Source organism: Suncus etruscus, chromosome 11 (assembly GCF_024139225.1).
Source record: "Suncus etruscus isolate mSunEtr1 chromosome 11, mSunEtr1.pri.cur, whole genome shotgun sequence".
NCBI classification, from domain to species: Eukaryota; Metazoa; Chordata; class Mammalia; order Eulipotyphla; family Soricidae; genus Suncus; species Suncus etruscus.
In genome coordinates this window covers 50,415,783-50,704,140 of record NC_064858.1, presented here as the reverse complement: position 1 = coordinate 50,704,140, position 288,358 = coordinate 50,415,783, and the positions used below count along the sequence as shown (strand labels likewise).

The following is a 288,358-nucleotide window of genomic DNA, read 5'->3' as shown; positions in this document are numbered from 1 at the left end:
CTAATAATATCAACTCCTGGTGCACTAGAAAGTCTAGATTTGATTGTTTCCTTTGTGCCCTCGTAGGGTTGAGCAGTAAAGAAATGGTGCGGAAACAGGTCTGAGACAGGAAGCATATTCTTTTTGTTTATTTCTGATAAGATTCTGATTTCCATATGCTAGACTAGAAATAAAAGACATAGTCAAAAGAGAGTTTCTGATAAAAATCATTATTTACATTTCTCCCATCATATTCAGAAGGGAAAACTCAAAATCCTATGAGTGTTTATTTGATAAGAACTTAAAACAAACCTCTTTGACAACTATAGCACTACTTTGAGACTTTTGTCAGTGCCGCCACAATGTCATATTCCTAGCATAGAATGCAACTACATAGAGTTTGTGGGGATGAAAGAAAAAAATTCTTTAGAAAGCAGTCAACTTACAGATATGGGGCAGAATTGCTTTCAAGGGGAGTTAGAGATAGGAGCTATAGACCTTGATTCTCACTAATGTCTTTTTCAACATTAACAGCTGTTAGTGCTCCATTTGGACCTCCTTTTGCTTTAGTCTAACACTGAAGGTCATCACATAAAGACTGGCTGGATGTGAGCAAGACTGTCACTTGACAGAAGCTAAAGAATCTTCTCTCCCACCCAGCTCTCTTCATTACAATGATTTTTCTTAATATTTAATATAGCTTTAAAATATCTAAGATTTAGACTAGGGGCATTAAATACTTGAAGTGAATAGAAAGATTTTTTCAAATCAAGACAATTCAGATATTGGACAATGCATTTGGAAACCAAGATTCATATAACTGAGGGGCATATGTGTGTATATACATGTGTGTTTGGGGGAAGTGATGCATGTGACTGAGGAGAAGACTTGTGAATGAGCTTTTAATAGGAGACTTAGTTCCAGGACAGTCTGGTCAAATATTCAGATCAAAGAGCTACTTCTTTGTCTTTGTTTTGACAGTGATTTTTATATATTTCTCAATAAAGGCACAGGCAACTATATATCTAGAAGGCAAAAGAAGCAAAAAAAAAAAAAAAACTATGGAAAACAACCTATGGAATAGGAAACATTAGTTGTAAACCATTCAGATCATTTATCCATTTTTTTTTGTTTGTTTTTGGGCCACACCCGGTAACGCTCAGGGGTTACTCATGGCTATGTGCTCAGAAGTTGCTCCTGGCTTGGGGGACCATATGGGACACCGGGAGAATCGAACCGCGGTCCGTCCAAGGCTAGCGCAGGCAAGGCAGGCACCTTACCTTTAGCGCCACCGCCCGGCCCCACATTTATCCATTTTTAAATTGGGATTTTTTTTGCTATTTAGTTGATAACCAAAATATATAACTTACTCATACAGCTCAATATCAAAACAAATATCCCAATTTAAAAATGGTTAAAGGATATGAATAGAGGTGCCAGAGCAATAGTACAAAGGTAGAGTGTTTGCCTTGCATGTGGATGATCCAGGACAAGCCTTGATTCAATCCCCAGCATCTCATATGGTCCCCCAAGCCAGGAGTGATTTCTGAACACATAGGCAGGAGTAACTCCTGTGTGTCACCGGGTGTGGCCCCAAAACAAAGCAAACAACAACAACAAAAAGAATATGAATAGAGATATTTCCCAAAGAGGACAAATCAAAATAATTGTATATTATATTCTCACACCTCTCAGGGTGGCTATTACTAAGAAGTCAAAAAATAAGTGTTAGGGAAATGTGAAGAATAGCAACCTTCTTATTTTGTGGAAATGTAAATCAGCACAGCATCTCTGAAAAATAGTAAGAAAACTACTAAAAAAAATCTAAAACAACTGCTATAGAATTTATCAGTCCCACTGGTGGGCAAATATCTGAGAAAAATATTCATATACCATATTCATTGCATTATTATTCACAATAGACAAAATAAAGAAAAACTTGTGTCTACTGAAAAAAGAATGAATAAAGAAAACATTAGAAAACAGGAAAGAAAAATGTACTACAAAGCAATAGTCATTAAAACAGTGTGGTATTGGAATTAAAGACAGACCCTCAGATCAATGGAATAGTATTCAGAGAATATATTCAGAGAATGACCTCCATACATGCAATCAACTAATCTTTGATAAATGGGGCAAGAAATATAAAATGGAACAAGGAAATCCTCTTCAACAAGTGGTGTTGGGACAACTAGTCAGCCACATGCAAAAAAAAAAAAAAAAAAAAGCAAACTCAGACTTCTATCTAACACCATGCACAATGGTCAAATCAAAATGAATTAAATATTTTGATACCAGACCTAAAATTATAAGGTATGTAGAAGAAAACATAGGCAAAACACTACATGACATTGAGACTAAAGGCATCTTCAAGGAAGAGACACCACTATCAAGCAATTATTAACAAATATTAAACTGAGTAGCTTCTGCACTTCAAAGGAAACAGTGACTAGAATACAAAGGCTACCTACAGAATGGAAGGAACTAGTTACCAATACTCATCAGATAAGGGGCTACTATCTAAGATTTACAAGGTACTGACAGAACTTAAGAAGAAAAAACTGGGCCGGAGCACTGGCGCAAGTAGTAGGGCATTTGTCTTGCATGCACTAAATTAGGATGGACTGCGGTTCAATCCCCCAGCATCCCATATGGGTATTGAACCCAGACCAGCTATATGCAAGGCAAACACCCTACCAACTGTACTATATATGTTCCGCTATTAACATTTAAAACATTTTGCAAATAGTCCTTAACTGATTATAATAACGTGTGGTTTCTTACAGAAGTCTCTCAGTATATAAATTGGGTTTATACCAAATTAATTTAAACATACAAGTACTTAAAATTTTACACATACAATTTATCTTCAAACTAAATGTTAAAAACACCTTAATAATATGTATATGAAATATTTCATCATCATGGCTGGAGAGGTAGTATTGTGGGCAGGGCTCTTCTTGACTTGAATGTAGTTATCCTGGATTTGATCCTTTATACCACAAAAGGTATCCCCAATCACTGCCAGGAGTGATTCCTGACCACAGAGCCAAGAGTAAGCCCTAAGCACTGATCAGTGTGGCCCAAAAACCAAAATAAAATTTTTTTCATCTTAAGTAATGAGTATTTCATTCTCAATTTTCTTGAAGTAAAGATACTTTTCCAGCAATGGCATAATCATGTAGTCCCAGACTACCAAGAATGTATAGAGGAGCATGAGTTATGGGCTTCTATTGCCATCTGGATAAGAGTAGGATGGAAATGAGGCATGGAACTTGGTCAAGTGTAGGTCATGACTAAGTGTAGATCACCATCTTAGTCAAAAGAATAAGTTTTGGTGATAAGATGCGCTAAGATGCGTTGGGGGGAGAGGGCACATTAAGCAGCACTCTGATCTCTGTACTTAGAAATTATTCCAAGCAGGCTTGGGAGACCATATGGGTTTCCAGAGATCGAATCCAAGTTGGCCACGTGCAAAGCAAATGCCTTATCCACTATACTATTGCTCTAGCACCCATGTCTTCTGTACATTTTGTTTTTGTTTTTGTCTTGAGCACCACACCCAGAGGCATCAGGGCTTACTCCTGGCTCTTCACTCAGAAATTACTCCTGGCAGGTGTGGGGGGACCATATGAGATGGCAGAGATAGAGTCTGGGACAGCAGCATGCAAGGCAAATGCCATACCCGATGTACTATTGCTCTGAATCCCTCTGTACTTTTTTTTTTTTTTATTTTTTGGTTTTTGGGCCACACCTGGCAGCGCTCAAGGGTTACTCTTGGCTCCACGCTCAGAAATCGCAGGCTCAGGGGACCATATGGGATGCAGGGATTCAAACCAATGACCTGCATGAAAGGCAAATGCCTTACCTCCATGATATCTCTCCCGCCCCCTCTGTACTTTTTTAAAAATCAAAGTCTCAAGGGGTGTTCAGAGTTATTTTGGGTAGGTGTTTTGGGCACCGAACCTGCTGATACCTTCCCACATGTGGACATTGGAGTGACCTCTAGCTATAAGGTTTTGGTTGACTAATTGTCATTAGGAACAATCCACTGAAGTTTTAATCATCTTCATAGGGGAGAGAATTAGAAACAGGCCCACTATATTTCCTCATGAAATGTGTTATTAAAACGTCTGGTTTTCTTTCTGATGGCAACTGCTTCTCAGAATAGAGGCTGCCAATGGGCCCATCTCCAGTGCACTCAACTTGCCCTACCCTCTGCCACCCTTTCTCAGCCACACAGGCAAGGACTTGTTTCCCTTCACTTGCTTCCTGACTCAAGGTTCCTGTCTCAAAGAGTTCTGGTCTTAACCTCACTGCTTATGCCTTTGGTAACATTTGAGTACTGAAAAGGCCCTAGCCCTCACTACTCCTCTGCCAGATGACAATAAAAATGTGCTTCCAGACCTGAGAGACAGTCCAATGGGCAGAGCGTTTGGCCCTTGTGTGCAGGTTTGATCTCTGGTACCACACATGGTTCCTGGAGTACTGCCAGGAGTGACCTCAGATCACAGAGCCAGGAATAATTCCTGAGCACAGCAGGTACAGCCCGTCCCCAGCTCAGCCACCCCAAAACTAACATGTCCATGTATATTCTTAGGTTTTGCCAAATATCCTCCTAGAGGTAAAGTGCCCGTTCCTTGCACCCCTGTGGGCAGTGATTGATTGGTCAGCCCTGGAGAGCCAGGACCCTGTTGTGAGTTCTAATTGTCTATTGCTGCATAGAGAGATGCAGTGTAACTCTGGCAGCATCAATTGTCTCAAGTAGATCAGGTAAGGAGCTGACAGACTCAGGTGAGAAATCGAACACTTTCCCTTCTGTTATAATGTGTCCCTAACTTACAAAAGAAAAAAAAAAAATAACAGAAAGCAAGCAAAGTAAAACAAAACCGACACAGTTCCAGCCCTCTTTCTCACCTATTGACATGAAGATTTCCCTCCAGGGAGATAGGGAGATGTTAATTTGTTACCTACCACATGAAAACCCTAATGCATAGAATTTTATAATTTGAATAATTGTAGGAGAGGAAAAAGGGGAGTAGAAGGGAAGGGAAGAAGGAAAAAAGACTGTAGGAGTGTTTGAACTTTGAGGGAGTTCAGTTAACTTTCACATCTTCATCTGTGCCAGCAAAATAATACTCAGATTAAAATCTGTCTCCCTCATTGCCTCCTGGATAGCATTCTGGCCTCACAACCAAGCCCAATACAATCTGCTCCCACTTCTTAGAAGAATGTTTCACGCTCTTGAGCTGGGCCACTCACCTTGCTAATCCCCTCACCTGGGCCTTTGTCCACACACCAGCCAGTCCAGCTTCTCAAGTATTTTACCATCAAGGCCCCAGGACTCTCCTTGTGGTTTCTTCACTCACTCAGTAATTCACTCTGACTCACCTAGGTGCTTGGTGTCCATGAGACAAGCAGCTTCAACCCTAGCAGCCCTGACTATGGGAAAATCAGACACACATCTAAGCAGTCTTTGCTTTCTATAGAAATGAAGTCCAAGAGGACTTCGTGCCCAGGGTTTCCCACTGCACTGGCCCTTGCTACTCCCCTGAAACAAAACAAAGACCTGGGGCCAGCAGTGGCTGCCCCTGGGAGCATCTTTGAGAGCAGAAATGCAAAGATCAGTGAGTCCCTCCATATCCTGCTAGAGCCACACTCTGATTCAGCTGAGCACAGAGAAGACAGAGAAAGGTGAAAGGCACTGACTCTAGTCACAGGGTGTGTGGGGAAACTTCGTCAGCACAGGGTGACCTTCAGGGGTGGAGAGAGGGCGAGAGGAAGCACATTGCTGTTGTCCCTTCACTCAAGACTTCCTGAAGGCGGGTCCCCCTGCTCTTGGCTGCCCATCAGCTTTCCTTGGGGCACATGTTTGGATCCGGGCACTCACGTACCTGCCTGGGAATGAAGTATAGAGATGGCAGTGCCTGAGACTCTTTGAGGAATTCAGGCCTTAATTCTTCTGGAAGCCAAAACCCAAACCTTGATTACTGTGTGGAGTTGTTGGCTTCCCAGGAACCTCATTTCCTCATTGGAATTAAACTCTGAAACTTGGCCAGGGTGAACTACTCTAGTAATTCTGGCTTCCAGAGCCACATTTACTTTAAAAGTGCTTTGTTGAGTCCAGAATTGTCTCTTCTTTGCCTCCTTTCCTTGTTCCTTATTTCCTGTTTTCTTTTCTGTCTTATTTAGCATCTCGGTTCAGAACGGCTGGTAGCAATGGTCAAGATCAGGTAGAGGGAAGGAACTAGCACAGAGATATCCTTTTGGGGGGGGCTGCTGATGAGCTTTTATTTCCACACCCTGCGGTGCTCAGGGGTTACTCCTGGCTATCTGCTCAGAAATAGCTCCTGGCAGGCACGGGGGACCATATGGGACACCGGGATTCGAACCAACAGCCTTAGGTTGGCTGCTTGCAAGGCAAACAACGCTGTGCTATCTCTCCAGGCCCTGAGCTTTTATTTTTTGCAAATTACATTACTAAGAAAAAAAAATCACCCACAAATGGCCCAAAGCCATAAAGACCACATCTCTTTAAGATGCAAATCCTGAAAATTGAGGCACCTCAGAGGCAAAAAATGAGTCATCACCCAGAGAAAGATAAACTCTCTTAGAAAAAGAGAAGCTATAGGAGAAATTAAGGGATATAATAAAATTGTGAAAGGATCGTCAAGGCTTTTTCCCCATGACAACTCCAGGATAACTTCTATGGATGCACAAAATTCTGGGTCAACACAATTAGAAACTCACCTTTAGGAAAAGCTCCTCTTTTGGGCTCATTTTTCTGTTTCTATTTCTGTCACTCTCTTTCTGTGTGTGTGTGTGTGTGTGTGTGTGTGTGTGTGTGTGTGTGTTGGATTACTGGTCCAACCCTAATCAATATTCATATTCCATGCTAGGGTGTGATCTGGTGATGGGATTATTGGATTATTTTCTACTTGGTATTCCTCTCCCACACTAGGGTGTGGCCTGGTTCTTATCAATAAAAGCCTGGGTCTGAGGAAGATAGGCGCTCATTTTTCAATCTTTCTCCACTAAACTGCATGCCTTCTTAGGAGCAGAAAGCTTGTGTGGTTGGATTCCCTGCTTGAATGCTAGCTTTCATGAACCCGTCCTTGTACCTTTTCACTGTGTGGATTATTTCCTGCGTCAATGTTTACTTCCAGACCTGCATCTCACCAGATCCTTTTTGGAGTCCTGGACTCCACTAGAATATGTCACCTGAACTCAGACCTGAAAACAGGAAATCAAACGGGAACTCTGCTGTGAACTGGTGAGATGTATTTTTTGTTGCTTCAAAGGTAGACTTCACTATTCTGGCCTTTTAAGCTTACAATTTTTTAGTTCAAGGTGATATCATTTGCTTGGATTCTGGTTGAAGGACCCTGGCTTCTCCTCATGCTAATTGTATTAGTGGTAGCTTTCCTTGGTTTTGTTTATGGTTTTTTGTTTGTTCTTTCATTTTGTACATATTGAGAAGCAAAAGATTTGGTCTGAATTTTCTAGTGAGAATCAAAAGATTTCAAGCTGAATTCTCTAGCCTTGAATTAAAATTTGCGGAGGCATGTACTGATTATTCAAGCCTTGCTTTGAACGTTTCTGAGTGCTTTCTAATAAATCTGAAAGGCCAGTAAACCCAAATATTAGAAAGGCATTTCCATTTGTCATATGTAGTCAAGCAAAAAGTCCTGAGGTTTGGTGTTCTGCTGCTCCCTACAGGCGGTAGGCCAGTAGAGCCTCTAGTGGTTTCTTGGGCATACTGGTTTACAAAGTGAATCTAATGATATTTAAATAGTCTGGTAAAAAGGTGGTTCTGTAGGATTCTCACGCACTCACCCTCCATCCCAACCTTTTAGAGAGTGTGGAATGAGCTCACCTCCTCAGCAAAGGATAGTTCTTAGGGAAATTAACCCAGTATCAGAAGCAAATTCTCCCTGTTAGGAAAATAATCAAATTTCAAATAATGAAGGTTTGAATATGAATTACCTCAGTAGTTTTAAGAAAGTGTGCTCAAAGGTTGGTTCAACATATGCAAATCAATCAGCATTATACATTACATCAACAACAAGAAAGACAAAAACCAGATGATCATATCAATCGATGCAGAGAAGGCGTTTGACAAAATTCAACACCCTTTCATGTTAAAGACACTCAGCAAAATAGGGTTAGAAGGAACCTTCCTCAAGATAGTTACAGCTATCTATGAAATGCCTACAGCCAACATTATACTTAATGGCGAGAAACTAGAAGCATTCCCACTAAGGTCAGGAACTAGGCAAGGCTGTCCACTTTCTCCACTCTTATTCAATATAACCTTAGAAGTCCTAGCAACTCTGAGGACTTCAGGGAAACTTCTTCTATTCCTGTCTGCCTGTGCTTCTGAATCCCCGAAGGTTTCCTCAGAGGCCTAGGGAGTACACCCACAAAAAATTGCATTTTGAAGCTGCTGAGTAAGTACATTTTGGCTGCAGGGTCGCTGTCTAATAAGCTGTGGTCTCTGGCCTGTGAAGGCTCTGCCCTGCTCTGCCTTTGTTCACTCTGAGGACTTCAGAGGAAACTTCTTCTACACCTGTCTGCCTGTGCTTCTGAATCCCCGAAGGTTTCCTCAAAGGCCTAGGGAGCGCACCCCCAAAAAACTGCATTTTAAAGCTGCTGAGAAAGTACATTCTGGCTGCGGGGGTCGCTGTCCAATAAGCTGAGGTCTCTGGCCTGTGGAGGCTCTGCCCTGCTGTGCCTTTGTTCACTTTGAGGATTGTCAACTAGAGGCAGGAAAAATCACACTACAAGTGTGACAATGGGGAAACCTCGCAGGCAAACATAATCCACAGAGAATGAAGACAAAAGCTCGGATGACCTAATAAGTTCCAACCACCTGATTAACCTTTCAGATAAGAAGTTTAGAATAGAAATATGGAATATGCTCGTAGAACTCAAAAAAAGCATAGATCGATCTGAAGAGAACACAAAGACAGAAATCAGAAAACTCCAAACTGAATAACAGATCTGAAAAACACGATTGCTCAACAGAAAAACTCAATGGATAGCCTCGACAACAGGGTATCAGCAGCTGAGGAGAGAATCCGAGTACTAGAAGATGTGATGCAGAAAAACTCAACACAACAGAAGAAATTGGAAAAGAACCTTAAGACAGACAAACGAACAGGCAATGGAAAAAGTACTCAAGGCATGCGAACAGATGAAAATAGAAGTCTTTGATAAACTCAACAGAAACAACATAAGAATCAGGAAGGAGATCTCCAGGAAGAATCAACTGTCAAAGACATCATTAAAGAGATACTCCCAGAGTTAAAGACTACATGCAATCAAATCCTGCATGCCTGAAGAGTACCAGCTAAAAGAGACCCAAAGAAAAACACCCCAAGACAAATCCTCTCGTTACAATGACAAATCCCATAGATAGAGATAGAATACTGAAAGCAGCAAGATCAAAAAGGGAAATTACATTCAAAGGAGGATCCCTAAGACTTACAACAGACATGTCACAAGAAACTCTCAAGGCCAGAAGACAGTGGTGGGATATTGTGACAAGACTGAATGAAATGAATGCCTCACCAAGAATACTGCACCCAGCCCAACTCACGTTCAGGTTTGAAGGAAGAATATACAGCTTCATGGATAAACAACAGCTCAGAAACTTCACAGATGATAAACCAGCCTTAAAGGAAAAACTGACAGGTCTACTCTAAGACAAGAGAGACCAACAAACACAGCAAAGTTATCTACAAAGATGACATTAAATCCTATGACAATCATCTCCCTCAATGTCAAAGGACTAAATTCACCAATTAAAAGACACAGAGTGGCAAAATGGGTCAAAAAGATGAATCCAACCTTCTGCTGCCTACAACAAACACATCTGAATAGTCAGAACAAACATAGACTCAAAATCAAAGGCTGAAGGAAAATCATTCAAGCAAACAACACCCTCAAAAAAGCTGGGGTGGTCATATTAATATCTGATGACACCAACTTTATACTCAGAAAAGTGGTAAGGGACAAAGATAGACACTATGTACTAATCAAGGGATATGTACAACAGGAAGAAATCAGACTATTAAACATATATGCACCCAATGAGAGACCAGCAAACTATCTAATACAATTATTGACAAATCTGAAAGAAGACATCAATAATAACACAATAATTGTGGGAGACCTCAACACGACCCTATCAACACTTGATAGATCATTCAGACTGAAACCCAACAAAAACATACTAGCCCTGAAAAGAGTTATGGAAGAAAGAGGACTAGTAGATATATACAGGACACTCCATCCCAAAAAACCTGGATACACATTCTTTTCTGATGTACATGGGTCATTCTCCAGAATAGACTACATGCTGACACATAAAACATACCTCCATAAAATCAAGAGGATAGAAATATTGCAGGCTACCTTTGCTGACCACAAGGCTCTGAAATTAGATGTGAACTACAAAGCCACACAGAAGAAAAACTTCAACAATTGGAAATTAAACACCCTGCTACTGAACAACCAGTGGGTCCGAGATTAAATCAAAAAGGAAATCAAAACTTTCCTGGAAACAAATGATAATGAAGACACAAACTGCCAGAATCTATGGGACACAGCAAAAGCGGTCCTGAGAGGAAAATTTATAGCTCTACAAGCACACATCAGGAAGAAGGAGCATACCTGAATAACTTAATGACGCAGCTCAAAAAATTAGAAAATGACCAACAAAAGGAACCAAAAATAGGGAGACAGAAGGAAATAACAAAGCTGAAAGCAGAACTCAATGAAGTGGAAAACCAAAAAAACAATCTGAAAGATCAACGAAAGCAGAAGCTGGTTCTTTGAAAAAATAAACAAGATTGATAGACCATTGGCAAAACTCACAGAGAGAGAGAAACCATATAACGTGTATTAGAAATGAAAAGGGGGAGATCACGACAGAAATTGCAGAGATCCAAAGGGTCATCAGAGACTACTTTGAGAAATTTTATGCTACTAAACATGAGAACCTAGAAGAAATGAAAAATTCTTGGACACTTATAACCTTCCACATTTAAGTAAGGAGGATGTAGCCTATCTAAACACCCCCATCACTACTGAGGAAATTGAAACTGTAATCAAACATCTGCCCCCCCAAAAAAGCCCAGGCCCAGATAGATTTCCTAATGAATTCTTTCAAATCTTTCAAGAGGAGCTACTACCAATCCTAGCCAAGCTCTTCCATGAAATTGAAAAAATGGGAACACTCCGAAACAGCTTTTATGAAGCCAACATCACCTTGATACCAAAACCAGACAGAGACGCTGCCAAAAAAGAAAATTATAGACCAATATCCCTGATGAATGCTGATGCAAAGATCTTCAACAAAATTCTGGCAAATAGGATCCAATGCATCATCAAGAAGATCGTACACTACAACCAAGTAGGTTTCTTCCCAGGAATGCAAGGATCGTTTAACATCGTAAATCTATCAACATCATACACAACATCAACAACAACAACAACAACAAAATAAAAATCACACGATCATATCAATAGATGCAGAGAAAGCATTTGATAAGGTCCAACACCCATTCTTGATCAAAACTCTCAGCAAAATGGGAATGAAAGTAACCTTTCTCAATCTAGTTGAAGCTATCTACCACAAGCAATGGCAAATATTAACCTCAATGGAGAAAAACTAAAAGCCTTTCCTCTAAATTCTGGTACAAGACAAGGCTGTCCGCTCTCACCACTCCTCTTCAACATAGTACTGGAAGTTCTTGCTATAGCGATCAGGCAAGAAAAAGATATCAAGGGAATCCGGAAAGGAAGAAGTCTAGCTCTCATTGTTTGCAGACGACATACTCTACGTAGAAAACCTTAAAGACTCTACCAAAAAGCTTCTAGAAACAATAGATTTATATAGCAAAGTGGCAGGCTACAAAATCAACCTACAGAAATTAATGGCATTTTTATACACCAATAATAATAGGGAAGAGATGGAAGTCAGGAAGACAATCCCATTCACAATAGTGCCACACAAACTCAAATATCTTGGAGTCAACTTGACCAATGACGTGAAGGACCTATATAAAGAAAACTATAAAGCCCTGCTCCAAGAAATAAGAAAGGACATATGGAAATGGAGACACATATCCTGCTCATGGATAGGCAGTATTAACATCATTAAAATGGCAATAGTCCCCAAAGCATCATACTGATTTAATGTGATCCCCTTAAAAATACCCATGACATTCTTCAAAGAAGTGGATCAAACACTTAAGAAGTTCATCTGGAACAATAAACACCCTCGAATAGCTAAAGCACTCCTAGGGAAAAGGAAAATGGGAGGCATTACTTTCCCCATCTTTAAACTGTACTACAAAGCAATAGTGATCAAAACAGCATGGTATTGGAATAAAGACAGACCCTCAGATCAGTGGAATAGGCTTGAGTTCTCAGAGAATGTTCCCCAGACATACAATTACCTAATTTTTGACAAAGGAGCAAGAAATCCTAAGTGGAGCAGGGAAAATCTCTTCAACAAGTGGTGCTGGCAGAACTGGTTAGCCACTTGCAAAAAAGTGAACATAGACCCCAAGTCAACATCATGTACAAAGGCAAAATCCAAATGGATTAAAGACCTTGATATCAGACCGGATACCATAAGGTATATAGAACAACACTCCATGACATTGAGACTAAAGGCATCTTCAAGGAGGAAACTGCACTTTCCAAACAAGTGGAAGCAGAGATCAACAGATGGGAATACATTAAACTGAGATGCTTCTGCACCTCAAAAGAAATAGTGCCCAGGATACAAGAGTAACCCACTGAGTGGGAGAAACTATTCACCCAACACGCATCAGATAAGGGGCTATTATCCAAAATATACAGGGCACTGACAGAACTTTACAAGAAAAAAAAAACATCTAATTCCATACAAAAAATTGGGAGAAGAAATTAACAGACACTTTGATAAAAAAGAAATACAAGTGGCCAAAAGGCACATGAAAAAAATGCTTCTCGTCACTAATCATCAGGGAGATGCAAATCAAAACAATGATGAGATACCACCTCACACCACAGAGATTGGCGCACATCTCAAAGAATGAGAACAATCAGTGCTGGCGGGGATGTGGAGAGAAAGGAACTCTTATCCACTGCTGGTGGGAATGCCGTCTAGTAAAGCCTCTATGGAAAGCAATATGGAGATTCCTTCAAAATCTGGAAGTTGAGCTCCCATTCGACCCAGCTATTCCACTCCTAGGGATATACCGTAAGAACACAAGAATAAAATACAAAAACCCCTTCCTCACACCTCTATTTATTGCAGCACTATTCACAATAGCCAGGCTCTGGAAACAACCAAGATGCCCTTCAACAGACAAATGGCTAAAGAAACTGTGGTACATATACAGAACGGAATATTATGCAGCCGCCTGGAGAGATGAAGTCATGAAATTGTCCTATACATGGATGTACATGGAACCTATCATGCTGAGTGAAATAAGTCAGAGGGAGAGAGAGAGATGCGGAATAGTCTCACTCATCTATGGGTTTTAAGAAAAATAAAAGTCATTTTTGTAACAATCCTCAGAGACAATGAGAGGAGGGCTGGAACACCAGCTCACTCCATGAAGCTCACCACAAAGACTACACAGAGAACTACCATAATCATGTGAATGAATGAGGAAACTGGAAAGCCTGTCTGGAGTATAGGTGGGGGTGGGGTGGGATGGAGGGCGATTTGGGACATTGGTGGTGGGAATGTTGCACTGGTGAAGGGGGTGTTCTTTACATGACTGAAACCTAATCACAATCATTTATGTAATCAAGATGTTCAAATAAAGAAAAAGGAAGAAGTCCTAGCAATAGCAATCCGACAAGAGAAGAGAATCAAAGGAATCCAAATTGAGAAAGAGGAACACAAACTATCTCTATTTGCAGACGATATGATGATATACATTGAAAGCCCTAAAGAGTCCACAGTAAAACTCCTAGAAACAATTAACCAATATATTAAAGTGGCTGGATACAAAGCCAATACACAAAAGACAGTAGCATTTCTATATACAAACAATGAAGTCGAGGAGAGAGAGATTAAAAATACAATTCCATTTAAAATAGTATCAAAAAATATCAGGTACCTAGGAATCAACCTTACAAGGGAAGTGAAAGACCTATACCGGGGAAACTTCAAAACACTTCAGAAAGGAATAGAAGAGGATCTAAAGAAATGGAAGAACAACCCATGCTCATGGATAGGTAGAATTAACAGTCAAAATGACTATCCTACCCAAACTACTATATAGATTTAATGCAATCCCTATCCAAATTCAGACATCATTCTTTAAAGAAATAGAACAATCAATCACAAAATTCATCTGGAACCACAAAAGACCCAGGATAGCCAAACACATACTGAAAAACTAGAAGCTGGGTGGCATCTCCTTACCTAACTTAAAACTATACTATTAAGCCATAGTAATCAGAACAGCATGGTACTGGAACAGAGACAGGACCTCAGACCAGTGGGTCACAACAGAATTCCCAGACATAAACCCCCAGATATACAGCCAACTAATATTTGATAAAAGAGGCAAGAACTTGAAATGGAACAAAGAAAGCCTATTCAACAAATGGTGTTTGTACAACTGGAAAAACACATGTACGAACGTGAAAATTGACCCGTACCTCACTCCTTATACAAAAGTCAACTCAAAGTGGATCAAAGACCTTGATATTAGACCCGAATCTATAAAGTTTATCAAGAATAAAATAGGCAGAACACTCGAAGACCTATATATAAAAAAGGTCTTCGAGAATGGAGCAGCAGTGGCAAGAACTTTAGCATCAAACATAAACAAATGGGACTACATCAAACTAAAAAGCTTCTGCATGGCGAAAGAAACCTTACTTAATGCAAGAAGACAGTTAACAGAATGGGAAAAAATCTTTTCACTCAACATATCAGATAAAGGGCTGATATCTAGAACATACAAAGCATTCAGAAAGCTGAGCCCCCCAAAACCAAATAAAGCCCAAAAAATGGGGAGATGAAATGAATAGACACTTCTCTGAGGAAGACAGAAGGATGGCCAACAAACACATGAAAACATGTTCACCTTCACTCATCATCAGGGAGACCCAAATCAAGACAACAATGAGCTACCACCTTACACCAGTGAGGATGGCTCACATCAAAAATAATGGGAACAATCTCTGTTGGCGGGGATGCGGTATGAAAGGAATTCTCATCCACTGCTGGTGGGAATGCCCCCTAGTCCAACACCTATGGAGAACAGTCTGGAGAGTGCTCAAAGAACTCAGAATTGAGCTGCCATTTGACCCAGCAATTGATCTCCTAGGTATATACCCCCAAGTTGGAAGGACATTCATTCCAAAATACGTGTGCACCCCACTATTTATCACAGCACTCAGTATAATAGCCATGTCTTGGAACCAACCTCGATGTCCAACAACAGATGAATGGATCATTAAGATGTGGTATCTATACACAATGGAATACTACATGGCAGTCAGAAACGATACAATCACAGACTTTGCAGCAACGTGGATGGACCTAGAATATGTTATGTTAAACGAAGTCAGAAGACAAAAGATAAACACAGAATGATAGCACTATTCTAAAGCATCTAAAACATACATCTTATACACAACTAATACTCAACAATCAAATAACAGGGTTTAACAGGGTAGAAACTCCAAACACTGTAATAGTCAACATATACTCGGGAGCAGTGCCCAAAATACATGAAAAAGGAACAACACAAACTCTTGACTACACATTATACCACAAAGAAACCAGCAACACCAGAAACAGCAGCATAGAGTGAACAGGTATGTGATCAGCCTTCTACAACAAAGGCCCACAATAATTCCTTAGAGATTGTATACAGATTCACAGGTAAAGAATACCATGGGAAATCACTGACTCCAATGGAAACATCCCATAACACTATGTTTTAATGCCTTTATCTTACTATATTTAAAATAACCTCTCAGCTTTTCTGTCCACAGGCGTTCTTGGATACAAAGGGTGGACAAACTAAGATGGCAGTTCGGGGCTTGGTCACACAAGATACCATACCTAGCTTGCACTTATGGTGCAAGATGGTCCCGAGAAAACTCTTTAACATACACTTTATCTCTAGGTTATATCTTCTTTTAGGAATTGAAGCACGTGACCAGTCAGACCACCGAGGGGCCGGAGAGATAGCATGGAGGTAAGGTGTTTACCTTTCATGCAGAAGGTCATCGGTTCGAATCCCGGCATCCCATATGGTCCCCTGTGCCTGCCAGGGGCGGTTTCTGAGCATAGAGCCAGGAGTTACCCCTGAGCACTGCTGGGTGTGACACAAAAATCAAAAAAAAAAAAAAAATCAGACCACCGAAGCAGCAACTGCGATGTACAGACTTAAACTACAGGCTCTACTCATCGAACACATTCAATCAAAGTAGCATTCCCTTGCCATTTTCTCCTCTCTTCTACTTTCTTTTTTATTTTTTCCTTTTCTATTCTTCTCTTTTCTTTTTTTCCTTTTCTCTTCTCCCTTTCTTTCTAATGTATTTTCTCTTTTCTCCCTTCCTACCCCTTCCATATACCTTCCTCTTTCCCCCCTTTGGAAATCCAACTATCCCTTCACCCCTCAATCCCATCCAGACCTTTTACCATATTAAAACTCTTTACCCTCAGTCCTTAATCTATTAGGCATCAAGATCGACCTCCTACCCCAATGAACCAGTACCCAGCACCCAAGCGAAGGGACACCCAGTCAAACCCACACCTTGTCCCCTGCAAGAAAAGGCAGCCAACTCCCCTGCGGACTCATGCTGTGCGGCCCTCCCTACCAACTCCCCCTAACGTGGACTGTTACTTGAAACCGGACTTAGTTCCAAAAGTATCCCCAATGCAAGAACTCTTCGAAGACCTCCCTGTCGCAAATCTTTTGCCAATCTGAAGAAGGTCAGCGGGTGTGATGGAAAGGTGCCTGGGAACCCACACACCACAAGAAAAACCCAAAATACAATGGGAAAACCTGTACTTCCAACATAAGTATAAGACCTGTATTACACCACCTCTTTACCTGTAAGGCAGTCTTTTGCATCACTTTGGTCCTTTAAATACTTTGTTAATTCATTTTTTTTTAAAAAAATGTCTGTTCTACATATACATATGTGAGCACATACATTTTTATTCCTATTTTTATCTTTTTTGGGTGTGTGACCTGTTTCTGTTTTCCTCTCTGTTCACCCCTAAATGCACCAACAATATAATGTAGCCATTTCTCCCTGCAAAGACACACTAAAAAATGGAGAAATCTTACATACAAAAAAGAGCTCTCATCTACTAGGGATAGGAACTCATAGTTGTTTACAATACAGGGATATCTCCTACCTTGAAAATATGTCATGTGAACTCAACTTAGACCTCAGGTGATTAGACACTATCCCTCCAGCCTTGAACCCTGGATCCCAGACATAGAAATGGCACAGTTCTTCACAACAGCTGCAGGAAACAAATCCCATCCGGGACAGCCTTAATACTGCTGGGTCACCAACAAGTGCCAGCTCTAATATGATATCCTGACAACGAGGAAAATGGGAACAACTTGAACTAAGAGCCGGTTATCCTACCTTACCAGCTAACGATAAGACAAAATCAGACTTGTCACCCTTTGGTAGGTCCAAAAGCCAAGATCGCGACTTACAGATGACTGGCTGCTAGAACCATGACCAGACTGTATATATCTTGGGACCAATAAAAAAGCCCTAGTCTAGGGTTTGAACTATGACCTACACAATAACCATGATCCCCAGTTCCAAAGGTCTGGTAGAGACAATTGCAACGGAATGGGGTTTCTGGAAACACAAAGAAAGACGCTATCCTAGGTTCAGTGCAAAGACCAAGACCACCAACCACAGAGGATGGATTAAAATGACACTGAGGGAACGAAACTTCTAGAACCACAAAGACTGACTTCATCATAAGTCCCACTCCTGAACCTGTGCAGATACTGAGATCTCTAGATACAGAAGTCTGATTTTATCACCCAGGACGGAGCAGAAGTCTTCCAAACACCACGAAAGCACCACCGGGAAAGTAAATGATCCTGAACAGAGTCTATAGTTAATCCCATGACAATATACTCCAAGGGTGGAGAAAACCCATATCTCTTAGGCCAAGTGAATTCCTTTTCAAATGGCCCCAATATTTACTGTGCCAGGGCCGGAGGGAAAGAAAGCAAAAAGCAGAAAACATTGTTTATTTTTTATATATTATTTTTTATCTTCATTTATTATTATTATTATTATTATTATTATTATTTATATTTACCTACCTATTTTTGGTTGATTTCTTTGTTTTGGTGTGGTTATTGAAGTTGTTGTCCCTATTTATACTTTTTTTCCCCTCTTCTTTTATTTTCTTTCTTTATCTTTCATATCTCAAGACCATGGCTTTTTTTTTGTGGTGCTTATCATTATTGTTGGAGTCCTCACTGGATATTTGACACTTCTTTTTGTACTGTTGGAGTGTTTCACCTTCTTTTTCTCTTTCATCTCTCAAACCGATGATGAGAGCCTCTAGAAGGATTCCGCCCATTCTCGGTGTATTAGACTTTTACCCCAGTTTATTACTTTTCTCTTCTTCAAACAAAACCACGTAACTTGAACTATCTAGTCTTGCCTCCCAGTTAGAGGGGGAAATAAGGGAGGCACCAAGACCAAAACAGGTGCAAGACTACTAAGGAGTAGGCTAGGTACAGAGGGGACCACATATTCTAGCAGCCCTGGGGGTGAGGGAAGAGGATATGGGAGGTAGGACGAAAACAGAGGTGTAGGGAAGACAAATTGGTGATGGGAATCTCCCCTGATTTTATGTAAATATGTACCTAAAATATTATTGTCAACAATATGTAAGCCACTATGATCAAAATAAAAATTATATTAAAAAAATAAAGTGTGCTCAGAGTATGGCCCTCTTTCTCTGTTTTGTGTTGAATATCTTGGTACCTGGAGTGTTGGACCTGGTTGGTGTTGGACCCAACAGTAATTTAACACTGTAGCAAAGACCCATTTGAGTGCTTCTCGATATTTACAATGGAAGATATAGTTTGCTGAAAACTTTAAGAATAAAATTAATAGTATTGATTACTCTGGAAGGAGGGTTGCAGGGGTCACATTATCTTATAAAATGCTTATGGGGGAGAACAGTACACAGAAGTAAATAGGCAGGCAAATGCCCTAACACTGTTGCTATCACTCTGGCCGCATTACTGAATCCTTTCTTGTATTTTTTCATTGTGGATTAGTTTCTGTGTCAATCTTTGCTTCCAGACCTACATCTCACCTCATTCTGGAGTCCTGGTCTCCACTAGCATGTGTGTGTCTTGGACAATCTTATGACTGACTTTACTTATTTTACAAAGAGGAATTTCTCACTCCAACCTGAGTTCATGATGTCCAAGGAAGTTGTGTGGTGAGAACCTGTTTCCCCTCCAGACAGAACAATCAGGCTTCAGGTGTGGCTTGATATCTGCCTTATAGGGCTGGGGAAACCTGAGCTTCCATTCCATGGAGGTACTCAGAGCAGATCCAGACTCACCCAAGGTTTTTCCTCTGGTAGTCTCTTGTAGTCTGAGTGGATGAATCAGAAGAGCGGAAGCAGGATTCTCTTGTGGCTAAATTTCTCTCTTCCTACTTCTCACTAGTGTCTGCACAGAACCAAAGCTGATGTCTACAACCATCTTGCTGCTCTCTCTCTTTCTCTTCTCTACCTTCTCTCACCTTTCTCCTCTCTCTCTTCTATCTCCACTCTTTCTTTCCTTTCTTCCCCCCCACCATACATCATACCTCTTACCCTGAGCACAATTTTGGTCCCCTAATCAATAAGACTGGTCTTCTGAAGCTATTACTAACTAAAGTTAACTGTACTGTACTCAGTTCTCTCACTGAGTAATAAAAACACAAGAGTAAGAGGTGGTGATCTTAAGATGATAGAGGTGTTGATTCAGTGGAAACTGGTGTTTCTGAGAAGATGAATCTTTTATGGACCCAGTTTCTGATGATATTCATCTTCCCTGCCCACTGTCCAAAGGCATTTCCTCTCTTCCTCTCCCCAGACCCACTAGGGAACATAAAAAGAGAAGATGAGAGAAAGATGAGGGGTTCAGACTGTTCTGTGCTTTGCTCACAACACCATGACTTGGGCTTGTCACATCTGTAACATGGGCAATGCCAGCTGTCTTGGGAGCTTGCAAGGAGTATGGAAAGAGACCATGTATAAGGAAAGAGCAGGCTACCCAATTCTTCACAGCTCCCCCTTAGGAGAGTGGCTGTCCTGGAGAAAATACTTTGTTTAGTACCCAGAATGTGGAAAGTGATCTCCTTAGGGCCTGAGCTGGGTGGGACACTCCCAGCAGACAAAGGTAGAATTTTGTTTGGGAGGAAATATGAAGCCAGTAAGGGCCCAAAACTGTTCTCCAGAAGTGCCCCCTCCCTTCACCAACATCTTAAATCAGGTTGACAAAGTTCATGAACTACTTAAAGAAGAAAAACAGTGACAAAGCTGAGTCTTGTCTCCAGAAAATTGTGTGCATAATGGGAGGAAGGCTCTAGACTGGGGTGGGGGCTGGGGGATGAGCCCTTGGTTATATTTCAAAATGAAGGAGGCAGAGGAAGAGATATAGGTTCAAAGGGCTCAGGTCAGACACATATACACCCCCTTGAAACAGTGAATATGTCTGCCAGAGGTGGTGGTTGACCAAGGCAGCACTTTTCCTGGGGTGGGGCGTAGGTTCTCTGGTTTAGTAGAATTTGTAGCTCAGAGAGATCAGTCCGCCCACCTCTTCCCTTCCATCATTGAAGTTTAACCCAGCTGTATGACTACTGGCTGGGAAGTTTAGCTTCCTACTAGATTAGACACCTCAGTTGAATCAAGTGAAACTATTGACTCCACCATGACTGCAGAGTAGGTGCAGCACCTTGCTCTCAGGAAACATGATTGTAGAGCAGAAAAGCAGCCTTTGCTTCATAGAGCCCAGGTTCAGACAACTGGCTCTGACTCCACAGCTACTGCTTCCCTAGACAGAGTTATTAACTTCTGTGAGCCTTGCTCATTTGCTCAACATAAGGGTGAAATGCAAGTGTGTATTGAATGTGGTGCCTTGCCACGAGAGCAGCAGATTTTACACTTCCTCAACTGAAGCTCCTTTATCTTTAGAAAAAAAATTGGAGTAGCAGGGGTTGTGCTCAGGTGACCACTGTGCAAAGCCAGATATTAAACTTGGTGATACTGCATGTCCTCTAGGCCTTTGAGCCCACCCTCAACTCAGCTCATATTGGGCCCATCCACTCCACCTATGCTGATCCCCAGCAAGTCAACCTCAGAACTCCTACAGATATTTCCCACTTGGAATTCCTACTACTTAATTGAAGGTTAAAATTCCTCCTCGGCACCAAACATCGCATAGAGAACCAGCAAATGACAGTTAACCTGAATTTTTCCTGTCTAGCTCGGAATGGTTTTGTTTTTACATTTTTTGGGGGGGGGGGGGCTAGAGTGGAAAGAAACAAATAAATTTCAAGACATACAAAAATAATGTCTAATTCACATTTTGGTGTCCCCAAAGAATGTTCTCTGGGCACTCAGTGTTGCAAGTGAGCCCCTGAAGAGGTTGACTGATGGAGGAATGGAGGATGAGGTCTTTCCCCTCCAGCTCGGAGCAGGCGTCTGCCACCCTGTCCAGCCAATGGTTCTGAGGTGAAACGGTGGGTAAACAGCTCGCAGACAGTCAGGCTTGTGGAAATATTAGCTTTATTCGGTGGACAAGACTGAAATCCAAAGCCTCAGCCTCAGTTTCAGCCAAAAAGCTCCCCGCCTTCCACAGACCCTTGTTTTTATCCCCCAGAATCAGGTACCACCCAATGGTGGGATCAGATACCACCCAATGGTGGAAGCAGAATCAGGTACCACCCTAGGGTGGGGGCAGAATGCCAGGTCACACCCTAGGGTAGGGCACAATCACTGATCAGGGTAGGGTCAGTAACATAATAATCCCATAAAATGTTTACATACACAACACTCAGCACACTACTGTTCATGTGTTCATCATGCTTTGCAGCTGCCTCCATACCACATAGTAGAACTGAGTGCTGGTCAGAAAACACAAGGCCCCATGGCATTCAGGGTCTTTCCCAGACAGTTTTATATAGGCAGAATGTGCTAACCCCTCTTCTACTCCCTTTGCCTGAGGGAGTAAGCCCCTCCTGCTTTTGAAAGGAAAAGGTGACAAGGGATAAATTAGACAATATAAATGCCTGGCACCTCAAGTTGGATGACGGGTGAGAGGCGTGGCTCAGGGCTGGGAACTTCTAGAGAGAATGCCTGAGTCCAAGGCCAGCAGGCAGCCTGCCATGAATTTACAGGGCTTTGGAAGCATTCTTCACCCTTATGGTCTAGCTATCTTGAATGGAGTCCTAGACTCTAGACTATCCCTTGCATAGCTATTGTGAAGGCTGCTATAGAAAAGACTATCTTGGGGGTTCGAGCGGTGGCACAAGTGATAGGGTGCTGGCCTTGCACATGCTAACCTAGGATGAACCACAGTTCGATCCACAAAGTCCCATATGGTCCCCAAGCCAGGAGCGATTTCTGAGCACATAGCCAGGAGTAACCCCTGAGTGTCACTGGGTGTGGTCTAAAAACCATAAACCAAAAACCAAAATCCAAAACAAACAAACAAACAAAAAAAAGTATCTTGGAGGCATGAAAAAGCCTCTTGGATTAGCTGTCCCTGGTTACAATCCAGCATAGAGCCCTCCAAGATTCCAGGTGTCCTTCCAACCAGTTAGGCTCCAAAAGGGAAGCACACAGACCAACAGATATATTTCCTGGCCAATAGTAACACCTAGGGGTTCTACAGATGGTTCAAGAGAGGAAGCTGGCATCTGAGATTCAGGAACACAGGTGCTAGAAAGAGCCTGACCAGAAGCAGAACAAAGGAAGCACCTTGACTGACCAGCACTGTCTCCCTGGCTCAGCTTCTTGTTGTCTTTTCCAGCATCCTCTTGGCACGGCCCTGGCCCTTTCTGCCCCCTCTCTACTTTGGAGAGAGTAAGTACAGAGAGTAAGGCAGCATCCTGGCACCAGACTGTGACTGGAAAACAGGATGTCCCCGAGAAGAGTATCAAGCCCCCGGGAGGACCGGAGAAAGACTCAGCCATATCCACCTACACAATCACAAGCAACAAATATGCACAGGAAGAGCCTTGGATGTTGGAACTGCCTATCAGATCCCAGGCTGAAAAGGGACATTTGTCTGGCTATTTTGTCCTGGAGGTATAGTAAGTACCCAGGGCAGCTCTAAAGCAAGTCCTGTTCTGTGCCTGCAACAACTGCTTGTTGCCTCCTGTTTGCTACTGTTTATTAGTTTTGATTTGTGATTTCTAGATGTTAATCAGAAATGATTAGAAAGAGCAGCCAGTGACTTCAAGCTGGGGTAAGGAAAAAACTAGAAATGGAAATAAATGGTTATTTATTGGGGTCATTAATGGCCCCCAAGATCCTCAAATAATTCTGACTTAGGTCCCTCTCATTCCATTTTTGGGATTTATAGTCATAACACACCAAATGTTAATGGTAGTTTGATTTGATGGTGGGAATTTTAATAAAATAATTTGCTTTTCTGCAGATATATATGTGTGTGTATGTATGTGTGTGTGTATATATATATATTTTTTTTTGGGGGGGGTCACACCCAGCAGTGCTCAGGGGTTACTCCTGCAATCGCTCCTGGCAGGTTCGGGGGACCATGTGGGATGCTAGGATTCGAACCACCATCCTTCAGCTTGCAAGGCAAATGCCCTACCTCCATGCTATCTCTCTGGCCCCATTTTCTGCAGATATTAAGTGTGCTGATATCCTGCAGACGATGACATATTTTAGAGTGTTGGTCCAGGAACCCAATTAGTTACTTAAGTTTAAACCTACTGGGTTTAAACTTGTGCCTTTGCAGAGACATCTGAAAGAGAACTAAGAGTCATTCGCTGTCTACTGGGGTGTTGTGAGAAGAAAATGATTTAGTCTTGCCTTGTTCAAACAGCCCCTAGGACCCGTGACATTCAAAAGAAGTTGTCCTTATTATTAAAATGTTAGAAGGTGGAGCTGGAGCGATAGAACATCAGGTAGGGAGTTTGCCTTACACACAGCTGATCCAGGATGGACCTGTATATGACCCCTGGCATTCCACATGTTCCCCCTGAGTCTGCCAGGAGTGATTTCTGAGCACAGAACCAGGAGTAACCCCTGAGTGCTGCCAGGTGTGGCCCCAAAACCAAAAAAAAAAAAAAAAAAAAAAAGAAAGAAAAGAAAAGAAAAGAAAATTAAGAGGGTAAGTGACAATATAGGTGTGTTTTTTTTTAATCATGTAGATTTAAAAATGGAGCAGTGGCCATGATTTTGGCAATGTTTTTTTTAATATGATTGAAACGAGATAGCCAAGCCCAATTCTGTCCTCTGCATTGGCAAAATATGAAAACAATAAACTACCTGGGCCTGCAGTGAGGGCCAAATAGGAGGGGATATAAAAACAGATGTGCGAGGACTCGAATGCTTATGGTGAAGTGAAAAAGTGAAGAATGGTTGTTATTCTAAGGAGCAGGATGAAGGCTGCATGAAAGGAAAACCACCCAGCTGCTGGGACCGAAGGCTGCAGGAAGGAAGTGAGTGGACTTCCCGCTCTGCTGGATTCAGCTCAGAAACCCCACCCTGATTGTAAAGAGAAGATGGGACTGAAAGCACCACAATGATTCTCTTCTGGGGCCCAGCCTTAAACCAGGATCCCTGCTTCATTAATGCAACATTCCTCTTTCTTGATTCAATTCTTCTTGTGTTATTTTGGTGACATTACTTATTAGCATGTTAGAGATCACCAAGTCACTGGTACCCAGGCACTACTTGAAAATGCCTATTGTGGACTGGGGAGATAGGACAGGGGTTAAACTGCTTGCCTTTTACTCATAGTTGGCCTAGTTTGATCATTGGTACCCCATAAGGTCTCTTTTCCACTCCCTCCTTTATAGCATAGCTAGGAGTGATCTATGAACAGAGCCAAGATTAAATCCTGTGCACTGATAGGTGTGATTCGAAAACAGCATCAAAAATAAAAAGAAAATGCCTGTTGCTATTCATCTGTTCGACAATTCTAAGAGACAGGCCTTACTTTCCTATCTCCATTTTATAGAAGACAAATCTGAGGCTCAGAGAAGTGAACTTGCATAGTCTTTAGGTGGTGATTTGAGATTAAAGCCTCACAGTGGCTTGAATAAAAATGTTGGGGTTGAATTGGAAAGACCAAAAAACAAACAAACAAACAAACAAACAAACAAAAAAAACAGGAAGGTGAGGCCAGAGAGAGAGCACAGCATGTAGGATATTTTCATGCAAGCAGCTGATCAGGTTCAAAACCCAGCATCCCATATGGTCTCCCAAGCCTACCCAGAGTAATTCCTAAGTGCAGAGCCAGGAGTAGTTCTGAATGTGGGCCAAGTGTGGCCCCAAAACAAATGAACAAAAAATATTGGAATCACACTGGAAGATGGCTCAAAAAGCTAGAGTGTATGTTTTGCATGCCTGGTTCAAACCCCAGCACCACATAATTACTCAAGCGTTTCTGGAATTAATCCCTCATAACTTTCAGAAAGTAATCTCTAAACACTCCTCCAATCCTATAAGGAAACAGAGACTCTTATGGCCCCATGTCAGTGATTTACTGACATCAGTGAACTTGTAACATCAGTTACCAGAAACCCAACCCTTGTGACTGCTGCAGGATGGCACTTGGACTGGGGTAGAAAAAGCCCTGGAAATGTTTGGTCTAGCTGAAGTGCTAGAGGAGCTAAGGAAACTCTGCCATTGCCACCCCTGCCAGATGGCTCCTGCTGGATGGTTGCTGCTGGATTGTTTACCAGACTCCCATCTCGTGCTGCCTTTTGCTGAACCTCTCCTACTTTTCTGAGTATAACAGTTGGCACCTGAACAGGGACACTACTGCACCCCACTAAGACTGGCCAGACAAATAGTCCATACTTGCTCTGTCTGTGCTCTTTTAAATTGCACCCCTCATGTGGCCAGAGCTAACCCCTGAGGTCTTCAGACAAATGAATTATATCAAGTGAATATCATTCATGTTAACTTCTTTCCAAATAACCTATTTCTACATATAGTTATTGATACTTATTTTCCTTTTATATGGGCTGTCCCTGACTTCAAAAAGAGCTAAAGCTGTTTTTTCCTTTTAATTACAATGCTTTTCTGTCATGGGTGTTCCCAATACCATCAAAACTAATAATGATCCAGCCTACACTAGTAAAACTTTTCAATCATTTTGCAAAGAATGACAACTCAAACATATCACGGGTATCTCCTATAATCTTCAAGGATAAGCCATTGTTAAAACTCAATTATTAAAAACAGTAAAAGGGGCCAGAGAGGTGGCGCTAGAGGTGTCTGCTTTGCAAGCGCTAGCCAAGGAAGGACCACAGTTCGATCCCCCGGCGTCCCATATGGTTCCCCCAAGCCAGGGGCAATTTCTGAGTGCTTAGCCAGGAGTAACCCCTGAGCATCAAACAGGTGTGGCCCCCCCCCAAAAAAAAAGTAAAAACAGTAAAAGTATGCTTTTGCTTGATATTCTATTCTTAACATTATCTTCTGTAAAATAAAAATATAAATCCACAAGTTGGGTGAGACCACGCCAGGCACCATGCTTCTAACCCCTTAGGATAGCAGCAGAGAAATAATACACCAAGCAATCAGAAAAAATAATTATTGTACTCAGCTCTCTCTGTCATGTGCTCCCTATGCATGTGCCAAAGCCAGGACTCCTTTCTTTATTCAAACCAATTTCCCCAACCCAGGAGGGGGAAGGTGGGTTTTTACATATCAAAAGAAGAGGTTAGCACATACAATTGTGAAATTCACATTTATCTCAATAAAAGTTTTATATATATATATATATATATATGAGGTTAGGGAAAAATGAAGTTGGAGAAACACTTTTTTTGTTTGGGATTGATAGCTGGCTATTACCTTACAAATTAAAAAAAAATTTTGGGGGGGTCACACCCGGCAACACTCAGGGGATACTCCTGGCTCTGTGCTTAGAAATTGCTCCTGGCAGGCCCAGGGGACCATATGGGATGTTGGGTTTCAAACCACCATCCTTCTGGATGTAAAGCAAACACCCTACCTTCATGTTATCTCTCCGGCCCCTTTTTTTAAATTTTTAAAATTCACTACAAGTAAAAACCTGTACAGCTGCTGAAAGACACTTTCAAGAAGATGTACAGTCTAGGAAAAAATTCACTAATCTGGGTGAAAATTAATAAAAATTGGGTAGCAGGCAATCTAATCATTCGAAGGAAAGGCTATGCTTATATTTCTTTCTTTTTTTTTAGTTTTTGGGCCACACCCAGTGACACTCAGGAGTTACTCCTGGCTATGTGCTCAGAAATCACTCCTGGCTTGGAGGGACCATATGGGATACTGGGGGATCAAACCGTGGTCTGCCCTAGGCTAGCATGGGCAAGGTAGGCACTTTATCACTTGTGCCACCGCTCTAGCCCCACTTATATTTCTTCAGAGGACTGTCCCAAAAGAAACTCTGGGTTCCATTACACTTTATCAGAAGTTGACATCTCTAAGACTCAGAAAGGCTTTTAGCTTTTTCATCACTTTAAGAAATCCTGTAAATCTGTCTTTATTCCAATACCATGCTTTATAATAAAATTTAAATCTCAAAAATTGCTTTAGCTATTCATGGGTGTTTATTGTTCCAAATGAGTTTTAGGAGTGTGTGATCCACTTCTTTGAACAATGTCATGTGTATATACAGAGGTTTGCATTAAATCTGTACAATGCTTGGGGCCCGGAGAGATAGCACAGCGGTGTTTGCCTTGCAACCAGCCGATCCAGGACCTAAGGTGGTTGGTTCGAATCCCGGTGTCCCTTATGGTCCCCCGTGCCTGCCAAGAGCTATTTCTGAGCAGATAGTCAGGATTAACCCCTGAGCACCTCCGGGTGTGGCCCAAAAACCAAAAAAAAAAAAAAAAAAATCTGTACAATGCTTTGGGGAGTATTGCCATCTTAATAATATTAATCCTGCTAATCCATGAGCAGGATATGTCTTCATTTTATTGTGTCCTCTCTTATTTCTTGAAGCAGGCTTTGTAGTTTTCTTTGTATAGGTCCTCCACCTCTTTAGTTAAGTTGACTCCAAGATATTTGAGTTTGTGTGGCACTAATGTGAATGGGATCCTCAGATCAGTGGAATAGACTTGAGTATTCAGAGAATGTTCCCCAGACATACAATCAACTAATCTTTGATAAAGGGGCAAGAAATCCAAAATGGAGCAAGGAAAGCCTCTTCAACAAGTGGTATTGGAACAACTGGTTAGCCACTTGCAAAAAAAAAATAAAGAAAAAGAAAAGAAAAAGTGAACATAGACCTTTATCTAACACCAGACACAAAGGTCAAATCTAAATGGATTAAAGACCTTGATATCAAGCCTGAAACCATAAGGTATATAGAAAAACACATAGGTAAAACACTCCATGACATTTAGATTAAAGGCATCTTCAAGGAAGAAACAGCACTTTCCAAACAAGTGGAAGTAGAGATAAATAGATAGGACTATGTTAAGCTGAGAAGCTTCTGAACCTCAAAGGAAATAGTGCTAAGTATAAAAAAGTCACCCACAGAATATCCCTTGATATTAGACAAGGGGCTAATATAGAAAATATACAAAGTACTGACAGAACTTAACAAGAAAAGGACATGTAAACCCATCAAAAAATGGGGAGAAGAAATGAACAGATAGTTCCTCAAAGAAGACATATAAATGGCCAAAAGACACATGAAAAATGCTCCACATCACTAATCATCAGGGAGATGAAAATCAAAACAACTATGAGGTACCATTTCATGCCACAGAGATTGGTGCACATCACAAAGTATAAGAACAATCAGTGCTGGTGGGGATGTGGAGAGATAGGAACTCTTATTCACTTACTGCTGGTGGGAATGCTGTCTAGTCCAACCTTTATGGAAAGCGATATGGAGATTCTTCCAAAAACTGGAAATCGAGCTCCCATAAGACCCAGCTATACCACTCCTAGGGATATACCCTAGGAACACAAAAATACAATACAAAAATCCCTTCCTTACACCTATATTCATTGAAGCACTATTTACAATAGTCAGACTCTGGAAACAACCAAGATGCCCTTCAGATGACTGGCTAAAGAAACTGTGGTACATATGAACAATGGAATATTATGCAGCTGTCAGGAGAGATGAAGTCATAAAATTTTCCTACATATGGATGTACATGGAATCTATTATGCTGAGTGAAATAAGTCAGTGAAAGAAAGATAGTCACAGAATAGTCTCACTCAACTAGGGGTTTTATGAAAAAAATTAAAGACATTGTAATAAGGCCCAGAGACAAGAGAGTTAAGGGCTGGAAGGGCCTGAAGGACTGACTCACAATATGAAGCTCACCACAAAGAGTGGTGAATGTTGTTAGGGAAATAACTACACTAACAACTAGCATGACAATGTTAAAGAATGAGAAAAGTAGAATGCCTGTCTTGAATACAGGCAGGGGTGGGGGAGGTGGGAGGGTTGCACTGGTGGTGGGAAAGTTATACTAGTAAAAAGGGGGTGTTCTGTTTATGACTGAAACCCAACTACAATCATTCTTGTAATCATGGTGCCTAAAGATTAAAAAAAAGAAAGAAATCCTGTAAAGAATCCTCTTGTTTTCAAGCAGTTCAGCTGCATTTATACTTTTGTACAAGAATCAGAATGGGGGCTGAAGAGGTGGCGCAAGACGTAGGGCATTTGCCTTGCACACAATGACCTAGGACAAACTGTGGTTCGATCCCCCAGAGTCCCATATGGTCCACCCAGCCAGGAGCGATTTCTGAGCACATTGCCAGGAGTAACCCCTGAGCATCACAGGGCGTGATCCAAAAACCTAAAAAAAAAAAAAAATCAGAATGTAGTTATTTATCTTTTTGACCCAATAAGAATTTCAATTTTATCATTTTCTCTATCCTCTATTATGTAGCTATAAAAGTGAAATTCTGGCAACCCCACAATTCCCCATGTCTCCAGAAGTAGTCAGATGGTCTCATCGCTCTAGTTCCTAAAAGATCAGAGTTTTCACTTTTTGAAGGAAGACAATTATAAGTTTAGCTTTTTTTTTGTATAGGTATTAACAACCCTCTGCACTTGGGTCACCTTTAAAATAACAGTTTTTGTTCTAAGTAGTTTTTTGACGTTTTGAATTTTCACTCTTCTAGGCTATTTTCTGATCCTATTTGTTTTGGTTGCTTCTATAGATATCAAATAGATTTCCTTTCTCTTCTATGCCTCTTACAACATGTTGCTATTTTTACTGTACCTAAACAAACTTTCCTTTTCTTTTATAATCCCTTTGCAATGGAGCACCAAACCTCATTAAGAGTAAAATATCAGCTGCAATCAACCATTCCACCACCTATTTAAATCAGCCTCTTTGACTGGATTCCTGGCTAAAGGACCTAGTTCTTTTGACCTGCAGAGGACCATTGACTTCCTGACAGCCCTGCAAGGATAGATTATGTCATTAGCTGAAATCCTTCAGATCTGACCTATCTGAAACTTGATCAGCAATGTAGAACAAGGCATGGATACTGTTATTTATTCCTACCTTCCCCAAATTTTTTTTCCTATGGAAAAAGGAGGATAAATAAGGAAACAGAAACACTTGTGGCCCCAGGTTAGCCATAAGAGTGTTACTGTTCCTTAAAGAGAAAAAATGTCAGTTACCAGAAGCCAGCCCATTGTAACTGCTACAAGATGGCAGTTGGATGAGGGATAGATAAAGCCCTGGGCTGAAGTGCTAGGGGGCTAGGAGACTTTGCTACTGCCCCAACCAGATTGCTCCTGCTGGATGATTGCTGCTGAGTTGCTGGAGAAACTGTTTACCAGACTCTGGATTACTGATGCCTTCTGCTGAACCTCTCCTACTCTTTTAGGCCTAACACAGTCCCATGTCTAATCTACCCTCCAAGTCTTTACCTTCACTGAAAAACTCATTATCATTTCATTCTGGTCTAAGTTATTCTCATTTATTTTAAAAACCACAGTAATAACCTACTTTGTATCCCTTCTTGACCCCCCCATTTGTCAATTTGAATGGAATGAAATCTGTCAATCTCATAAAACTACAAAATCTATTGTACCAAATTTATTTTTTAAATAGGAAAGGAAGTAAAGTGTATCAGTAGTTAACTTTCCTTTTAGAATGTGGTGGATAAAATTGTGGCATGCTTCACTATTTTTTCCTTTTTTTCTTTTCATAATCGAAATTCTGGAGGAGGCAGACCCAGCTGCTCTGTACCCAGGCCTTTGGCAAGGCAGAAAAGAATCCCTCATTTTCTGCTCCAGCAGCAGACTATTGTATCAAAAATCTCCACCTTTCTTTGCATTCATGTAACCAAGCTATTAAGGTTACCTGGATATTTGCAGAATACACATCCGTTCTGGGTTTGTTGTTTGTTTATGGACTTCTCAAGTAAAGTCTTTTGGCTTTTGAATTTACATAGGACTAAAGAGATTAATTTAGGGCTCAGGCAATGGATTAGACAAGGTATTGTAAATATCCAAGTGTCCCAGAATTAGGTTCTTGACTCTGAAAGATTACAAAGCTTGAAAAAGAAAAACTATCCTTCATTTGTGTTCATTTCTATTGCTACTGCTGCAACTTTTTATGCCAAGATAGAATTCATGACAGCTTTTACCTGTTCTTAAGCAATGAGAAACAGTCAATGATTAATAGCAGAGCCTTTAAAATAAACAGCAAGCAGCATTTTTCCTATTAACTCATGCAGTCCTGAAAACAGATTGGACAAAGATAGCTGCTGTAACAAAGGAGCTCTAAATTTGCCTGGGTGGGAAGGAAGGACACACCTTGGCTTAATGCTTGGAATTGCTTCCAGAAGTGCTTGGGGGAACCATGCAGTGCCAGGAATTGGATATAGATTCCTGCCTGCTGTTTCCAGCCCTTTGAACTATCTCCCTAGCCTACATTTTCACTTCAATAGGCCCCTATTTGTCATATGTATCTCATTTTTAAGTGTTTTATAATAGATTTGGGACTCATCTGCAGCTTTCACATTCTCTAGTGTCCCCAACTCCAGGTTCTAGCTGTTATACAAAGGTGAAAAGGAGGATCAACTGTCAGAGATTCTTAAGAGGTGCAACCTGAAAGCAGTCATATCTTCCACATTTGTCATTGGCCCAGACTCAGATTCATGGCCATTGAACTGTTAAATGTTGTTAATAAATAGTCTTGGGGGTCCGTAGTGATAGAACAGCAGGTAGGGCATTTGCCTTGCATGATGCAGCTGACCAGATTCAATCTCTGGCATCCCATATGATCCCCCTCCCAGTCTGCCAAATGTAATTTCTGAGTACAGAGCCAGAAATAACCCCTGAGTGCCACTGGGTGTGGCCAAAAAACACCCCAAAATCAAAACAAAACAAAAAGAAATAGTCTAGGGGTGGTTAGGGTGGTTGCTTTTCATGTGGCTGGCCTGGGTTTGGTCTCTGGATCCTATATAGTCCCCAGAGCACTGTCAGGTGCGATTCCTATGTGCAAAGCCAGGAGTAACCCCATGAGCATTGCTCAGTGTGGCCCAAAAAGCAAACATAAAAAAGAAAGAAAGAAGAGTCCAGTTCTGCAGAGCCAGGAGTAACCCCTGAGCATTGTTGGATGTGGCCCCAAAACAAAAAAACAAAAATGCAAGTGATTGAGCCATTTGCAACATTACCAAATGATAAAAAATTATAATGTCAAGAACTCATTTCTACTAACCAATAAGGAAATCCCAATATTGGGGATTGGTGAGTAGCGTGGCGGTTAGAGTATTTGCCTTGCATATGTCGACCTTGGTTGGATCCTGGCAACTCCATATGGTTCCCTTAGCCTATCAGCAGTGACCAATTAGTGCAAAGCTAGAGTAATCACTGAGCAACCAAAACTAAAAATCATTTTAATGAAATAAGAGAAAATTTAATACAATAAAATAGATGAACAACAAATGGCAAACTCATAAACCAGTTCAAATATCCCATGAACATTAGATAAACTTGAATTTACTTGTAGTCAAATGAAGCAAATTTAAAGTAACAAAAGAAAACATCTTTCCAGGATATTCCTGGAAAAGAATTTAGATGTTCCCAGACCACTAAAATAATGTGAATAAAATAAAAAAATCCAAGAAACACAAATATTTCATGTGTGTAACAGAATTTTCTAGCTCTATATTATATTCATATTCATGACAGTTTTTTCCAATTGTGAACAAGGAAGATTAAGTTTCATGACATTAATTTACTTATTTGGAAACATTGCCCCAAATCACAGAACATGAAGCTTAGATGACTTGAGTTTATCTCTGCATGTGCTTTTATGCATATGCATATGCATATGCACTTCATAACTATGGTGCTAAATTTATCAAAAGTAGTGTTATACTTAAAAACCTTCCCACTTATTTGAGGGAATAAAACATGACATTTAAAAGAAAACATCTAGTTAGTTAGGTGTGGATAGTGTGCCATGGGGTTGCTTCTGATTGGGAGACCAGGTGATGTGAACTATCCACCAGAGCATCTATATGGAAAGCAAGTGCCTTCACCTCCTGGACCCCTAACTAACTACCCTTTAATGAAAAAATTCATACAGTAAATAATAACTTCCTTCCCTGTTATTGTGATGCTGACATGGAAGACATTTTAAATGGCCTCTGCTTTGCTTCCTGCTCTGCTCCATGAGGTGCCTTGACACACCCCAGCCAAAACATCTTCTAAGGGTACATCAGTGAGGTAGGCTGTCTTCACCCACGAAGGGTGGAGCCAGAGGAACCCGGCCACTCTGCTTCCTGACCACACACATCTTCTAGCCAATGAACCCCATTATAACACGTAGAAAACATCACACTACAAGTGTGACAATGGGGAGACAAAGCAGGACAACACCATTCATAAAGAATGAAGATGGCAGCTCTGATGACCTGAAAAGTGCCAACCACCTATTTAGCCTCTCAGTTTAGGAATTTAGAGAAGAAATATGAAGGATCCTCATAGAACACAAAGAAAGTATTGATTGAGCTGAAAGAACCACAAATAAAAATCAAAAGGATATGAAAATAGAAATCAGAAAACTCGGGACTAAAGCCATGGTGCAAGTGGTAGGGGTTTTGCCTTTAAGCGCTAACTTAGGACAAATTGTGGTATAATCCCCCAGCATCTCGTGTAGTCCCCCAAGCCAGGAGCAATTTCTGAGCACATAGCCAGGAGTAACCCCTGAGCATTATCAGGTGTGGCCCAAAAATAAAAAATAAATACATAAATAAACAAATAAAAATAGAAATCAGAAAACTCTAAACTGAACAACAATCCTTCACCATCCATCGCCATCCACCACCATCCTTAATTATTTGATTCTACAAGTACTGAAAAACTTGTTAGGCAAAATTAAAACCTCACTGGAAAGCCTCTCTAATAGAGTAACAGCAACTGAGGACTGAATCAGTGAACTGGAAGATGAGATGCATAACAGCTCTCTACAACAGAAAAGATTGGAAAAGAGCCTTAAAGCAAATAATTAGACAATGGAAAAACTACTCAAAGAATGTGAACAGATGAAAATAGAAGTCTTTGCTAAACTCAACATAAGAATCATTGGTGTCCCAGAAACCCAGGAAGAATCAACAATCAAGGACATCATTACAGAGAAACTCCCAGAGCTAAAGACTGCATGCAACCAAATCCTGCATGCCCAAAGAGCACCAGCTAAAACAGACCCAAAGAAATGCACCCCAAAACACATCCTAGTCACAATGATGAATCCACAAGATAGGAATACAATGCTGAAAGTAGCAAGATCAAAAAGGGAAATTACATTCAAAGGAGCACCCTTAAAGAGTTACAGCAGACCTGTCACAAGAAACCCTCAAAGTCAAAAGGCAGTGATGGGTTACAATGACAAAACTCGATGAAATGAATGCAGCACCTAGAATACTACACCCTGTTATTGTGATGCTTGGAGGACTGGAAGTTGTCCTGCTTGTGGACACACACACACACACACACACACACACACACACAACACCAGAGGCATCAGCTTTTGGGGAGAATCTCAAAGGTCAGTGCCACTGGAATCATATTAATTTAAGCAGGTAGGAGCAGGCTGAATTGTGCTGTGTCATAATTCAGATTTTGCACACTGTCTCATTTTTATAGAACACCTATCAACCCCTGCACCATCAGCACATAAGGGTCTTTAGGAGAGGCCTCTCTTCTTCCTTCCACTCCAACCAAAGTCCTCCCTGGTCTTGTCTTGGGTTCTTCTGACTAGGTATGTCTGATAGTGATGTCCCCCACCCTGCCCACCACCATCAGGCCTCACTTTCTGATTCCTTGTGCAAACTGAACAAGACAGCCTCATCTAAAAGCAGAGGCAGGATAGCTGGTAGAAGGCAGGCACATGCACTGTCACCCACTGGCATTTTCATGCAGCCTTTTTTATCAAGGGCCCTGACAGGAAGTGGAGCACCTTTGCACTCTTGACAGGAAGTGGTTTGCTTTAGATTTCAAGACAGGCTCTACTCTGCCCAGCAACAGCTCTACCAATGAGAAACCCCTTGGTCCTACCAACAAGAAGCCACCAACACCCTGATCTTTTCCAATGAAAACTCTTTCAGAACCAAGCCAGCCCTCTTTGCCCTCTCAGCAGGACCTCCATCCGGTTGCCTCTCCAGAATTGACCCCCTTCACTGGTAAAAATAACTGATGTTGGTTTTTCAAATCAACATCGTGAAGGCGAAATTAAACACAGTAGATTCTATGTAAAATTCTGTTTTAAGAAGGTATCTAGGAGCCGGAGAGATAGCCTGGAGGTAAGGCGTTTGCCTTTCATGCAGAAGACCGGTGGTTCGAATCCTGGCATCCCATATGGTCCCCTGTACCTGCCAGTGGCGATTTCTGAGCATAGAGCCAGGAGTAACCCCTGAACACTGCTGGGTGTGACCCAAAAACCAAAAACAAACAAACAAACAAACAAACACCTCTGTTTTAAGAAGGTATCTAGCCAGATTCTTCCCAGAACTTCAGTGCCCTTCCTTATTAATAGCTATCAGGAATAGAATGTCCACCCAGGGGCCGGGCGGTGGCGCTGGAGGTAAGGTGCCTAAGGCCTGCGCTAGCCTAGGACGGACCGCGGTTCGATCCCCCGGCGTCCCATATGGTCCCCCAAGAAGCCAGGAGCAACTTCTGAGCGCATAGCCAGCAGTAACCCCTGAGCGTCACAGGGTGTGGCCCAAAAACCAAAAAAAAAAAAAAAAGAATGTCCACCTAAGTAAGCCTGGTTTGTCCTTTTGCTTGTTAGGATTCTGGTATTTGTTTGTTTGTTTGTTTATGAATACTATTTTACTTAGGAGTCTAAAACAAGACCAATATTTGAGTTCAAGCTCATGAGAACAGGAAGTCTTTATTTTTGTTGTTGTTTTGAGACCACATTCGGCTATACTCAGGACTTACTCTTAACTCTGCCCATAGGGATCACTCCTAGTGGTGTCCAGGGGACCATATGGGGTTCTTGTGATTGAACCTGGGTCAACAGCATTCAAAGCAAATTCCCTACCCACTGTCCTATCACTCAGATCCCACTTTTTTTTTTTTTAAAGGGGGGGTATCATGGTGAATCCTGCTATTCATTCAAGAAGTATTTGTTGAGAGCATCTATTGTACTGGGCACAGCATTGGATGTTGAAGCTATAGGAATGAGCAAAACATATACCACCACTGCTTATCTTTATTTCCTGGAGATACTCTAGTAAAGTACCACAAACTGAGATTTCTAACAACAGAAATGTTTTCTCTCACAGTTTTGGGGTCCAAGTCTTAAATCAAGGTGTCAGTAGGAATCCTTCTGCAGTCTGTGCTTTGACAATAGTCTGTGATATGCAGCAGTGTTTCTACTATCACTCCCTTTGTCTTTACACAGAATCCTTGTGTCTCTCTTTGACTCTTATCTTCTTATACGGACATCAGTCTATTATCTTAGGGATCCACCCTAGTCCACTATGATCTCATTTTCACTAATTATATTGGCAATGACTCTCTATTTCTGGGAAATAGAATTTCAATATATTTCTTTTGAGGGCAGTGTGGGGAATACAGCTCGACACATTACATTGCTCTTCCTGAACTTACAGCTTAGGAGTAAACCACATAGTATAGTAAGTATATCCTTCACGTAAATTTTAAATATTAAATCTGAAAACCATTTGTAGTAACAAAAAGATAAAGATCTTAGAACAAAAGAAGTTTTGATAAAATTGATAGAAGTGATCAGGAAAAATCTCTCAAAGGGAAGAACGTGAACATTGAGGCCTGGAGAATTTTTAGCCTTGGAGCACTCTTAGGTAGGAATATTATAGATGAGAACTCTGATTGAGAAGAAATTTGATAGGCTATACATGGAAGACCACCCACAAAAGGCACATAGAAAAAAAAAACTAAGATAAAAAAGTCTTTCTTGTGTCACTTCAGAATGACCTCAAGCAGTTGTGTATGAGGGAGAAGTTGAGTTATACCCAAGTCCATAAAAGTATGAAGGCCTCTCTTATAACCAGCTTCTCCTAACACTTGTATGGTTCTTTAACTTTATGAATAACTATATTAAATTAACTACATTATTTTGCTGTCTTCTCCCTTTGGTATCTTGCTGAAGCCAGTGGATGTTGTGTCTGACAAAACAAATGTTATAGAGTCACTTCCAGTCTGAAATGATCGAGGAAAACATGTCATAGTCACACAATTTCAGAAATTGATTCAAGTATAAAATTTTAGGCTGCTGCTGCTGCTGGCAGAATGGTTGTTAGTTTTCAACAGGACACTGTTTAGTGAGAAAAACCTTTAAAGTCTGCTTTTATACTTTCCATTTACCCCCTAAAATGTCTCCAAGACCTAACTATTCCTCAGAGAATTCAAACTTCCTGAAGTCTTAGACAAAGTGTGGAGTGTTCCCTCTTCAGCCAGGTTCAGATTACTTCTGACAGCATCTGGGTCACAGTACATAGTATGTATTTTCAAAGAATTATTTCAGGAGAAGGGGTGGGCCCAGTGCCCCTGAAAAGGCTGTGCTGTGACTGAGTATGGTAGAAAGTTACTGACCCTCCTTCAGGGACAAAATGTCCCACCTTTGCCATATATTGGTAAATCATACCTCAGCTTCACCCTTTTATCCACAATCTCCATTTACCTTATTTTCCAAAGTCACCAAGCCAGCAGAGATGACTTTGCAGCCTTTCAGGAAGCTAATGCTGTGGGAAGGATGTGCCACCTAGTGCAGTCTCCAATAGGGGCTGTCTTGCATGGGGTCAGGGCTGCTTCCAGGCCAGCAACCAGGTCTGCTGTTGAGAGCCAGGTGGTGTTGGTCTTGGCCCTCAACACCTCCTACATCGCACTTTTTAGGAAGGGCTGGGTAGGGACAAGAGGTAGGTGGAGATATTTGTCAGCAATGAATGTGGTGTTTTTGAGCCAGAGCCAAAGCATTGTGAATTTCAGGAATCTGGTCAACTGCTTACTTCAAGTGAAACATGCACAACTGGGTTGCTTAGCCCTGCCCAGAACAGATCTTTTTGAACTTATTTTTTGCAGGATAAGATGGGCAGGAGCTGTCATGGGTGTGGGAGTTGTGTGGGGATGGAAGAAAGAAAGTTTTTATTTTCCTTCCTTCAATTTTTAAGTAAATGATGTCAAAGAACTAACTGGTGAAAGTGTTCTGCTTATTATCTATCTTGCTAATCATTTCTTTTTTTTTTTTTGCTAATCATTTCTAGCTATGAAAAGTTGACAGAATTCTTTCTATTGTCCAGTGTTTGAGTGTGGATCTAAGCTGTGATCAATAGGCATTGGTAGTAATGATAGTTTATGTGGTTGGAGGAAAATACAGGGGTTGAGGTTGTATGCAGTCAACCCATTTTGAAATGCAGCACCACATGTTACTCTGAGTATGGCCAGGAGTGACCATGAGCACAGAGCCAGGAGTTGCCCTTTTGTATCACTGAGTGTGACCCATCCCACTGCCACCCCCATGGTAGTCCAGCTTACAACCACGGTGCAGCCATTAGGGTTTGGAAGTCCTAGTTATAGATAAAAATCCTTTTCATGGTGGCTAGTTAGACTTTTTCCTCATCTAGACTTCCTGGTTCTATGGCTAAGCCAGGAGATAGAAGCTGGAGGAAAATGTCAACATTGAGATTGCCCAAGAATAGGGGCTCACCAGCACAGAGGTTGGTCACTATACCTGGTTTCTGGCTCTTGGCTGAGCTCCCACCTGGAATCAGTCATAGGAGTAACTTCTGTCAACAGTAGGGTCTCAGCCATAAAACCAAGCTAAACCCCATGGGTTATCAAGGGGGAAATTTGGAGTATTTGAAGCCCTGCTGTTCACTGGGCCCTGAATGTCCACAGGGAGGACAATGGGAGGAAGACAATATGCCTCCAAAGAAATCCTTTGCTCTCTGAACTCACCACTTAGGCCAAATCTGCAGCCCCTTCCATGTGGTACTTCAAGATGCCTCCTCCACTGGGTTTCTACTCGAGCAAAAAAAAAAAACAAAAACAAAAACAAAAAACCCAGTATATCCCATTAAACTGAATTTCAGACCAAGAATGAACACTTTGTGGGAGTGGGTGGAGATGGTACATCTGGGTACTCAGTGCTTACTTCTGGGCCCTGTAACTCAGAATTGCTCCTAAGAGTGCTATATGAATCATATGTGGTACCAGGGACAAACTAGGGTTGGCAGTATGGCAAGAAAGCATCTCCTGCCCCCCCACCGCCTTTCTCTGCATCCTGCAATTAGTGCTTCATAAGCTGTTGTATACCCCAAATTGCACAGAATATACTTGTACCAGAAACGTGGGTGCTCTTTAGCTAAAATAGAAATGCAATGGGCTGCTCTGTGTGTTGTCAGACAACTCTAACCCTGAAATATGATGCCTCCAGAAACTTCTGGAGGGCAGAAGTAAAAGGAATCCCTTTGTGAAAATATTGGCCCTGAAGGTCTTCTGCAGCTGACTGTTGACTCCAACATTGTTTGCTTGGAGGGTGAACTGTAGGGAACCTGAGAGGTCAGTTTTCAGCAGCCCCTCCACCCTCTGTAATAAGGCAGTAAGCTGATCCCAGATGAAGAAATATGGAACACATCCAGCCAAGACCAGTTCTCTCTACAACTGGAGAGTAGCTCTGTCCAGTGTTGACAGAAAGGGGTACAGGCTAACATAGACTGAGCTAGGAGAAGCTGCTGATGCTTCCTTGAAACACTGGGGAAGATTCTCAGGGCATGCCTAGTGTAAACCTGCACACAGATCACGTTCTTAGGGAGGCAGGTGAAAGAAGGTGACATCCTGACCTAAGGAGTCCTTCTGGGTTCAGGGAGTGCAAGTTGAGTAGTACTGGACTTCCCTGGGGCCCAGTCACTGCTGTGGAGTTTTCTGCTTTACAGGATTTTGTTTCTTTCTTCTCTCCCCTCTCCCGGAGCAACACTCCTCATTGTTTGTGAGATCTGGTGGAACTACATTTTTGGTGATAACTGCTCCTTCCTGCAGCAACTGCCAACTCAGCTTTATTATGCAACTGGTTCCAGCTTCCTTCATCTGGGCTATCTACCAGGGTCCCCTAGCGACATCCCCAACTCCATACAAACCCGGAAATGTAAAAAGTTTTGAACAAAGTTGCAAAGATTCATCTCCTTGGTGCAAGATTTGAGGGAGAAGTGTTGAGTTGAACAACCCCTTTTGTATATGACCCAAAAGAAAGAGCAAATCCACATGAACTGCTCCCTGAGCCAGTCTGAGCAGTTAGGGTGACAGGGAATTGAACTGTCATGAGAGTTTACTGAGCCTATGTGCAGTGCATGTCTGTACAAGCCACAACCCGAACAAGGCAAGTGGTAAAAACTGACCCTGAGGTGTTGCATTCATTTACCATGCACCCTGCTCAGTGCCTCCCTTCAGTGGATTCACTGTGTGCAGCAGTCCTTGGCCTGTGCAAGTGAAAATGAGCTTGTTTTACAGTGGGGCTTGTTCACTTGCTTAATCTATAACCAGGCTTTATCGACTACCTGAGTCATTAAGAGGTTTCAGACTCCCTCTCTCTTGCTCCCCTGGGCAGGAATCCCAGGGCTCAGAAGAATGCAGTTACAGTAGCAGAGAGATGGAGGAACATAAAAACCTGTACCCCTTTGTGAATAAAGGCCAACCTTTGGTTAACCTTTCTTGCCCTGCATTATCCCCCTTCATGTTTGTGGCCCATGACATTAGCCCAGCTATCTACTATGTTCAGTTTTTGTTTTTTTATTTTTGTTTTGGTCCACACCCAGTGGCACTCAGGGATTACTTCTGGCTCTATGCACAGAAATCACTCCTGGCAGGCTTGGGGCACCATATGGAATGCTGGGGATCAAACCTGGGTCAGTTGCAATCAAGACAGATTTTCTATCTGCTGTGCTGTTGCTCCTAACCCTACTCTGTTCAGCCCTGGGCACCTAACACAGGTCTCAGGGTGGATGTCTCAAACAATCACATACATCTGCTTTGGGCATCAGGTGAACATGTTTCAAGATAAAAAAAAGCCCAAGTCTGAGTTATAGGGTTGATGTTTCCTGGGATGGACAAGAGACTCTCCCTGGGCCAGTCTGGAAAGCCATCCTGGTTTGAGGGATAAAAGCTCCTTCCAGTATGATTCAAATCTATTCCTTCCTTCCTTCCTCCCTCCCTTCTTCCCTCCCTCCCTTCTCTCCCTTCTTTCTTCCCTTCCTTCCTTTCTTCCTATTCCCTCCCTCCTTCCTCCTTCCCTCTTTCCTTCCTTCCCTCTTTCCTTCCTTCCCTCTTTCCCTCCTTTCCTCCCTCCCTCCTTCTTTCCTTCCCTCCTTCCCTCCCTCCCTCCCTCCTTCCCTCCTTCCCTCCTTCCTTCCTTCCTTCCTCCCTCCCTCCTTCTTTCCTTCCTTCCTTCCTTCCTGTCTTCCTTCCTTCCTCCTTCCTTCCTTCCTCCCTCCCTCCTTCTTTCCTTCCTTCCTTCCTTCCTTCCTTCCTTCCTTCCTCCTTCCTTCCTTCCTTCCTTCTCCTTCCTTCCTTCCTTCTCCTCCTTCCTTCCTGCCTTCCTTCCTTCTCCTTCCTTCCTTCCTTTCTTCCTTCTCCTTCCTTCCTTCCTTCCTTCCTTCCTCCCTCCCTCCTTCTTTCCTTCCTTCCTGCCTTCCTGCCTTCCTTCCTTCTCCTTCCTTCCTTCTCCTTCCTTCCTTCCTTTTCCTTCCTTCCTTCCTTCCTGCCTTCCTGCCTTCCTTCCTCCTTCCTTCCTTCCTTCCTTCCTTCCTTCTCCTTCCGTCCTTCTCCTTCCTTCCCTCCCCTTCCTTCTCCTTCCTTCCCTCCTTCCCTCCTTCCTTTCCTCCTTCCCTCCTTCCTTCCCTCCTTCCCTCCTTCCTTTCCTCCTTCCCTCCTTCCTTTCCTCCTTCCCTCCTTCCTTCCCTCCTTCCCTCCTTCCTTTCCTCCTTCCCTCCTTCCCTCCCTCCCTCCCTTCCTCCCTCCCTCCCTCCCTTCCTCCCTTCCTCCCTCCCTTTCTCCCTCCCTCCCTCCCTCCCTCCCTTCCTCCCTTCCTCCCTTCCTCCCTTCCTTCCTTCCTTCCTTCCTTCCTTCCTTCCTTCCTTCCTTCCTTCCTTCCTTCCTTCCTTCCTTCCTTCCTTCCTTCCTTCCTTCCTTCCTTCCATCAAAACTGGTTCAGCTTGGTGGGTATACCCTTCCCCAACTTCTTATCTATCCCACCTGAATGATCAAAACTGCCTACACCTGGAATGGGTGGGTAAAGGAGGCTAACTTGAGGGGAGAGAAGGATTAAGAAGGAGAGTTAGAGAGAGAAGTTAGGGCAGAAGCAAGAATCAACAGCAAGATTCAACAGAGAGATTCAGCATCAGATTCAGCATCAGTAAAGAAGCAGCAGCAAAGAAGCAGCAGCAAAGAAGCAGCAGCAGTCGCATCAACGAAGGAGAGTTAGTCAGCAAGGAAGCCTGGAAAAGCAGCTGAAAGGGAGACAGAGGCCAAGAGAGCCAGAAGGAGTAGATAAGTAGCTGCTGGGAAAAAGCTTAGCATAGAAGTCATGTGAGGAAATGTATATGTTAGGTTAGGATCATGAAATAAAGCTGGCTGACTCCTGGAACTTCATCTGACTGCTTTGTGAGTTTCTCCGCCATTTGCAACCTTCAAACCTACCAGGCTGTAGTGGCTGCAGGAGCTGGGTCGAGCCCAGAAAGGCCTCACCATTCCCCTACCAGCACTAGGACTTTTTAATTTACATTAAAACAATATAGCTTCATGTAAAGCAAAAGCCCTACATGCTTTATTATTACCCTGGTCCCTATAATTGTGAGCTCTTAAAACTACATTTTATCTGAGATTATATTTATGTTTTTCTTTTTCTTCTTCTTTTTTTTTTTTTTTTTTTTTGGTTTTGATCTTTGGGTCACACCCAGCAGCACTCAGGGGTAAGTCCTAGCTCTCTGCTCAGAAATCGCTCCTGGCAGGCTCTGGGGACCATATGGGATGCCGGGTTTTGAACCACCATCCTTCTGCATGCAAGGCAAACACGCTCTACCTCTATGCTGTCTCTCCGGCCCTTATATTTCATTTTTTTTAAATTTATTCCTGGAATATGGTGCCTTCCCCTTTAGTTTCATTCTCTAGAATCAAAGTTGTAGGTGTGTGTGTGTGTGTGTGTGTGTGTGTGTGTGTGTGTGTGTGTGTGTGTGTGTGTATGTGTGTTGAAGTCTTTCAAGGAAGGGTTAAAGAGTCTTGTGCAAATTAGCTCCTCTCCTTTGACAGGCACTGAGAACCACAATGCTGAGAATAAGTGGAATAATGAGAGGTTACTGGTTGCAATATCTCTTCCCAGGGACACTTCAGGAAGGGTGAGGAGACTAATTGGCTGGTCTGGCAAACAATTTGAGATGAGTACAAAAGGAAGAGCCAGCTGCTGGCAGGAAGTAAATGGAAATTCACCTTCATGCTGGCCCTTCAGCAGCGGATGCACAGCTGGTGAAAAGCAGAACCCTGAAGGAGAGGGCAAAGGCCCTTCTCTAAATAATCTGCCAACAGGGAAGCAAAGACTGTTTTGCTGTTGCTTCTGTGGATCCGCCTTTGCTCTAATTTCAAGATTACTGAAGTGTTAGCCTATGTGACAACCCTGTTAGTATGAGCTTAGTAGTTGCAGGAAGTGTCCAGACAGCGGAAATGGGAATAAGCTATATGCCAGAATTGAGTAGGAAGTAAAGCAGAGAGAAATCTGTCCTCTAAAGTACTGGATGGCATTACACAGCCAAGCACTACCAACACTCAGAATCACCTTTGACATGACAGTGACCTTCCTCTATCCTCTACAGATGGCAGCCCACACAGTTCTCAGTGGCTCAGTTCTCAGTTCCAATGGGAAACTGAGCTCCTCTCCCCTTTCTACCTTCATTGTACCTGCTTCAGACAGCTCTTCTTGTATCAAAGCACAAACCATCCCAGGGCCAGGAGCTGCTGCCTGGTCCCCTCATTTCTGCAAGAAGTCAGTTGAAAATGTTTTCCTAAACTCAGGTAGAGAAATTCTTTAACACATTAGCAGCAAGAGAGTAAAATGTGATATGCACGGGTGAATTTAGTCAGATAGGAAGTAGGAGGAAGGCAGTATAGATTAGTCAAATGAAATGAGCTATTTACCGTGACACATATCTATGCTTGAGTACATAGAGGGATTCAGGATAGGATTATAATGGACATAAATTCTCTAAATCGCTTTTGAAATATGAAAAATTTGGACTGGGAAAATAGCTCAAAGAGCTGGAGTGTGGTACTTTGCCTGCTGCATGGTCCTGGAACAATGCTAGGGAGTTAGCCTCAAGTAAAAAGCCAAGAGAAAGTATTCCAGTATATCACTGGGTGTAGCCCCCCAAAAAGAAAACTGCATACATAATATATACAAAGTTAATGTTCTTGTAAAATAAGAAACCCTAAGGTATGATAGAAGCAAAATTAGTTGATTCAATGGAACAACAATGTTAGAAAAGATTTGAGGTTGTTTTATTTTTTATATAACTTTTTAAAACTTTTGTTTTGTTTTGTGACAACAGCCAGTGATGCTCAGGGTTTAGGTTTACACTTGGTTTTATTCTTAGGAAGCACTCTTGGCAGGCTTGGGGAACTATATTGGGTTGTGGGCACTGAACCTGGATGGATCGCCTCCAAAGCAAGCACCCTACCTGCTGTATTATCTCAGTAATATCTTGTATTATCCAAGATTTGAGTTTTTTACAGTAGTTCCTGTCATTATTACTCAGTAAGTTAGCTCAGACCTCACAGCTAACATCTCACAGCTCCAGACTCTGCCATCATGGCAGTCAGTTCACACTAACCCCATTGCATCCTGAGACAAACAGCCCTTTTCTATGAGAGCAACCTTTCATCAAGGACTAGAACCTCAGTCAGATGCACTCTTGCTTACACTTACAGTATACATTAAGCTGCATAAAACCAAAAGACTAAAGAATATGATGGTCTAGATAAGAAAGAAGCATTAGTCCCAAACTTTGTCTATCATCTCTTGCTCTTCTATAATTGGGTCATCTATCTTACCTTCTTGTCTGTAGAAAGAAGGAAAGAGAGCAGACAAAAATCTCCTTATTAAAGACATGGTCTGGAAATAGACTCATTGTTTTGTTTTGTTTTTTTTCTAGCAGAAATGTAGTCACACAATTACACTTGGTAGTAAGGACTGCTGGGGAGTAGAGGCTGTAATTGGGTCTAGTTGACACCAGAGAATATCACTACTGAAAGGAAAGACAAATAAATATGTGGAGGTAATTAACATCCTCAGCCACACTTCCCCAAGAAGATTTATGTTCATATCTTATTGGCTGGGATTATTTCATGTGATTAGGCTGAAATAACATATTGCATGAAAAATGGGACCACCATAACTGGCTCAGACCAGAAAATTTCAACCTCACATCATTGACATTTTGGAAAGGATACTTAATAATTCTTTGTTGGAGATAATTGATAATTCTTTGGGGTGGGGTGCTCTTGACTCTCCCCACTACACTTCAGTTATCCACTTTGTTGTAATAAACAAAAGCATCCCCAGATATCTAGAAATCATTTTTGGTTGAGGATCATTGGCTCAAAATTAGTGGCTCATAAGATCAATCAGTATCTTATTGCTAGGGCAGAAATAGGACGTGTCCTTTTTTTGAGTCAAAGTTGGAAAAGAAGGATATAAAATTCAAGCTATTCTGATAGGAGTGATGGAGGAAATAGCAACCAACAACCAACCAAATGATACTCAACTGTGCCTTTAGAGAAAATCATAGAACATATGACAAGTAACATATTACTGAATGATAATGTGCAATGAAATAATCTGCTTAAATGTATGTATCTTAATAGGATACATGGTGTCAAAGAATTCCAGGTCACCTAGTCTCTGGAAATAGAGTAGTAAGAAAGGAAAATACAGAGTCCTTGGTTTTATGAGCCATGCACGGGAGCACATAGCTTCCTAGCATTTAAGATTCAGCTCTGAAGATGAGAGTGTCATTAACAAAGCACAGCCACTGGAATGAAAGGCTCAAACACTCAAATGCCTCTTAAGCACATGGCCCTGGACAAATTATTTTGACTTTTTTTTTAATCTATTGAATAAAATAATGGTACTCTATGCTTCTCTGGGGATATTCTGAGGATTAAATAAAATACGATTCTTAACCAAACTCCAAACACACAGTTCTCTCTAAATAAAAATCAACTGTCTTATAACTAAAGAACACTGGGCCAGGAGTTTTTTGTTTGTTTTGTTTTGGGGTCATACCCAGCGGTGCTTAGGAGCTACTCCTGGCTCTGTGCTCAGAAGTCACTCTTACAGGCTCAGGAAACCATATGGGATGCCAGAATTTGAATTGGGGTCTGTCTTGTGTTGGCCACATGCAAGGCAAACTCCTTACCACTATGCTATCGCTTTGGCGCCTGGGCCAAGAGTTTGATTTTCACTAACAAATATATGTGAAGATGTGTATATGTAATTTATGTCTAATTCAATTATAGAGATAAGTTGATATTCTTGAGATACAAATAGCTGCAACTTTATACTCTTACTCTTTTTTTTTTTTGAGGGTACCCCACACTTAAAAGTGTTCAGAGCTTATAATTGGCTCTACACACAGGGATCACTCCTGGCAGAGCTTGGAGAACTATATGAGATACCAGGGGTTTAACCCAGGTTCTCTGTGTTCAAGGCAAGCACTACCCACTTATACTATCTTTCTGGTTCTAACAATTATTTTAATGTTATCTCTTTTAATATTTTTAATTTAGGCATCATGTTTTCCAAGATTATTCATAATACAGTGGTTTCAATATTCTTTCAATATTCTTTTTTTTTTGGGGGGGGGTTTGGGCCACACCCGGTAACGCTCAGGGGTTACTCCTGGCTATGTGCTCAGAAGTTGCTCCTGGCTTGGGGGACCATATGGGACACCGGGGGATCGAACCGCGGTCCGTCCAAGGCTAGCACAGGCAAGGCAGGCACCTTACCTCCAGCGCCACCACCCGGCCCCTCTTTCAATATTCTAACACCAATTCCACCACCAGAGTAAACTTTCTTCTACTAATGTCCCCAATTCCCCACAGCCTCCTAAATCTGCCCCTTCACAGGCATAAACAAATTTAATTTATATTACTTATTATAACAACATGGCAAATGGAGTTCTTATAAAAAGAGATTAATAAAAGTTTTGATAATTATTAGATCTCATATGATGCTACTAAAGTCAGTGCCTGAGGATTTACTAAGTTCATTGGGGATAGTTGAGTCTTCTGTGTAGTGTATTTGCTCATAAAGTATAATAGGCTTCTACACAACTTTTCAATCAAGTATGCAGTACTAGTGGGCTGTCAATACTATGAAATTTGGAGTTGCAATGCAACTGCATATGCAGCTGTGTTGATTTAATATAAAATATGAAGTATAAAGTCCTAGTGTTGGGTGAGGCCTTCCTCAGCTCTGCGCTTTTAGGACTTTCGGCCTGTGTGTCTGAAGATACAAGATAACCATGAAGAAATAATCACCATCAGTCAGTTAAAATTTCATTGGAGACAGCTCGGTTTATTCTATGGCCCTATCCACTATGTGCATCTCCTTACATGGCTTCTATGCTAAGCTTATTTCAAGTAGCTTCTTTCTGCTGCTTCTCCTCTGGCTCTTTGCCTATTTCTTCCCTTCCTTACCCCCAGCCAAGCTCTATTATTCTTTATTCAAGATTCCACCCACCCACCCATCCCAGGTGTGGGTGGGTCTGACCCTTACAGAAAGCTTAAAGCCTTTGGAGAAGGGATACCTTACACAGCTGCATACTTCAGGAGCTGTGGATCTGGGATCATCTGGTGGCTTGATAGACTGATAAGATTAAGTTGTGGAGCTGAACCATTTCTATGCTGGAAGATGTCAAACGTGTGTGGGATGCTGGCCCTTCGGGCAGGGAAGGGAATCTGCCTGCCCCTATTCTGAGAAGGCCCTAGAGTTCTCAGCCTGGCAGCCCAAATCTACCTGGAATGATTTGGTAGTCTTGGTTTTCTTTCAAGATCACTAACACTGGGGCCTGAGTGATAGCACAGAGGGAAGGGTGTTGGTCTTGCACGCACCAACCTAAAACCACCAACCCAGTTCAATCCCTGGCATCACATGTGGTCCCCCAAGCCTGCAGGAGTGATTTCTAAGCGCAAAGCCAGGAGTAACCCCTGAGTGCCACTAGCTGTGCCCCCAAAAAAACAAACAAGCAAACAAACAAACAAAAATCAGTAACACTCTTCCTATTGTTTATGTGGTGTGGGTGTGTGTTGTGTCTTTTAAACACACCTGGCAATGCAGACTGAACTGATCAAATGTGTGTAAGGCAACCCTACCTCCTATCATTCTGTACCCTTAGCAAGATATTCTTTTTTTTTTTTTTTTGCAGTGACTGACAAAGTAAACTTTAAACCAACTTGTATCCATAACCACCATGCAGTAGGAGAAATTTAAATGATTTAAACAGAATGTCACTAAATACTTTATCTTGTCTTTCATTTATTAAGAGCGATCTTCACCCTTGGCCCCAGAGTATAGGGAGTAGAAGTAAAGAAACTGAGTGGAGGTTCACTCTGAGGACTTCAGGGGAAACTTCTTCTATGTCTCTCTGCCTGTGCCTGTGCTTCTGAATCCCCGAAGGTTTCCTCAGAGGCCTACGGAGCGCACCCCCAAAAAACTGCATTTTGAAGCTGCTGAGTAAGTACATTCTGGCTGCGGGGGTCACTGTCCAATAAGCTGAGGTCTCTGGCCTGTGGAGGCTCTGCCCTGCTGTGCCTTTGTTCACTCTGAGGACTTCAGAGGAAACTTCTTCTACATCTTTCTGCCCGTGCCTGTGCTTCTGAATCCCCGAAGGTTTCCTCAGAGGCCTAGGGAGTGCACCCCCAAAAAACTGCATTTTGAAGCTGCTGAGTAAGTACATTCTGGCTGCGGGGGTCACTGTCCAATAAGCTGAGGTCTCTGGCCTGTGGAGGCTCCGCCCTATTGTGCCTTTGTTCACTCTGAGTACTGTCAACTAGAGGCAGCAGAAGAGCATAGCCACTTCGCTTCGCAGCCGCGCACTCCTTCTAACCAATGAACCCCACCACAACACGCAGGAAAAACCACACTACAAGCATGACAATGGGGAAACCTCACAGGCAAACACCATCCACAGAGAATGAAGAAGAAAGCTCAGATGACCTAATAAATTCTAACCACCTGATTAACCTTTCAGATAAGGAGTTTAGAATAGAAATATGGAAGATGTTCGTAGAACTCAAAAAAAGCATAGATTGATCTGAACAGAACACAAAGACAGAAATCAGAAAACTCCAAACTGAAATAACAGATCTGAAAAACACAGTTGCTCAACTGAAAACCTTAATAGATAGCCTCGCCAACAGGGTATCAGCAGCTGAGGAGAGAAGCGGAGTACTGAAAGATGTGATGCAGAAAAACTCAACACAACAGAAGAAATTGGAAAAGAACCTTAAGACAAATGAACAGGCAATGGAAAAAGTACTCAAGGCATGTGAACAGATGAAAATAGAAGTCTTTGATAAACTCAACAGAAACAACATAAGAATAATTGGAGTTCCAGAAACCCAGGAAGGAGACCTCCAGGAAGAATCAACTGTCAAAGACATCATCAAAGAGATACTCCCAGAGATGCAATCAAATCCTGCACACCCGAAGAGTATCAGCTAAAAGAGACTCAAAGAAAAACACCCCAAGACATATCCTCTCATTGCAATGACAAATCCCATAGATAGAGATAGAATACTGAAAGCAGCAAGATCAAAAAGGGAAATTACATTCAAAGGAGGATCCCTAAGACTTACAGCAGACATGTCACAAGAAACTCTCAAGGCCAGAAGACAGTGGTGGGATATTGTGAAAAGACTGAATGAAATGAATGCCTCACCGAGAATACTGCACCCAGCCCGACTCACGTTCAGGTTTGAAGGAAGGATACACAGCTTCATGGATAAACAACAGCTCAGAAACTTCACAGACGATAAACCAGCGTTAAAGGAAAAACTGACAGGTCTACTCTAAGACAAGAGAGACCAACCACAGCAAACTTATCTACAAAGATGACATTAAATCCTATGACAATCATCACCCTCAATGTCAATGGACTAAATTCACCAATTAAAAGACACAGAGTGGCAAAATGGGTCAAAAAGATGAATCCAACCTTTGGCTGCCTACAAGAAACACATCTGAATACATAGACTCAAAATCAAAGGCTGGGGGAAAATCATTCAAGCAAACAACACCCTCAAAAAAGCTGGGGTGGCCATATTAATATCTGATGACACCAACTTTATACTCAGAAAAGTGGTAAGGGACAAAGATGGACACTATGTACTAATCAAGGGATATGTACAACAAGAAGAAATCAGACTATTAAACATATATGCACCCAATGAGAGACCAGAAAATTAATACAATTATTGACAAATCTGAAGAAGAAATCAATAATAACACAATCATTGTGGGAGACTTCAACATGGCCCTATCAACACTTGATAGGTAAACCAGACTGAAACCCAACAAAAGCATACTAGCCCTGAAAAGAGTTATGGAAGAAAGAGGACTAGTAGATATATACAGGACAATCCATCCCAAAAAACCTGGATACACATTCTTTTCTGATGTACATGGGTCATTCTCCAGAATAGACTACATGCTGACACATAAAACATACCTCCATAAAATCAAGAGGATAGAAATCTTACAGGCTACCTTTGCTGACCACAAGGCTCTGAAATTAGATGTGAACTACAAAGCCACACAGAAGAAAAACTTCAACAATTGGAAATTAAACACCCTGCTACTGAACAACCAGTGGGTCCGAGATGAAATAAAAAGGAAATCAAAACTTTCCTGGAAACAAATGATAATGAAGATACAAACTGCCAGAATCTATGGGACACAGCAAAAGCGGTCCTGAGAGGAAAATTTATAGCTCTACAAGCACACATCAGAAAGAAGGAGCATACCTGAATAACTTAATGACAAAGCTCAAAAAATTAGAAAATGACCAACAAAAGGAACCAAAAATAGGGAGACAGAAGGAAATAACAAAGCTAAAAGCAGAACTCAATGAAGTGGAAAACCAAAAAACAATCTGAAAGATCAACGAAAGCAGACGCTGGTTCTTTGAAAAAATAAACAAGATTGATCGACCATTGGCAAAACTCACAAAGAAAGAGAGAGAGAGAGAAATCTGATAACCCGTATTAGAAATGAAAAGGGGGAGATCACGACAGAAATTGCAGAGATCCAAAGCGTCATCAGAGACTACTTTGAGAAAGTTTATGATACTAAACATGAGAACCTAGAAGAAATGGAAAAATTCTTGGACACTTATAACCTTCCACATTTAAGTAAGGAGGATGTAGCCTATCTAAACACCCCCATCACTACTGAGGAAATTGAAACTGTAATCAAACATCTGCCCAAAAAGAAAAGCCCAGGCCCAGATGGTTTTCCTAATGAATTTTTTCAAATCTTTCAAGAGGAGCTACTACCAGTCCTAGCCAAGCTCTTCCATGAAATTGAAAAAACGGGAACACTCCCAAGCAGCTTTTATGAAGCCAACATCACCATGTTACTAAAACCAGACAGAGATGCTGCCAAAAAAGAAAATTACAGACCAATATCCCTGATGAATTCTGATGCAAGGATCTTCAACAAAATCCTGGCAAATAGGATCCAATGCATCATCAAGAAGATCATACACTACGACCAAGTAGGTTTCATCCCAGGAATGCAAGGATGGTTTAACATCCATAAATCCATCAACATCATACACAACATCAACAACAAGAAAAATAAAAATCACATGATCATATCAATAGATGCAGAGAAAGCATTTGATAAGGTCCAACACCCATTCTTGATCAAAACTCTCAGCAAGATGGGAATGGAAGTAACCTTTCTCAATCTAGTTGAAGCCATCTACTACAAGCCAATGGCAAATATTATCCTCAATGGAGAAAAACTAAAAGCCTTTCCTCTAAATTCTGGTACAAGACAAGGCTGTTCGCTCTCACCACTCCTCTTCAACATAGTACTGGAAGTTCTTGCTATAGCGATCAGGCAAGAAAAAGATATCAAGGGGATCCAGATAGGAAAGGAAGAAGTCAAGCTCTCATTGTTTGCAGACGACATGATACTCTACTTAGAAAACCGTAAAGACTCTACCAAAAAGCTTCTAGAAACAATAGATCCATATAGCAAGGTGGCAGGCTACAAAATCAACCTACAGAAATCAATGGCCTTTTTATACACCAATAATGATAGGGAAGAGATGGAAGTCAGGAAGGCAATCCCATTCACAATAGTGCCACACAAACTCAAATATCTTGGAGTCAACTTGACCAAAGACGTGAAGGATGTGGAGAGAAAGGAACTCTTATCCACTGCTGGTGGGAATGCCGTCTAGTACAGCCTCTATGGAAAGCAATATGGAGATTCCTTCAAAATCTGGAAATTGAGCTCCCATTCGACCCAGCTATTCCACTCCTAGGGATATACCCTAAGAACACAAGAATACAATCACAAAAACCCCTTCCTCACACCTATATTTATTGCAGCACTATTCACAATAGCCAGGCTCTGGAAACAACCAAGATGCCCTTCAACAGACGAATGGCTAAAGAAACTGTAGTACATATACACAATGGAATATTGTGCAGCCATCAGGAGAGATGAAGTCATGAAATTGTCCTATACATGGATGTACATGGAATGTATCATGCTGAGTGAAATAAGTCAGAGGGAGAGAACATGGATGTACATGGAATGTATCATGCTGAGTGAAATAAGTCAGAGGGAGAGAGAGAGAGACGCAGAATAGTCTCACTCATCTATGGGTTTTAAGAAAAATAAAAGTCATTTTCGTAACAATCCTCAGAGACAATGAGAGGAGGGCTGGAACACCAGCTCACTCCATGAAGCTCACCACAAAGAGTGGTAAGTACAGCTATAGAAATAACTATACAGGGCCCGGAGAGATAGCACAGCGGAGTTTGCCTTGCAAGCAGCCGATCCAGGACCAAAGGTGGTTGGTTCGAATCCCGGTGTCCCATATGGTCCCCCGTGCCTGCCAGGAGCTATTTCTGAGCAGACAGCCAAGAGTAACCCCCGAGCATCGCCGGGTGTGGCCCCCCCCCCAAAAAAAAAGAAATAACTATACAGAGAACTACCATAATCAAGTGAATGAATGAGGAAACTGGAAAGCCTGTCTAGAGTACAGGCGGGGGTCGGGTGGGGAGGAGGTAGATTTGGGACATTGGTGGTGGGAATGTTGCAGTGGTGAAGGGGGTGTTCTTTACATGACTGAAACCTAATCACAATCATTTATGTAATCAAGATGTTCAAATAAAGAAGACGAAAAAGAGGATCAAAAAGAAAAAACAAGAAAATTGAGGACTAACTAAATTTACAGAATAAAGTTTTTATAAATAAAAAAAAAACTGAGTGGAAAAAGAGAAACACAAATAGGAAACGATGGGGGCCAAGGGTCAAGTAGTCTCAGGTACATTGGTAGTGTTAAAAAAGGACAGAATTAAATATCCAAGCCAAAGGCAACAACAATGGAATCAAGAGACCCAAGCTTTAACAATCTAAATTCAAAATAGGCCTGTTATGGGGCCGGAGAGATAGCATGGAGGTAAGGCGTTTGCCTTGCATGCAGGACAGTGGTTCAAATCCTGTCATCCCATATGATCCCCCGAGCCTGCTGGAGCGATTTCTGAGCATAAAGCCAGGAGTAAGCCCTGAGCACAGCTGGGTTTGACCCAAAAAAAAAAAACAAAAAACAAAACAAAGAAACAAAAAAATGGGCCTGTTATACTGGCAGGCTGGGGTGCAGGGGTTTGATGTGGAATGTACTTGGGAACATCCATGGAGGGAGTTCGACACTGGTGGTGGAATTGTCCCTAATTCATTGTATGACTGAAACCCAACTATGAAGGATTTTGTAATCACAATGGTTTCAATAAAAAAAAAATTTTTTTTTTAAAGAGTTATTTGTTGGGGCTGGAGCAATAGCACAGCAGTAGAGCATTTGCCTTGCACTCGGCTGACCCAGGACTGACTGTGGTTTGATTCCCCGGTGCTTTATATGGCCCCCAAGCCAAGAGCAATTTCTGTACACATAGCCAGGAGCGACCCCTGAGCGTCACCGGGTGTGGCCAAAAAAAAAAAAAAAAGAAAACAAAAATAGGGGCCGGAGTGGTGACACAGCGATAGGGCGTTTGCCTCGCATGCTATTGACCCAGGACAGACTGCAGTTTGATTCCCCGCATCCCATATGGTCCTCCAAGCGATTTCTGAGCGTATAGCCAGGAGTAACTCCTAAGTGTCACCGGGTGTGGCCAAAAAACAAACAAATAAACAAAAAGAGTGATTTGTTAAGTTAATTGACTTCATCTATACAAAGTATCCAAATTTGCTTAGGAGTTGTTTTGGCTCAAGAAGAAGAAATAGAATAGTGATAAATGACAAAACATTCTAAAAATTAATTAGTGGCAAAACTAAGTCTGTTCTCATTTGCTTGCAATTATTTTAGTCTGTTTTTTTTTTTAAGGACTTAAGCTTTTTCACTTAGATGACCTCTAAATATTCCAATGTAGCTGTATTTCACATAAATCAGTGGCAAATGGAATGCTTGAGAGAAAACAGAAACTTAATGAATGCCCTGCTGTAGGCCAGAGCTATGAGGGGTCCTCAATCACATGCTTCACTGCCCTCAATTAATTTATTTAATATTGGAAATATTAAAAAGAAAAATAAAAGAATGAAAATTATTTGTTGAATGCTTGAGAGCAGAGGTGGGGGATAAAAAAGAAAAGGTAAATTTTATAGAACTAAAGTTAGTGGGCAATTGCAAGATGAGATTTAGCTGGAAAAAAAAAAAAAAACGAAGTTTACTTACTGGAAGGGAAACTGTAAAAGTCAACGCACTCACTTTCCTTGCCAAAACATCTCCCTGTTAGTTTGGGCAGGACTCATGAGTTGAGAGAGAGTAACTACTCCCCACCTATGCAAGTATTTTAGGTTCAGTAGCTCCCCTTAAACATAGATCACTACTGGAAGGGATGAAGAGGTGCTCAACTCATAGGACTGACAAACTAGAAAGTCTTTGCATGCATGGATATCTGCTTTTTATACCGTGTAAACCCTTTCAATATGTGTGTTTTTCTTTAAACTTAAAAAAAAAATCTTTTATGCCAATATCTCAATGACGTCATTGGAAGTACAATAATTTTCACAAATTTACTTTTCACTGTACTTTTTTATTATAATAATAATTTTTATTTTTACCAAAGTGGATTACATATTTCACAGTAATATTTTAGGTACATATTAACATTGAATCAGGGGGTTCCCATCACCAAAGTTATCCTCCCTCCACCCCCTTTCCCAGCTTGCATCCCATATCCTCCTCCCATACCCCCTGGGCTGCTAGTATAAGTGGTCCCCTCTGTGTCTAGCTTGTTGTAGACTGGGTATCGATTCTTTTGTCATTGGCTTTGGATTTACAGTACTTTTTATTTTTAATTTTCTTTCTTCTCTTTTTCTTTTGATTTCTTTTCTATTTTAAAATAATTTTGCTCTCGCTTATCTGGAAACAAATGTATTGTACTCAACTATGCCAACTATGTGATACATGCTTTTTGAATAAAGTAAATAAATTATTTTAAAAATTCTGTTGAGGGGCTGTAGAGAGTAGAGTATTTGCTTTACATGTAGCTGACCCAGGTTTGATCCCCAGCATTCCATATGGTGCCCCCAAGCCAGCCAAGAATAATTCCTGAGCACTTCTGGGTATAACATATAAAAAAAAATCTATTGAAATAAACACAAAATTGATCACTAGAAGCATATTTTTAAAAATGTATTCAAAGCACAAACAAGGTGGAGGGGAGATAAAGATACACTTTCAAATAGGTCTATTGAGCTCTGTCCTCTTCCCTCCGTGAGTATGATCTGAGTTGACCTAAGAAGTTGACTTCAGAAATCACAATGAAACTTCTCTTAGGGTCAAAGGTAATTGGAAAATAATTCTTCCTTAGTGGCTTGGTCTAGGAGGAACTTTGGGAACCTGCCCAACCCACAGTTTATGTGGGAAAACTCTGTGATCTGAGCTCTCAAACACCTCCAGTGACTCTCCATCTTCGTCTTGCCCACCTGTTCTCATGATCACTGGTGCATCCTCATTCCTTTTAAGTATAGGCCCTTAGTCTTGCCTGTACATATGTAAAAACATCTCTCTAGTCATTTTTCATCACTGAAATATTATGTTTGCCATGTACTCCATAGACAAAAGGCTGAGAACTACCTTTCTAATATGCCATAGTGTTGGAGGCTTACATATACACAAAATCACACCAAAAATTACAACAATAAGAATACATATTTACTACCCTCTGGAGGATCTAGAAGCTGAATATATTTCCTGACCTTTTACAGCTACTCTCTAGCTTTCTTGTCTTGTGTCTCTTCCCCACTCTTTAGAGTCAGCAGTAGCATCTTCCATGCGTCCTCTCCCTGCCCCCTTTTTCTAATTTTTGTTTCTCTCATCATCTTGTCTTTTCTAACTCTCACTCTTCTACCTTCCTCTTTCCATTATAAGATCCCCTGATAATAGTCTGGTCTAGCCAACTAATACTAGATAATTTCCTAGGCCTTCATCTTTAGAGTTTCTTCTGGCCAATAGTCAGGCATTCCTGAACCATGTTTGGTCAATTACAGACCACATATATGACATCTACAAAAGTGAATCCCCATAGGCCCAGGTGTGTAATAGACCATAGGTCTTTGTAGACCATCTAGATCTATGTTTAGCACTCTGTGATCTTGACTCTTGACATAATGACATAACTGTTTGGTTATATATCTCAGAATGTATTCTGGTTAATTTATTCATGGTTCAGTGATTCAGAGACAGACAGAGAGATTATTCTGTCTACTACACCTCCCTTTATCACATAGTCATACTCCATTTCTCCTCTCCATTATTGTAAAATAAAAATATCCACGAGTTGGTGAGACTGCTCCACATGCCGTGTTTCTTAGGCAGATGGGTCTGATGAAGCAGGAGAGAAATAATACCAAGTCAGTCAAAAGATTAATCAATTGGAGTCAGCTTGTTTTTTGCTTCATGCCTCTCTGCCCAGTCCAAAGCCTGCATTCCTTTCTTTATTCAAACTAACTCCCAACTCCAGGACGGGAGGTCAAGTTAGATACAAAAGAACTACTGGGCTTTTACATCTCAAAGGAAGTTTACATCTCAAAGGACTGGGAGTTGGGGGTACATCTTCGTTTATGCTTTTACCTAGATTCACCTTACATCTTATAAAATTTCATCCAACATGATCTGTCCCATATTTTGTTCTGAACCCTGACAGGCCAGACAACATGAAGACAACCAGGAATGTCCATGGGTTCTAATGGCTTTATTGTGCGCTATGCTTTCATTGTACTGACATTTCCACTTGGTCTTTAGTACCCCAAGGAAGGGAATAATAATGGATTTCTCAGGGCCTCAGAGAGGACACCGTGTTATGAACAGGATTTTAAAGCCTCCTGACTATCCTTTACAGACCAACATAAGATTTTATCTTACTTGGAAGCTAGCAACTTTTGGAAGAATGAAACTTAGTGGGCTCCAGATTCAAATCTTGCTTGCATTTAACTCTTCTTGCCTCATCTATCAGCTAGTTGAGCAGATACTCAACTGATGTTCAACTTCTGTGTTTTAGTCAACAATTAGACTCGGATGTAATAACAAAGAGGGTCTTAATATAATAATTCAAGCAAGACTAAAATGTGGGTTTGTCGCATGCTCATTCGGGGACCAGTTCCTCTCTTTGCCGTTACTCAGCTCTTTCCAAGCTGATGATCAAAGTAGGCTGACACATGCCCCATCCTTGCCCAATCAAAGAGACAAAGAGAACACAGAACCAAAGTTACCTTTTAAAGACCGAGTCCTGATATTGTAGGAAGCACTTCTACTCAGAACCGAGTTACCAGAGAATTAAGCTCTGTGGTCACATCCAATAAAAAGGAGAAGCTGGGAGATGGTCACTATTCTTAGACAGTCTTGGTTTAGCCCCAATGTAGAGGCATCCACTCTTTTTTTTTTTTTTTTTTTTTTTTTTTTTTTTTGGTTTTTGGGCCACACCCGGCAGTGCTCAGGGGTTATTCCTGACTGTCTGCTCAGAAATAGCTTCTGGCAGGCATGGGGGATCATATGGGACACCAGGATTCGAACCAACCACCTTAGGCCCTGGATTGGCTGCTTGCAAGGCAAACGCCGCTGTGCTATCTCTCCGGTCCCGAGGCATCCACTCTTAAATGAAAGGAAGAATAAATGAAAAGAATGACAGTCTCAGCCATAGTTGCTACATCTGGTACAATGAATGAATAATCACTGTATGGACATGGAGCAGCTTCAGCCTGAGGAGGAGCATAAGAAAGAAAGGAAGCAGAGAAAGAGAATGGAGGGAAGAGGAACAGAAGACAACAGAGGGAGCTGATGTGTAGGAAGACTCCCATTCTGCAAGACTGTTACTGCCCCTCTCTCAATACTGCCAGCATCCACAATCTTGTCCAGTGCAGCGACCGTGGGCATCAGAGGTGGAAGGAGGCCACCTAAGAAGAAAGGGGGAGATCCTTCTTAGAAACCAACCCTGCAGCCTCAGTAATGAAGAGGACAACTGCCTGCCCATCTGAATTCACCCTGAAGGGGAAAAAGAAAGGTGCATATTGGGAGAGAGAGGGGATTAAAAAGAGAAAAAGAAGTGACAGGAAAGAACAGACGTTCAGTACTTTCCTTTGTATTGTGCAGCAAGAACTTCAAGAGGACAGTTTCAAGCCAATATTGATCAAGTACGGGTCTTAGACGTTGGTTCACCTTATATGTGAGGCATTGCTGCCACCTGGTGGCAGTACACGTCTCCATCCCTCCCCTCAACAAGCATCTGCTGTGTTTGCTCTGTGTAGGGAGCTGTGCTAAGCAAAGGGAGTAAATGAGTGGAATTGATTAACATCTACTATGTGTTGTGCTCTGTCCTGTGGAAAATAATTTAAGCTTTAACACATCTCCTTCGGTGTCATAATCTGTTTTACAGAGGAGGAAACGTGGTACTGAGAAATTCAATAGCATGTCCCAGGAGCCTCTCAGCCAATAAAATAATAATAAATAAATATAATAATAAATAAATAAAATAAGTTTATCAGATCTTGAAGCCAGAGGCCATCCATGACTTTCAGCTATGTTTCCTGCTCTCAGGGATCTTATAGCTCCTGATAAGGAATAAGCAGCCTGCACTAGAGAGATAGTACCTGGCTGATCCAGGTTCAATCCTTGGCATCCCATGTGGTTCCCCAGAGCACCACAGAGCCAAGAGTAAACCCTGACCACTGCTGGTGTGACTGAAAAAAAGCCTTTTTTTTTTTTTTTTTGGTTTGCTATTCGGGTCACACACGGCAGCGATCAGGTGTTACTCCTGGCTCTGCGCTCAGAAATTGCTCCTGGCAGGCACAGGGGACCATATGGATGCCGGGATTCAAATCACCATAGGTCCTGGATTGGCTGCTTGCAAGGCAAATGCCCTACCACTGTGCTATCTCTCCGACCCCAAATTAAGCCTTTTCTTAAAAGGAATAAAGACCTGCTTAAAGGAGTTGTGTAAAATGCTAATAGTATGAAATGGCAGCATACTGCTTTAGTTCCCAAAGATTCTATTTTTTTTTTTTTTCACTATTAAGAACCTTTCCTTTCAGACCAAAACGATTAGGTTCAACTTCTTATTGTATGGCTGTACTAGCATAAGGCACTAGCCCAGACTGGAAGACTTGAAAAACAAACAAACAACAAACAAGAGAGTTCAAAGTTGGATGAAATGAACAGAAGGGTATCAAGTTGAGCAAAGTTGGTCAAAGAGAGAAGAACAATTACTGAACAATACTCTCCATAAGTGGAATATAAAGAAATAATGTAAGGAAATGAAGAATGCCTAGTGATAAGAGACTCCAAGAAGTGAGGGAATTAGAGGGACTAAGAGGCACCAGTGGAGGGTGAGACAACATGATATGCCTGAAATGCTATGTCTGAAATGCTACTATTGATAGTCTTATAAATCATCGTGCCTAAATTTTAAAATAATTTTTAAAAGGGTCAAAATGTAGTACAAGGGTTCAGGTGTTTGCACACAGCCAACCTGGCCCCAGGTCAATATCCAATATCGTAAATGGTTCCCTGGCACTGCCCAGAGTTATCCATGAGTATCTAACCAGGAATAAGCCCTAAGAATAGACAGGCATGACTCAACCTTTCCTCCCAATAATAATAAAAAGATTAAAGTTCTGTAGAAGTTATTCACCAAGTGGGTAGGTGGAAGAAATATGTGAAGGCAAAGCAGTGGGGTGGTGGGAGGGGAAGAAACTAGAAGAGTGTTATTCAATATGGCTGCCACTTCCCATGGATTAGGTTTTAATGAATGAAACAAAAATCATTCAATGAAAATTTTATCTCAGGGGTCTAAGCAATAGCACAGTGGGTAGAGTGTTTGCCTTGTGCATGGCCTATCCAGGTTTAATCTTCAGCATCCCATATGGTTGCCCGAGCCTGCCAGGAGTGATTTCTGAGTGCAGAGCTAGGAATATCCTCTGAATGCCATCAACTATGGCACAAAAGAAAACAAGACCAAACAAAAAATTTATTTCTTCAATGTTACTAGCAACATTTCAAGTGCTTCAGCAGCCTATGAACACAGAAAATTCCATAGAGCAGTACTTGTTTGACTCACTTATCCTGGAGAAGATCCTTCCCAATGGCTGATATAACCTTGTGATCTGATCCCAGAAACAAAGCTGGGAAATCAGATGGGCTTCCCAGAGAAATGAAAAAGATGCTTTTTAGGCACAAGCTGAAAATGGAAATGTTATACCTCTGTGAATGTTGGCTACTCTCTCAGGGGACATGACAGAGATCAAGGGGGTGCGGGTGGGCAGTGGTGGCTGCTGCTCATTGTCTGGTGGTCCCTGGGTCAGCTCTCACCTAATCTCCTTCTAGCTCAGGACCTGGGAGCTGTTTGTGTCATTGGATTGCCCAGGTGTTGCCTATTACTGCAAATGGAACTATGTGGTCCCCTAAGCACCCAGGTATGTTCCTGTTCCTATCAAGAGCTTATTTCATGGAAGCTTCCTTTCACATCATTATCAAATGTATTTGCTCATACATGAAACTCTGATGCTCCACATTAATTTTTCTCCTGGTCAGGTTCTAAACTGGCAGAATTTACCACAGGGTTCACTTGTCTGCTCTTCATTTATTTTGAGGTCTGCCCCCTCAGCCCCCACCCCCACCATCTTCTGTCTGGAGGTTTATTGCCTCTCTGTTTGGAGCTCACTGACTTTATCCTCAGCTACTGTTACTTTACTGTTGAGACCTTCTGTGCGTTTTTCACTTCACCTACTGAACTCCTTATCAGAGAGGTAAAAAGGTTTTAGAGTTGGTTATCAATGGTTGCATTTTCAGGGCTACCATCTTTGCTCACTAAGCATGTTCGGGTTCCTCCTTTCTTTCTCATTGTGACTTTTGCAGTCTGGAGGTGATTCTTATCTGTTGTTGTGTGATAGATTGTAAAATAAATCCCCACATTGTGAAATCATCTCATGTGCCATATTTCTAACCCCAGGTGAACAGGTCTGAAGAAGCAGGGTAGCCACAAAGAATTAATAAACCAAGCCAGTCATGGAGTCAGTTTGCTTTTCACTTCGTGGTCTCTCCCCATGCCAAGCCAGAGTGACCTTTCTTTATTCTCCAATACAAATCCCACCAGGCTGGGGAAGGTCAGGTGACCTAGGTGAACTTTTACATATCAAAGAGATAAGTTTAAAGGAAAGGAAAAGATGGGGGAATGCCTTTGTTTTGTGTTAATAGCTGGGTGTCATCTTATAGTAGATGACTAGACTTAGGATGTCTTTGGATGCTTATGATGAGCTATAAAGAAGTAAAGAAATGTACGATCATGTGTTCACTGGGATGTCCTGACCTAGGTGGGGGTGAGATGCTGATCCCAATGAACAAATAGAACCCTGGCATTGCAATGCCTCTGTTTCTTGTGACTGGGGGTCAATTGGCAGAAAGGGATGCTTTTAGGCAGCTAGAGAGGGCTGAGAAGTGGCTCAGTAGCAGAGCACTTACTATGTATGTGTTCCCTCTCTTCCCCCAATAAAATTATCAGATAGTAAAATTAAATTTTAATTTAGGCTAAATGACGAAAATGGTGACTCAGACGCTGCTCACAGAATGAAGGAATATGCCAGCCTTCATCTCTCGTCTGCCTTGTTCATTCCTTATCTGGATTCTGCTTCTTTCCTTCGATCCCAATCTTGAACCCGACTGAGTCCTTTGTTGATTGTGGTTCTAAATCCACCAGTTTCCCTCAAAAGAACTCTGGGACCTGCCTTCTCCCAGTCCCCATCAGTTAAATTAATTTAACACACACTGATGGCCTATTTACTGCCCTCAGAGGAGTGTGGTCAGGTACTGCAAAACCTATTTCTCAGTCAATATTCTTTAGGTGGCACATGGTAAAAACAATCCATTTAGCCTATGTTGAAAGTTGGGGTGCATTAGCTCATGAAGTATAAGCATGTGAGAGTTGAGTGCTGCCTGAGCCAGACACCTCAATCTCCCTCATTACTAGAACACTCTTTCCCCATCATCCCATATTCTCACTCTGTGTGTCTTTCTTTCTCTCCTCCTCTTTCTCTTCCTTCACTTCCTCCTCCTCCTCTTCCTCCCCTCCTCCCCCTCAATCATTATGGCTTTGTCTTAGGCACAAGATGTGACAAGGAAGCTGCTGGGCAGCTCCAGCTGGTCATAAAAATATGGTCTCTCCCAGCAGTTTCTGTCATGTTCCAAATGTTCCAGCTGGCTTGGCTCAGAGGGTCACTTTGGAACTGTGACTCCTTAGCAGTCTGATCCTATTAGATTCAGATCACAGGGGTTATCCCTGACAGAGGGAGAGTCAGGTCATGGAACTTTGGCCAAATACAAGCTACCTGGATAAAACACATAGCACACATGTTGATACATAAAGGTATCTATATATATGCAGGTCACAAGTAGCTTGCCAGCAGAGCTAACTCTGAGCTGCCTTTTCAAAAAAGTAGGAGGGAATACTAGTGGGCACCACCTTAAAAGACAACAACTTGATGCCAGCAAACCTCTGTGTAAGGGAGATGTTTAGCAGGATGTATACAATCCTCTCTGTAAACATCAAGCTTGAAAGTGAGCTGTCATTTTGTTATTGCTTGACTGTGCATTGCTTTTTTTTTTTTTTTCTAATTTGTGTGCATATAGGACCTCTGGCCACATGTTCTCATATTTCATTCTTTAGGAACTTTCCAAACCCCCCCTTACATAAGCATGACTTTCCAAATGGATCTAAGCAAAAGGAAATTCATCGTATTTGCAATGTTTCCTGCAGTGTGGGTCAGAATAGAAGTTAGAGAAGTGCCTGGGTAGGGAAATGGGGTAAGCTACAGGAACATATTCACACAAGATCTGCTCAAAGTGACTTGAGTCCACCCAGTCCCTGACTTTCCAGGAACCGAGTTTCTCCTCTGGAGAAATGGGGGGTGTAATAATGCCTGTCCCATGCTAGCAGCCAGCTCCTAAGAAGTTCCTCAAGGTTGTTTGCTTTCCGGCTCTGCTTGCCTCTTTCATCAGATCTGGTCCTATGGCCTCATCGGATATTGCAGAAGTGGTGGTATGTAATTTTTTCTCATCCCATGTAAGCTTGTCCCATATGGGTGACAGAGAACCCAGAATTTGCCAATCCTAGATCATTGTTTCTCAGAGAAATTCATTGAGGACCTGAGAATCTGTGGCCAGAACATTCTCTCCAACCAATCACTACCACCAACCATTACCTGACCTGGCTTTCCTGACCTGACTTTATGAGTGTCTCTGTCTAAGGACACTTTATTTCATATCATTTATAGATTAATATTAATTAAATCATGGACAAAGAGTAACTCTGACCTCAGGCCTGAAGAGGACTCACCTTCTATGTGAGTGTTACTCCTGGCTCTGAGCTCAAGGATTCTTTCCTGGCAGTGCTTGAGTGACTATATGAGAGCCAGGAATTGAACCAGGGTGAGTCACTTGCAACGGCAAATGCCTGTTCTTCTGTGCTATTATCCCAGCCCTCAGCATTCTCAATTGAGGAACTGAGACAGCACCTCCCAGAACGGTACCAAAAAGACATTTTAATCAGTGAACTCACTAAAACAAACAAACACAAATAAAACTTTACAAAAATGTGAGAGGAAAAACTGTATAAAGTTCCTTATATGGTAAACAAAGATCCCTTTTTAGGAATCTTTATATGTTTACTCTATTAGAAAGCAAAACCATGACAGGACTCTTGGTCAACCTCAGGCCGCTCAGATTAATGAACATCCAAAATGACCAAGAATACTCTGCAAGTACTGACTTAGGGATGAGAAATCAATTTTAGCAACTAGTCAAGTTTACAAATGCAAAATCTGTGAATAATGAGGTTAGACTCTGTGTGTGTGTGTGTGTATATTTGTGTGTGTATGTGCATAGTACACGTGTATAGTGTGTGTGTGTGTGTGTGTGTGTGTGTGTGTGTGTAAATTCATACCCATAAAACTTAAGAGCAAATGAGAAAGGCCTTGGAGGGAAAAGCTGAAGGGAAAGGTGCATTGAACTGTAGAAGTCAAGGAGAAGGGTAACCTGAATAAAGATGGTGGGGGTGGGGGTGGGGGTGGGAATCTATAAGGAAGAAGTGGAGTCTGGCTGGAGCAAAAGAAGTGGCTGTTGGGTGGAACTGAAAGGAAATAGGTAGCTGCCCCTAGGGAGGAAGACTAACAGTGATTGGAATGAAGCCTGAAGGAGTAATCTAGTGGGGTACTGCCAGGGCATACCTAAGCTTTTAGGGGTGCTCAGCCCACCAGATGTATCCTCAGATTTTCCTGGTGGGTAGAACTAATTTAACCCCATGGGGTTTCTCAAAAGGCCCGCTGTGGATGCCTTTTCCCCTGCGTGGATGGTTGAGGAATTTCCAAAGAGATGCCTGGCAGTATATTTTCAGCCAGTATTTGTCCTTTATATATATCAGGCAAAATAATGGTCTCTATCAAATAATTTGGCTCAGAAATTCCAGCACCAAAGATTATTTGAGAACCCTTTTTCTGGATAAAAAGCAAAGACAAGCCCGAAAAGCAAAGACAATTTTTCTCTCTTTTTCAAATATGTCTTTGCAGCTGCAGTTTCTGGTAATCAAGGGTGTAACCAGAATGCAGATCTTGACTATTAACCCTCCTTTAGAAATAGGGAAACTCATTTTTGAGGATTTGGCTCCTCCCTTCACTTAACCTCTAAAACTATAGAGTCCAGCCCAGGAAGATCAAGTTCCTAGATATTTTCTACTCCCTCTTAATCCTAATTTTGCATTTAAAGTGAGCTTGCAAAGTTACCTTGAGTTGTAACCTTCTCCTTTGTATTTTTACAGTCACACCCATAATTTAGGTATTGTTACTGTTATATATGCTTTGTGATTATAATTATTCTTTACCTCTGGCTAATTTTACCCCTATAAATTTCCCTGCTCAAAAAATTAAACTTGTCACACTCTGCCAGATGATGTATTGACCCCACATACTCTGTGTGGTTTCATTATCTCATATTTCATATTCGGCCGCTCATGTTACCTGTTTTCCTCTCGTGAAAGGATTCCGTCCCACTAGGATTGCTGAGACACAAGACGCCTGCAGCAGGGTACTGTTTATATTCCCTTTCTAGCCTGGAATATATAGCACTGATATATTATGTTATAAAATTCAGTGAGCCACACATGATGTATGTACTTTTATGAATGAATAAAATGCTTAGTAAAAGTATTTCAAAGTGGGTTTTGGAAGAGGGTGATAAGGGCGTTTTTTTTTTATTGCAAGTACACATGTTGCCTGGCAACATCAATGGACAAGGAAGGCTCAGAGTCGCTGTCTCTTTGCCCCAGGTCAACAAAACAGCACAAATGCCAGGAACCTTATATGGAAGCTTGTTTCTTCTTCTTTTACAACACTTACCATAAGCATGCACGGGAAAATATACTGAGAAGGACTTTAGGACATGCCAGCTACCGTAATAAAACTGATGTTAAAGTAAACTGACAGTTATGTTCAGTGTGGTTGGTTTGTGCAGTCTTGGGTAATGACATATACAGTATTCTGGATGACAAAGTTCACAATAACAATTGACTATAAGGGTAAGCACAAGCTAAAACAGATAATTTTATCAACTGAGTCCCAGTTATCTTAGTAAAGACAGAGGTTCCCCTATGGATAATGGAAAAATTTCAAATGACACTTCCTTAAAACAAAGTAGAAGTTTGGACTTAGATTAACATCTCTGCTTGGATGTCACGGTTTGGGATGGCTTTATTTTTTTCCTTTGGCTTTCAGAGACCATAACTTGAATATCTAAATAGATATACCTTTTCCTGTTGCTAGACTAAAATTAAATTATTGGAAGATTGAAACAAAGTAGAGTTATGGGGCTATCTCCAGAGCTTGATTGGTCAATTGCTCTGTACTTCTTAAATCTTCTATCTCTTCTCTAGAAACCCTTTCACCTCTTTGTGTAAACATGCTAGTTCCTCAATCCTTTAAAAAAACTTTTTTTTTTTTTTTTTTTTTAAAGAAAAGCACTTCCTCAATGCTACAGTCCTCTCTTTGCTTTTCACATTGGCCAACTCTCTGGACAGAACCGAGTGGGTTTTTTGTTTTAGTTTCCTTCTCTTTTGTTGCTCAACTCACTATTATCTGACATCCACCTTCAAAGAACCCACAGTGAACACAACTCTATGCTACTTCTATCTCATCAAGAAAACCTGGCTCTCTTTATTTCAGTGGCCTTCTAAGTTCTAGTTGACATTGTTGGTTGGCTCTTTACAGTTTATTTCATGAGTTCTTCTAATTTACCCCACAACCACTTTTCGAAAATTTGATCTTACTGAGGCATAGTTAACAAAATTGTAAAATATTTAAAGCGTCATGGTTATATATATTTATATATATTTGATATATGCACATATACAATATGCCTGTATGTGCATTGTATGTATATATAACATATATGACATGATACACATTACATATAATAATATAATATATATAAACAATATGTATATTGTTTTGGGGCCACATCCAGTGACACTCAGGGGTTACTCCTGGCTATGTGCTCAGAAATCACTCCTGTTTTGGGGGACCACATGGGACACCAAGAGATCGAACCAGGGTCTGTCCTAGGTTAGCAAGTGCAAGGCAAATGCCTTATCGCTTGCGCCACCACTCCAGCCCCAGATTCCTATATTTCTAAGCCAAAATTTCTGTTTTAAATTCTGATGCTCTTCAAATTTCTGATATGTTTTCACAGCTCTCCATTCCCTCTCCTTTTGCTTTATGTTGTTTTGTTTTGGTGGTCATTCCTGGAAGTACTCATTGCTTTCTCCTGACTCTAAGCTCAGGAATCATTCCTGTGGTTTTGGGGACCCACGTGGGGTGACAGGAAACAAACTAGAGTCAGATTTCAAGGCAAGTGCTTTAAGGCCCTGTATCATCTCTCCCTTTGCACTGAGTTTGCCCAAGGACACAGTTTTTACCCTCTATATTATTTGATAATCTCCTAACTAGCTGAAATTTCCCCAGAGCTATGATTGGAAAATTGTAAGTGACAAGATACATCTCCACGCGACCACATGTCCAGAACTAAACTTAGCTCAATCCCCTTCTCTTTATATATTCTTTGTCTCTGGTTAATGACTTACCAGTCCCAGCCAAAAAATCTGAGAATCCCTTTAGGCTCCTTCCTTCCTTCCTTCCGTCCTCCCTCCCTCCCTCCCTCCTTCCCTACCTCCTTCCCTCCTTCCTTTCTTCCTTCCTTCTTCCTCCCTTCCTCCCTTCCTTCCTTCCTCCCTCCCTCCCTCCTTCCCTCATTCCTTCCTCTCTTCCTTCTTCCCTTTCTCTTTCTTTCTTTCTTCTTCTTTCTTTCTTTCTTTCTTTCTTTCTTTCTTTCTTTCTTTCTTTCTTTCTTTCTTTCTTTCTTTCTTTCTTTCTTTCTTTCTTTTTCTTTCTTTCTTTCTTTTCTTTCTTTCTTTTCTTTCTTTCTTTCTTTCTTTCTTTCTTTCTTTCTTTCTTTTCTTTCTTTCTTTCTCTTTTTCTTTCTTTCTTCTTTCTTTCTTTTTTCTTTCTTTCTTTCTTTCTTCTTTCTTTCTTTCTTTCTTTCTTTTCTTTCTTTCTTTCTTTTCTCTTCTTTTTCTTTCTTTCTTTCTTTTCTTTCTTTCTCTTTTTTCTTTTCTTCTTTCTTCTTCTTCTTCCTTCCTTCCTTCCTTCCTTCCTTCTTCCTTCCCTTCCTTCCTTCCTTCCTTCCTTCCTTCCTTCCTTCCTTCCTTCCTTCCTTCCTTCCTTCCTTCCCTTCCTTCTTCCTTCCTTCCTTCCTTCCTTCCATCCCTTCCTTTCTTTCCTCTGGAATCCCCTTATCTCCTAAGTATTTCCTTACCATTCTTTCCTTTTTTCTCTATTCTGATTTACTTTTTTACTATAGAACAGGGTACCTGGGTATCTTCTTTCTTCCCTCTATTTTGTTTTCCTATGCCTTTGGTTTTGACATGTCTCTGAAGACCAATCAGCCATCCTTTTAATTACATGAAAACTGATTTTGGCACTCCTCTGCTTACAGTTCTTCACTAGGTTCTCCTGCCAGAATTGAAGGCCTTACTGTTTTTTCTCAGACCTGTCCTCTTCAAAATTTCCAGCATTGTTTTCTGGAGGTGCCTTCATAAAGGACCCATCATCTGATTGTCCATCTGTCAGCTTACTTTTCCTGAGGCCCCTAAGCCCAGCCAGATGTTCCAGTTCCTGCATTCCAAAGCTGCAAGCAATGCATATGCATGTCATTAAAATCCCTCAATTCTCCACAAGTATATATAAATATTATAAATATATTTTATATAATTTACATATAATATAAATATATTATAAATATACATAAAACATGTTTTCCTACGTTTCTAAAATGAGAACCTGACTTTTCCTGTCCAGGCCTTATCTCTCTATATATTTTTTATTTTCCCTTATCGCAATTGTTCTAGTAAAAGCAAATTCTACTCCTCCCTCTTAAAGATTCACTTTAGCATTCCCTTTTCCTGTGGACATCTTTTATATGAAAACATACTCTCTCAAAAAAAAAAACACTTTATCGTGCCTCCCCGTCGGGGAATCGAACCCCGGTCTCCCCGCGTGACAGGCGGGGATACTCACCACTATACTAACGAGGAACTACACGACAGCCGCGCTTCAAATAGGCATCTTAACCTGTGTCAGTCTGCTCCGCCCACCCATCGGTAACATTTGACGTTTCCTCGTAAAGCCTCTGCCAGCTTCCGCCCTAGCCCCAAAGACACTTAAGATTCCCTCCTCCTCCCTGCTCCTCCTCAGGAATTCCCCCAGCCCCGCGCTATCCCGCATTCCCAAAAAGCGCAGCGCACATTCTGGTCGCACTGCACTATGGGTATTGTAGTTCCGTTCTCCGCCACCCTCCGCGCTCTTCCGACTTCAAGGAAGACAACTCCCTTTCCCGAAAGGCCATGGCGACCCTCTCCTCTTCTTTACCTCCTTCTCCTCGGCTCACTCTCAGTTCGAGTTTTCTGGCAGCTGAGTGTCGCTCTGTCTAGGTTCCTGCTCGCTAGCGGGCGGGGAACGCTCCAGCCATGCCGAGACGTCGGATACTTGCTCCTTGGCCCCTCACCCCGGGCTTCCGTGTGCCAGACCCAAGCACCTGCACCTCCGCTTGCAGCGTCGACTTCCCTCGCCGGACGCTGACCGGGACCGCCGCCCCTCCACCGGTGCAGTCTCAGCAGGATCATCTGCGTCAGCCTGGTACGGTGGCACGGGCTCCCCGAGCCCGCCCTCGCCCTCTTCCCAGGCCCTAACGCAGCCTGCACCCCATTTTCTGCACCTCCTCCGTAGACCCCAGTTACTTACTTATCCTGCCCTCTCTGCACCCCAAGACGTCGCTGCCTCCTTCCCATGACCCCCTTGTGTTTTCCAGTGCCCTTTGCCCGCTCCCTTACAAGCCCTTCCCCTGGCCTCCTCGCGCTTTCATTTCATCTGATGGGTCCCAGCGCTGATTCCCGTTTGCTCAGAACTCATCCCCGGGCCCCCCCGATTCTTCAGTTCCTCAGCGCTCCTTCCTCAAGCCAGTGTTCACCCCTGAGTCTCAGTCCTTCTGGCCTGCTGCTGCTCCCCGGCCCATTCGTCCCTGGTGGGCATCTTGATTTTAAACCAAAAGTTTGCAGCCCACCTTGCCTCACTCAGGGTCGGGGGGTTGCTCATTTCCCGTTCCCCAAATCCTTGAAGATGTGGAGCCCCACCAGCCACTCACTCCACTCCTTCGAGGGCCCTACTTTCTTTGAGTCTCCCAGCCCAAGTCTTTCATTCCTTTGATTGTTGGCCAAAACTCCTCATTCAGGATGGATGGACGATGGGCCTTTCAGGTTTCCCCACGGCTGTTATAAGACCTTTCCAGAGCAATTTAGAGTACCCGCACTGCTGCAAGCTCTCTAGACATATGAATGATAAAAAAAAAAAAAAAAGCTTGAGATGTAAGGCAATGCCTTTAAATGAAAAAACAAAAAACCTGTACAACATAACCAGTTTTCCTGCGTTCTTGCTCCAACATTGTTTGATAGGTAGTCGGCATGGTGCCTGTCACTTGAATAGTTTCGTAAATGAATGTTTCAGACACTTTTGGAGGAACTTATGAGACCATTTTCATAGAATAGATTCATCTTAAACACTGCCCCAAGCCACTGATGGAAAGAAAGTTAGTAAGGTTTGTTACAGGACATATTAAGTTTATATTAAAAGTGGGTGGTTTTCAGGATTTCTCTTGCTGTGAAATAAGCCCTGTATTTTGATGGACTAATATACTTTATTAATAGGAACTAATAGTACTTTCTTAGTCCTGTAACAGTTTGTTGGGCTGATTCTGAATAGAAAACAAGTTAATTCGCTATGTATTGGTATGTCCAAAAGTACGGTTATAGAAGACAGTTAAGGCAAGTATATGTAAGAAGATATCTATAAGAAGAAAACGATTTCCTTACAGATTGTACTTTGATCTGCTCACATATCTTTTATCCAAAGCATTACCTAGCAGGATTGCTGTGCCAAAGTTCTGTTTTGAATGCACTGTTCCTTTATTTTTTTTTTTTTACCACACCCCTAGTGGCTTTGCACTCAGGGATCCCTCTTGGTGGTGTCCAGTGAACCAAATGGGGAATCAAACTCCTGCCCACTGTTCTCTTGCCACCCAGCCCTTGGCCTCCTTTTATTAAGAAAAGCGATTTTTTGGTTACTTATTACTGCTTAATATATCTTTGAACTCCCTTGTCTTGTAAAAATAAAAGTTTTATCTTTAGCCCACAAGTAACCAAGACTCAAGTTAGTATTGGGAGTGGGAAGGGGGAGGTACAGGGGAGGAGAAAAGTAGAGGGATACCTCGCCAAGGTCCTGATTGAAAAACCTGCCTTTTGTTTTGAATTCCCCATATCTCTAGAGAAGAGTTCTGGTTTCTAGTTGGCAAGTCTTTAGTAAATTAAGCTGGAAGTATACGACTGATTTTACATAATGCAGGACTGATTACTGATTATAGGACAGTGACATCTGATTTTAATTGCTTGCTTATATATAACAATATTCTGAGGCCCAAAATTTAGTCTGATATATTTAGAACTCACTGTTTTCTACCACTAGAGTATAAACTCTTTTCTGTCAATGCTCAGGAGTTCCTCCTTGCAGTGCTAAGGGGGCCCTGTGAGATGCCAGAATTCGAACCTCCTCAGGTCAACCTCTTGCAAGACAAGCTGTATTCTTTCCCCAGCCCCCAAATATTGAATCTTGAAGGCAGGAATAAGTTTTGGCACTTTGTATCTCACATTCTTATTATAGTACTTGGCATGTAGAGAAAGTGTAAATGTTTGGTTTGATGGATGAATTACATCAGAAAGAAGTGACTATCTAAAATACAACACAGTACAACTTCTGAGCTGTACTGAGTGGCGCTGTCTGGATTGGGAGCTATCATTAGTCGAGAGAAACTGGTGCCGCCATCTGAGTAGGCATGTCTTGCGTTCTTTCCTCTCCTGGGAATTCATGAGATTCAGGACTATTGAAGAATTGCTCATAGAATAAAATTTCAATTTTAGAAAAAAAAAAAATCCCCCCCCCCTTTTTTTAAGTGTTGGATTATGTGTACTAATGTTTAGCACTCTTTAGTACTCACAATTTTTTTTTAATTTTTGTTTTTGGGCCATACCCAGTGACCCTCAGGGGTTATTCCTGGCTATGCGCTCAGAAATCACTCCTGGCTTGGGGGACCATAGGGGACGCCAGGGGACCATAGGGGACGCCAGGGGATTGAACTGCAGTCTGGCCTAGTCTAGCATGGGCAAGGGCAGATAGATGCCTTACCCCTTGTGCCACCACTCTGGCCCCAGTACTCACAATTCCTAAGCTTTTTTTGTTTTTTTGTTTTTAGGTCACACCCAGCAGTGCTCAGGGGTTACTCCTTGCTCCAAGCTCAGAAGCTGTTCTTGGTAGGCTCAGGGGACCATATAGGATGCTGGGATTTGAGCCACTGTCTGTTCGAATCAGCTGCGTGCAAGGCAAATGCCTTACCACTCTGCTATCTCTCCAGTTGCAATTTCTAAACTTGTCAATTCATAGGTGTCCTTTCAATTGGTTGGTCAAGCAGTTTTCGTGTTTTGGTCAAGATCATATATTGGTTTTTTTGTTTTTGTTTTTTTTTTTGGTTTTTGGGCCACACCCAGTGACGCTCAGGGGTAACTCCTGGCTATGCGCTCAGAAATTGCCCCTGGCTTGGGGGGACCATATGGGACACCAGGGGAACGAACCGCGGTCCATCCTATGCTAGCGCTTGCAAGGCAGACACCTTACCTCTAGTGCCACCTTCCCGGCCCCAAGATCATATATTGTTTAGTGGCAAAGCCAATTGACTGTTTTGGGGTTTTGGGGTTACCCCTGGTGGTACTCTAAGAGCTTACTCCTGATTCTGCTTAGCAGTTCTTCTTGATGGTGGTTGAGTGGTTGGGTCTTTGGTGCCCAGAGGGAATAAGTAACTTCCTGCCTGCACTGGGTCACTGAGCTTTCACTTCAGCCCACTCCAGGAATGGAATGTAGCTCTTTTTTTTGGTTTTGGTTTTGGTTTTTGGGTCACACCGGGCAGCGTTCAGGGATTACTCCTGGCTCTACGCTCAGAAATCGCTCCTGGCAGGCTCGGGGGACCATATGGGATGCCGGGATTCAAACCACCGTACTTCTGCATGCAAGGCAAACACCTTACCTCCATGCTATCTCTCCAGTCCAGAAAGTAGCTCTTTCTGATTCCAAATGAGAAATCAAGTCATTATTGTTTTTGAACATAGACCCTCTCCCAATAGGGGTGTGTGTGTGTGTGTGTGTGTGTGTGTGTGTGTGTGTGTATGTGTGTGTGTGTGTGTGTATGTGTATGTATGTGTGTGTGTGTGTGATGATGCTGGGATTCGAACCACTGACCTTCTGCATGCAAGGCAAACAAACGCCTTACCTCCATGCTCTCCCAATAGGGTGTGTGTGTGTGTGTGTGTGTGTGAGAGAGAGAGAGAGAGAGAGAGAGAGAGAGAGAGAGAGAGAGAGATATGCAGGGATTCGAACCACCGTCCTTCTGCATGCAAGGCAAACAAACATCTTACCTCCCTCCAGGCTATCTCTCCGGCCTGAAATGTAGCTCTTTCTGATTCCAAGTGAGAAATCAAGTCATTATTGTTTTTGAACAGACCCTCTCTCAATAGGGTTGTGTGTGTGTGTGTGTGTGTGTGTGTGTGTGTGTGTGTGTGTAAGTAGTACCCTGCAAATAACAAGAAGAAAATGAAAATAGAAATCAGAGTGGGTAGGAAGGATAAGGCAGACTTTTAAGAAATAAGATGGGAAACTTGTTTAGGTTGTTTAGAAATAATTTTGTGGCACGGAAGATTGGGATTCTAGAAGAGATCAGTTGGAAGGAGTGCAAGGTGTGGTTTTTAGGGCCCAGAGAGATGACTGATACTTGGATACTTTTGTCAACTTCCTTTTTGGCTGTGGCAAACTGGATATGCTAAGAGCTGCTTGTCTAATCCTGTTCTGTAGAATCATGTGGTTAAACGATACACCATTACATGTTTTCTAACCCATTTTTCTTTTCGAGATTGGGGAGAGATTGGGGAAGGAGGGACGACCACACCAGCAGTGTTCAGGGCTTACTACTGGCTCTGCTCTGGCAGTGTTTAGGGGACTATATTGGGTGCCAGGGATCAAATTTGAGTCAGCTGTGTGCAAGGCAAACAGCCTACCTGCTCTCCTATTGTTCATTCCCCCAGAATGGGGCTTCTAGAATCAAACCAGAGCACTATAATGTCAGCCTAACAAGTGCCAGGTTTGTTTTTTATTTTTCTTTTAGATGCATGAAAATTACTCAGGGGTTGAACTATATGAATTATTTTTTTAATTTTTTTTCCTTTTTTCTTTCTTTCTTTCTTTTTTTTTTTTTTTTGATTTTTGGGCCACAACCAGTGATGCTCAGGGGTTACTCCTGAATAAATAAATAATAAATAAATAAATACTCCTGAATAAATAGCTTTGTTCTGATCATGTGGAATAATAACAGGGCTGGAGTAAAATCCTAGGAAATATTTTTTGTTTTGTTTTGTTTTTTTTGGTTTTTTTGGTTTTTGGGCCACACCAGGCGGCGCTCAGGGGTTACTCCTGACTATCTGCTCAGAAATAGCTCCTGGCAGGCACAGGGGACCATATGGGACGCCAGGATTCAAACCAACCACCTTAGATCCTGGATCGGCAGCTTGCAAGGCAAATTCTGCTGTGCTATCTCTCTGGCTCCAGGAACTTTTAATTTAATATATGAAATGCCCATCTTGAATTATTATAATTTTATCTACCTTTTAAAACAATGGGGCATCTGCAGCACCATATTTGCCTGTTTTTAAAAAGCAAGGATGCCACCAAATACAAAAAATTATATAGATGGCAATTCCTTTTCCAGGTTTAATTTTCTCATGGGGGGAAAAATCCTAAGTAGAATTTCTACCTTTTTTTTTTTTTTTTTTTTTTTGGTTTTTGGGCCACACCCGGTGACGCTCAGGAGAACTCCTGGCTATGCGCTCCTGGATTGGGGGACCATATGGGACGCTGGGGATTGAACCGCTGTTTGTCCTAGGCTAGCGCAGGCAAGGCAGATGCCTTACTACTTGCGCCACTACTCCAGCCCTGGACTATATGAATTCTATCAAGACATATCTAGTGAGATAAACTAAGGAATTAATGATGAAAAAACAATCAGTAAATTTTTTCTCACAGAGAATTTAGATTTGACTTTAACTTAAAGACCCAAAATTTGAGCTGGAGAGATAGTACAGCTACCAATTTTGCCTTGCATGCAGCTGACCCAAGAGGGACCCTGTTCTATTCCTGGCATTCCATATGGTCCCCCAGCCTGCCAGGTACGATTTTTGAGTGTAGAGCTCAGGAGTGACCCCTGATTGCCACTGGGTAGGGCCCAAAATTCAGTCAATCAATCAATAACGATTAAAAATATAAACAAAGACCCAAAATTTGGGGACTCTCCCAGAGGTATGTACCTTGTAGCATACACACAAATATTAGAACCCACACATTTTTCAGGAAGGTTAGGATTCTGAAAGAGAGAGGGAGGACCTAAACCAACCTCTGTTTGATTCATTCCTAACATTTCCTTCTGGATGATACCCTCTAAAGACAATGATATTTACTCTTGTGTATGTAGTTGACCTACATCTAACTCTAGTTTTCTTTGGTGTATGGAACTGTTTATTATTTTGGAACTGTTTTCTTATTGTCCAAAAATGTTCATTGAATTTTAGATTTTGGATACGAAGGACCTTACAATAGAGAAAGTAGTCATCAATGGACAAGAAGTCAAATATACTCTTGGAGAAAAGCAAGGTTACAAAGGAGCACCGATGGAAATCTCTCTCCCTATTGCTCTGAGCAAGTAAGAATGTTTTGGCCTTTCCCTGATATGGTGTATTATCAAAGAACTGTTTGATAATTAATATAGGTATTTTTTTCCTCTTTTACCTTGTGTATGTGATGTGTGTATGTGATATGTTATATATGATACTGAGTTCTGTTTAGATTGAAATTACAGTGAAACTTTTTTTTTTTTTTTGGGATTTTGGGTCACACTGGCAATGCTCAGGGGTTACTCCTAGCTCAGAAATCACTCCTGCAGGCTCAGGGAACCATATGGGATGCCGGGATTCAAACTACCGTCCTTCTGCATGCAAGGCAAACTCCCTACCTCCACGCTATCTCTCCAGCCCTATAGTGAAACTTTTATGTTCTTATCCTACTAGAAATTCACTGTAGAAAAGACTTGAATCTTTGGATAACTGTTACTTCTCTAGTTTTACTAAAATAAAATGTAAAGTGATGTTAGCAGAAGGCTTTTACCTGCTATACATTTTTCACCTTCTCCCTGGGGAATAGTCACTTTCAATTTTTAAAGATAAGATTAAGGAAAAAAAGATAATAGCAGTGGTAAGCATAGAATTCATCTACTTAACAATTTGAAAAAATTGTTTAAGATATATTTTGTTGGGGCTGGAGAGATAGCACAGTGGTAGGTCATTTGCCTTGCAAGTGGCTGACCCAGGACCAACAGTGGTTCGAATACCGGCATCCCATGTGGTCCCCCGTGCCTGCTAGGAGTGATTTCTGAGCACAGAGCCAGGAGTAACCCTTGAGCACTCAGAAAAAAAGAGAGAGATTTTGTCACTCAATTCTTCAATAATCCTGATGTGATATGATAAGCAGTTTACAGGTAAGGGAAAAGATCTTCTATAAATTAGTAATTAATTCAAAAAGTGGCAACCAGAACTGTCATATTTGGAATGCATGGCATCCCAAGATAGAAGGGGAAAAGCATAAATAAGTCCTTGGCCTGAAACAAGGATGACCTACTTTTTGATGGCCCATGTTTTCATTTTTATACTTTATCTCTCTGTCTCACTCATTCAACTCTCTCTCTCTCTCTCTCTCTCTTTCTCTCTCTCTCTCTCTCTCTCTCTCTCTCTCTCTCTCTCTCTCTCTCTCTCTCTCTCTCTCTCTCTCTCTCTCTCTCTCTCTCTCTCTCTCTCTCCTTTGAACCTCTGATTCTATAAAGCATGTACCCTACTCTAAGTCACATCTACAATCCCTTCTTTTCCTCTCAAGAAATGAAACTAAGGCCTGGTAATGTAGCTGAAGGGCTAGTGTCCCTGATTCCATCCCCAATACCACATGGTCCTCCAGGAGTGGACCCCCCCCTACAGTGAGAAAGCAAAGAAGAGGTGGCATAACATTCTTTAGCTATTTAAAAAAAAAAAAAGATAAAATCCTGCCTTTTTCAACATGAATGTCCTGTATAAGTAGGGTATGTTAACCAGATGGAGAAAGACACACTGTATTATTTCACTTATAGGTAGGATGTGTGTGTGTGTGTGTGTGTGTGTGTGTGTGTGTGTGCGTGTGCGTATGAGTATTTGGGGGGGGTGTTAATTTTGGGTCATACCCGGTGGTACTCAGGGGTTATTCCTGGCTCTGCACTCAGAAATCACTCCTGCAAGTTCGGGAGACCATTTAGGATGCCAGGAATTGAACTGGGGTCTGTCCTTTGTTGGCCATATGCAAGACAAGCACCCTGCTATCACTCCGGCTCCAGTGTATGAATATTTAAAAACCAGCATGAGCTATATGAAGCAAAAATGAACTTTTAGACTGTGATTACCTGATAGATCATGGGGAGGATAGGTAAACCTGCTCAAAGAGGGAAACTATAGGGAGGACAGAACTGGACTTTGGAAGATAAGCTGAATGTAATATTTATGCTGATATTCAGTGATGCATACCTGAAACATCCAATGTCATTCAATTAAAACAAAACTAAACAACAGAACAAGGAGAATGCAAATCCCAAACATTATCAGATGTAACACCTATGGTATTGGAAGGCAAATCGTTCCTACAAGTTCACAGAGCCTGTTGGTAGCCAGGATTTAAACACTGGGCTCCACAGGGATGCTGGGCTCCTAGAATACTGGCTGCCTAGGGCCTCTTCCTGTTGTTACTTTATATTCAGTTATCGTGAGTGGAATGAAAGGAATTCCCAGGCTGGCATCAAGGTAGGACAGTGAGAGGCAAAGTTTGCATGGACCTGTTTGCAGAGCTGACTTATTCTTGGTCAGTGACAAACCCTCATAAAGGTATTTTTATAAATGTACATATAAAATTTATATATAATTATATATATGTGTATATATAAAATTTTATAGTATGGATTTAAATCCAAATCAAGTAGAATTTGGGGCCAGCGAGGTGGCGCTAGAGGTAAGGTGTCTGCCTTGCAAGCGCTAGCCAAGGAAGGACCGAGGTTCAATCTCCTGGTGTCCCATATGGTCCCCCCAAGCCAGGGGCAATTTCTGAGTGCTTAGCCAGGAGTAACCCCTGAGCATCAAACGGGTGTGGCCCCCCCCAAAAAAAAATCAAGTGGAATTTGATCCCACTAACATTTTGGTTTGTTTTATGCAGAAACCAAGAAGTTGTCATAGAAATTTCCTTTGAGACCTCGCCTAAGTCTTCTGCTCTTCAGTGGCTCACACCTAAGCAGACCTCAGGGAAGCAGCACCCATATCTCTTCAGTCAATGCCAGGTAAAACAGAATCACCAGGGATTTATTATGTCAAAATTTCCTACTGCAGGGAGGTAATGAAGCAAAGTGAGTAGGAGTCTTATTGTTACACAAGTCTTACATAAATATAGCATTTTGTTGAATTTTATGTGACAAAACAAGTTATCTTTTAGTACTGACATATCAGTATAGTTAGTTTAGTACTTTAAAAAAGAAGTTTCACAGGGCTGGAACAATAGTACAACAGATAGAGCAATTTGCTGTGCACAGGGCTAACCAAGTTTAATCTCCAGAACTACATATAGTCCCCCTACCAGGCACTGCCAGGTTGTGAAGCCCTGAGTGTAGACTAGTCATAAGCCTGAGCATAGTTGTTTGTGCTCCCTTCCCCTGTGTGCAAAAAAGAAAAGAAAACTGAAGGACCAAAAAAATCTCCAAATTTGCCTGGGTTTAGTCCACTGTACCCTGAATACTAACAGCAACTCCCAAGTACAGAACTGGGATTAACAACCAAACACCCCTAGGTATGGCTCAAGAACCCCCAAATAATAGGAAATTAATATATTAAAAAAGCAAACAATCTTTGGGCCAGCGTGATAGTACAGTGGTGCTTGCCTTGTGTTGGAGAGGACCCAGGTTCAGGTTTAGTCCCAGCACTATGAGCCTGCCAAGAGTGACCCCTGAGTGCAGAGCTAGGAGTGAGCCTTGAACATTGTGCCCAATAAAATAAATGAAAGACAACAACTTTTTTCTCTTATATTCCCACCCTACCCTACCGACTCCCTTTGCCCACATCTGACCTTACTAACTGCTCTTGGTAATGTGTGGGGACTGGTAGTGGTAGGGATGAATTCCATTTGCCAGAGCCTTGACCAGTCTCTCTGCACCCAAGAAACTTTCTTTAATATGTAAACCTGGGCCGGGAGAGATAGCACAGCGGTGTTTGCCTTGCAAGCAGCCAATCCAGGACCAAAGGTGGTTGGTTCGAATCCCGGTGTCCCATATGGTCCCCCGTGCCTGCCAGGAGCTATTTCTGAGCAGACAGCCAGGAGTAATCCCTGAGCATCGCCGGGTGTGGCCCAAAAGCCAAAAAAAAAAAAAAAAAAAAAATGTAAACCTATGTCTACCTTGATTGGACTTTTTAAGTTATATTTATATTTATAGCCCATCCTCATAGAATTTGGCATAAAGTAGGCACTTAGTGACTGATCATAAAGTGAAGGCAAACAAAAGTACTGTATACTGTACTAGCTACAAAAACTGCCAATGTTAAGTAAGTGGGAAGTGGAATCTAAGATTTTCTCAATATTCCTTAGACCTCCATTGCCTAGACAAAATCATCATATTACCCAAAACACATTGAGTTTGTTATATGACTTTTTCAGACTTTCTTACACATTTGCAAAAATGCTATGTAAATACCTTAAATATCTTTAAAGTGATTTAATCTACTTCTTTTTCTTTATTTACTTATTTTTTTGGTTTTGGGTCACACCCAGCAGTATTCAGGGTTTACTCCTGGCTCTGCACTAAGGAACTATTCCTAGTGTTGCTCAAGTACCCCTATGGGATGTTGTGGATTAAACCTGGATTAGCTGAGCACCTTACCCACTGCACTATCCTGCAGCCTTCTTCTACTTTCCCTTTAAAATGACTTGAATTACTTCCATTTTCAGTTTATGAGCTAGAATAAAGAAGCATATAATGAGAGACAATTTATCTTATGGATGATAGGGTTTCGCACATAACACTTTACCACCTTTCAGTTTCACTTATTCCTCCTGATAAATACCCAAAACACAATGATTTTTTTTTTTATATTTTGTGTTTTGTTTAATGTTTGGTTCTTTGCATTTTTAGTTGTCTATTTTTTTTTTGTTTTTTTTTTGTTTTTTGGTTTTTGGGCCACACCCGGCGGTGCTCAGGGATTACTCCTGGCTATTTGCTCAGAAATAGCTCCTGGCAGGCACGGGGGACCATATGGGATGCCGGGATTCAAACCAACCACCTTAGGTTTTGGATCGGCTGCTTGCAAGGCAAACACCACTGTACTATCTCTCTGGCCCCATTTTTAGTTGTCTTAATGTTCCTGTGTAATAGATATTACATTAGGCTCAAACAAGACTGGCCAGTTATTTTTGGGGGGGAAGTCACACCCGGCAGTGCTCAGGGGTTCCTCCAGGCTCTATGCTCAGAAATCACCGCTGGCAGGCTCGGGGGACCATATGGGATGCCGAAATTTGAACCACCATCCTTCTGCATGTAAGGCAAACGCCTTACTACTGTGCTATCTCTCCAGCTCCAAGACTGACCAGTTTTCCCACCACCACTTTCAAAGAAGGTTTCCTTATTCTACTTCATATTTTTGGTTTCTTTATTGAAGGTTACTAACAGTATATACCTGGAGGGCTGTCTCTGGATTTTCTATTCTATACCATAAAACTGAAGATCTGTCCTTAATCGAGTACCATCCTGTTTTAATTATTGCCACTGTATATTACAGTTTGAAGTTGGGAAAGTAAAGCCTTCCATCTTCTTTTTCTCCAGGATTGCTTTAGCTATTAGTGGGTAGGGTTATTACTCCATATAACTTTAAGGAGTAATTCATCTATTTCTTTGATCATGGGTATACTTACAGGGACTACATTGAATCTCTATAATGCTTTGTGGAGTATTACCATTTTTTTTCGATAACAACATGGTTTTATTAACAACATGATATATTTTAATATATCAGTAACCCAATATTAAAATATAGTAATATTAATTGATACAGAGAAAATTCATCCAGTTGTTGTAGAGAGCAGGATTAGAACAACCTTTCATAGAAAAATCTAATAATGAATTCCCTTTCTACCCCAGACATTTTCTTTTTTTTTTTGGTTTTTGGGCCACACCCGTTTGACACTCAGGGGTTACTCCTGGCTATGTGCTCAGAAATCGCCCCTGGCTTGGGGGGACCATATGGGACGCCGGGGGATCGAACCGCGGTCCTTCCTTGGCTAGCGCTTGCAAGGCAGACACCTTGCCTCCAGCGCCACCTACCCGGCCCCCCAGACATTTTCAATTCAATTCACGAGGAGTTCCTAAATCTTTATGATTCTAGTCACTTCGTGATAGCTGCATCTGCTAGTGCCCTTCTTGAAATGTATTTCTGCAAATTCGAGGTTTTACAAATAAATCTATTCAGAGGACAGCATTCAGAAGGAAAATTATTTCCATGAGAAAACACTTTAGTTTATTTGGAATTAGAAGCATGGTTTGGCTTTTTCTTTTACGGCAAATCGATGATTTTGATGATAATAATCCTCCCAATCCATGAACAGGAAATGTGCTTCCATTTCTTCATGTCCTCTTATTTCTTGTAGTGTTGACTTACAGTTTTCTTTGTATATCTTTTTAACCTCATTGGTTTATTTAGCTGATTCTTAGGTACTTGATTTTTTGAGGTAAAATTGTGAATAAAAATTTTTTAAATCTCCTGTTTAACTATTTCAATATAGAAAGACATATACTTTTGCTTATTAATTTTGAGCCTGCCATTTTACAAATTTATAAATTGCCACTTTATATAAATCTATTATTTCTAGAAGCTTTTTTTGGTAGTCTTTAGGGTTTTCTAGGTATAGAAAACTTCTTCCTTTCTTATGGACTGCCTTTAATATTTTTGTCTTGTGTGATTGCTATGTCAAATACTTCCAATACTTTATTGAATAGAAGCCGGTAGAGTGGTCATTCTTGTTCCTGATTTGAAGGAGAAGGATTTGTTTTTCCCCCATTAAGTATAATGTTTTTTTATGGGCTTGTAGTAAATGGCTTTGACAATGTTGAGGAAAGTTCCTTCAATTACCATTTTATTGAAAATTTTTATGATGAATAATTTTGTATCTTATTGAATGCTTTCTCTGCATCTATTGATATGACATATACTTTATTTTGTATTTTTTGTAGTGGTATGGTATATTGATTGACTTGTGTATGTTAAATGATCCCTGCATATCTGGGATGAATCCCACTGGTCTTTGTCTTCTTTTAGTATCAGGGTAATGTTTTTACTTGGAATGTGTTTTTTGTGTGTGTTATAAGGATAGGTGACTAGATTTAGAAAGTTGGCATCTCTTTTATATGATATATGATGAAGTGAAGAAAGGCACTTTGAGATCATTGGGGGTAGGGTCCTAACCTGGGGATGAAATCAAGTGGTTTTGAATGCAACTTCCTGCTTTAAGTGTGAAAAATTAGGGAAGGGTCGTTCTGAGGTCTAGTCTGGCTGGCTGCCACCCTTCATCGGAACTCTGACACTTTCCATCCTATTGTTAGAGCTCAGTGTTGAAATTTCAGTGACTGCAGCTGCCTGAATTCCAGCAATATTCTAGGTACTTTCCTAATCGAAGCCTGAGACCACAGATGGCAACATACCATTGCTGCAGTCTTCTGATCACTTTCTAGTCTTCACCTAGTCATTGGACATTTTATGTGGTATAAAAGAATTCTGCAGTTCCTGCTGTCTGAATCCTCTTCCCCTCCTCTTCTTTTCTTTCTCTTTATCTCTCCTCTCATCTGCTGGGTGCTTATGGCTCCCTTCTGGCCTACCCATAAAGAGCTGAAATATCTTTTTAATTTAAGAAACCCATGGTTGGGGCTGGAGAGATAATATGGATGTAGGGCTTTTGCCTTGTGTGCAAAAGGATGGTGGTTCGAATCCTGGCATCCCATATTGGTTCCCCAAGCCTGCCAGTAGCGATTTCTGAGTGTAGACTCCCGCCAGGAGTAACCACTAAGTACCACTGGGTGTGACCCAAAAACCAAAAAAAAAAAAAAAAGAAAAGAAACCCATGGTTAAGTAATCTTAAGGAAGATTGTTTAAGCAAGAAAGTATAAATTGGGGGCCGGAGAGATAGCACAGCGGTGTTTGCCTTGCAAGCAGCCGATTCAGGACCTAAGGTGGTTGGTTCGAATCCTGGCGTCCCATATGGTCCCCCGTGCCTGCCAGGAGCTATTTTTGAGCAGATAGCCAGGAGTAACCCCTGAGCACCGCCGGGTGTGGCCCAAAAGCCAAAAAAAAAAGTATAAATTGTAGGTTCTTTTGGAGATATCTGATACTTTGATCAGTAAACTTTAATATAATGTTTATTATCTAAAGCTGGCAAGACATGAAAGATTTGTGAGTCATAGGAATTTTGAATATGTTGTTTTGTTTCTGTTTGATATGTTTGAAATATAGAAGAAATCAAAATTCAGCATCGAAATTCAGCAACAACTGCAGTGAATAAGAAATTTAGTAACTGAAATATGAGTCAACAACAAGCAAAGTTTATGCCTTGCATTCATGAAACCTTGGCTTAATACCCAGCATCTCAAAAAGGAAAGAAGGGAGAGGGAGAAAGGGCAGAGAAAAGAAATGTTTAGATATGATTATGTTTTATTTGATGGGCCTGCTTATGGATTTTCTTGATAAATATTTGCCTGACTTTATGTTATCCAGTAAAATACATACAAAACCCTTTCGGCATTACAGTTTCACCTAATTCAAGACTTTAAAGGCATGGTATTAGAATACAGTCTTGAGTGAAAGAGCTGTTGAGAGATAAAGAATGACACAGAAACTTGGTGCTTTGGGGTAAGAAAGGGGATGCCCAGGGCAGTAAGAAGAGCATAGGGTTGGTAAGTAGTTGACTATACTATTCTCCTAATAGGCCATAAGAATTTATTTCTGGTAAAAATACCCATTCTGGAAAGGCCTATCTAAATTTCTCTGAGTAGTAAAGAGAGAGGGTACAGTATGTCTTTAAATTTGCTAGGTCTTAATTGCTCAAAAATAATTCTCAAGCCAAAATGACCCAGTTCAGACAGACGTGTTCTGAATCCCTTTATGGGAAAATGGATTTAGACTTAGCTGTTAAAAAAATGCCAGGGATTCTTTCTCATTTTAACTTTTCAAGTGTGTTGTAGAATAGTATGTCATAGCACCCTTTTTCTCCAGCCAAGTTCTCCAAGACACTGGCTTTCATCATTAGGCATTAATAGCTAACCAGAGAAAAGAAAAATTGATTTCTAAGTGAAAAATAAAATCATCTTCTTTATTTTGTGGAGCCTTGAGGCAACAATGTTCCTAATCTCACTCAACAACTACAATCTAATCTGTCCTGCTCCCACATTTATTTCACCTTAAAGCCCTTTTCACTTAGGGTCCCAAACAGCTCCTCACTGAGCAATGTAAATACTCAGCATACAGATTAGGGAACCCTAACTTTGCTTCATTCAAAGCATTAGGGTTGATGGCACATTCAAATGGTAAGCTGGTATGGTGCTTACCTTGCACCTACCTCACCCAGGTTTGACTCTTGGCACCCCGTAAGGTCCCTTCTAGGAATATCATATATAGATTTTTTTTTGGCCACTATTCTATTTTGGCTAATACCAGTGAACCCTAGAAATGGAAGACATTTTCATTTTTAAGAATCTAATTGGAGTGTAGCATCATGGTAGAGCAAAGGATATATATAATCTTTACTCATATATATCCATTACTCATATATATATAAAGCCCCAAACTCAGTCCCTGACACTGCAGAAAATAAAACAAGAAGAATGTATCTAAAAACAATGCTGCAGTTTTAACTTTTTTCTTGGAGAGCAGGGCTTTTAGGCCACACCTGGCGGCCCACAGGACTTTCTTCTGGCTCTGCACTCAGAATTCATTTCCTAGCAGTCTTGGGGGACCATATAGGATGCTGGGAACCAAATTGGGGTCTGTCCCAAGTTGGTAGCATGCAAGGCAAATGCCCTACCCCTGTGCTATTGCTCCAGCTCCCCAGTTTTAATTTCTTAATGTTTTGATTTAGAAGAAAGAGGAATGACATTCTCTTCTCTTCCCTTTCCCCCTCCTTTGCAGGCTATCCACTGCAGGGCAATTCTTCCTTGCCAGGATACTCCTTCTGTGAAACTAACCTACAGTGCAGAGGTAAATATCACAAAATATTAACTGGATTAAGTGATCTCTTTTGATGTATTTACTGATTGGTTTTGGGTCCACAGCTGCTGGTGTTCAATCCAGGCTCTAAGTAGCCCTCCAGATCTAGTGCTATAGTCTTGGGTAAGCCCTAAACCCTCACAGCTTCCATAGTTGTCTCAGCTGAGTAGAATAGAGTAGAATAGATGCCTAAAAAAAAAATGAAGGGGCCGGAGGAAAAAAAGGAAGAAGGAACTGAAACCTGTTTTCTTCAGGCTTTTGTTTTGTTTTGTTTTCATTACCAGGATCTGGGGTTGTCATAGAGCTTGGTCCTGAGCTTCTACTTGGGCGCTCCTAGCTTAGAGTCTTGGCAAGAACAGGGGAGTCTGGCATTTAGTCGAGTGTATATTTACTAGAACATGAATCTTTTGGGGTAGTCATTGATTCTGGCATTTATTTGAAATGTCCATTTCAGAATCATGACATGAGGGTGACACTGGAGTGACCAGATGGTTTGCCCCATGGAGGATCCTCTTCATGCAGATTTCCAGAGAAAACAATTTCACAGTCCCAGGCAATTGATTTTTATTTCTCACAATTGTGATCCTTAATTTAAAAGGCTGTTTTGGCCTGGGGAGATAGTTCAAACTTCTGGAGAGCATGTTTTGCATGCAGGAGGCCAAATTCTGTTCCTGGCATTGTACTGAGCCAGAAATATTCAAGCACCATGTAGTATGGCCAAATGTCTCACTCTCCACCCCATGCCTTGCCAAAAAGTTCTATTTGGAACATCAACTTTGTTTTTAATTAATACAAAATGGCTTAAAACTCTACTCTCTGCTTAGTCCCAGTCCAAAAGTAAGTAGAGCTTCATTTGAATTGATTTTGGGGTGTGGAGATACAGAGAGGTGGTGACCAGTCTTGGTTCCGGGCATGGAGACTGACTGACTGACTGCATGTTTCTACTACTTTTTCCTTGCAAGAATCCAGTATTATTATCTCCTTTGATGGGGAAACTGAGATTCAAGGTTGTTTGCCCAAGTTTATGCCGTTCCTAAGAGAAAGAGCTGAAATTTTAATCTACTTTTCCACCAAATACTCCTAATTTAGATGGATGGATATCTTACATTCTTTTAGTTGTTCTTTTGTTTTTTGGGACACATCAGGTAGTGGTGCTCAGGGATTACTCCTGGCTGTGCTCAAGGGACCATACGGGGTGCCAGGTATTGAACATGGGTCAGCTTTATACAAGGCAAATGCCCTACCCACTGTCCTATTATTCTAGCCCTCTCAAATTCAATTTTAAACCGTACCAGTACTTCTGTTTATGAGATGGAATCACCTGGATTTTTAGAATCTTGGGCATATTTATTAGATTCTCATGACAAGGAAAAAAAGTTTTTGTACCTTATGTAAATCTTTTCATATGTCATTTTAGATACACTTAAGCCTTGAATTTGTAACTGGAAATGGTTTTTCTTCTTGACTAGGTGTCTGTCCCAAAAGAACTAGTTGCTCTTATGAGTGCCATCCGTGAAGGAGAAACTCCAGACCCAGAAGACCAGAGCAGAAAAATATACAGATTCAGCCAAAAAGTAAGCTTTTAAGGCCTGGACTTTTGTTTCAATTGGAGGTGACCTTCTAATGGTTGTGACCCATCCTGAAGACAAAGTTCCCCCTAGACTAGTTGAGAATGTAGGAAGCAACTTTTGTTTTTGGCTTCCTTTAATCATTTGTCTTTGTGCTTTTACTCCATTCGCATCTATTGCAGTGTCATTTTGAAGAAAGCAGGGCTGAAGGCCAAAGTAGGGAGTGGCCTCGCCCCTGTTTCCCCCCACCACCATAAGGTGCAGGCTCCTTATGTTTTCAAGTGATACTTTTGGCCAATTCTTGCACCCAAGTGTGAGCAAGAACTAGTTCAGACCGAAGAGGCATTCTGTGGGATCTGGGCATGCTGAAAGGGCTTAAAGGTCTTGCCCTGCTTGTGCCTTATCCAGGTTTGAGGTGCGTCAAGGTACCCAAGTAGCACCCTGACAGCCTCATGTCCAAGCATAGGAGTATCTGACTCCTGGCCAAGAATTATAAGGAGTGACTCTCCAATTCTTCTGATCACCATTTGGGAAACCCTCCCCGCCTAGTAGGAAGCTCACTGTTACAGTTCGTAAAAGTAGTTATTTCTGTGTGGTGGATAATTGGACTTGTATACATGTTATTTAACTTTATCTAGATGATAGACAGAGAAAGAAGACTTATTTGCCTCAACCCTGTTTCTGGGATTCTGAGCTCCCATATTTTTTGGAATCTTCTTGTTGAATATTTGTATATCTAACTAATGTACCAGAAGTGGTGCAAAATGTAAAGGAATTTAAATTAAATCAAAAGAGGACCAGAGCAGTAGCCAGGTGGGTGGAGTGTTTGCCTTGCATGTGGTCTCTGGCATCCATATGGTCCCCTGGGTCTTCCAGGAGTAATTTCTGAGTGCAGATCTAGGAGTAACCCCTGAGCACGATAGGAAAAAGAAGTAAACAAACAAAAACAAAAAACTAAAAGGCACAGGACCTTCTTTCTATAGGTTGAATTTTGAAGAATATTTAAAATTTACCCTGTGGAATATCACATACTGTGTGCAATAAGTACCAAATGCAGTTGCATTTTTCACATTGCCAAAGCTTTGCTTCTGAAAGCATTAAGAAGGAAGGAAATGTTTGAAATCACTAATTGCATAACTTTTATTTGTTAAAAACGAGAACTGAATTTTCATGTTAGAGGATTTTAAAGAGAATTGCATTACTTTTAGTTTTTTTGGTTTTCGGGTCACACCCAGCAGTGCTCAGGGGTTACTCCTGACTCTACACTCAGAAATTGCTCCTGGCAGGCTCGGGGAACCATATGGGACACCGGGATTCAAACCACAGTTCTTCTGCATGCAAGGCAAACACCCTACCTCCATGCTATCTCTCTGGCCCCTACTTTAAGCTTTTTTGTTTTTATTTTTCATGGGTTTTTAGCCACATCCAGTGGTGCTCAAGGGCTACTCCTAGCTCTGTGCTGAGGTGTTGTTCCTGGTGTTGCTTGGGGGAGCATGTGATATCAGGGTGTGAACTGGGGTCAGTCATATGCTTAACCTCAGTGCTTTCATTCTGTGTATTACTTTTTTTTTAATTTTTATTGTTTTGTGTGTTTTTGGGTCATACCCACTGGCCCTCAGGGGTTACTGGCTCTGCACTCAGAAATTGCTCCTGGCAAGCTCAGAGGACCTTAGGGGATTGCAAGAATTGAGATGAGGTCTGTCCTGGATTGGCTGCATGCAAAGCAAACACTACCCCCTGTGGTATCACTCCGGCCACTTCATATTACTTTTATTTTATTTTATTTTATTTTTAAAAGTTGATTGATTGGTTTTTGGGCCACACCCAGTGGCACTCAGGGATCACTCCTGGCTCTACATTCAGAAATTGCCCCTGGCAGGCTGGGGTACCATATGGGATGACGGAAATCGAACCAAGTTCCTCTTGGGTGGGCCGCATGCAAGGCAAATGCCTTACTGCTGTGCTATCTCTCCGGCCCCTGCATTACTTTTAAATGTGATTTGTCTTATATGTTTTGAACACTGACGCAAGTATGTTGTGTACTTTGTTTGCCTCTTTTAGATCCCAATACCCTGCTACCTAATTGCATTAGTTGTTGGAGCTTTAGAAAGCAGGTGAGTTTTTCAACCAATTTTGAGTTTTATTCAAAGACAACTTGAACCCATTATTCATTTGTGATTCATTGGTATATTTCTCAAGGTATCAAGCTGATAATTCTAGGGAAATTTAAATCAATTATAAAATGTAAATTTGGGACCAGAGTGATAGTATTGCAGATAGGGAACTTGTTTTGCATGCAGCAACCTGACTGAGTTTGATCCCTGGTGTACTATATGGATCCTTAAGTCTGCCAAGAGTGATTCCTGAGTGCAGAACCAGGAGGAACCCCTAAGTATCTCCAGTGTGAACCAAGAAACAAAGTAAATAAAATAAAATGTAAGTTATAATTTTATTTTATTTATTTGTGTGGTTTCAGAGACCAAACTCAGGGCTGCACACATACAAGCCTGCGCTCTTTTAACACTGAACCCTGACCCATATAAGTTAATTTTAAATTGAAAAATACTTGACCACTTATCTCTTTTGATTTTCTAACTATTCTGGAATGAGCATATGCTGATCTTTAGTTAGGTATCCAGAGTCTAATATAATTTGAGAAAATTATTTCTATTAACTTCCAATTTCTCATTTTTTTTGTTTGTTGTTTTGTTTTTGGGCCACACCCATTTGGTGCTCAGGGGTAACTCCTGGCTAAGCACTCAGAAATTGCCCCTGGCTTGGGGGGACCATATGGGACCATATGGGATGCCTGTGGATCAAACCGCAGTCCTTCCTTGGCTAGCACTTGCAAGGCAGACACCTTACTTCTAGCGCCACCTTGCCAGCCCCCCAGTTTCTCATTCTTGAGATTATAATATCTGCCTTTCTAATCTCAGAGTGGTTTTGTGAAAAGAAAAAAATAAGATAATTAAAGTATCTGAGGGTTTAAGAGATAGTACAGGTTAAGGTACTTGTCTTGAATGTTACCAACCCCAGTTTGATCCCTGGCACTGTATATGATCTGCTGAGAATGTCTGGAGAGACCTTCCTCTGAACATGGCTTCCCCCTGACCCCAAACAAAAACAGATAAAATCTATGAAAGCAGTTGGAAGTCTATAAACATCTTTTAAATGTATTTTATTGAAATTTTGCCAACATAGAGTTGCAGCAATAGTATAGCGGGTAGGGGGTTTGTCTTGTACATGAATGGCCTGAGTTCGATCCCCAGTATTCCATATGGTCCCCCAAGCACTGCCAGAAATGATTCCTGACCACAGAGACAGGAGTAGTCCTAGTGCTGGAGGGTATAGCCCAAAAACCAAAATAAATAAAATTTTGCTAACAGAATACCCATTCTTTTTGTTGTTGTTTGTTTTTGTTTTTGGGTCACACCCGGCAGCGCTCAGGAGTTATTCCTGGCTCTACACTCAGAAATCGCCCCTGGCAGGCACGGGGGTGGGGGGGTGGGGGGTGGGGGGGGAGCATATGGGATGCCAGCATTCAAACCACCATCCTTCTACATGGAAGACAAACGCCTTACCTCTATGCTATCTCGCCGGCCCCCAGAGTACCCATTTTTATATTTTTTATTCGGTTATTATTTCTAAATAGCTGAGAATTAAGACTGTCTGTGGTCATCACATTCTATAAAATGCCAGAAAACTGGATGTATGAAGTTGGGCAAATAACTGTAGCAGTTATCAGCTTTGTCTTGGGCAAATCCCATCATGAATTTTGTTTTCTTCCACTTGGAATAAGTATAGGTGCACTGAAAGATTTTTGTGAGAAATTAACAGACCTAACATATGTAAAGGCTTCTGGCTTACCGAATGCCCATTAATGATCACTATGATAGTTGTCATAGCAACCAACAATTTGAATCTCTTATTATGCCATTTTTTTCAGCATTATCTCTTTGAATACTAACAACCCTGTAAAGTGGGTAGAATTATCCCCACCCCACCCACCCATCCCCATTTTTTGATGCTGAAACACACAGTGAGTTTTAGTGATGGTTCAGGATCAAAAAGCTGGTAAATGTCAGAGCCAAGCCCCAGACTTAGACCTTTAGTCCATGCAATTTGGACAGTTTTAGATAGTTCTGTACTATCTAGCACAGCACCCACCAAACAACCGTAAGAGAATTGAATTCCACTATAAATATGAAATATAAACTGGCTTTTCTAAAGACTGTAAATTTTTAAAGAAGGTTAAAATAATTTTATTAATACCTTTTAGGTGACTGTTGAAATAATCTACCCTAAATGTGTTATGTAAAGTAAAACACGTTATGAAAATTAACATAAGGAGCCAGAGAGATATACAGTTTAAAGGAAATAAGGTGCTTTCCCTACATGCAACTAACACAGCTTTCAATCCTGGGCACTGTGCATGGTTCCTTGAGCACTGCCAGGGGCCACTCCTGAGGACAGAGCTAGAAATAGGCAGTGGGCACTATTAGGTGTGGCCCCCAAACAACAAGAACAAACATTTCATCTTTTTTTACTTGCATATGGTCACTAAATGATTTAAATGACATGTGTGTGACTTTCCCCCCTGGCTCATGCTTGGTTCCCATTTGTGGGGTCTGCTTTGGCACCATTGGCTACAAACACAACCCTTCTTCTTAGCTGCTAAATCTAAAGTTGTAGTTTTACAAACTTCCTCCATGTGCTAACATGGAGGTTGGAGAAGCAGTGCTATGGGACTGGCTTCTCTTAGGAGCAGGGGTGAAGGGATAATTTGATATGTCAAAGAAAAACAGTATTTTTTGCTTTTGAGGCCATACCAGTAGTTCTCAGAGTCTATCCCTGGCTTTGTGTTCAGGGATCACTACTGGTTGGCTTAGGGAACCATATGGGGCGGTGGGGTTTGAACACAGGTCAACCATGTACCTGCTATACTGTTGTTTCAGCCTCAGATGCAGCATAGAATTTTTTGTTTGTTGGTTTGGTTTGGGGCCAAACATGACAGCACTCAGGTGCCACTCATTGAGTGGCTCTGTGCTCAGAAATTACTCCTAACAGGCTTGGGACCCCATGGGATGCTGGGGATTAAACCTAAGTTTGCTGTGTGCAAGGCAAATGCCCTACCCACTGGCCCCAGTGGCATAGAACTTTTAAGATAAAGTTTTGATTAAAAATATTTTGGGGGGAGGGGAGGAAAAAATTTAAGCAGTCATAGTGATAGCACAGCAGTAGGGCATTTGCCTTGCATGTGGCTGATCTAGGATGGACCTTGGTTTGATCCCTGGCATCCCATATGGTCCCCCATGCCAGGAGTGATTTTGAGCACTTAGCCAGGAGTAATTCCTGAAAGTCATTAGGTGTGGCTCAAAAAAACCAAAAAAAAAAAAAAAAAAAAAACAATTATTTTTGAAAAATAATTTATTTGAAGATCAAAGAGATAAAAAGTAGATAGAGTGTGATCACACATTGTTCTCTGAGCTCATCAGGAGTGATTCCTGAGTACAGACTTAGAATAATCACAAACACCACTGGGGTGACCCAAAACCTTAACATTATTTTTTGAGTTCTCTATATGTGGCTTGATTCCATCCTTATATTCTAGTTGTGATTTTACAAAACTTATAAATGTATCATCTCAACCATTTTACAGGTACAGTTAGCACAGTAGAGTACCAATGCTCAGTACTAATTTAACTATTTGTACTTTTAAATATATAGTAGTGTCAGGAATATTTACATTGTTCTAAAACAATCTTGAGAATGTTTTCATATTGCAAAACTGATTTTATTTTGCCCCCCCTCTTCACCTCCATTCCCCATCCCCTGCCACTACTCATGATTACCTGAGAGCTACCTTGTAAATGAGCCTGGCACATTTGTCCTTCTGACAAACAGCAGGATTTCCTTCTTTTTGAGTTTGTTTCTGCTGTATGAGAGTGTTTGATCTATATGTGCCTAACAAAGTTTACCTCAGTTGTGGGATCATCTTCTTGTAATTGTGAAGTGGAGAGAGGAAACTAGATCCCCAAGGTCTGTGCAGAGCCTGTTCCATAACCTTTGGAACAGGTTATATCTGAGTTGTTTGGTCCCAGATTGTGCCTCATTATAGTGCCACTTCACTGGCTGCGCATGTAACATCAGGCTTGTGTGTGGGAGGAAGCCTCTAACTTCATCTCTTTCACTACGCACAAGGTGAATTATAGTCTTGCCATTTGGATTTGCACCTAGTACTGCAAACCTTTCCTAGAATTAGGTTAGTCATTAGTCCTGACTTCCTCTTGTACTGTTCTTTTTAATTTTACAGGCAAATCGGCCCAAGGACATTGGTATGGTCTGAGAAAGAACAGGTGGAAAAGTCTGCTTATGAATTTTCAGAGGTTGGTTACAGAGAGCTTCCCCCTTTCTTAATGTTGGATTTCAGATTTTGACTATGAAATGTGATGAGATTTTTTTTATTTGGGCCCACACTCAGCTGTGCATCAAACCTGGATTAGCCATATGCAAAACAAATGCCCTTCTACCCACTGTGTTTACTCTAGCCCTGAAATGTGATAGTTTTAAATGCAATAGTAAAAGACAAGTGCATCTGAGTTTATGTGACTTTTCAGCTGTTAAACTTCTTGTAAATTTTGTTTGGTTTTGGTCTTGGCTTTTGGCCACATCCGGTGGTACTCAGCTCTGCACTTTTCAGTTTCTCCTGGAGGTGCTTGCTTGACCATGTGGGGTGCTGGTTATCAAATTTGAGGTGGGTGTCTATAAGGCAAGCCTCTACCAGCTGTACTATCGCTCTAGCCCTGACTTTTTTGGAGGGCTTTTGGACCACACCCGGCGGTGCTCAGGGATTACTCTGGCTCTGCACTCAGAAATCGCTCCTGGCAGGACTGGGGGACCACATGAAATACCAGGGATTGAACCGGGGTTCATCCCAGGTCACGGCCCTGAAATTTTTATTTAGAATAAGCATCATTAACCTGTAGATGTCATGAAAATCAGTATAACATCTGAGAAATTTATGAAATTAAGACATGCAAATAAATATTCATTAATTTTTCAGACTGAATCTATGCTTAAAATTGCAGAAGATCTGGGAGGCCCTTATGTTTGGGGCCAATATGACCTGTTAGTACTGCCCCCATCTTTCCCTTACGGCGGCATGGAAAATCCTTGCCTCACATTCGTAACTCCTACTCTGCTGGTAAGTGTGAAAATGTCTTCATTGGCAACTGATCTCTGCCCAAATGAAACCTAGATATGAAGAACTTTAAGCCTCCCAAAAATACATTGAAGCAATATTTTCTACTATTTCTCTAATCACCTTTTCTATTTATATTGCTTATTGTGATTATCATTTTTTTTATTTAAAAAGAAAAAAATTTGGCTATTTGAGGGGAAAATACTATGCTTAAGGCATTTGGATATATTGGCATGGGACAGGCTTTGCTTTGATTCATTTGTGAACTATAAATTATAAAATCCTGAGAAGAAGCTATGACACTTAAGATCAGCATGAAGGTACTGACCAAAACAAAACAAAACTTGCTTATTTGTTTTGGGACCACAGCTGGCAGGGCCCAGGGCATACTCCTGGATATGTACTCAGAGATCACTATGGTGGACTCTGGAGAGAGATCATATGAGATTGAAGCTGGGTCAGCCACATTGCCAGGCAAACGCCTTAATTGCTATACTTGCTCCAGCCCCAATGAAATAAAACTTTGTTCACCATGTATATAGGAAAGAATTGGCTGTGATACATCTTTATCCCTTTGTAGGCTACTTTAATAAAAATCTTTTTTTGTTTTGGGGTCAAACGTGGTTGTATTCTACACTCAGGGATTCCTCTTGATGGGCTTGAGTGACCATATGGGGTAATGGGGATCGAACCCACATTAGCCACTGGCAAGGCAAGTAAGTGCCTTACCTGCTATATTCTCTCTTCATGTTCCCTCCCTCCTTCCCTCCCTCCTTCCCTCCCTCCTTCCCTCCCTCCCTCCTTCCCTCCCTCCCTCCTTCCCTCCCTCCCTCCCTCCCTCCCTCCCTCCCTCCCTCCCTTCCTTCCGTCCTTCCTTCCTTCCGTCCTTCCTTCCTTCCTTCCTTCCTTCCTTCCTTCCTTCCTTCCTTCCTTCCTTCCTTCCTTCCTTCCTTCCTTTTCTCATGGTTTATTCCTGGCACTTCACTCAGAGATCATTCGGTCAGACTAAGGGGACCATAGTCTGCTCTACTACCTTTCTAGCCCATTTACTTTTCTTTTCCTTTTTTTAGCTACTTCATATTCTTGCTAGAACCAAAAAAAATGATGGATTAGCAACTAAATAATTAAAATGGGTAACACCCATTGTTGTTAAATATACTGTGGTCGATAAGAGAGAAAGATGAAATTTAGAGTAAATAAGAGTACATACCAAAAAGTTAAAAAAAATATAGAAGAAACATTTCCTGGACATTAAAAATAAACATCATTCCTCCTTGTATTAGAAAAATTTTCTAGAACTGGAGAAAGATGTTCTTATGTTTTTGTCATATTTTCTCAGTACATATCTCTTTTGAACTCCTTGTCCTATGTAGAAATAAACAGTGAGTCATTAATACCAGAGTACTATGTCTTAAAGTAGGGATTGTTTAGATATAGTCCATGATTTGATTACTTCAATACTAAGGAAATTCTCTTTTCTTTTCAGGCAGGTGACAAGTCACTTTCCAATGTAAGTTAAAATATATTATTATGGTTTCCCTCAAGAAATACTAAGTCAATTGATCTTAAAATATTTTTAGTTTGTTATATTGAATTATGATCATAAAAGGTAACTTGGGTAGTTTTTTATTTTTGTTTTGTGGAGTTGACCATACCCTATAATGCTCAGGTCTTACTCCTGGTTCTGTGTTCAGGGATCACTTCTGATGAGATTTGAGAAGGCTACTTTAGAGGGTGCTGGGGATTGAATCTGAGTCAGGTGCATGCAAGGCAAATGCTCTGCTCACTGTACTATCACTTGGGAAGTCTTTTTATTGACCTTATTATATAAGCAATTATATTTTAACAGATTTAGACAATTTCATAGTTTGATTTATGTGTTTATGGAATATTTATAAAGGAGTCATATAGCCAGTTGAATCATTTCTAAATAATTATAATTTTTAAGCTATGTATATTTGTCTTCAGCTAAACTCAAATTATTTTTTCTGAACCAAGTAACTTTCTGAATATCTCAGCAAATGTTTAAAAAATAACAGAAGCAGGGCTGGAAAGGTAATATAGCAGTTAAGGTTGCTTGCTTTGCATGTGGCCAACCTGGGTTTGATTCCTGGCATCTCATCTGGCCACCCAAGCACAACCAGTAGTTATTCCTCAGTGTAAAGCCAGGAGTCAACTCTGAGCATCACTGGGTGTGACATAAAAGCAAAAACAAAAGCAAAAACCCAAAACCAGAATTTAGAATGGAAAGAGTTTTGACATAATAGAATATTTAAGTTGAGATCATCAGTTTTACTATTAATGACATTCACTCTTCCCCTTAGGTTATTGCACATGAAATATCTCATAGCTGGACAGGAAATCTTGTAACCAACAAAACTTGGGATCACTTTTGGTGAGATTGCTTATCATTTTTTATTAATATTTTTAATTCATCTGTGTGTCTCTTCATTCAAATTTGTTTTGTGTATAGATCTTAATTTTCTTTATTGTCATCATTTTTGATAGAATTCAAAATAACTCTGTAATACTTGTCACCACATAGGTAGAAAAGTATTTAATTTATGTATGTTCTTTAGTTCTAGGTCTAGTCATACTTTAATACATAGACCTAGAACTATGCTTGACATTTGTTTCTTTGCTGTCATTGGCTGGGCAGAGTTTGTCGTCATTAGAATTGATTTTTGGAAACTACATAGCATTACCTGTATTATTTATGCTGCACAATTGCTTTCTTCTGTGGAAAAGCTAAAAAAGGAAAAAGCCTGTTGATTAAAATGTCTTTTTATCTCTTCTCTATCACTATTTCCATTTATCAGGTTAAATGAAGGACATACTGTGTACTTGGAACGCCACATTTGTGGACGATTGTTTGGAGAGCGATTCAGACATTTTCATGCTCTAGGAGGATGGGGAGAACTACAAAATACGGTAATTGAGTCCTACTTATAAAAATGTTCTTCCACAATTGTGTAGGTATTTAAAAACTGAGTTTGTGTGTCATCTTCACTAATTGCAGTAAGAAAATCATATTTTCAGATGTAGGAAAGAAAGCTGATGTTAGCATAGTTTTCTAATAAGGAATATTCTAATGGACTACTAATGTTCTTCATTATCCAATGGAAGATACTGTTCATGACCACTTGAACTTCATCTGGTCTCTGAAATTATCCAACAGGTCACTTGGGCCTAATTACATTAGGTACTTTCTTTTTTTTTTTTTTTTTTTTTTTGGTTTTTGGGTCACACCCGGCAGTGCTCAGGGGTTACTCCTGGCTGTCTGCTCAGAAATAGCTCCTGGCAGGCACGGGGGACCATATGGGACACCGGGATTCGAACCAATCACCTTTGGTCCTGGATCGGCTGTTTGCAAGGCAAACACCGCTGTGCTATCTCTCCGGGCCCACATTAGGTACTTTCATATCATTTTAAGTGCTTATTCCTAAAAGGCAAATTTTCTGACCAGTCCTCGAATACTTTCCTCGTAAAGTCATTTATTGGGCAAGAAAAATCAGAGAACATTAGGCCAGTAGCCTAATTCTGTGAGTAGGCTTCCAGAAACGTGTGGTGACATATTCTACTATTTACAGTTTCTAAGTTTGTTTAAGTTCTAGCTCCCCTCAAGTTATGCAGTTGAGTTAGTAAGGCTTCTCCCTTGTCACTGTGATTTAGACTACCTAAATGGACTTTTTTTTCCTATTCTGTCTCGTAGATCAAGACCTTTGGGGATACAAGTCCTCTCACCAAACTTGTGGTTGATCTAACAGGTGTGGATCCTGATGTAGCATATTCTTCAGTGCCCTATGAGAAGGGCTTTGCTTTACTTTTTCATCTGGAACAGCTTCTTGGTGGCCCAGGCAAGTATTTCCTGATACTTTTTGTTTGTTTGTTTGTTTGTTAGTTTTTTGGGACCCACACCCAGCGATGCTCAGGAGTAACCCCTGGCTCTGCACTAGGAATTACTCTTGACAGTGCTTGGGAGACCTTGGGGAATCAATATGGGATTCTGGGGGTCAAACTGAGTTTGTGCTATGTGCAAAGCAAATGCCCTACCCACTCTAGCTCCTCCTGATGCACTTTTTTTTAAGAGTCATGAGAAAAATAATAAGGAATGTGTAATGATTAAGTTTTTGTTCATTGTATATGTACCTGTTGATGATCTGTATTTCTAATGTTACCTCTCTACCTAAAATGTTAAATAATTTTTGAGATCCAAATTGTGCCCAGTGGTTAAAAAACACAAACTCATTAATATCTTAAAAATTAGGATAAAGACAGGCCGGAGAGATAGCATGGAGGAAGAGTATTTGCCTTGCATCCAGAAGGACAGTGGTTCAAATCCCGGCATCCTATATGGTCCCCTGAGCCTGCCAGGATCGATTTCTGAGCATAGAGCCAGGAGTAATCCCCGAGTGCTGCCGGGTGTGACCCCCCCCCCAAAAAAAAATATTGAAAAATTAGGAAAAAGAATATGCACTTAGTAAAAAATGAATCTGTGAGAATTCGCTATTTTTGGTTTAATAGCTGGGTATCATCTTATACAGATCTTATTATTTTTCTTTCTAGTCATATGAGGGCTATTGCTTATAGAACTTGTTATATGTTCTTTTTCTTTGTCTCTATTGTCAGCTTCTTTATCTATAAATAGAATTTCTCCTTTTTACCAGATGAAGTTTACCCAATGTAAACCCTATTTAAATGTAAACTCTATTTATTTATTATTTGGGGGTTTTGGGTCATGCTCTGTGATACTCAGTAGTTATTCCTGATTCTTCACTCAAGAATTACCCCTGGTGATGTTCAAGGGACAATATATAGGGTGCTAGGGATTGAACCCAGGTTAACTATGCACAAAGTCAGCATCCTGCCCATTCTCCAGCCTCCTAACTCCCATTTAAAATTGTCTTACTCTTAAAACTTTCATTGGTTTCTTTAGTGTTCTGTGTTCTTCATGGTTAATAAAACAATGGCCATATATCAGAGGAAAGAAAAGTAAAATAATTGCTTTTCGATATTGACTTTTTTTTTTTTTTTTTTTTTTTTTTGTACTTTTAGAAGTTTTCCTTGGATTCCTAAAGGCTTATGTTGAGAAATTTTCCTACAAGAGCATAACCACTGATGACTGGAAGAATTTCCTATATTCCCATTTCAAAGATAAGGTTGATTTTCTTATTTCATCTCCCCTCTCAGAATCTTCAGACTGCGTGGGGGTGTGGGCATCAGTTTGGCTGTGCCCCATTGGCATTGGTGTTAGGGCCAAGGTGGGGCTGTGCTCTAGAAGATCCAAATTTAAAAGATTCTGTTTTATTATAGTACTGTGATTTACCCACTTACCAACTTGTTCCTAATACAGTCATTTCAGACATTAAATGTTCAAATGCCAACCCCAACACCAGTGGGACCTTCTCTTCACCAGTGTCCTTAATCATCTTAGCCCCTGCCCTAGCCTGCTTCCTGGTAGGCACAGATAAATCTACTTAATGTTGATTGTTACAACTCTAAGGCAAATGGAGTTATCAAAACCTAGATCAACACAGGTCAATTTAAAATGATTATTATATCTTGTTGTAAAGTCATTGTTTAAGAATTTACTGGGCTGTGGTTCGTGCTGGTTGAGTCTGATACATTTGATAAGATTAAGTCTCCTGAGCTGGGCCATTTCTGTTGGAGGGTGTTGGAGATAGCATTGGGCTGTTGTGGTTCATGCAGAAAGGGGATCTGCCCCCCTCCCCCTTTCAGAGAATGCCACAGACCTGGACCTGGCTATTTAAGAAGTATCAGCATCCATTATTTTCTTTTTTCTTTTTTCTTGGTTTTTGGGCTATACCCAGCTGTGTTCAGGAGTTATTCCTGGCTCTGCTCTCAAAAATCCTCCTGGCTTGCTCTGGGGACCATATGGGATGCTGGGACCTTATTGTCAGTTGCATGCAAGGCAAATATCCCATTGCTGTGCTATCGCTCTGGCCCTGTTTATTATTTTCTTTTGGAGCTTTTTGGAGGAGCTGGGCCATTTTTCTGTGGGGTAGATGGAGACTATGTGTAGGGCTGTTGAGTTTTCCATGCCGGCATGGGAGCAAAAGGGTTTGGCCCAATCCCTTTTCACTGGGAAGACACAGAGATGTTAGCCCTGTAGTCCAATCTTACCTGAAATGATTTAGCTGCTCCATTATTTGATTTCAGTCACATAGCTGGGCTGTTTCTGTTGGAGGTGTACGGGGTGGTATTGGGCTGCTGAGTTCAGCATAAAAGAGAATCTGCCCTCCCTAATTTTCTGATAATGCCACACAGAGGGATCAGCCCTGAATATACTACCTGGGAAGTGTAGGCAGTCATTATTCTCTTTTGGAGCTTGGTCTGATGCAGTACTTTTGACAACAGTAATTTTTAGGCTCTAGTCACTTAGCTGGTGGGGACCTTCACTTCCAGGGCAGCTGCCGGTCTCCTCACTTCCTGTCTCCCCCAAGGCAGCAGAGACAACCCTGTCCATTCCTGTTAACAGCTCCAGGGGATGGGCCTCTTCCCTCTCTTCTCAAGGTTCTCCTCAGCCTAGCTGGTCAGTCAAATCTCCACAGACTCCCTTAGCAACATCCCTACTTCCCCCAAATCAGAGTGTGCACCCAATTTCTCTCTCAATGCAGATTTTTCTCAGAGTTCACCTCTGTTCAGCCATCTTGCCACCTCCCATGATAGATCTTTATTTAAAAGTTTTTATGCTGGTGTGAATTACTAAAGAGTAAAATTGGTGTAAAATTTAAGACTAATTTTTTTTATTGTGTGTCCTTTTTTTGTTTTGTTTTGTTTTGGGGGGCCACACCCATTTGATGCTCAGGGGTTACTCCTGGCTAAGCGCTCAGAAATTGCTCCTGGCTTGGGGGGGACCATATGGGACACCGGGGGATCGAACCATGGTCCTTCCTTGGCTAGCACTTACCTCTAGCAGGGGTCCTCAAACTTTTTAAACAGGGGGCCAGTTCACTGTCCTTCAGACTGTTGGAGGGCCAAATTATAGTAAAAAAAAAATTATGAACAAATTTCTATGCACACTGCATATATCTTATTTAGAAGTAAAGAAACAACATGGGAATAAATACAATATGTGGCCCGCAGGCCGTAGTTTGAAGACCCCTGCCTAGCGCCACCTTGCCGGCCCCTTTATTGTGTTTTCATAGTGATCTAATGTGTGTGATTTCAGAAAGTTGCACTCTCAGAAATGTATATTTTGTATGTATTTAATTTCCTATTGTAATTATCTGACAGAACATTGTTGGTAACTATAAGTTTGGTTTTCAAAGGAGACCTAATTAATATCAACTAAATTATAGATCTGAGGACCCAAGCATCTGTTATTTTTTTAATAGAAAAGATCATTCTCTAGCAAACTGGGTGTTCTTACTGTCGACAGGTTGATATTCTCAATCAAGTTGACTGGAATACTTGGCTCTACTCTCCTGGACTGCCCCCTGTAAAACCCAAGTCAGTTTTTACCTACTTTCCTTCTCATTCTTCTAAATTTCAGAATACTTTAAAATTGCTAGAAAGGCATGATGCCTTCCTTCAGCTATCAAGAGTTGGTTAGAAGAATAGAGACATGAGTGTTTAATTCTTCACTCTGTGGTCAAAAGAATAATTTCTATATCATAAGAATATAGATTACTTCAATTCACTGCACATTATTAGCATGTGCCTCCTTTTCACACAAGGATGGTAAGAGATCAGTAGGGTATATATGTATATATGTATGTGTGTATATGTATATGTATAGTAGGATATAGAGAGAGATCAGTAGGGTTATTGCTCTTTACTTCAAAGCCTTTACAACAGGAAAAAAAGTAATGTTTTGTTAACCATTTTGTTTTAAACCATTGTTATATAAGTTATCATTCCTGTTTCTAGCAAAGTAAGTCAAACTTCACTAGGTAAATTTTCTTATCTAAAGTTGTGCAGAAAAAAAAGTATTGTTTGAGGTTTGTTTGGCTTTGTGCCAAAACTGACAGTATATCAGATTTACTCCTGGTTCTGCACTCAGGAATTTCTCCTGGTGGGCTCAGGGGACTATATGTGGTGCTGTTCAATCCCTTGCAATGTCAATGCTCTACCCACTGTGTTATCACTCTGGCCCCTGCACAAAAAAATAAGTAGACTCAACTCTATGAGATCAGGAACCTGAGTCTGAACCTTAGGCAGGTAGGGATGTGATTACTGCCCATCCCAGCTGGGAACATGCTCTTCTTGCTACCTGGAGCACATTCTTTCTCCATCTCCCAGTTTCAGTTTGAAAACCATTGCCTCATGGAAGTATTCCTTTACCTCTCTGACCCATTTCTTGTTTCTTGGTCTGTGTGTTGCCTCTTCATATCAGTTGTCACAGATTTACATTTATTTGTGTGATCATTGAAATGTATATCTCCCTTCCTTGGAGCACTAGGAGAGTCAGGTTCCTGTTGGCTTTGTCTATTGTAGCTAATTACCTTAAGCACACACCCTATTTTAACATCCAGAGTATACACCCTGCTTCCCTAATCTTCTTACCCTATCTTTCCGAAATACAGAAGCACAAACCTTGTTTTAACCTCCTCTCTTAGCCTACCTAATTGGCTGATAAGAGTCCACACCCTACTCTCCTCTCATGTAAATATACAATAAATGGAGTTGCTCTCCTCAAGTAGCTGGAGGATGTTTCTTTGTGAGTACTCAGCTAGCCTGGAGTCCAATCTAATCAGTGACTTTGACATCTTGGGATCTGGCTTCACCAGCATCATTTGCAGTCTTTAACTCTGCATAGCAGTATGGCAGAGAGCTCTTGTTTTCCTTCTCTGGGCTTAGCCCTTACTCATTCATTTTATAACAGTGAGAAGAAAGTTTTAGGACACCAAGAAACAGACCAGCTGAAGGGTTTTGTTTTAAACCATTTCATTTGTTTGTTTCTTTTTTTGTTGTTGTTGTTTTATTTTGGGCCACACTCAATGAAGCTCTGGGGTTGTTTCTGGCTCTGCTCTCAGGAATCACTCAGGAGATGTTCAGGGAACTGTATGGAATGCCAGGGATGGAACCTGGGTTGGTAGTGTGCAGGCAAGCATCTTACCTACCCGTACCATCGCTTTAAGCCTTCTAGTCTTTTGTGTTGTTTTGTTTTGTGTGTGGGCCACACACTCAGATGTTTCTCTGGCTTTGTGCTCAGAAATTGCTCTTGGCTTGGGGATCATATGAGTCACCAGGACATCGAACCGCAGTCTGTTCTAGGCTAGCGTGGGCAAGACAGACACCTTACTGCTTGCGCCACCACTCCGCCCCTCTTCCAGTCTTTTTTTATGAAAGACTATAGACATGTCTAGTTAAAGGTGACTTACTGCCTGAGTAATGAGAAATGCTGGCTCCACAGGGTGTGAAGGGCAAGTGTTAACCTATAGTTCATACTGACAAAAGTTCCCAAATATTTGGGGTCTACTGCCTCCTTTTCAAAAAAAATTACTATTCAATGTGATTATCTTTCTTCTTTAAAGAAGCACATAAAAGTGCTCTTCTTTTTGCACCTGAGACCCCTGGATTACTCTAGAATTTTTGTTTTGTTTTGTTTTGTTTTGGGGGGGGGTTGGGGCCACACCGGGCGGAGCTCAGGGGTTACTCCTGGCTATCTGCTCAGAAATAGCTCCTGGCAGGCACGGGGGACCATATGGGATGCCGGGATTCGAACCAACCACCTTAGGTCCTGGGTCAGCTGCTTGCAAGGCAAATGCCGCTATGCTATCTCTCCAGCCCCTACTCCAGCACTTTCTAGGGAGGACTGTTATCCACCTTGAGAAAGATTGGCCTTCAGGACCTGTTTCCAGAAATAACTGCAGCTATTTTATTTATTTATTTTTTCTTCTAAATTTTTTTTTTTTTACTTAAAAACCTTGGTTACAAACATGATTGTGGTTGGGTTTCAGTCATATAAGATGACACCCCCCCCATCACCAGTGCAACATTTCCATTACCAATGATCCAAATATCCCTCCTCCCCTCCCCGCCCCTACCTGTACTAGAGTACAGGCTTTCCACTTCCCTCATATATTATCATTGTTAGGATAGTTCGCAATGTGGTTATTTCTCTAACTAAACTCATCACTCTTTGTGGTGAGATTCCTGAGGTCGGCTGTAATATCTAGCTCTCCTCTCTTTTGTCTCTGAAAATTGTTGAGAAATGTCTTTCATTTTTCTTAAAACCCATACATCAGAGGTCTCAAACTCAATTTACCTGGAGACCGCAGGAGGCAAAGTTGGGGTGATCCTTGAGTGCAAAGTCAGTAGTAAGCCTTGCACATTGGGGGGTATGACCCAAACAACTAAAATAAAACAAAACAAAACAAAAAGATCCCTCTAGGGCAGGGCCACAAAATGTACAGAGGACCTCAAACTGCCTGTGTGCCGCGAGTTTGAGACCTCTGCCATAGATGAGTGAGACCATTCTCCGTCTTTCTCTTTCTCTCTGACTTATTTCACTCAACTTAATAGATTCCATGAACATCCGTGTATAGGAAAATTTTATGACTTCATTTCTCATGATGGCTGCATAATATTCCATTGTGTATATGCACCACAGTTTCTTTAGCCATTCATCTGTTGAAGGGCATCTTGGTTGTTTCCAGAGTCTTGCTATGGTAAATAGTGCTGCAATAAATATAGGTGTAAGGAAGGGATTTTTGTATTGTATCTTTGTGTTCCTAGGGTATATTCCTAGGAGTGGTATAGCTGGATCATATGGGAGCTCAATTTCCAGTTGGAGGAATCTCCATATAGCTCTCCAGAAAGGTTGAACTTTCTTATCCACCAGCAGTGGATAAAGTTCCTGTTTCACCGCATCCCTGCCAACATTGCTTGTTCTCATTCTTTGTGATGTGTGCCAGTCTCTGTGGTGTGAGGTGCTACCTCATAGTTGTTTTGATTTGCATCTCCCTGATGGCCATTTGTATTTCCTTTTTGTCAAAGTGTCTGTCCATTTCTTCTTCCCATTTTTTGATGGGATTAGATGTTTTTTTCTTGTAGAGTTCTGTCAGTGCCCTGTATATTTTGGATATTACCCCCTTATCTGATGGGTATTGGGTGAATAGTTTCTCTCACTCAGTGTGTGGCTCTTGTATCCTGGGCACTATTTCCTTCAAGGTGCAGAAGCTTCTCAGCTTAATATATTCCCATCTGTTAATCTCTACTTTCACTTGTTTGGAGAGTACAGTTTCCTCCTTGAAGATGCCTTTAGTCTCAATGTCATGGAGTGTTATACCTCATGTTGTTCTATATACCTTATGATTTCAGGTCTGATATCAAGGTCTTTAATCCATTTGGATTTTACCTTCATACATGATGTTAGCTGGGGGTCTAAGTTCGCTTTTTTGCAAGTGGCTAGTCAGTTGTATCAACACCACTTGTTGAAGAGGCTTTCTTTGCTCCATTTAGGACTTCTTGCTCCTTTATCAAAGATTAGATGATTGTATGCCTGGGGTGCGTTCTCTGAGTACTCAAGTTTATTCCACTGATCTGAAGATCCGTCTTTATTTCAATACCATGCTGTTTTGATAACTATTGCTTTATAATACAGTTTAAAGGTAGGGAAAGTAATTCCTCCCATATTTCTTTTCCCAAGGATTACTTTAGCTATTCGAGGCTGTTTATTGTTCCAAATGAATTTCAAAAGTGCCTGATCCACTTCTTTGAAGAATGTCATGGGTATCTTTAGAGGGATTGCATTAAATCTGTATAATGCTTTGGGTAGTATTGCCATTTTAATTATGTTAATCCTGCAAATCCATGAGCAGCCTATGTGTTTTAATTTCTGTGGGACACAAACTCTTGAAGTAGATGCCATCATGTGAAATCCTAGGTTGAGTTTTCCACAGTCTCCAGCGAGGGAAAGAGGTTCCCATGACCCCAATCCGGGGTAGGACAGGAGATGTGAATCCAGTAGCAATTCCAATGCAGGAAATAAATAACATGCCAGGAACTCACATTGCAAGCTGAACACCCACAATCTAGCCGCTTTACCACATGGAATGGTGAGCCAAGATAGCTGCTTCACCTCCTGGCTTTCCAGGCAGTCTTTATTGGGGGAAACAAAGCCTACCCCCAAGAGCAGGGACTAGGCCAAGTTAAAAACTGCCTAGTGCCAGCATCATGGTAGCCTCTAATCCAAATATTTCATAGCAAGTATTATGATATTTAACTGATACTGTATGATAAATAAAAGGAGGGAGAGTCTTACAAGAATTCAGTGCATCTTGGCATGTTCTTGCAAAAAGATCTTACAGACAAAAAGGTTTTAAAATGTTTTCTAAACTGAATTTTCTTAACTAAATTTATTTTTATAAAATTCTAATATTTAACTTGTTTTCCTATTTGCAGTTATGATATGACTCTGACAAATGCTTGCATTGCTTTAAGTCAAAGATGGATTACTGTAAGTAAAACTATATGATTTCCAACTGTTTTAGAAATGCATTAACATACCTGTATTTGTGAAGGCAGTGAAGTCAAGATGGGAGGTACTTTACTGATAAGCTTACGTATTTGGAAAAAAAGAAGTAAAACAATCAAAATTTGAAGATGATGGATCTGACAGAACGACTGGAAAAGGCACTTTAAGTTAAAAAAGCAAAGAGTAAACAAAATACCTTTGAGATTTTTGTTGTTGTAACAAAATTTTACATACTAACTTTTTAAATCTAATCTCAAGGTATTTTACTTTAGTCTGTATAACTTGAATGGTATAAAGGATGTCAAAGTTTACTCTTACTATTAAATGCTCTAAATTTTCTTCTATATGAATTTCAGAAACCATATTAGCTCTTTATAATAACTCAGTCTAGAATTATTAAATAGCCAAAGCTTAATTTTTGTTTCATTATAGTCCTAGACATCTTCATAGTTTCAGGAATCTGGTAACCTTTTGCATCATTTTCTTAATTATTACCATATGTCAGATAAAACTATAAACATTAATTAATATGTGAATTGAAATAACTGGGTACATTTATTTTAGGCCAAAGAAGATGATCTCAGTTCATTCAGTGCAGCAGACCTGAAAGATCTCTCTTCTCATCAGTTGAATGAATTTTTAGCACAGTTGCTCCAGAAAGTAAGTAAGCATTAGAAATTAAAGAACAGATGGGAGACCCATTAATTTGGAAACTAATGGGGAAAACTTTTTAAGTAAAATAATTTTATTGGAAATAAAATTTATTTAGCAAAATGTGAGGCCAAAGAGTAAGACACGTGTTCAAGGGAGAACAAGCTAGGAAAATAATTTTTTTCTTTTTTCTTCACCCCCAGAAAAGCAATTTTTATAGTTTATTTATTTAAAGACATTCACTGAATGGCTATCATGTTTAATATTGTAGTAAAGATAAAAATAAGTAAGAAAGGGCCCAGAGAGATAGCACAGCGGCGTTTGCCTTGCAAGCAGCCGATCCAGGACCAAAAGTGGTTGGTTCGAATCCCTGTGTCCCATATGGTCCCCCGTGCCTGCCAGGAGCTATTTCTGAGCAGATAGCCAGGAGTAACCCCTGAGCACCGCCCGGTGTGGCCCAAAAACCAAAAAAAAAAAAAGTAAGAAAGAAATAAACTATGTGGGTCTGAGAATGTGTCTTAGTTGGTAGAGCACATGCACTCACTATATGAGGCTGCGAGTTCAGTCCCCAGACTCTCTGTCTCTGTCTCTGTCTCTCTCTCTCACTCTCTCTCTCTCTCTCTCTCTCTCTCTCTCTCTCTCTCTCTCTCTCTCTCTCACACACACACACACACACACACACACACATACACACACACACACCTTATAAACTCATAGGAATAAAAAGTTTATAGTCTAAGTTTTGCACACACAGAATTTATCAATGAAAAGAGGCAATATTTTAGGGGTAATTTGAGAAAATTTGGAGGACTTCCAACTGACATGATCAGTAATAATTGGGTATATTTATTTTAGGCAAAGAAGATGATTTCAGTTCAATAATTGGGTATATTTATTTTAGGCAAAGAAGATGATTTCAAGTTCATTCAGTGTAGCAGACCTGAGAGATCTCTTTTTTTTTGTTTTGTTTTGTTTTGTTTTGTTTTGTTTTGTTTTGTTTTGTTTTTGGGCCACACCCGGCAGTGCTCAGGGGTTACTCCTGGCTGTCTGCTCAGAAATAGCTCCTGGCAGGCACGGGGGACCATATGGGACACCGGGATTCGAACCAATCACTTTTGATCCTGGATCGGCTGCTTGCAAGGCAAATGCCGCTGTGCTATCTCTCCGGGCCCGAGAGATCTCTTTTTATAAAGGATTTTTCAAGGAGAGAGGGATATGAGTTGAGCAATGCCAACAGGGAAGTAGAACTTCAGTTTGAGGGGCAAAGGTGATGGAGTGTGGGAGGCCAAGCACCCAGGTACAAATCAAGATACTGGGTGAGACAATATCAGACAGACTGGGAAGATCAGAAGTGATGAGGCTTGAATGCTAAGCCCAAAGCCTCAGATTTTATCTGGATCAGTAGGAAAGGATTTAGTTCTTGGGTGTGGGGAGAGCTCCCAAGTGCTGCTCAAGAGTTCCAGAAACCCCAGCAGTGATTATTTGTTGAGGATTTGGTGCTGGTTGGTACCTGGGATTCCCCAGTGGTGCTGGGGGCCCTCAGTGCTAAGAGAGCCTCCAGCACTGTAACAAGGCACAGGAGACTGTATAGTGCCTGGAATTTAATCCAAGATTTGGACACATCCATCAGGCATTAGTGGTTCAGTGGTTGAATTCTCGCCTGCCAAGATTGGGCACATGCTAGATAAGAGCCCTGATTGCTTTACTATCATGACTCAGATTTAGCATCTTTAAAAAGCAAATGAATCATTTAATGAAGTGGTGGCTTATGGCAGGAGCTAGTGATGATGCGCAGACTGGACTGACATGAGCACACATAAAGAAGGGAATTGGTCCACTTGCAGATATACAGGACATGAAAGAAAAGGCTATGGGAATGGAATGACATAAGAATCACAGGAGGAGAGCACAGGTTAGGGGGCTTTATAACTCAGTTTGGAGGTGAACAGGGAAGAGCCCAGGCAGATTTGAAGATTCCCCTCTTAGATAATGAAAAAAACAAAACAAAACATGAAGTCGAAAGGAGTTGCTGCTTCTTGAGGGATCACAAATGCCTGGGTCTATTCTATTACATTAAAGGGTGAAACTTAAGTTTAAGGCTATTGAGAAGACTGAGCAGTTTTCTATGGAATCAATGAGAAAGAGAAAAGATTTGAAGACAATAGGAGTCAATAGACCATAGTTTTTCAGTGCTTAATGCTTAAAGTCTTCACCTTTGGAGGAATCTGCAGCTGCCATGTGACCTTGAGCCAGAAAGGGTGCCACTAAGGTGGAATGGCTCAGGAACTGGCATGCCAGAAGTTGAAGGTGGGCAGAAAGGAGCCTATCAAACTGGATTTGGAGTTTTGCTGAGATGAAACAGGTTAGGAACCATTTAATTATCAACAAATGCAAGACTGTTCTTGAGCATAGAGTGAATTTTGGAGGGTGAGGTTGATAGAGGAGAGACTTTATATCTTACAAGTGGCTCTAAACTCTGCTGCAAGCACATCTCTGATCCCCTACTTCTCTAAACTGGCCTCTCATTTCTTTGCTTCGCCGAAACTTGTTCTCCCTTTTAGTTTGGGTTGAAATGGGCACAGAGGGATATGAATTCCCTCTTAAATTGTACGTAGTAGTTTGTGTGTAGATGGTAGAAAAATATATTTTCCCCTCTGAGGAATGGCTCTGTTTTATTCATTAGACTCTCAAAGAGGTCCATAATATGAGCTTAAAAATGTCAGTTTTGTAGGGCTATACAGCATTGAAAAGAATTTCAGAGGAAATATCTAGGAGGCATCAATATTGAACATATTCAGAAACTGTGATTTTACTTAGGAGAACTGAATAATTAAAAGCAAATAAGGTATAAGGAAGAACTCGAAAGTCTCTCAATGTCTGAGGACCCTAATTTTCATTTACTTTTCCAGATACCTCACACATTAAATTGTCTCTTTTCTCCTAGAAGAATAAATGTGCACAGTTATTTTACTATGCATTTGTATCTTTCCTTTTTAAAATATAATTTTTTTTTTCAAAATATTTAGGTTTTTAATCTAGCTAAGAATTGCTCGCCAGCTCCTTTCTTCCAAGAAATCCTGTTGAAATGATACATTTGACTTCTTTATTTTGCTCTTAGGCACCTCTTCCCTTGGGGCACATAAAGCGAATGCAAGAGGTGTATAACTTCAATGCCATTAACAATTCTGAAATACGATTCAGGTACATCATTTTAACTTGTCTCTGTGGAAGAAAGTGGAAAATTAGCTTAAATGGTGGGGAAAGGGAAAGGGAAAATATTTCATGAGTCTTGAGAAATCCTTGTCATATATGTTAAAAGCTCTAGAAGTAATCAGTAAAACTTCAGGAATAGTTACATTATCTGTAAAATGAAAGTATTACTCTTTTGTCAGAATGTTCTAAGTTTCTCTTGTCTACAGAGCAAAATTTAAAAGGTTTAATGGTAAATAGATATTCTTCTACAACTAGCCAAACTGACTCTGAAATGGTAATACTTAAAAAACTTGTATTCTATTATGAATTAGCCTTTAAAATTCAAAGTGTAGTGTGAAACTTAAAACAAAGTTCAATTCTTTTAGCAGTTTCATTTATACCATGTGACGCCTCCACAATCAAGCTTTTAAATAAAAGCTCTTTTTAAGAGCAAACTTCTCTTCCTTCTCTTTTTCAGCTGTTAAATTTTATATAAGGATTTGGGATCTTTCAAAATAAAGACACCACTCAAAGTGGCATATGATCTAACTATTAAAGAAACTATTCATCACTGTATATGAAATATACCTGCCATATCATTTTTCTGCCTCTACATTTTCTACCCCATGCCTCTTCAAACCCCTCCTTTCAGATGGTTACGGCTTTGCATTCAATCAAAATGGGAGGAAGCAATTCCATTGGCTCTAAAAATGGCAACTGAGCAAGGAAGAATGAAATTTACACGACCCTTATTCAAGTAAGACCAAAATCTGACTGTGCTTTGAATTTACGGAAGGAGAAGGGACAACCAGTCTTTAAGAAATGAGGGCCAGAGGGCATATTTTATTTGCCTTGGAAACAGCTAGTCTACGTTCTATTTCTGGTACCCCCTATGCTTTTCTGAACATCACCAGGAGGGATCCTTGAACACAGTACTGGAAGTAAGACTTGAGCAAAGCCAAGTAAAATGTGACCCAAAAATAAACCAAAAAAAGCTTTTGTTGCTGAAAAAAATTTTTTTTTGTTTTTGGGTCACACCTGGCAGCCCTCAGGGGTTATTCCTGGCTCTATGCTCAGAAATTGCTCCTGGCAGGCTCAGGTACCATATGGGATGCCAGGATTTGAACCACTGTCCTTCTGCATGCAAGGCAAATGCCCTACCTCCATGTTATCTCTCCAGCCTTTGTTGCTGAAATATTTTTAAGAATACAGCTAAAACTAATATTTTAAAAGTTGTTAATTGGAGAAGTCTTTGGGATTGTGAATGAATAAATTCTAACTATTTGAAAATTTGACATGGTTTTATTAGTTTTTAGAGAAGTATTATGTAGAAATTATCTACAAGGAATCAAATAGCGTTAAACATGGGTGAAATGAAAATAAATCAAAGACAAGCTTATTTATTTATTTATTTTGATTTGGAGACTACATCCAGCAGTGCTTAGGGGTACTCTAGGCTTTGAGCTGTATCATTTCTGGCAAGGCATGGGGACTATATGGGATGCCTGGGATCGATTCTGAGTCTGCCATGTGCAAGGCAAGCACCCTGCCAGCTGTTCTATTTCTCTAGCCCCAACCTTTTCACAGATAGATGTGTCAAGGCAAGTAGATATTGGTGAGAAGGCATAGATGGAAAAAAGAATTGGAAGTTAAATGCAAGGAAAAGAAAGCAGATAGCTTTAGATCTCTGTGATTTAAATGTTATAATTAGGTAGAAAGTATAGGTTGCTTAACATTTAATAAAGAATGCTGCCAAAACTAGGGGTAGAGGGGTTAGTTGTAGTCTGGATACAGTGTCTTAATGAAAGTATTTTGACTATGGATTTGGTGGAGTTCTGAAAATAAAAAGAGAGAGAATTATATTTGTATATCCACAGTTAATCGGCTTTTTATTTACTTTACAAGGATAATGAAATTTGCCAAATAACAAAACATCTCTTTCTCCTCTCCTCTCTCTTCTCTCTCTTTCTCTCTTTCCCTCTCTCTTTTTTTTCTCTTTTTCTCCCCCCTCACCCCACCCAGGGACCTTGCTGCCTTTGACAAATCGCATGACGAGGCTGTGTCTGCCTACCAAAAGCACAAAGCAAGTATGCACCCGGTGACTGCCATGCTAGTGGGCAAGGACTTGAAAGTGGATTAAGATCCTGCCCATTGCTGATTTCACACTTCGTTTTTTTAAAAATTGAATCAAGGAAATATGAACCTCAAGCTTTTGATTGTTTTATGAGTGATTTTCATAAATAAAGCTGAGCTACCAATCTTCCTGCCCAGTGGTGTTTCCTTTGGAAAATGATTTTTTTTAATATTCACCTTTTGATTTACAAGAGCCCTTTTTTAAAAAATAAATTCTTATTTGTTTTCTTTTATAACACAAAGTAATGTCAACATGTTGTTTCCTAATAGATGCAACTTGGGTTTCAATCTGCCTCCTACCTATAATTTTCAACTGGATTCAAGTTGTGCTTTTTCTGTAGCCTTAAATATGAACTGGCAGTTGGTTTTTCTCACCACCCACTGATGAATTGATCACACATGTATTAGTTGCTTCCATACAGGATCTTAGGGTTAGTCCCTCTTTCCTCTCTGTTAGGGTCACAGGACCACCTGCATACCACTACTTCCCAGGAGTCCCCAGTGAAGCTTGATAGTCAACTCTATATGCCTCATTCCTTAGTGGTGAGCCAACATTTTCCCCATATAGAACCTATGGCATGCAGAAAAACCTACTGAATACAACACAAACTTGGTTTAAGGAAGAGGACCAAGCACCCCTCCCCCCGCTTCACACACACACATACACACATACACACACACACACACACACACACACACACACACACACACACACACAAACGATGGCAAAGCATACAGGTGGGAACCACAGTTGGATTGGTTATAATGTTGCCAGTGACATTACACAATTGGCTGAAAGTCAGAAAAAGGGCCTGTTAATCTCAGGAGAGAGGACACAGGGAGCTAGTTCAAGAGAGGTGGGTTGCATGCCTTTATATTTGAGGCCTCAGTTTCTATCCCTGGGCCTGTATGGCTCAAGAGCACTGTCCTATATAGTCCTATTGGCCCCAGCACTACCAGGCTGAGTAGCACCATGGTTGCCAATAACACTCAGAGCTGTAACACCAAGCACTGTATTCCCAGGATGGATCGTTCAGGACTACGAGGGAACTAGTATTCAAGCTTCAGGGCTGTGGTACCAGTGGCTCTATTTATATTAGCTTTGTTTCTGCCTCTCTGTTACTAGTAGCTATTGTTAGTTACAGTACATTGTCAAGCAATTTTGTGTAAAAAGTTCTCACTGGAGAAGGAAAGAAACTGAGTGAGGTGAGAGTAAGACAAATTAAAGGGTTGGGGATGGGGGCAAGGGATCTCAGATGTATTGGTGGTTAAAGGACAGAATTAAATATCCAAGCCAGAGTCAACAACAATGAAATCTTTAATAACCAAAATAACAGGCCAGTTGGGGCAGAGAGTGGGAGGTGGTGGTAGCATGGGATGCACTTTGAGATCATTGGTGGAGGGAGGCTGACCCTGGTGGTGGGATTGGTACTGAAGCATAACTTTGTAAATCTCAATGATTTAAATAAAAAAAGAAGTTCTCATTGGAGTGGACAATTGCAGCCAGACTGCCTCAATTTCAACTTCCCAGGGTGAAACATTTGGGTCAACTTTAGCCAAATAAATTGACATCTAAGAGAAATGATGTCTAGACTAGATGTCTCAAGCAGGGTTGTTCCAAGGGAGTTGCAGATGAAAATGCATTAATAGGACTAGGGGGCCAACCAATAGGACAAGGGTGTGGGGAAGAGGGGCAATGGGAGAAAGAGAACAGGAAGAGGACCTTAGTAAGAAAAAGCTTGAGAAACAGACCATTGTCTTAGAGTTCAATGTGAATGACAGTAAGTTATCAGAAGAAATAAAAATGGGATAAATAAAATAAAAACGAGAGCCATACTACAACAGATAGGGTGTATGCCTTGCACACTGCCAATCTAGGTTTTTCACTCGCATCCCAAATGGTCCCTCGAGCATGTCAGGAGCCAGAGAATAAAGCCAGGAGTAAGCCCAGAGCACCAACAGGTATGGCATCAAAATATGTCTTAAATGTAAATACCCAAAGGTGGGGGAGATAAGGAAGAGCAGATTCTGCTCCTGAAACTTCCTGTCCTCACCCTGGATTCTCCTGGATTCTGCTTACACTGCATATGGTAGTCATTCTTGGGTGGCATTCTTGTTATTCATGCTGGGAATAACCTAAATAACCTTTCCAGAGAACAGGTTACTTCAGTATTGTTAATTGGTAGTGATTAAGATGTTAGCCAGCTCAAGGACTCAGACAATGCATTGCAAGGTTTGTCTGGCCCTGGAAATGTATCCCCACCTTCCCTAAGCCCTAACTTCTTAAACTGTGGATCATGCCCCCAATATGGGGATACCCAAGTGTTGTTTTGTTTTTGTTTGTTTGGTTTTTTGTAGCAGAAAAAAGTCTCCCAACTTGGAGTGACCTTCAAAACCAGCTGACATGAATTCAAAGTGTTTCTGGCAGCTCTGACCTGTGTTCCTTTTCTCCAGCAAAACAGCATCACAGGGGTGAAATTTTAAGAAGTGGGCGCAAAACTAAGCTAGTTAGAGATAATGAAAATAATTGGTATGCCCGATGCTTGAATGGTGTGACGAAGGGCGCCACGAAGAAGGTAGGGGTCGCTAGAGACAAATATCAGATAGAGTCCTGAGACCAGCTCAGGTGCTGCTTTGTTCCTTCAAGCTAAGTGTCTTGTGCCAGGCCATATAACACAGATAAATAATTTATGTATAGTGCAAAAGAAAGGGCATGCTAAAGCTACCCAGGGAGGGGGTATTTAACTCAGCCAAATGGTTTCCTGGAAAAGACAGTCTTAAGGAATAAGAACATCTAGCTATAAAACACAAAAACAAGGAAAACAAAAACAAAAACTTGAATAGACACTTCTCCAAAGAAGACATACAGATGGATCACAGATATGTGAAATAAATAAATTGGCTGAAAATAAAAACCAAAATGAAATAGCTACACCTGTGAGAATTGTCTATTAGGATTGGAAATATCAAATGATGGCAAGTGTGTGGAGATTAAAAAAAACACACACAGACCTCCAAACCATGATAGGAGTTCAAACAGGTCCAACCTCTAGGGAAAATGGTCTGAAGTTTAATTTTTTTTTTAAAGGAAATGCCATATGACCCAACAACTCCAGTTTAAGGCATTTACCTAAAAGGATACAGAAAAATTTATGCAAAAAGATGTTTTCATTCCTATGCTCATCTAAAATATGGAAACAACCTAACCTACACCAAACAACCTAACACCATTGACAATGACTGGTTAAAGATGTGGCGTAAATAGACTTGAAGTAATTTTGCCCCTAAAAAAAGAAAGATAAAGTTGGGACCCAATGGGTAGAACCTGAGGTGATAATGCCAAGTGAAACAGGTAAAGATGGTTACTAAGGTTATAATTACTAGATGGTTTCAGGTGTGGAATTTGAATAACCAAGGCAAAAAAAAAAAACCTTGAAAAACATACAAAACTCTTAGAGGGACTAAAGAAATAGTACAGCAGGTAGAACACTTGCCTTGCAGGTGGCTGACCCTAGGGTAATCTTCAGCACCACATATGGTGTCCTGAGCCTCCCAGAAGTGATCCCTGAGTACAGAGCTAGGAGCAAACCCTGAGCATGGCTGGTGTACTCAAAAAAAAAAAAAAAAAAAACCTGAAAAATAAAACCAAAAACTCTAACTTAGGAAATTGGTGAAGACTTTAATGGTGGTCAGACAGAAAGGATAAGAGATGTCAGAGGAATGAGTAGAGAGATAACAGTGAGTGAAATAAAACTAGAACTTGAGTGGTTGATGACTTAAGTCATATGCATAGGAGGTGAAGCTTTGTGTTTGAAATTCTTCAATATTGTAATCCCATGGTAAATCATGAAAGATAAAAAAAAAATCTAGCCATGCAAAAGAAATGGGTTCCAATGAAAATACTTCTAGCTTCTTTGAGTCATGAATTTAGAAAAAGCAAGTATATGGTCTATCTTTGTCCACATTGTCAGGGCCTACCTAAGCTTGGAATCCTCAAATGACTGGGGCCATAGAAACCTCCAACACATAGAGAATTAAAAATGCTTGGGCAGAAAGTTCTGGTGCCTTATGTTTGAACATCTTAGTTTTCTCAGAGATGGAGGAAAGTTAGGGAGGTTAACACCAAGCAGAGTTTGAGTTTGGAGAATTAGGTCAAGACACGTAGAACAAAGAATCTTATACTTGGTCACAGTTCAAGGTGATGATCCAGGGTGGGTTTCACTGAGGATGTAGCATAGGTTCAAAGTTCTACGGGAATTCCAAAATGCTGGAGAAAACGTGGCCCAAGTGAGCTATTAGGGCTTCCTAGGAAAGTGAACTGGAGAGTATAGGGAGTAAGGTATCTGGCTTGCAAGTGACAACCCTGTTCTAGTCCCTAAGTACTGCAGATGATCCCCGAGCACCACCAGCAGTGGCCAGAACCAATCCCTGAGCACCCACCATAAAGGTCCTTCAATTCCAACAATCCCAAACAAAAAAAAAGCCTACCTAGTAAAGTGTGTGAAGAATGGCCATGAAAGGGAAGGAAAGAAAGGACTGAACGCAGCTCCTAGGATTGATGTGAGTGAAGTCTGGGGGAGCTAGAAAGCTAGAAGGTTGAGGCCAGAGGGCAGAGTTTTGAAATAAAAGGTTTTTTATTGTGTTTCAAACCCAAGCAATTCGCATTCCAGGTCTAGAAGCCGGTGTGGGAAGCTCAAGTTTTCAAAGTCTAAGAAAAGCCAGTCCTGGTCAGCTTCCCAGAAGTCTTCTGAGAAAGACACTGGGTGTGAGTATCTGCAGCTCCATTCCAAACAGACTTTTCAGGATTTTCTTTTTGCAATAGTCAAATCTCTAGAGATGGCTTAATTAAAGGAGTACATAAGGTACAGCAGGTAGGGCATTTGCTTTGCCCCCGGTTCTATCCTCCTTATTTCTTTTTTTTTTTTGGGGGGGGGGGCACACCCATTTAATGCTCAGGGGTTACTCCTGGCTAAGTGCTCAGAAATCGCCCCTGGCTTGGGGGGACCATATGGGATGCTAGGGGATCGAACCATGGTCCGTTCCTTGGCTAGCACTTGCAAGGCAGACACCTTACCTCTAGCACCACCTTGCCAGCCCCTATCCTCCTTATTTCTGATAAGAACGGATACTACACTAAGATCTTAGCCAAAAGGCCGAGAAGCAATTATCCTCCTTATTTCTTATGGTTCCTTATGTCTCCCTAGCCTGCCAGGATGATTTCTGAATGCAGAGTCAGGAGTAAATCCTGAATGCCTGCAAAAGTGACTCAAAAGACAAACAAACAAAAACAAAACACATTTCTTTGATTCCCTTTTCATGCTCCAAATTCCTTTAGAGAAGAGGTGATAAAGGTGGCTATGAGAAAGTAGTCTGTGTCGAAGAAACGTGACTAGAGCTGCGCTATTCATGTACCAAGATAGGAGAACACTGAGAAAGCAACAGAATAAAGGTTTCTGAAATCCAAAGACTGGCAACCTTGATCCCATGAAGTACTGTGTCTCATGTACCTCTTAATATTTCCACTTCATCCTCGCCAAGGGAGTCATTATCTCCTTTAATTGATGGAGAAATCAAGATCCAGAGAAGCAAACAACCTGTCCAGAGATCACACAGCTCCTGAAAAGCAAGGCTGTCTTGGACAGACTGAGCCAGGACCCTCCTAATCTCTGGGACTTATGGGTCCAACCGGACCCCTTGGCTGGCAGTGTGATCTCTGGCCTTGGCAGGCTCCCTCTGCAAAGGACCGGGTCCAGGCTTGCTCAACTCCTGTTTGTGTGTTAAGCAAATGAGTGAAGATTGCCACACTGGCTGGTGTCACACTTGGCTGGCAGGGAGCTTTTCACAGTTGGGTAATTCCAGATAAAGGCAGGAACATAGTGTTTATAAGAAGCTGCTGTGGATGGAGGCAAACCCAGCCAGAAATCAGAGGAGGGGGAGCTATCAGGGACCCAGAGGAGGTGAGGGCCAGGCGGTGAGCCCTTGGGACCCCAGGGCCAGGACAGGTGGGTTTGGCTGCCGCAGCCCTGCATTGCGCAGAGACCTGGAGAATTCAGACTCACCGCAGACCCCCTACCCTCTCATCCCAGGGCTCAGCCATAGATTCCCAACGGGACACGGCAGGGGCCCTAGATAAATATTTGCGCAAGGCTCAATGAATAAGGCGAGGCCAGGGGCGTATTCTGAGGGCCATCCCACCCACCCAGCCAACCACACCTAGTCTTGCTCCCGCATATAACTGGGAGTTCCTGGAGCCCCGCATAAACGCTGCAGGCAGAGGGGAGGCCATGCCCCGATTCACGGTCCACGTACGCGGAGAATGGCTGGCGGTGCCATGCGGGGACCCGCAGCTGCCCGTGGGCTGGCTGGGCCGCGAGGCCATTCGGCGCTATGTCAAGAACAAGCCGGACAACGGGGGCTTCGCCTCGGTGGACGATGTGGGCTTCCTGGTGCGCCGCTGCAAGGGGCTGGGCCTGCTGGACAACGAGGACCCTCTCGAGGTGGCTCTGGAGGACAATGAATTTGTGGAAGTGGGTGAGTGGCCAGTGGGGAGCCTCATTAAAGGATGTGGGATAGACCTGGCCTGGTGGAGGCCACTCATCCTGGAGAGATGGGGCTTGTGATGTGAGCCCCGTCCGGGAAATGAGATGTCTAGGGCCTGCCAGGACCTGAGCCACTGGGATTAGGGACACAGTGGGTTAAGTGCTTGCCTTGCATGCAGCTGATCCGGTTCGATCCCCAAAATCCTATGTGGCAACTTGAGTCCACCAGTAGTGATCCCAGTGCCAACCCAGGAGGAACTCTGTGGTTCAAATTCCCACACACCTCCTCCCCCCCCCCCCAAAAAAAAAAAAAAAAAAGAAAGAAAGGGTGGAGACCCTGTCCTTCATTCCGCACCCTGTCTCAGGGGCTCATGAGCAAAAGCCTGCTTTCACTCTGCTTAACTCTAGCCCTGTCCACCTTTGCACCAGGCCACAGGCACGAATGAAGGAGAACTGTTTATCAGGCCTCTAGGGAGGAGCAAAGAGAATTTGACTCAGGACTGTGGGTCTCAAGCCCCTTGCAGCTCCCAAACCATTCTTAGGTTTTACCTTTCTAAAGAGCGTAGGTGGCTTGGAATTCAGTTTTGAGATAAAGCTCATGGTTAGATCCAAAACTTTCATTTAGACCCTGTGTTCACCTCCATCCCTGCCCTACCACTTGTACTCCTATGTCATTTGTTCTTCTGCGTTCTAAAGAGCAAAGAAGAACACTTGCAAATTTCTGGAGTTACATTTTTTAAGAGACCATGGGGTTGGGATCTCTAAACCATGGTGCTCAGGGGCTACTCCCAGTTCAGTTCTATGGCTGCGTCAAGTCATGCTGGTAGCGCTCAGAGAACTAAGACCTGCAGGAATGGAACCTGGGCCTCCTGCATGCAAAGCATTGGTAAAGCCTATTGAGGGACCTCCAAGGCCTATCAGACACCTGTTCTGCAGGACACAAGGGCAGCGAGTCCCAGATAGGACCTGTCTTACCTTCTCATTTCAGTGATAGAAGGGGATGCCATGTCTCCCGACTTCATTCCATCGCAGCCTGAAGGGGTTTACCTGTATCCTTTCCTCTGGGTTTCTGCTTCATCTCCTCACAGTGCTGGGGTATGGGCTCTTGCACACTCATTGTTTTTTAGCATTTTCCTATACCTGGTCTCAGATACAGCAAATACAAGGAGCCAGAAAAGGTAAGCTGGGATTCTCCCTATTTTGGTAAGAAAACAAAGTGGCCTCCTTGAAGGGAACAAGAAGCGAAATTCCAGGGCAGAAACTGACCTTTGTGACTGGCTCTGTCCTCCGTGTGGTAGGAAAAGGCTCCTACTTAGTGAAGGGAGAGTAAAGCCCATTTCCTGCATGCACAGCACACACAGTAGTCCTTTGAGTTATCTTACCAGTCCGTGGAGGGGTAGAGAGAGGAGGATTGGGTTTTGTTTTTGGCAGGGGGGGGGGGGCACACGGGAGGTTCTTGGGCCATGAGTAGGTCTAGGGATTCAGATCAAGGTCTTGATCACATTTGGATGACAGGCAACTGCTTTAACCTTTGTACTAGCACTGCAGCCCATTAAAGAAGCTTTCTCACTGCTCAGAGCAGCGTTAAAAATCTCTGAAGTGTCAAGCCTTTGCTTTGCTTAAGGCTTCCATCCCCTGCTCAGAGCACCCAGCTGTTCCTACCCTCTGAGACTCTCTTGTTTGCAGTTCCTTGAATTGGATGGCGATAGTCTGACCACTGAGGACCTGGTCAACTTGGGGAAAGGCCGCTATAAAATCAAGGTCTGGTATGGTCCAGGGAGGAAGACCACTGAACTCTAGGGACTGCAATGTCCTTAAGGTGCTCTGCTTAGGAATTTCCCCCTCCCATTTTCCTAGCTCACTGCAACTGCTGAAAAGAAAGTGCAGAAATCCCGGGAAGTCATAGATAGCATCGTGAAAGAGAAAACAGGTATGTTTTTGTCTTATATTCTTTTTCTTTTTTTCTTACAAACTTAAAAAAAATATGGCCCAGGGGCCAGAGTGATAGTATCGCAAGTAGGAGTTGCACACAACTGACCTGAGTTTATTCCCCAGCATCATGTATGGTACCCAAGCATTGCCAGGTGTGATTTCTGAGTGCAGAACCAGGAGTAACCTCTGTGCACTGCCAGATGTGACCCAAAAACAAACAAAAATGTCCCATCTTTCTTTAATTATCTAACATCAACTGTTTGGGGTTTTGTTTTTGTTTTTATTCTAGTTGTTTACGGCATTACGACAGGCTTTGGGAAGTTTGCCAGAACAGTGATTCCTGTCAGCAAGCTAGAGTAAGTTTGGTTCTGGCCATCTCTGCCACTCACACACTCCCATCTGCTCACCATGTCTTTTTGATTCTTCCCAGAGAGCATGGAGGTGAGATGCTGGCTACCGTATCTGTCCTTGAATCATGAGGGGAAACTCGGAATTGTGATTTCTGCTTCTCTTGCCCTCTGCCTCTACCTGTCCCTCTCTGCCCTCCTTAAGGATGATTCCTTTATCCTTCCCTCAATTTCCCCAGCCAAGGGGACCTTTTCTGTTTGAGGTATCTAAGATAGTTTTCTTTCTCTTCCAGGGAGCTCCAAGTCAATTTAGTTCGTTCCCATTCTTCAGGTAAATCTTTCATGCAGCTTCTCCAAGTTTTGTGAGTAATCTAGTGAAGCAGCGTGTACCAGCTTGTGCATCTCAGGGACAAGGTGCTAGTTCTGCAGGGCACAAGGGCGGCAGAACACACTGGAGAGGAACCACTTATCAGCAGAAGCTCAGAAAAAGGAAGAGCTGCAGAGGGAGGGATGGGTTTGGGTTGAGAGCATGTCTGCTTCGTAATGCTCAGAGACTAGTGCATTTGAGAACATAATTAAGGCTAAAGGGGTTAGAGTAATAGTCTGTTTGGCATTGCATGTGTTTGACTTGGATTTGATCCCTGGCATTTTATATGGTGCCCCGAGGACCACCAGGAGTAAATCCTGAGTACAGCGCCAGGAGTAAGCCCTGAGCATCACTGGGTGTGGCCCAAAAATTAAAAAGAAAAATCAAGGCTGGTGCTCAGGGAATGAGTTGATCAGACAAAGTGGGATGGGAAGCATCAAGATACCCCTAGGATGGCCCTGAGGAGTGTGCAAAAGTGTTGGGCCCCCTGAAGGGCATCTGAAAAGGCAAAACTGGGGGACTCACCTTTATCTGGAGATGGGATGTTCCAAGTCAAAACTTGGGAGAACAGCTCAACTCTCCAGGAGTAGATACCTCAACAGGAGGTATCAAAGGGCAATTGAAAAAGACTGGACAGAAGGAAAAAGAAGATTTGAGAGATGGAGATTCCAAAATGAGGATCTGGTGAGACACGGAAGCAAAACATTGACACAGAAATTAATCCACACAGTGAAAAGGTACAAGAACAAGAACAAGGTCAGAAAATTCAACACTCAAGCCAGGAATCCCACCCCACAAGCCTTCTGCTCCTATGAAGAAAAGCAGTTTAGTGGAGGAAGCCTTTCTCAGACCCCTGCTTTTATTAAAAACAACCAGGTCACATCCTAGGGTTAGAGAGGAATACCAAGTAGGGAATAATCCAATAATCCCATCACCAGATCACACCCTAGGGTGGAGTGCAAATATTAATTAGGGTAGGACCAGTAATCCAACAGAGGTGAACAGGAAGTGGGATTCAATTTGTTTTTCTTAGAGAAAAAGCTCAATTGTATTTTGTAGGTGTTGGGAAACCACTCATCCCTGAGAGATGTCGGATGCTGTTGGCTTTAAGGATCAATGTCTTAGCCAAAGGCTACAGTGGCATTTCCCTGGAGACCCTCAAACAAGTGATTGAAGCGTTTAATGGTAAGCACAGGCTCCATAGACTGACCATCTTCTCTTGAGGCTGGGCATGTCCCACAGGCCAATTTAATTGACAGGATGGTGTGGAATTGGCCAAGACAAAGAAATGTAGAATAATGGAGATGAACGAGAAATAGGTTGGTAAGATGAGGAAAGAGAAGAGTGTGAGCAGACATCCTTACTCCTGTGCTCTTGAACCCAGCATTTCTCAACTAAAGACCAGATGGCCCTCTGTGGATTTCTATGACATACTGAGGGATCAGGTGAAATGGCATAAATGGAGGCATTATAAGACATTAGGGCGGCCAACTAGTAGGACAGGGTGGTGGGAAGACAGGAAGGAAACAAGGTCAAAAGGGTTCATGGTTGGGGAAAGCTTGAGAAACACTCCTTCAACCCATTCTCTGAATCTTCACTTAGCATTTGGCATGTTTAAGATGGAAACAAGCCCCTTAAATTCAAGACTTGTATAAACCATTGATCCCATGGTGCCTAAATATGGTTTGGAAACTTCAAATCATCTGGAGAATGATTCTTTCTGGTTCCTATTGTTCAAGATTGGTTCCATAGTTCTGTTTGGTGCCTCAGAAACTTAATTTTCCCAAGTGGTGGGATAACCAGCTTGAAAGAATCAAACGCCCACCTCTTGCAAAGATAAAAATGAACTATAGAGATGAAAGACTTTTTAAAACATCATAAAACCATCTAGATGCATTTTATTTGTGGAACTTAATTTCTGTGAGAGAAAAATTCAAGCAGGAAATTGGCTTGCAATGGTTGGGCAGTGAGTTTCTCTTCAATAAATATTCTAGATCACAGAGGCTAAGGGAAACATTTGAGGGTGAAGGAGTAGGAGGAGAAGCAGGGCTGGGCAGTTCATACTTTAAACATAAATTCTATCTCTATGCTTAGGATACTAATGACCCATAAATCTGACATTCTAATCAGTAAATGGCAATCTGTGCTGAACAGAACAGACTATGGTTTCAACACCCATGTCTACTCCACCTTGCTCTACTCTACAATCTCTGTTTAACTTTGGCCATGAAACTACCTACAGTTAATGGGAAATTCCAAGACATCTCTGGCCCCTGAGTTGACTTGGAATTGATCTTTGCTGATTTGGAATCTCACTGCTTTGTTATACTGAATATTTATTAGCACCTGGACATTACATGGCTATGAGTCTGAATTTACTTTAGAAAAACAAAGCCTCTTATTTTTTGTTACTAATTGGAATGCCTTCCAAAATAATATTTATTTGTACTTGGTATTGAGGTGGCAGATGTTTAGCAATAATAAAGAGGAGGAAAAAGAAAAAGAAAAGAAAAATATTTTTATACCTTAATCTTCCCAAAAAATCTGGCTCATGCTCTGGTGTAACTTCTAGAATATTTTTACATTTATTTTCCAATTCACATGCTTCCAATCAGTGCTTAGATCAATTTTAATGTTTATATATAATTTTGTCTCTTAATTCTGTATGTAAATAATTTTTAACATTTTGTTCTCTGGAATAAAGCTATAATAAATAACAATTAGTTCATGGCCATGTCTTTAAGCTAGAATGTTTGAATATATGGAAAATTTCTAGGTGATATCAGAATATGCATGATTTCCTTACTTCCTTTTTATTTTGTGGCTCAGCCAATAGTCTTAGTCATTAGTGTGGCTCGAAAAATTTCTTTTCCCTCGTATTTATGGTATAGAGAGTCTAGTGACTATCAAGAGAAGCTTATCTTACAGGCAAAGTAAGGATGCCAGAATGAAATGCTCTTGCAGTAATGGGTTTCTGCTTTTTCTCCAGCCTCCTGCCTATCCTACATTCCAGAGAAAGGAACTGTCGGGGCCAGTGGAGACCTTGCCCCACTCTCCCATCTTGCTCTTGGGCTTATTGGAGAAGGGAAGATGTGGTCTCCGAAGAGTGGCTGGGCTGATGCAAAATATGTAAGATATGATCAACAACTTTCATCTGCAGGGATTTCTCTAGGATAGACACTGGGTACATTGTCTGCTTTATGTCATTTAACCCTTGCAGAATCCCTGATCCCCTTCCTTATAGAGGAGAAAATAGAAGCTTAGCAGTCAAACTAGATAAGGCTCTTAGCTGGTATTTCTGTTTGCTACTAATCCCTTCTGCATTTGACAGTCCCCTGGGTAAAATGTTCAGCTTCCAGTACTGATACCAGGCATTATTCCACATCTAAAATGACCCTCAAGGTTGCACTTTGTTGCTGGTCTCGCAGGTATAGGGCTGGATCTCAGAGCCACAATAGGACCCCCAGAAAGCAAGCTCTTGATACATCATTGGTGTTTACTTTCTTCGTCTTTAAAATCAGAGCAAACCAAAGATTTACTTGAGATTCAATCTTCCATAATTTGCCAAGAGATTCGCTAATAGCTTAAATGCCTAGAACTCAGGAAAAATCAAAGGAACGGATTGATGTTATGGAAATATGGCTTCCAGATCTCTTTCCTCCTTCCCTCCCTCCCTCCCTCCCTCCCTTCTTCTCTCCTTCCCTCCCTCCCTTCCTCACTTCCTTCCTTCCTTCTTTCCTTCCTTCCTTCCTTCCTTCCTTCCTTCCTTCCTTCCTTCCTTCCTTCCTTCCTTCCTTCCTTCCTTCCTTCCTTCCTTTTTTCCTTCCTTCCTTCCTTCTATTCCTATTTTCTCCCTTTCTTTCTCTTTCTTTGTTTGCTGTCATAACCCCAAGCTGATTCTTCTTCCCCTCAGATTCTGCCTACTGCTTGGACCAGACCAGAAGGTCTAATATGCTTGTAATACTGATATACTCGTCTTTCTTCCCTGAGAAACCTTATCTTAGCACCTGATTTCAAGTCTTTGATTTTAGAGGAAAGAACTTTTTCTATTCATTTCCCACTCAGGGTCTGTTCCCTTTTCTTAGGCCTACCATCTCTTCTTCATACACATTTGACAAACATATGGGCTGAAGAGATATAACAGGAGTTAAGGCTCTTGCTGTGCATGCTGCCAACCCTGTTTTGATCCTTGGAACTACACATGGTCCTCCTGAACATAGGAGTGATTCTTGTGCATAAAGTCAGGAGTAAGTCCTAAGTATCACCAGGTGTGGCCCAACCCTAACAAACAAACAGTAACAGCAAACACTTGAGATGCCATTGAGAAGCACTGCTCTGAGGTTCTGGATGTTTTGATGAGTAGGATGAGGGTAAAGGCCTTATTTAGATTAAAGATTGGAGGGATGTGAGGGTGGACAGGAGCTTGGCATGAACCAAAGTAGGTGTGTATGTAGATATAAGAAACAGTGAAATGCTTCACTGAGATAGACAACCGATTATCAAGACACCAAAATTCAGCTTCAAGAGTGTAGACAACAGAGCCCTGATCTCAAGTACAAAAAAAAAAAACAAAAAAAACAAAAAAGATTTGAAAGAATACTCTGCTTTCAGACTAAATAATAGAACTAGAAATTTAACCATAAATCAAACTGGGCCAAATTGTCCAGATTTTTTTTCTTCTGTGAGACAGTCCTTTGGGACTTTGAAGCTCTTCTCTCTTCTGTTAGATTCCATGGGAAAGCAGAATGAGTCTGGGTTCCCCCACACCCATACTCACTTACATTTTTTTCCTTCATTCTTACAGGTCCTGGAAGCCCATGGATTAAAGCCAATTGTTTTGAAACCTAAAGAGGTACAGAAATTCAAGGAAAAAATGTCTTCAATTTAGCTTGCTTCTATTTTTGCACTATTTCCAGTCAGCCTCATTGACTGCTTTACTGTGGCTTACCTATCTGTTGCAGAAAGGTCCTTAAAGAAAGTGCTTCTCCAGAAGCGTATAAAAATCATGCCACAAAAGCTTTAAATTGGGGTCTCTATGGATCCCTCAGAGATTTCCTCACCTCCCTTACGATTCTTTAATCCAAGAGCAATCTTGGAGCAAGAATGCTTTGGGATGTCTTATTTACAACAATGAAAAGTCAAAGAAGAATTACAGCAGGTTTACCAGAAGGTGTGGTTGTCCCAATGGGCCACATCTGATGTGCCTGCATGTAAAACCTTTAGCTAAAGGAGTTCAATCCCTGACTCAAAGTTTGTCCCTCAGTTTTCCAGGGCTTCAAGTGAATATTGCTGCACTACTCTCAGAAAACACAAACACTCTCCAACTAATGGATGAACTTTTCTCTTACTAAAGCAATATATTATATATAAATATACTTATATATAAATATATATACTAAAGCAATATATATTTTATTTGATATATACATACATATCAACTTGTGTGTAGCCTTATTGCCTCACTGATCTCTCTTCTTACCCAAAGGGTCTGGCGCTCATTAACGGAACACAAATGATCACCTCCCTAGGCTGTGAGGCTGTGGAGAGAGCCAGTGCCATTGCCCGGCAGGCTGACATTGTGGCTGCCCTGACCCTTGAGGTGTTGAAAGGCACCACCAAGGCCTTCGATACTGGTCAGCATGGTTCTTCCACTTGGGTTGCTCATTGATTCACCAGGGTGGGCTGCTTGGGACCATTCCATGGGAGAAATGGGAGAGGGTGGTTAGGCAGAAGGAAAAGACTCTGATGTATATTTCCATAGTATCACTGCTGTTGCAATAGCTCCATCTTAGTTAGGCCACCCTGGATCCTGGAGCCAATGACACTTTACAGACAGACGCTAACCCTGAGAGTCAGGTAATCTGTTTGAATGAGCTGTCTATGCTCTGAGGAATCTGTTTTCAGGATTTCAGAACTAGAGGAGGACCAGAGTGTTTGTTCCACTCTCCAAAATTAGGAGGGAAGAACTGAAGGAGAGGAAGCTTCTCTAGAAAGTAGTGACTTTCGAAGACACTGCTGCATGAACAAAAGATCTAAAAATGACCTAAATTGTATCATTCTAGAAATCGTTTTCTTGAGAGAGCCTAAATCTGCCTCGGATGGGCCCAGTGTTTTGAGTTGAATCCCCATGGTGCTCAGCATCATTGTGTCTACTGAACATTTCTTTTTTGGGGGGTTGGGTCACACCTGGTGGCACTCACAGGTTACTCCTGATTCCATGCTCAGAAATCACTCCTGGCAAGCCTGGGGGTCCATTTGGGATGCCGGAAATCAAACCCAGCTCAATCCAGGTTTGGCCATGTGCAGGCAAATACCCCACCACTGTGCTAGAACACCCCCCTTACCAGTGAAACATTCCCAGCACCAACGTCCCCTCCCCCCCACCTGTATTCAAGACAGGCATTCTATTTCTCTCACTCACTACCATTGTTATGATACTTGTTAGTGTAGTTATTTCTCTAAGTAAACTTACCACTCTGTGAATATTTCAATATTACTGAATATTTCAAGTGGAAAGAACTAAAATGTCAAAAAGGAACCTCCTACTTTTATTTATTTTGGGGGGGGGGTCATACTCGGCAGTGCTCAGGGTTACTCCTGGCTCCATGCTCAGAAATCGCTCCAGGCAGGCATGGGGGACCATATAGGATGCCAGGATTTGAACCAATGACCTTTTGCATGAAAGGCAAATGCCTTACCTCCATGCTATCTCTCCAGCCCCAGAACCTCCTACTTTTAGATTTAAGTTTCTGTATTTCTAATTTAGCATGATAATTAAGGATCCCTGAGAATTTTGAGGAGTATTGTCAACACCATGGATGGTCCCCAGCCATGGGGAGTGATTGGGAGAGGGTAGTTTCCTCTAATATAAAGTTAACTTAGGCTCTTTCTTCTTCATTCACTCTAGACATTCATGCTGTTCGCCCTCATCGTGGGCAAGTTGAGGTGGCTTTTCGATTTCGGTCACTGCTTGATTCAGACCACCACCCATCTGAAATAGCAGGTCTGGGCATGTTGATACAAGTGAGCTTATTTTGTTCTGTATTTTGTGGAAAGAATCAAGAACATGTCCTCTGCCTCTTCCACAGAAAGTCATAGGTTCTGCGATCGTGTCCAGGATGCCTATACCTTGCGCTGCTGTCCACAGGTAAACAAGCCGGAAACAAGTTTCTTTCCTTTTCTTCAATTCAGAAAGAGGAAAGTATTGGGTCACATAGTGGCCAATTATATCCAACTGTCTCTGCTGCCTCTGTTGATAATTAATATATTTGACTCCCTTAATTTTCAATTAACATCTCTGTACTATGTGGTAAGCTGTTAGCTTCCTTTAGAATTGCTTTGTCCAACCCCTTGTAGAGAACTATCAGAATGTGCTTTATCTCCTCACTTAAAGAAACACTGAGTGAGAGACTCACTCAGGAGATAGTACAGCAGGTAGGATGCTTGCATATAGTCAATCGGAGTTTGATTCTGGGCACCCCATACAGTCCATTGAGCACTGCCAGGAGTGAGTGATCCTTGAACACATAATCAGGAGTAAGCCCTGATCACAGTTGGGTATAGTGTCAAAACAAAGACTAAGTGACTTTCCTAATTTGTTTATAAAATTTTACTGGTTCTCTTGTTAGGTAGAACTAAAATAAGTCTACCAAGGAAGCAGCATCAAAATTTAAGTGCAGATGGTTACTGCATGGTTGCACCTTACTTGCATTTTATGGACAAAAATATAATAAGGAACCAAGAAGGCTTAAATTTAGATAAAAATGTTTATTTCAGTAAATAAGATGATTTGGGCTGTAGTAGGCTGCAGATGTTACAACTTGGTCACATATGGCAATAGTTGAATGAGAGATTAACATGCACTTACAGAATGCACTTCAGGAATACAGAACAGAGAGATAATTTTAGTGGTAGAGCATACATGGTTGGAATGTGCAAGTCTCTAAGTTCAGTGACCCTGGGAGCACCTAGAACTTCTGAGAGTAGCCCTTATTAAAAAATTAAGAAACAATAGTATCAATATATTGATATGCCACCTTCCCCTCTAATGTGTAGGCAAACAGTACTCCATGGAGTGAGTACTCTTATTATCTTTTACTCAGAAAGTGTCTTCCAGCTAGTTAGAAGCAAAACATCAATGGAGAAGAATTACCTATAAGCTCTAAAGTAAGAATAAATCCCAGTGTGAAACATTCTTGGGATTCTATTAAGAATGAAGACATTTTATTGCTATGACAGGGCCTATTATTCCATGTACTGAATCTAGCCTTATATGTTAGGTTCATGGAGTGGTGAATGACACAATAGCCTTTGTGAAGAACATCATTACTACAGAACTGAACAGTGCAACAGATAATCCTGTATCCTTTGACAGTCAAGCTATAATGATGGAATGGGCAGAAGGAATCCTTTGTGTGGTGTCACCATTCTCTCACTCCTTTTCATGTACTTAGTGCCTGAGGCTCTGAGGTTAAATGACTTTCTCCAGATCAGAGCTGATATGTGGCAGAGGCAGGCCCATAGATCTGGTTTCAGGTTTGGAATCTGACATGCTGTGCTTTCAAAATTTCCCTATGAACAGTAGAAGAAATATTTTGAGCTTTGACTAAAAGAATTCACTAAGCCATTTGTCCTAAAGTCACACTGGGGTGCTGGGTGGTGATGGTGGTGGTGGTGGGTAACAGTGGGGACCTGCCATATGGTGTGAGTGCAGAGAGCAGCTATTGAGTTTGACCTTCCTGATCCTAGAATGCCATGGGGCCTATAACAGAGGCAGCCCGTGAACAACCACCAGATATTGACAACTTTCCAACCCTCAGCTTTTATTTCTGACAGACTTTACTCAAATCAGTGTTCCTAATTTATTCAAATAATTGAACACCTCCACTTCTTTAATGAAGTGTGATTCTCAGCATCATCCTGATTTTGCTGCAGGATCTTTGGTGATGATTCTCTGTTTCCAGAAGGATCTATCAGGAGCTGTCATGAACCTGTCATGATCTCTCACGAATCACCATGACAGAGTCTTCACAGACACAATATTATTTTAGAAGATCCCTACTTAAGAATATATTTTTCATATTCTAAATCTGCCTTTCCTTAAAATGTAACAAAGTGCTTGTTTAGCAGCCCCAGAAGCAACTCAATGGCTTAAGTCAGCAGATGAGTTTCATTGTCTTTGGGCAAGATGCTTCACAAATTGTTGTGGCTGAGTTGGCTTTTTTCACAGATTTACCTCAGATGTGTAGTTCAGATCCTTTCAGACCATCTTACAAACTTGTCAGATCTACAATAGATAGTCTTACCTACTGCAGCACCATGCCACCTCTCAAAAGGAGTAGTTTTCACAAGCTCTCTGTAGCTCTCTGTACCTGTAATTCATCTATCAGGTCTTGTTCTATGAAGGAGTGACATAAACTTGACATGATAGAATTTACACTCGAAATGGTAGTTTATAGAGTAAATCAAATTATTTACTTACTGAATATGGATGAAGAAATAATTAATTTCTTCCTCTTCCCTATTAATTTTTGCCACAGCAAAAATTATATATATTTAGCCAAAAATCCAATATTAACTAGTCTTAATTACTAATTTTTGTTTGTTTTTGTTTTGGGGGCATACCTGGCAACGCTCAGGCGTTACTTCTGGCTCTATGCTCAGAAATCACTCCTGACAGGCTCAGGAGACGATATGGGATGCCGGGATTCAAACCATCACCCTTCTGCATGCAAAGCAAACACCCTACCTCCATGCTATCTCTTTGGCCCCTAATTACTATTTTTTTTCCTCTCCCTCCCCCTCCTAATTACTAATTTTTTAAGGAAATAGTTGGAAAGTCTCTTGCAATCAATATTGGCTGAAACAATTTTTTTTTTTTTTTTTAGTTTTTAAGTGCCAATGAGAGCACTCATTGCATAGTTACATAGTAACTGAGTAGTTACTTGCTATCAGATAACACTTGCTATCTCAAAGCACTGAGAAATGACCAGGGTCTGTGGTGGGAATAGGTTCATGGGGAAGAGGAAGCGCTCAGCTTCACAGACTCATGATGTAAGAAACATGATGTAAGGAACTCATGATGTAAGATGTAAGGAACAAGTAACTCCTGACTTCTATATGTAGCATGTCATATGCTACTTTGCACCCTGGAAGTCAGAATCTATCTCACACACAGTGAGTTGTTGGTAGAGAATATTCTTCGAGTCCCTTGGATGCCGGGAAGAGAATCTGTTACTCTGGGATGTATGTGATAGAAAGGGGTGATCCTTGAGGCTATTAATATTCAGTGAATCTAAGTGGCCTCAACTGAAATGGACTTGGATGGTGCTTTTGGCTGCCTCTTCTGTGAATACTGGCACAGAATCACTGCTAGGGAGTTTGAACAATTTCCCAGAGCTGGCTGTCCACACAAGTTGGCGGCTGCTAGTAAGCAATGTAGATTCTTTGTTGGAGCACAAGCTCACAGCTTCCTGAAGGAATTCAAAGATACTTTTAAACTGACCTCTAGTCTCTGGTTTTGTTCCCAGAGGATATACTTTCTAAGAGAAGGCATTAACCACCAGATCAGTACAGTAATGGACAAGTTAAGGTTAAGGATCTTTCCTCTCAAGAGAAAATGTCATTTCATGCTCCATGTTTACTTGGTCTCCAACTAGTTGTATCTGATGTTTGTTTCTGCTTTGTATTCCTTTCTATTAGTAGTTGCTTTCAGAAAAATTTCTCTTTCCTTCTATCCTGTAATTGTACAAGCACTGTTGCTTTGATGTAAAAAACAAACAGGTTGGGGAAAGAGTTGTTTTTAACACCATCAGCAAGTGTTACCATCAAGCCTTAACTCATTTTGAAAGATGGTCTTTGCCAGTAGGGGAGAGACTATTTCTGGAGGAAACTTCCATGGTGAATACCCAGCCAAAGTAAGTTTCTTTAGAATTCCTTATGTCTCTGAAAAATATATTATATCCATTACAGGCCAACTGAATTTAGACACTCTTTTAGGCTCTGGACTATTTGGCCATTGGTGTCCATGAACTTGCTGCTATTAGTGAAAGACGGATTGAAAGACTCTGTAACCCTGCCCTTAGTGAACTGCCTGCTTTCCTGGTGGCAGAAGGTGGGCTGAACTCTGGGTTTATGATTGCCCACTGCACAGCTGCAGCCCTCGGTAAGGACATGAACCTAGCCCCCCCTAAACTCAAAAATCTCTGTCTCTCTGGCCCTCTTGCCATTGGATCTGGAAGACAGAGATTTCATTTACTCATCACCTTCTTCTACCTCCTCCTACCTTTCTCAAAAAAAATTTAAAATATCCCCAAAAGTCACTTTGGGGTGACTTTTCCTAGAGGAGCCTATCTAATGTGTACTGACCTCTTGTAGTGTCTGAAAGCAAGGCGCTGTGCCACCCCTCATCTGTGGACTCCCTCTCCACCAGCGCTGCCACAGAGGACCATGTCTCCATGGGAGGATGGGCAGCAAGGAAGTGCCTCAGGGTCATTGAGCATGTGGAACAAGGTAAGCTTGGCCTTCTGGCATGGAACACAACACCAGAATGTGCCTCTGCTCCTCCTTCTCCAAGTTGAAGTCCCTGCAGGGAGCATCAGTACCCATCCCACCCCACCCCACCACACCCCAAACTTGCCAGAAAGTAGAATCTCAGGACTGCTGAATGAGAAGTACCAGGGAAGGGACAAGCCCTTTTGGTGATCTTGAGGAGATTTTAGGGCTGGCAGGTAAAACCAGTTCACCAGATGACTTTGAAAAACAAATGAAAGTTAGACCTATTCAACAGTGAAGACATGAGTGCCTGAACCCTCATTTATATCCTCTCTGATTCATTTAGAACGAACATATTTGTTTCATGCTTTCCTTTTTTTCTTGAATTATTTTCCAGAAAACCCTCATCATATTACTATTTGAGTGTGTGTGTTTGTGTGTGTGCACTGCATACGTGCACGCATGTGCTGTCAGGTGGGTGTGGTGAGGAAGGGGTCACTAGCAAATGTTGGAGGTTCAGCACAAGGGTTCAAGGATGCAGTGTTGCCCTGGCCGTGTACTGCTGGTGCCAGGGATTACCTAAGCCACCCTGGAGGTACTCAAGGGCCTTAGATCTGCACCCCTGGTCAGGGGAAGTTGCATGTGGTGCTGGAGATCAAACCTGAGTTGGGCACATGTGCTCTGATCACTGTACTATCTCCTGGCTTTCATAATAGTACTAAAAATATTTTTAACTAAAAACATGTGGATGTGGGGGCACCTAATAGTGGTCAGATTTACTATGGTTCACACCTAGAGGAATTTGGAATATCATGCAGTGCTGAGGATCAATCATGAGCCTACCATATGCAAACCACATGTCTTCAGCTCATCCAGCTCATCATATTATTTTATTTCAGCAGACTTTAGCAATTAAATAAGAACTCGTTATCAAATGAAATTTCACCATAATACCATTGTCATATTCAAGAACAATCTATAACGAGTCTTGATGTCCCCATTGAGTCATAGGTAAATTTTCAGAATGATGTCAGCATCTAGATAGTAGGTTTGCTCAAATAATTCAAGGCCTAGATGGTAAATTTGGTGATAGATGTTTTTAGCATCCCCTTTATATTGAGGTGCTATGATTTACAACACTATTAGTGATAAACTTTCGTGTTTCCAATGTTCTGACATCACTACCTGAGTGACTACTTCTCTCCACCAATGACCCAGAGTCTCCCCCCATTCACTTCCTTCCCCTGCCTTAGTAAACTCCGTTCTGTCGACCACCTCTCAGGTTCTGTTACCTTTTGCTATTTCTTTACTATCTTTACTTCCCTCATGTGAGAGAAATAATTTTGTCCTTGTTCCTCTTCTTCCTATTGATTTCACTGCACATGATACTCTTTGGATCTATCCATGTAGCAGCAAATTACATGACTTCATCTTTCTCCGAGCTGAGTGTATATACCACAATGGTGTATACAACTGTGTGTATATACCACAATTTTATGATCCACTGATCTGCTCTTGGACATTTGGGCTGTTTCTAGGTCTTGGCTATTGTGAATAGTACAGCAATGAACATAGGCACACAAAGTACTTGACTAGATGCAAGAGTTGGCATTTGAATTGTATGAAAGCTCAATTTGTAGTTTTTACAGGTCACCAGGTTCATCTCCTATATCATCTGTATTACTTATCAGCAAATCTACTTTACCTGTAAAAGATAACCAAATTAAATCATCATCATCTCTTTTGGGGGTTGGTCTCTTTGTTTTCATCACTGTTCTCCTGCAGTCACTGTATGTAATAACCAGGATAAACTTTTTTTTCGGGGGGGAGGAATCTTTACACCCAGCAGTTCTCACCCATGGCAGTGCTCGGGGGACCTTTGGAATGCCAAGAATCAAACCTGGGTTGACGTGTGTGCAAATGCCCTAGCTGTTGTACTACTGCTCTAGGACAAACTTCTTAAAATGTCATTTTCATCAGCATATACTCTGTTATAAATTTTTCAGTTAGTTCCTATAGCCTCAAACAACATCCAGTCCCTTTTCTATGATCTTCAAGAACCACTCAGGGCACAATGTATCTTATGGGCTCTCTGCCGCTTCTCTCCATTCCATCAATCCCCTGGAACCACAGTGTAAATTTTTGTGTATTTACATGTACAATGACCTTAGCACTTATATCCTAACTCCCATACAACAACTTTCCCTTGGATTCACGTGGTTCACTTCTTCACTCCTATGTATTTGTTCAGTTTCCATGCTGGCTAAAAAAGCACACATTTTCCAGCTTTTTGGTACATTTTTCTGATAGCACTTTTGTATTCCTGTCATTCTTAAACATGTCTTTTCTAAGCTAGATGAGAAAACTTCACTACAAGTAAATAATATTGGCTCAGGGAGGACCAATATTATTGGCCCTCACCTGAGGTCTTAATCACATCCTTAGTCAGTCCTAAAACTGAGAATTAGTGCCCAGCACAGACATGATACTCAAATGTTTTTGTGAAAATGAAGTTGTCCCTGAAGGTTAAAATAAATGATGAATAGTTAGTTGACGAAGCAGATGGAGTTCTCTACATCAATGAAACACCATAAACAACAAAAAGAATTGGCAGTTTATGTTTCAAGCATATTTAATGTTAGTTATATTTGTTTTGATTATAGATATTAATGCTACAATGCTTGGATTCAGTGGTGCTGCATATAAAGTGCAAGATAAGCATATACTTATTACAACATTAGGGATTCTTCATATTGCTCAGGGGTCCTAAAAAGAATAATTCTGACTGGCTGGTGTGGAAAGACATTTTCCCCTTGAGCACAGTGGATCCGTCTGTGAATAATTCATCTCTACTTTCTTGGAGATGAGCTCAATCTGAGAGGTGGACATAGGACTCTAACTTGGCAACTTTGTAGTACTTAAAAAATTATCTACCATAAAGAGTTCTTAGAGGATAGAAGAAACCTGATGAAAATATAGGGGTTGAAATAAGACTTCTATAAAGCTATATTTAATATTAATACTGCAGTGGGAGAGAGAGATGCAGTGGGTAAGGCACTTGCCTTGTTTGTAGCCGACTGAGATTCAATTCCTAGCATTGCATATTGTTCCCCAAATACTTCCAGGAATGATCCCTGAACAGAGAAAAAGGAATCTGGGCATTGCTAAGTGTGGTCTACCCCCCAACACACACCCACACACCCACACACACCCCTACTGTTCTTTGTGGTTCCCCCCATAAAAGATTAAGATCAGAATAACAATTAAGGGTAGGTAATTTGATAGAAGGGATGCAGGATTAGTTCTGTAAGAGAAGTGGGATTTACACAAACAGTACAGTGTTTGAAGGATGCAATATTGCATTGAGATGAAGGTATCTGACATCCAAATATAGTTGCCTGTGTGCAGAAAGGACTTGTGATGAATGATAATTGGCAGCATTGCCTGAAAGGGGGTTAGAGGCAGAAGAGACCAGGAACAGAACTTTGCTTGCACTTATGAGAAAAGAGGACCTCAGAAAAAAGCTTATAGGAAAAAGGGAAGCCTTTCTAATGGGAAGAGGTGAAAAAGTTGCAGAGATCTGAATAAACCAAAGCCTCAAACGTAAGCACAATCTGGCTGTGTTCTTTACACTGGCTGTATAGAAAGAGGAGGTACAGTAAAGGCACCCCATATACACCTCAACACAGGCCCCTTGCCGGGTATGTATTGTGAATTGGGGGACAAAAAAAAAAAAAAGTAAGCACAATCTCAGAGCCAGGGGTGGGAGTGGGTAAGAAATGCAAAGTTAAAGGAAGCAGTTTTCCTTAGTGAAGGGAACATGGAATAAATTAACTCTTTTGATAATGCTTAGCATTTACTCTTTTGTTTTTGTTTTGTTTTGTTTTGGGTAGAAGTGTGCAAGACTTATTCCTGACTCTATGCTCAGGGTTCACTTCTGGTGGTACAGAAAGGGACCATAAAGGGTGCCAGGAATTGATCCTGGGTCAGCCACTTGCAAGGCAAGAGCCTCACTTGCCCAGTCAATCTTTTAACTCTATCTGCTCAGTCTATAAAGTATTTACTATTACATTTAATATTAAGAAATCAAAGTAAAGGTCAAATAATATGGCCAAAATTATAAATGACAGAGCTAAGCTAAGATTTAATCCCAGGTGATTAACTCAAGTCCCCTGCTTGAACCATATCTCCAGTTACCATATTGAAAACTGAAAAATAAATCAGAACCTTCATTTTTAAAAACTGGGCTATACCCTGCTGTGATCAGGGCTTGTCCTGACTCTGTGCTTAAGGGCCACTCCTGGCAGTACTCATGGGACCATATGAAGTGCCAAGTATTGAATCTGCATTAGCTGCATGCAAGAAAAAAGCCTTTTTATATTCTTTTTATTTTTTTGGTTTTTAGGTCACACCCAGCAGTGCTCAGGGGTTACTCCTGGCTTTATGCTTAGAAATCACCCCTGGCAGGCTCAGGGAACCATATGGGATGCTGGGATTTGAACCACTGTCCTTCTTCATGCAAGGCAAACACTTTACCACTGTGCTATCTCTCCGGCCCCTTTATATACTATTTTTGTGGCTCCAAAATCTTTATTTTAAAAAAATTATATCTCCATTTGCAGACTTGTCCTATATGTGAAAAGTTTTGCAAATTATATCTCTATAAATTGATAGTATATTATTTTAGTCATATATTTATAATGTAATTTGAAATTAGAGATGGACCAGTGAGGTAGTTGATTAGTCACAGCTTTTTGAACTATCATTCAACCAAATATCCCTCTCCTTGTCCGCTAACGTCATACACAACTCATTGATTAAGATGAATGATATCAGTGTTCTACCCATACTTTTATGTTAATTTTAATTTATTTTTAATCTTATGAGTTCCTTTGCCCTGAAATACATAGCACACAGAATTTCATTAAAATATTGCCAGATACAGTTAGTAAGCAACTAAATGAGTCTTTGATACCTTGAAACAAATTCTATAATGTCTATCTCAAGCCTTCAAATTTTATAGTGTCTTCTTAGATTTAAGTTTCTCAGTTATAAGTTAATAACTCTTTTTTATTTGGTTGGTTTTTGGGGTCACACTGGAAGTGCTTAGAGGTTATTCCTGACTTTGCACTCGGGAATTAGTCGCAGCAGTGCTGGGGATTGAAATCAGGTTGGCTGAGTGCAAGCAAGGCAAGTGCCCCATGGCTCTATCTGTCCAGCTCCTTAAGCTAAGGGCTCATATTAAATGCACAATCCCTCACAATCAACTCTGAATATTGAAATAGGCATTTCTCCATATTTGATACACAACTGAAGGATATTTACATAAATAAAATTCTCTTTGCATTTCATTGTTTGCCAAGAAAATTTAAAACATTTAAACCTTTAATGCTGGTGAGGTCACAGTGGGAGAGGATTAAGTTGAGCAATTCAGTTCTACATGAAAGAAATCTCCTATGTACTAGTTTAGTCCCTCACTTTTCAAGTTAGTAACTAGAAGGTCAAAAAAAGTAAAGCTCCTTATATCGGTCACTATGTTGATGTGATGGGGCTGGGGCTCAAGATCAGGATTGAATCATCTTTCTGATTCCCTGCTTTATGCCTGTGACATAACTGTGGCCTCATGTTTGGAGAATGTACATGAATGAAGTGGACAATTTCACTAATGTAGATAATAGGCAACTTCCTGGGCAGGTTTGAGGATCTGGTCATCTCTATCCAAGCTAAGGTGTTATTTCTCTCTTTCTATCCATTGAAGATATAACCAAGGGATTAGAAAAGCAGATTGAACCTAGTACCAGGGGCCCTCAAACTTTTTAAACAGGGGGCCAGTTCACTGTCCTTCAGACTGTTGGAGGGCCAGATTATGAACAAAATTATGAACAAATTTCTATGCACACTGCATATATCTTATTTAGAAGTGAAGAAACAAAATGGGAATAAATACAATATGTGGCCCGCGGGCCATAGTTTGAAGACCCCTGTCAGGTAGCACCAAGAAACTGAGTGCATATTAATAAAATGAGTGCATATTTTGCAATCAAGATTTCAATCCCCAGCACCACATGATCTCCCAAGCACCTCCAGGAATGAACACTGAATGTAGTCACCAAGCAAAACCAAAATGAAAATGGTAACCAAATACTAAGGTACCTTCATTTCACCAAAGAACCAAGAACCAGCCTTCTAGTTGATTGGTGATAAGCATTCAAGTAATTTATGGTCTCCAGCAGGAAGCAGACTTTCCTCAGTCATTCCCTGTGCATTTCTTGTTTCAGTGCTGGCCATTGAGCTCCTTGCTGCCTGCCAGGGCATTGAGTTTCTACGTCCCCTGAGAACAACCACTCCACTGGAGAAGGTCTATGACCTGGTGCGCTCTGTTGTAAGGTAAAGTCAAACAGCTCCCTGGAATCAATGCTTGTCTGACCTGTGACTCCCGGTAGTGGTTAATGTTTGGCTGATGCTCGGTTGTGCTTTCTCGTCAGGCCTTGGATTAAAGATCGCTTCATGGCCCCAGACATCGAGGCCGCACACAGGCTGCTGGTGGACCAGAAGGCAAGCTGTCTGCTTAATCTATCTCTAGTTTAGTTGGGAGGTTTGGGGTCATGGGGCGGGTGGGAGCGCAGTGTGGGTAAGGAATGGAGAGGCAATAATCTAGTCTTTGGTCTCCCGATTCTCCCTTGGATATAAATTAGAAAGGTACCTAGGACACTTTTATTGTTTTTTGGGCCACACCTAGTGGTGCTTAGGAGTTACTCCTGGCTCTGTGTTCAGGAACCATTCCTAGTGGTGAATAGGGGACCATGCCGGGGATCAAATCCAGGTCGGCTGCATACAAGGAAAATTTTGCTATCATTCTGGCCTACTCTGGACACTTTAAAACCTATCTGATAAATTTTTAGATGTTCCCACATTGAATATCTGGGGAGTCGAAGTGAAATTGGGTTTTAAATGGATTCAGGCCAGAGAGGGGAGGGGCATTTGCAGGGAGAAAATGAAAGAAAGGTTCCTGGATTCCCTTCTCCAATGTCCTTTCAAGTAAAAGCATGTTGGGGCAGAAAATACAGAAGGAAGGACACTTACTTTGCACATAGCCAAACTGGGTTTGATCCCAGGTGCCATATATGGTGCTCTGAGCCCTGCCAGGAGTGATCCCTGAGTGCAGAACTAGAAGTAAGTCCTGAGTACTACTGGTGTGGCCCACAAACAAAAACAAACAAAAGTATTTCTGTGGGGCTGGGAGATGACTCAAAGGGCTGGGATGCAAGCTTTGCCTGCAGGAAATCCGGATTTAAACCCTGAGCACTACATACTTGCCCCCATAACGTCAGGACCAATTTCTAGTATGAAGCTGAGAGTAGCTAAAACAAAACCAAACGAAAATCCAAAAATACTTTCTTTTCCAAATAATGTTTTACTGAGTGCCACCTATGTATCAGTCACATAGACAAGTGAGGAAACAGAGTTGCAAGGCTGTACTTCAATGAGCTTTGGGTCTGTCCAGTAGTCTGGCATGTCCTACCCAGTGCCTGTTCTCTTCTTTGCTTTTTTTCCTCTGGCTCCCCTCATCTTATCGAGGCAGATGCTTAGTATGCTATATCATTTTTTTTAATTCTTTTTATTTAAAGAACTGTGATTTATACAAAGTTAGTGTTGGCTGATATCTGAGTTTTAGGCATATAATATTTCAATACTAATTACACCACCAGTGTCAACTCCCATGACCCGTGCTCCCATATTCCATCATCTTCCACTCCTTTGCTGTTCCTCCCTTCACCCCACCCATCCACCTGCCATCTTGACAGGCACATTACGAAGTTCGGTGGTTACAGCTTAGATCTCATGTTTTCAGTGTTGTTGAGTCTGTCTTTTAGATTTGTAGCTATACCACTCCCCTCATCCCCAATATAATGGAAACCCTGACTCCTGTTTCCCCGTTACTTTCCTTTCTCATCTTCTTCTTTCCCACCTTAATTTCTTTCCTTCTCTGTCCTTCCTAAACTCTGGGATTAATAGTAATCTATGTATCCCTCTTTCCTACATTACATTTCCTTGTCCAGTTATTTTATATACCAGATAAGTGAAATTTTTCCTGTGCTTGCCTTTCTTCTTCTGGCTTACTTCACTCATACTGGGTCATTTTTTAACATATTATTTTTAAAGCACCCTAAGCCTTCTGTGATCATATATAAAATTTCTCGATGCTCTCTACAATAGCTGCCATGTTTCTGAGAAAGTATTATCTCTTAAATTCCCACACCTGTCATTTCCAAGTATGCTCTGCCTGCCCTCCCATGCCTCCCCCACTTTGCCAGAAAGTCCTCATCTTGCTGGCCAACTCAGATACTTGTACATAGGTGGGTGGAACACTTGCTCTGGAAGGAATACCTTCTCTAAGGTATTGTAACAACACCATAACTCCCAAAGAAAGCCTTCCAAATGATGTTGTACTTGATGGAGAACAGGTAGGTGGGAGTATGGAGAAACTGAAGCAGGTCCAAGGCAGTTTTTCTTAATCTTTTAAGCGCTGTGGATCTTCCGGCTTCTCCTTCACAAGTATATTTGAGTGATTCAGTAGCTCTTCAATGGGGCTGACCCCACTGGTCTCTTGGTTTATCTTTTGCACAGCCAGTGAAACAGAGCATGCATGTTATGGACATGGGTCAAATGGGGAAACTGCCTTTTGTAACACCAGGCTTGCTAGAGAAAATCCAGTTTGAGAACCCCCCTAATTTGCTCCCACTGAATTCCCCAGTGGGCTTTAGTTGTCAGTCTGTGGGCTGGACTAGTCCACAATTATAGAAAAGTTGGGTTTTGCTTGTTGGCTTGCTTTGCTTTAGAAGAGTGCCAGCTAAAAATACTCATGGTAACCTGAGACACATTTCAGATCAGACATATAGGAAAGCCTATCTGTAGGGTTGAGGAACAAGACAGGAGAGGTTTGGAGGGCCAGGGATACACTGACTGGTACATGGTAGAGGGAAGCTGACATTCTGGTGGAGGCTGTGATGTTGGAATATATTTTTTTTTTGCATGGAACCCTGACATTATCATAAATCATGGTGCCTAAAGCTAAATAAATCAAAATAAAGTGAAAAAAATTATCCCACCCAAACCTAACTGACAGAGCCCAAGTGTCAGATGCCTTCTAAGGAAGTCTGGGCTGCTCTGTGTCCTCAGGCAGAAAGAAAGTTTTGGCTTTAAGGAACCTGGTGTGTACTGGCTGTGACACTGAAACTGTCTTTGCTTTGCAGGTTTGGGAAGTAGCTGCGCCATACATCGAGAAGTATAGAATGGAGCATATTCCCGAATCAAGACCTATTTCTCCAACAGCCTTTTCACTGCAATCTCTACACAAGAAAAACACCAAAATCCCAGAGTCTGGGGATCTGTAGTGCATGTTGTGGTACTTAGATTGAATGGTACTTAATTTGCCAGCAAAGCCCAGCAGGCTGCAATAAACACCTAAGCACTTTCTGGGTAGCTGGATATAGGACATAATTCAATCCTAAAAGCTGTTTTGGTTTGACTGGGGACTGAATTTTAGTTGCTAAATCAAGCACTGTGAGCACTGTGTTGTGGTGACTTGATTCAATATGCATCCGATGATAGGAGTTTTCTTTCTTAAATATAATACAGGCTACCCACCCACAATTGCAGGGCTTGTTGTTATTATTTTTTTCTCCTTTATCATAAGATAAACTGGTATGGAAACATATTAATAGCCTTTTTTTTTTGCTTTGTCAAGCTTATATTAGCTGTTCCACTCTAAAAAAAACCCTAAAAATCACTCTAAAAATCATAATTTGTACCAAAGCTGCTTTTTTTTTTTCTGTTCTTTGAATCCTAATCAAGAAGGGTCAGAGGCTAGAGCAATAGCACAGCAGGTAGGGCGGACCGAGGTTTGATCCCCAGCAACCCATATGATCCCCTGAATCTGCCAGGTAATTTCTGAGCTCAGAGCCAGGAGTAACCCCTGAGCGCCTATGGGTGTTGCCCCCACAACCAAATAAATAAATAAATAAGAATAAAGAAAAGTCAGTAGGTCAAAAGGTTTTGTGTAAAGAGTTAGGGAATAAATATAAAGAACATTTTGGAGGACCCTTATTAAATGGTGCATTTCATATTTATCAAATATCAGTGCAGACATCCAAAAGAAGCTATAAGTTGTTTTTGTTTGTTTGGTTGGTTTTGATTTTGGGGGCATCCAGCAGCGTTCAGAGGTTACTCCAGGCTCTGCTCTCAGGAATCACTCCTGGCAGGCTCAGGGGACCACATGGGATGCCTGGGGATCCACTGTGCTATTGCTCTGGCCCTAAGGAGTCATAGGTGTAAACTGGACTTGGTGGTTCATATTTCTCCATCTTATTCTGTGCTGCTGCTCTAGTCACATCCTCAAAAGAGCTGAGTAAAGAGGCTTATTCCTGCCACAGATAAAGAATCTGCTGATAGAAGTCAATCAACTCCCCATTTCTTTAGTAATTTTTGAAAGGCCATAAGACAAAGGTCAAAGGGATCAGACAATATGTTACCAATCTGTATCCCCTTCAATAAAAGATGTTAAATGTCCTTGGGGGAGGGCTTAAATATAGTAGTGGAATGAAGATAAACCAGGTGATGCCTTAGATCCTCCAGGCTCAAATCTGGGCTGTGTTTATCTGGGCAAATGTATGCAGGGCAGGCCTCATACAGGTAGTAAAAAGTGTGGCTCTAGGAACCCCCAATGGTGCAGGGAAGGACAGACACATTGACCAGCTTTCCACCTCTGAAACAGACCCAGCTGAGGTTTCTCAATCCAGTTTTCACTCTTAATCACAGAATGGTGGAGACAGAGGTGAAAAGTGCTGTGTGCGCCAATCCAGTGAAACAAAGAATGTGCTGAGAAACTGTTTATTTAAAGGTCATTCTTGATGCTGCTCTTTGCCAAAAGGTAAACACACACAAAGTTTATTTACTCTTATCCTTGTGCCCAGCCATGAGGAAACCGGAAGTCCCAGTGGCCTACTGACTGCTTCTCCTCTGACACAGATCATACTGGTCAGCCCTGATCCTTGTGTTCCCTGGGCCCCCTTGCCATTGAGTTTTCTCTAGAATATGTTAGTGACAGCATATGCCTTCAAGAAATTCCAAGGTGGGGCCAGAGCATAGCATGGCAGGTAGGGTGTTTACCTTGCATGCCACTAGCCCAGGGTTCAATACCCCGCATCCCATGTGATCCCCCTCCACCAAGCCTACCAGGAGTAATATCTGAGCAGAGAGCCAGGAATAACCCCTGACTGCCACCAGGTATGGCCCAAAAACAAACAAACAAACAAAGAAAAAACAAAAAAGGAATTTCAAGGTAATTATGGAATAAACTAAGTCTCTATCTTTTGTTGTTACTGCATTCTTAGATTTGGGGGTGGTGGCAGTGATACATAGCTTCAGGGGGGTGGAACACCTGCTTTTCATCCAGGCTCCATCCTTGGCACCACCTGAGCACCCATCAGAGAGACCCTAAAGGCAAAAAGACAGGAGTAGGCTTGGTATGACCCCAAAGAAAAGTAGAAAACCTTTTTGCTGTGATTTACTTGCTAATGTGCTGTTGAGTAAAGCAAACACTACATCATGCCCAAGTCACACTATAAGCCCATGTCAATTTGAGCCACGAGTACTCAAGGGCACATACCTGTGATGTAGTGTGATGTGAGTGCCATTGTTGATCAACCTTTTATGCACATAAAATACCATACAGAGGGGCTGGAGTGATAGTACAGTGGGTAGGATGTTTGCTTTGCACCTAGACAACAAGTCAGTTTGATCCCCCATATTTCATATGGTCTCCTGAGCACCACCAGGAGTCATTTCTGAACATAGAGCCAGGAGTAACCCCTGAGTGCCACCAGTATAGCCCAAAAAACAAACAACAAAATAGGTGCCAGACAGAACCCCCAAAATTCAAATTATTAATATTTCACACTTGATCTCGTTTCTGGATCTAGTCATTGGGTTATGTTATCTTTCTTAGGAGGTGAGGGTTCCTTAAAAGCAATGCTCTGGAGACCCAGGACTGCTTCTGATGGCCCATTGCTAGGACCTGGTGATGAGGTGCAACTCCAGCTGGGCAATGTTGGTGCCACTAGAGCCATACCTGGTGGTGCTGAGGGAGGCAGTGACAGGGGATAAGTGGTGCCAGGAAAAAAGTTCGGCTGGGTCTTTGTGCATGAGGGCATGTACTCTCATCCCTTCATTATCTTTTTTGTTTTTGAACCACACTTTAAGCCCAAGTCAATTTGAGCCAAGAGTACTCAAGGACACATTCCTGTTATGTGGTGTGATGTGAGTGCCATTGTTGACCAACCTGTTATGCACAGAAAATACCATACAGAGGGTCTGGAGTGATAGTACAGTGGGTAGGATGTTTGCCTTGCACCTAGACAAGTCAGTTCAAGCCCCCATATCTCATTTATTTATTTCTCATTACTAGATGGCTTGGAGGCCCATCTGGGGTGCCAAGAATTGAATCAATTGGCCACAGGCAAGACAAATGCACTGACTTCGGGATGGATTATTGCTCTAGTAGCCCCCTATATTATCTTTTTATTAAGACTTCTAATTATCTCATAAATAGCATGACCATGAGAGCATTTTAAGAGTTACCCTCATGAAAAGCATTAATCTATAAATAAAAACTCATTGAAAATATATCAACACAAACAAAAGTATGATAAAAATTCAGCTAAAAAATTTCAGGTAAAAAAATATGCATTGATGTGGTTGAATTAAAGGTAGTTCTGTTTCAGTTGCTTCATGAGGCATTCACCAAAGGGCCAAAGGTAAAAGAGATAAACAATAATTTTAGTGGTCTTAAGAAAATGCTTTCTCGGGGCTGGCGAGGTGGGGCTAGAGGTAAGGTGTCTGCCTTGCAAGCGCTAGCCAAGGAAAGGACCACAGTTCGATCCCCTGGCGTCCCATATGGTCCCCCCAAGCCAGCAGCAATTTCTGAGCGCGTAGCCAGGAATAACCCCTGAGCATCAAACGGGTGTGTTCAAAACAAAACAAAACAAAAAAAAGAAAATGCTTTCTCTGATGAGAAACTATGGCATCAAGCTTTTTCTTGCTTGACCTAAATGAGGTGGAGAGATTAACTGGGGTTGTTGACAGCCAGTTTGGTCCAAGGGGGAATCTGGTTTGGGGACACACTCAACTGGATAGCTAGCCTGGGGAGTAAAGTAATCTGGAACGTAACATTATGAGTGACTGGATAAACAGCTCCTGAAACCAGACCTTCATTTAATTTTCAATGACAAACTAAGTGATATTTGTGTGTTTGTTGTTGTTGTGTGGTTTTGGGACCATGCCTGCCATAGCTCAGTGGTTACTCCTGGATCTGCATTTGGAAATTACTTCTGGCCATGCGTGGGGGACTATATGGGGTGCCAGAGATAGAATGAGGTTGGCCTCATGCAAGGCAAGCATTGTACACACTGCACTATCACTCCAGTTCATGATCTTTGTTAAGCCACTATGGGCCAGTGTTGGATATAGCAGCTTTGGAGCTACGTACCTGTTTGTGAGGGGCTGTATGCAAAATTGAGGTGTATCAAATGAACATTTAGCCCTAGAGTCAAGATGTTCCATCTTCTTGAGTACAATTGCTATACCAAGAACCTAGAGGTAAACAGCTGTACCTAGAGGAAGGCACAATTCAAGAGCACCACTGGTTCATCAGGAAGGCCTCTTGGAAGAGCTGTTCAGGGCTCTGAGTTAAGGAAGTCATTGTGAAAGAAAGAACAATGTTTCAGCGTCTCCCAGCGACTTGGGAGTTTATCTTCCACTCAGTGGGTGTAACTCTGCCCCTATGGGGAAAGGTTGTTCTGAACGGGGAGAGCAAAATATAAAATAAAAAAATTTACATATTACAATAATTTGTTCCTATAAAGTTGAATCCTATGTAACAAAATCATTCCTTTGGGAGTTGAAATTTTCTTCTGAGCAGCAGTCAATTGTGTTAAAAGGTGGAACAAGGATGCGATGGTACAGTGTTATCAATCATGGGGCATGTTTCACATCTTTTTTAATATCTTTATTTAAACATCTTGATTACAAATATGATTGTGATTAGGTTTCAGTCATGTAAAGAACACCCCCCCTTCACCAGTGCAACATTCCCACCACCAATGTCCCAAATCTCCCTCCATTCCACCCCACGCCCACTTGTACTCCAGAAGGGCTTTCCAGTTCCCTCATTCATTCACATGGTTATGGTAGTTCTCAGTGTAGTTATTTCTATAACTGCACTCACCACTCTTTGTGGTGAGCTTCTTGAAGTGAGCTGGAAGTTCCAGCCCTCCTCTCATTGCCGCTGAGGATTGTTGCAAAAGTGACTTTTATTTTTCTTAAAACCCATAGATGAGTGAGACTATTCTGTGTCTATCTCTCTCCCTCTGACTTATTTCACTCAGCATGATCGATTCCATGTGTATCCATGTATAGGAAAATTTCATGACTTCATCTCACCTGAAGGCTGCATAATATTCCATTATGTATATATACCACAGTTTCTTTACCCATTTATTAGTTGAAGGGCATCTTGGTTGTTTCCAGAGTCTGGCTATTGTGAATAGTGCTGCAATAAATAGAGATGTGAGGAAGGGACTTTTGTATTGTATTCTTGTGTTCCTAGGGTATATCCCTAGGAGTGGAATAGCTGGGTCGAATGGAAACTCAATTTCCAATTTTTGGAGGAATCTCCATATCGTTTTCCATAGAGGTTGAACTAGATATCATTCCCACCAGCAGTGGATAAGAGTTTCTTTCTCTCCACATTCCCGCCAGCACTGATTGTTCTCATTCTTTGTGATGTGTGCCAATCTCTGTGGTGTGAGATGATATCTCATCATGGTTTTGATTTGCATCTCCCTGATGATTAATGATGAAGAGCATTTTTTCATGTATCTTTTGGCCATTTGAATTTCTTTTTTATCAAAGTGTCCATTTCTTCTCCCCATTTTTTGATGGGATTAGATGTTTTTTTCTTGTAAAGTTCTGTCAGTCCCCTGTATATTTTGGATATTAGCCCCTTATCTGATGGGTATTGGGTGAACAATTTTTCCCACACGGTGGGTCGCTCTTGTATTCTGGGTATTATTTCTTTTCAGGTTCAGAAGCTTCTCAGTTTAATGTATTCCCATCTGTTTATCTCTGTTTCCACTTGTTTGGAAAGTGCAGTTTCCTCCCTGAAGATGTCTTTAGTCTCAATGTCATAGAGTGTTTTACCTACGTATTGTTCTACATACCTTATGGTATCAGGTCTGATATCAAGGTCTTTAATCCATTTGTATTTTACCTTCGTACATGATGTTAACTGGGGGTCTATGTTCACTTTTTTGCAAGTGGCTAACCAGTTCTGCCAGCACCATTTGTTGAAGAGGTTTTCCCTGCTCCACTTAGGATTTCTTGATCATTTTAGGTGCTTGTATGTCTGGGGAACATGCTCTGAGAACTTAAGCCTATTCCACTGATCTGAGGAGTCTGTCTTTATTCCAATACCATGCTGTTTTGATAACTCTTGCTTTGTAGTACAGTTTGAAGTTGGGGAAAGTAATGCCTCCCATATTCCTTTTCCTAGGAGTGCTTCAGCTATTCGAGAGTGATTATTGTTCCAGATGAACTTCATAAGTGTTTGATCCACTTCTTTGAAGAATATCATGGGTATCTTTAGAGGGATTGCATTAAATCTGAATAATGCTTTGGGGAGTATTGCCATTTTAATTATGTTAGTCCTGCCAATCCATGAGCAGGGTATGTGTTTCCATTTCCGTGTGTCTTCTCTTATTTATTGGAGTAGGGCCTTGTAGTTTTCTTTGTATAGGTCCTTCACATCTTTGGTCAAGTTGACTCCAAGATATTTGAGTTTGTGTGGCACTAATGTGAATGGGATTACCTTCTTAACGTCCATCTCTTCCCTATCATTATTGGTGTATAGAAAGGCCATTGATTTCTGTGTGTTAATTTTGTAGCCTGCCACCTTGCTATATGAATCTATTGTTTCTAGAAGCTTTTTGGTAGAGTCTTTAGGGTTTTCTAAGTAGAGTATTATGTCATCTGCAAACAGTGAGAGCTTGACTTCTTCCTTTCCTATCTGGATTCCCTTGATATCTTTTTCTTGCCTGGTCGCTATAGCAAGAACTTCCAGTACTATGTTGAAGAGGAGTGGTGAGAGCGGACAGCCTTGTCTTGTACCAGAATTTAGAGGAAAGGCTTTTAGTTTTTCTCCATTGAGGATAATATTTGCCATTGTTTGTGGTAGATAGCTTCAACTATATTGAGAAAGGTTCCTTTCATTCCCATCTTGCTGAGAGTTTTGATCAAGAATGGATGTTGGACCTTATCAAATGCTTTCTCTGAGTCTATTGATATGATCATGTGATATTTTTGTTGTTGTTGTTGATGTTGTGTATGATGTTGATAGATTTATGGATGTTAAACCATCCTTGCATTCCTGGGATGAAACCTACTTGGTCGTAGTGTATGATCTTCTTGATGATGCATTGGATCCTATTTGCCAGGATTTTATTGAAGATCTTTGCATCTGCATTCATCAGGGATATTGGTCTGTAATTTTCTTTTTTGGCAGCATCTGTCTGGTTTTGGTATCAAGGTGATCTTGGCTTCATAAAAGCTGTTTGGGAGTGTTCCCGTTTTTTCAATTTCATGGAAGAGCCTGGCTAGGATTGGTAGTAGCTCCTCTTGAAAGGTTTGAAAAAATTCATGAGTAAATTCATCTGGGCCTGGGCTTTTCTTTTTAGGCAGACGTTTGATTACAGTTGCAATTTCTTCCATAGTGATGGGGGGTGTTTAGATATGCTACATCCTCCTTACTTAACCGTGGAAGGTTATAAGTGTCCAAGAATTTATCCATTTCTTCTAGGCTCTCATGTTTAGTAGCATAAAGTTTCTCAAAGTAGTCTCTGATTACCCTTTGGATCTCTACAATATCTGTCGTGATCTCCCCCTTTTCATTTCTAATACGGGTTATAAGGTTTCTCTCTCTCCCTCTTTGTGAGTTTTGCCAATGGTCTATAAATCTTGTTTATTTTTTCAAAGAACCAACTTCTGCTTTTGTTGATCTTTCGGATTGTTTTTTGGGTTTCCACTTCATTGATTTCTGCTTTCAGCTTTGTTATTTCCTTCTGTCTCCCTATTTTTGGTTCCTTTTGTTGGTCATTTTCTAATTTTATGAGCTGCATCATTAAGTTATTCAGGCATGTCCCTTCTTCTTTCCTGATGTGTGCTTGAAAAGCTATAAATTTTCCTTTCAGGACCACTTTTGCTATGCCCCATAGATTCTGGCAGTTTGTGTCTTCATTATCATTTGTTTCCAGGAAAGTTTTGATTTCTTTTTTTATTTCATCTCAGAACCACTGGTTGTTTAGTAGCAGGCTGCTTAATTTGCAATTGTTAAAGTTTTTCTTCTGTGTTTCTTTGTAGTTCACATCTAATTTCAGAGCCTTGTGGTCAGCGAAGGTGGCCTGCAAGATTTCTATCCTCTTGATTTTATGAAGCTATGTTTTATGTGTCAGCATGTGGTCTATCCTGGAGAATGACCCATGTACATTGGAGAAGAATGTGTATCCAAGTTTTATGGAGTGGAGTATCATATATATATATATATATATATATATATATATATATATATATATATATATATATATATATATACTAATCCTCTTTCTTCCATTTCTCTTTTCATGGCTAGTATGTTTTTGTTGGGTTTCAGTCTGGTTGATCTATCAAGTGTTGACAGAGCCATGTTGAGGTCTCCCACAATTATTGTGTTATTATTGATGTCTTCTTTCAGAGTTATCAATAATTGTATTAGTTTGCTGGTCTCTCATTGGGTGCATATATGTTTAATAGTCTGATTTCTTCTTGTTGTACATATCCCTTGATTAGTAAAAAGTGTCCATCTTTGTCCCTTACCACTTTTCTGAGTATAAAGATATTAATATGGCCACCCCAGCTTTTTTAAGGTTGTTGTTTGCTTGAATGATTTTTCTCCAACCTTTGATTTTGAGTCTATATTTGTTCTGATTGTTCAGGTGTGTTTCTTGTAGGCAGCAGAAGGTTGGATTCATCTTTTTGACCCATCTTGCCACTCTGTGTCTTTTAATTGGTGAATTTAGTCCATTGACATTGAGGGAGATGATTGTCACAGGATTTAATGTCATCTTTGTAGATAAGTTTGCTGTGTTTGTTGGTCTCTCTTGTCTTAAAGTAGGCCTTTCAGTTTTTCCTTTTAGACTGGTTTTTCATCTGTGAAGTTTCTAAGCTATTGTTTATCCATGAAGCTATGTATTCTTCCTTCAAACTTGAACGTGAGTTAGGCTGGGTGCAGTATTCTCGGTGAGGCATTCATTTCATTCAGTCTTGTCACAATATCCCACCACTGTCTTCTGGCCTTGAGAGTTTCTTGTGACATGTCTGCTGTGAGTCTTAAGGATGTCCTTTTGAATGTAATTTCCTTTTTTGATCTTGCTGCTTCCAATATTCTATCTCTATCTGTGGGATTTGTCGTTGTAACAAGGATGTGTCTTGGGGTGTTTTTCTTCGGGTTTCTTTTAGCTGGTACTCTTCGGGCATGCAGGATTTGATTGCACGTAGTGTTTAACTTTGGGAGTATCTCTTTGATGATGTCTTTGACAGTTGATTCTTCCTGGGGATCTCCTACCTGGGCCTCTGGGACTCCAATGATTCATATGTTGTTTCTTTTTTTTTTTTTTTTTTTTTTGGTTTTTGGGCCACACCCGTTTGACGCTCAGGGGTTATTCCTGGCTATGTGCTCAGAAATCGCCCCTGGCTTGGGGGACCATATGGGACGCCGGGGGATCGAACCGCAGTCCGTTCCTTGGCTAGCGCTTGTAAGGCAGACACCTTACCTCTAGCGCCACCTTCCCGGCCCTCATATGTTGTTTCTGTTGATTTTATCAAAGACTTCTATTTTCATCTGTTCGCATGCCTTGAGTACTTTTTCCATTGCCTGTTCGTTTGTCTTAAGATTCTTTTCCAATTTCTTCTGCTGTGTTGAGTTTTTCTGTGTAACATCTTCCAGTGCTCCAATTCTCTCCTCAGCTGCTGTTACCCTGCTGGCGAGGCCATCCATTGAGGTTTTCAGTTGAGCTACCATGTTTTTCAGATCTATTATTTCAGTTTGAAGTTTTCTGATTTCTGTCTTTGTGTTCTGTTCAGATCAATCTGTGCTTTCTTTGAGTTCTACGAACATCTTCTAAATTTCTATTCTAAGCTTCTTATCCGTGAGGTTAATCATATAGTTGGAATTTTTGGGGTCATTCGAGCTATCATCTCCATTCTCTGTGCATGGTGTTTGCCTGCAAGGTTTCCCCATTGTCAAGCTTGTAGTGTGATTTTTTTTCTGCATATTGTGGTGGGGTTCATTGGTTAGAAAGACTGTGCAGCTGTAGGGGCCAGGCGGTGGCGCTAGAGGTAAGGTGCCTGCCTTGCCTGCGCTAGCCTAGGACGGACCGTGGTTCGATCCCCCGGTGTCCCATATGGTCCCCCAAGCCAGGAGCGACTTCTGAGCGCATAGCCAGGAGTAACCCCTGAGCGTCACCGGGTGTGGCCCCCCCCCCAAAAAAAAAGAGTGTGCAGCTGCGAAGGGAAGCGGAGTGGCTGCGCTCTTCTGGGGCCTTTAGGTGACAGTTTTTGGGGGTTTGCTTCCCAAGGCTCTGAGGAGAGCTTCAAGAATTCAGGAAAGACAGAGAAGCACAGGACAGAGTTCCCTTCAGGTCTTCAGGATCCTCAGAAGAAGCACAGGGGGCCGGAGAGATAGCATGGAGGTAAGGCATTTACCTTTCATGCAGAAGGTCATCGGTTTGAATCCCGGCATCCCATATGGTCCCCTGTGCATGCCAGGAGCAATTTCTGAGCACGGAGCCAGGAAAAACCCCTGAGCACTGCCGGGTGTGACCCAAAAACCACAAAAAAAAAAAAAAAGAAGAAGAAGCACAGCATGTGTTTCACATCTTGTGGCATTTTCTCAGTTTCCCACCAGAACTCCCTACACCGATCCCTCCTACCCTCTCTACCAATTGACTCACAGCGATCTTACCAGAGTCCACAACACATAACAAATATTTGAGTGTTTACTGTGTATAAAAACACCTGATTAATCTTTCTACAGCTTCACTCTTGGTCTTGGTCCTAACTTGTTCCAGATTCTCGGTGACTTCCCTGATTTTAAGAAGCTCCCACTTGGGGCCGGAGAGATAGCATGGAGGTAAGGCGCTTGCCTTTCATGCTGAAGGACGGTGGTTCGAATCCCGGCATCCCATATGGTCCCCGGAGCCTGCCAGGAGCGATTTCTGAGCATAGAGTCAGGAGAACGCTGCCGGGTGTGACACCCCCCCCCCCCAAAAAAAAAGAAGCTCCCACTAGAAGGTCTGATGATTCAAAGCTCTGTGCATTCTGTCCCCGCCTACTCTTGAAGTTCTGCCCCCACTTGGAACTCAAAGTCTAGGAGAACTTGTCATGCACCTTCTGAATACTTCATGCTGTTCCATATTGACCATTTCTCAAAATCCTTCAAACCCCCAAAGCTGAGACTAGTAACCCCCTTCTCTAACCTAGGGATTACTTCTGTGTTTAGTTTTATTCTTATGCTTAATTCACTCATGAGCTTTATCCTTTAGTTTGTATAAAGGGATGATTCATAGGTTCTTTCTAAGTCATAGAAGAAATATTTCCCCTCATACTGGTTTCCTTCACCTGATTTAGTCTATGTAGTGCATTTTAATATGTTTTACTATATGTATGGCTGGGCTACCATGAATTAATTTTTGCTCAGCTATTATGAACTAATCTTCATCCTAGATCTTCATGCCATGACAAGATCCCTCCTTTTTCACTCATAATCTAAAGAGGGAGACAATGACTTAACAATGTGATTCAAGTAGTAGAACTCTTGCCTTGCATGTGCAAGACTCTGGGTTTGATTCCTAGCACTACAAAATAAATGAATAAAATTAACTAAAAGGTAGATGGTGGTTAAAGTAGTAGGGGTTAAAGCATGTGCTTTGCAAGCTGTGGATCCTGGTTCTTTTCCTAACACCCATTTTCCCCTGAAAACTGCTGAGAGAGCCCTGGGTAATCCCTGGCACCACAGTGCCCTAATAGCACTAAAACCTTTAGACTTCACATTGAAGCACTGGCTGAGCTGTTCAAAACTCCCCTGAGCCACTTGAGCACTGCTTAGTAGGCTCTTCCATATACAACAAAATAAAAATTTAAAGGAAAGAGAATGACAATGGCATCATGGCTGTCACAGAGGAAGGGGATCAGGATGAGACTTGCTCTGATTCCTCAGAGAGAGACCAGGGAGGGAGCACAGAGCTCTGAACCTGGATCCAGGCACAAACTTATTTTAAAGAATAGTGCAAAGTCAACTAAATGGGCCCAGAAAGCACCTGGGGCCTTGTTATAGGCTGAATCTGTGTGATCTGGGAGGGCTTATGTTGTAGCAGGAGCTTATAGCATATGACTCAGGGAGAACTGCAGCAGGTTGGGGTGTGTATTCTCTTCTGTTTTCATTCAAAAAAAGACTGGTTCTGCTTAGACTGAATTTTCCTAGTGGGGAAATAGGATTTGCTCCTCTCTTATAAACCAAGGATGTAAATATGTAATCTGGCAGAAGTCCCCTCTGAGAGGGGACTCAGCAGACTGGAGAAACTTGAGTTCAGGCCTCCACATCTACCCGCACCTATCACTGACTTGGTGACTGGTCATAGCAAGGGATCACCTGTAGTAACATATGCCTGTCATCCCCCCTTCAAGCCTTTTTCACCAAGAATATGAGACTTGGAGTTGCAGCGATCTCATACTGCTTGATGACAGCAATATCCATGATATTGGAACCCTCAAAAAGTGTGTCTGGTTTTATTTGTCTTGACCTCACTCATTCAGACTTCATTCACTGAAATAGCTGATAATCTGATAGGTATGTTTCTTTCCCAAGTGTCTTTTTCATAAATAGAAGAAAGTTGATGATAAAGATGCTTAAAATGTTGGCAGAGGTTTCAAGTAAGCTTACATGGGTTTAGAAACATGAATTTATATAAACACTATTTCTTAGTTATTAGGATTAAACCCAGGGTCTCATGTATATGAGACATGCATTCAACTCCCAATTGCATCCATGACCTACAGCCATTTCTCCTTAATGAATAATTCTGTGATTTATTCATTTTCTAAAATGCACTAATAGACGCAGTGTCATTCCCTGGGCCAAGGGACAACAATAATAGTGAGAGCAAATCTTTATTGAGAACTTTAAAGTGGGCTTATTAAAATCTTGCAGAGAATAAAAAACAAATCAATTTCCTTTAAAAGAAAAAAAAGACATCCTTGGATTTGAAATAGTCCACTGCAGGAAGATGCTCATGGTTCTTGGCTAAAATGGAGGTGCCAGGAGCTCTGTGTCAGGTCCAAGAGGTACCGGAAGTAGAAGGACACACTCCCTCACAACTCCTCACAACTTCCTCATGATTTCAAAAAATGTCTAGAAGACAAACTTTGAAAAAGGAAAAACTAGGTTTTTTTTTTTTTTTTGGTTTTTGGGTCACACCTGGCGATGCTCAGGGGTTACTCCTGGCTCTACGCTCAGAAATCTCTTCTGGCAGGCTCGGGACCATATGGGATGCCGGGATTCGAACCACCATCCTTCTGTATGTAAGACAAATGCATTACCTTCATGCTATCTCTCTGGCCCCCCAAAAACTAGTTTTTATTACACATGTGACACATTAGCTTAACTTGGGCCTATCACTTCCATTGCCCCCTTCATTCCTCACTTTTCACTAAGTATGCTTTAAAAACTTTTTGAAAAGCAGCAATAAACTGGAAATTTTGAGTCACATCTGTCAATCTACTCTTCCCTATCAAAGTGCTTTGAATTACTCCATCTCTAGACTATTTATATTAAATATTTGTGGAAAATATGGTATTTGGAAATTAGCATTACAATCCATTTATCCATTTACATGTCCTGGTGCTCACAGTTTTTCAAGTGGATTAACAAAATGCTGATCTATTTTTGTATAGATGACATCAGGCTGAGAAACAACTAATCTATATTCTGTGTTATTCTATGTAGGTCAAGGACCTTCTCCTTGCTTTCAGCTCTTGATCATTTTTTATAAATGACTTTTCCTTTAATTATAACATATTCAATTAATTGATGATGGCCTCCAAACTGGTAAATCAAGTGCTCCCATCTAGAAAGAAATTAAACAAGAAGTCAATGCAACCAAATCAAAATAATCACAGTGTCAACAAGTGCTAAATTTAAAAGCATATTCTTCCTAAATTCCTTTATACCTATACACTGATATTTAAGGCTTAAAGATTAACTAGTTTGTGATAAATCAAACATTGTTAAAGTATATATTTGACCCTGAGATGTTGATTCATTAATAATACATGCACTGTAACATCTGCATTATTTTTGTTAGTAAGAATTTTGGCCAGTAGAATCATAGATTCCCATTTATTCTGAACAAGGGATCCAAGGACTAGAATAGGGTCAATAGATGGACAAGTTTTCTATTTTGAACCATAAGACTTAAAAAGTAACATTGGAGACCCCACCAATTAGCAGACTGGGGTGAGTATTGAAAAATCAGGGGTGAGAAAACTGAAGGCAGCTCTTGGGGCCCAGCACCAATGAAACATCAGGGAGCTAAAGGACTCAAGGAATCTTAGCACAAGGACATGCAGATATTTTTCAAAAAGGATTCATCCTGGTGGCACTAGAGGTAAGGCATCTGCCTTGCAAGCACTACCCTAGGACCGACCATGGTTTGATCCCCCGGCATCCCATATGGTCCCCCAAGCCAGGAGCAATTTCTGACCACATAGCCAGTAGTAACCCCTAAGTGTCAATGGGTGTGGCCCAAAAACAAACAAACAAACAAAAACAAAACAGGATTCATCCTGCAGCAGGCCCCATCCAATAAAAGACCCCCAGAGTAAAAAGACTGTCCTACAATGTTGTGGCAATCCAGGAATGTGCTTGTGATCTCTCAAAAGCAGCTATTTACTCCTGTTCAGTGGCTCTGGTTCTAACTTCTAAATGTTCTCACAACATAATGAATCAGAAACCACGTGGCACAGGCTCCTAGGATAAGTAGAGGTCAGAAGCCAAGCCCAAAACTAAAAACATGCAAAGTTTTTAGTCCCAAGTCCAGGTAAACAGAGCAGAAGCATGGAGAACTATAAAAGACCTAAGACAAACTGAGAGACTGACCAAGCTAGGTCTTCTCTGCAACTAAGAAAAGGGTGGATAGTCCAGCAGGTAAGGTGCTTGCCTTGTACATGACTAGTTTGTATTATCACCAACATCACATCATGTTGTCCCCCAAGCACTGCTAATAGTGATCCCTGAGCATACAGCCAGGCTCAGTGAGGGAAAGGAAGGAGAGGGAGGGAAGGGAAGCAGGGAAGATGAAGAAAAAGGAGGTGAAGGAGGAAAAGAAGGGAGGGAAGGGAAGGGAAGTAGAGGAAGGGACAGAAGAGTTTGAGTAGTTTCCCTGTCACTAATAATTAGTGAGAAAGGGCATTAAACAGAACTTCCATATTATAATGAACATTAAGGAAATGAGCCTTATTGGGAGGATGCCTACCTGGATGCATTCATGATAATGAGATCTCCCTGCTTGCCAACTTCTAGAGATCCATGTGTGTGCGATTTTCCTAGTGCATAAGCTGCATTAATGGTGGCAGCAGCCAAGGCCTCTGGCATGGACATTTTCATGTTCACACAAGCCAGATGCATCACCATGGGCTAAGGCAGACAGAAAAAGCATTGGAGGAAAGTTAAAAAATGATTGGCTGCTAGAGTTTTCTCAATGCAGCACAAAACATAAAGGGAGTTAAATATATATATTATATATATACATATATATGTGTAAATTATAACTTTACATTTATACAAGTCTTATGCTTTGGAAAATACTATTTCAGAGGTAATTCCTTTCATATATATTTAATATTTGTCAGTAATTTTTTAAGACTACTAACTTGATAAATTAAAGTTTACCTAAACTTACTTAGTAAAACTTGCTTGAGTCTATCTATGCTTTCTTGGAAATAGATCACTATAAAAATCACAATACTCATCGCAGAGTCAGAAAATTTTGCAAATAGAATCTTCTCTTGTCTCTGTGTCTGAATGATATTGACTGATTGGTACTTATAAAGAAACTTATAAGGAAACAAAGAAGCTTAGCTCTCTCTGAGGGTTTTTATTGACCCTGACAGTAACAGTTACTGTCAATAACCTTTCTCTTATTTTACAGAAAAATAATTTTAGCTATTTGTTATATATTAATAGTTCATCAATTTTTGTTAACATTTTATTCTTTGAAGTTTTAAACTCTCACTAAATTGTTCCCTGCAATTGTAGAAGGAATGAATTTAGAAGACTAATTAACTCAGCTGTATGACTTTCCCAAAAGAAAGTTTCATCATCTGTAGAAATGTCCACACACCAGTCAAGCCCTGTCAGTCAAGATCAACGGGCACAATGGCATGTTGTTTCCGTCAGAGCCCAAGACTAACCTGCAGGCATGTTGAGTTCACATGCCAATGACTCAAGCACCTAATGAAATAGGTTGAGCTTGTAAAACCTTGGTAAGATTGAATACTCTCCTCAGGAAGATATTTTTAAAATACTTACCATTGAAAAGCAATATGCGTTAGGGTTGAAATCACTGCCCAGAGCCACGATCACACCTTCCTCTAGCATCTTCCTTGCTCGTGGCTGTGTCAGTCTAAGGAAGAGGGAAAGATAGGAGAAGAGAAGCTCAGCATCTAAGAATCCAAACCAACTGTGTCCTGGAGGCCACCAAAAGAGACTTGCAGTTAAAAAGGGATTGTTTTGAAATTCAGCTGAACCCCAGGACTCTGGAGTTTTTTTTTTTAATCAATCTACTTTTGAAATTGTTTGGTTCTGAGTAACTTTTCCCATTTGTGATTGTTTATCTAGCAATCTTCAGAGATACTCAGAAAGTCTTGCAATGAAGAAAAATAGAAAGTATGAGTTGTTTTCCAATATAATAAACATTTTTGTGATTCATAGTACAAAAATGTAGTTTGTAGAATCTACAAGTAATGTAAAGTCTTGAATGAAGAAAATAGAAAGTATGAGTTGTTCAATATATAAACATTTTGTGATATGTACTGTATGAATAAGTTAATGATGATGAAAGTTATCATTATAGTTTGGTGGAAGGTGATTCCAAGTTGTACTCCTCAGACCCACAGTCATTCTCAGTGACACTTAGCTGGCTGTGCAGTCTCTCAGTCCAGCAAGAAGATACTGCTTAGGTCCAGGTGTGCTTGGGGGTAACAGGGCCACATCTGACAGTATTTAGGGTCCCTGGGAAATGTAATGCCAGAGATCAAAGCCAGGATCTAGCTCATGTAAGCCATGGGCCCTATTTCCTTGAAAGGGCTCCCCATTTCCAAATGCTGAACTCCTAAGCATGGCTCAGAAGGCCTGGGATTCCTCCCAACAATCCTTGGCCAACTTAATCAGCACATCAATGTGCTGCGACTTGGGCCTAGGGGGCCAAAGATTACTCAGGCCACCGCACTGGTGGTGCTCAGGGAATTCTAGGACTATATCCCAAGATACTCAGGGGACTGTATTTCATGCTGGGGATCCAGCCAGGATCAGCCACATGCAAGTCATGCACCTTAACCCGTTTACAATGTCTGTGCCTCCCAGAGGGATCTTTGATTAAAATAACATCGATTTCACCACTGGGCTTTTAAAAATACTCTGTAACTCCTCACATACTTCCTGTCCTATTTCAGATTCAGAACTAAGATATCTCATCTCTTACTGCTCCTCTGAGCAGTCTGCCTTTGTGATCCCTCACATACAAGGGCTACATGTCTACTATAACATCCACTTGCTCAGCAGTGGATGTCTTCACTCCACCTTCCAGCCTCCCTAACGTAAGACTGGGCCTCTCACCTCCAAGAGGTCTCTACACAAATTGTCCCTTTCAGAAAGCCTTTCCCTGACCAACCCAAGAAACAAAGCAATGTTCCATCACACACTTTGCTTGTCTGCTCTGACTTTTTGGGTAGCAGTTAGCAACACTCCACTTTCTAATTTTGCACAGTGGCTGTCTCTCCATTAGGACGTTTTTGCTTTAAGGTCTTTATTTTGTTGGCGGCTGGATTTTTGGTGCCCAGAACAGTCAGCTGCCAAGGAAGAAAGCTTTAGTACACATGTTGGATACACAAATTAACAACAGAGTGGAGACAGCAACGATGTATCCCAGGGCATGAATGACGACCTGCAGGATCACTTCAGTGAGTGTTTCACTCTTTGTCTTATTTCACAGGAAAACATGCTAGATATTTGTTATATATTAATAGTTTATAAATTTTTTTTGGTTAGATTTTATTCTTTGAGGTTGTAGACTCTCACTAAGTTTTCCCCATTTTAAGGTTTACTTTACAAGAAACTTCTATGCTTAAAGCTGACTTTATAACCCTGAGGCAGTTACTAGGTACTGACCCTATTCATATCTTGAGTTGGATCCTTCAGTGTCCTGGTGAGCTACTATGCTCATGGAGGATGTTTAGCAGCAACCCTGTCCTCTACCCACTAGGATGCCAGTGGTGCCCTCTAATGGTGACAACCAACACTCTCTCTACAGGTGATTCCTCAAAAGAGTCTATACTCCATACTGGCTCTCCCTATTCCTGGCCTTGCTGAATTGTCCTCAGTTGCAGTTGAGGGTCTGTGTTTTGGGGACAAGGGCTTTCTGTTTATTCCTTTCAAGATGGCAGATTTCCAGGAGAAAGTTGAGTGGTTTTATTTTCTGAAAAGTGAATTATTTTGAGATTTTGAATAATTTTGAGATTCTCTACTCAGACATTGTCAAATATCCCCTACAGGGATGTTGTCAAATATCCTGAGGTGGAGGGCCAATGTCCTCTAGCCATAATAGGATAATAATTTCCAGAAAAATCCACCAGAAGTACCTCCTTCTAAAAGAATAAATTGCCTAGAAAGGCTGGCCTCTCAGCCTTTAACTCAGCCAGCCCATTGCACTCCCTCCTGCACACAAGCCCTAAGGCTTCATATTTTGCATAATTAAAGAAAGGTGACTATAAAAGATGGTTTCAGTGGGTCTGCTTCATTTAGGACATATAGCAAAATTCCAGGGAAAGTTGTACAAAACACATCTTTTGCCGGGCTCCGGGATTTAGGAGGCTTGGTATATAGGATGGCATTCCCTCTAATCTTCTTAGGAAACAGCTCAGAGCCTAAATACTGCTTCAGGCCTAATTTTACAAGTGTTTTTTTTTAATCAAATATAAAGCCAGTTTCAATATTTTCTCATTCTAAAAGTACTGCTTAAAGATGCTTCCATTGGAAAATTCCAAAAAAAGAAAACGAAAACAAAGTGCCACACTCTCCAATAACTCTCTCAATTAAAGACAACTTGGGTCCAAGGTCCTTCTCCTTGGGGTAATTTGGTCACAATGGTATAATGCAGCACCCCTGGCTCCAAGGAGCTTGCTTGGCTCTTGTCTTGCATGTTAAAGGGATTTTCAGACATTATAATGTATGTAAAATAGTAGAAGTCTGTGGTCTTCCTGGTGTGCACTTGGAGCTCTTGTGTGGGGTGAGAACACCTCACCTCAGCATGTAGGCGGTGGTGGGTAGAAGGACAGCGGAACACCGGGCCTTTGCCATGGCAGCAATGCCTTCATCACTCACTTCTTCCAGGTGACTTATGGCCAGAGCTCCCAGTTCAGCCCCAAGCTACACAGAATGAGCAGAGAGAGACAGGAATTAGCTAGCAGCAATACAGATCAGTAAAAGGCCAGATGACAGTTTTGCCCCCAAAAGAACATCATTAGATTATTGAGATGTCTTGCTCTCTCAAGCACAGACATCCAAATGAGGAAAAACTTTGTTAACAGAAAAATAAATTCATTTCAAAAGTAACTAAGATGCTACCTGAAAGGGGAAAAAAAAGACGTTAGACACACATAACTATTGACAATTATTAGCTATTTGCTAAAATAAAAAAATGTTTATGGGTCAGAGAGATAGAGGAGAGCAATACTCTGCATGAAGAAGGCTCAGGCTTGATCCCCAGCACTGCATAATCACCCAGTCACCATCAAAAGTAAGCTCAAGCCTCAAGCCAAAATTAACCCCCAAATACTACCAGTTGTGCCCTCCTCCAAAGAAGTATAAATAAAAGATGCATTTATAAATCTTATGAATCAAAATAAAACCTGAGGTAAAATTGGTGTTAAGTCAAATAACTACAGAATCGCACACACACAAACACACACACATACACACATGCACACACAAAACCAGAATAATAAAAGGCGTTTAGTAGAATGTAGTAAAAGCATGAGCTGAGAAGACAAACTTTACACACGTGGAATTCATATGCGCTCAAAAGTTTAATTTTCTATACATAAGTTTGTGCTACATAAGTTTGATTTTTTTTTCTATATATAAAAATATTTGGGCTTGGGGCTGGAGAGAGAGCATGGAGGTAAGGTGTTTGCCTTGCATGCAGAGGGATGGTGGTTCAAATCCCGGCATCCCATATGGTCCCCTGAGCCTGCCAACAGCGATTTCTGAGCATAGAGCCAGGAGTAACCCCTGAGCACTGCTGGATGTGACCAAAAACCAAAAATAAATAAATAGATAAATAAAAATATTTGGGCTAGATTGTTAGTAAAAAATCAAGAGGAGGTAATGTCAAGGAAACATGCATTCAAATGTTCTCAACCTGAAGAACATTCACAGACACACACATGCAGACTGAAGGGTAGGCATGCCAAAAGTCCATGAAAATCCATGCAGATTCATAGTTGTTCTCACACTGCAGCCCACAGGGCAGAGCTAATCCATTCATACCCAGGAGCAGTCTATGTTGAGACTTTATTTATAGCCACAGGAAGCTATAGTATGGCAAGTCTTTGATAGGGTCTAAGCCATGGAGGAAGAGGAGACATACGTCCTTGAAGGAATAGATTAAAGGAATATATTAGAGTAGAGGCAAACCTGAAGTATAAAAGTTGTTGCTGGAATACAGGTGAGAACTGGTGGCAATAAACCATACATTGGGGTGAAAGGAAGTAAATACAAGATGCTAAGGAGAATGGGCTAAGGTATGGAAAGGTAGTGGGGGCCAGAAGCCAGGCCTTGTACTGCTGCAGTTAAGACAAACTGAGTGTGGCTGCATAGGTACTTACACCTTCTTGGCAGTTGTTTCTTCTGGATCTTAGAAAAAAAGACAAATAAATTCGTAACTATAATATTATGTTGTCTTATTCACTGTTAAAGTTCTAGAGGGTAGAATAGTATCTGGCACACAGTAGACACTCAGATATTTGTTGAAAGCATAAATAAATGAATCTGAACAAGACATGTATTTGAATAACCTCCTGAGGCTATACATTGAGTGTTCCACTACAATGCATCTGGATTCTATTATAAAAAGATCCTAGAAGGAGCATATAAAATGAATAGACAGACTCTGCTATTGTGGCTTTGTGTGCCAACCAAACTAGATTTTGCATTTAGAAAATAAGATAATAGTTATTTCTCTTTTTATACTAATAGATAATAATAAAAAATATATGTGCCTTGGGAGTCAGAGCAAAAGCTCATTGGGTAGGACATTTGCCTTGCAAGTGGCTGATTGAGGGTTAATTCCCCAGATTCCAGATGGTCCCCTGAGTCTGCCAGATGTGATTTCTGAGCTCAAAGTCAGGAGTAACCCCTGAGCACTGTTAGGTGTGGCCCCAAAACCAAAATAAAATAAATAAATGTGCCAGTGCTGGGTAGATTGTTCAGAGGAGTGGTGAGCATGTGTTGCATTTATGAGGCCCTGAGCTTGATCCCTGGGCATGCAAGCTCCCTGGAGAACCACTGAGAGCAACCCTTGAGCATCAAGGCAGGAGTAGCCCCTGAGATCTGTGTGTGAGCTCGAAACAAGATAAAATAACAAATAAAAGTCCCACAAAAATGAGAACTTCTGAACCCAGAGAGATAGCACAGTGGCGTTTGCCTTGCAAGCAGCCGATCCAGGACCAAAGGTGGTTGGTTCAAATCCCTGTGTCCCATATGGTCCCCCGTGCCTGCCAGGAGCTATTTCTGAGCAGACAGCCAGGAGTAACCCCTGAGCACCACCGGGTGTGACCCAAAAACCAAAAAAAAAAAAAAAAAAAGAGAACTTTTAATAAGAAGCTGGAGATTCTAGGGTTCAGTCAGAGTAAATCAGCACTGTGCTTCAACAAATTCCCCCATGCTGTTACTTCCCAGAGGGTTATTCCTTCCTTGGAACAAATGGATTAAGTTTTCCCTACATGAGTGTTGGTCGACAAAAGAAAAACGAGCAGTCAACGGTACCTCAGCAGCCTTCATCGGGTGGAGTTCATCCCCATGGAAGTTAATCTGCAGCCCCATCTCTTTTCCAGTTTGAAGAATCCTTCTGGTGGTCTTGAGGTCAAAAACGCCCTTTTCACAGAACACATCTATATTGTCGATGTGTAATTCCCCTTTCATGCTAAGTTCCTTCAGTTTGGGGAGTTGGTTATGGACAATGTCATCAGCAGCTTCAGTAGCAGTTTTTCCTCTAAGGAAAGAAAATGATAGCCACAGAGAAATATACAGATAATTATACATTTATTAGATATATACATATATGGATTTTTATACCACTATACTTAGCAATGGTCAGGGATTATTACTCTTGGTTTAGGGATCACTTCTGGCTATGCTTGGGACCATATGCAGTGCTGGGGATTGAATCTGGGTTGGTTGCATGTCAGGCAAGTGTTTTAACTGCTATACCATCTTTCTGGCTCATATGTATATATATGTGTATATATATATATATATATATATATTAATAGGAAAAAGTTTTTTTTGTTGTTGTTTTGGGCCCACACACTGCGCTTCTCAGGGCTTACTCCTGGCTCTTTACTCTTAATGGGGACCAGTTAGTGTGCCCATGATCAAACCTGGGTGGGCCAAATATAAGGCAAGCACCTTGCCCCTTGAGAAAGTATTTTTGAGGCACCTAGACACTGCGCTTGAGAAACTATATGTAAGTGACTTTGTAACTCTAGAGGATAGAGAAAGCATCAAAGCTACAACTTGGGGCTCTATAATAACTGAGACATAGAATAGTCTCTAGAATAGTCTAGTGATGTCTTCACTCACCCTGAAAGCACAAATGCAAGTGATCGCCCATTCTAGCATTCTTCTGTCACCACTGAGAAAGCCAGCAAGCAACTGAACTAAAAACTGATTCTTAGAATGCTTCCTAGAGTGCTTCTCCAGCAACTCAACATTATGGGCCCAGATATCACCCTGACTTTTTTTTTCATAATGTTTCTAGATCCTAAGACTTCTGTGTGTGATCTGAGACAAGAGGGGGAAGACCCTGAAGTTTTGTTTCTGGCATAGTAGTAATATATTAGAAAGTGCTGGGTTTTGGAAGTCTGATGAAAACTGACCTCTTCAATTTCTAGCTATGCACATTGAACACTGTATTTGGACACCAGTGGGCACACTCACAACCTTGAGCTTTTTATCACTGGAGGACAAATGCAAACCTTAGAGGTTCTAAACAAATGAACCATAGTTCTGCCAAGTTTCAATCCTGTGTTTGGCACACAGGGCCTCATGTTCAGCAAAAGTCATTTGGATGGGCGAGTTGGGATAAGCTGTAAGGAGAGCGGCAGTCACATACACTGCTTCTTATTATCAAGACAATCATAGAGAATAAGGTGTTAGCTGTTTTACAGATGAATAATTATGTTCAAAAAGTTAAGGGATCTTCACAAACCACTCAATCATAATCAGTTGGGTTGGATTTAAACTTGGATCTGGCCATCACACCAGAGTGAAACTTCTCCACAAAAATCCAGTCTTTCCTAGTAAAAACAGGAGCCAACTCTCTAACACATTATTTTCCATTTGAAAATAAGGGCTATTTTTTATATAGATAAACTATTGCTATAATCTCAGCACACTTTTACTTTTGTTTTCTTTTTATAGTGCATGCACCTTTTAACATTAGCCATTTCAGACATATATGCTAAATCATACAAATATCATTGAAATTTCTAAGTATCTGTCTTTTGTAAATTTTAATAAAACAGTAAACATATTTGGCTCCTTTGAAGATGTTGAACAAAAATTAGTAAAAATGTTACAGTTTTATATCAAATAACATTGATTTGATTGTCCCTAGGTCCCAGATTAAGAAATTATATTCCAGATCTGTCTATGCCACAATAGGGTTGCCAACTATAAAAAATAAAATGATTAAAATTTAAAATAATTTTGGTCAGCTTTACCATTTAGATATTTTTAGATCTCGGTTTTCAGAGATTAAACTACACTGTGACTTTTAGGAAGCCCTGTGAATTTTTAAGCCCTGAATTCCTTATCTGGATCTGTTTGTTCTGGAATGGCAAGTCGTCTAGTCCAGAAATTTGGGGAACAAATAAGCAAATTAGAACAGAATTCTCTACAGGAAAGCCTGATAAGAAGTTTTTTAAATAGAGCTGGAAGTTATTTTTTTTAATTACATTAAAGCATAAAGCATTGCTTTTAAACAAGCAAACAGTTGAACAAAATGAAAAACTACAAGGAATGGTCTTTGCCTGGAAATTTGATCCAGCGCTATATTTTGCATTGTTGTGTATAATGCTGAGAATTGAGGGCAAGAGGCCCAGGTAGGCCAGGGATCAACCCAGGGCTTTACACATACCAGGCAAGAACTCTACCCCCTTGAACCACATTTCCAGTCCCAAGCACATTATTCGTAAAGTGTTTTGTATGAAGTTCTTAGTGATAGCACAGCGGATAGGGCGTTTGCCTTGCACAGACCGACCCTGCTTCTATCCTCAGCATCCCATATGGTCCCCCAAGATCCTGAGTGAAGAGCCACGAGTAACCTCTGAGCATCACTAGAGATGCTTTCCTGCACCCCACCAGTCTCCACCCAAGGGGCAAAGGTGCTTTGTGCTGACACTGGAAACTAAACATTGAAGTCATTTTCAAGGATCTCTAAGAGGGCATTTCCTTATGTTAACCAACAGACACAGGCTGAGTCTTCCTAACACCAAGGTAGGAAACTGCCCAGCAGAACTAGCACATCTCCCCAAGGCTTCAACCACCTGTCTCCTTCCAAGTAAAAGTCCAAACCCCACCACCCGCAGGCTAACCTCTCCCTCTCACAGATGCGGCAGGGCCCCTACAAGATAGATGCTCCCCTGGGCGGAGTTACTTTGGCACTGAGTGAGCCCCGCAGTAAGTGGCCGAGATGCCGATGTCCAGCTCCCGCCGGGCGCGCTCGATCACCCGCAGCATCTTGAGCTCCGTCTCCAGGTTGAGGCCGTAACCGCTCTTGCACTCCACTAGCGTGGTCCCAGCGCTCAGCATGCAGCCCAGCCGCTGCCGCAGGCTTCCGAACAGCTCGTCCTCCGACGCCTGGCGGGTGCGCTCCACCGTCAAGTTGATCCCGCCGCCAGCCTGGTGGATCTGCATGTATGTGGCTCCTGCCAACTGAACACACCGCTCCGGGTTAGGCGGGCAAATGCGGGCACTGGGCCGTCGGGACCGCGGGATTCCAGCCCATTAAGAAACATGATTTGCAGGGGCCGGAGTGGTGGCACAGCGGTAGGGCTTTTGCCTTGCATGTGGCTGACCCAGAACGGTCCTGGGTTCCATCCCTGGCCTTCCCTATGGTTCTCCGAGCCAGGAGCGATTTCTGAGCACATAGCCATAAGTAACCCCTGAGTCACCAAGTGTGGCCCAAAAACTAAAAACAAACAAGCAAAAAAAAAAAAAAAAAAAAAAAAAAGCAAGCAAGGTAATGGGAAGATTGGAATCCAGAGGGGGGAAAGGACTCAAGAAAAAGCAGCTATTGGAGATTCCCTGGAGGGTTACAGGGCAGCGACAATGACCAGCCAGTAAGAAGTGTCTCTGTATTTCTATTTTATCCTGGTTTTTGACTCACTCTCCATGTGCGCAGGGAGGTGTTCTGGTGGGCTCTTCAGACCTGAGGCCATCTGGGCGTGGAACTAGGGCATGCATTCAAATCAAGTGCACTGGCCACCCATTAGGCCAGTTTCTGGCCCGTGTTTCTGTACTGCAACTCCCCAATAGGCTCCAGGTCGATCGTGAAGTCTCCCAGGCTTCCTCCTTCACTCATCAGAGCCACTTGCAGCTACCGAAAGGTTCACTGAACAGTTGGGAAGGGACGGGATCCGCATCTCATTATTTGGCCACTAGAATTTGGGGCCTGATCTCTGTCACTCAAACAAACCAAGAGGCTGTTTGTGGAATCTCAGGGTTCCTGTCACTCTACCCCAGGGACTGTGATGCAACCACAGCTAGAGAGATAAAACAAGGGTGACATACATGGCCCTGCATATGGTCCCCTGAGCAGAGTCAGGAGTAAATAAGCCCTAAGCATTGCTGCTGATGGCCCCCAAACAACAGGGCAAACCTGGAGGACCTTCTAGTTCCTTTTTTGTTTGGTTTTGTGGCCACAACTGGTGGCCTTCAGGAGTTACTCCTGGTTCTGTGCCCAAAAATTACTCCTGAAGGTTCAGTAGACCATATGGGATGCCAAGGGATTGAATCTGGGTCAGCCACTTGCAAGGCAAATGCCCTACCCATTGTGTTATCACTCTGGCCCTTTCTAGACAGTTCTTATATAGGTCCCACCCAACAGGAATCTGGTAAACCATGACCTCAGTCAAAGCCCTTAGCTCTATGCCCTTTGCTCTGTGACCTGCGCACAGCGTGGAGAGTCCCTCTATCTCCCTTCAGACTGCAACTCTCCATGGTAGTCTTTGGCTCTGAAATTTGGGACATTGGTGATGGGAATCTTGCACTGGTGAAGTGGGGTGTTCTTTACATGACTGAAACCCAAGTACAATCGTGTTTGTAACAAAGGTGTTTAAATAAAGATATTAAATTAAAAAAAAAGAAATTCTGTGATTAATGAAGAAGTCTGGAAAATATCTGTAGTTGAAGAGAGATATGTATGCAAGATCTGAATACATTTTCCTTTTTCTGGAATAATCCAATTCAGATGGGAAAATCCAATTTAGGAAGTAGGCTTTTAAAAAAAATGCATAGGAAGAAAAGAGCCAAGTACACATGTCTAAGCAAAAGAGGTCCATTTGAATACTCCATACTGTATGTTTTCATCTTTCTGACATTCAGGGATGGGAAGAACAAACAAATAAACCCAAACTGTTAAGATAGTGGGAAAAAAAACACTATGAATAGGGTTAGAACAAAAGGAATGACAATGTAAAGCACAAAGGGGGCAATGGAACCCAGTAGCTTACATTTGCCCAAGCCCATAGAAGGAGTACCAACAGGAGTGAGCCTTACTGTGTAAACTATGAACTCTAGGTGATAATGGTAATGTACTCTAGGCTCATCCATCAGGTATAATAAATAGAATTCTCTGGTGGGAGATGTGGACAATGAAAGAGGCAGAACGTGTGTGTGTGTGTGTGTGTGTGTGTGTGTGTGTGTGTGTGTGTGTGTGTGAAATCTCTGTTGCTCCCACTCTCTTTTGCTGTGAAGTTTGAACTGTTATAAAACACAGTTACTGAAAACAAACCAATGCAATAATGACTCAGAGAGGATTTGAAAATTGACTGGTAAATCAGTGACTGCCAAAAGTCACATTTACTGTTTCTTAGCAAGCCTTTTTTCCAGGAGGAAGATGAAAACAAGACATTTTATTGTCATTAATAAATAGTTTTCCAAATTTGACCTTAATTAAATGGAGATTTTCAAACTATTTCTTGAAACCCCTTTAAAGACCACTGGGAGCTGTAGAAAGAAATGAGAGAAGGGAAAGAGAAAAATTAGGGAGTAAGGCAGCTTTACTCTGTTTTAAAAGAGAATTTAAACTGTTAACATATTTCCAAATGATTATGCTTTAAAGAATTGCTATCTATAGGCATCGCATAAAGATCTGGTATAGTAAGAAATTAGGTAGTCTTGAGGAGACAGAAGAGATGGGGGGGAGAGAGAGAAAGAGAGAGAGAGAAAGAGAGAGAGAGAGGGTAGAGAGAAAGAGATGTCTGCCATAGAGGCAGGAATGAGGAGAAAATATACACTGTGTACATTAGCAGAAAATGTACACTGTGTGTCTCATAGTGATTCACTTAAATAATTTTAAAATAAATTTAAATTTAATTTTTAATAAATTATTTAAATTAAAAAAGAAAGAAATTAAGTGGAGGTTTCTATTTTTAAGAAGGGCTCCCAGGGGCTGGAGCGATGGTGCAGCAGTAGGGCGTTTGCTTTGCACGAGGCTGACCTAGCACAGACTGCGGTTCGATCCTTCAAAGTCCCATATGGTCCCCCCCACACACACACACCCAAGGGGCTCCCCGAGGTTGCCTTGCAAGCTCTGATCAAGAACCAACAGTGGTTCGAATCCCAGCATCCCATATGCTCCCCCGTGCCTGCCAGGAGCGATTTTTGAGCAGAGAGCCAGGAGTAACCTCTGAGTGCCCAGGGTGTGGCCCCCAAACAAAAACACACAAACACAAACAAACAAAAAGAGGAGCTCCCAAATGCTGCTCCGGGAGGCTCAGGCCCTCTCCCAGTAACTCTCAACCAACCAGTTTGGAGTTCAATGTACCACTTGTGGATATGGTACTGCATGAGTTCTACACTTCCAGAGACTTCTACTTCCAGTGGTGCTCTGAGACTCCAGGTTCACAACCAACAATGTTAGGGAAAAGGAGAGTAAGGTTCTACCAGTTGATGTTCTTGGGACCATGTGGTGTTGGGGACCAAACCAAGGTCAGCTACATGCAAGACACATACCATACATAACCCCTGCACTCTCACAGTCTGATCACCTATCAGGTCACCAGAAAGGGTTTGTCTATAGTTGTGCTTTATTTTAATTTGCCTCACTTTTTTGTTTTTATTTTTGTTTTTGTTTTGGGGCCACACCCGGCTCAGGGGTTACTCCTGGCTCTTTACTCAGAAATCATTCTTGGCTGGCTCAGGGACCATATAGGATACTGAGAATTGAACCAGGGTTAGCTGCATTCAAGGCAAATGCCCTACCACTGTGCTACTGCTCTGGCCCCAAATTTGCCTCATTATTACAGTTACCTTCATCGCAAATTCGTGAACTCTTTCACCAGCCCATACTGGATGTGTGTGAGCGTCCACCAACCCTGGAAACAATACATCAAACCATTTTTTAAGTTAGAAAAGAAAAAGAAATCCCTCTATTCTACACTCTCGGGAATACATTATGGTGTCATTCACTGTGAAGTATGTGAAGAATTTATATCCTAGCAGAGAGAAAATAAAAGAACCATAAAGCAGTCATATGACACTTCGACATAATCAAGTACAATTTTGTAAAAAGAATAGTAAAAATGAAGGTAAGGAAGCTTTCTATGTAGAGAAAATTTTTTTTCACGTAGAAGTATTTTAAATCAAGACAGCAATTCGTTCAGAAGAAAATAAATGTGTTATGGAGTATCTTTTGAATTATTTTCTTTTTAGTTTTTGGGTCATACCCAGCATGCTCAGGGGTTACTCCTGGCTTTGCACTCAGAAATCACTCTTAGAAGACACAGAGGACCATACGAGATGCCAGAAATTGAACTCAAGTTGGCCACATGCTAACTGTACTAACATGCTAGCATGCTCTACCCACTGTGCTATAGCTCTGGCCCCTGAAATTATTTTAAATGCCTTTTGTACCAAGTGATGCATTGGTGGGTTTGACTGAACATAACAAGATTCAGATTGCTTTCTACCATTTTCTGCTCTTTTACTCTGATTTTATTTCCTGAGTCCCAGCATCTAATAGGTAGAAGTTCTGTTAACTATATACAGCATGCAATTAAAAATGTAAGTTCTAGATTATGTCAGACTCAAAATATGTGAAAATTCTTTCAGATGATTACATTAATTCAGAAAATACAGGTAATGTATGAGACCATAGTTAATACATAGAACCTTTTTTCAGTCACTAAAACTATAAGTGAATTTCTATAAAATATCAAAGTATATTTTTTCTTTTCCATTGAGAATTGAGTCCTTTATCTCACATTTTATGTAATTTCAGAGTATATCCTGGCAATAAAGACAGTAATTTCCCCCCCTTCTCTCCATAGGAAATGAATTACTAGTATTTCCAGTGGTTTTTGAATAAAAACAAAACACACTTGTGAATGACTAAGTTTGGCTTCCAGTTTTGCCTTTCATTTGTTTAGTAAGTTTGGGTAAGAACTTCTTTTCACCTCTGAACTTCAGTTTTCTAATCAATAAATGTTACAGATTATAAAGGTCATTCAAAACTTCAACATAGAAACATGGTAAGCAAGGCAGTTAGACATTAGTACCAAAATATGGTAGTTATTATCATATGACTTCATCTAAAACAACCTCCTACTCTTCCTCTTTATATTACTAAAACTTTACATTTTGAGCTTTTCTTGAAAAAAAAATTTATACCTGGCAAGATGCATTTCCCAGAACAGTCAATTCTTTCTTCAAAGGTTGCATCAGAAAACTGTCTTCTGATGGCCTCGGCAGGACCAATGGCTTCTATGACTCCATCCCTGAAGAAAAATCCAGAAATATTGACTAGACTTTGAAGAGATATTGTGAGAAATCTGACTAGTGATTTAAGATGTATTATTGATAGTGTTTTATGTCAGTCAATATTTATCATATTCACCTCTAAATCTTTGTGTTGAAAAGTGACTCTAATAGGAGAAGAAACTGCATAAAAAGAATATACATAATGAAAAGAAATTGAATGATTGCTCAGATGGCCAGAAGTGGGTTCAGGTGGACTCTTAGTGGTCCTCAGGTTCCCCCCTCCCTCCGTACTCCAGGGGGGAGGTACATGGGGAGGAGGGCAGGCAGACATCTGGCTTCTGGTTTCCTCTTTTATTCTGGAGACCAGCTCTTGCCAGGTATGGGGTTTGGGGAGGCCCCATACCAGAACCTTTCTCCCTAGCCTGGGGAGTGCTGGGAGGCTTGGCAGGCCCCCAGCCGTCCTTGCCTTTTCCCCCTGACTCCAGGCCTTCCCTGGGTGCCAGCTCAGATGGCCAGAAGTGGGTTCAGGTGGACTCTTAGTGGTCCTCAGGTTTCCCCCTCCCTCCGTACTCCAGGGGGGAGGTGCACGGGGAGGAGGGTGGGCAGACATCTGGCTTCCGATTTCGTCCTTGATTCTGGAGACCAGCTCTTGCCAGGTATAGGGTTTTTCTGCCCTGGACTTCAGTCTTTCCCTGGGCACCGGTCTAGGTGGACTCTATAGGGGTCAACAGGCTTTCCCCCTATCTCTCCCTACACTAATGGGAATGCGCTCTGGGAGGAGGGCAGGCTGTTCTAGCACTGGTTTATATTGGGACAGTCAGTGGAAATTTTTTCTCTTTTTTTTCATATTGACATTATTGTGTGCAAATATTCTATATATCCATAATATCCATCTTGTACTGGGACCTTGATACTGCCCTACAAAGCTCATTTCTAATATTTTATTTCCTCAGTCTCAACCCTTACTTCCCCCCATCCTCCCATGTAGGTGCAGTTAATGACATGAAGCTCACCACATAGAATGATAAGTGCAGTTAGAGAAATAACTACACTGAAAACTATCATAACAATGTGAATGAATGAGGGAAAAAGAAAGCCTGTCTCGAGTACAGGTTGGGGTGGGGTGGGGAGTAGGTAGATCTGGGAAATTGGTGGTGGGAATCCTGCACTGGTGAAGGGGGGTGTTCTTTACATGACTGTAATCATACAAGTACAATTATATTTGTAATCACAGTGTTTAAATAAAGATAATTTTAAAAAAATGAATGATTGTGGGAGTTATGGGGAGGGCATATTTAGGAACTATCTATCTCAGATATCTATCTATCTATCTGCACCTCTAAGTCATCAATGGATTCATGCTTATTATGGCACAATAAAGGCTTATGTACAAAACCATTTCCACAACAGAGAGAATTATTTTTAAGGAGTATGGTTTTTCCTAGCAACATTTGTAATGGCTCTTAACTTACTAGCCTCACATCTTTAGAACTCTGGCTTCTTAATACTGGAGATGGTGGGAACCAGGATGAACTTCAGGTTTGTGCCCCCACACTATTAGCTCTCTCCCACCCCACAATATTATTTAAAATACCCATTAAAAATTATCAAGGGATGTATTAGTCTTAAGATAATATTTTAATATTTATTATTTAGTGAGAGAACATTGTAAGATGCCTTTTTCTTAACAAAGCAATTGCATGTAACTGTATTTCCATAGGAAAAGATCTGAAAAAATAAGCACCTGAGTGATGCTAGTTTACTGAATGGTAGGGTTTGAGTTATTTTTTTCTTCCACTTCTTCTTTTAACAGTTCCATAATTTACAAAGTTACACCAAACAATACAACAACAATACATGCCAATATCAATACAATTCAACACAAATAGAATTCAATACCAATACATTCCAACATCAATACAATTCAACACCAATACAGGCCAACATCAATTTCATCACCAGTGCCCACTTTCCTCTACCCATGTGCCCATATTTCCCTTCCCTCACCCCTCAGTCTTCCTTCTTAACAGGTACATTATTTAAGTTTGGCTGTTGTAGTTTGGGACTCCTGCTTTCACTGTTGTTGGCTCTGTGGTTTTGATATATATCTTTATCACATCTCTCCACCACCCTGAGGCTCTGCCCCATTCCTTTGCTACCTCTCTATTGCCTCTTCTTATTCTTCCCTCCCACAGTGATTTCTTTCCATCCCTTTTCTACTCATTTCTATACTCTAGAGTATAGTAATCTAAATATACCTTTTTAAACACGTTTTCTTCATTTTTTAATGAGCAGTTTCCCACGTTCTCTTCAATGAATACAAATCACATGTACTTACTTAAAGGGGTAAAGATGGAATAATAGTTTACCCCCTGCTCTGAAAAGTTTCAGAAATCTTCTCAAAGGAGTAAAGCAAGCAAGGACTGCTTCCAATGCCTGGGTGAGATTATCTTACTAGCCACATGCAGCTGATTTAAGCAGAATAATGGCCCTTGGAGTGGCCCCTTGGTGCTCGTGTATTTTTAGAACTGATGCACATATCATCTTGGCTACTAAAACCTAAAAGTTGCTCTCATTTGGGGGAAAAGATAAATCAGACATCCACTGCATTGGCTAAGGTTGTCCCTATGTTTGGTGTTCCATGAACCCAAAGACTGCACATCTCCCTGTTTTGTACTTGTCATTGTATTCATGCATCTTGTGTCTCCCCTAAAGCATTACTTAGGTAGTCCAAGGACCACTTCTGCTCACAACCTGGTCTGAGCATAATGCTTAAACTAGGTAAGTGATGCTCAGATCCAGCAGTGTCTGGAGCCACCAAGGCCAGCCAGGTTTGGCTGGGGGTGACATTAGTAGATAGAACTTTGAACTATTTTTCTGGCCCTAGAGGCTTAGAAATATTTGATGGAAGAATGATGTATTATCATTTTTCCATTATTAGAGTCAAGTACATATGTGATGAGTAAATAAAATAAGTCTCACTTTTAAAAAGTTCCATTATTATGTTTGGGGACCATATGGGATGCTAGAGCCTGAACTTACTGTACTATCACCTCAGACCCTCAGGATCTTTTTGGATCTTTTTGGACCCATAAATGGCCTCATTTCCCTACCACCGAGGTCTTAGTAGTCTCAAAGCCCAGCTTCTGCCATCTCTGTCTCCGGAGATCCACATCCAGCACCCAGATCCTATTTTCATTGTTTCATAGATCCATATTCACACCCACACCCATAACTCCATTTGCTGCTTCTCATACCCTGAACCACATGGTTATGACAGCTCTATTCATTGCACCTCAACTTCACACAATTACACTTTCTGTCATTGGATGAGGTCTGGTAGAAAAGGAAAAGAGTCTAGTCCCTCAAGGAGCTTCCATGGGGATAAACAACAAAAACTTGCCCTCAGAATATAACAGACATGAAGAAGCTACATAGAGGCACAATAAGATCAATGACAGAAATAATAGAACAGAGGGGTCAAATTATCTGTAAACTCTCAGATACTCTCAGATACAGAAACACCATGATGAGGATGAGGATGGATTATTTTTTAAACGTGGCAGAATGATAAAGACTGGTCTCCAGACAAATGGACATGACTTGTTGGGATCTCCTCTGTTAGTACTTGTAACACTATCTGTCCACACACTAATACGAAGCAGAAAGAAATGGGGAAGATTTAGATGTTGTGATGAAGATGTTTAATAAACACAGAGAAACTATGATACAGTCAATAAAGCACAAGAAAGTATGAGAATGAAAATGGGAAAACTTCAATCAGAAGTGACATAATTGAAGAGTATTTGGTAAGTGAAATAAAAAGCTAGACAGACTCAACATCAGAATAATAGCAACTAAAGAAAGATCTGTGAGCTTCAAGATCAAATGCACATTGTGCAACTTAGTTTAAGAAAAAGAAATCCTTGATGTTAAATGACTAAATATAATGGAGGAATCTAATAGTGGACAATTTCTGAGAACTATTTTTAGGAAGAGGGAAGCCTTGGAATTTTCTAGGCTTTCTTTTCTACATTTCTAACATATGGGTGATTTGCTACTAATATTATACCAATATTGTACCAATATCACTCTGACACACTCACAGCCTATTCTCTTCTCATCTGACACAATGATCTCTGAATACACTGATTCTGCAAAAGAAAAGTGATACGAAAATGTAAGTCAATCATCTAAATAACTCACCCTGAAAACACCTGTACCTTAAAATACTCAGAAAGAGAAAGCAAACCGTGTGTTGCAAAGCAAGTAGAATTATCAGAGAACTATATCAATTCTGTACTTCATTTTGCTCTAAATGAAACAGCGATGGTAAGAGAAAAGAGAAGTACCAAACCAGACAAACAAATTTGAAGAGTAAGATTCCAAATATTCCTATACACAAAATTGAATGAAGGAAATCTAACAAACTTTTAGGAAGTATGTAACAGACTCAAGTAAGAAAACATAAAAAAAAATCTAAAAACAAATATACTTTTGATAGATTCTTGTTGTTTGATTGTTTGGGGACTACGCCCTGTGGTGCTTACTCTTGACTCTGCACACAGGAATTACTCCTGGCCAGTGCTCAAGGGAATCATATGGGATGCTGGGGATCAAACCTGGTTCAGCCTCATGCAAGTCAAATGCCTTAACCTCAATATTATGGCTCCGGCCCTGGTTTTTATAGGTTCTTTGGTCTCTCCCTAGATAGGTATTAACTTAATATTTCTCAATCAGTATGCAGTTCTATGATATAGTTCTAACAGTGTTGACTATAACGCTGGGAATGCTTTATAAAATCTCTTTATTACAAACAAACAAGTATACATACACACATAATGCGGTCCCTAAACGCTGGGTTCTTATACAGTCCTCAGCAGCCTCTGGTAAGAGGTGAGACCAAAGTCTCTTGAGCAGTGGCTGAGCAAAGGGTCTCTCCAGCTCAAACAAGTATCCAGTTCCCTTAGTCTGCCCTCCCAGACTTTGGCTGTTCTTTTATTCATAATCAGTAGGAAGCACAAAGGATTAGCTAATAAAAAATTAAAAAATATAAAAAACACCTTGGGAAAGGGGACCGGACCGGTGGCGCAAGCAATAGGGCATTTGCCTTGCACGTGCTAATCTATCCCCTGGCGTCCAATATGTTCCCCCAAGCCAGGAGCAATTTCTGAGTGCATAGCCAGGAGTAACCCCTGAGCGTCACAGGGGGTGGCCAAAAACACCAAAAAGCCAAGAGAAAGAAAGAGAGAGAGAGAGAGAGAGAGAGAGAGAGAGAGAGAGAGGGAGAGAGAGAGAGAGAGAGAGAGAGAGAGAGAAGAGAGAGAAGAAAGAAAGAAAGAAAGAAAGAAAGAAAGAAAGAAAGAAAGAAAGAAAGAAAGAAAGAAAGAAAGAAAGAAAGAAAGAAAGAAAGAAAGAAAGAAAGAAAGAAAGAAAGAAAAAGACACAAAAACCTTGGGAGCCCTTCCTTTGCAATCATCCCGTTTCACCGGCACAAGTTGGTCGTCTGGTGCGTCCTGATGCGTCCAAGCGGGGACGCAAAACTAAAAACCTCATTAAGCCCGAAGAGGCAGGTGAGCCCAACAGTCGAGGCATGCGAGCCATCCCAGCTTCGCTCCGCCGCCACCGGACTGCTACTAGCTAGGAAGAAGCGAGCCGGGCGGCGGCCGAAACCCCAGCAGTAGTCCCCACCCCGGCCCTTCGCGCGTTTCCACTTACGCGCCGACCACCAGGCTGGCCCCTTCCAGCACCGCCAGGCTGCGCAGCGCGTCCCGCGCCAAGAAGCGCTCGCCATGGGCGCACACCAGCACCACTTGCTGCGCGTTCTCCAGCAGGAGTCGGTGGACGCCGGCCATGTCGCCGCGGGTCTCGGGGCCACAACCGGGCCGCCGGTCTGGCTGAGGATGCACCGGCGAGGGGCGGAGCGGGGGGCGGTCGCTCGTGGCCTCTGCAACCCCGCGAGCCAAGCGCGCCAGCACCCCGGTGCCAATGCCCGGGGACCCTCCGGGGCAGTGATTAGTAACACTCATTGGGAAGTGGCGGCCAGGGGAGGAGATCGCCCTGTTTGGTGCTGGGTCCAGAAGGTGTCCTGATTTCACGGATTAGGAAACTGGAGCTTGTCCCTTGGAGAGATCAGGGAGGGGAGCGGACATGCCCGAGAAGGTCCCACTCGGGGTGTCCAGGACCGAGACCGGGACAATGACTGGGAGGGCCCGGGTGGACGGCATTCAGAGATGGGGTCTCCGAACTAACGGAGCCAGGTTGGCATCCTGCCGGAGAAACCCGGGGCTGGGCTGCGCGCGGCGGGGCGGTTGGCCGGAGGCGCTGAGCGTTCGATACCCGCTAGAGGCGGGGAGCGGGAGCGGGCCGGGACGGAGAGGCAGAGCAGAAGGGCCGGAGGAGCCGACTTTGCACTCGCACCCTTCACGTCTTGCTGAAGGAGAGATTGAAACCTCTCCTAGACCGGAGGTAAAACTGTTTTCAGCCCGCTGGAGGCCCCTTAACTGGCGACCCACCTCTGGTGGAGACGGAATCCTGTTGGTTTCTGCAGCCTTAGTCATTCTCACCCACGCTTCTTCCCAAGCCTTGTGCTAAATGACCGGGTTTTGTACCGAGTTGTCTTCATGGTTTTGCTTTGTTCATGTGCTTTTGTCACAGCCTGTGTGTTAGGGCTTGTGGAACATGCGAAGGTGAAAAAGGGACTTTCTCAGCCCAGCTGAGAGAGTCCCCATTCCTGTGGTCATAAATCACGTACCATAGGAGCAAACTGTGATCTGCAGTCATAAAATATATCACTTTAGAGACACTTAAAAGTTAGTATTACAAAAAAAAAAAAAAGAAGGGCCGAAGAGAGAGCATGGAGGTAAGGCATTTGCCTTTCATGCAGAAGGTCATCGGTTCGAATCCCGGCGTCCCATATGGTCCCCTGTGCTTGCCAGGAGCAATTTCTGAGCATGGAGCCAGGAGTAACCCCTGAGCACAGCCGGGTGAGACCCAAAAACCAAAAAAAAAAAAAAAAAAAAAAAAGTTAGTATTATTTAATTATTATTTATTCATATTGGTTTTGAGGTCACAATGACTTCGAAGGCACTTGAACCCAACTCCTTTGACCTCTACTATATATCACTGTTTAAAGAATAAAAAGAATGATGTGGTGAAATAATGCAAATAACTACAGTAAGATATACAGTAGGAAAACACAAATTCACTGCAAAAACACAACAATTTCTGACAAAGACTTTGCTTTTTTGAGTTTTTTGCAATTAATGGAACATTTGTGCTATTAGAGGTATTCCACTTTTGTTTCTTAAGAGTGATTTGACTTTGGGGGAATTTGTTGATTTCTTTGATCTATAGTATGGGAATACATATCTTCATCCATATAATAGTAATAATTGTCTTTACCTGATGGATATATTTGAGTTTTATATAAGGTGAAATATGTTATTTTGCCTAATGCCTAGCTCAGACAAGTAATAAATCTATTATCATTACTATTGGCTTGTCTTAATCCTGTTATTTCTCTTGCTGGTCAATTAAGTTGTTCAGATTTCCACTAGATTCAGTAACTGACATTGCAGAACCAGCCAGGTACTTAGAGAGTTAAAGTCTTCCCCCATTCTAACCTTTCCCTCCCACCCCTGCTTCCTTTCAAAATGCGAGTTTGTAACTATGCGTGATTCTCAGACTAAGTAATGAGAATCCAGATTGTACCCCATTGCCTGAAAAACCCCAGTAAACAAGTTTCGCCAAACAGGAAGGCTAAGAGGGGGCTCCTCTCCTCGAAGGTCATTGCTAATCAATTATGGAGGACCAAGGATAAGGCTTTTCTTCATAGCAGCTGATGTCAGTAACACTTCTCAGTTTACACAGTGCCTTTCACATTCTCTCTAACTCCCTATCCCCTTCTCTTCCCTCCTCTGACCTCTGGTTATTTTTTGAGTTTGCTAAAGGGGCAGTCCCAAATGTCAACAAAAAAGTCCACACCAAATAACTAGCTTGACGCTAGCAGGGCCACAGAGGTCAAGCAAAAGCCAATTTCCTCATCATGCTTTTCCTCTTACCTAATCAAAAAAAGGTGGGTCAGTGAGCAGGCCAAGGACCTAGTGGCTCTTGGCTTTTAGGTAAATAAAACCCATCTTATCAGCTCTGCTATCTCTTCAAGGGCATACCTTTTAAACTTCTGAATATCCCCTCCCTGTAGATGTTGTAGCTACAAAAACATAATTTATGTATTCCCTGTAAATAAAATACTCTTTTTATTGTAAAAATTATACAAGTTCATGCAGAAATTTTATATTAAAAAGTCCAAGAATTCAAGAGAAGAATTGGGGTAAGGAACTTGCATTGGGCATAGAATGTAAGGGGGAAACCAATATTTGTTCACAATATGTTCACAATCATGAAAAATTAAAGTACCCTTGACACCAGAGCATAGCGAGGAGAGGGACAGAAAAGGGAAAAGATCAAGGGGGAAAATAATAGGGAGGCAGGATTCAAAGGCCTTAGGTTCATGGGTGCTACAGAGCAGTGGCAGAGCTATATAGCAAAAACTCAGTCAATAACACTGGAAGTAGGAAATCCAAACCACAACATCCAAATGTAAAAATGTGCCTATCCAGGACTGGAGAGAGGGCACAGTGGTGAGGCGTTTACCTTGCATGCAGCCTACCCAGGAGGGACCTGGTTCGATTCCTGGCATTCCATATGCTCCCCCAGCTTGTCAGGGGAAATTTCTGAGTGCAGAGCCAAGAATAACCCCTGACCACTACTGGGTGTGGCCCTAAAACCAATCAATCAATAAAGTTTTTTTTTAAATGTGTCTATTCAAGAGGCAGGCTGCAGATGGCTGCAGGTGGAAGGGAACCTGGGGACACTGGTGGTAGAACATATAGTTAAGTACTAAAACTCAACTATAAAAAACTTTACAAATATGATGTCTTAATAAAGAATAAAAATAACAAAAATTTATAAATAAACTGAGGCCATAGTACAGTAGGTGCTATAGCCACTGTACCCACTTCCTTGCACATATCCAACCAAGGTTCCAGCCCCAGCATCCCATATGATTACCCAAGTGCCAGAAGTAATTTCTGAGTACAAAGTCAGGAATAACCCTGAACATCGCTAAAAATGGCCCAACATTTTTTAAAAATTATAAAAATAAAAATGTTAAAAAGCAATGCCCAAAACACATGAGAGCAAAAAAATAAAGGGTCAAAATTAATGCAATATATACTAGCAGATGCTTTCCCTCAGGGTCAGACAAACACAGCCAAAAAACTGTCTAATGAAGGGCCTGGAGAGATAACACATCTGTGTTTGCCTTGCAAGCAGCCGATCCGGGACCAAAAGGTGGTTGGTTCGAATCCCGGTGTCCCATATGGTCCCCCGTGCCTGCCAGGAGCTATTTCTGAGTAGACAGCCAGGAGTAAACCCTGAGCACTGCTGGGTGTGGCCCAGAAACCAAAAAACAAAAAAACAAAAAAAAAAAACTGTCTAATGAAACTTCTGATATTTCTTTTATTGAGGATGTTTTCCTGCATTTTCTAATTTCAGGACAGATAAAAATGGAGGGAGATAAATTCTCTAAATCAGAGAGTGCCGCTATGAAGGATTAATAACTTGAAATCCCACTCCATTTTGGCATGTGTTTTATAGTACTTACTATCCTTACTCCATTTCTTTTGTTTTGTTTTGTTTTGGTTTGGTTTGGTTTGGTTTTGGTTTTTGGGCCATACCAGGGGTTACTTCTGGCTAATGAGCTCAGAACTCACTCCTGGCTTGGGGGACCATATGGGATGCTGGGGGATCAAACCACAGTCTGTCCTAGGCTAGCATTAGCAAGGCAGATGCCTTACTGCTTTCGCCACCACTCCAGTCCTAATTTTTAATTGCTAATAAATTGTGAACAGGGGTAAATAGTGACTATAGCATCACAGAAACCTTTTTTATGAGTATAATGAAATAGATTGAATTGATCAACTCCCTATTTATTAAATGTCAGATTGTCAGCCATTATTGACATACATTTTCTTCATCTATCAGATTTTCTTGGGACATTTGTTCCTGGTGAGTTTTTTTTTCTGGTGGGGTCCTTCCAAGCAATGCTCAGGAATTTAGGACCCCTACTGCTAGGAGATCCATGGTTCAGTTCTTACTTCAGTTAGGCAGTCTTTCCTGGATCACCACGACCAGCTCCGGAATTTTGGGGAGTCCTTCAAGGGCTACATCTAGTGATGTTCAGCAAGCACCGTGCAATGCTAGGAATCAAACCAAGCTCCCCCTTGTGTAAAGCATGCTTTCTGACCCCTTGTCTCTTCCTGGCTACTTGGAGAATTTGTTTTTTGTTTGGGGTCATACTCAGTGGAGCTCAGGGCTTATTCCTGACTTTGCATGTACTAAGGAATTACTCAGAGCTCAGGGGACCATATGGGATGACAGGGATCAAACCCAAGAGGGCTGCATACAACACAAATGCCCTACATCCTATACTATCTGGTTCCCTTGGGATAAATGTTTAGAAAGAGGATTGCCAGGTCAAGAGTTTGTGTGCCTTTAAATATATATATATATATATATATATATATATATATATATATTTTACATTTATTCCCCATGAAATTACGAAGTTATTTATGACTAGGTCTTAGCTGGTTCACTTCCCTCTACTACCAATGTGCCCCTCTGCCCCCACACACTACCATATGCCTCCCACCCACCAGTCTGCTAGAGGTACTTTTTAAAATTTTTTTAAATAAGTTTGCACTGTGGCTTACAGTTAGTTGTGTTGCTGATAGGGTTTCATACCTAACAGTTTACTGCCTTTTTAAGCAATAAAGGCTATTTGGGAGGCATTAGCAGTTATGAATTTGACTGCTTTATACAGATATTTTTCACAGATATTTATGCTGAGGCCACACCAGACTGGGAGTGCCTGAGACCAATCTTGGAATTTTGCATATTCTGACTGAAGCTCTTCCCCAGTCCTGTTGATAGAAGTTTTAAAAATGTGCTTCCTTTTCTTTGGATAGAGCCAGTGGACAAGATGGCAACCAAAGTTTTCCCATTAGATGTGACTGAAGATGACAGAGAAGGTATGGAAGGAGTCATGTGTGACGTCTTACTTTGTGCCAAGTACACAGGTCATCTCAAGGTCATCAGCTGAGTGGAAGAAGCGAGCAGTGAGCGTCTCCCTCCCTCACACCGAAGCACTGCCAGGGACTCAAGTATAAAGAATATCTAAGAAACTTGACAGTTCATTTCTTTTTAGTTTAAAAAGAAGCAATTTCAAATCCGTATAATTGGTTCCATATTTACTGGTTCAGGACACATTATGTGAAATAATTCCTTGACACAGACAAGACACCACTTGCTTAATCACTCTCTTAATATATAGTATTTATATTCTGATTAATATGTATTTGTATATAAAATAATTTCTAAATATATTAGTAACTATATTAAGGTAAAGAAATAGAGTAAAACAGTAGTATGCATTGCAGGTTCCATTTTTTTTTTTGTTTTGTTTTTTTTGTTTTTGGGTCACACCCGGCTGTGCTCATGGATTACTCCTGGCTCTATGCTCAGAAATCATTCTTGGCAGGCTCGGGGGACCATATGGGATGCCGGGATTCGAACCACTGACCTTCTGCATGCAAGGCAAATGCTTTACCTCCATGCTATCTGTCCGGCCCCCCAGGTTCCATTTTTTTTTAAAATTAAAGGTTTGTACTCATTGGAAAAACCTGAGAATAATGTAAGATTGTTGACTTCCTAAAAGCTAAGAATGCCACAGTTTCTCAATACTTAGAGTAGATAGAGACAAAGGACTTTATTACTCACAACACCAAGCAGCATAAACACCTGTATATTTGGTCATGACCCACTGTTTAATTAATAAAGTTTTATATTGGTTACATATAAATCACTGAATCCACCAGAATTCACAATTCCTTATACCTTACCTCTTGCCTCTTACCATTCTCCCCTGAGGTACTGCTATGCTGGTAATGCAGGGGTTTTTTTTGTTTGTTTGTTTGTTTGTTTGCCTTTACTTTGTTTTATCTTGTCTCAATGCAGTTTTAAAAAGCTTTATTTTTACTTTAATTAGTTCAACATTTTAACAAGAAAATCTAGCTGATTGTCAAATTTTTGAAACTTTTTCATTTAGCACTACATTGGAAGATTCATTCTGACTGTAATTTGTGGATTATTCATTATGATTGCTATTTAATATCACATAGGATGGAGGTACTGCCATTTATTTGCTGACTCTGAATATTTGAATTTGTTTTAGATTGTTGCAATTTAAAATGGTACTATAGATATACAGGTAAGGTGCTGCCTGGGTTGTTTGCAACTGACCCGCATTCGATTCACAGCATCCCATATGGTTCCCTGAGAACCACCAGGAATGATTCCTGAGTGCAGAGGCAGGAATAACCTCTGAACATCTTCAGGTGTGTCTCCCCACAAAATGGTACTACTTATAGACATTTTTTTGCCTGGCTGCAGTGCTCGGGGGTCACACATGGCTTTGTACTCAGGAATCACTCCTGAAAGAATCAGGGACCATTTGGGATGCTGTGGATGGAACCCAGGTCAGCTATATGCAAGGTAAATGCTCTTGGCCCAATAGACAATCTTGTACACATCTGATCTATAGAGGAAAGTTTCTCTTAACTAAATAGCTAGAAATGGAACGACTAACTCTGAGAGTTGATAAATATTCCATTTTAGATTGATATTTTGATAAGTGGCCCCTGCCCTCTGCCAGCAGTGTGATAAAGTCTCAGTAGAATCGTATCCTCTCCAAATACATGGTATTTTTAGACTTTACATTATTATTTTTTTGCCAACTGAGTAAATGAATCTGGATATTCTTCTTATACTTTTGTTGTTGCTTTTTATCCCTCAGCTGAGTGCAATCATTCTAAGTCTATCCCTCTCCCTCTGACTCGTTTCTCTCAACACGATACTCTCCCTGTTCATCCATGTATCAACAAATTTCATGACTTTATCTTTCTTAACAGCTTCATAGTAACGTGCCTTATTTTTTATTTTTATTTTTAAGATTCTATTGTGGAGGGTTTACATCTCTCTGAAGGTCCTCATTATGCCTTTGCTTCTAAAATGGCAACATGAGGGTGGGTATGTTTGAGGGGAGGGGAGGTGGAAAAACATCTAAAACTCTCAAAATATGCCCCTACTATCCTGGAACAAACTCCCTGTTCTCTCTACACAACAAATATTAATCTCAACACTTGTGAAGCATTCAGCATGTCCTCAGTGCCAGGGCAAAGAAAGGGACCATGACTCTCTCCTTAAACACCCTATGTCCATCTCCTTCTGTTCCCAGATAGAGGAAATGATGCTCTCTGGGCCTTGGAGAAATAATTCTGTATCCTTTTTTTCTCTTTTAAGTTGAACAACCCAAAGATGAATCAGCCAAGGGAAAGAGACCATACAAGGTGTTTTTTAGAGATCTCTTTCTTTTCAAAGAAAATGAGTTGGAAGCCAAGAAAAAGGTATGGTTGATGAAGACCACATTTCCAGTTAAAGGTAGACTCCTGTTGTCTCACATCCTCATTTATGGACTCAGCTGGCTTCTATCCTAAAGTGAGATATCTGTGTGGGCTTAGTATGTGCTAGGATGGGGTATAAATCCATTTGAGGGATTAGCTTCTAGCCAGGGAAGGATCCTAATGGCCACTGCCTATGGGTCAGGAAAAGATATACCTTAATAATCTTGATAATTTGAAATCAATGAAAGTGGAATCTCTTTCCACATTCTGAAATTGGATCCAGTAGATACAAGTGAGGTCACTTGTATCACCAGCATTGACAAAGCATAACATAATTGTGCTTCATGCAAATCACAGACATCAAGGTGTGAAGACAGTTTAGTAATAAGAGTTCATAAGACAATGCAGAGAAAAAGATGCCCAGCTTGGTGAGAGAAGGGAGAAGAGATGGGGTGGGGGAGGTGGCTGCAGCAGGGTGAACCCACAAATGTCACCAAAGGATAATAGGAGATGTGTGGTAAACAATAAGCCTCAAATCACCTGACATATGTAAAATGAATATATGTGTGTGTGTGTGTGTGTGTGTGTGTTTGTATTTGTATGAATTGGGAGAAGGGAACAGGGAAAGGAAGAAAGAATAAAAGCAGTGGAGGGGTGTCATTTAGAACCACTTGATCTGAAGGCAATTGAATGGTGGAACTGACTCTCCAGGCTGGAAGTTTCTCTCACTACTGGTCTAGCCACACTTCATACTGCCTTTCATGAGGGTTGTCTTCTTATTCTTGGAGGTAAAGGCCAATTATGGGTTAAAGAAAAGTTTAATTAGAATGAGGCACAAATGTCTAGAAATGCTCAAAAAGATAGATGGGAACAGCAGTAGTCTTCCACAAGGGCTCTCTTATTTTGCAGGAAGTAACCAAAATGATAGAAAAGTCTCAGAAAATCAGAAATCTAAGTTTTCAGTGATGATGTGGGAGGTTCCTTTCCTCTTAATTATTCAATTATATGGCAGCAAACTTTTCAAATCTGCTATTCCCAAAGTTTCCTACACATGAGGCCAAGGGAAGATAGTGAAAATAGTTGTTTTCATAATGTGCATGTTTAGAGAGGGGGAATATGTTTACATTATACGTATGGTGCTTATATGGTATTCAGCATCATAAAAGAAGACAGAAACCAGCATCCTTCCAAGGTGAGGATATTTTTTATGTGAATTGTTGAGTAGATTAGAAATAAGGGGAAGATTTATTGCCAATGTTATTTTAATACATTGTTACTTTGGGAAAACAATAAAAATTATTTCTTTACACTTATTCCCTTCCGCAGGAAAAATTTATAAACCGTAGCATGAAAGTCTACGAAAAATCCACATTTTCCTCCCGAATGAAGAGTCGTTCGCATCTGAGCCAGCTAACGTTCCGTGGTGAAACAATGGGTTCATTCGAAAAATTTGGTCTCGATCCTAGTCTCGTTCTCAGATTAGCAGAAGGTGAGTCTAAATGATTGTCTGTGTTTTGATTTTTAGGCTGTGCCTGATGGTGTTCATTGACTACCTTCAGCTCTGTGTCCAGGAGCCATTTCTGGTAGGGTTCAGGGGATGAACTTGGCTTTATTCTATCCCATGAAGTGAACCTTTTGAGATGTGGTGTATGCACCATTTTTCCAGAACAGATTAAACTTAAAAAGGAAACTTAGGTATGATTTTATTGTTAGATGCTAAAAGTCTGGGTCATCTTCTCCTTTTCCATCATCAACCCTTTTAGATACACCCCACACACAAGCACAAATAGTTTTTCTCAGAAACTTTACCCTTAAGTCTTAAAGGCCAAAAGGAAGTTTAACGCTGTCTCATTTGTAGGGTCGAGGGGCCTACTTTTCTATTAGCTGTGTGAGATTTTTTTGTTTGTTTTTGTTTTGGGGCCACACCCGGTGACACTCAAGGGTTACTCCTGGCTATGAGCTCTGAAATTGCTCCTGGCTTGGGGACCATATAGGACACTGGGGAATCAAACTGCGGTCCATCCTAGGCTAGCGCAGACAAGGCAGACAGACCCCCTTACCCCTTTTGTCATCATACTGGCCTTTCACTGTGTGATCTTGAAAAAGATATTTTTGTTTTTGTTTTTTGTTTTTGTTTTTGGGCCACACCTGGAAGCACTCGAGTTATGCCTGGTTCTGTGCTCAGAAATCTCAAGAAAGTATTTTGACATCTCAAAGTTTCAGAACCTCATGTCAAGAATACATATGGATAGCAATAATATCTTATTGAGGTTATTGTTGAGATTAAATAAAATAATGTATATAAAGTGTCTAAGAGAGTCTTTGCAAATGGGAGACATTTTAAAAGGCCTCTGATCTGCTCCATAAGGTGGATATAACGACTCTACCCAGAAGAGTTCTATGCTGTGCAGGGAAGATCTCTTGAGGGCACATCAGCAGAGGTAGGCTGTCTAAGCCTACAAAGGGAAACACAGCCAGAGGAGTACAGTCACAAAGAGAAGCAGAGTGACCAAACACATCTTCTAGCCAATGAACCCCAGCACAACATGTAGAAAACATCACACTAGGGCCCGGAGAGATAGCACAGCGGTGTTTGCCTTGCAAGCAGCTGACCCAGGACCAAAGGCGGTTGGTTCGAATCCCGGTGTCCCATATGGTCCCCCGTGCCTGCCAGGAGCTATTTCTGAGCAGACAGCCAGGAGTAACCCCTGAGCACCGCCGGGTGTGGCCCAAAAACCAAAAAAGAAAAAAAAAAAGAAAACATCACACTACAAGTGTGACAATGGGGAAATAACAAAGGCCAACACCATGCATAGAGAATGAATATGGCAGCTTTGAAAAAAAGTGACAACCACCTATTTAGACTCTCAGATAAGAAGTTTAGAAAAGAAATATGTTTTTAAAAGTTTAAAAAAAAATATGGGGATTCCTCAAAAAACTGGAAATTGAACTTCCATTTTATCCAGCTATACCACTCCTAGGGATATACCCTTGGAACTCAAAAATACAATTCAAAAATTCCTTTCTTACACCTATATTCATTGCAGTGCTATTTACAATAGCCAGACTCTGGAAACAACCAATATGCCTTACAACAGATGAATGGCTAAAGAAACTGTGGTACATATATATACACAATGGAATATTATGCATCCATTAGGAGAGATGAAGTCATGAAATTTTCCTTATATATGAATGTACATGAAATCTATTATACTGAGTGAAATAAGTCAGAGGGAGAGACACAGAATAGTCTCAGTCATCTATGGGCTTTAAGAAAAATAAAATATATTGAAATAATTCCCAGAGATTAGGGCTGGAAGGACTAGCTCAAAGTGAGAAGCTCACCACAAAGAGTGGTGAGTGCAGTTAGAGAAATAACTATGCTGAGAAGTATCATAACAATCTCAGTGAGTGAAAGATGCAGAAAGCCTGGAATACAGGCAGAGGGTGGGGGAGGGAGGAGTTGGGGGCATTGGTGATGGGAAGGTTGCATTGGTGAAGAGGGTGTTCTTTTTATGACTGAAACCTAACTACAATCATGTTTGTAATCACAGTGTTTAAATAAAGATACTATTAAATAAAAAATTAAAAATAAAACTATTACATGATTAAAAAGAAAAGAAATACGAAGGATCCTCATAGAAATCAAAGAAAGCATGTGTTGTTTTCATATAAAATATAAAGTCCTAGTGTTGAGGTGAGGACTTTCTCGGCATGGCACCTTTACCCCTTCTACCAGCACGTCTAGAGTAGGGTATTAGTGGTGAAATAATTTCACAGGCAGTCAAAGTTTCATGAGAGTCATCTCAGTTTATTTCTCTGCCCTCACTGCAATGTGCATTTCCTCACATGTGTTCTACGTTAAGCCTTTTCCAAGCAGCCTCTCTCTGCTCCAACTCTGGCTCTCGGCCTCTTTCTCTCAGGCGCTCTATGACTCCTTTCATCTGCTCTTTATGATTACTTGCTGCCTCCTTCCACTCAGACAGCACCTTGCAGACACATCCCAGGTGTGGGTTGGGTCTGACCATCCAGGTGAAATTAACATTTTAACAGAAAATTTAGGGCATTGCAGAAGGGTACCTCACAAGCATGGATCAAGCTTAACGAACCACAAATAAGAATCAAGAGGATATGAAGAGAGGAATAAGAAAACTCCAAAATGAAATAACAGGACTGAAAAACTCAGAAGACAAAATGAAAACCTCAGTGGAAAGCCTCACACCAATAGAGTTAACAGTCACTGAGGACCAAATCAGTGAGCTAGAAAATGAAATGCATAAAAAATCCATACAACAGATAGGAAAAGAGCCTTAAAGCAAATAATCAATGAAAAAATCCTCAAAGAGCTGCCGGTGTGGTAGGGCAATGGTAAGGCATTTGCCTTGCACACGGCTGACCCAGAGCAGATACAGATTCGATCCCTGGCATCCCCTATGGTCCCTAGAATCAGCAGCAATTTTTGAGTGCAGGGCCAGGAGTAATCCATGAACACTGCTGGTGTGCCCCCCCCCAAAAAAAACCCTCAAAGAATGTGAATATGTGAAGATGAAAATAGACGTCTTTGATAAACTTAACAGAAACAACACAGGAATCATTGGAGTTGCACAGGCTAAGGGAAAAAATCCCCTGGAAGAATCAACAGTCAAGGACATCATTGCAGAGAAAATACCAGAGCTAAAGACCGCATGCAAACAAATCCTGCATGCTTGAAGAATACCAGCTAAAGAGACCCAAAGAAAAGTACCCCAAGACACATCCTAGTCACAATGACGAATCCCACAGATAGAAATAGAATACTAAAAGCAGCAAGATGAAAATGGGAAATTGTGTACAAAGGAGCATCCTTAAGATTTATAGAAGACCTGCCACAAGAAACCCTTAAGGCCAGAAGACAACAGTGGGATATATTAACAAAACTCAACAAAATGAATGTTTCTTGAGGAAAACTTCACCCAGCCAGACTGGCATTCAGGTCTGAAGGAAGTATACATAGCTTCATGGATAAACAACAGCAACTTTACAGACTCAAAACAGCCTTAAAAGAAAAACTGAATGGTCTGCTAATTTAAGACAATACAGACTAACAACACACAAAACTCCTACACAAAGATCATACTAAACCTCATGATAATTATCTTTCTCAAAATCAATTATGTAACTAAATGCAGCTGTTAAGAGACTCAGAGTGAATCCATAATTCTGTTGCCTACATGAAATATATATGAATAGTGAGAATAAACATAGACTCAAAATCAAAGGTTAGAGGACAATAATTCAAGCAAACAACTCTCTTAAATATGCTGGAGTGGCATATTAATATCAGATGACACAAACGTATGGCTTAGAAAAAGTTAGAAGATGGACATTTTTTAATAATCAAGGGGTCTGTACAACAGGAAGAAATCTCATTCTTAAACATATATGCACCCAATGAGGGACCAGCAAAATATTTAATACAATTGTTGACAAATCTGAAAGAAGGTATCAATAGAAACACAATAATAGTGGAAGACTTCAAAAATGCCCTGCCACCCTTGATAGATCAAACAGGCTGAAACTACCTCTAAAAGGAAAAATGGAAGAATATGGCATAAATATATAGAGAGAGCACTTCATTCCCAGAAAACTGATTACACATTCTTCTCCAATGCATATGGGTCATTCTCCAGGATAGATTACATGCTGGCCCATAAAACTTACCTCCATAAAATCAAGAGGATAGAAATTTCACAGATTACTTTCTCAGATCACAATGCACTAAAATTAGAGATGAACTAAAAAGGGACATAGAAGAAAAATTTTAACACCTGGAAATTGAACAGCTCACTACTGAACAAATAGGAGGTCAAAAAAGAAATCAAAGAGGAAATCAAAAGATTCCTGGACACAAATGTGAATGAAGATACAAATTATTAAAATTTGTGGGGCACAGCAAAAGCAGTACTCAGAGGAAATTTTATAGCTTTTCAAACACACATCAAGGAAGAATGGGCCTACCCAGATAACTTAATGACACAGCTTATAAAATTAGAAAGTGATCAACAAGACAAATCAAAATAGGTAGGCAGAAGAAAATAACAAAGCTTAGAGCAGAAATTAGTGAAATCTGAAAGGTCAATGAAAGCAAAACGTGGTTCTTTGAAAAAATCAACAAGGTCAATAAACATCTAGCAAAACTTACAAAGAAAGTGTGAGAGACTTAATAAAAATAATTAGAAATGGAAAGAAGGATATTACTACAGATTCTAGAGAATCAAAACATAATCAGTGACTACTTTGAGAAACTCTATGCCACAAAACAAGATAACTTTGAAGAAATGGATAAGTTCTTGGACTCTTATTAATTTCCAGGGTTGAAACAGGATGACCTAGCATATCTGAACAGACCCACCACTTTGAGAAAATTAAAATGGTAATCAAAAATTTTCCCCAAAACAAAAGCCAGACCAAGATGGATTCACTAATGAATTCTTTCAAACCTTTCAAGAGGACCTACTACCAATACTCATTAGGCTCTTCCAGGAAATTAAAGAAACAGAAACACTCCCAAATAATTTGCATCAAGCTAACATCATCCTAATACCAAAAGCAGACAGAGATGTTGCAAAAAAGAACATATCCCTGATGAACACAGATGTAAAGATCCTCAACAAAACCCTAGCAAATAGGATCTAATGCTTAGCAAGAAGGCCATACATTGTCCTGGCCTGCAGAACAGGTTATTCGCGGGTATAGAGGGGTCCCAGCCTGAAAAAAGAATGGGGAGAAAGAAGGGGGCCAAGCAACATGAGGCTTGTCAAGGCTCCAGTTTATTGATCGGTACAGGCTCTTTTTAAGCACGATTTTACAGGGGGTGGAGAGAGAGCAGGATGAAACAGCCTGCATTACAGAAGTCATCTTACGGGTAATCTTTACATGCCATCTTTTTTTTTTTTTTTTTGGTTTTTGGGCCACACCCGGTGACGCTCAGGGGTTACTCCTGGCTATGCGCTCAGAAGTCGCTCCTGGCTTGGGGGACCATATGGGACGCCGGGGGATCGAACCGCGGTCCGTCCGAGGCTAGCGCAGGCAAGGCAGGCACCTTACCTTTAGCGCCACCGCCCGGCCCTTTACATGCCATCTTTACATAAGGAGTACAGGAACACCTCAAGGTTAGTGAAGTTTCAAGGATGTTACAAGCTTCCTGGAATGTATGCCTGATAGGAAACTGTGATATTTCTTTGGGCTCGAGCTAGCCAATGCCTTAGGTTATGTACTCTGGCCACACAAGACTGATTTGTCCTGCTGAATTCCATATTAGGGTTTGGTCTCTGACAATACATCAGTGTCTCATCAAGAAGACCAAACAACAGGACCAAGTAGGTTTCATTCCAGGAATGCAAGAATGGTTAAACATATGCAAATCAATCAACATAATAAACCATATCAACAAAAGAAAAAGAATGGGCCGAGAGATAGCATGAAGGTAGGGTGTTTACCTAGCATGCAGGATAGTGGTTTGAGTCCTAGCATCCCTGAGCCTGCCAGGAGCGATTTCTGAGCATAGAGCCAAGAGTAATCCCTGAGTGCTGCTGAGTGTGACCCAAAATACAAAAAAAAAAAAAAAATACCAATCATATCAATAGATATGAGAAAGCATTAGATCATTCGATAAGGTCCAACACCCATTCATGATAAAATCTCTCAAGATGGGAATAAAAGGGACTATTCTCAATATAGTCAAGGCCATTTACCACAAGCTAATGACAAATATTATACTCAGTGGAGAAAAACTAAAAGCCTTTCCTTTAAAATCTGGTACAAGACAAGGTTGACCCCTCTCACCACTCTTATTTAGCATAGTACTGGAAGTACTTGCCATAGTCATTAGGTAAGCAAAAGATATCAAGGGCATCCAGAGAGGAAAGGAAGAAGTCAAGCTCTCACTTGCAGATGGCATGATACTATATTTAGAAAATCCTAAAGACTACCAAAAAGCTTCTAGAAGCAATAGATTTATATATATACATACATAAAACAAAGTGGCAGTCTATAAAATTAACACACAAAAATCAGTGGCATTCTTATACACAAAAAATGATAAAGAAGAAATGAACATTAAAAAATTCCATTTAGGGGCCGGGCGGTGGCGCTAGAGGTAAGGTGCCTGCCTTGCCTGCGCTAGCCTAGGACAGACCGTGGTTCGATCCCCCGGTGTCCCATATGGTCCCCCAAGCCAGGAGCGACTTCTGAGCGCATAGCCAGGAGTAATCACTGAGCGTCACCAGGTGTGGCCCAAAAACCAAAAAAAAAAAAATTCCATTTAGGGCCCGGAGAGATAGCACAGTGGTGTTTGCCTTGCAAGCAGCCGATCCAGGACCAAAGGTGGTTGGTTCGAATCTCGGTGTTCCATATGGTCCCCGTGCCTGCCAGGAGTTATTTCTGAGCAGACAGCCAGGAGTAACCCCTAAGCACTGCCAAGTGTGCCCCCCCCAAAAAAAATTCCATTCAAATTAGTGCCACACAAACTAAAATATTTTGAATTCAACTTAACTAAAGGGGTGAAGGACCTATACAAAGAAAACTACAAAACGCTGCTTCAAGAAATAAAAGAGACAAAATCAAACAATTATCATAAATTGACTCTTATTGACCTAGTTTTTAATACTTCCATTTATCTTTGTGTTATAACAAGAAGTAAATTTGCTTATGTCTAACGGGTGCCAGCTAGGATGGTCGGTGGGAAACTGAAGACACTGGTGGAGGGAAGCACTTCTAGAAATGAAATTGGTGTTGGAACATTTAATGTCTGAAACAACTGTATTCTAAAGAACTTGGTAAAACCATGATATTATAATAAAAAGTTTTAATGCAAAAAAGAAAGAAAAAAAAGAGGACACAAGGAAATGGAGACACATACTCTGTTTATGGATTGGAAGGATTAACTTAATTAAAACAGCAATACTTCCCAAATCATTAGATTTAATGCAATTCCTCTAAGGATACTCAAGACATTCTTCAAAGAAGTGGATCAAATACTCTTGAAATTTATTTCAGACAGTAAATATCCACAAATAGCTAAAACAACCCTTAGGAAAAAGAAAGGGAATGCATCACTTTCCCCAACTTTAAATTATACTACAAAGCAACAGTCATTAAAACAGCATGATATTGGAATAAAGACAGACCCGCAGATCAATGAAATAGACTTGAATGTTCAGAGAATGTACCCCAGACATGCAAAAGAATACCCCATCATGTAATTAATCAATCTCTGATCAGGGGCAAGAAATGCAAAATGGAGAAAGGAAAGTCACTTCAAGTGGTCTTGGGACAACTGGGCAGCCACATGCAAAAAAGTGAACTTGGACCTCCATTTAACACCATGCACATAGATCAAATCTAAATGGCTTAAAGGCCTTGATACCACACCCGGAACCACCAAGTGCTGTAGGTGGCTTCTTTCCTACAGCCATCAGTGAGATTTCAGTGAATCCACTTTAGGGAGAGTGGGTTGCACATATGGCGAAATATAAAATATATGAAACCACACAGAGAATGTGGGGTCAACACATTTCTGGCAGAGTGCGACAAGTTTGATTTTTTGAGCAGGGGAATTTATAGGGGTAAAATTAGCTACAGGTGAAGAATAATTGTAATCACAAAGCCTAGTATAACAATAACAATACCTAAGCTATGGGTGTGACTGTAAAAATTTTAAGTTACAAGAGAGAAGGTCACAACTCAAGGTAACTCCTTGCAAGCTTACTTTAAATGCAAAATCAGGATTAGGAGGAGTAAGAAATATCTAGAAACTTGATCTTTCTAGGCTGGACTCTATAGTTTTAGAGGTTAAGTGAAGTGAGGAACCAAATCCCCAAGAATGAGCTTCCCTATTTCTAAAGGAGGGTCAAGATCTGCATTCTGGTTATACCCTTGATTACCAGAAACTGCAGTAGCAAAGAGAAAAATTGTCTTTGCTTATAGGGCTGACTATATCCAGAAAAAGGGGTTCTCAAATAAACTTTGGTGCTGGAATTTCTGAGCCAAATTATTTGATAGAGGCTATTATTTTGCCTGATATATACAAAGGAGAGACAGTCAAATATTGGCTGAGAATGTAATGCCAGGCTTCTCTTTGGAAATTCCTCAACCATCCACGCAGGGGAAAAAGGTGTCCACAGCAGGCCTTTTGAGGAACCCCATGGGGGTTAAATTAGTTCTACCCACAAGGAAAATCTGAGGATACATCTGATGGGCTGAGCCCCCCTAAAAGCTTAGGTATGCTCTGGAAACCAAGTATATAAAAGAACATGTAGGTAAAACACTTCATGACTTTGAAACTAACGACATCTTTCAGGAGGAAACACCACTTTCCAAACAAGTGGAAGCAGAGATAAACAAATGGGACTATATTAAGTTGAGAAGTTTCTGCACTTTCATTGAATAGTGCCTGGGATACAAAGGCCACCCACAGAATGGGAGAAACTATTCACCCAATACCCATCAGATAAGGGGCTGATATCTAAGATAAACAAAATACTGACAGAACTTAATGAGAAAAAAACCTAATCCCATCAAAAAATGGGGAGAAAAAAATGAACGGACACTTCCTTAAAGAAGATATACAAATATATGAAATAATGCTCCACATCACTAATCATCAGGGAGATGTAAATCAAAACAACAGTGAGGTATCATATCATGCCACAGAGACTGGCACACTTCACAAAAACCAAGAACAATCAGTGTTGGTGGAGATGTGGGAGAAATGAACTCTCATTTACTGCTGGTGGGAATGCTGTCTAGTGCAGCCTTTATGGCAAACAATATGGAGATTCCTCAAAAATCTGGAAATTGAGCTCCCATAGATCCAGCTATACCACTCCTAACGATATACTCCAGGAACACAAAAACACAATACAAAACTGCTATTCATTGCAGCACTATTTACAATAGCCAGAATCTGAAAACAACCCAGATGCTCGACAGCAAATGAGTGGCTAAAGAAACAGTGGTACATATACACAATGGAATACTATGCAGCCATCAGAGGAGATAAAGTCATGAAATTTTCCTATACCTGGATGGACATGGAAACTATTATACTAAGTGAAATAAGTCAGATGGAGAAAGATATACACAGGATAGTCTCACTTATCAATGGGATTTAAGAAAAATAAGACAGTATTGTAATAATACCAGAGACAGTAGAGATGAGGAGGGCTAGAAGGACTAGCTAATAATATGAAACTTACAAAAAAGAGTGGTGAGTACAGTTAAGAGAAATAATTACACTAACAACTATCATGACAATGTTAATGAGTGAGAAAAGTAGAATGCCTGTCTTGAATACATGCAGGAAGTGGGGGAGGAGGGAGATGGGGGGCATTGGTGATGGGAATGCTGCACTGATTATAGGCAGGTATTCTTTTTATGACTGAAACCCAACTACAATCATGTTTGTAATTATGGTGTTTAGATAAAGACATTACTTTAAAAAAAAAAGGAAGAAGAAAAATATGAAGGAAAAATGAACATGGGGGCAAGGCCAACTGGTTTTCAGGTGCATTGGTAGAGATAAAAAAAAAAAAGAACAGAACTAGATACTCAAGCCAAAGTCAACAACAATAGAATCAAGAGACCCAAACTATAACAGTCTAAACTTAAAATGTGCCTGTTTTACTGGCAGGTCAGGGGGCAAAGGTCAGGGGGCAAATGGTATATGATACTCATTAGAAAACATTGGTGGTGGAAAGTCAACACTGGTGGTGGGAAAGGCCCTGATTCACTATCACTATATGTCTGAAATCCAACGAGGACGAGGAAGGACTTTGTAAATCACAATGCTTTCAATAAATCACTTTAAAAATTGAAAAATAAATAATAGTTTCTACTGTGTGAGCTCAAAATAAATGATCATGGCTATTATTAAAGTTGGTTTGAACAGTTAAGGGAAAAACAATGTTAAGTGCATATGTATTGTATGTAATGAGCTAATTAGTTTTTATTTCAGACAGAATTTTTGAAGGAAAAAAGCCACACTCATTCTATTCTTTTTAAAGGTACTGACTCAAAAAGATCTGTCTATGAATTTATCAAGGACCAAAGAGACAGGTTTCGTCTTGAGGTAGGAAAAGTTACCAAACATTATGTTTTGAATTTAGTTTGTTCATTGCTCTCTGAGCACCATTTAAAACCATCCTAGCATACAATAGGCATTTAATAAATAGTTGACCTCCAAAAAATACTTTTTGAGGAGGAGTTAAAAGATTGAAGTCTCTTGATCTTTGTTTATATAAAATTTAACTTATTTACATATTTAAGGTCAAGTAGTATTGATGAACATTTTTATAATTTCTTTTACGTGATTGAGAGCAGAAATTCCATCAGATTGTCCTAGCTAAACTGAAAAAGTAGAAAGTTGATGTCAAAGCTGGATTTGAGTCATAAATGGGGCTCCTTGAGGCTGTTGATTAAAATTTCCGCTACCTCAGGTTGGCCTGGAGGAGATTTTCATTGGAACAGAATTCCCTCCTGGTACTTCCTGCTTGAGGAGAACTTAGTAGCTGCACACAGCACAGATTGCTAATGGACAGAAAGTTTGAGTAACTACCAGGTGAACTAGGTTAGGAAGAGACAGATAAAAATGTTTTTGATTGATGGGATACAGCCAGCCTGGAATAACAGTTGACCTTCTGTGGGCTTGATCTGGTCTGGTCTGAAAGTAAAAGAGAGGAATTAGGATCCCTTCAAATTACCATACAAATAGACTTATGGTGGGCCAGGGAGAAAGCACAGTGAGTAGGATATTTGCTTTGCCTGCAGTCAACCGGGTTTCAGTCCCCAGCATCCCATTTGTCCTCCCAAGCTTGCCAGGAGTGATTCCTGAGTGCGAGCCAGGAGTAATCCCTGAGTGCCACCGGGTGTGCCCCCCACCTCCAAAAAAAAGCTTCATGAAATAAAACTGTGGTTCTAAGATCTGGGCATTCTGTTATTTTCAAACTAAATGATTGTTTACAGTGGATTTCCCCCTTAAGAGGTTGTTGAAATGTCCTAGAAAAGTAAAAGGATGCCCTTGACATGCTTCTGTTTTCAATTGTCTTAGTATGCTCTCTGTACCAAACAAAATACTATTAAAAAGTATGAAAAAAGCATGGCCCTGAGGGAAAAGCAGCTCCGGAAAGCAGAAAAGAGGCTTGAAAATGATGCAATTGCTTTTGAAGAATTCCTTCGAGACAATGACCAGAAATCTGTAGATGCTCTCAAAACGTTAGTATTTTGTGTGCTTGTTTTTTGTTGTTTGCTTGTTTCCCACTCTGTCCAGATCACTCTTTATCTTCCTTTTTTCTTTTTATTTCTTTCTCACAACACACACACACACACACACACACACACACACACACACACACACACACACACGCGCGCGCGCGCGCACGCCAAATCTTTATTGCCTTTCAGGGCAGCACAGGAAACTATTAACAAACTCCAGATGACAGCAGAACTGAAAAAAGCCACTATGGAGGTGCAGGCAATAAAAAGGTGAGGCTGGGCCACCTTCTCTTTTGCTGGGGTTCCACTGTTGACTTTTCTTTGTTCCTAGCGAGCCCTTTGGAGCAAGCAGGGGCACCTGGAGAGGATTCCCTTGCCTTGTCAGCTGGTTTTTCACATTATTTCAGGGACAGGGCAGAGGAGGTGTGTGGGTCACACTAGCAGTCCTCAGGGCCTACTCCCAGAACTGTGCTCAGATGTCCATTCCTTGACGTGCTGAGGAGACCAAACCACAGGGTCAGCCACAGGCATGGCTAGTGCCTTCGCTGCTGCCTGTACTGACTCTCATGTACAGTCACATGAGCCACATATGCATGCTTTTTTTTTCTAAAGATCTTTATTTAAGCACCATGATTACAAGCATGATTGTAGTTGGGTTTCAGTCATAAACAGAATACCCCCCTTCACCACTACCAATGCTCCCCCACCCCTACTTGTATTCATGACAGACATTCTACATATGTGATTCTGCTCCTAAGTGGGACAGGGCAGGGACCACTGGTGATAAATTTTCTCTCAGTTATAAATATGAAAACCAGGAAACCATTTGAAAAAGAACCCAACCAGTGGTGGGAATAAATAATGAATTATTTTCTGACTGCCCTCCCTTTTCAGTTGTTCTCTAAGGCATATTTCTTGTAACTCCACCTGGATTTAGGTGTATCTACCTGAGACTCGCCTGTTTCTGGGAGGGGTCTTGGGAACCTGGTATTATGTGTAACCTTACCTGCAAGACCCCTCCCATTCCGGGGAGTGGTTGGAGGTGACATGGATGAAAGAAGTTAAGATGCAGGGCAAGCTAGGGATAGCATGTGTAAATGGTTGAGATTCACCACACACGTGGTGGATAGGGTATGAATAAAGCTGATACTTCCTGAAGCCTGCCTGTGAGTGAGTTCAATACCCGCCGCCCTCATGAACCTCCAGACCCACCGGTTATTGAGGGTTGCAGAGCCATGTGGCCTGGAATGGCACAAAAAGGCCCCTCCATCCATCTCCATCCAGCTTCATCATAAGGGCTGTAACCCTACAATTTCTAGCATACATTTTAACATGTTGGGAATTGAGATTTATTTTACAAGCAGCTTACAGTTATATTGTAAGGTATATATGTATATAAGTATATATGTATGAAAAATATGTAAGTAACTATAGTCTATATGTATGTATACAAATAGAATATATTTATATACAAATGGAACATATAAGCAGAATATATATTTGTAGATCTATTTATATATAGCTGGACTCACGAGTATTATATCACCCAGGGGCAGGGGGTTGAACTGGTGTCAGCCACATGCAAGGTGAATGCCTTCTCCCCTATGCTAGCTCTCCAGTCTTGAACCAGATACGTGGACGCTTGATTATCACTCCTACACTAAGAATTAAGGAAGGCTCTCCCTGGAAAGAAATATTGATGCTGAAGCTATGCATAGAGGAATCATGTTGATAAGAACAGGATCCTGATCAAGAGGGGGATAGAAAGGAAGGTCCTGAAAGATAAAGGCAGGGTATATGGGGTCCTTCCTATGAGGGACCTACTTATTTGAACAATCTGGCTGGGTTCACTTGACAACATGATTAATCAAAAGCCAGGTGAGCTGTCACATTTCAGGGTAAATTTTTCAACTCCAGTACCAGTTGGCAACCATCTGAGAATTGGAGACAGACTCAAACTTGAGCACTGGCTCCACCATGTACTGCACAAATAAAGAGCATTGCAAGGTCTATATTTCTTCTCTTATAGAATTATGGTATGTTAGCTACATAGGAGGGACTGAGGATGGAGTTATGTCTGCAGTGGGTTTCACACACTGCAGTGCTCACAAGTGTTGGCATTCTATCCCTTCATTGAGTGCTGTCTTCTGCCACCTTCTCATTTCACCATATATCGCCAAGTAGAGTTAGAACTTCCCTCTCAAATAAGTAGAGTAAAACTATAATCCATCTACGTGCATATGTGCATAACCTTGGGAATAAAATTTTTTTTTGGCTTTTGGATCACATCTGGCAGCACTTAGGAGTTACTCCTGGCTCTGTGCTCAGAAATCACTGCTGACAGGTACCGGGGACCATATGGGATGCTGGGATTCGAGCCACCATCTGTCCTGGATCGGCTGCATGCAAAGCAAACACCCTGCCACTGTGCTATCTCTCTGGCCCCGGGAACAAATTTTTGTTTTGTTTCTGGATCATACCTGGAAGTGCTCAGGAACTTACTCTTGCTTTTGATTATAGGGATCACCCCTATGGGGTTCCAGGAATTGAACCTAGGTTAGCCGCAGGCAAAGCAAGTGCTCTTCTCACTATATTATCATTCTAGGTTCTATCCTTGGAAATGTTTTATGCAATGTTGTTTTCTCATCTCTAATTTTATTGAATCTCATATTTTAATGACCATATTTGTAGCATTATTAAATTAAGATTTGAATACATAAACTAGAGTACCTTTCCTTATAAAATCCATGGGAGGAAAAATGTGTGCTCAACACTCTCTAACCATGTTTTGTTTCTTTTGAGTAGTGAAATAGCAAAAGCAGAATTCCTCCTTACAGAGTATATGAAATATGGATATTTTCTGCTGAAGTTGTCTCCAAAACAGTGGCAAATCCAACAAGCATCAAAAAGGTCACAGACAAACAAAACTAAGGATACAATAAGGCTTCTTCTTCCAAGAATATTAAGTAAGTCATATATTATTTTCATTATAATTTTTGTTTTGTTTTTGAGCCACACATGGCTGTTCTTAGGGGTTACTCCTGACTCTGTGCTCAGAAATCACTCCTGGCTGGCTCAAGGGCCATTTGGGATGCCAGAGATCAAACCCAGGTTGACTGTGTGTAAAGCAAACGTCCTACACCCTACTCGCTGTGCTCTCACTCTGGCCCATCATATTTTTTAAATCTTTATTGATATACTGTGATATTGATTTACAAATACTATCAATTCGGATTTTCTGTGAGCATCATTCCAACACCATAGTACCCACTTCCCTCACCAGGGTTCCATAGGCCTCTTCGATTCATACAGTAACCTCTCACCTCCCTCCCAACTCAGCTCTGTGACAAACTCTCCAGTTTGGCTGCTCTTGACCATTTGTTCCACATGGTGTATCTTGAAGTCTCACTTATGAGAGTGATATCATTCTGTATCTCTCTTTTCCTTCTAACTTACTTCACTCAGCTTGATCCCCTCTAGTTCTATCAAGGCCACAGCAAATTCTGTCTTTTCTTACTACATAGTATTTTGTTGTTAAGTCAATTTGTCTTAATTTCAGTAAAACAGGCAGCTCTAACTTTCAAATATCTTGGAGGCCAGGCACTTATAGGTTGGGTAAGGTAGGACACTTACCTGAGTGGCACCCAATATGGTCCCCTCAGCCCTACCAGGTGGTCACTGAACACAGATTCAGGAGTAAGCTCTGAGTACCACCAGTTACGGCCCAAAACCCCAAACCAAACAAATCACAACAACAGCAAAATCTTGTTTCAATATTTCTATTTATTGTGTAGTCAGAATTTTTATACTGGAATAGAAAGGATTTTCGGGCCCGGAGAGATAGCACAGCGGCGTTTGCCTTGCAAGCAGCCGATCCAGGACCTAAGGTGGTTGGTTTGAATCCCGGTGTCCCATATGGTCCCCCGTGCCTGCCAGGAGCTGTTTCTGAACAGACAGCCAGGAGTGACCCCTGAGCACTGCTGGGTGTGCCCCCCCCCCCCAAAAAAAAGTCTTCTTCTGGGCCCGGAGAGATAGCACAGCGGCGTTTGCCTCACAAGCAGCCGATCCAGGACCTAAGGTGGTTGGTTCGAATCCCAGTGTCCCATATGGTCCCCCGTGCCTGCCAGGAGCTGTTTCTGAACAGACAGCCAGGAGTAACTCCTGAGCACCGCCGGGTGTGGCCCCCCCCCCCAAAAAAAAAAAAAAGAAAAAAAGAAAGGATTTTCACTATTAAGTTCAGACATAAAGCAATAAAAAATAATACACCTAGAAACTCATCCATTAAAATATGAAAAACTACTTATTTAAAGGTTCTGTAGAAATAATGAACCAATGTCAATTATACCTTAATAAACTAATCAACTAACCTATACAAATTGATTTCATTAATTAGAAAATATACAAAGGTCTAGAAAGTAGAAGAAAGAATCCTTAAAAGGGACTGAGTTTCTGTGCCACACCCAGCAGTGGTTGGGACTAGCTTTGAGCTTGGGGTTCATAGGGAGTACACGTTGTGCCAGTGATAAAACCTGGGAGAGCTATATGCATGGCAAATGCTTTAACCACAGGGATTAAACAATTCACTTCATGGAATGCCCTGGAAATTTAGGTTAGATGATTGATACCACATATATTCCCCCCAAATTAATGAATAAATGTTATTAATTAAAATAAAACCGTTGCTGAAATAAATGTCAGAGAATTAGGCTGGGAAGAAACTGGGTTTTGGTTTTTGAAATAAAATAGTTTTATTGCATTTTACCTTACTACCTATAAATGAATGGAATGGTGAGGGCATCTAGAGGGAGATGGAGAGGAGAGAAGAAAGAGGAAGAGAGAGAGGAAAAGAGTGAGGAGAAAAGAGAAAGAAAAGAATAAAATGTTTAGGAAATTTTTGCCCTGAAGAATATACGTAATGTATTGCTTTACTGGGGGAAACTTTGTACAAAGTTTTTTAAAGGTTGTATAATAATGTATATATAAAGGTTCACAGAAAAAGACCGGTTAATAATTTTGAAGTGATCAGGTGGTGGATGTTGTTCCTGAGATATTATTTAAGTTCCTACAACAGAGTCTCTGAAATGAACACTGTATAGTACTGGCATTAAGAAGTCAGCTCAAGGCCAGAAAAGGCTTCTTTTCTATAGAAGAATTCCATAACTGTTTGAAGTGGAGTCCCAAATGGAAGAGTAGCTGGGACTGAACTTGCCTGCCAGCTGAGAAATTTACTAGCTCTTTGGTGTTCAGCATCTGTATAAATCCAAGCTCTACCCACCCACTTCTGCAAAGAGCTTGATTTTGGGCCAAAGAGAAGGTAGTAAATCTCAAATCTGCCATCTCTTCCCTTCGTTCTAGGAAAATGTTTATAGGGATTTAAAGAGGTGGAGTAAGGGTGGGGTAATGTTTGACTGGACTGCATTTCATTGATTTGGCACAGTTTTTTTTTTGCAAAACAAGCAAGCAAACAAACAAACATAAAAACCCTTGGAATGCTTTCTTGATTCTCTGGCCATGTGTGATGTTTTCATAAACATGATGAGAGATTCTTATACACAGGAGAAGATCCTGAAAGTCATTAGGTCATCTGAACAGTGATGTCTTGGTATTCATTCTTTCCTGAAAACAACTTACACTGTTGTAAACTAAGCAATAGAGGAGAGGATTGCGTGAGTTTCTGCTTGCCAGTTATCATTTGCAAAACACAAGTAACTGGTGTACTGCTTCTGCCAAACAACCTATTTTCTGAAAACCATTTAGTGAAAGACAATGTACATATTTTCAGTTGAATTTCTTTTTTATTCAATAATATTTTAAGCATTATGATTATAAGCATGTTTGTAGTTGAATTTCAGTTATATATATAATATATATATATTATATATATATATATATATATATATATATATATATATATAAACACTCCCTTCACCAGTGCAACCTTCCCACCACCAATACCCCTATCTCCCTCCTTCCCCACCCCATGCCTGTATTCGAGACAGGCATTCTATTTCCCTCACTCACTACCATCTTCAGGATAGTTGTTAGTGTATTTGTTTCTCTAAATGCAATCAACACTCTTTGTAGTAAGTTTTATGTCCTGGGATGGTTCTTCCAGCTCTCATTTCTATTGTCTCTGGATATTATTACAATATTGTATTTCATTTTTCTTAAATCACACAGATGAGTGAGAATATTCTGTGTGTCTATCAATCTCCCTTTGATTATTTCATTCAGCATAAGAGTTTCCATGATATAGGAAAATTTTATGACTTCATTTTTCCTGAAAGCTGCATAATATTTCATTGTATCACTGTTTCTTTAGCCACTCATCTGCTGTCGAGCATCTAGGTTGTTTTTAGATTCTGGTTATTGTAAATAGTGCTACAATGAATATAGGCGTGCAGAAGGCAGTTTTGTGTTGTGTTTTTGTGTTCCTAGAGTATATCATTACGAGTGGTATAGCTGGATGTATGGGAGCTCAATTTCCAGATTTTTGAGAAATCTCCATATTGTTTGCTATAAAGGCTGCACTAGACAGCATTCCCACCAGCAGGAATGAGAGTTCCTATCTACCCACATCCCCATTCGCACTGATTGTTCTTGGTTTTTGTGAAGTGTGCCAGTCTCTGTGGTGTGAGATGGTACCTGATGTTTTGATTTGCATCTCCCTGATGATTAGTGATGTGGAGCATTTTTTCTTGTGCCTTTTGGGCATTTGTATTTCTTCTTTGAGGAAGTGTCTTTTCATTTCTTCTCCCCATTTTTTGATGGGGTTAGGTTTTTTCCTTATTAAGTTCTGTCAGTATTTTGTATATCTTAGATATTATCCCCTTATCTGATGGGTATTGGGTGAATAGTTTCTCCCATTCTGTGGGTGGCCCTTGTATCCCAGGCACTGTTTCCTTGGAAGTGCAGAAGCTTCTCAGCTTAATATAGTCCCATCTGCTTTTCTCTGATTCCACTTGTTTGGACAGTGGTGTTTCCTCCTGAAATATGCCTTAGTTTCATTGTCATGGAGTGTTTTACCTATGTGTTCTATATACCTTATGTTCCCGGTCTGATATCAAGATTGTTAAGCCATTTGGATTTGATCTTTGTGCATGGTGTTAAATGGAGATCACTTTTTGCATGTGGTTGACCAGTTGTCCCAAGACCACTTGTTGAAGTGACTTTCCTTGCTCCATTTTGCATTTCTTTCCCCTTTATCAAAGACTAATTACATGTTGGGGCATTCTTTTGTATGTCTGGGGTACACTCTCTAAATATTCAAAAATGTTGGATTCAGCTTTTAGATCCATTTTTCCACACTGTGTGTCTCTATTTTTTAAAAATATGGAACGCTTCATGAATTTGTGTGTCATCCTTGCACAGGGACCATGCCAATCTTCTCTGTATCATTCCAATTTTAGTATATGTGCTGCCGAAGCAAGCACCACTCTGTGTCTCTTAACTGGTGCATTTAGTTCATTGACATTGAGGAGATTGTCATGGAATTTATTATGATCTTTGTGTAGGAGTTTGGTGTGTCTGTTGGTCTGTCTTGTCTTAAAGTAGACCTTTCAGTTTTTTTTTTAAAGTTAGTTTTGAGTCTGAGCCATTTTTTGTCTATGAAGATATATGTATGCTTCCTTCAAAGCTGAATGTTTGTCTGGCTAGGTGCAGTATTCTAGGTGAATCATTTATTTCATTGAGAGCTGTCACTATTTGACACCACTGTCTTCATGCCTTGAGGATCTCTTGTGAGAATCTGCTGTAAATCTTAAGGTTCTCCTTTGTACATAATTTCCTTTTTAATCTTGCTGATTTTAGTATTCTATCCCTGTCTGATATATTTGTCATTGTGACTAAGGTGTGTTTTTAGGTGCTTTTTTTTGGATGTCATTTTCGGGCATGCATGATTTGGTTGCATGCTGTCTTTAGCTACAGAAGTTCCTCTCAGTGATGTCCTTGACTATTAATATGTCATAGGGATTTTCTTCTTGGGTCTCTGGGACTCCAATGATTCTTATATTATTTCTATTGAATTTATCACAGACTTCTATTTTTGTATGTTCAGAATCTTTGAGTATTTTTTTCCATTGTTTGTTTGCTTTAAGGCTCTTTTCCAATCTCTTCTGTTGTATGGAGTTGTTATGCATCTCATCTTCCAGCTCATTGATTCAGTTCTCAGATTCTGTTACTCTGTTGGAGAGGCTTTTCATTTCACCTAACAACTTTTTCAGTTCTGTTATTTCAGTTTGGAGTTTTCTTACTTCTATTTTCATGTATCTTGATTCTCTTATTTGTGGTTTGTTCAGCTTGATCCATGCTCTCTTTGATTTCTATGAGGATTCCCCCATATTTCTTTTCTAAGGCCCTTATCTGAGAAGCTAAGTAAGTGGCAGTTTTCAGGTCATTGGAGCTGCCATCTTCATACATGGTTGGCCTGTGTTGTTTCCCCATTTACACCCTTGTAGTGTGATGTTTTCTGTGTGTTGTGCTGGGGATCATTGTCTATGAGATGTGTGCAGCCAAGGAGTGGAGCGAAGCAGCTGGACTCTCCTGGCCCCACCCTTCATGCAAGTGTCCAGCTCACCTATGTTGATGTGGCTTCTGCAGGCTCTCTGGGCAGGGTTGGTCCCAGCACCAGCAGTCATGGATTTTGGACAGCAGCCTCTTTGGAAAGTATTTGGTGGGGATCTCAATTGAATTTCTTATATAAGAAATGACAGATTGTGGAGGTTCGTTCGTTCCTGGTGGTCTGCATATGTTGATGCTTGGAAAATGATCCAGTGCTGTTGCAAGGAAGGCAAGCACTTTACCCACTGACTATATAATCTCTGACTATGAATTAGTAATGTTTGATTCAGCATATTGATCCAATTCAGTCTCTTTGTGCTCTTTGTGGGTGAGGGCTGCAGTTTTAGAGAGAGTTTTCAGACATTGGCCATTATATAGTGAAGCCAAGTAGTCCTGGAAAAAGAGGAAGTCAATGAGAGGAGCCTGTTAAGTCTGGAATGAGTCCATTAGAGGAGGCTGAGACCTGGGTGGAAGAATTTCCCATCTGTACCTTTGGAAAGAAAACTGGTAGCCAGGAATTTCACTAGGTCACCAAGAATTGAGAAGACAGAGACAGAAGATGCAGGGAGGTTATATTAGATAGAATTTCCATAACACAGAAAGTTCTAGAGATTTCCAGTTTGATGATAAGCAGATTCACGGGCTCTGAATTAAAAGACTTTACAGCACAGAAGTCAGCTTAAATCAGGAAGAATGTTTTCCAGAAAGCATAGTGTTCACTTACTGGTGTACCATGGCTAGTTACCCAGCTGCATTCTCTTTTGTCTCTTGATTGTACCCAGTGTAATTAAAGTAGGTGTATGTGAAATTTACCCTTTCGGATATAAGGGTAAGTCTACCCAATGTTACTATTTTTATTTGTGCCCTAGATTTGCTAATTTACTGAATTCTGATATTCAGTAATCAAAGTTATTCTGAGTCATTGAACTAACCTCTTAATACCAGAAAGTATGTGTGAGGTACATTGAGCAGAGTGATGACACTTGGTTCAGTTCATGACAGTGTTTGACAAGAGAAGGAGCCCGGAGAGATAGCACAGCGGCATTTGCCTTGCAAGCAGCCGATCCAGGACCAAAGGTGGTTGGTTCGAATCCTGGTGTCCCACATGGTCCCCCGTGCCTGCCAGGAGCTATTTCAGAGCAGACAGCCAGGAGTAACCCCTGAGCACCGCCGGGTGTGGCCCAAAAACCAAAAACCAAAAAAAAAAAAAAAATGTGGCTGACAGTGTTTGACAAGAGAGAATGAATGAAAGGAAACTGTGATGTCTTAGCATTTAACAGCCACATATTCACTCCTAGAGTTATCCTAGCACTAAGGATACCGGGAAGCCACAAGTCTCAGACCAAAGGCATGAATGGCTAATTGCAGCATTCTAGAGGCTGCCATGGGAACAGAGATCACATACCTGGCAGGCCGATTCCATTTCAACCAGAGATCAGCCTTTGTCATCTGCATCATACATTGCTAGTTTCAAAGACCCCCATCTTGTATTTCTTTCTTTTCGGTTTTTTTTTTTTTTTGGGGGGGGGGGTCTCACCTGGAAGCACTCAGGGGCTACTCCTGGCTCTATGCTCAGAAATCGCTCCTGGCAGGCTCGGGGGACCATATGGGATGCCAGGATTCGAACCACTGATTTGCACGCAAGGCAAATGCCCTACCTCCATGCTATCTCTCCGCCTTCCCCTCCCCCATCTTGTATTTTTATCCCTGAAAGTTTGGCAATAGTTGTACCTTCAGCTGTGTCCTCAAACATTGTTGGGTTTCATTTTTTTTCTTCCATCTCAACCTTCCCCCACCAACTCTACTTCTCATTTGTAGAAATAATTTCAAGGAGAAATGAAAGCAGTTCCGATGATCTCCGCGGGTCTTCGATTTCCGAAGAATCTTCAAAGAGCAGAGGTGCTACCCAAATAGGTAATAGTAGATGTTGGGTATAGCAAACTAGCAAACAGATAAAGATTTTTGTACTGAGTATTTATTTTTAATGATATGTTATTTCTTTTTACCTTGGCCATCACTGATGACTTGGATTGCATCTGGACCTTTTGAACAGGAAAAATAGCAAAGAAGCTCATGTCAGCACAACAGATTAAGAAATCAACTCCACCAAAGTACAGTAAATCCTTGATTAAGTCTCCTGAAAAAACTTTTTTTTTTTTTTTTGGTTTTTCGGGCCACACCCGTTTGATGCTCAGGGGTTACTCCCAGGGGTTACTCCTGGTTAAACGCTCAGAAATTGCCCCTGCCCCTGGGACACCGGGGGATCGAACCGCGGTCCTTCCTTGGCTAGCGCTTGCAAGGCAGACACCTTACCTCTAGCACCACCTCGCCGGCCCGGAAAAAAATACATTTTGATGCAAATATCTTCTTAACTTTTCTTTAACACAATTACCAGCTAGCCAGCCACGGTGACAAATACAGGAAAGGATAACAAATGGTTTTCATTTCCATTTGCTAGGTGATTGAGTGATCAGAGTGACCAAGCTCTGCCAACCCTCCCTGCATTGTCTAATGAGTACCTTCAAGAGCTATTTCAGAAACTTCTTGTCACTGCGTCTTGTGCCCTAGGGACTTGATCTTCCAGAATCCATTGCTGATTACTTATTATTAAGTCAGTTCCACTGCTGGCCTATATGTTTGCAATTTCACTATGTTGCTCAGAATTGCTAAAGATTTTTTTATTCCATTTATTGATTATTGATGCCTTTATTCCCATTAATTCATAAATCATGAGTTCTCCCCCTCCCCCTTTATAACAAGGTAGCTCTAAGAATCATATGTCTGCCTGCAGTTAAGTACAGTGTCCAGAGGTCATATTCTGCGACAGCCCCACGATATTCAGCTGAATTATGCCTGATCCAAATCAGCACAGATCCTTGGCTCTGATTTCCAGAGACTCTAATTTTGCTCCACTGGGGACCAGGAAATAACTACTGATTTTTGTGTTCATTGTGCTTTTATTTTAAGATCATTATTAATTCACATGCAACTGTAAGAAATAGTAACAAAAGCCCCCTCATATTATCTGGTACTTGCCATACCCTGTAGTAATAACTTGCAAAACCGTAGTACAATATTACAACTGGAATTTTTGAATCTTGACATTGATGGTCAAGAAACAACCAAATATAGGCCTTTACCACTGGGGTGTCTTCGTCTTTTTTTCAGTTCTACCCATTCCCTCTCAGCACCTCCCCTTAGCTGCTGGCAAACACTAATCTGTCTCCATTTCTGATTTGCTTTATTTTAAGAGTGTAGTATAAGTCTGTTGCTTACAGAATATGACTTTTTGACACTAGATATTTTACTGAGCACCATTCTCTAATGATTTTTTGGGTTTATCTGTAGTTGGCTCCTTGTATTGCTAAACCATAGTCTATGTTTCTGTTGCTATTTAGCTAATACATATTGTAGAATATTCAGATTGTTTGCAATTTGGGACTTTAAGGAATCAAGTTGTGATCTCTGCATTTTCATCACATGTTTTGGTCTGAACATAGTTTTAGTTCTTCCAAGAGAAGTAGCCCAGTATGTAATTGTTGATTTGGGACAGAGGTCTTCAAACTACGGCCTGCGGGCCACATATTGTATTTATTCCCATTTTGTTTCTTCACTTCTAAATAAGATATATGCAGTGTGCATAGAAATTTGTTCATAATTTTTGTTTTTACTATAATCTGGCCCTCCAACAGTCTGAAGGACAGTGAACTGGCCCCCTGTTTAAAGTTTGAGGACCCCTGATTTGGGAGATACAGATCATATATTTTCCAATGGAAGAGAGGGCTTGGCCATACTCAGCAGTGCTCAAGGGTCACTCCTAGCAGTGCCCCGGAGACCTTCTGAAATGCTAAAGGCTGAGCAAGGATTGATCATATGCAAGGAATCCCTGTATTATCTCCTAGCCCTCAACATTTTTTCTTTATAATGTTTTTTTTTTTGTTTGTTTGTTTGTAGGCCAGTAGTGCTCAGAGCTTCCTAGCTCTGCACTCAGGGATCACTCCTGATGGTACTTAGGGGACTATATGGGGTGGTACAAGGCAAGCATCCTATGTTGAGACCAATTTCTGGATTCTCTCTTCTGTTCCATTAACTCTCCCTCCACCTGTATCACGATCATCCTTAATATTATTCCCGATATTATCAGTTTAAAATTGGGTAGTCTAATTGTTCTTACTTAATCCCTCTTTTTCAAAAATCTCATTAATTTGGTTCCTTCATCTTCCCATAAAACTTTTGGAATCATCTTGTAGTTATCCCTAAAACAAAAAAAGCTCTCCCTAGAATTGCCATATGGCCTAATTGTTGTTATATGTTGAAATATTTCTTCCAAAAAGACATGCTAAGAGCTGTAGCAATAGTGCAGCAGATAAAGCATTTACTTTGCACACCGCTAACTTTCCATCAATCTAGATTCACAGACTTCAATGGCGAGAGTTAATTTTACCTCTTCTCTTTTGGTTTCAGAAGCTCATTCTGTTCTTGCTTCCCTCAAGTCATTCTTTCCTATCTTCCTAGATTTTTCCTCTTTGCCTCTACTCATTTACTCCCTTTTCCCATCAACATTGCCCTCAAGGTAAAAATGTTCATTTCCAAGATCAGACCAACAGGCACTTCACTCTTTTCCCTTTATTTTCGCCCATTGAAATAAATCTCAACTTCATATTTTAAAGAATTTTTCTAGAGTCACTTTACATGCCATGTATTCTTTGAGGATGTGCCTTTATTATCACCCACCCTCCTGTTCCAAGCAACATTTCTTCAGCTAGGGGGAAAATATTTTAGAAGACAAATTTATTATTATAATGTAAAAAGTATCAAAGTACAAACTGTACTAGAATGCTAGTACAGTTTTTGAGCACTAGAGCACACTTCATTTCTCAGAAAGACTGCATGAAAATGAATAAACTAGATGTGGCTGTGTACCTTATGTGTTGCTTTTAAAACAGTGAATGCCCCTGGGCCAGAGATAGACTAGGAGATAAAAGGCTCTTGCCTGCATGCTGCTAATTCTGGTTTTGATCCCAAGCAATTGTGTATGGTCTCCAGAGCAACAGTTATGGCCTCCAAACCAATAATAAATAAAATACCAACCAGACATCATAGATGTGTATCAGGAATAATATGGCCCTCCCTATGGTCTCATTGGTGGAGGATATTACCCTGTCTGGGTTCCAATTTTTTGCTTTTTCGTTACTTATTCCTGGGATCTATTGATTCCAGCAACCAGCAGTTTTCTAAAAGGTTAGGTAGGCTAGTCAAAAGAAATTTGTTGCTAGTTGGATAATTTAGAAGTACATGCAATCTTTTTTGATGGAAATGGACTCAGAAACCAGACATCTTTTTCTTTGGCAGGGCACCAGAGAGCATCAGCTCAGAAGACAGCTTGGAATTCTTTTTAGATGATGATATCGAATATGATCTGGTAAACGGAGTCTATTTCTTGAACTAAGTATCATGTTTGGTGAGAAAGAGAGAAGTTAATCCCTTTGAGATTAAAACTTTTAAATAGGGGCTGGAGCAGTGGTGCAAGTGATAAGGCATCTGATGCCTTGCCCATGATAACCTGTGACGGACCTTGGTTCAATCCCTCAGTGTCCCATATGGTTCCCCAAGCCAGGAGCGATTTCTGAGCGCATAGCCAGGAGTAATCCTTGAGCGTCACCGGGTGTGACCCAAAAACAAACAAAAAATAAAAATAAAAATAAAAGATTTTTAAATAGTCAACAGCTTCCCAAAAGAAAATAGTTTCATCTTCATTTCTTTTTATGAAAAAAAAAATGTCTAAAAGAAGGTAACACTTTAGGAAATACATTATCTATAATTTTTCTGAAAAACCACTGCTTTCTAATTGCTTATTATTTTAATGAGGCTTGAGATATATTTGGAAACAAACTGTATGATACATCAACTTTCAACAAAACAGTCCTTTACTATAACAAGACTGAGCTAACTAACACTGACTTAAATGCAACTAAAGAACTTTAAAAAAAAAAAAGTTAAAGTACACTATCTGCAATTACATAGAACACACCTTACCCAAGTTACCTTTCTCTTTTATTGTGGTAAAAAATATATAATATAAATTTACTTTTCATTATTTTTTGGTTTGGGGGACTATTCTGGTGGTGCTTGGGGCTTATTTCTGAACTCTGAAGCAGGAGTAGTCCCTGAGTACCATCAGGTGTGCCCCTGCCCCAGGGAAATGATGCCTCATGCTGTAGTTGTTTTATGACAACTGGTTTGCTTCACATGGCTCCAGGTTGTCTGTGTCTCAGCCTGTGGTAGAATGTTCTTCCTTTTCCAGGCAGAATCAAATCCCCTCAAATGGATAGATGCAGTTTAATTTCCCATATTCATCCATCAACCAAGAGGTTGCTCCCACCTCTTGGCTACAGTAAACACTATGGAATAGGAGTGCTAGGGCCCATGTCACCCTTTAACACTTAAATGGATTTTAAGGAATAGTTATACATCACCAAATGCCTTTGAAAATTATCTTCATTCAGCCTCTTGTCCATTTTTCCTTGTCTTTTCCTACCCACCTTTCTCTTTTCTGCCCTTTCATTCATTCATTCTTTTTCTGCTCTTTTCTTACATCTTTATTATTTTTTGTCTCCTCCTACACATCTCAATGTCCTGTTCCTAAGGTCCACCTATTACATAAAAATTGGCTCCTTCACCATTCTCCACCCTGTTTTCACAACAGGAATATAACGTCTTAAATTTTTTTGTCTTATTCTGGGTAAGTCAAATGTTCATAGACAACAGACTTTTTTTTTAGACAAAAGACTTTTTTTTTTGGTTTTTTTTTTTTTTTTTTTTTTTTTGGTTTTTGGGCCACACCCGGTAATGCTCAGGGGTTACTCTTGGCTATGTGCTCAGAAGTTGCTCCTGGCTTGGGGGACCATATGGGACACCGGGGGATCGAACCGCGGTCCTTCCTAGGCTAGCGCAGGCAAGGCAGGCAGGCACCTTACCTTTAGCGCCACTGCCCGGCCCGACAAAAGACTTTTTAAAAAAAAGGTTACACTGTTCATTATTGATTGTATAGGAGCCAGAAATTTATTTCCGAGAACCAGAGGAGTTGCTTCAAGTCCTCACAGAGCTGGAAGAACAGAATCTTACTTTGGTCCAATACTCCCAAGATATTGATGAAAATCTTGAAGATGTAAATAAAAGAGAAAGAATTATACAGGATAAAATGTAAGTCATAAAACTAAATGGATTGATTCAATTTAGTAAATTTTAAATGTACTTTCTCATGACTTTTATGGATTTTGAGTGAGACTTTAATTACTAGTATACAATACTGAGTATAATTGGGAGAAGTTATATTTACACAGAATAAACTGGATTTAGCTTTTTAAAAGAATTTATTTAATTAAAGAACTATTATTTGTAAAGTTACTGATAGTTGAGTTTAGGCATATAATATTTCAACACCAATTCCCTCACCAGTGTCAACTTCCATCACCAGTTCTCCCATACTTCATCATTCATTACCATGACCCCCTGTCTGCCACATTGACATGAATTTTAGTCCTTACTTTCTATCATATGGTCTTACTTCTGGATCTAAGCTCAGGCATCATTTCTGGAAGTTCTTGGGGAACCATATACAGTGCTGATGATCATATCCAGGTCGATTATCCAGAGTCCTGATACCTTGCTCTGCTATTTCTTAGTTGATAGACTTGTGTAAAACTGCTACATTAGGAGGAAAAGAAAGTGCTTCTTTTTCTTTTCTTAATGATTTTATTTTGAATAATTTCCTTACTTAAGCACATTACAAAAATGTTTGTAGTTGGATTTCAGTCATTGAGTGCTTCTCGATGGAAGTTAAAGAGCCAACATTAATTTCCCTCCCTTGAACCTGAAGATCTGCATAGATATTGACCAATGTCTTTTGATATAGAACCATATATCTGGATATCTGATGTTGACGCATGATCTAAAAAGAGTGCTGAAGATCCTGCATCATAGTTTTAAGAAGTCACAGATTCTAAACAAGAGTCTCTCTTTTTTTTTTTCTTCTCCACAGAAATGGCAATATAGAGTTTATTTTGGAGCAGAAGGAGCTGCTTAAGGCCAGCTGTGTGAGAGAAGAGGAAAAGGCTGCAGAGCTGGAATTAAGGTCCCGGTTGTTTAGTTTTGGAGAATTTAACTCAGAGGCTCAGGTAATGAGTTTTTGCTCTCTGATCATTTTATATTGGATTGTGATATAATAATTTGTATTTCTTTTTTTTTGTAGTCTTTTGAAAAATAACCTCATACAGTTATTCTAAATACCATATATATAAGTAATATAGTCCTATATTTATCTTTCTTCTTCTGACTTATTTCATTAAACATATTCCAATTCCATCCATGTTGCAGTGAACTGCATGATTACATCATTCCTTAGACTCTGTAGTATCCCATTGTGTCTATGTCCATATCTACAAATACAGTACTTTGATTGGACTTTTATACTTGTGAAGTAGTTTAGTGCCCGTGATCATTTTAATTGTCAATTGAAGAGCAAATAACAGAGGAAACCTTGAGTCTATCTTGAATGGATTATCAGTCTAAGGCTGAGCCACTCACAGATTCTGGTCTCGGAGCCTGTCCAAGATTCATCATCTGATACCTGTACCCAATCTCTACTAATTAACCACTTACAAATTCGCCTCTGCCAGTTGCAAACTCCTTGCAGGCAGGCACTGTCTTACCTTCCTGGTCAACTAAATTAGAACACCTATGAAGTCTGTGTTCCGTAAATGTTTAGTGACAATTCAGTTCATTTCTATTCCCACCCCAATTCTAGATAAGATTAGAACTTACTTGTTTAAAAAAGGAGAATCTCAGATGAAATAAAATGCAAAGCCAATACATGGACCATTTTAGGCAAATATTCAGCAATACTAAATGGGAGCCAGCGATCCTGTGTCACCATCAGTGCTCTTTGTTCACAGATGTGGTCATTATCTGAAATAGACGCTCGGGACCCATTAAACCATCTTCCCTGCCTCTGCAAATCTCTATGCTACTTTTGTTTCTCAAAGCTCTTGCCTGCTTATGTTCTGCCTATAAATGGAGTCATACAAAGTTTTCCTTTGTGTCTGCCTGGTTTTACTCAGCATAATATTTTCCAGGTTCAGTCAGATTGCAGCTCATATCAGATTTCATTCTTTATGGAGGAATAAAATTCCACTGTCTTTATGTACCACTTTTTTTTAATCCCTCCATCTGTTGATGGACAAGACTTATTTCCACTCTTCATAACTCTTCAGTTCTGTTTTAAATGAAACCGACTGCCTCTAAAAAACATCAAATAAACCTCCCCCTTCCTTTGCACCAAACCCATTTCATCTGAATTTAAGGCAGCTAATAAAAGAGAGAGGGAGAAAAAGAGAGAGAATATTTTCAGCACTCTGAAATTTTGAGGCAACTAGAGCCGAAAGTAGAGAATTTGCTTGAAAATGACCTTTTAGAAGGCTTTATGAAAATCTTGTTCGCAATTCTCACTTTTCTTTTATATGAATTTATAATTGCATATATTTCGCAGCCTGGGAAAGGGGGCCTAATAATTGTGTGTGTGTGTGTGTGTTGAGGCTCTCCTAGTCCCCAAAATGAAGTTCAAGTACAATGCAGTGTTGACCCATGCACACACCGTTGAGTTCCCACAAAGTGAACACCCCCCAAGTCTCCTCCCTCAGTACCCCTGTCCCTGATAGAGGTGACTACGGTTCCGAATTGTCACTAGGTCACCTTTCCTAACTGTGAACCTAGAGAAACAAAACAAACTCTCTGCCATGCCTGACTATCCAGGCCCTCCTCTTTGAACCCAGTCTTTGCGATTCCTCTTCACCCCAAGGGGAAAGATCAGGAGAGCCAACCCATAGTTCGTGGTTCAGTTTGTTGAATGAATTATCCGCTCACTCTAACACACTTTCAACTGTGACAAGTGACATGGATTCCAAGGTCAGAATCTTCGGGCTGAAAAAGACATCAAAATCACTCCTCGACCCCCGCTGCTACCCCCTTTAGTTTGTCGATAGTGGTTCCTCCTAAACATGGCTTTGGGCTGATCAAAGCCCCAATTCGCAACAGCTCGAGCAGGAGTCGTCGTCGGGCCCGCCCACGGTCTGAGCCCACCAAGAGCACAAAGGGCTGCGTCCCGCCCACCGCGCCGCATTCCCTGCAGCCCCTATTCGGGTGCTTGGACTGCGGCTGCCATCTGGTGGCAGCTCCAAAGACTGCACTGAGACTTTGTGCCTGTCATGGGCTCCATCTAGGCCTTCAGCTTTTTGTTCCTCCATTGTACCAGACAATCTTAAACTTCAGATCTCCCTAGAACCTATCATTCTTACCTTGTTGTCTTTTTAGGCGAGGATGGGGTGTGTGTAGCATGCCTTGCACTGCTCAGGGTTTTATTCCTGGCGCTGCTCTGGGAAAATCACTCCTGGCAGGGCTTGGATTTTATATATATATATATATATATATATATATATATATATATATATATATATATATATATACATACACATACATACACAAATACACATACATATATAACATATATACACTGTTTCACACCCTTCAGGATCTTAAGGTCTATTTTTTTTTTCTGGCTTTTGGATCACACCTGGCAGTGCTCAGAGGTTACTCCTGGCAGGCACAAGGGATGTGGGATGCCGGGATTCGAACTACCGTCCGTCCTGGTTGGGCTGCATACAAGGCAAATGCCCTGCCGCTGTGCTATGTCTTCAGGCCCCTTAAATGTCTTAGAAATATTTAGCAGCATAAAATCTGTCCATTTTAATAGAGTAAAACATAACTTCACATTTATTGAAGGACCAACTAGTAATGAGATGTTCATTCCTGTTCTCCTTTCTCCTCAATCTCAGGAAAAACTGATAGACTCCCTGAGTAAAAAAATAAATCAAGTTTACAAAGTCTGCATCGGAGATGCTGAGGTAGGCAGCCTCACATCAGTCCAAAAGCTGGTCAAAGTGGAGTCTCGTCTGGTCGAACTAAGTGATCTCATTGATTCTATTCCCCGGGAAAACGTGGAGGTAATCGAGAGGATAAAACAGAAGGAGAGGCGACAAAAGTAAGTCAATGTGTTGTTTGGGGGTCACACTCAGCAGTTCTGATGGCAGTGCTAGTGGGGCTGTTGAGGATGAGAACTCTTCAGTGGCAGATCTCACCTGTCTCCCGCATGCAAAGCACGTGCTTAGCCTACTCAGATCTCTCATTATTTTTTTAAAATATTTTATTTCATTATTTTATTGAATAGTGTGCAGTGAGTGTAAGACTGAGACAGGGGCTGGAGTGATAGCACAGTGGTAGGGCATTTGTCTAGCACACAGCATGCCTGGAACTAACCCCAGCTGGATCCCCAGCATCTTATATGGTCCCCTGAACCTGCCAAGAGTGATTTCTGAATGCAAAGCCAGGAGTATCCTGAGTAAGAGTACCACCGGGTGTGATTCCAAAACAAACAAACCCCAAAAACAAACAAACAAAAAAGACTATGAGACACAGGTAGTGTATTTTTGTTTCAGCCTCCACCAATATTGAACAAGTTTCTGTTTTAGGGCAAGGTCTGCCTTAGAGGCTTGGGGGGGGCATATCACCCTCCAAGAGCATATGTGCATTTTACACTAACACTTGTGTCACAGTAGCATTCATTACATTATAACATGACGCAAATTTGAGTTTGCCACTACGAACCAGCATGCCACTACTCAAGTCCACTTGGTTCGTCATTATCTCCTTTTATCCAATTTACCCTGCTTTTCTCTTACCCTTCCCATTTTAGTCTTAAATTTTAGTACATCCATATCTGGTATGTTTGGGGCTACACCAGGTAGTGCTCTGGGCTTACTCCAGGCTCTGCACTCAGGAATCACTCCTGACAGTGTTCAGGGAACCAACCGTATGAGATGCTGATGAAACTCGGGGTGCTTGCAAGGCAATAGCCCTATACTCCTGCAGTACCAGTATTAGAGGCTCCAGCCCCTAATTTCATTGACATTTTTTATTTCATTGACTCTTAAAGGCAATCTTGTATATTACCTGACAGTAACAATATGGGCATTTTTCATTTTCTGTAATTTATGGTTAAATTTGGGGGGGATTTTTTTTTTTCATCTGATAGGTTGCGTGAAGAGAAACTAAAAGAAAAACAAAAATACCAGGAGGAAAGACTAAGAGCTGCCCTCGAAAGAGCTGTAGCACTGCCAAAGAAAAAGGTGCGTGTGGTTACCAGAGCCAGTGCAGGGCTACCTTCCCTCTAGTTCAGTGACCCAAAGTAGTGGTTCTGCAACAGACGGGGCCGAGGCAGTGTGGCAGTTGTCTTGGGTATAATTGGGGAAATTTCAAAGGGTAATGTACTTTGTCCCCTTTTTCTGGACAGAGGACAATAGGCCATGTAAGTCTGGGAACCTCTAATTCAGTTCATCCAACTTTAACAAAATCCTCTCTGGCCCACATCTTCAATTGTCTGTCTCTGGGCCTGTGCTTTTAGAATAGTTCGAAAAGGTAATAGCCTTAAATCTTTTTTTTTTTTAGGAAAGGAAGTCAGTCTCACTCCACTTTTCTTTCTTTTTTTACTTTTTGGTTTTTGTACAACATCAGGTGTTGTTCAGGAATCACTCCCTGTAGGGTACAGGGGATGAGATAGGGTACTGAGGGTTGAGTCCGGGATGGCCGAGTTCAAGGCAAGTGTCTACCCACCCTACGACCTCTCCAGTCCACCCACCTCTTCTCTATTTTAATACTAGGTCTATAAAACAAAAGCATTAAAAACATTTTAACAGATAGGTTGTACAAGCATATTTCAAAATTTAGATGCAAGATGACTCACTAGAAAATGAGTTGCATTCATGGAAATACCAAGTGTCTAATTAGGGAAATTTTTCTCTAGATGACCTTTCTTCTCAATGGTAGCTACAAAGCTTTCAACAAAGTAGTAAACATAGTGACTAACATAAGTGGCTCTTCTAATCCCATTATAAATGGGTTAGTTAAATGTTTGCCCTTTACCAGGACTGGAAGCCAAGAAGTTTAATGTTAGAATATGCCTTGTGGGTCTGTATTGGGCATCATAAAGCCCACGTGATGTCACTGGTCTCCAAGTGAGGACTTGCTTTCTATTCACTCCTCTGGGTTAGCATATGAGCTCTATTGCAGGATGCTGATTTCATGCTTAGATACAAAGCTAATGTGGACTTTGGCTCTTGGGAATAGCTAACACCTAGAAAATGTTCAATGATCTCACGAGACTTTAGGGATACACACTTAAAAAAGTGATGATGGCAACTATGAACTCTGACAAAGTGATGAGTCCTTTACTTTATTTAGCCATTTTCATCTTTTAAAAAGTCGAGATTATGGTTCTAATGACATCACTCCAACACCACACCCATCACTAGTGTACCCACCACTCTCTCCCCAAAGACCCCAATCCCCCCAACTCAATTTTCTCCTGGTGTGTCCTTTGGCCTTTTGTTGTTACCTTGCTGTGCATCCTTAATTCCCACATGAGAGATCATTATGAAGATTCTTTCCTTGGCTTCAATCAGCATATACCTCCTCTATATCATTTTTATCTTAAAAAGAATCTATTTACCTTGTACTTATTTATTTCATGAAGACCAACTTGTCTTGCCTTTCCAAGGGAAAGAGAATCAGTTTATCACCCTTCTATGTTAACATTGTTCACTAGCACCACAATCATTATTTTCTTAATATATCCCTTTCTAGATAATGAGTTTGAAGTTCCCTGAATCCTCACTACCCAGCACAGAATGGCTACTCAATAAGCACTTATTAGTCTGATAATTCAATGAGTAGCCACTACAGTGCTGGGTACCAGGAAATATGTATAGTAAGGACACTTCATGGCAGCTTCTTGACTCTAGACCTATACCCTTGACAGTCGATAAAATAATTCTGACATTAGAAATAGAATGATACCAATACCCTAAGGATGTTTTCGTTGCTCTCTAGTCAGGAGTCAGTTAATGACAACCATCTGAAAAAGGAGGGTGTCACAGGCAGAAAGCTCAATGACTTTAATAATAAAGATTCCATGCCTTTAGGCAATAGGAATCTCGGGTTATTACTACATATGAGCCAGTTGCTTAGCAAATATCATGTATGTACTGATAGGGAAAGAGTCAAACTGCTGTTCAGTTCCTTGTGTTCAGCACCATGATTATTCTGCGATGGACAGGGCAGTCTCAGAGGTTCTTGCTCTTTTTGGGGTACATGGAGATGGTCAAACTTTTTAAACCCAATAGAAAATTTTTGGGGGCTGGAGAGATAGTAAGGCATTTGCCTTGCATGCTGCTGACCTGGGATGTATACCCTGTTCAATTCCTGGCATCCCATATGGTACCCCAAGCTTGCCAGGAGTAACCTGAGCATCACTGGGTGTGGCCCCAAAACCAATCTCTTGATAAATCAATAAGCTGCTAAATTAAAAAAAAAAAACAAAAAAACATTTTCCTCATGCATTTGAAATTACAGACATGTGGAAGTAAAATGAAAAAAAAAAAAAAAAAAGCTGGAGAGGAGACGAGAAAAATGAGAAAAGAGAAAAACACATGTATGTCCAGAGAGAAGGGGAACAGATTATGATCTAAGAGTTCCCCTCAATCATAGTGAACAGTCCCAAATGCCAACAGGTTTATTTGTGTTGAAGATATAAGACAGTGGTTGAGGTGTTTGCTTTACAGACAGCTTAGATTCAGTCTTAGACAACTCCATACTGTTCCCTGAGCCTGCCAGGAGTGGCCTTGGGTGTCCGTGGCTGAAACACTCCCCAACCTCCAAATAGATGGTATTCTAAACTTTCTGTCAGGGTTGTTTTTTTTTTTTTTTAATTAAAAGTAACTTTTAATTAAACTTTTGGGTACCAGGAGTTGAGTGCAAGATCTTTTTTTTTTTTTTTTTTTTTGGTTTTTGGGCCACACCCTGTGATGCTCAGGGGTTACTCCTGGCTATGCGCTCAGAAGTTGCTCCTGGCTTCTTGGGGAACCATATGGGACGCCGGGGGATCGAACCGCGGTCCGTCCTAGGCTAGCGCAGGCAAGGCAGGCACCTTACCTCCAGCGCCACCACCCGGCCCCAAGTGCAAGATCTTATACATACAAGGGAATTTGCTCTACCACTGAACTATATCCTTGACCTTAAAACAGTATTTTAAAATGCCCATAAAGGATTTCTCAGTAAAAGAAAATGATAGATCTAAGCTCAGAAAAAACCTAACTATGGCACTTTTTGAGAAATAAAATGTTGGTCTCAACCAAACCTGGTGCTTTTCTAGGCTAAGCATAGAAAGAACATTGTAAGCTATTTAATGTATTACCTACATCCGCCTACTTCTTGACTCTTCTATCTCCTGCTTCTTAGAATGTTCCATTGGACACTGAATTTCCCCAGCCCACTGGCGAAATTCAGTTAATTTAAACTATGATTACGTTACCTATTCTTTACCCATATTGTTCCCTGAATAAAATCAAATTAACCCATAGTACTTTGCACATACTTCAACAAAAATTGGTTATGCAGAGTATTTTGTTGTTTCAGCTGGGAAGACGACTCATCTATCGTTCAAAGCCTCCTTCTGCTAACAGAACAGAGTTACTTTTAGTCAAGGACACAAGAGTAAGGACAATGCAGGATGACTACTTTTTTTCCTGAATAAGAGCAGCAAGACATTTACTGCCAGAATTCTGATTTGCCATTAGTTTGTGTATTTCAGTTTTCAGCAATGGCAATACTATGCCCCTATAATTAAGCCTAGTCAATCTGGGGAAGACGGGCTTTTATTCAAGTTACAGGATTGGAAATAGGAACTTTGATAATCAATATCCTAAGTATCATTCTACATAGCTAAATGTAATCTCTATTTTTGAGTTGTTTTCATGAGAGACAGAACTCTCAGATTGCTTGGTTATTAATGGTGAGAAACCATAGTTGCAATAGTAACATTCTTAATCAAAAGACCTTCAGTGATCTATTTTTTCCAACCCGTCCTCAGAAAAGTTTAGAGCCCTTATGTATCACCTATGTGCATTGTTCAGTTCAACATTATACAATTACAAAGTAGTTATGTTCTAACCAGAAAATTCTTAATAAACTATATATCTTCTACTTAAATCACAATTTCTGCCTTCTATATTGACCATTTTAATTTCCAGGTACTTTTTTACTTACTAACAAGCTGACACGATATCAACTAACTATAATATAGAACCTAGCAATACTAAAAATAAAAGCTTTATATGTCAAAGTAGCTCAGAAGTAACTATAAAAGTTGTTTTGTAAGAAAGATTATCAGGGGCTGGGCGGTGGCGCTAGAGGTAAGGTGCCTGCCTTGCCTGCGCTAGCCTTGGATGGACCGCCGTTCGATTCCCCGGAGACCCATATGGTCCCTCAGGCCAGGAGCAACCTCTGAGCGCATAGCCAGGAGTAACCCCTGAGCGTTATCGGGTGTGGCCCAAAAAACAAAAACAAAAACAAAAAAACTGTAAAAAAAAAAAAAAAAAAGAAAAAGAAAGATTATCAACAGAATTCAGGGACTGGAGAGCTCAAGGAGCTGAGCACATGCTTGGCAATGAGGAAGCCAAAGCTCCTGAGCAGAGCCCAGCCAAGTGTAAAAACAAAAGACCACTCCCCCACCCAAAAAAAGAATCCAAATTGGAAAAGATCCCCAGATAGACAAAACTGAGAAAATTAAAGCTGAGGCATCATGCTCCTGGATTTCAAACTGTATTGTAAAAAGTAATTAAAAGTGCCAAAATGTAACAAAATCAGGCATAGACCAATGGAATAAAATAGAATAGAATTGAGAAATAAACTCACAAGTTTAATGACATGTAATCTATGATCAAGGAGTGAAAACCAGAGGCTGGGGGGTGGGGTCTATATATTACAGGGGACCCTGGCACATGGTCTCCCAGGCATTGCTGGGTATAACCCCAGACACCTTTCAGTGTTGTTAAGGATATAAACTGGTGCAATCTTTATGGGAAATTGTATGGGGGGAGGGGTGTTTAAAAATAGAAATTCCTTATAACCCCACAAACTATTACTAGTCATCTGTTAAAATATGAAAACATGGGGCCGGAGAGATAACATGGAGGTAAGGCGTTTGCCTTTCATGCAGAAGGTCTGTGGTTCAAATCCCGGCGTCCCATATGGTCCCCCGTGCCTGCCAGGAGCGATTTCTGAGCACACAGCCAGGAGTAACCCCTGAGCACTGCCATGTGTGACCCAAAAAAAAAAAAAAAAAACATAAATTAAAAAAGCTACTGGCCTCTAAGCTCACAGGAGCATTATTCACTACAGCTCAATCTTGGAATCAAAAGCCCATCAAATAGTGGCTGCATGAAAAAGCTGAGGTCTGGAGCACACTTGGAATGCTAATCTGCCATTAAAAACTATGAAACTGTGGTGTGCTAAATAGGTTTTGCATATACATGGCTCCCATTCAATCCTCAAGCACCCCATGTCACCTCCGCCAAGGTGGGAGTGACCCCAAGCACTGAGCCAAGAATGAGTCACTGAGCACTCCCCCAAAACAAGAAAATTAAATTATGCCCCTTTAAAATAAAATGGATGCATACAGAGATAATAATGGTAAAAAAGGTAAAAGATAGCACCAGTGCTCGCTTCGGCAGCACATATACTAAAATTGGAATGATACAGAGAAGATTAGCATGGCCCCTGTGCAAGGATGGCACGCAAATTCGTGAAGCGTTCCATATTTAAAAAAAAAAAAAAAAAAGAGCACCAGATGCTTTCAAGTACATGTGGAATATGAATAACGAAAGCATACAACATCAAAAAGATCTCCTAGACTCAATAAAAACTATGATAGCGTCAGAGAGAAAAAAGGGAGGTTTGGGGAGGGAGAAAGTGAGGCCTTTCTATAGAGGGAATGGTGATTACTAAGGTAGTGAGATGTGCAACTAAGCCCCGAAATTCCTTAATATTATAAGCCAATAAAAATTTCAAATAAAAAGGAAGTACTTTAGAAGCTCTTTGTTAATATAAAGGGCTGAAATTCACCTTTATATAAACATTTATAAAGCACAGAAATAATAGTCTGAAGGCTTAGAAAACAAAAATTTTTCAAGTTGGATGATTTATAAAGCTTTATGTCTGAATAATCTCAACAATTGAGATTTGCATTTAGATCTCTATCTGTATATAGAATTCAAAAATCACACTGAAAAACAAGCACATCTTTATTGTCTAGAAATACATATATATAAAAAAAAAAACCCAAAGCTGCTACTCTCTCATTTCCCCATCTTCTTCTTCTTCTTCAACACCTCTAATATAAAGGACATTATTACACCTGTAAATAGAAAAATAGTACATTTTGTCCAACTGGAAACTACTAATTTATTTATTACAATAAATGCCAAACTTATTATTTCTTTCTCTTAAAAAAATATTTTACCACTGATGTTAGGAAAAAAAAAAAGTCTCTTTTACAATCGGTTATCTTTACACTATTTTTTCTCTTTTTGGTCCACACCTGGTGACGCTCAGGGATTACTCCTGGCTATGTGCTCAGAAATCGCCCCTGGCTTGGGGGACCATATGGGACACCAAGGAATCAAACCACAGTCTGTCCTCGGTTAGTGCATACAAGGCAAATGCCCTACCAGTTGCCTGTGCCACCGCTCCAGCCCCATCTTTACATTCTTCTAAAGGGAAAAATGACTAGCCTTCTTGGGTATATAAAGCTAGATCTAGAAAATAAGTATAATAAAAATCACTAACAATAGTCAAACTCAAATTTCAAAACAAAAGCTCCCATAACTAAAAATCACAGAAAAAGGTTATCACGGAAAAGGTTTCTGCTCACAGGCAGAAAGTTTACTATCAACACCAGAAGAATCTTAGGGATAAACTACTCCAAAATAGCTGAATCTTATTTGAGGGCCGGAGCAATACAGTGGGTACAGTTTGTCTTGCACATGACCAAATTTCGTTCAATCCCCATCACTATATATGGTCCAATGAGTACAGAGCTAAGAGTAAGCCCTGAACACTGCTGAGTATGACCCCAAGACAAACAATCCCATAAAACCTTCTTTGACAGGTTTAACCATTTAAAAAAAATGTTTTGAGTTTTAGTTGTAGAATATTATGTTGAGATAAAAATTTTTAAAAGAGGCAATAATTAGCTTATTTAAGCAGGTATATATGTAACATTCAGCAGTAACATCCTCTCTCTATTTGCATGTATATATGTTTTTATTTTACTGTTTATTACCTTATTAAAACTTCACCCAGATGTCCCGATAATGCTCCATCTATATATTCTTCTGTATTTGCTAGCTTGAAATTAGAAAAAAAAAAAAAAGCAAAATCATTCAGGATAAGAACAGTATGACACACCTACTATTAATAAGAGAATTCACTAATAAGTTTCTATACCAACAGCTCATATCTATCAATAATTCACAATCAGAAGGCAAGCTGTTATTACTATGGAAGCACTTTTATACTTCATATAAACTTGGTCAATTTGATCATGGATATCAAATTAATACATAATAAAGCAATTTTGACATTTTTTTAATCCCTGTCATCTATACTTTGTTTTATTTGGGGGCTATAACCAGCTATGCTCATGTACTATTGCTCCAGCCCTAACCTATCAGCTACCTAATGTTTGTTAGAAATTGAGTCAAGAAATAGTTTCCAATTTATAAATTGAGATTTAAAATGTTTTAAAGGCCAGCAAGATAGTACAGTCAGTAGGATATTTGTTTTGCACATGGTCAAACTGAGTTCGATCCTCAGCATCCCATTATGGTTTCCAAGCCCCACAAGGAGTGAGTCCAGAGTGCAGAGCTAAGAGCAATTGCTAAAAATGGGAATTCTTCAAAAAATTAGACAAGTCTATGATCCAGCAATTCCACTCCTCAATAAACAATCAGAAAAATTTAAAGCAAGACTAACATATTTGTATACCCATGTTCAGATTCAGAGTAGCAATATTCAGAATAACTAAAAGGTAGAAATGTGTACCAATAAAATAATCTAAGTATACAATAAAATATTTTGCAGTCATTAAAAGAAATAAAAATCTTCATACATAAAACTGAAAGCACTGTTTTGAATTAAATAAGCTAGACAAACACTGTTAAGGTTTACTTATGTATCCAGAATAGATACAAGTGTTTATCTGAAGCTGAGCATGGAGCTGAGAACATTGTTTAATGGATCATGTAAACAATAAATAAAATAAACAATACAGTATCACAAATGTACTGCATGCCATTAAGTTTGTACATTCAAAAATGGATAAAAGGTAAGGTGTGTATATATATTTTTATTTTAAAATACAATATACAAAAATATATTTCTTTTTTGTTATTGTTGTTTTGGGCCACACCCAGTGATGCTCAGGGGTTACTCCTGGCTATGCACTCAGAAATCGCTCCTGACTTAGGGGACCGAACCCATCCATCCTAGGCTAGTGCCAGCAAGGCAGACAGACGCCTTAATGTTTTGTGCCACCACTCAGTCCCCACAAAAATATATTTCTAAATACATATCTGTGTATATGTACATATATATTTTTAAACAAGTACAAGAAATTTAGCATATATATATTGTATTTATATATATTTTAAACATAGTAAAGGAAATCTAGTGGAAAGCTGTTTCATGGACATGTAGTTATTAAGTCAATGTTTTGGCTGGTCTGTCTTTTCCATTTATGAAATACTTTTGTGGAATGACTTTGATATACTGCCTTTAGCACTCATTAAGAATTATATTTAGGGGCCGGGAAGGTGGCGCTAGAGGTAAGGTGTCTGCCTTGCAAGCGCTACCGTAGGACGGACGGACCGCGGTTCGATCCCCCGGCGTCCCATATGGTCCCCCCAAGCCAGGGGCAATTTCTGAGCACATAGCCAGGAGTAACCCCTGAGCATCAAACAGGTGTGGCCCAAAAACCAAAAAAAAAAAAAAAAAAAAAAAAAAAAAGAATTATATTTAAATTTCTGAGTTATGTGCTGGGTATATAGCTCTTTCTCCAATAGACAAGTGCTTCCTTTTGTGGTATTATGCATCAAACAACCAGGTTGATATTAATCTCATCAACAGAAGTCTATTGTGGTTGAATTCTGGTCTAACCTTAAGTCCAAATGTTTTCTAAACATTTGAGGAACGAGGTACAGAAAAATGGTGTTGAGTTAGTGGCCGTGCTTACCTGCATATTCATATAGCCATCTACAGAGACCAGGTATCCTTTGTACTCCATTCCCCACTTCAGTTTCACCATTACTGGTTTTCCTGTTAATCCATTGAGGAATGGTTTAGGATTAAGAGGTAAACTCTGCACAAAGAACAAAATGGGGTTCCATCAATTATGTTTTCTTGCCCATGCTTCCAATTTTTTCCCCTCTTTCCTTTACCCAACCACCCCAGCATTCCGTGTTAGAAGAACGAGGCTGGCTCTTGACACTTTACTACACAAGCTTCATTTTTAATCAATGAGTGGTGCGAGAAAAATCGAACACCCAATTAGCCAGTTTCATCTTTAATCATCAAAAGTTTAAAAGGTACTGTATTTTCCGGCGTATAAGACGACTTTTGAAGCAAAAAAAAGTCAACCGAAAATCGGGGGTTGTCTTATACACCAAGTATATCCCGAAAAATGTTTCAATATGTCACTAAATGAAAATTGTCTGAATACTGCCACAAAATGAATTTTCCAACTCGATCCTGCACCAATCACTGCCAGGCTGCTCGGACCGCCTCTCTAACTCAGCCAATCCAAGCAGGCTTTTTATGCATGCAAATTAGACAATGTTCTGGACCCGAATCTACACTGTAAAAAGCCTGCTCAGATTGGCCAGAGTTAGAGAGGAAGTCTATTACAGTATAACCTCTGAACCTTTGCTTGTTGTGATTGGCTCACTGTGGTACATACAGTTGCAGCACAGGAACAGTTCTGTCTTATACAGCGAACATAGGCCTAAACCTATGTTTTAACTGTAAAATTAGGGGGTCGTTTTGCACACCGGAAAATACAGTAGAAGACAGAGTGATTGATAGTCCTGCTTGTTTTCAAGTCCAGTTCAATCCCCAGCACCTCAGAATTTCAGAGCCCCACAGGAGTGTGATCTCTGAGCACAGCAGAGATAGGAAGGAGCAAGCCTGGAACACCACCACCCCAATCAAAAATTAAACAAACAGCTTTAAAAATATTGTCATTCACTTCAGAGATTCAATATCTAATTATCCATCACTGTTCCGGGCTATCTATCTATCTATCTATCTATCTATCTATCTATCTATCTATCTATCTATCTATCTATCTATCTATCATCTATCTATCTATCTAAAAGGTATATGCAGTTTAAAAGAAATGTGCAGGCAAAGGTCAAATCCAAATGGATTAAAGACCTTGATATCAGACCGGGAATCATAAGGTATGTAGAAGAATGTGTAGATGAAACACTCCATTACATTGAGACCAAAGGCATCTTCTAGGAGGAAACAGCACTGTCCAAACATGTGGAGCAGAGATAAACAGATGGGTCTATATTAAGCTGAAAAGCTTCTGCACCTCAAAGAAAATACTGACTAGGAAACAAAGGCCATCCACAAAAATGGGAGAAACTATTCACCCAATACCCATCAGATAAGGGTATATAACATATACAAGATATTGACAGAATTTAACAAAAAATCTAATTCCATCAAAAAATGGGGAGAAGAAATGAACAATTTCTCAATTACAAATGGGTTGGGGCTGGAGAGATAGCATGGAGGTAAGGCATTTGCCTTGCATGCAGAAGTGACAATGGTAGTGAGTGAGAGAAGTAGAAGGCCTGTCTCAAATACAGGCAGAAGGTGAGAGAGGAGGGAGATAGTGGGCACTGATGGTGGGAATGTTGCACTGGTAAAGTGGGTATTTTTTTTATGACTGAAACCCAACTACAAACATGTTTGTAATCATGGTGCTTAAAGATATTATATATATATATATATATATATATATATATATATATATATATATATATATATACAAACCTAATCCAATACAACCCAACAAATGTGAGTAGAAGAATAAAAGACTTGATAATATTCAAGGTGAATTTGGGATCTTTGGGGGAATTCTGATTAAAATCAAAAGTCCCAGCTTGAAGGCAAGGAAAAAGGACGGGGGCAGACCTCACCGAATAGCCTTGCAGGAAAACTCCAAGAGTTCGGTAGGGTTTAGGCTTATCTGACAGCATTAAATGCTACAGAGAATTCATCCCAATCACCAAGAAGCATGGCCTTTAATTAAACCCAGCACAGTGAGTATCATCTTCACGGTATCTCGGAGGCAGTCGGCTGCTGCCACCACCTTCTAGATCTCCCATCCCTCTGTGGCAGTTCTCGCTATTTTTTAGGGGAAAAAAAATCTGAGCGACCACAATCTACGCAAATAATAATAGTAACATAAAATAATTCCCGCGCTTTCAAATGCATTTGGGGCCCTCCACCCAATGGGGTCCCCCAAGAAGTCACTCGCCCGACCGGCCTCATACAAAAACCAGATTGCATGAATGGGCTCGAGCACTAGTCCAACCCACCCCTTAAGAGACTCGGCCCGGGTATTTCCCATCACCAGCCAGCAAAGGCGGCGGCCAAATTCAGAGCCCGGAGCTGGGCAACGGGACCCGACAACAGACTTGATGTGGGTCCTTCCTTGTGATCACGATTCAAACCGAGAGAGAGGCGAGAGGGCGCATTGCAAGGTGCGCCTCCTCCCCACCAGCTCCAAGGAGGGAAACCAGAGCTGCAGACCCCACGCCAGGCTCTGGAAGCGGATGAATGAGAAGCGCGCGAACCACCATGCCGGACGAGATTGGCCACCTTCCCTTCCTCTCTCTTTCTTTTCGGCCACATGGCTACTCTCTGCTTCCTTACCATCGCGACTCAGGGCGAATGCTGCTGGCGATTCTTCGCCCACTCAGCTGTAGTACGTCCCTCGTGAATGGACTAAGCGACAGCAGCACCAACAGGGCCCCAAATCTCGAAGCGAGGAAGAAAATGGCCTCCTACACAACTTGACCTTTCACCTCGAACCACCGCTCTTTCGGCGTCTCTGATTGGACGCCAAAGAGATGCGAGCTGATTGGACGAGGCAGGCCGGTCTCCTAGCAACTAGCGTCGCGTCACGTGGGCCTGCCGCTGGTTTCCAAGGCCCAGGCGCGCGGGCTGGGAGGTGCTGTTGTTGTGCCTAAAGCGCTTGAGAAAACCCTAACTAAGCTGTTACGGTACCCTCATTTACTTTAACGTTGTGAGAACAAATTCAGGCTCTGGAGTTTTTGCTTTTTTTTTTCACAGGATCTATGGAGGGAAGGAGAGAGAGAGAGTGGATGTTTGGGGGGCACTCGCACTGTGCCCTTCATTCACTACAGTGGGTTCCATTCTGTAAAGCTCCTTGGCAACCCGTTTAATCCAAGTGAAAGTGGAGACGATTTAAGAGGCGCACCCGAAAATCTAGCACAGAGGTTGCAGCAATAGTGGGGAAGACGCTTGCTCTGCACGCAGCCGATTGGGTTCGATCCCCATGATTCCATATGGTTCCTCAAACTCGCCTGGAGTGATTCTTGACCGCAGAGCCCGAAACACCTCTGGGAGTGGCTCAAAAATAACAAACAACCCCCTGCCCCAAAAGTAACGCAAGCACGGGGTGGATTCCAGAAGAGGAGCCTCCTATGATGCTACCCACCCACCACTCACTCACTCACTCACTCACTCACTCACTCACTCACTCACTCACTCACCCAAACTGCCTTCCTGTTGCTCAGAAATTCGGCAGTCTCCTGGATTATTATTTGTCATTTATTTTATTGTTATTTTATTATTTTAGAATACGTCTCTTTGACTTGCAGTTGCAAGTAAGGACGGCAGTGGGGAGAGGCGAGGTCCTCGGAAGCAGGCCGCCCGCTTTCTCCTGGAAGAGATGCTCAACTCACACTCCATTGGAAGCGCCAGGAGAAGGCAGGCTTTTGGTTGTTCGCTGTGGCTGCTACCCAATGAAGACGAATGGAGATTTGAGACTCAACTGTTGTCTTAATTCATTGCGGAGTAGTGGGTACGACTTAGGTGCTCTCCCAGTATTCAAGCCGCCAACCGATCTTGAGAATAGTTGTTGAGCATTTTCTTAACCCCCAACACCTTGTTTCCTCAGTTGATTGCCGTCCGTTATCCGGATTTCTTGTTTTCTTTTCTTTTTCGGTTTTTGGTGCCACACCCCCGGTGGTGCTCTGGATTTACTCCGGGCTCTGCATTTAGGAATTCCACTCCTAGCTCCTCATGCATGGTACATGTGTCAGCCACGTGCAAGGCAAGCACCTTACCCACTATACTATTGTGTGTGTGTGTTTCCGGTTTTGAGGGCTCAGTTTTTTTTGTTTTTTTTTTTTTTTTTTTTTTTTTTGAGGGCTCATTCTTAACAATGATGTTTAATTCTCTCTGTAAATGTGGAAGAACCCAAGCTAACAGTAATTTTATTTTTGTGGCATTCAGTGTAGTTTTCCTTGCGCTTCAGTGTAATTTTGTTTTGCTGCAGTCTTAAGTGTAAGCATTGCAATTATTTACCCACAAGTGCAGCTGATTTTTCTCGCAATGCCAATATATCTTAATGAATACTTAGCTTTCATACAATCATCAGGGTTCTTATTAGCGGGCCGTCTCCTCTATATTATGATTTACAATACTGATAGGGTTTCATACATATATTTCAATAACGCACTCTCCATCTACCACCAAATCCACTTGGCACCATTTTCCCCTCCTACCCACCCTCTTCTCCAGACCCTTGATAATCTCCATTTATACCAGTTCTCACATTCTGTTGTCTTTAACCATTTGTTATTTCTTTATTTTTTGTTTAGATCATACATATAAGAGAAATCTGTATCAGCCTCTCTCTCTCTCTCTCTCTCTCTCTCTCTCTCTCTCTCTCTGATTCCATTTAGCATGAACCCTCTAGTTCCATCCACTTAGTAGCAAATTGAATTATTTTGTTTCTGCCTATAGCATAGTAGTATTTCATTGTACAAATGTTCCACAATTCTTTTTCTGTTCATCTGTTTTTGAGCAGTTGGGTTGTTTCCCATTGTGAAGTGAGAATACAAATGTCTTTTTGTAATAGATTTTTGAGTTTTTAAGTAATGCTGGCTTTAACTTTTTAAAACTTCACATAATATTCCCACCCATTTTGGGGAAGCCACACTTCACGGTGCTCAGGGGATACTCCTGGATCTGTGCTCAGGAATTACTCTTGGTGGGTTTGGGAGGCCCCAAACAGTGCCAGGACCAAACCTATGTCAGCCACATGCAAGGTGACTCAGCTAGGTTTGATTCTTGGCATCCTGTAGGGTTTCCCAACCCTGCCAAGAATAATCCCTGAATGCAGGGCCAGGAGTAAACCCTTGAGCACTGCCAGGGTGGCCCCCCAAAAAACCAAAAAATTTACATAAAATCTATGCATTATTAAGCAATGAAATACAGTATGACACTACTTTCCTTGTCTTCTACTTTATTCTATAAATGACTTCAAGTAATTTATAAAACAGCACAAAAGCAATTGTAAAGTAAATAAAGGTGAAGAAAAAGTAATAGAATCATGGATTAGATTAGAATAAACTGCAGAAATCTATTGTGTGGCCATATACACAGATTAGGAATGATTTACACATTTATCTCTAAGCTTTACAAAATCCTAGCAAGGTGAGAAATAAAAATGCTTACATGACTAAGAGTTTCCATGATGTTATTTTAGTCTTTTAGAAAACTCACAAATTCTATTACTCTGAGAAAAATTTCTCCCATGGTGCCAACCCATGATCCTTATAATCTGAACCCTGAGGGAAAAATGTAAGTGCAAATGTTTTCTTGGCAAGGGCAATCCAGGGCAACAAGAATGAAGCAAAAGGGTAAGAAGAGGAGTGAAAAGCAGTCATTCGGGTTTAAATTTTGAGCTGGTCATTGCTTAATGGAAAGTCCACTGTTTGACCTTATAGAGTAGCTCTGGACAGACTCCCTAGAAATCCCCCCCCTGATTTCACTGTCCACCAGAGAAATACACTAACAACATTTATCTATAGCTTCTGTTATATCTCCTGACTCCACTAGTTTAAGTGCCCCTATGAGAGGCATTGGGACAAAGCTAGAAATCTGGTGAGGTATGGGACTCGCTTCGGGGGATCCACATGGAGAGCCTTGAGCTTGTGGAAATCTAAGTGAATCCATAAGATTTGCTCCTCTGTTTAACATTCTATTTAGAGAGCAGAAGAGGTGTAAAAAATGTGTTGAAAACATGGTTCTTTGGGGGTGGCACATGGTATCTATGCTTGTTTTACATGATGGTTTATAACTCTTAATTCTGAGGTGACATTGGAATCTGGACTCCAGTATATACTAGTTGTGAGAGCTTAGTTCATTTACAGAGATTCCCCTCAATATACTCCCATTTAAGGGGATGCCCCTTTCTCTCCCAACCCCCCTGACTGGTAGGGAACACTGAGAGTTAAGAAAAGTCTCTCCCCTTTAGGAAAATGCAGTCTTCAAAACCAGTGACAAAACAGAGCAAATTTGGCATCTACACTAGGTGAAGGTCAGCAGTGGGAGGATGCCCATGTAAGGTAGTGGCCAACTTGGAGCAGCAAAGTCTGAGTAGGAAACAGAGGGTGTTTTGTTGAAGTGGCAGGGGAAGTTAGTGCCTGGGAAGAGAGGTCGGTGACCTTGTAGAATGAAGGACAGCTTGGCACTGGATTCAGAAATCTGAGTAGGCAAAGCCTTCTCAGCAATAGTGGTGACTGACCATGAAGTATGGGAGCCTAAGTGATGAGGACACTGGACAGGAGGGTTCCTTGACAGAGGATATGAGAAATGGGATGGGACATATGAAGGCAGTGTGGGAAATGCATTACTCAGGGACACTAGTTAAAGGAATATCTTTAGAACCAGGTTTCTCTACAGAGAAGGGAGTGGTAAACATGGAACCAGAGGAGACTAGAACAAAAAATTTGTGTTGCTGGATTAGAAGAAAGGGTAGTAGCAGTCCCCTGGGAAAAGCTCAGCCACAGTAGCACCTTAGAAAATTAATTCTAAATTGGGACAAAATGGCCTGGAGGAGTAAAAAGTTGCTCAAAGAAGAGGGATTTAGTTAATTGAAAGATCTCCACTTATGACACAATTTGGGCAGAAATGCATTTAACCTGAGTGGAAAAATAGGAAACCATGAGAGCATCATAGGTTTAAAAAATGAGGAAATTGAAAGTTTGGTTTAGAATCAGTTAACAAGAAACAAATGATCATGCCAAAGTTCTTCTTTATGAAGAACTTTGAATAAAGGAGGAAAAGGACCTTTATAAGGAAAAATCCCAGCAGATTAAAAACTGAATTACTCTTGTCAGCCATTGGACAAACCAAAATGTTGTGCAACTTGAGAAGATGCCATGAAAAGATGAATTTCTGTGGTTGTTATTCTGACATAATCTGCTTCGAACGGTCCGATAATATCAGACTAGCCCAACTGAGGAATGTTTTTCCTAGCTATAAATGGCCTATTTAATTCAAGATAGTCCAATTCAAGATATCTTGGAAGACTTCCAAGATAAATTGCTGGGAAAAGTGTGGTAGAGAATAATTTATATAACATGTTGCCTATGTGAATAAAAAGAGGGTGGAGGAGCCCCATTTGTTGATATTCTCCTATCCCTAAGATTCCTTAGGGCGCTAAGGATACTGGTGCCTCTAGCTGTCTTAGGAAATGAGATAAGGCAGGCAAAGTTTTTACTGTAGAAAATTCTTTTTGCTACTTTTTAATAATTTAGATTACATTTAACTAAATACCATGTTTTACAAAGTTGTTCATAGTACAGTTGTTTTGGACATTCAATGTTCCAATACCAATCCACTATCATTGTCCCCAGCTTCCCATCCATCCCCCAAACCTGCGCCCTCGATGGGCATATAATAATTTGTTTTCTATTGCTTATTACAACAAAATAGAAAGTGTAATTATTAAAAAGGAAAAAAATTCAGTAAAAGGAAATTTTTGAAAACTGGTATCTCACAATGGGGTTAGTAAAGTCATTGAGGATTTACTAAGCTGTTCATTGCTAGTTGAGCCTTCTGTGTTATTTTGTTTATTGAGCATAGTTGATTTCTATGCTATACTTGTTCATTTGATTTGCTGTGCTCCTACTTGGCTGTCAGTATTGTGGAATGTGGAGGTGTTACTCTAGGATCTCCAGAGTCAATAGAACTGAGGCAATTTGGGGCCGGAGCAATAGTAGGGCGTTTGCCTTGCACTCGGCTGACCCAGGATGGACCTTGGTTTGATCCCCCGGTGCACCATATGGTCCCCCAAGTCAGGAGCGATTTCTGAGCGCATAGCCAGGAGTAATTCCTGGGCGTCACTGGGTGTGGCCCAAAACCAAAAGAAATAACTGAGCCAACTTATGGCCAGCACCCTCCTGAGGGGACCCCAGATTTTTCAGCCCCCAAACCGATGTACTTGTGACTCTTATCAATCAGCTTGGTGCCTCTTTTGAAGTTAGTGATAAGCCCCTTTAGCTGGGTCTTTTCCATGGGATATGAATATGGCTCCTGGAACTTAAGGTAGTTCAGTGGAGTAGGCTGAATCCCCGCAGTTTGAGAAGACCCCAGAGTTTTTAGCCTAACGTTTTGTCAGCTTGATGTCTCGAAATGGCTGTGGTTGCTATAGGGTGTGGATGAGGTTATCAGGACTTCAACAGGATGAGGATCCAGCCTGCCCCTCTAGAATGGGCCCCAGAGTTTTCAGCCCCCAAACTGATATACCTGTGAGTTTAATCAGCTTGCATCTTTTGGTTTGTTTTGCCTTACCCACCCCCCTTTGGTTTGGTTTTTGAACCACACCTGCCGGTGCTCAGGGTTTATTCCTGGTTCTACACTCAGGAATTACTCCTGGCAAGCACAAGGCTACATATGGGATGCCAGGGTCGAACTCAGGTCAACCAAAGCAAGCGCCCTTTACTATCATTCCAGCCCAGCTTGGTATCTCTTAGTTGTGAAGCTATAAATTTTGGCTGTGGGCTGTGGGTGTAACTCTTCTTTCTTATTAAGGGAAAACCCTCTGAATCTGGAATAATGGCTCTTAGTACATATACAATATTGTCTCAATCACCACGTTTATCTAACTCTCGAATAAATAAATACTTTTATTGGGTTGGAGATATAGGACAGGAGATTAGGCATCTTTCTTGAGTGCATCTGATCCTAATTTAATGTCTGGCACTGTATATGTTCCCCTGAGTATCACCAGGACAGAACCTTGAGTACAGCCAAGTGCCCCCTGAGCACCTCCAGGTGTGGCTCTAAGAAACTCTCCAAAATTCTTTTATTGAGGTAATACTTACATTATTGTGCATGTTTCAGGAGTGCCCCTGACCCTCCCTCTTAGTTTTAGGGTCTGGATTCAAGTTCTGGTTTTGCCTATTTCCTAGCTTTGCTGTAATTCATATCACTTTGCTCATCCAGTAATTTTGGTTCTTATTATTTCACTTAGCATGACTTCCATCAACCCATATGTTGTATATATACCATATCTTCTAGTCTATTACTAGGTACTTGGACTGTTTCCATATACTGGCTATTGGAAATGACTTTAGTGAACATAGGACTGATTCTAAACATCTTGTAGTGTATAGAAGACCCCTTAGAAAGTCACCAGTACTTTGACTGAAAGCACTGACCTATTCTGATATTTGCACACACAATTGAAGAAAATTTTTCCTTTAAAAATTGTTTCAATTTATTTTCTAAAGAATAAAATTTGGAGGGCTGGAGCTATGATGTGGAGCAGTAAGGCGTGCCTTGCCATCACTAGCCTAGGATAGACCGTGGTTCAATCCCCCCAGTGTCCCATATGGTCTCCCAAGCCAGGAGCGATTTCTGAAAGCATAGCCAAGAGTAACCCCTGAGCATCACTGGGTGTGCCCCCCCCCAAAAGAATACACTTTGGGGGGAGGTCACACCTAGTGGTTCTCAGGGCTAATGCCTAGCTTTGTGCTCAGGGATCACTTCTGGATGAACTTGGGCAACCATATGGGACAGAGGGGATCAAACCTAGGTTTGACATGTACAAGGCAAGCATCCTACCACTGTGTTAAGGCTAATTTGTTTTTGGTTTTGAACTACAACCAGTGGTGCTCAGGGCTTATTCCTGATTCTGCACCCAGGAATAAGTCCTGGCAGGCTTGGGGAACCATAATGCCAAGGAACTAACCAGGGTCAGCTATGTGAAAAGCAAGTGCTTTATCAACCACCCAATTAAATTTTAATTAGGAAATACTCTAACATATATATATAAACATATCAACATAATGTAACTACTTAGATGTTAGATAAATACTATTTCATATTAAAGTGGATAAAATCTCAAATAGCTTTACACTAAATGAAAAAAGCCAGCCACAAAAAGACACATACTGGAGTCAGAGTGATAGTACAGTGGGTTGGGCATTTGTCTTGCATGTGGCTGACCCGGATCAATCACAGTTGATCCCCCATATCCTCCAGGAGTGATCCCTGAGCACAGAGTCAGAAGTTTACTATGAGAACTGCCAGGTGTCACCCAAAACCAAAAAAAAAAAAAAAAAAAAAGCCACATACTATTTTGTTGATACTGGCCTACTACAAGCCAGTTCCAACACCCCTGCAACCTAAGTTCTGACAGCCAGCTGATAATGTCTCCAGACATTGCCAATGATCCTGTAGGTAGGGGATAATACCCCTCAATTGAGGGCCATTAGATTGGAATGATGAGTTGAAAATATAGGGCCATAACAGATTCTGCATTTAGCACTAAAGTTTAATCAATTCTTTTTATTATTAAAAATGTACTGACAGAGGCTCGGCTGGGCTCAGAACACTCCGCATGCCAGGATTTCTGGGTGTCTTTGCCTGGTATGTTGGGGGCTCTGGGCAGGACAGCTAGCCATAGGACCCCTGGGCTGACCACTTGGTCCAGGTGAACAAGATTCCCCCCACACCAGGCGGGTCTTCAGGGCCACGCCTGGTTAATCGGGCCCTGGGGGGCGGGGGTGAGAAATTCCTCCCTAGGCTTAAAGAGAAAAAAAAAATGTACTAAGCAACTAAGAAAATTTACATTGTTCTGAATGGAGACTATATAAACTGATTTGAACCTTGTGCTATGCTTTTTTGTTTGTTTGTTTTTTTGAAGGCACACTGGGCAATGCTCAAAGGCTTTCCCTTAGAGCTTGAGTGTCCCTAGCAGTGCTTGGGGACCATACAGGTCAGTGCGGGGGATCAATGCAGAGCTTCCTAATGCAAAGTATCCATCTTAGCTCTTTGAGAGCCATCTTCCTGCCCCCCTCAGGCTCTGCTTTTGCTTATAGATAAATCAATTTAAATTGGGAATACTAATTATCATGACTCAAAAGCTCTGTTTTATATACACCTAATTTATAAAAAAAAAACCTATAAAGTCATTACTGTGTGATGATTTTAGGTTAGTTTCATAAGTCATAGATGTAGTTTGTGAGAAAGTGAATAATAAAGAATTCTTCAGGGAGAAATATCTGGGACCCACACTTCTAGACTTTACAGTTCTGTTCTTTGCTAGACTTCCACAAGATGGCAGCAATGAGTTTTTAGTAAAGCTGAAATTCATCTGTACTTCCAAAATGGGGGACTTTCTTTTTCTTCAAAACACAAACACAACAAAACAGAATTTCATAGAATTTCTACTGTCTTCTATACAATGCAATTCCCACCCATCTCACATTCTTCAAATGTCATCAATGATTCAAGAGTTTGAAAATAAAAGCTTGTTTTTTCTTTTTTGTTTGCTTGTTTGGGGCTACATCCAATGATGCTCAAGGACTTACTGACTTTTGTTCAGGGATGACTCATGGTGGTCTTTGAGGACCATATGGAATATCATGGTCCTGGTGAGTTACATGCTAGCAGGCACTCTATGCTCTGTGCTATCCCTCCAGGACCAAGAAAAGCTGTTTTTTGCCTTTTTAATCTCTTACTCTGTAGTTAGAAATCCAACCTACTTTCCTCCCAAATTGTAACCAAATTATCTAAATACTACTACTACTACTACTACTACTAATAATAATAATAATTATAAAGTTTAATTACAAACTACAAGGTAGCAGAAGGGCATTGTTTTAAAGCTATTCAATTTGTGATGCTTTATGACAGCAATAGAAAACAAAAATAACTATCAAAGATAAAAGTACTTACTAGTCTATCTGCTTTATATTTTATTAAGAACAAATTCTGTGAATCAAAGAGCATGCATAGGGATTAAGGTGCTTGCCTTGCATGTAGTCAATTCCTATGTGATCTCCAGTATCATGTGGGTCTCCAATACCACTGAGTGGACCTCTGAGCACTACGACAGGGTGTCAGCCCCAGAGAGAGAGAGTCACTGAGGGGCCTTGGAGCCCTTTGAACATCATTTGTCCCCAAAAAGAAATAAAGTCCATGACTTCTATTTTAAAAAAATCTGGATATAATTATTCTGTTTCTTACCAACTTTTGTTGGTTCCCCATGACTCAAGGCCCAAAACAAACTTCTTGCCAAGTTTCCTTCCAACTTCATCTCTTTTCCCTCTGTTCCCCTCATCCCTCCCCAGTCTGCCTCTTAGTCACAGGCTATACTTTATTATGGATTCATGTGCTCACATGATATTCTCTCCATCTAGAAATCCCTTCTCTTTGCTCCACCTGGGAAATTCCTCCTCATCTTTTCTCGATGGTTCAGCTCAAATGGGAACTTGAACCTGAAGTTTTCCTTTCCACGGTCTGACACACATGCTATGTACTACCTTCTTGTTCTATCACAGATTGTTTTGTTAGAGCTTTTGTTGCTTATATTCTCTAGTACATAATAGTAGGTTTCTGAGATGAACACATAAATAACTGAATCAATAGATTGCCTCTTTGGGAATTTCCACCATTGTTCATTTTTGGTTTTGTTTTTGTTTTATGCCCATGGTTCTCAAAACTTGCTCTTGGCTCTGTGCTCAGGGATCACTCCTATTCAGGTTCAAGGGACATATGGGATGACAGGAATCAAATCTGTGTCAGTTACATGCAAAACAAGCACCTTACTCTCTACACTATCTCTCTGATCCCAACTATTCAGACATTTTAAACATACTTAACTTTATATTTTATTTTTTATAAAATTATGTATATCAGTGATAATAAAACAAAAACCAAGAAGAAGCAGAGCGCCTAGCTATATCAGAAGAAAATGAACAACAGTATTACAATTGAAATTATTTGTATGTATGGAAGCACTGTAGTGTGTGATAGAATCTTTACATTTTTCCTATTACTAAGTTTGTTAAAGCTTTATGCTCTCTTAAAGTGTGTAAACTTTTACAAGATCTAACATTTTATTAATAATAATTCAAAATTATCTTTGAATTATTATTAATAAAATGTTAGATCTTGTAAAAGTTTACACACTTTAAGAGAGCATAAAGCTTTAACAAACTTAGTAATAGGAAAAATGTAAAGATTCTATCACACACTACAGTGCTTCCATACATCTAACCCCATCAAAAAATGGGGAGAAGAAATGAACAGACACTTTGACAAAGAAGAAATACACATGGCCAAAAGACACATGAAAAAATGTTCCACATCACTAATCATCAGGGAGATGCAAATCAAAACAACGATGAGATACCACCTCACACCCCAGAGAATGGCACACATCACAAAGAATGAGAATCAACAGTGTTGGCGGGGATGTGGAGAGAAAGGAACTCTTATCCACTGCTGGTGGGAATGCAGTCTAGTTCAACCTTTATGGAAAGCGATATGGAGATTCCTCCAAAAACTGGAAATCGAGCTCCCATACGATCCAGCTATACCACTCCTAGGAATATACCCTAGGAACACAAAAATACAATACAAAAACCCCTTCCTTACACCTATATTCATTGCAGCTCTATTTACCATAGCAAGACTCTGGAAACAACCAAGATGCCCTTCAACAGACGAATGGCTAAAGAAACTGTGGTACATATACACAATGGAATATTATGCAGCTGTCAGGAGAGATGAAGTCATGAAATTTTCCTATACATGGATGTACATGGAATCTACTATGCTGAGTGAAATAAGTCAGAGAGAGAGAGAAAAACGCAGAATGGTCTCACTCATCTATGGGTTTTAAGAAAAATGAAAGACACCCTTGTAATAATAATTTTCAGACACAAAAGAGAAAAGAGCTGGAAGTTCCAGCTCACCTCAGGAAGCTCACCACAAAGAGTGATGAGTTTAGTTAGAGAAATAACTACATTTTGAACTGTCCTAATATTGAGAATGTATGAGGGAAATGTAGAGCCTGTTTAGGGTACAGGCGGGGGTTGGGTGGGGAGGAGGGAGATTTGGGACTTGGGTGATGGGAATGTTGCACTGGTGATGGGTGGTGTTCCTTTTATGACTGAAACCCAAACACAATCATGTATGTAATCAAGGTGTTTAAATAAAAAAAAATTATGCATAAAAAAAAAAAAGATGGCATTGCTTAGAAAAGTTTTCCTTTGAATCTAGTAATCAGTTTAGTATTTATTTTTGATCATTCCTAATGGAGGTCTCTCTGCATTTCTGAAAATGCTATCTAAGAAAGGTGGTAGTGTTTTATATGAAGCCCTATCAGCAACAGTACTGTAGACCACAGGCAAAATTTTATAAATACACACACACACACACGCATATATATATATATATATATATATATAAAGCACGTCTTGTAGAATAAGACTGGTGGGAGGCAAATGGGGATGGGAAGCACTGTTGAAGTGAAAAGCGAAAAGTGAAAAGGTGCTAAAACATGCGTGAAACTCAGTAATGAACATCTTTGTAATTTCATGGTGATGGTATAAAACAACAAAATTAAAAATTATTTTAAAATGCTAAAAAAAATAATAATAATAATTCAAAATTAAATAAAATAACTCTTATGCATATTTTATCTCATTCTCTTGTTATTTAACTGGCCTCCTTTTGAGTAATTTGATTTTCCCCATTGCAAGGGGATTCTGATTGTTAATGAGGACATTTATTACAAGGGATGTCATGTGGATGGATAATCATTTTGTTTGGATTGGCCATGGGAGGCCATCAGGATCTCTATCAGAACATTTGATGAAAGGATGGAACTGTAAGCATAATGGAAGTCTGTTTGCTTGTTAATATTGTAGTTTAGGTAGAATGTTTACAATAGTATTGGTGTTTATGGCTTTGATATATAAAATCACTAAACTCACCACCACCAAAGTACCGAAGATTTATCACTGATGACCTTAACAGGAAGAAATCACACACCTAAACATATATGTGCCCAATGAGGGACCACCAAAGAGTAAAACAATTGTTGACAAATCTGAAAAGAACACATCAATAGCAACACAATAAAAATGGGAAACCTCAACACCTTCCTGTCACTCCTTGATAGGTCAACCAGGCTGAAACCCAACATGAATGCACTAGCTCTGAAAGAAATGGAAGAAAGTGGCTTAGTAGACATAGATAGGACTCTCCACCCCTCCAGAAAACTCAATACACATTCTTGTTTACCTGGGTCATTCTCCAGGATATACCACATGCTAGCCCGTAAAACATACCTCCATAAAATCAAGAAGATAGAAATTGTACAGGTTACCTTCTCAGATCACAATACACTAAATTAAAAGTCAACTACAAAGAAACACAGAAGTAAAACGTTAACACCTGGAAATTAAACAGCTCATTACTGAACAACCAGTAGGTCAGAGATGAAATCAAAGAAGAAATCAAAAGATTTCTTGAAACAAATGCAACTGAAGACACAAATTAGCAGAATTTGTGGGGCACAGCAAAAGTGGTACTAAATGATAAATTTATAGATTTGCAAGCACACATCAGGAAGAAAGAAGGGGCCTACATAACTAACTTAATGACCCAACTTATAAAACTAGAAAGCTAATAACAAAATGAACCAAAATTAGGTAGGCAGGAGAAAATAACAAATCTTAGAGCAGAAATTAATGAAGTGGAAATCCAAAAAAGCAATCCAAAAGATCAATGAAAGCAAAAGTTGGTTCTTTGAAAAAGTAAACACGATCAAAAAACAACTAGCAAAATTCACAAAGAAACAGTGAGAGATAAACTTAATAAATTGAATTAGAAGTGAAAAGGGAGAAATCACTATGGATACTACAGAAATTCAAAGGATAAACAGAGACTACTTGAGAAACTATGCCATAAAACATGAGAACCTGGAAAACATGTTGAATAAAATCTTGGACTCATAATCTTCCACAGCTGATCCAGAATTATAAGGCATATCTGAGCAGACCCATCACTACTGAGTAAATTAAAATGGTAATCAAAAATCTTTCCAAAAGATAAAAGTCCAGGCCCAGATGCACTCACTTACGAATTATTTCAAGACTTTCTTTCTTTTTTTTTTTTTTTTTTTTTGGTTTTTGGGCCACACCCGGTGGTGCTCAGGGGTTACTCCTGGCTGTCTGCTCAGAAATAGCTCCTGGCAGGCACGGGGGACCATATGGGACACTGGGATTCGAACCAACCACCTTTGGTCCTGGATCGGCTGCTTGCAAGGAAAACGACGCTGTGCTATCTCTCCGGGCCCTATTTCAAAACTTTCAAGAGAACCTACTACCACTCTTTTTCAGGCTCTTCCAGGAAATTGAGGAAATAGAAAGATTACCAAATAGTTTTTTTGAAGCTAACATCTATCTAATACCAAAAGCAGATAGAGATTCTGCAAAATAGAAAACTACTGGGGCCAGAGCGATAGCGTAGCTTAGGATGTTTGCCTTTCAACTGCTGATCCAGGACGGACCTTGACTTGATTTCCAGCGTCCCATATGGTACCCAAGCCAGGAGTGATTTCTGAAAGCATAGCCAGGAGTAACCCCTGAGCGTCACCAGGGTGTGGCCCAAAAACAAACAAACAAAACAAAGAAAAACAACAAACTAAAAACCAATATTCTTTATGAACACAGATGCAAAAATCCTTAAACAAAATCCTAGCAAATAGGATCCAATGCCAGGTGTCTGCCTTGCAAGCGCTAGCCTAGGACGGACTGCAGTTCGATCCCCGGGCATCCCATATGGTCCCCCCAAGCCAGGGGCGATTTCTGAGCGCATAGCCAGGAGTAACCCCTGAGCGTCAAACGGGTGTGGCCCCAAAACCAAAAAAAAAAAAAAAAAAAAAGAAGGTCATACACCATAACCAAGTAGGTTTCATTTCAGGAAATGCAAGGATGGTTTAACATACATAAATCAATCAACATAATACACCATATAAATAAAGAAAAATAACCATATGATCTTATCAATAGGTATAGAGAAAGCATTTGGTAAGGTCCAACACCATGCATGATAAAAACTCTTTTTTTTAAGCCAGTCAAATCGAACAGTGGGGGGTGGTGGTGGTTATCTACCAACTTTTGTGATACTAACAATAAGTTCTGATAAACCACTGCCATCAGACCAGCCGATAAAAACTCTCAACAAGATGGAAATGGAAGGAACTTTTCTTAATACAGTCATACCACAAGCTAATGGCAAATATTATACTCAATGGAGAAAAACTAAAAGCCTTTCCTTTAAAATCTGGTACAAAGCAAGTCTGCCCCCTCTCACCACTCCTATTCAACATAATATTGGAAGTACTGGCCATAACAATTAGGTAGGCACAAGATATCAAGGGCATCCAGAAAGGAAAGGAAGAAGTTAGATCTCAATGTTTGCAGATGACATAATACTATATTTAGAAAACCCTAAAGACTCTACCAAAAGCATTTGTTTCCAGGAATCTTTTGATTCCCTCTTTGATTTCATCCTGGCCCACTGGTTTTCAGTAGTGAGCTGTTTAATATCTAGGTGTTAACGCTTTTCTTCTGTGTTCCTTTGTAGTTGACTTCTAATTTCAGAGCTAGTATATTCATGTTGGGTTTCAGCCTGGTTGACCAATCAAGGGATGACAGGAAGGTGTTGAGGTCTCCCATTTTTATTGTGTTGCTATTGATGTGTTCTTTTCAAATTTGTCAACGATTTTATGATTTGGTGGTCCCTGATTAGGTGCATATATGTTTAGGTGTGTGGTTTCTTCCTGTTGTACATATCCCTTGATTATTACAAAATGTCTATATTTGTCCCTTATAACTTTTTTAATTCTAAAGTTTGTGTTATTTGATATTAATATGACTTCGCCAGCTTATTTAAGGGAACTGTTTGCTTTGATGATTCTCCAACCTTTGATTTTGCTTTTGAGTCTATATTTGTTCTGAGTATTTATATGTGTTTCTTGAAGGTAGCAGAATGTTGGATTGATTTTTTTTTTCAATTTTTATTGTGAACAAAGTGGATCATGAATCTTTCACAGTAATATTTAAGGTCCATAGTGACAATGAATCAAGGGCATTCCCACCACCAGTATTGTCCTTCCTCAACCCCTGTTACAGCATACTTCCCATATCTCCCTCCTTTGCCCCCTGGACTGCTAGAGTAACTGGTCCCCTTTGTGTAAAGCTTCTTGTAGATTGAGTATTAATTTTGTTGTCTTTGAATTTGAGTTTGGTGTTTAAGTCTGATAATTTTTATTTCTACTCAATGTTCATATGACTGTTTGGTCCTGGAACCATCCATTTTCCCCCTCAATTTATGAGGCAGGACAAGATGATTCAAGTTAAATGGTTCTGTTTGAAAAGAAAAAGAAAAAAAAACCTGGGAGGAGTCAATCTAGACTAGAGGTTATAAATATCAACTCAAAAGAAGAAAAAGAAAAAAGAAGAAAAACATACAAAACAAAACAAAACACCAAAAATCAAATAAAAAACAAAACCAGTAACTACAGAAAAGCACAACAGCAACAACAAAAAACACAAATAATAACCATGAGAACGGAAGAAAAAAAAAGGAAGGAGGGCTGGTGTGACAAGGTTTTGTGCCTTTTTTTTTTTTTTAACATAGGCTCAGTAAGTATTGGGGAAATTAGTAAGGGAATTCTCTTGGTCTGCAGTGGTCGGCAACATTTATTTTTTCAACTGAGCCAAATCTCGCCAAAACCATGATTGAAATTTATTTTGAGAGCCACAAAGGGCGTGCACTGACAGAGGCTAGGAGCAGAGTCCTGACTCCTGGAACAGATGCCTGGCACACAGAAGAGCCAAATTAAAAGTGTAAAGAACCACATGTGGCTCACGAGCTGCAGGTTGCCGACCACTGGTCTAGAGATACATGGGTTCTCCTCCCTTGAAGCATACCACCATGGGAACAATTATAGGCTTCGTATAAGCTCATTTTCACACTCCAAGGTATTTTTATGATGCCAGGAAACTTTTTGTTCAGTTGTGGATAATAAAATCAGGCCTCTGTAACTAGAGATCTTAGTATTTGCACAGGTAATAGGATGCAGCCTTTGATAGAGTCTTTCTTTACAGTTCTATAAGTTCTGTTCCATCACTGTTGTTGTAATCAATCTTCTGTAATTAGTGGTCTTGGTTTTTGTACAGTCCTAGGATGAAGCCTAGGATAGTCTTTCATTATGATTCCATAAGTTCTGCTCAGTCGCAGTTGACAAAGTCAGGCCTCTTAATTTAGAGATCTTGGTTATTGTATAAATCCTAGGCTGAAGCCTAGGCTAGGGTCGTTCTTATTGGTCCCAGGATAAGTTCTGCCTAGTCATGGTTGTCAAGGTCAGTCTTCTGTAGTTAGCGATCTTGGTTTTTGCACCAATCAAAGGACGACATGTCCTCTGATTTCATCTTACCGTTAGATGATGGGTTAAGAAAACCTGCTCTTGGGCCCGGAGAGATAGCACAGCAGCGTTTGCCTTGCAAGCAGCTGATCCAGGACCAAGGGTGGTTGGTTCGAATCCCGGTGTCCCATATGGTCCCCCGTGCCTGCCAGGAGCTATTTCTGAGCAGACAGCCAGGAGTAACCCCTGAGCACCTCCGGGTGTGGCCCAAAAACCAAAAAACCAAAACCAAAACAAAACAAAACAAAAGAAAACCTGCTCTTGACTATGTGCTCAGAAATTGTTCCCAGCTTGGGGGACCATATGGGACACTGGGGGATAGAAACCGCAGTCCAGGCCCGGAGAGATAGCACAGCTGCGTTTGCCTTGCAAGCAGCTGATACAGGACCAAAGGTGGTTGGTTCGAATCCCTGTGTCCCATATGGTCCCCCGTGCCTGCCAGGAGCTATTTCTGAGCAGACAGCCAGGAGTAACCCCTGAGCACCGCCGGGTGTGGCCCAAAAACCAAAAAAAAAAAAAAAAAAAAAAAAAAGAAAAGAAAAGAAAAGAAAAGAAAAAAAGAAACCGCAGTCCATCCTATGCTAGCATGGGCAAGGCAGATGCCTTACTGCTGTGCCACCACTCCAACCCCAAGAAAACCTGTTCTTTTTTTTTTGTTTGTTTTTTGTTTTTTGTTTTGTTTTTGTTTTTGTTTGTTTTGTTTGTTTGTTTTGTTTTTGGGCCACGACCAGTGTTGCTCAGGGGTTACTCCTGGCTGTCTGCTCAGAAATAGCTCCTGGCAGGCATGGAGGACCATATGGGACACCAGGATTCGAACCAACCACCTTTGGTCCTGGATCGGCTGCTTGCAAGGCAAACGCCGCTGTGCTATCTCTCCGGGCCCGAAAACCTGTTCTTAAATGAAGTTGTTGCTATATCCTCGTTGTCAGGATGTCATATCAAAACTGGTGCAAGTTGCTGCCAGAGCAGTATTGGGAATTTCCCAGGGGAAGTTTTGTTCCTGGTGCTGTTGCTGGGGACTATGTCAGTTCTTTGTCTGGGATCTAAGGCTTGGGATTGGACTGTCGCTGTCTGATCACTTGGAGTCTAAGTTGGGTCCACATGACACATGTTCAGGATGGGAGGTGACCCTATACTAGAAAATGTATGAGTTCTTATCCCTAGTAGATAAGAGCTTGTTTCTATACATAAAATTTCCCTTATTTTAGTATGCCTTTGCAAAAAGGAATGGTACCATATTATATTGTTGGTGCATTTCGGAGTACGAATGACAGGTTACACAATCTCTGTGCCCTGGTTTTGATCTGGGCTTTTATCCCAGGCAAGACTTTTTCTTGTAGGTTTTCATACTAAGCAGAACCAAAACAGGTGAAGTTAAAGAAATATATATATATAAATTTATTTTAATATATTTCTGATAAATATATAATATTTATATATAATATTTATTATATATAATATAATATATGTTTATTATAAATTTAAAAGAATAATTCAAGAAAAAAGTGATGTAAAGCTGTCTTACATTTGAGAATAAACAGAGTAATAGGTATTAATATAGAGGTATTAAACATATAAAGGGAATATAGGCTTCCCCATTAAGTCTTTTAAGATATTCTTGTGGGGGGTGAAATCCAGGGCACATTTTCATCACACACCGTGTTCTTGTTGAGTTTGAGAAATGATTTGCACTGGGCCGGCGCGGTGGCGCTAGAGGTAAAGTGTCTGCCTTGCCAGCGCTAGCCTAGGATGGACAGCGGTTCAATCCCCCCGTGTCCCATATGGTCCCCCAAGCCAGGAGCAACTTCTGAGCGCATAGCCAGGAAAAGCACCTGAGCGTCACCGGGTGTGACCCAAAAACCAAAAGAGAGAGAGAGAGAGAGAGAGAGAGAGAGAGAGAGAGAGAGAGAGAGAGAGAGAGAGAGAGAGAGAGAGAGAGAGAGAGAGAGAGAGAGAGAGAGAGAGAAATGATTTGCAGCAGTAAGGGATCAGGTAGTGTCCTTGAGCTGGGGTTCTTCTAAAGCATGCAACAGTCCACATTTGGGGGTGGTGAGAAGAAGGGCCACAAAGCATGAGAACAAAATCCAAACTTGGCAAAGAGCCACAGTATACAAAATCATAAGAGGCAAAGAGCCGCATTCATTTTGGCCGGGAGCCGCATGCGGCTTTAGAGCCGCATGTTTGCCACCCCTGGTATAGGGGTTAAGGTACTTATTTTGTATACAGCTGGCCCTAGTTCAATCCCCAGTGTCACCAGAAATGATTCCTCAGCACAGAGCCAGGAGTAAGCCCCAAAAACAGGCATGTGTGCTTACTTTCCCAACAAAAATGAAATAACATTTCATTAAAAATGCTTTGTAAGTGCAAACTTATTTTTCCCTAGATCAAGATTCTTAACTTTATTGTGCATTAGAAATACTGTGCAGAGGCTGGAGAGATAACACAGTGGTAAGGCGTTTGCCTTGCACGTGGGCATCACAGGATGGACCCTGGTTTTAGTCCTGGCATCCCATATGGTCCCCTGAGTCTGCCGGGAGTGACTTCTGACGAAGAGCCAGGAGTAACCCCAGAGCATCGCTGGGTCTGACACAAAAATAAAACATCATCAACAACAAAAAGAAATTCTGTGCTTTAGAAATTCCAGGGGGCTTTTAAAGCCTTTGGCAACCCAGTTGCACCTTGATCCATTACAATCAGAACTTTGAGAATGGTACCCGTGAATCATCATCGCTTTAGAAATGCATCAAATGGGGCCATCACCTTTCAATCCCCTGAGTCCCATATGGTCCCCCAAGCCAGGAGCGATTTTCGGAGCTTGAAGCCAGGAGTAACCCCTGAGCATCACCGAGTGTAGCCAAATAAAACAAAACAAACAAACAAAAAAGAAATGCACCAGATATTTGGGGAGCCTCTGAGAAATTCTGCTTCAGAGTTTGGCCTGATTTTTTAGCTTGCTAATAGTGTTTTTCTATCATATAGAAATATTTAACTCTTAAGTTTTTAATATTTTTATTATTTCTGCTTTATTGTTTTTGTTTTGTTTTTGTTTTGGGGCCACACCCAATGACACTCTGGGGTTACTCCTGGCTATGTGCTCAAAAATCGCTCCTGGCTTGGGGGACCATATGGGATGCTGGGGGGATTGAACTGCTGTGTGTCCTAGGTCAGCCATGTGGAAGGCAAATACCCTACTGCTGTGCCACTGCCCCAGCCCCTCTGCTCTTTGTTTTAAAAACTTTTCTTTACCTACTATCATTCACCTACTGTCTTCATATTTTCTTCTCATCTCTCTTTTTTGTTTGGCTGAAATTCTTACAGTGCTGTGACAAAAATTCTATTGTGAATAATTTTCTCAACTGAAATAATATTTTCATAATTATCAATTTATTTTTCTCAATGTGCTGTTTTTTACACGATCAAGACTAAGAGATTGTAGCCAATGGTGAGTATTTATTTTTGTGACATGGCTCTATTATAGGTGAGAAAAAACTTTAGATTCTAACATTGTATTCCAATGTTAGAGCTTCATTGTTATTTGTTTTTCCATCAAAATCTTGGAAAGGCTACAGCTTCGCTGACATGCTCTAATCAGCAAGAGCTATTAATAATAAGTGCAGCTCAAATAGAAATGTTTTAATGACCAATGACTAAGATGAAGAGGATGAACTATGGATAAAAATAGTTTGAAGTTGAAATAGTACATAAGTAACTATTATTGCTTCCAACTCTGAACACAGGTGGAGGGGGGGGAGGAAGAATTTGAAAAAGTTGTCCATTGAGGTTGTGGTCAGCACTTGATAACTTGCTTACTGGAACATTCCTCAGTGGCAGTGGTGCCGACATTTCTCACCAAAGAGAACAACTCTTTGCTGCTAACATTAATGTTCAAAGAAAACTTTGATACTCAAACTTTGCTTCTTTCTCCAGGCAATCATATGACTTTATCTTCACTTGCTTTCTGTGTTTCTAAAGCTCTGCCGCCTTTTATAGTTGTCAAAACTTCTGGTTGCCTGTAACTGAATATGAAGTCAGACCATCTAAGACCAACAGCACCCAACTAACTATCCCTTTTTAATTTTTCTGCAGCCATGTACATGACACTGTACATATATACCATACATTATTTGCTTTTATAGATGAAAGATATAGAGAGGCAAGTAAAGAGAGAACAAAAGATGATTAGAAGAGAGGAAAGTAGTTTAATTACAATGCTCTCTTATTTTCAGGGACAGAGATTCTTTGTCCTTCTTGGCAATAAGTACTAAGGACTCTCAGTCATTTAAAGCTCTAATATTTTTAATTTGACAAAATAGTTGTAACATAAAATATACCATGTTTGGGATAGCATGGAGGTAGGGTGTTTGCCTTGCATGTAGAAGGATGGTGGTTCGAATCCCGGTATCCCATATGGTCCCCCGAGCCTGCCAGGAGCAATTTCTGAGCACAAAGCCAGGAGTAACCCCTGAGCACTGCCAGGTGTGACCCAAAAACCAATATATATATTCCATGTTAATTATTTTTATGTAGACATTTTAGTGGCATTAAGTACCCTAATATTATTGGCAACAACAACCATAATTATTTAACTTTTAAGACCGGACATCAGATATTATGATGTCAAATTATGAGGGTGGTCATAGAATCTATCTTAAAACATAATATTTTTCACATCTTTAGCCTTTGTAAACGATATGCCAGTAGTCAGTTGCTCTTTTCCTTCTTCATTATTGACCATCAACAATAGCTAAACATCTCCTGGGAGACCCTAGGGAGAACCACCTAGTAAATATTGAATGAAAAGACTTTCTAGTGATTTTAATAAAAGGATTTTTTGTGGGGCCGGGCGGTGGCGCTAAAGGTAAGGTGCCTGCCTTGCCTGCGCTAGCGTCCCATATGGTCCCCCAAGCCAGGAGCGACTTCTGAGCGCATAGCCAGGAGTAACCCCTGAGCGTCACCGGGTGTGGCCCAAAAACCAAAAAAAAAAAAAAAAAAAGGATTTTTTGTCAGATGTATTATTTTAACTGTGAATAATTATTTTATATTATTTAACTATTTTATATATTTTATTATTTTATATATTTTATATTATTTCAATATTATTTTAACTTTAGAAAATACATTGTGTACTTTCATTAATACCAGACACATAACTATTTGTAGTTTGACTAGTATTAGTTAAATGTACTTTTAAAAGTAAACAAGTGGGGCAATTACTTATCACAACAGCAATAAGACAATTTCTCTAATGGCCAATGCTTCAAAATAACTAGGACTCAGGAGAAATAGCTTAGATTAGGAATTACACCTTTAGAATTACAATTAAATGCATATGTCTGAAAATATTTAAAGTACAGGGTTAGTTTTAAAGTAAGAATTACTATGTATTTTGTAAAATGAAATCAATTTATTCCTCAGAAAATTTTCTCCTCATGTCAAATCAATTGACTTCTAATGAAAATGACTCCTAGTGTCATTCTCAAATAGAATTTTTCTGCTTAAAGTGTCATTTAGTTTGATCTTGTTAGCCCATCTATATTTCATATACACAACCTATAGATAGTGAAGTGAAATATGACATTTGATAGATATTTTATTGTATGCCAGTGAAACATGTAAAATTACTCGTTATATATTCTTTTCTACTACTATCCAAAGCTTAACATGATACATTTATTTTGGGGCATCCACATCCTGTAATACTCAGGGATTACTCTTGTCTCTGTGCTCAGGAATAACACATGGCAGGCTTGAGAGACAGTATGGGGTGTCAGGGATCAAATGTGTTGGCTACATGTGTTGGCTATATGTAGGGCAATTGCCCTATTCACAGTACTATCACTCTAGTCCCAGAATTTTTTAGCTGAACCTCACTTTTCTTTGGTTTTGGGGCCATATATGACTATGTTATGAAGTGCTTCTGGCTTTTCACTCAAGGATCACTTCTAGTAGTGCTTGGGACTATAAGTGGTGCTGGGTATTGAACCTAGGTTGGCCTTGTGCAAGGCATGCACCTTACCCTGCATTTTACTTTTGAAAGAACATGTCCATGTGTTGCAGAAATAACATGAGTTATTAAATAAAGAACCATAGGAACAAGGAAAGGAGAATACAAATATTGGTATTTGCCCTTAATATAAAAACCAATTTAACTGGAAAAAAAAGTGGGGGGCTTATTTTGTACCAAATTAGTTCTATTATATAATTGCTTCTCAACCTTTTGGTTAAGATCAAATGCAAATTAGTTATATTATTTACTCCTAGCAATTATAAGATTACTGCAGTTCTGAAAACTAATGTTTTTCCAATGATGGTTGTTGAATCTAGAATGTCACTGGTTCACATTACAAGGCAAAACAGGTATTATTTATTCATATTTCTGGCTAAAACAAACATTTCAAAAAGTGTTTCCTTTGTTCCAATTGATATTTGGTTAAGTTCTTTGGCCTCTCCAAGCCTGGATTTCCATGTGAAAGAAGTATGAGCCCATCATTTTGTCCAAATGTCAGTTTTTCAGGTCAGATGAAGGAGCTGAAATCAACCACCTTAAGAAACTTTTCAGGGGCCGGGCGGTGGCGCTGGAGGTAAGGTGCCTGCCTTGCCTTCGCTAGCCTAGGACGGACCGCGGTTCGATCCCCCGGCGTCCCATATGGTCCCCCAAGAAGCCAGGAGCAACTTCTGAGCGCATAGCCAGGAGTAACCCCTGAGCGTCACAGGGTGTGGCCCAAAAACCAAAAAAAAAAAAAAAAAGAAACTTTTCAGAAAGAAGTAAAATTATTACTGTTTGCAGGTAACATAATAGGATTCATAGAAGAGCTTAAAATTTACTAGAAAGCTCCAAGAAACAATAAGCCAATACAGCAAAGTAGTACAGCAGAGTACAAAGCCAACACATAAAATTTTGTCCCATTTCTACAGGCTAAGAGGAAGTGAAGCAGCCAAAGTCTATTCTATTCAAAATTGTGTTCAAAAATGTCCAATATCTAGAAATCAACTTAACTGAGTAAAACACTTAAGAAAGATACAGAAGATTTTAGGAAGTGTCAAAGAGGCCAGCTCGAGAATGGAAGGGTCCATGGGGCCTCCAGTTGAGGGAAGTTGACACTGTTGGTGGGATTGGTGTTGGAACATAGTATACCTTGAAATTCAACAATTAATATCTTTATAAATCACAACATTTAGTAGAGCATCAGATTTTTGTTTTACATTAGTTTTTTGTTTTAATGTTTTAAAAAAGTTATTTTTTTGTAAAAACAAAGCTTTCCATTTTATTATGCTAATATTCTTGAATAGTTTAAACTAATATCAAGAAAAGTGCAAATTGAAAACTCAACTGTGTTGAGCTAGAAGAAATTAGATTCTCTATCCTCATCAGTGAATGACAGAAAAGTTTCTCAGTATAAGTAACACTAAGTTTCCTATAGATTAATTCTTTCAATTTGGCACGTAATTTGAGAACACTGAGCAGTAATTACAGTTATTTTAAAACCATGCACTGGGCTGTGGCTGAGGCTCAGTGGTAGAGCACTTGTTTTGTGTATGTGAAACTGAGTTAGTTCTCTATGCTGCTAAAAATGAAAAGATAATTTAAAACTGTACGCTGTCAAACTAGACTTTTAAATGATGCTATTAGCTTTCTTACCTTCATTCTCAAAGGATAACGAAGCTGCCAGAAATAATTTAACTCATTATTAATTATTTAATTCAATAGCATTGAATTCTTCCTGTATTCTGTTTGGGAACAAGTCTAGCCATTCTTATGTTTTTATTTCCCCTTCCTTTTCCTGTTGGTGGTGTCTGTTTCTGCAATGGTTAGCAGTTGCACTCTTGGTTGTAATGCTCATAAACTTGGTTGTGTAGTGGCTGGTCTATATTGTCTATCAGTCAGAGTTGAAGCATTTAGTTGTGGTGTGCTGAAGAAACCACGCATGTCATGGCACCACAAATCTCAAAGAGCAAAATCACTAGGGTCATGCTAAGACAAATGTGAGGTAATGTTGGGGATTAAATTTCGAACCTCCTCGACTTCACATCTCAAAGGCAAGGACTCTGATGCTGAGCTCTCCATAGCCCTCCAGACTCTTCATACCTGAGCCAATGCTACATGTTGTTTAAGCTGGTTAAGTAGTGTTGTTATGATTCCTATTGTCTAAAATATCCACACCAATAATTTTCATATTTTTCTAATTTATTAAATGAATAATTCTGCGAAGCAAGTCTAGTCATCTATAGATACTAAGTTGTTTGCTTAAAGTCCCATAAAGATATTTCTCCAAATTCTGTTCATTAGCTCTTCTAATCCAAATTTTGAGAATCTCAGAAGTGAGCAATCTTAAAATAACTAATAGCCTTAGTAAGAGAGTGAAATTCCTCTACTACAGCCCATAGTGTAAATTATTTTGACTTGATTACTGCTACCTATGACCTGGTGTTTAATGTCAGATTCATCTCAATCTAGAAACTAGGCTTTGGTAGGTCTAAGTCAAGATCACTTTATGAGTATGTTTGTTATAGTTATGAATCATTCTCTATAAGTAGAAAGGACTCACAAAAAACTTTTGGGTTTTAAACTAGAGGAAGAAAGACTCTTAGCTTCTAACAAACCTACCCACTCCTTTGAAGGGAGCGGGTAGTTTTCACAAGTGCCTCAAGAATAGCCATTTCCCACAGCTCCCTGCTGATCCTGAATGAACCGGTTCTCAGCCCCCTGCTGACTGGTGACTATATAGCTGGCCATCCACTTGGCTCTTTAATGACAGCCTTCATAATAACTCGATTAGAAGATAAATGGTACTGCAGAATCTCTGACAACTCATTAAGGAAGAATACAGTAGGTTCCTGCCAAATAGGACTGCTATTTTTTTTTTTTTTTGGTTTTTGGTTTTTTTTGAGCCACACCCGGCGGTGCTCAGGGGTTACTCCTGGCTGTCTGCTCAGAAATAGCTCCTGGCAGGCACGGGGGACCATATGGGACACCGGGATTTGAACCAACCACCTTTGGTCCTGGATCGGCTGCTTGCAAGGCAAACACCACTGTGCTATCTCTCCGGGCCCAGGACTGCTATTTTAATGCAATGATGAGCAGATATTTTTTATGATGGAAGAAGAGAAGGATGTCCTGCCAAAACAATCTTACTTATCTATGATACAGAGTATCAAGGTAAGGGAATGAAAGGTATCAAATGGGGCAAACCCTTTGCCCTGGATTACAAAAATGAGAATGTGTAGGAAGAAAGGGATTAGGGTGCAGAAGAGGAGAGTAGACACACCTGTGATATGACACTTGGGGCACAGATAGGGTGATTTAAAGGGGAGGGAACTGTGTATATCAAAACCATAAAAGCCGACAGTATTGTGAACATGGGAGCCAAACTAAAACAAAATAATAAACTGTTTTACTTGGTATATGGCTGCTATTAAAATACAATACTAGAGTAGTAAATGATTATGTGAAACTAATTAATATGATGGATCAAACTCTTGAATATATTTTTGAAAGGTGGATGCTATATGTTTGGTGTTTTAAATTTTCCCAAGAGTGGGCATTTTTAAGAAAATCCCCCCCGTTTTTTAAAGAGAGATGAAAGCTTCTTGTGATTTCCCAACTCACAAGAAATTAGATATATGATGCAATTAGGTTTCAAAAAATTTTTGGATCACATACTTTGCATTGTTTTAACCATAAAACAATAACTGACAATTCTGCAAGTATAATTAAAAGCCTCATTAATTATTGGTAATTTAAAACTTTTAGAAACACTAAAATATATGTTTCAGATTAGTTAATACATATAATGTGGGGCCCAAAGAGATAGCTCAGCGGCGTTTGCCTTGCAAGCAGCCGATCCAGGACCAAAGGTGGTTGGTTCGAATCCCGGTGTCCCATATGGTCCCCCGTGCCTGCCAGGAGCTATTTCTGAGCAGACAGCCAGAAGTAACCCCTGAGCACCGCTGGGTGTGACCCTAAACCCCCCCCCCCCAAATACATATAATGTGGGCAGGTGTGTAGGTTTTTTTTTTTTGTGTGTGTGTGATTTTTGGGTCACACCCGGCAGTGCTCAGGGGTTACTCCTGGCTCCATGCTCAGAAATTGCTCCTGGCAGGCACGGGGGACCATATGGGGCGCCAGGATTTGAACCGATGACCTTCTGCATGAAAGGCAAACACCTTACCTCCATGCTATCTCTCCGGCCCCCAGGTGTGTAGTTTTTGTCTTGTTTTATAGCACTGTAGACTATTGTCTATAAGTTTTGAGCTATGTAGTGCAGTGATTAAGCATATAAACTTTGAAGCCCATATAGCTGCCTGGTTTTCAAGTCTGCTTTAATTGGCTTGTAGCCCAGGGGGAAATTATTTAAATTTCTCTGATTTTATATGCTTCATCTAGAAATTAAGAGTAAAATAATATTTTTGGAGCATTTATTATAGAATCTGAAATATACTTTTTTTGTTTGTTTTTGTTTATGGGCCACATCCAGTGATGCTTGGGGGTTACTCCTGGCTATGCGCTCAGAAATTGCTCCTGTCTTGGGGATCATATGGGACACCAGAGATCCAACCAAGGTCCGTCCTGGGCAGCCACGTGCAAGGCAAATGCCCTACCACTGTGCTATTGCTCTGACCCCTAACCTATACTTTTATATCTGTAGTGTAGTATAAATTGTAATGCTGGCGTTTGGCAAAGGTAAATCAGATTCCTTGTTTATCTTCCCTGCTTATTTTTAAGTGGTTTTGTATTTTCAAAGATTCAGTTTCTAGACTTTCAATTGTCTTCAAAAGCACTCCTGTCCTATAATGTCCCCCAAACACCACCCTATTATTGACACTAAGCTTACAGTAAGAATATAAAGCTACAGATAGCAATTTGCACGCCTTCTCTTCCCACTACAAAGAGGTTAATTTTGCAAAAAGGAAACCTCCAAATCCTTAAGTGTAGCCTGTCCACCAGGTAGATTTTCACTTTATATCTTTTTGCAGTTAAAAGAAAGGTAGATAGGTGGAGGTAGAGGAGAGGGTCCTTGGGACAAAATTAAAAAAGATAAATAGATGATTGATAGAGAGATGATAGATAGGTAGGTAAGTATAGATAGATAGATGATAGATGGATAGATAGATGATAGGTTGATAGATAGTTGATTGATAGATAGATGAATGGATGGATAGATAGATAAGCCCAGGATCAAAAATTCATGTACAAAAAGTACACACATTTACTCTTTGGCACCACATGGTTCCCTGAGCATCACTATGTGACCATGCTAGTTCTCTGCTGGGTATAAGCATTAAACTGCCCTGCCTAGTTGGCTGAGTATCATCGGGAGTGGCCTTCAGACCTCCTGAGCAAGCCTTAGGAAGCCACAATCCCCCAAAGACATATTAATGTATACACATATTAAGTAATATTTTTTGGTTTCTTGCTTCCCCTAATTTTGCACAAGTAAGCTTCTTAGTTCACTTTATGTTGCAAATCTTGTTTTTGTCAGTGAGATTCTGGAACCCCGTGAATCTATTTGTAATGCAATTCAATGACTTGGTTTTTAAAAAATAAGCAAAATAATGAATTTAGGTTGGCAAAAATGTTTTTATTTTTTTGCTAGAGACAATAAAATGTTTACTAAGTTTAGGAACTTAAAACTGTAAAACTGATCTTGTTGGCTTTAGTAAACAATCCCAAAGACTATCAAAGGATAATTTAAAACAAAGAAAAACTTTAGGCAAAGGATGTAAGATGACAATATGCTTTTTAAGATTTGCCTACATTTAAATCATTTCCTACTATAAGGAAGTCTAAATGTACCCCCTCTTTTAAAAGATCAGAAACCACTCACCCCAAACATTGTTAACAGTGGTCCTTGACCTGAGCTTATTAAATCAGTGGAGAACAGTTTTGTTTTCTTATTCTTATTCTTATTTCTTATTCAAAGTTGGAGACCCAACACAGCTATTCAAATGTAATTATTTTGAGGTGGGAGGGATCTGGAAACTATTAGTATCTGTTAATATCCATTCCCTGCCCCTGTAATTCTAATTTGCAGTCAAGCATGAAATTCAGTGCTTATCTAAATATCTCCCCATCTCTTTGTAAGCTCCTTGGGAAAGAAATGCTTCTAATACTTCACTTTACTCCTGTGAGACATCCTAGAAATTTGTTGTTTGTAGATTAAAAGAAAGACGGGCTAGAGCGGGTAGCACAAGAGCTAACCTAGGATGGATCCGGTTCAATTCCCCCGGCGTCCCATATGGTCCCCCAAACCAAGAGCGATTTCTGAGTGTTGACTTATTTTGGAGGTCAGAGCTCAGAACCTCACTTTTTTTCTTTTTTTTTGGGGGGGGGCACTGAGGCCAGAAGTTGCACCCATTCCTGGTAGTACTTAGGAAGTTGATGAAGTCCTGATGATGAATGTGGATCTCCCACATGAAAAACTTGTGTCCCAGCCCTTTGGGCTATCTCCTTGATCCCCTCAGAACCACATGTTTTACTTATTAATCTTTTTTTTTAAAGTTTTGTTAAGTAATGCTCAGGGATCACTCCTGGCTTGCACTCAGGAATTATTACTCCTAGCAGTGCTTAGGGGACCATATGGGATGCTGGATATCCAATCCAGGTCTGGCATGTACAAGACAAGTGCTTACATGCTGTACTATTGCTTGGGGCCCAAATTTAACCAATCTTAAGCTGGATTTACAGGCCATCTATGTTACAGGAACCATAAATTTCATGGTCATGACTGGAAGAATAATAGAACATGCTTTTACATGCTTATTGATGAGTTTAAGTAATAAGTGATTTACCATAAGCAGAGGAGTCTACTGTCCTCTGGAGGGGATCATGCTGTAACAAATGAAAACAGACATTTCCCAATGCACATTTCAAAGTACCTAAGAAGTTGCAAAAAAAAAAAAAAAAGATTCTATGTTCAAATTGTTTGGTAAACACTATAATTGCTGTGTGGAGAAGTAAGCATACAAATTAGTGTGTGTACACACACACACACAAACACACACACACTCACCAGAAAATTGTTTCACAAATAACAGTAAATTAGGGCTGGAGCAATAGGACAACAGTAGTCATTTGCCTTCCATGAGGCAGATCCCATATGGTCACCTGAACATGCCAGCAATAATTTCTGAGTAATTCTTTTGATTGAGTGGCCCAAAAACCAAAAAGAAAAAAGAAAAGAAAAGGAAGAAAAGAGAAAAACAATACAAAGAAACAAAAAAATCAGCTATTAGCAACAAATCACCTAGCAAACCTTCTGACAATGACTTAATGACCTCATTGAGAGATATATTAATTTCAATTTTTATTACTGTATTTAAAAAATTTTATTTCCACTACCTGTAAACAAGCAATATGAAGTATATTATTTCATACCTGCCAAAGGGGTTTGCTTGGGAATGGGTGGGAATACAGGGACAATGGTGGTGGTAATTTTACATTAGTAGTAGGATTGGTCTTAGAATAAATGTATTATGAGCAACTATGTAATACATGTTTTTAAATAAAGTAATTTATATACAAGTGACTTGGCAGATAAGAAAACATCTACTAATTTCCTTGCCCTCTGTAAGAAAAGGAAGCCTGTTTTGGTATTTTTCAAATTAAACTACTGCACAAAAAACATTTATTTGAAGAACATAGCTTCTAAAAAAAAAAAAGTGACAATTGCAAATGACTAAAGTATCATATAAATCATTAAAATTTTTTTAACTAAAAAAAAAGAAAATTTTTCCTAAACAAATTTGGTATTCTCCCCTGCCCCCCACCCACTTTTATCTACTGTTAATATTTGAGGAAATATTGCACAAATAACATTCTGTCTTAATCATCTGCAGATAAAAAAAATAGGACTGAGAAAAAGTAAGAGAGAGAACTTGGTGGGATTTCTTAAAAAAAATTTATTAAAGGGCAAAGATTGGGTCTAGAGAGATAGCATGAAGGTAAGGTGTTTGCCTTGCATTCAGAAGGACAGCGGTTTGAATTTCAGCATCCCATATGGTCCCCCAAGTCTGCCAGGAGCGATTTCTGAGCATAGACCCAGGAGTAACCTCTAAGCGCAGCCAGGTGTGACCCAAAAACAAACAAGCAAAAAAGGGCAAATATTGGTAAAGTAGAAGCATTTGAATGAAAGACCCATATTCCATGCAGTGACATTATACCTGGAGAGATAGTCTGATGTGACAAAGCGAGGGATTGTTCTTTGATACTTATCTTAGTTTTTATCCTGAAGAATATGTGAGAAGTTTATTGTACTTCTGAGAAATGGAATTGTGACTTATGCCTTTTAACTGTAATATTGACTGTCAAGTCTTCTTAGACACCAATAAGATGGAAAACAAGACACTAGGCATAATGGGGTTCCACCTGAAAATTCAGCTAGCACAGGTATAGATCCCAGGTGTGCTACTGCAATGCATTTTTGTTTTCTTTAGGAATATTGGAAGGTTTAGAAAAGTTGTAAGTGTCACAGAAACAAAATTATCTTAGCCAAGACTCTAGAATTTTCTCATCTGGTGTCACTAACCTTAGGTCTTGTATTAAAGGAAGACAGAGGGGAGTGATTGTTCTCTAAGAGAACAATACAAATAGTTACTGAGATGCTAGATGGAGAAAAGCTTCCTCCAACCTCTGCCATATAGAGCGTACCCTACAAATATTACTTCACTGTAAGTATGACTGGGGAACAGAGATAATAGCAAACTAAAGAATCAAGTGTCAACATAGGAGAAAGCTGAAACTAGAGATAAAATCCTGTAGGCTTGGGAAGAATTGGGAGCAGAATTCCACTACCACTATGGACTCTTCTCTGAAAGAGCCAAAAAATGAATGAACATCAGGTAGATTAGTAGGAGTAAAAGAATAAATACATGATTGTAAATTCTAGAAAGTGAAGCGGAGGCAGAAGATGAGCTTCATACTTGAGTAAATGGGAGATGGATTTAGGGTGTCACAGATTAAGAAGGGGGTTGACCTGGAAGAGAAGAGTGACTCATAACAAAGGCAGATGCTTTAGATGCTTGTCTTGTTGTAAAATAGGTTTCTCTGATAGAAAGGTTGTTTCTGGATTGACCCTAAATCTGGGTCATCTTCATTCTTTATGATGAGGGTAATAGTTTCTCTTAAAACCTGATGGTTTAGCTCCACAAGTGAAGGTGACATGTATTGGGAAAAATCTCTTCAAATACCTGAACCTTGGGGGAGGGTTAACCTTCAACTACCTTCCTGTTCCACTTCCTCTAAGACTTTCCCAACCACCCACCCACACACCCTTTCTTTTAAAACTCTTGCTTTCTATCACCCTTCCTTCCTTCCTTCCTTCCTTCCTTCCTTCCTTCCTTCCTTCCTTCCTTCCTTCCTTCCTTCCTTCCTTCCTTCCTTCCTTCCTTCCTTCCTTCCTTCCTTCCATTTTCTCTCTTTTTTTTTTCCTTACACACATCAATGCTTAGGACTTAGTCCTGCCTCTGTGCTTAAGGATCACTTCTAGATATGTTCAGAGAACCATACATTATGCCAAGGATAGAACCAGGATTGGCTGCATGCAGTTTTAGCACTTAAAGTCATGCATTTAAAACATTCTTTCATCCTAGTTCAAATTTTAGAATAGTAGTACAACTAATGAGGACCCAAGACAACAGGTCATTAGAGCACAGACATGGTTCCTAGTGAAAGACCAATATTTCTCAGGCATAGGGCAAACCAGACTCTGACTGACTGTAGGAATAGATCCACAGGTGGAAATCAACAAAGATGATCCCCTTTAACAGAGGGAAACTCAAGGGTTAAACAGCACTGTAAAGAAAATCTTTAAGGAATTCGGTTTCTTCTTTTGTTGTGGGGGGTGGAGAAGAGTGCAAGAGGAGGAGACTTTGGGCCATGCCTGGTGGCACACAGGGTGCACAGGTGGTGCTAAAATTATTAGCTAAGAATTATTAGCTTTCTGCTCAGGGATCACTCATGGTTGTGGGAGATCATATCTGTTGCCAGAGATAGAACTAGGGTAAGTCACATTGCAAGCAAGTGCTTTACCCTCTGTTCTATCTCTCTAGACCCATTTTATTTTTTATTTTTTCAACTATAGCAAACTATTAAGCATTTACAAAGGTGAAAAATGGATCTGGGCATTATTTGTATCATTTCTATTTCTCTCTAATTTTGAAACTTTTTTCAAGTAAGAAAAATGCATTGCATATTTAAAGTTTGCTCTTTTTTGTTTGCTTGCTTTTGCTTTGTTTTGTTTTGTACCACACCTGGCAGTGCTCAGAGACTACTCCTGGCTCTGGCAGGTTCTGGGGGACCATATAAGATACTAAGGATCAAACTTGGGTTGGCTCCATGCAAGGCAAAAGCCCTACCTTCTGTGCTATCACTCTGGCCCCACTATGCTCATATATTAAAAACAAAACAAAATGATGATTTTAAAAACTGGTCACCACGACAAGTTTTAACATTATTTTCAATGATTAGTTAAAGCTACTTAACTAACACTAGGTGTCACTTTATACCATGTTGTTTAGTTTAATATGAGCACTTTCTGATTGGAATGAGATGAAATTAGACTTTGTTTTTGGAAGAAATCTGATTATGGTTTATATTTTCTTTCTGTAAAGTAGAGTGTGTTTGTTAGAACTACATCTGGAAGAGGAAAGACAGGCTTATGTGGTGCCATGATTTGATTGTCAGCATCTTCCGATCATGCTCACACACTACAGAGAATAGACTTCTAATTCTTGTTGTCTGCACAGAGAAAAGACTCTAGCTAACTCTAACAGAAAGCTGGTCAACTGCCCCCACAGCTAGAGAGTCACAGTTAGAATAGTTGCTTCTTCAAAGACAGCTGGGCTAAGAAAGGTTGTAACTTTAATCTCCAAACTCATTTTGGGTCCAAGAGAGGAGACACTATTTTAGATGTTTTAATCCCAAATTATATGCTATTTATTTTTGGCTCAGATATTTCATAAAGTTTCTTTAAATTTATGGTCATTGCCCACTTAGGGTAGATGGAACTTTGATAACCAGGAATATACTGAAATTTGTTTTGACAAACAAATAAAAATACGAGGCTGGACAGATTGCATGGAGGTAAGGTATTTGCTTTGCATGCAGAAGGTCGGTGGTTTGAATCCCGGCATCCCATATGGATTTCATATGCAGTACTTTCAAATGGAGTTGGCTGTAGTAACCAAGTAGAGGCCCTGGTGGTGAGAAGTTCCCTTTTTAAAATGACAGTTGGGAAATGAAACCTGCTTTAACAGTAGCCATATTTATCTTAGGTTTTAGTTATCTAGTCACTAAGAATATTCACCTTCTTTCTAGGAGATATAGAAGTACTAATTAACTTTATCAATTGAGACAATTGATATGCATATAAATCACATGACCTGAATGTAAGTCACCAAAAGAAGATGTTGTTCCTTAAAACAATAAACCTAGGTGCCAAAGCTTCTTTATTAGGAGTTGATAATACCTCAAGAATGTTTTCTTCTTTATTCTTTTTCTTTTTCTTTTTTCTTTTTTTGGTTTATAGGTCACACTTGGTGAAACTCAGGGATTACTCTGGATATTTGCTCAGAAATCGCTCCTGGCTTGGGGGACCACATGGGATGCCAGGGGATCAAACCATGGTCTGTCCTAGGTTAGCTCATAGCAAGGCAAATGCCCTACTGCTTGCACCACTGCTCCGGCCCCTCTTTCTTCTTTTTCACTTTTCTTCCTGTTCTTTTCTTTTTTAACATTTTATATATTTAATTTTTTTGTGGTGATAAGACAGTAATAGTTTTCCCCCAATTTTTTAATTGAGTAATGTTAGTTTATAAAAAAAGTAGGCATTTTTTCCATGTTTTAGGGTAGACATAAAACATATCCACTTCTAAGTGCCAATAACCTTCACCACAGTACATTGAATCCTTCCTGTCAAAGGATTACCCTTAGTGATCTCGGATATGTGGTTAAAATCCAAAGGTTTATTTTCTCTGGACATTGTCTATTCTCTCTGTTCTCTTGCTTTGTTTCTTTATACATACTCTATCTCTGACAAATATCATCTGGTATTTGTCTTTCTCTCTCTGACTTGCTTCACTTAGCACGATCTCCTTCAACTCCATCTATGTTGTAGCAAAATGAAAGATTGTTTTTTCTTCAATTTGAGTAGCATTCTCCTGTCTATTCGCTACATATAGGATGGATTCCTAAATAAAGTGATTAGTGTAAACATTTTAACTTTGTGGAGAAAAACAGTTTCACAAATAACCATTTATTCTGTGAAATCTATATATTTTTAATTGTTTTAATTAATTCACTGTAGCTTTATAATTTAGGAACATCTGACTTGTCTTTATTTCTGAAAAAAATAATAAATTTTATTTATTATAATCTAGGAAGTTAGAATAGAGTTCACATTTATGAAATTGATATGTAAAATTATTACCCACCACCACCAGCAAAGTGCCTATGATCCTCCACCATTGACTTTCTCTTTTCTAATGAGTTGTCCTGAGACAAACTCTCAAAATTGTAGACAGTCTATGACAGAGTAACTAAGGGCATTAAACAGAGCAGGGAAACTCTCTTCAACAAAGGCTGCTGGGAAAATTGGGAAGCCTTGGCCACATGTAAAAATAAAGCTGAAACTATATCATACTGTATGAGATATACTTTTATGTATATTAAAGTTAACACATTTAAGACTATACCAGAATCCATACACTGTTTTTCTTACTAAAGCTCAATACCACAAGTGCTTAATTAAATGATCCAATATTTTCCTTGGGTAAACATTCATATATGATTCAGAGTAGGCTTACTCAAAATTTTACAGCCAATAGTATATTAAGGTTTTACTCTTTTGTTCATTTCTGGTCCTACGATACAATTTTTTACCAATTAAATGCACAGTTACAATTAGATGCACAGTTACAAAATTGTTCATGATTGAGTTTCAGTCATAAAATGTCCAACACCCTTCACCAGTGTACATTTCCCAGTTTATCTCCTATCTTCCTGCTGCCTGTCTCTAAGTAAACATTTTTTCTTTTCTCTCTCTCTTTTCCTTTTTTCCTCTTTGACACTGTGGTTTTCAATTTTGTTACCAAAGGGTATCCTGAATATTACTTTACTTTCTTTCAGCACCCCATTCTTGTTTAGAGCAATCATTTCCAATTATCATTGTCATAGTGGTCCCTTCTTTGTCCCAACTGTACTCCCTTGCTCTTTGTGGCATATATGCTAATGTCGTAAGCTGAATTTAAAAGTTGATTTCATCATCATTCTTTTTTAATGATTCCATTCTTTATTTTATTGTTTTTATAATAATTTCTTTATCTAAGCACTGTGGTTACAAAAATGTTCATAGTTGGATTTCAGTGATTGAATGTACACCATCCTTCTTCAGTAACTAATGCATTTTTTTATATGTAGCGTTCTAAAAACATCCTCCATATTTCTTCTTTAAACTTCATATCTGAGAGGCTAACAAGCTGGTTGGTACTTTTCAGGTCATGAGAGCTGTCATCTTCATTCTCTATGCATGATGTTGTTTTGCATTGTTTCCCCATTGACATACTTGTAGTGTGGTTTTTACTACTTGTGGTGTGGTTCATGGGCTAGAAGATGCATGGCCAAGGACCAAATGGAGCCTCCACACTCCTCTGACCCCACCCTTCATGGGTGGAGACAGTTTAACTTGTGATGAGACCTGAAGAGATTATGTTCCCCAGGGCCTTTCTTGGCTGCCTCACTCAGGAAAGCAATATTGTGACCATCACTCAATAGGTGAGGAACAGAAGAAAAATAGAAGGAGCCATTTGCCTCAAGTCACAGAGTTGGTGAGCGGCTGAGCCAGGAAGCTCAAGGTAGAGGGTATAGCCAGAACCCTAGTCTGGCTCATTCCTTCTTAGGGTTGCCAGAACTTGTGTGCCTACTCAGTTGAGTTGGTGTGAGAAAAGCTTCAAAAATATTTCCTACTTTTCCACATTCTTTTTGGTGCAGATTTTGCTTCATAAAAATTCAAATTTTGAGACTGGAGTGAAATTTAGATTTTAAATCAGTGAGCAGGGTGATTGCCTGTGTATAGTTGATTGGGTTCAATGACCCAGAACCCCATTTAGTCCCTGAGTCCGTCAGTAGTGATCCTTCTGGGTAGATTGAGGAGTAAGACTTGACCAGTGCTGGGTATGTTTTTGATGAGACCACTTGAATTCATAATTGCAACAGATTTACAATAGTACTTGAAGTACAACAGTATGAACATTTAAACAAACATTAAAAAACATTTTAAAACATTTAAAAAAAATTAAACAAAAACATTAAAAAACAAAAAACATTAAAAATCATTAAATGCACTATTATGCAAATAAGAAATAAACATCAGTAGATATTAAATGCCAATGATACAGAGATAGTATAAAAGAGATATTGTCTTTTGGAGAGATTAACCTAGAAGATTGTCAGGCTCCCTTTTGGAGCTACGTTTTACTTTCCTTCTTGCCTCTGTGTATCTGTTCCTATAAGACATCCTTACATCCAGTGGATCCCAAATGTTCCTTCACCATCTTAAACCTTTAGTGTCTTTGAAAACATTTTCTCTTTTTCTCTTTAAATCAAGAACCCTCAAACTTTTTAAACGGGGGCCAGTTTGCTATACCTCAGACCATTGGAGGGCTGGATTATAGTTAAATAAAAAACTATGAACAAAATCCTTTTCACACTGCACATATCTTAATTTGAAGTAAAAAAAAAAAAAGGAAGTGGATGGTACCTGGGGCAAGCAGTCTCATGAGCATCGAGTGGAAATAAAAAAAGATCAGTCCTAAATACCCAACATAAAGTCAATGACAATAGAATCAAGAGACCCAAACTACAACAAGCTATACACAGAAAGGACTTATTACAGTTCAGGGGGCTAAGGGTGGAGACAGGGGAAGAATACTGGGAACAGGGGCAGAGGGAGGTCAACAATGGCCGTGGGAATTGCCCTAATTCACTGTCACTATGTACCTTAAATATAACCGTGAAAGACGTGTAATTCACATTGGTCTCAATAAAAATTATTAAAGAAAATGGAAACAGGGGCCGGGCGGTGGCGCTGGAGGTAAGGTGCCTGCCTTGCCTGCGCTAGCCTAGAACGGACCGCGGTTCGATCCCCCGGCATCCCATATGGTCCCCCAAGAAGCCAGGAGCAACTTCTGAGCACATAGCCAGGAGTAACCCCTGAGCGTCACAGGGTGTGGCCCAAAAACCAAAAAAAAAAAAAAAAAAAAAAGAAAATGGAAACAAATACAGTATTTAAAATGGAGAACAAATAAAGTTAAATCAACAAACTTAACTGTATTTCAATGGGGACTCTGGGCCTGCTTTAGGCTAATGAGATGGCCAATGTCTGGTTCCATATTTCTCACTGCTAGTCATAACAAGTGATGCAAATATGCATCAGTTAGTCTAGATCTGGTTGAGATTTCAGATGTTTCATTCTGAATAAAGTCTGTTCACAGAAATAAATGCTGCTAAAGGTGGTTGCCATTTTGAGTGCACGATTCCTGAGGTTAGGAGATCTAATGCATATTAGAGGAGAGAGATGCATAGAAATTAGGAGGGCAGCTTGACTTGAATGCCTCTTTCAGAGAGTCACAATTCTGCAGTTCAGCCAGTTCCATTTGGTAAATTATATCCATATTTTCAATATCAGTAGAAAATGGGTTACAGGAAGCTGTATGTCCTGTTCATGGAAATGAAGTTCTTTAAATCTAAAGTGGAACTCATTTCGCAACTTTTCCAATGAATTCACACATGTTTTGTTTGAGAATGTAATCAATGGTTTTTCCGCTAACAGATTTTTAGGGAGATAGCAGAAGTTTTCCTCCTTCACTTGTTTGATAAGGATGCCTAATTTTATTCAAATGCTTTCACATGTGATTGCATATCACAGATGAACTTTTCCTTCCCTTGAAGTTGCACATTGAAACTGTTGAGTAGCTTCTGTTACATCTGTCAGAAAGGCACCGTGCCATTTCCATCCTGCATCATTAAGCTCTGGTACTTTGTTTTTTGAAAGCAAAGAAGTTGTAATCTGTGGACGTAAGTCATAGAAATGTTTCAAAATTTACCCTCGACTAAGACTAAGCCAATGGACTTCTGTATTGTACAGAAAGAATATCATTATAGGCAACATTTAGCTCAGACAGAATTTCTGAAATTGTGGTTTAATGCATTAGCTCTAATGAAATTAACACAAGATACCACAATTTTCATAACAGAGTCCCACTTCAGTGATTTACTACTTGTTGTGCTCGTTGGTTGATGGCTGTTGAAAGAGAATGGTTATGTTTGTACATCTCTTGATTAATGTGAGCAATTACTCCTTTCTTAGACTCCTTCATGCTAGGAGCATGATCAGTTGCCACACTGGTTAGTTTAGTTTAGTCCAGCTCCAAACCATTTACAGTTTGGCAAACCTTTTCATAGAGATCCTCTCCTCTAGGTGTTCCTTTGATACTTTCCAGTGCATCAAGCTCTACTGTGGCTTCAAAATAATAATTCGTCCCACGAATAAAAATTAGAACTTGGCAGAATCACGAACATCATTGCATTCATTGAGTGCCAAGAAAAAATAGAAGGGTTTTTTTTTTCCCGGAGTTTTGCAAATGCTGATGCAAATTGTCTTCCATTTCTTCAATTCTTTGTGTAATTGTAGATCAGACAGCAGTGGCAAAAAACGCCCAGCTGGCTGGATAAATATCCTCAGCAGGCCCTGTGGCCTGCAGGTTGGAATTTGAGTATCCCTACATTAGCTTGTCCAAATCCTATCATCACCTTTATCCTATTGCTGCTGTACTGGGCATCCTAGTATCTTGTGTTTTATTGCTTCGGTTTACATGCAATTAACATATATAATGGTTTATATACAATTATTATATTTCCAATCATCTTGTAAGCATCTTGAAAAAAGCTATACTGATGTTTCCTGCATATAACTAAATATTTAGAAATGAATTAAATAGTAAGGGAGAAGTCAACTTGTTAGTGCTGTGAAGAGAGGGGATTATGTAGTCAATATTTAGACTGTAAACAAACAATTCTTCTTATTAAAATAGTTTGGGTAAATATTCCTCCCTTCACTTTTTTTTTTTTTTTTTTTTTTTGGTTTTTGGGCCACACCCGGTGGTGCTCAGGGGTTACTCCTGGCTGTCTGCTCAGAAATAGCTCCTTGCAGGCACGGGAGACCATATGGGACACCGGGATTCGAACCAACCACCTTTGGTCTTGGATCGGCTGCTTGCAAGGCAAAAGCCGCTGTGCTATCTCTCCGGGCCCCCTCCCTTCACTTTTTATGGGTTTCATCTTCCATAGATGAAACATTGTAGATTAGCTGGTTCTCCTTCATTCCTTCACTTCTGAAATGTGCAGTAAAGTCAAAATGCTTTGAGCAAGCACAGTCAATAAAAAAAATCTGCACATGTAAAACAATTGATATGGTTTTAAAATTACTCTGAGGTATATAGTAAAATGCCTTTTCAACTAAGATTCTCAAAAAGGGTGCTAAAGCCAATATTGCTTGTAAGTCATGAAATTAATGGAAGCAGAAAAATATGTAATTTTTCGATTACCAACTGACTTTAGTGAATTTTAAATTTTGGGAAGAGAGAGCCACACTTGCAATGCTTAAGGACTACTCTTGACTCTGTGCTCAGGAGTACTTCTGGTGGTACTTGGGGACCATGTTGTGCCAGAAATTGAATGCAGGCCTCCAGCATGCGAAGGATATGCTCCAGACTGTTAAGCAATCTTTCTATTGTTTAACATTTTAAAATATTTAGTTTGCTGATAAGACATATTGTGATAAATGAAAGTATTGCCTACATTCTTAGCAATAATAGTTTATTGTTTGCCATAATTATAAATAAATTGAACAAATTATTTTCTCTATAAAATAACATTAAAAACTCTGTAGTCTCAGTTATTTTTTTTCTATTCCTATTCATTATATTTCTCAAAAAGGGTTATCACTGTGTTGTTTTCCTAATATCTCTTATACTGATGTGCAGGTGTTTGATGCCATCCTGGGATGAGACTGAAGATTTCACAAGATAGTATCACATAAACATGCCTCAGATAATACTTGATTGAACTCTTCTTAATTTTTATCTAGAACTACCTAGCTTGTTCTTTCCAAACTTGCAAAAATGCTTTTATTCTATTTACTTGCTTCTTTCTTTGAAATACTTAGCTCCAGAAAATAAGTTTCTTAGGGAATTCTAATTCTTCACTTTTTTCTTATATAGAGACTATCAGAGTGATATTTATCAACTAAGGGAAATAAATTTAAAGGAAATTATCTCCTTTAAAAGGAACTTAAATTGGGAATAGAAGAGTTTTTTTTAATCATTATATTATTTTGAAAATTGCTGTGTTCATTAGATAATTCACATAGAAAGTCTAAAAGTTGAGGGGCTTTTAAATGAGATAAGTCACACATATTTTTCAATACTTTTTTTCTTTTGATTTTTTGTTTGTTTTTGGGCTACACCTGGTGACGCTCAGGGGTTACTTCTGACCATGTGCTCAGAAATAGTTCCTGGCTTGAGGGACTATCTGGGACGCTGAGGGATCAAACCGCAGTCCATCCTAGGCTAGCGCAGGCAAGGCAGATGCCTTACTGCTTGCACTACCCCTCCAGCCCCATTTCTCAATACTTTTATCAATATTTTTCAATGCTTTATAAATAGCATTTAATCATATAGATTAGGTATATAATGTTATTATGTTCTTATCTGTGTCTATATAAATAGATGATAGGTATAAACCACATTACTATATCTATACCTATACTATATATATATTTTGGAATTTTTTTGGTGTCAGAAATTATACTCAGGGTTTTATAAGTACAAGACTAGCTCTCTTTCACTAAGCCACATTTCTGGCTTATAATGTTATAGTCTAAAATTATCTTTGTCAATCAGAGAAATTGCTATCAAATTATAAAAATCTATAGCTTAAACCTATGCCTGGGATTTAGGAAAAGTAATATCCCTAAATATTTGAGAATTTAAAATGAAATCAAGCCCATGATTATCAGGTATTATAATTGGTCAGCTATTAAGAAAGGCTTGAGGGCCCGGAGAGATAGCACAGCGGCTTTTGCCTTGCAAGCAGCCGATCCAAGACCAAAGGTGGTTGGTTTGAATCCCAGTGTCCCATATGGTCTCCCGTGCCTGCCAGGAGCTATTTCTGAGCAGACAGCCAGGAGTAACCCCTGAGCACCACTGGGTGTGACCCAAAGACCAAAAAAAAAAAAAAAAAAAAAAAAAGAAAGGCTTGAATTTTAAATACTAACTATATTTATTAAATATTAATATTAAATATATTCTAGTAACATAGAGCAAAAATTTTAATGCTTCTTGATTAACATTTTACTGATAAGTTTTTTAAATCAATGAACCAATTTAATTTTCTCAAATTTGTGTGAAAAGCAAATGAGAAATTATCTCTCAGATACACACGTAAAAATTTAGTTCATTATTCACACATAACTATTCAAATTTACAGCACTATTTAAAGACTATTATCACTAAATTACTATGACATCTCTGTGAAATTAAATTAAACACTTATGTGTGCATATGTTTACATCACTACATTAATTCTTTTACAGACCTTATTTGTGGTTCCTTACCTCCAAGTATATCTAATTATCTCATTATACTCATTCTTTTCTCTCTCTCTCTCTCTCTCTCTCTCTCTCTCTCTCTGTCTCTCTCTCTCTCTCTCTCTCTCTCTCTCTGTCTCTCTCTCTCTCTCTCTCTCTCTCTCTCTCTCTCTCTCTCCCCCCCCCCCCCATTTCCTTAAAGGTATTTGGTTTCTCTTTACCTGTCTCTTCATATGCTAATTCTAGCTCTGATCTCATTGGTTCATCCCCTTTTCCTTTCTCCCTGGCTACGCCCCAAATATCCATCTATTTAAGGCCCGATTCAAGAAATAAAACCTCTCTCTGGCCTCTCCCTCTTGTTTTCACCATGTAATTCTGTGTGGTTTCATTTATTTCATATTTCATAATTCGTATTTCATATTCGTTCGCTCGTGCATTGCTTGACTCCCAGTGGAAAAATAAACCCACTAAGGTTTGCTTCAGGGACTTTTATCTTATTATGATAAAAAGTCCGCAGCACATACTATACTGAATATTTTCAAGTTGCAAAGAGTAAATCTTTTTTTTTTAAATTTATTTAAACACCTTAATTACATACATGATTGTGTTTGGGTTTCAGTCATGTAAAGAACACCACCCATCACCAGTGCAACATTCCCATCACCAATGTCCCAAGTCTCCCTCCTCCCCACCCGACCCCCGCCTGTACTCTAGACAGGCTCTCCATTTTCCTCACACATTCTCGTTATTAGGACAGTTCAAAATGTAGTTATTTCCCTAACTAAACTCATCACTATTTGTGGTGAGCTTCCTGAGGTGAGCTGGAACTTCCAGCTCTTTTCTCTTTTGTGTCTGAAAATTATTATTACAAGGGTGTCTTTCATTTTTCTTAAAACCCATAAATGAGTGAGACCATTCTGCGTTTTTCTCTCTCTCTCTCTGACTTATTTCACTCAGCATAATAGATTCCGTGTACATCCATGTATAGGAAAATTTCATGACTTCATCTCTCCTGACAGCTGCATAATATTCCATTGTGTATATGTACCACAGTTTCTTTAGCCATTCGTCTGTTGAAGGGCATCTTGGTTGTTTCCAGAGTCTTGCTATGGTAAATAGTGCTGCAATGAATATAGGTGTAAGGAAGGGGTTTTTGTATTGTATTTTTGTGTTCCTAGGGTATATTCCTAGGAGTGGTATAGCTGGATCGTATGGGAGCTCGATTTCCAGTTTTTGGAGGAATCTCCATATCGCTTTCCGTAAAGGTTGAACTAGACTGCATTCCCACCAGCAGTGGATAAGAGTTCCTTTCTCTCCACATCCCCGCCAACACTGTTTATTCTCATTCTTTGTGATGTGTGCCATTCTCTGGGGTGTGAGGTGGTATCTCATCGTTGTTTTGATTTGCATCTCCCTGATGATTAGTGATGTGGAACATTTTTTCATGTGTCTTTTGGCCATGTGTATTTCTTCTTTGTCAAAGTGTCTGTTCATTTCTTCTCCCCATTTTTTGATGGGATTAGATGTTTTTTTCTTGAAAATTTCTGTCAGTGCCTTTTGGAGATTAGCCCCTTATCTGATAGGTATTGGGTGAATAGTTTCTCCCACTCAGTGGGTGGCTCTTGTATCCTGGGCACTATTTCCTTTGAGGTGCAGAAGCTTCTCAGCTTAATATATTCCCATCTTTTAATCTCTGCTTTCACTGCTTGGAGAGTGCAGTTTCCTCCTTGAAGATGCCTGTAATGTCCTGGAGTGTTTTGCCTATGTGCTGTTCTATATATCTTATGGTTTTGGGGCTGATATCGAGGTCTTTAATCCATTTGGATTTTACCTTCGTACATGATGTTAGCTGGGGGTCTAAGTTCAATTTTTTGCAAGTGGCTATCCAATTGTGCCAACACCACTTGTTGAAGAGGCTTTCCCTGCTCCATTTAGGATTTCCTGCTCTTTTATCAAAAATTAGGTGATTGTATGTCTGGGGAACATTTTCTGAGTATTCAAGCCTATTCCACTGATCTGAGGACCTGTCCTTATTCCAATACCATGCTGTGTTGATAACTATTGCTTTGTAGTACAGTTTAAAGTTGGGGAAAGTAATTCCTCCCATATTCTTTTTCCCAATGATTGCTTTAGCTATTCGAGGGTGTTTATTGTTCCAAATGAATTTCAAAAGTGTCTGATCCACTTCTTTGAAGAATGTCATGGGTATCTTTAGAGGGATGGCATTAAATCTGTATAATGCCTTGGGGAGTATTGCCATTTTGATGATGTTAATCCTGCCAATCCATGAGTATGGTATGTGTTTCCATTTCTGTGTGTCCTCTCTTATTTCTTGAAGCAGAGTTTTATAGTTTTCCTTGTATAGGTCCTTCACATATTTAGTCAAGTTGATTCCAAGATATTTGAGTTTGTGTGGCACTATTATGAATGGGGTTGTTTTCTAAATGTCCATTTCATCCTTATTTCTATTGGTGTAGAGAAAGGCCATTGATTTTTGTGTGTTAATTTTGTAGCCTGCCACCTTGCTATATGAGTCTATTGTTTCTAGAAGCTTTTTGATAGAATCTTTAGGGTTTTCTAAGTAGAGTATCATGTCATCTGCAAACAGTGAGAGCTTGACTTCTTCCTTTCCTATCTGGATTCCCTTGATATCCTTTTCTTGCCTAATCGCTATAGCAAGTACTTCCAGTGCTATGTTGAATAGGAGTGGTGAGAGAGGACAGCCTTGTCTTGTGCCAGAATTTAGAGGGAAGGCTTTCAGTTTTTCTCCATTGAGGATAATATTTGCCACTGGCTTGTGGTAGATGGCCTTCACTATATTGAGAAAGGTTCCCTCCATTCCCATCTTGCTGAGAGTTTTGATCAAGAATGGGTGTTGGACCTTATCAAATGCTTTCTCTGCATCTATTGATATGATCATGTGGTTTTTATTTTTCTTGTTATTGATGTTGTGTATTATGTTGATAGATTTACGGATGTTAAACCAGCCTTGCATTCCTGGGATGAAACCTACTTGATCGTAGTGGATGATCTTCTTAACGAGGCATTGAATCCTATTTGCCAGGATTTTGTTGAGGATCTTTGCATCTGCATTCATCAGCGATATTGGTCTGTAATTTTCTTTTTTTGTAGCATCTCTGTCTGCTTTAGGTATCAAGGTGTTGTTGGCTTCATAAAAGCTATTTGGAAGTGTTTCTGTTTGTTCAATTTCATGAAAGAGTCTTGCCAAGATTGGCAGTAGTTCCTCTTGGAAAGTTTGATAGAATTCATTAGTGAATCCATCTGGACCTGGGCTTTTGTTTTTCAGCAGACATTTGATTACTGTTTTAATTTCATCAATGGTGATGGGGGTGTTTAGATATGCTACATCCTCTTCCTTCAACCGTGGAAGATTATAAGAGTCCAAGAATTTATCCATTTCTTCCAGGTTCTCATTTTTAGTGGCGTAGAGTTTTTCAAAGTAGTTTCTGATTACCCTTTGAATCTCTGTCATATCAGTAGTGATCTCTCCTTTTTCATTCCTGATACGAGTTATCAAGTTTCTCTCTCTCTCTTTCTTTGTTAGGTTTGCCAGTGGTCTATCAATCTTGTTTATTTTTTCAAAGAACCAACTTCTGCTTTCGTTGATCTTTCGGATTGTTTTTTGGGGTTCCACTTCGTTGATTTCTGCTCTCAGCTTTGTTATTTCCTTCTGTCTTCCTATTCTTGGGTCCTTTTGTTGAGCATTTTCTAGTTCTATTAACTGTGTCATTAAGCTACTCAGGTAAGCTCCTTCTTCCTTCCTGATGTGTGCTTGCAAAGCTATAAATTTTCCTCTCAGTACTGCTTTTGCTGTGTCCCATAAGTTCTGATAGTTTGTGTCTTTATTGTCATTTGTTTCCAGGAACCTTTTGATTTCCTCCTTGATTTCATCTCGGACCCACTGGTTATTGAGCATGAGGCTGTTTAACTTCCAGGTGTTAAAGTGTTTCTTCTGAGTCCCTTTGGAGTTCACAAATAATTTCAGAGCCTTGTGGTCAGCGAAGGTAGTCTGCAAAATTTCTATCCTCTTGATCTTATGGAGGTATGTTTTATGTGCCAGCATGTAGTCTATCCTGGAGAATGTCCCATGTACATTGGAGAAGAATGTGTATCCAGGTTTCTGGGGATGGAGTGTCCTATATATATCCACTAGGCCTCTTTCTTCCATTTCTCTCCTCAGGTCTAGTATATTCTTGTTGGGTTTCAGTCTGGTTGACCTATCCAGTGTTGACAAAGCCGTGTTCAGGTCCCCCACAATTATTGTGTTGTTGTTGATATTATTTTTCAGATTTGTCAACAGTTGTATTAAATATTTTGCTGGCCCCTCATTCGGTGCATATATATTTAGGAGAGTGAATTCTTCCTGCTCTACGTACCCCTTGATTAATATAAAATGTCCATCTTTGTCCCTTCCAACCTTCCTGAGTATAAAATTTGCATTATCTGATATTAGTATGGCCACTCCAGCTTTTTTATGGGTGTTGTTTGCTTGGATAATTTTTCTCCAGCCTTTTATTTTGAGTCTATGTTTGTTCTGACTATTCAGGTGCATTTCTTGTAGGCAGCAGAAGGTTGGATTGAGTTTTTTGATCCATTTAGCCACTCTGTGTCTCTTAACTGGTGCATTTAGTCCATTGACTTTGAGAGAAAGAATTGTCCTGGGATTTAATGCCATCTTTATTTCGAAATTTGGTGTGTCTTTTGGGTAATCTTGTCTTAGATTAGGTCTTTCAGTTTTTCTCTTAAGACTGGTTTTGTGTCTGTGAAGTTTCTGAGCTGTTTTTTGTCTGTGAAACCATGTATTCTTCCGTCAAACCGGAAAGTGCGTTTTGCTGGGTATAGTATTCTGGGTGAAGCATTCATTTCATTCAGTCTTGTCACAATATCCCACCACTGCTTTCTGGCATTGAGTGTTTCTGGTGACAGGTCTGCTGTAATTCTCAAGGAAGCTTGCTTGAACGTGATTTCCCCTTTTGATCTTGCTGTTTTCAGAATTCTGTCTCTATCTGTGGGATTTGTCATTGTGACTAGGTTGTGTCTTGGGGTGATTTTTCTGGGGTCTCTTTTGGTTGGTACTCTTTGGGCATGCAGGATTTGATCACATATATTCTTTAGCTCTGGAAGTTTCTCTTTAATGATGTTCTTGACCGTTGATTCTTCCTGGAAATTTTCTTCCTGGGTCTCTCGGACTCCAATGATTCTTAAGTTGTTTCTGTTGATCTTATCATAGACTTCTATTTTTATCTGTTCCCATTCTTTGACTAATTTTTCCATTGTCTGCTCATTTGCTTTAAGTTTTTTGTCCAATCTCTCCTGCTGTATGGAATTGTTATGTATCTCATCTTCCACAGCACCAAGTCTATTCTCAGCTTCTGATACCCTGTCCCAGAGCTTATCCATTTTGTCATTCACTTCGTTTACTGAGTTTTTCAGGCCTGTTAGTTGACATGTTATTTCAGTTTGGAGTTTTGTGATTTCTGTCTTCATATTTTCTTGGTTCTTATTAGTGTTCTGTTCAACTCGATCCATGGTTTCTTGGAGTCCATTGAGCATCTTCCATATTGCTAGTCTAAAGTCCTTATCTGAGAGGTTGATTAGTTGGTTGGTCATTATCTGGTCCTCAGAATTGTCATCTTCATTCTCTTTGTCTGATGCTGGCCTGCGTTGTTTCCCCATTGTCACACTTGTATTGTGGGTTTTTCTACGTGTTGTGGTGGTATTCATTGTCTATATGATGCAGGCAGCACACTCCTCTGGCTCCTCCCTTTCTGGATGGGCTGACTTGCCTCTAAGGGAGGGGAGTCCTCCGTGGATGAAGCCTCACACTGGGTCAAATCTTAGGCCTGAGCATGCAACAGAGAAGACAGTCCGGAGAGAAATGTTTGCTTCTGTGATATAGCACCGTTCTTAGTGTAATTTTTCCTTCTTGTTGCAATGGTGTTCTTTCCTTAGAAAGAGTGCACGGCCGCGTAGCGAAGCGGAGCGGCCGTGCTCCGCTGGAGCCTCTTTTTGCCCCACTCGCAAGAGTTTCACGCAAGAGGACAGTAGACAGACATAGACAGGTCAAACTCACAGTTTTTCACAGTTGGGCCCCACTGGGCCGGTGTATTTTCGTGGATTTTCCCCGCCTGGTGTCACACACAGGGAGCCGGCTTTTGCCTCATTATACTCATTCTAAACATTCTACTTAGATCACAGTATTGGGTCTTGAGCTTTATTTTTGAGTATAATTTTTATTTTTTCTTCAAGGGACTAAAATATGTGTACTAAAATCATCCCAAACTTAAAATTCATTCACTGTAGGTAAAATATAGGAACACTTCAACAACACAATTCAATTTATACTTTAATCTACCATATATACCTGTCAGTGAGTTCTTTCAATATAAAATACACTTGATTCAAATACTCTTAAGTCTTTCAAAATAAAGTATATAAAGTATTATTCTTCAAACTTTGCATATATTACTCTTTTTAATCATAGCAAAGTTATGAGGTGGGGTAATACTCCAATTCTAAATTTACAGGTGAGTAAACTGAGTTTTCCCAAAGTCACTATCTAGTGAGCAAAAGATTTGGAATTCTCACCAGAGTTAGAATGACCAATTATGGAATCATAACCAATCTCACCGGTCTGTCTTTGCAGTCTGCAATTTTCATTCCCATGTTTAGGCACTCTGAATGTCTGATTAAAATAGTAAGTTGTGGTATATACGCTGTGCTCATGATATGAGTTTTAAAACTATGAGGATGTGCTAGATATCAAATTCTTGGGCTGTGGGATCTGAAGACATTAAGTCATATTGACCTTTTCTTTTGCTTAATTAGCAGTCACAGTAGAGGTAGTTAATAGAAGCATTAACAATCCCATGTATCTGAGAAGAAAGAGATAAATCAAAGTTAACTTTTCTTATGTCTTGTTAGATGCCAAACGTTAGTCTAGCTGACTTCATTGACTTCTCTCATTTGACAGTATTATTTTTATACCCATGTCCTGAATGAAGTCCTCTTCTACCTTTATTAATTGAAGTTTCTGGATCTTTGGTGTTTTCTCATAATCTATTAGTGGGTCATTTAAAACTGTGAGGTAAGGGGCCAGCGAGGTGGTGCTAGAGGTAAGGTGTTTGCCTTGCAAGCGCTAGCCAAGGAAGGACTGCCTCTGAGCATCAAACGAATGTAGCCCGAAAAACCAAAAACCAAAAAAAAACAAAAAACAAAAAACAAACAAACTGTGAGGTAAATTTTTGACTGAGTTAAAGTATGATTGCTGCTTAATAATGAAATATGGGAGCAAAAACCTCTAAGGCATTTTGTTTTCTTGGAGTGGTGGGCACACCCAGTATTGCTCAGGGTTCACTTCTGGCTCTACACTCAAGGATCAGTACTGGTGGGGCTCAGGAAATTATCTGGGATCCTGGGGATAGATAGTGTGTGAAAGATAAGTGTCCTGCCTGTCTTATTATCTATTATCATTCCAACTTATTTTGCTTTCTACCTGATAAATAACTAGTTTAGCAGACTGGTCCAACTTTTTAAATATTGACTCTTTCTTCTTAAGTGATCTTGGGCAAGTTATTTCATCTCCAAAGACAGCTCTGGAATGGCTTATATGGAAACATCTCTTCCTATATAATATAAGTGGTGAAATTCTGAAGAGAATGAATGACCTAGGAGAAAATAAAATGGACAGGAGTTATGAAGTATCTAAAAATAGATCCTTCTGTCTTCTTTAACACAATCCAATAAATAGCTATTTGATGTTTTCTATTTGCTTAATGAAGAAATCTATTAAATTTCCCTTGGTTTCTTCTTAGTCATAGAAGAACTTTCTAGACCAAATTTGCTTTTATGAGAAATGATCTAGCAGGCCCACCCAGGCTGTTATTGTGAGATCACTTTTTGCAATTCTTGTTCTCAATCTGTTTACCATCTTTCCTGATGTGTCACCAATGTCGGTTGTGAGCCACACCCACAAAAACAACTTAGAAACAGATTTTTCTCTAACCACATGTGACATTGGTAAAATGGAATATTGTTAAATAAGTCACATGGCACCTAAATGATTATTTTTACTCCAACAAACACAGATTGAAAAAATATTCTATACCCAGCATTGGTGATAGAAAGATAAATTCATTGAGATGCTGCTTCTGACTACCTGCAACTAGCCCAAACTTTGCAGGCCTTAAACATAGCTGGAGAGACTGTTTTAATTTTTTCCAACTGTTTTAAATTTTTAACACTTTTTTTTATCTTTCTAATGCTTTACTATTAATAACTTTTTGAAACCAGGGTCTCTATTTTTGCCTTTAATTTAAGTCCTTTGCAGCAATTTGCAAATGTTTGAACGTAAGAACATTCTAGCTATTTATATCTATTAAGCTTATGATTGATTTATACACATTATGGTTCTATCCAGTGGCTTTTTGTGTGTGTGTTTTTCTGAGCATGTAAGCTAGATGCATATATTTACTTCACACTTAGACCTGAATAAATGAGTGATCAAGCTATTTATATATTCATGTGCATATTCATAACTAATTATGCAACTAAAAAAATTAATCGATTGTAGTGTTTGCCCTTTTAAAAAACCTGCCCTTCTAAACTTTATTATTTCATTCAGATAAACTAATTTTGCTCATGTTTGGGCATAAGGTGAGGGTTTAAAAGTTACATTTGAAATGTAGGTATCTATTTTTTAGCTGTTTATTTTTATGCAGAAATTTCTTTGCTTTGTTTTCTTTTTTAAACACCTTTTAATTTCATTGTTTTCTCCTTCTATTCCCTTTGTTTGTTGCTTACCTACTTGAACAAGTGATGATACTCTCTGCTGTGGTTCCAGGGATCATAACCCCAGGATGGCCGTTAGCATCAGTGAGTTCAGCATTCATTGCCAATGACAGAAGGATAAAACTCACAGCCTTGTACCTAGAAAGGGTGCTCCAGTCCTGAGACACATCCTCAGGTCCCAACACTGACATTTTTTTCTTTCCACCTCTTCCCCTCCAACACTGACATTTTATAGTGATGAAGCAGTTACTAAATTTCTTATGACAAGAAACCAAGCTATAATGTAGCTTAAACCTGGCACGAAGCACTGGAGCTATTATTATTATCAATTCAACCTAACTATGAGCTCATCACAAATGTATTATTTTAATATTGATTATTTACTCCTAAGGAACTCTCCCCCTTTAAATTAAAATTTAAATTTTAAAAAAGGAACTTCTCCACGTTCTATTTAAATTATATTCAAATTATGTTTCTATAGGGGCCAGAGAGATACCATGGAGGTAAGGCGTTTGCCTTGCATGCAGGAGGACTGTGGTTAAAATCCCGGCATCCCATATGGTCGCCTGAGCCAGCCAGGAGTGATTTCTGAGTGTAGAGAGCCAGGAGTAGGCCCTGAGCACTGCAGGTGGTGTGACCCCCCAAAAATATGTTTCTATAAACAGAAGTTGCAACAAACAACAAAAAAACCCAGAAGTGACAGTTTACTAAACTCAAGAACATTGATTTAGTATTGACTGGGAGTAGATGAAGTTGATTGCCTTATTAAAGTTATATTATGTTAACATGTCTCTCAGACATAGCCTTTTTCTGATTATATTACTATTTTTTTTGCAATACATTTAGTTTATTTAAGAAGTCAGATATTTGCAGATGATCACTAAGAAAAAATCGCTTGTCCTAATCAGACAAAAGTGAAATACTCAGATAATCTTATCACAGCAGCCTGGCAGGGGCTGCCCAGGCAATTCCAAGGAATGTTTGTTCACAGGGTTGGGGATGTGGTCCTGATGTTGGGCAGCATAGCAAACAGTGCATTCGGAAATAATGGAAATACTATAGAAAGAAGTAAAGAACATATTACCAAAATGTTAGTGACTCATAGTAGCCTCGTTGTCTTTGAAAGAAATCCTCTTTTCATGGAATGCTGTCATTCTATTTTTTAATAGTTTTTCCCCCTGCAACCATGTATATTAAGTCATTTGAAGGAAGAGAGAATAATTTCTCAGAAAGTAATTGATTTCACAATTAACTAATAAACCTTAATCAAAATACAAATGCTGATATAAACACACCACTGGAAATGAGAAAAGTAAATCTAAAAGATGAGTTTAGAAAGTGTACAAAGGGGCCCGGAGAGATAGCACAGCGGTGTTTGCCTTGAAAGCAGCCAATCCAGGACCAAAGGTGGTTGGTTCAGATCCCGGTGTCCCACATGGTCCCCCGTGCCTGCCAGGAGCTATTTCTGAGCAAACAGCCAGGAGTAACCCCTGAGCATCGCCGGGTGTGGCCCAAAAACCAAAAAAAGAAAAAAAGAAAGAAAAAAGAAAGTGTACAAAGAGCAATTTAACTCATCAAATGGTAGAAATATAGAAAATTATTAGAGATATGAGCAATATTTCAGATTAGATAGCTTAATCTTCCCACTATAAAAACAACTGGTGCTGAGTAAAACAAATGGAAACTATGTACCTTCCATGCAAATCATAAAAATTATGAGTCCTCCAATAGTATTGCTACTCAAAATGTATTATTTGTAATGTAAAAGAAAAACAAGTCAAAGTAATAATTATTGAAAAGGACATACTACACCATGTGTAGTTGTTTTTATGGAAGCAAATTATTGGAATCAATTTTAATTCAAGAATTAGAATCAAGAATTTTTCTAATGGGAAAAACTTAAAACTCTTTGGAAATCTTTTCTTAAAGAGGACCTCATAGAAAGTTGATGAAAGAGTAAACCCAGTTACTTAGAGATTTAATTACTCCTAACATTAATTCTTTTTAAAAAGATAATACAACAAACCAGTGGAAGCGGAGATAAACAGATAGGACTATATTAAGCTGAGAAGCTTTTGCACTTCAAAGGAAATAGTGACTAGGATGCAAAGGCCACCCAAAAAATGAGAGAAACTATTCACCCAATACCCATTAGATAAGGAGCTAATATCTAAGATATACAAAGTACTGACAGAACTTAATAAGAAAAAACCCATCTAACCCCATTAAAAAATGGAGAGAAGAAATGAACAGACACTCACTCAAAGAAGAACTACAAATGGTCAAAAGACATTATGAAAAAATGCTCCACATCCCTAATCAGGGAGATGCAAAACAAAACAACAATGAGGTACCATCTCATGCCACAGAAACTGGCACACATCACATAGAACAAGAAAAATCAGTACTGGCAGGGATGTGGAGAAAAAGGAATTCTCATTCACTGCTGGTGGGAATGTCATCTAGTCCACCCTTTATGAAAAACAATATGGAGTTTCCTCAAAAAACCTGGAAATTGAGCTCCCATATGATCCAGCTATACCACTCCTAGGGATATAATGTAGGAACACAAAAAAAAATACAAAAATGCACACCTATATTTATTGTAGGGTTATTTACCATAGTCAAAATCTAGAAACAACACAGATACCCAACAACAGATGAATGGCTAAAGAAACTGTGGTACAAATACACAATAAAATAATATGCAGCCGTCTGGAGAGATGAAGTCATGAAATATTCCTATACATGAATGGACATGGAAACTATTATGCTGAGTGAAATAAGTCAGAGAGTGTGAGGGAGAGAGAGAGAGAGAGAGAGAGAGAGAGAGAGAGAGAGAGAGAGAGAGAGAGAGAGAGAGAAAGAGAGAGAGAGAAAATAGTCTCACTCATCTGTGGGATTTAAGAAAAATGAAGACATTATTGTAATAATACCCAGAGACCATAGAAATGAGGGCTGGAAGGACCGGCCCAGGATATGAAGCTTATCACAAAGAGTGGTGAGTGCAGTTAGATAAATAACTACAAAAAAAAAAAAAAGAGAGAAATAACTATACTAACAACTATCATGACAATGGTAGTGAGTGAGAGAAGTAGAAGGCCTGTCTCAAATACAGGCAGAGGGTGGGAGAGGAGGGAGATGGGGGGCATTGATGGTGGGAATGCTGCACTGGTGAAGGGGGTATTCTTTTTATGACTGAAACCCAACTACAAACATGTTTGTAATCATGGTTCTTAAAAATATATATTAAAAAAAACCACAAACCTAATCCAACACAACCCAACAAATGTGAGTAGAAGAATAAAAGACTTGATAATATTCTAGGTGAATTTGGGATCTTTGGGGGAATTCTGATTAAAAAGAAAAAGACCTAGCAATTTGGTTTCTTGTGGGTTGTTTTTTTTTTTTTGAGGGTTTTTGTTGTTGTTGTTGTTTGGGGGCCATACCCAGAGATATTCAGGGGTTACTCCTGGCTCTGTGCTCAGAAATCGCTCCTGGCTCAGGGGACAATATGGGATGCTGGGGGATCTAACCCATGTCCTTCTTGGGTCAGCCACTTGCAAGGC

At 40.5% G+C, this 288,358-nt stretch overlaps 5 protein-coding genes, 5 non-coding genes and 1 pseudogene across 11 annotated transcripts; 5 read left to right on the top strand and 6 right to left on the bottom strand.

Annotated features, from left to right (window-relative positions):
• The first annotated feature begins 64,023 nt into the window (after window positions 1-64,023).
• On the top strand, window positions 64,024-113,907 carry LTA4H (leukotriene A4 hydrolase). Its single transcript, XM_049782937.1, is given in 25 exon segments — window positions 64,024-64,060; window positions 65,179-65,262; window positions 66,534-66,580; window positions 69,985-70,205; window positions 70,300-70,355; window positions 70,521-70,651; window positions 70,653-70,745; window positions 76,815-76,945; window positions 79,522-79,642; window positions 86,517-86,585; window positions 88,064-88,168; window positions 90,224-90,276; window positions 94,476-94,548; window positions 95,226-95,366; window positions 96,850-96,873; window positions 97,688-97,758; window positions 98,183-98,294; window positions 99,076-99,220; window positions 100,419-100,522; window positions 102,766-102,836; window positions 107,736-107,790; window positions 108,373-108,468; window positions 111,578-111,660; window positions 112,304-112,408; window positions 113,674-113,907. Coding segments are annotated over 25 exon segments (2,346 nt in total). The 3' UTR covers window positions 113,792-113,907.
• Window positions 70,067-70,139, bottom strand: TRNAD-GUC (transfer RNA aspartic acid (anticodon GUC)). Its single transcript has one exon. It is a non-coding gene; the product is annotated as a tRNA-Asp (tRNA).
• A 5,842-nt stretch (window positions 113,908-119,749) lies between the features above and the next one.
• Window positions 119,750-144,180, top strand: HAL (histidine ammonia-lyase). The gene is made up of 20 exons (XM_049782866.1): window positions 119,750-120,315; window positions 121,312-121,372; window positions 121,474-121,501; window positions 122,010-122,084; window positions 122,181-122,253; window positions 122,545-122,611; window positions 122,896-122,933; window positions 124,029-124,154; window positions 125,959-126,098; window positions 127,774-127,821; window positions 128,455-128,602; window positions 129,877-129,972; window positions 130,058-130,116; window positions 131,249-131,329; window positions 133,820-133,885; window positions 133,968-134,133; window positions 134,346-134,480; window positions 140,741-140,849; window positions 140,948-141,017; window positions 143,717-144,180. Exons 1-20 carry the CDS (start codon window positions 120,069-120,071, stop codon window positions 143,855-143,857), a joined length of 1,974 nt encoding a protein of 657 aa, XP_049638823.1. The 5' UTR covers window positions 119,750-120,068; the 3' UTR covers window positions 143,858-144,180.
• LOC126023246 (small nucleolar RNA SNORA51) lies at window positions 138,056-138,190 on the top strand. The gene has a single exon (XR_007500440.1). It is a non-coding gene; the product is annotated as a small nucleolar RNA SNORA51 (small nucleolar RNA).
• Window positions 144,181-157,331: 13,151 nt separating the features above from the next.
• Window positions 157,332-180,038, bottom strand: AMDHD1 (amidohydrolase domain containing 1). Its single transcript, XM_049782843.1, has 9 exons — window positions 179,866-180,038; window positions 174,058-174,164; window positions 172,699-172,763; window positions 168,821-169,098; window positions 165,928-166,153; window positions 163,184-163,308; window positions 160,195-160,288; window positions 159,140-159,300; window positions 157,332-157,732 (listed from the first exon to the last, which is right to left on the bottom strand). Exons 1-9 carry the CDS (start codon window positions 180,000-180,002, stop codon window positions 157,645-157,647), a joined length of 1,281 nt encoding a protein of 426 aa, XP_049638800.1. The 5' UTR covers window positions 180,003-180,038; the 3' UTR covers window positions 157,332-157,644.
• LOC126023280 (uncharacterized) lies at window positions 159,994-160,140 on the bottom strand (annotated as a pseudogene).
• Window positions 177,703-177,837, bottom strand: LOC126023121 (small nucleolar RNA SNORA55). The gene has a single exon (XR_007500328.1). It is a non-coding gene; the product is annotated as a small nucleolar RNA SNORA55 (small nucleolar RNA).
• A 5,156-nt stretch (window positions 180,039-185,194) lies between the features above and the next one.
• Window positions 185,195-225,182, top strand: CCDC38 (coiled-coil domain containing 38). Its single transcript, XM_049782936.1, has 15 exons — window positions 185,195-185,243; window positions 187,573-187,676; window positions 189,000-189,162; window positions 199,721-199,785; window positions 200,764-200,927; window positions 201,117-201,197; window positions 203,733-203,893; window positions 211,305-211,400; window positions 211,540-211,597; window positions 214,839-214,908; window positions 216,538-216,689; window positions 217,528-217,663; window positions 220,376-220,581; window positions 221,632-221,725; window positions 225,069-225,182. Exons 1-15 carry the CDS (start codon window positions 185,195-185,197, stop codon window positions 225,180-225,182), a joined length of 1,713 nt encoding a protein of 570 aa, XP_049638893.1.
• LOC126023500 (U6 spliceosomal RNA) lies at window positions 208,254-208,360 on the bottom strand. The gene has a single exon (XR_007500618.1). It is a non-coding gene; the product is annotated as a U6 spliceosomal RNA (small nuclear RNA).
• A 1,966-nt stretch (window positions 225,183-227,148) lies between the features above and the next one.
• On the top strand, window positions 227,149-227,255 carry LOC126023497 (U6 spliceosomal RNA). Its single transcript, XR_007500615.1, has one exon. It is a non-coding gene; the product is annotated as a U6 spliceosomal RNA (small nuclear RNA).
• A 455-nt stretch (window positions 227,256-227,710) lies between these two features.
• SNRPF (small nuclear ribonucleoprotein polypeptide F) lies at window positions 227,711-233,566 on the bottom strand. 2 transcript variants are annotated; one of them, XM_049782860.1, is made up of 4 exons: window positions 233,439-233,566; window positions 230,725-230,850; window positions 228,775-228,839; window positions 227,711-227,847 (listed from the first exon to the last, which is right to left on the bottom strand). In XM_049782860.1, exons 1-4 carry the CDS (start codon window positions 233,439-233,441, stop codon window positions 227,781-227,783), a joined length of 261 nt encoding a protein of 86 aa, XP_049638817.1. In that variant the 5' UTR covers window positions 233,442-233,566; the 3' UTR covers window positions 227,711-227,780. The 2 variants fall into 2 exon arrangements, with proteins under 2 accessions (XP_049638817.1, XP_049638818.1); XM_049782861.1 differs by having other exon boundaries at window positions 228,775-228,835.
• Window positions 233,567-288,358: the final 54,792 nt, after the last annotated feature.

What these genes read in the sequence shown, in the direction of transcription:
- HAL (XM_049782866.1), top strand. Translation starts at nt 120,069, where the DNA reads ATGCCCCGATTCACGGTCCACGTACGCGGAGAATGGCTGGCGGTGCCA. An exon ending in CACCAAGGCCTTCGATACTG is followed by an intron (nt 128,603 to 129,876) that starts GTCAGCATGGTT and finishes CATTCACTCTAG; the next exon opens with ACATTCATGCTGTTCGCCCT. An exon ending in CATTGAGCATGTGGAACAAG is followed by an intron (nt 134,481 to 140,740) that starts GTAAGCTTGGCC and finishes TTCTTGTTTCAG; the next exon opens with TGCTGGCCATTGAGCTCCTT.
- AMDHD1 (XM_049782843.1), bottom strand. Translation starts at nt 180,002, where the DNA reads ATGGCCGGCGTCCACCGACTCCTGCTGGAGAACGCGCAGCAAGTGGTG. An exon ending in GGGGCTCACTCAGTGCCAAA is followed by an intron (nt 166,154 to 168,820) that starts GTAACTCCGCCC and finishes TTCTTTCCTTAG; the next exon opens with AGGAAAAACTGCTACTGAAG. An exon ending in ATTATCATGAATGCATCCAG is followed by an intron (nt 157,733 to 159,139) that starts GTAGGCATCCTC and finishes ATTTCTTTCTAG; the next exon opens with ATGGGAGCACTTGATTTACC.
- CCDC38 (XM_049782936.1), top strand. Translation starts at nt 185,195, where the DNA reads ATGGCAACCAAAGTTTTCCCATTAGATGTGACTGAAGATGACAGAGAA. An exon ending in GACTGAAGATGACAGAGAAG is followed by an intron (nt 185,244 to 187,572) that starts GTATGGAAGGAG and finishes TTCTCTTTTAAG; the next exon opens with TTGAACAACCCAAAGATGAA. An exon ending in CGTTCTCAGATTAGCAGAAG is followed by an intron (nt 189,163 to 199,720) that starts GTGAGTCTAAAT and finishes TTCTTTTTAAAG; the next exon opens with GTACTGACTCAAAAAGATCT.
- SNRPF (XM_049782860.1), bottom strand. An exon ending in ATGGCTATATGAATATGCAG is followed by an intron (nt 228,840 to 230,724) that starts GTAAGCACGGCC and finishes TCTAATTTCAAG; the next exon opens with CTAGCAAATACAGAAGAATA. An exon ending in CTGGGTGAAGTTTTAATAAG is followed by an intron (nt 227,848 to 228,774) that starts GTAATAAACAGT and finishes TTCTATTTACAG; the next exon opens with GTGTAATAATGTCCTTTATA.